At 43.2% G+C, this 228,803-nt stretch overlaps 2 protein-coding genes, 2 non-coding genes and 1 pseudogene across 6 annotated transcripts; 1 reads left to right on the forward strand and 4 right to left on the reverse strand.

Moving 5' to 3' along the window:
* Nucleotides 1-78,308: 78,308 nt before the first annotated feature.
* Nucleotides 78,309-84,258, reverse strand: LOC123622257 (fibrous sheath CABYR-binding protein-like). Its single transcript, XM_045528436.1, has 6 exons — nucleotides 84,157-84,258; nucleotides 83,078-83,323; nucleotides 82,917-82,992; nucleotides 82,721-82,779; nucleotides 78,841-80,440; nucleotides 78,309-78,754 (listed from the first exon to the last, which is right to left on the reverse strand). Exons 1-6 carry the CDS (start codon nucleotides 84,256-84,258, stop codon nucleotides 78,540-78,542), a joined length of 2,298 nt encoding a protein of 765 aa, XP_045384392.1. The 3' UTR covers nucleotides 78,309-78,539.
* A 29,263-nt stretch (nucleotides 84,259-113,521) lies between these two features.
* Nucleotides 113,522-114,451, forward strand: LOC123622749 (annotated as a pseudogene).
* On the reverse strand, nucleotides 113,753-113,887 carry LOC123622955. Its single transcript, XR_006729692.1, has one exon. It is a non-coding gene; the product is annotated as a small nucleolar RNA SNORA48 (small nucleolar RNA).
* GPCPD1 (glycerophosphocholine phosphodiesterase 1) lies at nucleotides 114,210-174,349 on the reverse strand. Of its 3 annotated transcripts, XM_045529318.1 has the most exons (22): nucleotides 174,156-174,349; nucleotides 168,837-168,905; nucleotides 165,043-165,139; nucleotides 160,559-160,643; nucleotides 154,439-154,514; nucleotides 152,587-152,628; nucleotides 149,667-149,790; nucleotides 146,297-146,528; nucleotides 144,193-144,355; nucleotides 143,747-143,879; nucleotides 142,021-142,075; nucleotides 139,479-139,571; nucleotides 137,510-137,587; nucleotides 136,830-136,869; nucleotides 135,431-135,492; nucleotides 133,211-133,276; nucleotides 131,659-131,795; nucleotides 131,034-131,169; nucleotides 130,352-130,512; nucleotides 124,015-124,434; nucleotides 115,758-115,913; nucleotides 114,210-114,581 (listed from the first exon to the last, which is right to left on the reverse strand). In XM_045529318.1, exons 2-20 carry the CDS (start codon nucleotides 168,883-168,885, stop codon nucleotides 124,245-124,247), a joined length of 2,019 nt encoding a protein of 672 aa, XP_045385274.1. In that variant the 5' UTR covers nucleotides 168,886-168,905; nucleotides 174,156-174,349; the 3' UTR covers nucleotides 114,210-114,581; nucleotides 115,758-115,913; nucleotides 124,015-124,244. The 3 variants fall into 3 exon arrangements, with proteins under 3 accessions (XP_045385274.1, XP_045385276.1, XP_045385275.1); XM_045529320.1 differs by lacking the exon at nucleotides 168,837-168,905 and having other exon boundaries at nucleotides 174,156-174,283; XM_045529319.1 differs by lacking the exons at nucleotides 114,210-114,581; nucleotides 115,758-115,913 and having other exon boundaries at nucleotides 121,002-124,434.
* Nucleotides 151,249-151,376, reverse strand: LOC123622956. The gene has a single exon (XR_006729693.1). It is a non-coding gene; the product is annotated as a small nucleolar RNA SNORA40 (small nucleolar RNA).
* Nucleotides 174,350-228,803: the final 54,454 nt, after the last annotated feature.

Genomic DNA, 228,803 nt, shown 5'->3' on the forward strand with positions numbered 1-228,803 from the left:
TGATGCTGTTGGAAAGGGTTGTTGTAGAACATGGATTAGTGAGTGGATCACGTACTGTATTCTTGCTCCTCTCAATTACTCAGACTGCAAAATGACTTCCATCTGCAGATACTCTTACAAACCGGCACATTTGGTCGCTCTGCTTCTTCACCTTGGATGTACATTAAAATCACCCAAGGAACAGTAAAAAAATACTGATACTTGGAGCCTCATCTGAGGGATTCTAACTTAATTGGTCTGGAGTGTGCCTGAGTATTGGGCTTTTTGAAAACTTCTCTGGATCATTCCAATACCTGGTGAAGTCTAAGTACTTCTGTATGGGATTTTCTTACTACTTTAAACCTTTTTTGACAAATATATTCTTTGAGGTTGGATTGATTGGTCATTGAGACCTGGTGTTTCTGCCAAACATGTTAATGTTGACAACCCAATTAAAGAAGATTTAGAATGTTCTGATGTATTCTTCAGCTGAACATGCCTATCTTGTACTAAAATAAGTTTGTGTATAGAAATCCACAAAATACTGAGTTTAAGTTCAATTGAATTTAGAATTTCCTGAAATAATTTAAAGTTTTTTTTGAGAGTCCTGATAACATTTTGTTTTGAAAAAATTTATAATCTGTAAAAAGGGATCTAATTTATTTTTAAACAGACAACAGTTTATATATTGAACCAAAATTTGGGAGTTAGAATGGTTCCTAGTGTATCAGTTAGCTTTTACTGCATAAAAAATTGTTCCAAAATGTAGTGTCTTAAAACAAAAACTATTCATTATTTCTCAGGAGTCTATGGGTCAGCCTGGCAATTCTGCCTGTCTGAGCCAGGCTTGGCTGGTCTTGGCTGGCTTTGCATGTGTGTCTGAGGTCAGCTGTGAGCTGGATGTGGGCTAGCTGATCTAGGATGGCTTCACTCATATGTCTACTGTCCTTCCAGCTGTAGACTGGGGTGACTGGGCCCAGAGTCAAACATAATATTGAAAGACACAATCCTGAATGCCATAATCCCGAATAGTGGAATCCTAAAAGATCAAAATCTCAAAAATATCTGGAAAAACAATTTATAAGTTCTTTAAAAGATATTTATTTACATTTTTTTTAATAAGCCCAGGGAGGGACCCAGGGATGCAAGTGCCTTTGAAGTGTCAATGATCAATGTATCCTGAGATTTACATTAATTCTCACAGTTAGCTGAGTCCTTAGTTCATCAACACACCAACCAAGTGATCTGCCACTGATATTCTTCTGTTTTGAAGTTTCACTGTGACATATTTATGCATAAATTTTTTTAAAAACTGGATTTATTTTACTGAGTGCTTGTCAGAATATTTTAATCTGTAGACTTCTGTCCTTATTCAATATTGAGAAATTCTCAGCTATTCTCTCTTCAAAGAGAATTGTTGCACCATTTCCCCTGTTGTATAATTATCGCCCTCCTACTTTCTTTGGGTTGGTGTTGCTGTTGTTTCTGCTTTCTGTAATCTGGGCTTTGCTTATACTGCTCCCCCGTCTGGAAATCCCTTCCCACCAAAAATCCCCCTGCCCCACATTCCTCCAAGGTTCAACTCAAATAACTTGCCTTCCAGGAAATCTCTTTGGATCCCCAATTGCATATACCCATTCCTCCTTTGTGCTCTGGTCATATACAATTGTAAGCTCTCTGAGGCCAGGATTGTGTCCTCCATTCCTAGTACATTACAGGACACAGGTTATTCATGGCCTATTGATTGTTTGATTTTGATCTATGAAAAAATGTTGGAAGCTCATCACAGAGAGGGAGAGTAAAACTCTGGTTCAGGGGCAAAGAATAGGAAACACGGGAACTTCTTCTTGGACAATTGGACACACTGCCCATATGGAGGCATAAATTATGTGAATACATGATAATTGCTACCTCAGAGATAATGATAACCATTACTAGTGTCTGAGTTAGTTCAGGATGTTGTAACAGTATAGCATAAACCACAGAAATGTATTTCTTACAGATTGGGAGTCTGGGAAGTCCAAGATCAAGGTGCCAGCAAATCTAGTTTCCGGTGAGGGCCCACTTCCTGGTTTGCAGGTGACCATCCTCTCGCTGTGTCCTCCCATGATGGATAGCAGAGACAGAGGAAGCAAGCTGTTTCTTATAAGGGTCTTTTCTTATAAGTATCTCTTCTGATATGGGCACTAATTCTGTTCATGATGGTTTCACCCTCATGATGTAATTACCTCCCAAAGGCCTCACTTCTTAATCACTGCATTGTGCATTAGAATTTCAACCTATGAATTTTGGAGGCAGGGGTACACAGTCCATAAAAATAGTTCATATTTATTCAGTGTCTATTGTATGGCAACCATTATGCTAAACATTTTAATTCATTGTTTCAGTTCATGCTCAAAGCAGCGCTAGAAGGGAGGCAGTATGATTCCCATTTTCTGGCTGAGGACATCCAGCCTCAGAGGCAGTGTGGGTGATGTGTCTGAGGACACAGAGCTGCTAAGCTGGGGCTGGTCTGGCCAACTCCAGGGTGTGTGCTGATGACCACACTGTTCCAAGGTCTCCTGAAGGCAAAGGCAGTGTATACAGGACCAGAGCATTTGGTAACCGTTAAACATTTAGAGTACGTTGTTCCACCAGAGCCACAACTTGCTTTTGCTCTGTAAATGCTGATTTCTGTGGCATCTGGGTACTCTTGCAGCCCAGCCAACTCTAGGCCAAAATCACTCTTAGGCTCTTGGAATCAGCCTTGGGCCACTGCTTACATAACTGATAACTATGATAAACATAGGGGGTAGTAATTGTATTTACACTTAAAGTGTTATTCACACAGTCCTCAGGGAATATTGGAACATTCTTACACTTTTCATATAGTTCACTAATGTCTTAAATGTCATTATGGCAAAGTGTCAGTGACATATGAAGAATCTGTCCACATTTATGTCTTTATATTAAATATTAGTGGGGGAGCACATAATTCCCACAAAATTATAAGACCTCATCATTTATGGAATAGCCCAGTAAATCTGCCAGATTTTTCTGATCATAAAAATTTTGCTTTGGCTCAATCTACTTTTTCTGGTATTTCAAAGAGTTGTGATTTTCTTACAAAGTATGGTGATGCTAATTACATGATAGCAAAATGCTGTCTCTTTGCAATTTTGTAAATTAGGTCTGGGCATAAATTAGGATGGTGGGGATGACCACCTTCTAAATGTGGATGCCAAGGTTATGAGTTTTGTTTTCTTGAGTGTTGAGGTTAGGGTGAGTGGAATGAGTGGCTTTCTCAAACTGAGAAAACTGAGACTACCAATTTCCAAGGTGGCTTCAGTTTTGGGTGTGTGGGAAGGGAAGTGGGAAGGACTCATGCGAGAAGGTCATGCAAGGTGATGGTTACCTATACTATCTCCTTCAGAACGCTCTTAGCATGCCTGCCTAAGCCATAACTCTCTTCGGAAAGGTTGCCACATGAAGATCAGTGGGTTGAATTGTGTCTTCCCAAAAGATATGCTCAAGTCCTAACCCCCATACGTGTGAATGTTCTTATTTGGAAATAGTCTTTGCAGATGCAATCAAGTTAAGATGAGATCATTAGAGTCCACCTTAATCCAATATGAGTGGTATTCTTATAAGAAGAGAGAGATTTGAACACAGATGCACACAGAGAGGGGAGACAGATTGGAGTTATGCTGCCACAAACCAAGGAGTGCCTGGGGTGACCAGAAAGGATGAGACAAGGAAGGATCCTCCTATAGAGGTTTTGGAGGGAATGTGGCACTGTCAACACCTTGACTTTGGACTTCCAGCCTCCAGAACCATGAGAGAATACATTTCTGTTCTTTTAAGCCATCCAGGTTGTGGTATTTTGTTACAGCATCCTTAGGAGTCTAATACAATCAGTGACTCTCAACACTGGATATTATTTAGAAATACCTGAGGGGCTAATGCTTGGGCCTCCACCCTAGATCAATAGAATTGGAAATTTCCATGGTTTGGGCTGGGTGCTTTTAAAATGCCCTCAGGTAATTCTAATGTGCAGCCAAGGGTGTGAATCACTGATACAGGTCATCGTTCTTGTACCCCAGGGCCCTCTTTATGGGACTACAACTAATGAGGCCAATGATTGTCACCTAACCTAAAGGTAGGTATGAGCTGGCCTTTCAAGCATAAGAACTCTGCCCAACATGAACATCTTATACAGCAAAGATTATGTTCTAACTCAATCAGATCTTCTCTATTGGAGATTTGAAGGTAAGATATCACACCACGTCAGCAGACAGTTGAGGGCACAGAGGTGGAGAGAAGGCACTGAGCAAAAGCCTGCCCGAAGCAGGAGAAGCCATGATTGAGTGGGAGGCACAGGGCAGAAAAGTCAGTGGTGGGGAGAAGGGCAGAGCTTCAGAGGAAAGTAGAAATGCAGGTGTTGAGTCAGCCTGGAAGACTTCTTGGGTTGCCATAGGATCCTCAAAGTTGCCAACAGAAACCCAGTGCTGCTGCAGGATCTGCCACAGGGAAGAAGGAGGCTCCATTCTCTACAACCTTGTTACTCTGTGTGGCCTGTGGACTGGCAGCATTACTCCACATTAGAAATGCAGAGTTTTAGGCCCCACCTTCCACCTCCTGATTCAAGATCTGCATTTTTACAGGATCCTCAGGTGATCCATTTACTCATTAAGTTTGACAAACAAAACTGTATCGACCTGGCTGAGTGGCTCCCAGTAACATTTCCTGGGCTTCCTTATTCCCTGTTTCTTCCTATAAAAGTCTAATCACCAGAGGGAACCTGGGAGGGGTCTCTGTTTCTCATAGCCTGAAAGATCTCCTTCTCCCCCTCGCCCATGAAAGGCAGAAATAATTTTCTGTGTAAGAGCTCTATAAAGTTGGAGAGACTTTGAAATGAGTCTGGGCATTAGGAATTGCTGGAGGCTTCCTGTGCTATTCATCATAGTTGTGTGATTTCCATAACGGTTGGTCCCATACAAAGCTTTGCAAATATCTCTAGCTCAGCGGTTCTCAAAGTGTGGTGCCTGGACAAGCAGCTTCTGCATCTTCTGGGCCACTTGTTAGAAATGCAAATGTGCAGACCTACTGCATCAGATCCTCTGGGGTGGGGGGAGCTTGAAATCCGCTTCAATAAGCCCTCCAAGGGATTCTGGTGCATGCTAACATTTGCAAACCGCTGCTCTAGTTTATTGGTTTTACACAATGGATGCTGTCGTTTTCAGAACTACTGGGCAAATGACCTGGGCACGACACATCTAACCCTTTGGTAAAAACACTGGTGGGGCAGCTCTGTTTGCAATAATCCCAAACTGAAAATGACCCGAGTGTCCCCCACAAGCAGAATGGATGAAAAGACTGGGGTATATTTACACACTGGAAGATAACAGTGGGGATGAAGGATTTCCAGCTACAGATAAAATGCTGGATGAAGAAAAGTCAGAAACAAAAGAGTTTATACTGTATGATTCTATTTGTGTAAAAATATAAAAACAAGCAAAAATAATCTATGTTATTAGAAGTCAGGCTTTGCACACAATGTTCCACCTCTCTGGGCCATTGTCCCCTCCCCACCTTGCCCCCTGCCCTTCCCTGTCTGAATCCTACTCACTCGGCCAATTCTTGGCAGAGTTGTTCTCTGTCGCCTTGTTCGGAAGTCATCAGGAGAGGGGAGTGCCTGGAAGGAGGCACAAGGAGGTGTGGGGGCAGTGGTAATGTTCTGTCGCTTGTGGTGGATGTTCATGGCAGTGGTGTGTTCTTTTTGCAAAAACTATCAAGCTGTGCACTTCCCATTTGTGTACTTTTCTGTATGTATATTATTATACTTCCATAAAAATTTTTTAAAGTATTGGTGGGTGTTGTAAAATGTTTGAGTCCTGATGTGATTTTCCTCTAGCAATTTTTTTTTTGATAGCCTGTAATTTGGGGTTTGGGTCCCATCTCTTGTTTTCAGTGCATCAGATGAGGAATGTTATTGACCCATGTGGTGATGTGAGTTAATCTCCAAAGCCTCGCTTGGAACAGAGTGTTAACTCTGTAAAATGACTAGAAGTTTATAAAGTGTTTTCAAATACATCTTGATTGTGCTTTAGGGTAAAGTCTTTGCCATATAATTTATTTTTTGATTAGTGATTGGCTTCCCCAGATTGGTTTTTTAATTTTAAGTAGCAGTTGTACCATCTTTTTTCCAGAAGGCCCCCCTTAAAGCACCTTTGGAATTCTGTGGAAGAGAAAATGTCTGTGTGGTTATTTGTTCTCTATGAGCCAGCCCACCCGGTAAACACATGGGCAGAGCTTTTTGAGGAAGCAATTTTTATTGAGTAAGATGAACATCTGTTTTAAACTTATAATGAAGACATTTACAAATCGTTACAGCTTCTTTCCAAAATGCACAAGTACTTATTACATATGCATGGCCTAACCTGCATCGTAGATAAATAATAAGAAAAGAGGGAAAGACAGAAGAATGTAGCAGCACAATCAGCACTTATTCAAACCCCAGATGGCATGGTGCAGCCCCTTTGCTGTTATAATTGACAAGGTAGTTCAAGGAAGGATAACGCTCCTTTCTGAGAGTTGCAGGGCTTGGTTTTATTTTCATGACACAGATCAGGGTTTCATGGAAAATCCTGCCACGATTCTATCCTAATGAGATTCCTGGGTTCTGAGGTGGAAGGAGCATTTGAGGTTCTCTCGTGCAATCTGCCTCTTCTACAGGTAAATGAAACGAAGTCCACAGAGGCTAAGTGGCCTCCCCAAGGCTGTGTGCCTGGTGAGTCAAAGAGCTTGACTGGGAACTCATGGCTCTGGGCTTTTCCCAGGGACAAGGGGAAAGCCTAACAGAGAGCTGGTCCCCAAGGACAGGAACGGGAAGTGACGGGAGCCCAAGAACCCGAAGCAGAGCTTGGTGGGCTCACAATAGAAAACTGGGGCACTCCAATCAGGCCTCCTTGACTGTTTTCCATGGAGCATATTCAGACCAGATCCCTCTGTCACGTGTGGATTTTATTCTTCCTTACATCTTTCTCTCCTAATGCAACTCAGTGCACTCAGTTTTGAGAGCCTGCCACGAGTGGGGCACAAAGCTAGATGTTGGGGATTCAGCAGTGACCAACCCTCTTCCTACCCTCCTGGTGTTGAGCAAGGACAGATACTGAATAAATCATCTCGAAGTGGAAATGCTGGGTGTTGAGTGGTGTATAGCAGGGTATTGAAGCTAATCTAAGATGACACAGAAAGGCTCCTAAGAAGTTCCATCTGAGCCAGGAATGGCAGGAGGAGTTGGCTTAAGCAGGGAACAGGCTGGGCTGGGGACAGTGTCCCAGGCAGATGGAGCATCACGTGCAAAGCCTGGATTCAAAGTCACTGCCAAGGAGGCCTCGGAATCTTTATCCCTCAGGGCCTGAACTGTTCAACTCCCAGAACTGTGAGCCAATAAAATTTTTTGGATCTAATCTTCTGTGAACCACATGAACCATATTTAATATTTTAAGATATAAGTAGAGTTGAAATACAATTATTACACAGTGATTTCTTTCCCAAGAAATATGAGAAAAATTTTAAAAATTGTTGCTGTCCTCAACGAGGCTTTGCCCCAACTGCTGCATGCCCTTGTAGGCATATAATAGAATCTCTAAGTATAGTGTTATTTAAATATCAAATTTTTAAAAGTAAAATATTATTGCCTGCATAATGCAAATGACCTATACTAGAATATGTTCTGAACAAATAATAGGAAAGTCAACAATATTTAAAATTCTCTGTTCATACTTTTCTCCCACCCTACCAAAGAGGGAAAGTATAGAGGCGGTTTTTGAGTTATGTCTGCATTACAATGACCAGAGGGCAAGATGGAGACTGATCTGGAAACCAACTGATTCGGGAAAGACTGAGGACATTGACATAATACAGTCTGCAGAAGAGATGACTCATGTAGAACATAACTTCCATTGTACCAGTCAGGGAATTTGATTTCAACCGGCAGAAACTACCACTGGCTCTCTTAAGCCAAAGTGATATTCACTGAAAGGGGATCTGGGCTGACACACATGGGGATTTGGGTTGGAGACTGGTATTGGAGATTGAGTAGAAACTAAGGGAAATGCAGGCATGGTCAGGACACAGGAACTATCTGGTGCAAATGCCTCCAATGTCTCCCAACATCCCCTCCATGTTTGTGGCACTTGACCAAGTCCTGGAGCAAGCAAGCATCTGACTGGCTGACTTTGGTTACATATGGGACCCAGTCTATATTGGGGGGCCCAGGAGGAGGCAGAGGGAGCCAGCACTGGGAAAGGCCCTTATACCAAGACTGTACAATATAGGAAACATGCAAATTGGGAATACAGCCAACCGTTGTTATTTCCTTGCTGATTTTTGTCTTTACTTTTTTATTTTCTATCTTTTGCCCCTGGGGTAGAGCCTCTTCAATAACTGGCACTTCATCTGTTGTCCACCTCGGGATTCCTTAAACTGTGAATAGTAGACAGTCGACAAATAGCTGTGGAATGGATTAAGGAATGAACCTTCAGGGGAGACAAACATTTTCCACATTGCTGTATGTGTAGACAACGATGAATGTATCACTTTCATAGGGATGTGGGTTACCTTACCTTGAGGTGAGGAAGACTTTTCAAACAATCAGAGTCATCTGGCAGCGTCACAGTCCATCTCAGGAATAATGGGTCCCTGAGTTTGAAGGAGGCAGACATGAGATTTCAACGTAGACATCCGCTGCCCCTTCCTGGGACAAGAGCTCTCACAAACTTTTGTTTGAGGCTTCCCTTCCCCATTCTCAGGCCATGTGTTTTCTGGAAAGTTCACTTCACCTTCAAATCCAGAGGTTAATCCGATTGGTAATTCCAATCACCTTGGCCACAGTGACTGGTTCCAGCAGAGGTGTGTGACCCAAATCAGGGCAAGCAGGGCCAACTGGATTGAACCCAGGACTTTTGTTTGGGCCACGGGGGAAGCAGACTCTCTCTTTTGCGGGATTTGGTGTCATGAGGATGAGGGCCCAGAGTAGCCAGGGGCCCCGTGTGAAACTTGAGCATGAGGCTGACGTGGCAGAAGGCAGAACCCAGGGACAGAGGGAAGGCCTGATCTTTGTGAGCTTGAGGCCAGATCTTCCTAGAATTCTTATAACATGAGCCAAAATTTTTCCTTGGATTGGGTTTTCTGTTAGTTGCAACAAAATGAGTCTTAAACAATACAAGTGTTCACTCTGATTAATTGCTAGTGACTGCCAAGAGCACTGTGTTGAGGAGGATTCTGAGGGCCAAGTCCAGACACAGTGGAAAGAGTAAGACTGATGAGTGTTGTCTGCCGCAGGGGCGGGAGGGCCAGAGGTGTCATACATGCCCTGTGTTTGTCACCCTTCAGCTAGATGCTCATTTTTCAGGACATTGCTCTCCAAATTCTTATCAGAAAGGTTGGGTCAGGTGGTCTGCAGCAGTGCTGTTCAATGGTCACGTAAGGTGGGTTGTATGTGTATTTCAAAAATTTTCAGTATCTATATCAAAAAAGACAAAACCCAGGAATGGAAAAATAAGCACCACATGTACTCACCATCAGATTGGTTTCACTGATCATCACCTAACAGCACATTTTAGGAATTAATCGGGTGTTGGGCAGATGTAGGGGGTGGGGAGGGGATGGGTGTATACATACATAATGAGTGTGATGCGCACTGTCTAGGGGACATGTTTGAAGCTCTGACTCGAGGCAGGGGGACAAGGGCAATATACGTAACCTAAACTTTTGTACCCCCATAATATGCTGAAATAAAAAAAATTATTAAAAAAAAAAGAAGCAACCAAAGTTAAGAGAAAAATAGCAGAGAGTGAGCTGATTTGAGGTCTTAAATACTGGAGCATCAAAGGGGGTCTTGGTGTTATGTCCATTTCATAAACTCCCTTAGCCATTCCCCAGGGAGAAATATTCCTGATCCTTTTTAACATTCTGCTTTATGTGGAGACTTACATTTGCATGTATTATTTTATAGGAACTTCGTTTTACAGTGTTAGTTGACAAGTATCATCTTTGTAAGGGATAATTTTTGTATCCCCTGTATTGGATTTTTAAAAGGTGAGCACCTCTCGCTGATCATAGAGCTAGACCTTTGTCCAGTCTTTTATCAGTGAGTGAAACTTGCAGGGGAAAAGTGGATAATGGATCCCTGGACACACTGATGATGACCTGAAACCCCTGCCACTGCTGGGCATAGGGATATGTGTGCATTGGGGTTGAGGGTGTCATTATGCCTTGGTTCAAATTCTGGGCTCAGTCTTTGGTGAGTATATGAAGTTTGGCAAATTGCTCCAGTTCCTGAGAGCCAGGGATCCTCCAGTATGGAAGTGTGGAAATGGAGTGGAAAATTATCTGCTCTGAGCTGCTGGATCAGAGGTTATTCACAGGTTTTCATTCATTCTTTGGACAAATGTTGTCAAGTACCCATGATGCTGACAGATTCACCACATGGTTAAGAGTCATCAAAGGTGCCTGGTAGGAAATATAACTCAGGGCTCAGGGATGGTGGGCAATGCAGGCAGGAGACTCCCGCCCTTGGAGCCTCTGCCCCGCCCTGCAGGACAGTGAACGCACTGAACCCTGTGCTTAGGGCTCACATGTGCCTAAAGGGAGATTTGGGGGCCAGAGTTGAGCCCTCAAGGGAGATCTTGGGAGAGCAGGCAGGCCCCTGTAGAGGTCCCCCCACCCCAGAATACTGGCCTCCCCTGCAGAGGAAGCCACGTCACATGAGGGTTCCCACCTGCAACCAGCCTCCACCTGGGTGGCTCCTGTCTCAGGGATGCCCTGGCATTGGGAGGAGATGGTTTTCACCAGCCAGCTCTGCCTGGGGAAAAACAAAGTCAGGCAAGGATTCTGAGAAGGCAGGAGGTTTTGGGTAGTATGGTTCTCCGAAAGTTTAAGGAGTAAACAGTCATTCAGTACTCATTATTTTGCCATTATTTTACTGTACTGGGTGGCAGTTTCTACAGATTTCAGACTCAAATGTGGGCTCCCCTGGATTTAACTCTCGTTATCGATGAAAGCCATAAAAGACATATACAATTAGCCCTTGATACATAAATTTTTCCCCATTTAAAAATTAAAGAATACTTTTTATATAGTAAAATGTATGGTTTTCATGTATAGTGATGTGAGTGTAACCTGCACAACAGTCAAGATATAAAATGATTTCAAAATCCCTTGAGATTCCCCGGTGCTGCTCATTTGTGGGCAGGGCCAGCTCCATAATTTGGGGGGTCCCCATGCAAAATGCAGGAAAAAAAGCCAAAAAAAAGGGCCATTAATGGTATGAAAGTACAAAGCTTTTCAAATATTTTCTACAGTCTGTTTTGACTTCTCCTAGTGTTTTTTATTTACTATATAATGTTCTAAGAAAAACTAAAATTTTACATTATTAGCATAAATTTTATCATTGTGTGATGCCAGTTTTAATTGCAAATATGTGTGTCCAACCGGTGGGTGGAATCACTGAATCCATTCGTATGTCATAGCTTGCACATGCACGGTGTTTTGTTCCCACTAGAATGGTGGAGAGCTGCACAAAACTAACTCAGTTGTTTTTATTTCACTCCTTGATGCACACACTTTCTACCACCAACCTGTGGAAGCAGAAGGCTCTATCACATGCTTTCCTTGTACTTGCTTTGAGTCTCTCTGTATTCCCAAACGTCCTGGATCCAACATCTCTCTTTTGCTACCCCCGGGGGCCACTCTTGACAAATCCTTCCCTGTTTTACCGTGATTTAGTGCCTCTTTGTCTTTGACACCACTTCCACCTTGCTCACCGGCTCCTTCCGACCTCAGCCCTGCCCCAGAGAACCATGCTTGGAGGGCCAGTGTGAAGCATGAGCAAGAGCCTGGAGTCCAGAATCAGACTGTCTGGGTTCCAATTCCAGTGGCTCATGTTCAGCTATGTGACCATCAACAAGTTCTGTGCCTCAGTCTTCCTGTCTGCAAAAGGGCTAGAAATAATGGCCTCAACTGGAATTTTTGTTTTAATTCTTTTGAAGAATGGCATACATAAGTGCATATATTATAAGTATACAGTGGACAAATTTTCACAAACTGAACACACCCAACGAACCAGCATCCAGATCAAGAAACAGAATATTCCTAAGACTTCGCATTCCCCACCCGCTGCAGAACAGGGTTGCTTTGAGGATAAATGAGTTATTATTTGTAAAACTCTTAGAACAGTGCCTGGTGTATAGTAATCACTTTATCACAACCTGTTTTAAAAAATAAATTAATTAGAAGGGAACTGTTGGACTCGTGAAGCTCAGCTGCTCACTTATTTTAGTGACAGCATGGCTGTCATGCAAGTTTAGGCTCCGTGCTTCATATGGTGCAGCCAGCAGGACGAGTTAAGAGTCTTTCAAAATAATCAATTATTTCCTTATCCCAAAGGACCAGGTGGTGCTTTATATAGCTAATGGCTCCCATGGAATGCCAACAATTTTGCTTAGATGAGAAAAGCAATATGCAATCAGGCTGCTGTCACCACTTACCAAGGGCCAGATGCTGTCGTACAAGGCAGCCAGGGTTGCCCATGAGGAAGCAGCACAGCCTGGGCCCTGGTTAACAGGGCTAGAAATCAGGGGTCTAGTGGGGACGGGGAAGGGAGGTCCTGAATGTGGCTTCATTCATCACCTACACATCCTATGAGATGCACAAGGAAAACTGGCCTGAGGAAAGTTTCTGTAGAAATGGCCAAAGTGAACTGAAGCAGAGTTGGACTAATTAGTACATTCATGACTACCTTCACACAATACTTTAAAACTTACGAACAGAGGAAATGGTTACGCCATTTATGGTAACTTACTGCACTTTTATTTAACCTCAGAATGCCTCTGTGCTCCTTCTCTTGTCTTTATAACACAAGGACCAAAGGTAGGGAGAATAAAGGAAAAGACAATAAAATCAGACAATAAAATTAAAGCAAAGAATTTAGAAGGGGGAAAATAATGGTTGCCAATATGTTTTCTGGAACGCATTAGATTACGGGAAAATAGTAAGTACTCTGTTCTACCATTGCTTGGAGCCACCTATAGGAATGGAAAACTAAAGACACAGGTGGGATGGTAGAAGAGGGTCAAGACAGTTCCTGATGGGCAGTTGTGGGTCAGGAAGCAGTGCCTGGAGTTCTTGGGGCATCACTTTGTCTTGGAAGGCATCCTCTCTCATATTTTGAAGGCAGAAGTCCCATACAGTAGTGACATTAAGGAAAACAACCAAACAACAGTTTCAGAAAATTTATAGCATTCTTTGCATTGCAAAGAAACTTCTAAAATTCTTAGATCCTACTTATTTCTCTAAGCAAGGACAGATATGATTTTTAAAAAATTACTAAATAATTATGCTTCTGGAGTTGTAGGTCTGCAGTCCCTCCCCTGGAAATCAAGGCAATTTTTATTAGGCTTAGAATCCTCTTTGGACATATCTCAGAGGCCAGAGCTGCTTCCAGGCTACAGAGTGTCATCACCACACCTGGGTAGGGCCTGTGTGTGTCTTCTGGAGGAATGCAGAGTAGAGAAAGGCCAGATGGGGAACCAGCTGGGAATGTAATAGCCACTCCAGCAATTTCTTCCGTGCAGCTACAAAGAAGGTGAATGCAGTCCTCTTTACCTCCCTTCATAGTTTTTTAGACCAAGAAGAAATGTGACTATGAGGGAGTGTGTGTATCTATGGGAGAGAAGGAACTAGAGACAGTGCTTCATTAAATCCCTGTGCATGCCTAAATTTTAATAACTTGGGCTTATAATCTCAATGAAAAGAATCCATACATAACATTAAAAAATCATTTTATGAAAATTAGGACAGTCACCTTACACTGTATGTACATGAGGCACTCTAGTTTCAGACCCTTTGCAAATGGACAGTGGCTACTGTGGGCAGGAGGGAAGTTTATGTCATAAAGCTAGTGGAAATGAAGTCTTATTGGTGGAATGAAGACAAATCCCAGACTGTTTCTCCTGTAGCTGCATTCTAAATTTCTAAGTTAGCAAAAATATTAAACCAGTAGGCTATTAAACATGTAAGATTCCACAATACTTTTATGAATTCCTTGTATGAGTCCACTAACTTTTCCAGGTTTCTGATGTGATGTATTCAGTTTGGGTTAGAGTATTTCTTTTACCTCTTAGGTATTAGGCTCCCAAAAGATAAACAGATGAAAGTGTTGTTTATAAGGATTTATAAGGATATGAGGACAGTGGATGGACTCAGTTCAAATGGTGAATTGGTGAACATAGGTTTCAAAGTCTGCCTACGTTCGTGTAATCAACCACTATTCTCTCCTAATAGAGTGAAAAATGACATCCTCCTGATGAGGCAAAATGAAAAACAGCTTAAACACTCCTGAGTCTTCCTCTAGGAAGAGCTATTCAGCCACATGCAGGTTCTCATCAGAGGTAGATTAAAGATGGCAGCAAATTCTTTTGATACCCCTCCCACTGAGAGGTGGCTGCTAACTCCCTTCTCCTTGATTTTGAGCTGGACTTGGTAATTTGATTGTTAAAAAGAATGCAGTGAATGAAGTCAGGTTTGGGACTCCTACAACCAGAAAATGGGAAAGCTTTCAGCTTCTGCCCAGGCTTGTTAAAACATTCACTCTTAAAACCAATGGTCCATGTTGTGAGGAAGTTCAAGAAGACCTGTAGAGAAGCCCGTGTGGAAGGGAACTAAAGCCCCAAGATGCTGACTTTGGCTGAGCTCCCAGCTGGCAGAAGCAGCCATGAGAGCAAGCCACCTGGACGATGGAGCCTCAGCCCCTGTCGAGTTGCTCCAGCTGGTACTACAGTAAGCAGAGATGAGCAGTGCCCTCCAAGCCCTGTACAAATTGCAGATTCGTGAGCAAAATGACTGTTGTTGTTTTAACTCCTAAGGGGTTTTGTTCTTGGTTTGTCTTTTCAAATATATACAGCTATAGACAACTGTAATGCCACCCAACAAGTTCTGATCCACAATGTTCTGGAATTTAATTGCCATGACTGGTCTTCTGGGGCAAGTGGGTAGCTGTGACTTAGCCTTCATCTCCATGGGACTCACCAGCTTCTTAGTGAAGCAGCAGGGTTGTGTTGGAGGAGGGGGATGGTTGGGTTAGGGTTAGGGTTACCCAGTCCCCCAGCCCACAGGTGGAGTGTGCAGGTGGGTGCCAGCTGTGAGTAGCAGCAGCTTGGGTGGGCTCATCCTCAGTGCTCAGGAGCCAATGGTGGTGGATGAGACAGGGTGACCCCCAGGCTCCCAGAAGTCATGCTCAGGCACTAGGAGGTTGGGTAGAGGTGAGTGGGTCAGGCCTGTCCTCAGGCTTTCCAGTGGCACGTACAGGAACTGATGCTCTTGAAACTTGTTTTGCTAAAACCACATTAAATGGCCAGGCTGCGATATTGTTCCCTTGCATTTCCTCTTTCTTCCCCTGAATTGAGAATGGCTCACAATCCTTGTTATGCAGGGCAAAGAGCAGCCACCACAGAGAGCTGAGTTCTAATGGCTATTCTTTGTGGCTATAACAGGGTTTGCAAATAATAAAATAAAGCTACATCTACACCTGAAAAACCCACAGTTGAGTGGAAAGAGTCTAACTGGCTTCCCACTATTAGATTTTTTTTACAACCTTGCTGCTTCTGTTATCTTATAGGTACTTATTAAAGATTGGCAGTGACAAATAAAAAATATTGGGGATTAGTGACATGGGGAGAAAATTACCCTAATTGCAAGTAACAGAGGAAGATTAACACTACATACAGGTACCAAATTGAAAAGTCCAACAAGCTGCTATTAGAAGGCTAGCAATGCTTTCCATAAGTAATGCCCTGTGGCTGCTCTAAAACAAGTTCAGTTATGAGAAGAAGCTTCTCCGGGAACCACTAAGGGGCTGGGTGGCCATGAGAAGGGAGTTGATAAAATGGTAGAGGCTCCCCAGGTGATGCACTCTTTTTTTAATGTATAGTATTTCTTTATTATTATTATTATTTCAATAGATTTACCGAGTACAGATGGTTTTTGCTACATGGATGAATTATATAGTGGTGAAGTCAAGGCTTTTCGTATACCCACCAAGATGCATTCTTAATGTCCTGACACCTGTTCAGAAGGTTGAACCCCCAAAGTCAAAGAAACTGCTCTGTACTAATCTCCTCACCTATTCAAGGCTCTGATTACCCACAATATGACTTACGTGGTTCGGTATTTGTTCCACATGTGCCTCACTCAGCAAGGCTGTACTTTCGGTTGCTTTTGTTTCCTCCCACCATGTAGGCACTATTCCAATGCCCTTTCTTATATGGTTTAACCTGAAAAGTACCACTTCTTTCAGGGCAGGAGAATTTAAGCAAAGAAAGGCCAACTTTCCAAGATGAAGCAAAACGGCTTTAGATTATTGGGATGCTTGGCTAAGAAATGCACATGATGGTAAAATACACATGGTACCAATCTCATGGTAACAAATTGGATCCCTCCTGAGTGACACTCCAACCTACCTCCATGACTCAGCTCATACCTTGTTTTGTGACTGTTTGTGTACATGAGAGTCTCCCCAACCAGCATGTCTCTCGTTAACTGCATTTAATTGAATTATAATTCATATATGGCAAAATGTACAATTCTTAAGTGTATGTGTGGGGCTAATGCCAGGTGCTTTATATCAGTGCTTCTCAAACTGTGATATGCACACACCAATCACCTGGGCATCTTGTTCAAATGCAGATTCTGATTTAGTGCATCTGGATGGGATGCGAGAGTCTACATTTCTAACCAGTAAGTTCTTGGTTAATGCCAATGCTGCGGGTCCACAGACCATACTTTGAGTGGCAAGTTTATATGCCCTGCCTCACAATAACAAACCCACACAACAGTGTTTCTCCAACCTCCGGTGCAGCCCACACTAATTAGGTGGTGCGACCTAGGTGGCTCTCATGTGAAGTTAAAAGCTGGGAACTGCTGTGTAAGCTAGATAGTAGTATCCCCATTTAATGGCTGAAAAACCAAAGCATAGAGAGAGTAATTACCTTGCCCAAACCCCTACACATAGTCAGTGTTGGACACAGAATGTGTTGGAAGCAGATTGTAAACCCAGGAGTGTCTGGCTTCAGAGCCATTCTCTTAGCCACTGCTATCTATGGTCTCCCACAGAGACAACACCAGCTTCCCATCTATTATTGTTGTTAACTGAGAAAAGCAGACGTGCATACATTAAGCCATTAAAAAACAGCCTGAGCCCACGGATGCCCCAACATTGAGACTCTCAGTCTGGTTTATGGCCCTTTAGCAATAGGAGGGTAGAAAGCTCTCCCTGGGGCTGAGGGGAACTCCATTCCCTCGGACCCAGCACATGTCCTGGAACTAACTATGCCTCATTGAGTCCCTGGCTTTCCAATAAACGCTGATCGGTCAGAGTGTTTTCTCTCCCATTGAACTTTTAAGTGGAAGAGAAAGCCAGGTGCATTAAATCAGTGTAATTAGCCCTGAAGTGTTGGTGATTGAGGAAGTGGATTCCCAGAGAGAGAAGGAGGCTTTATCAACTGGAATTGTGAAGCCTTGGGCTGGACAGCGGCCAAACGTCTGCCCCTTTCTGATGGGAAGCAAAGGCTTCCCCGAGGGATGGACTTGCTGGCAACGACTAGGCTTATTCTCCCATCTGGGGATTCATTAATTACGGCTTAGCTTTGAAAGCAGATAACAAGGTAATCAAAAGTGGGAAGCAAAGCCCTGCAATCAGCCTGCTTAATGAGTACCGCTGGGGTGAGCAGGTGAGAAGACACCCGTCAGACTAGGGGGCATGATGGGGGGTGTCTTCCAAGCTACGGTGCAGGCTGACCACCAGTTTTGAACCAAAGAGCCAATAGAGAAATCACAGGATAAGAGTATAATTTAAAATCAGTAATGGCACAACCTTCCTACTCCAGCATCCTCCCTCAATCTTCTTTGCTCCCAAGACCATCTCATCATTCCAGAAACTGAGACCACAAAGTCCCTGCCCACCAGGAATGCCACCTGGGCCCAAGGCCAAACCAGCTGGTGGAGCAACACAGAGAAGAGGCTCCCTGCTGGCCCACGTGCTGTTTCAAAGAGAACACAAATAAAATGCATTGTTTACATACCAGAATGAAACTTTTGCTTTATGCTTTAAAATAGGCATTTGGGGGTATTATTATAAAACCAAATTTGGCTGCACCTTTAGCATCTATTGGGAGGCTATGTGGATTGAGGAAGAAACACAATGAATACAATGAATATCTATTTGTCAGGTTTTCTTTCTCCCAATGTAAAATCCTTGCTACTTTCTGACATCTAAGTATTGGCTTAAAAGTTTTCCAATGCTCGATACATCTCTAGAGCTTTGCTTTTGTTCAAAGATAAAGAAAGCCTTGCCCCAAATGTCACCTTTGCAGATCTTCTCTGTTTATGACTCTCCTGTAAGAGTTTGGAATCAATTTGAATATTGACATGCCACCAAAGTGATCACCCATGTGGCCTCTTTCTTTGCAGGTGTCCAACAGCATGGACACCCTTTTGTATGCCAAGTCCTCTCTCTTTCACCCTTCTCTCATTCACATTTTTCTTTCCCTTCCACCATGAAGAACAATTAAGTTCCCTGGGTCTTACCAATCTTGCAGCTTCTAGGGACCTCTGATGTGGACTGGAGGCACCTGATCTCTGCCAGGTAAATGAAGTCGAAATCCCTATGTGGGAAGAGTAGGTTGGGGAGTATGTGGCACCTCCTCTCGGGTAGAAGTCTTTCCCCCTTTCCCAAGAACCTAAAGCTCGGCTATAGCACACATTGCTAGAAGTAGTTTCTTGTTGGGAACCCTTGGCAGATCTACATCGATTTATCTATGCACCTCCCCAGGGATGTTTCAAAGTCATCTCTCAGTAGCTTGATAAGGTAAAATCTTATACCAAACCACTTCTTCCTAATGTATAGATATTCTCCCCTGGCTGGGGAGAGGGGGTGGAGAATAAGATGGTCAAGAAGGTGGTCTCACCATATACAGAGTGCACTTTCATTTTGTACAGCCATTGCATTGCTCTCTTATCTCTAAACCAGGGGCTTCCTCCCTGGCCAGACAACTGAAACCACCTGGAAAGCTTGTAGGAGTCCTAGAGCTCAGGTTATACCCCAGACCTTCTGCAATTAAATGTCTGTGCTGGTACCCAGGCATCAGTAGTTTTTTGATGACAGTAGTTTTAATATCTGGCTGCACATTTAGAGGCTTGGGAGGCTTAAAAAAAATACTGATACCTGCTCCTACTCCCAGAGATTCAAATGAACGAATGGGTCTGAGCTGCATCTTCGGCACTGAGCGTTTTAAAACCTCCCCAAATGAATCAAATGCACAGCTGAAGCTGAAAACCAGTGCTCTCACCATTTTCTTCTTTCAAATATTCCAGCCTGGGGGCCAAACAAAAGAGAACTTTTTCCTCGTTAAGGGAAAACTTTCAGTGATTACTGGTTGATCTATTTACACAACTCATTTTCACAATGATTTACTGAACTAGGTCTACAGGCAGTATGAAGTGTTTAGGCAGAAAGCTCAGTTTGGGGACCAATCTATTTTGGTATCTACGTGGTGGGTCAAGCCAATTAGAGTGTAGAGCATGAGAATTCCCCTGAGGATAGAATTTATTCTACCAACTCTCCCTCTATTTGAGCTGCAGCCTGCTGCTGCTCTGGGCCATAAAAAACTACAAACAGCAAATAAGAACAAAGGGGGTACCTGACTGCTGGACTTTCATTTTTAAATTGAGTTCTAATAGCCAGGTTGCTAGAAGAACTCAGATAATGCAGTCTGCCTGGACTTCCCCAAAAAACCCTGCAAGTCTTGGAAATGCTTATGAAAAACATTTCCTTTGTATATGGGATCACACGGGTTGATGCTGGAATAGCAGCCCAAAGACCAGAAATTAGAGATACTGTAAACTCATTTTACTGTCTTCATATCCAGAGAAAGATACAAGTATGTTAAAAATCACAGAGGCTATTTAAAAAAGATTATTTAAAAAGATCTTTTAGAATGTCTGTTGGAAGTTGAGGGTGAAACTGGAGATCCCTTCTGGTTCTGGGATTCTATTTCTACATAAGAGTTTGTTATAATCTTATTCATAGTGAGAAAAAATATGTTTAAAGAAAACATTAGATCTAGGAAGTTCACAGATTCAATCTAGTGAGACACTTATGTATATAATACAAAATATTCAAGGATGTATGTGTATGTAGAAAAATATACTGAGAAAGAAGGTGTGTACTTATCTTCTGACTATACGTTACAAAGGCAGAGTCAATTAAAAAAGATCTTTTAAATTTAAAGTGGTGAATTAGATCTCAGATCACCAATTTCTAAATTCTGTAGTTTGCTCAGATAATTCTGTGTGTCCTCATGACTTTTTCATCATTATTAACATATTTAATTACTATTGAAACGAGATATTGTTTATAATGAGAAATATAAGCCATGATTTCTGCCTTAATACTTCCCCGACTATAGGAGTTGTTTTAAGCAGCACTGTGATTGGAAGGATTTGGTAATGGAGCTGCCAAAACTTATGCTGAAATGGATAAATGGCTTCCTTTCCTTTGCCATCCTTGACTACTCTGGAGTGAACGTGCTAATTAAGTGGCTAAAAAGCAGGCAGTGGAAAACAGGACTGAGTTACTAAGGCATAGAGAATCCTAAGGGATCAATTAGATTCACTGCATAATCGCCAGTTGACTGTAATCCTGAAAGGAGGGAATCCCACATGTCCAGCCTTCTTTGAACATGACATCAGTTCAGTTTGGGAACCAATCCAGTTAGATTGGTTAATCTTGATCCAACTTACATGGTGGGTCAAGCCAATTGGAGGATAGGGTATGAGACTTCCCCCGAGGAGGTCTCTCCAAATTGGCTTATTGCAAAGAGCAAATGAGGAAAGAGGAGGCCATCCACTTGTGTGACTGCCCCGACTTCCAGTGCATCCACCATGTGGGCAGTCTTTGCAAGGATCTACCACTGCATGGCTCAATAGTTAGGACAGAAGTGACTAAAGTCTAAACTTAACTCTGTGAAGCCAGGACTATGGTTCCTCATTCACAGCTGAATTCCAGCTTCTGGAACAGAAGGTGCTGGATAATTATATAATGTATTAACGTTCAGTAGACACCATTTCTCACTCTTTTGGTCATCCATCACTCCCTAGACAGGCTCAGGGTTGCTTGTGAGATTTGGGGCCAGTTGTACCCAGTAAGAAAAAAGAGACTCAGATGATGGTATCAACGTTGTCCCTAAATAACCAGATGGCTTTAGTCAAGCCATCTGAACTCTCTGTGCTCAGCTTTCCCCTCTGGGCACTTGCACACAATCTTCTCCCTCTGTCTACCTTACAAAGGTATTTTAACAATCAAATGGATTGAAGAAATATGAAAGCACCCAATGACATTTGTCTTTGTGTCCATGGAGTCTTGTTCATAGCAGGTCCTCATAATGTTTTTAACAATGAGTAAGGTGATCTAAAAACCCTTGTCTTCGGCCTGGGCTTTTTAAAAAATTTTTCTTGGTGTCAGATTTAAGGTGAGATGAGCCAAAGGCCATGGACATCCTCACATTTTGCTTCCTACAGTTTCTGAATCTCCTCTATGATCTCATTATAGATGCCTAAACACTGACAGGCCCCTCCTTGCCATGCCTCCAACACATGGGGCCTCCCTATTTCCCTGCCTTTGCCCAGGCCTTTCCCCTCACCGGGAGGGCCTTTCCCTCTCTTTCGAGCATAACTGAATTTTATGTATCCTACAAGCCTCCTCTTTCAAGCCTTCCCCAATAATGGTCTTTCCCTCCTCAGAATGCCAATGTTACTTTATATAATTAATTACCATTTTAGTGTGTGAATGTCTTGTCTATCCAATTAGACTGTAAACTTCATGAAGATGAACTTTGGAAACTGCCCAGTGAGAATTATACACTTAAAATATTTAGAAATTGTAACCCCCACCACCCAGTTTACAATGGAGCTTAGTTTGCATATACACCTGGATAATTATAGGACCTCAAAAATAATTTTGCAGATAAAAAGGGGTGGTGAGCTCTACGTATAATCCCCAAAGTAAACCCTATGGTGGGGGAACCAGTTAACTTGTGCCAGCAAAAAGAAGTCAAGGAGACAGTATGGTTGAACAATCATACTTCTTAACATATTTCCAAGGGTATGGATATGTCCTCCAAAGGGTTGTCCAGAACCTTGACTGTCACTGGGTTACTCGGTGAGAATCCTGATTGGAGCTGTCCTCAGCTGTGGTGCTGAAAGATTAACTTTCTGGGAACAGTAGATAGCCTAAAGAATGAACAATGAATAAGAACAGCTACTGGGAAGGTCAGCTGGTGGATGTCCTTCAGGCCTCTTTAACTTTACAGTCCCAAACAAAATTCATTTTCTTCCAGACACCCTATTCTCCCTCTTACATTCCCTAAGTGTTGACATCCCTGCATCCTAAATAGGTTTTAAAACCATCTTCTCTCCGTTTCCCATTGCCACTGCAATAATTTCCTAACTGGTTTCTTTCAGAGATCTTGATACTCAGTGGCTGCAATTAGCAACTCCCAGCCTGATACATAAAAAATTTAATTCAAGGTCATTAGAGTGGGCAGCAAGTGCAATTTAACTCTGGCAGTTAAATTACAAATATCAACCCATAATGGATTAGAGTCATATATATGAGAAGCTCCTTAGAGAGGATATAGTTCCAGGGCCAGAAACAGCGAACACAAACAAAGCCTGTCTGTGTGAGCCAGACTAAGCTCAGGCAGAGGAAAGGTGATGTCCATGTTTAGAGAAGTTCTAGGAAGAAAATGTGTTGTCCACAAAGGGGAGCACCATCAGTAGACAGAGGAAGATGAGTTTGCAACAAGGAAAAACTGGTAATATCCATTTGAGCACTGCTCAGGGAGCCTGTCTGCTCAGTGTTACAGAGGCAACTCTGTTGGAAAAACAGGGTGGGCTGGTTGTTCTTGGTTGATGCCACCACTCTGCTCTGGTCTTGGGAGGCTGAGCTGAATGAACTGCATCCATGGGTCCTCTTGCCATCTGGCATTGCACTGAGCTCAGTTAACAGAGAACACAGCGGGAGAATGAAGGGAGAGATGAGAATGAGTTGGATTATTGATTCCTCCAGCTCCATCCCACGCTCCCTGTCCTGACTTAAGGCTACAGCTTCTGCCCTGTGGCTTCTCCCGCAGCTCTCCTCCGATTTCCAGTCACCACCCCTTCTCTCACTCCTGACCTGGTGGTAGTAATGGTGTGCTGCACTGTCCCCAAAGCTATCCAGTTTGAGTGTGCCATCTGTTTCACACTGGGACCCTGACTGAGGCTCGATACGATTAAACATTCAAACCCCAACTCCCTTGTTCCAATCTCATCCTCATCCAGCATTATTCTGTTCGTAAATGGGCTCCACATGTAAATCCATCTGCAGGGATAGAATGTACTGGTCATGTTGACACAAGCATTCTGTTCTTCCTGATATTTTCATTTCTCATTGTTAATTAATAAACTGGCATTCAGATTTTATGCCTTTATAGTAAATTAATTTTGTTAGTGAAGCCTTCCTGTGATTAATGAATCTGAGGTGCTGCCAAAACTGAGGATCTGGGCTGAGTTTACTCAGAAGACATTACCTTTGGAGGCCCCTAGTGACAATCCACTCTCCCCACCCACCAGGCCCCACACCTTCCCAAGGTACTTCTGGCCAAGGACTTACAGTTCTTCAACCATGTCATGCATTCATGCCTCTGGGTTTTTATTCAAACTGTTCTCTCTGTCTCTCTGGAATCACTCTTTCAAAGCACTTTTCAGGCATCACTTCCTCTGTGGAGCCTTTATCTTTTCTTAGAAATAATTCTGTTTATGGGATATTTGTTGAGCACCTTTATACCAGAAACTCTGAGATGTCCTAGGGACAGTTCATGCTTTTCAGTTGCATAGGTAAGACAAAGTGATACCCAAAAAGTCTTGTCTAAATGACGCGGTAAGGCAGAAGCATCCACAGGATGCCATGGAGACAGGAGGGTGAGGGCAGTGAGTGGGCAGGTGTCAGGGGAGAAGGCTACTTGTAAGAGATGATATGTGACTTCATGAATGAAATCATTCATTCTTTGCTGTAAAGAAAATAAAGAGTGCAGGGCCTTCTGGGCTTTCAGGGCAAATGGTCTGTCTGGGGTCCATCAGTGAGCCCTAGTAACCACCGAGTGGCTGCTTACACATGGATGGTCATGTCCAGGACATTGACCCACTCATTGTGACCCTAGCTAGTTGGGGCAGGACTAGTTATCAGATTGGATGGCAGCCACTCTACAGACTAGCCAGCAACCTATGAGGAGCCTGGATTGAATGCAGCCCTGTTATATAAATAACCAAAGACGGCCTCTGTGTTTGGGCCTCTAGGTTGTTTATTTCTTGACAGCCGGCTGAGACATGTTAGCTCAAAAGCTCACAGGCTCAAAACTCAAAATTTTTGAAACCTTTCACCTTTTGGCCTTCCCTCATATCACTGTCTAGAGCTATTGCATAGCTATAAAATCATAGTCTTTGGATGCCAGGTTAACTTGTGGGGAAGGCTAACAAGATGTGGATATATCATTTAAAAAAAAGAAATCCAGGTTCTAGAGTTCATCTTTGTGATTTGGAAAGAGGAGTGTGGGCACTGCAGGGAGATGACATCACCAGTGGGTGGTTTCCACCATAGCCACAGAAGGGAAGCAGGAGAAATGTTGCAATCCATTCCTCACGTAATTCCCTCACCATTTATTGTCTGTCTGTAATATTATTTGGCTCAATCACTTAGAACTTAATTACACACTCTTTAATTTTTCACATCTGTCTGGAGCCTAGAATGTAGTCAAGCTCCCAGGTCTGTATCCAAAACAAGGGATTTCAGACAAAATTTACTTCCTGCAAGGCCTTGAGCAAGTCGTTTAACTGGTGAAAATGTAAGTAACAGTCCTGACCTCATTGAGTTGTAAGGATTAATGAGATAATAAATATAAAACATTTCATAAGTTTTAAAGTGTTTTAAGAACATAAGGCATTCTATCTCCCAGTTATAGCTGAGAATAGCAATTGTGTGTTCTTTGTGTGACTCATCAAGCTTGGTGCTCAAGTAATATTTGTTGAATGAATGTGTGATTTAATAAATGAATGAGTGAGTGAGCAAGTGAGTGAGTGAATGGATGAGTGAATAAATCAATAAATGCCTAAATGCAAGCTGAGCCTCAAGCGTATTGATCCTAGTCCCATAGGAAGAATTGGCTGTCTCCCCTTCCCAGAAGTTGGGGGTGGGGTTGAAAAATCCCAGCCCTCTAATCCTGCCTTGTTTTTTCTGGTGACCTGCCACCATCCTGAAGCTACCTGAGGGCTGGCAGCCATCAGTCAATCATTAGCATACAAAAAGACTTCAATTTGTGGACATTCTAAGGATTTTAGGAGTTGTATGCCAGGAAACAGGGGTTGAAGACCAAATATATATTTCACAGCGTCACAGTGTGTCAGTGTGGGACTGAGCATTAAAGAGACGAAGGAGCATGAGTTTTTAATGGAGCAGGACCAAATGAGGAAAGGTAGGTACATTTATTTTGAAGGAATTAATGAATCACTTTATTTTAGGGACAGTCTAGTGCAAGAAACCAAAGCCCAACCAAGCTGATGTAAATAAAGACATTGTAAGATGTCAGCAGCAAGAAGACACCACACCCCATGAGTACAGAGAGAAGGGATCTGAAATGGCCCTGCAATAGGAGCACAAGGGAGGTTCCATAAACACTCCAAAGCCATTTCTTTATATGTGCTTTGAGCTCAGTGCTTTTCACTAATACTTGTGAGAGATGACGAAGCAAAAGCAGAATTAATTCACTGATATTCCATGACTCTTTACTAAAGCTCAATTTTATACACATTTGTGAAAGAGTCATGAACTTTTTTTTTTTGCAGACCTCTGGAGAGCATATTAGGATATCAAAGTATAACAGAAAGCAGAAAAAAGTTTAACTAAAAGATGGAAAACTTTAGGTGCATTAGTGCTATGGCAACCAGCCAGATCACTCCAATTATGTCCCTAATTGGGTCCATAAATAATTTATAACCCACCACTTGTGTCTGGGGCAAAGGATTTCTAACAGTAAATGCTTAAGTAGCTGTTAGAGGGACCTAATGATTTCCAATTCTGAATTCATCAGAACTCTCGCAGGCTGTGATTCCACAGCCCTTCTTGAAGTGATTTGGTGGGGATTACTCAAGCGTGGAGAGAAACTGTCTTCAGTGTCTAGTTGAAACGGACTCTCAGGGAAGCAATGAGCTCACCTCTTTTTGCTGTGCACTTGGCCACTGGCTTTCATTTAAGGTCAAAAGCTAAAGCCATGAAAATCAGAAATAAAAGTGGGAGCAAAGCTTCTAGAAGTCCTATGATTAGCACTAGGGTTGCTCTCATTTCTTTTTCTTTGTTTTTTTTTTTTTTTTTTTTTTTTGAGACAGAGTCTTACTCTCTTGCCTGGGCTAGAGTGCTGTGGTGTCAGCCTAGCACACAGCAACCTCAAACTCAGGGCCCACGCAATCCTCCTGCCTCAGTCTCCTGGGTAGCTGAGACTACAGGCACGCGCCACCATGCCCAGCTAATTTTTTGTATTTTTAGTTGTTTGGCTAATTTCTTTCTATTTTTAGTAGAGACAGGGTCTCGCTCTTGGTCAGGCTGGTCTCGAACTCCTGATCTCGAAAGATCCTCCCTCCTCAGCCTCTCAGAGTGCTAGGATCACAGGCGTGAGCCACCTTGCCTGGCTGCTCTCATTTCTTCATCAGAAGCTGAAGGCAATTTTCCCATCTCTAATATACTGTAGCCATTGTTTCGGGTGTTTTTATGCTGGTTGTTGATATTCACAGCTTCTCTATGTTTTCTTATTTTTAATAAAAATATTTTTAGTTGAAGTGTATTAATAATAACCTATGTATAGTACAGAGGATGAAGTGCACATATTTTAAGTATAGAGCTCAATGAATGTTTTGCAAATAAGGTTACTCATGTAGCCACCACCCAGATCAAGCTATAGAATACTCCAGCTCCCCAAAAGGCTCCCTCCCCTATTCCTTCCCAGAGTGTTGTGTTTCTCAGCGGAGACACGTGGAGAATGAAGCAAAGCCCTTGAGGCGTGGTTACTATAGGATTCACACGCTGTCCACTGCAAGAAGATCCTGAACAAGTGAGAGCAACATCTCAGTAACTCTGAGCAGACCATTTCAAAACTCAAATGCACCAGAGGGTGCCTGACAGTGAGATCTGTGTGGGCCCAGCTATAGGGGAAAGATCTTGTTTGCTTCCTGCCAAAAGCCATGGGGGTTTACAAAGCCCCTTCTCCTGTGTCCACATCCAGAGAAACCATAGCAGCTCTACCCACCAGCTCATCCAAATGTTCTATAATCCCTGAAAGGCTTTTCCATGACTGCACAGGACAAGTGACAGCCTGGATGTCTGGTTGAGCCAAGGGGCACCTGGAGGTCATCTGCCACTAGTCACTTCCGGAGAAGGATGAGACTTAAGCTCCCCAGAGGTCCTTTTTTGTCAAGACTATCAAGACCTGAACCTCAAGATTTCAGTCCTAGCAATGAGCATCCATCCAGGATTATGCCCGGCAGGGGTGGTAACCCCAGTTTTCTTTTTATATGCAGCTTTTAACTCCCAGGGGAAGGATAGCTAATAGCTCATACTTACTGTACGTTTATTAAGTGCTGGCTACTATGATGAACACTTCACATCAATAATCTCATTAATCTGTAAACTGCATTGACCAATATCTTCAATTTATAAATAATGAAACAGAAAGGAAGACAGTTAATAAAAGATGCCTTTGGAATCCAGACTCCGGAAATCCTGTTCCAGGGCCTCAGAGCTTCCCCAAACTGCCCCACTACTTCCCAGAGAGCACTCCAGGGGAGCTCCACACACGCTCAGCGCCCCTACACCCACCGGGGGGCTGGCCCTCAGGCCAGAAGAGGAAGCACAGTTTACCCAACTTACGATTTAATTAAATTTCTGAACCATGACTGCAAATCAACACTTCAGAAACTAAGCCCTCATTTCCTAAAGGCATAAAGCTATAAATTAGGGTTCTGTTCCTAGAAATCTACTTTTTAATAAAAGTACACAAATTGATCATTGAAATAAAACAAAATACACCAAAAAACCTCTATATTTACATATATACACAAATATGTATTAAGTAGAAGTAAGCAAGTAATAGAAAAACTAAATGTTGTAAGTGTCAAATTGGGTGGACTTCTCGGCAAGGACTAGATGACCAGAGTATCTTAAAACATGAGTTAAATGTGATTTAGATTGGAAATGCCTTCCATATTTTTGAGTAAAATTTCTCTGGAGCAAACACAGGCATTCTTCCTTGTTCGAAGGACTTTTGTGCTGAGCTCCAAATTGGGGACCTCTTTCTCAAAAATTTTCACGGCACAAAAGCACCTGAATCCTTTAATAGTGTTGTTGCTGCTTTGATAGTTTCTTCTATTCTGTTAGAAGTTGCCACATGATACAAATATGAGTTTGGTCATTGCAGTGAGGGTCTTATGGTGCGAAAGGATGTATTGTGATGGAGGTGACAATTCTTGTGGTGGAGAATCAGGGACCAGCCTGAGTCAGCAGTTGTGTGGACACACTCACAAAGCTCTAAGGGTGGCCCCTCTGTCCCCAGGCCCTCTAAGGCCTCCACCTGGCCAGCTGGGGTGATGAAAGGAAGACAGGATCTCAGGCGATAAGGCTAGAGGTGGGACAGAGACATATGCAGGGCTGGGGCACAGTAACAAAGGGAAATTGAAGGAGTCATTTCCAGCCAATGGCTATTTCACTTTTTATGATCTGCCTGTGATAGTTAATTTTATATGTCCACTTGACTGGGCCATGGAGTACTCAGATATTTAAGCGAACATTATTCTGGGTGTTTCTGTGAGGGACTTTTTGGATAAGTTTAACATTGAAATTGATAAACTGAGTAAATTGTATCACCTTCCCTGATGTGGGTAGATCTCATTCTCGGCCTGAATGGAATAAACAGGCCGAGCCTTCCATGAATAAGAGTGAACGCCTCCTTTCTGACTGCCTGTGAGCTGGGCTATTGGTTTTTCCAACCTTCAAACTTGAACTAAAGCATTGGCTCTTCCCGGGTCTCGAGCCTGCCGCCGTCGGACTTGGACTGGAACGACACCATCAGATCTGAGTCTCTGGCTTGCTGACTGCAGATCTTGGAATCTGTCAGCCTCAGTAATTGCATAAGCCACTTCCTTATGATAAAGCCTTTTCTGTGTATGTATACATCCTGTTGGTTCTGTTCCTCTGAAGTACCTTGACTAAGATGCTGCTATAAGCAATCAGAACTGAAAAACAAACATCTTAAAGAATTGACAGCTGGCCTTCTCATAGCAATCGCTGGGGATCTTGTTAGAGCAGATCCTGATTCAGCTGGTCTGAAACGGGGGCCTGATAATCTACATTTCTAGCCAGCACTTAGCTAACGGTGCTGACCCATGGACCACACCTTGAGTGACAAGGACTTATAGATCAATAGTCACGGAGCAGTTTTCTCTGCTTTGTGCAACCTCTGCCCTAGATGATGGTCCTTTAGATTCTTATCCAGAAACGCTTAATCTTGGGTCATCAGCAGTTTTAGTCTTGGTAATTTCATATTTGGTCATATTATTTAGCCAATTCAATAGTCTCAGCCTTCCATTAATCAAAATAGAATAGGCTTTTTCAAAGGGGCTCTACAAAAATGTTCAGGCTTTTCCTGCAACATGTCCTTTCTCCAGACTTTTCCCTCCATCTCTTTGTCCCCAGAAATATCACTCTGATCATTTTCCTTCTTTGGTCTTTGACTATACCGTTTCTCATTACTGATAAAAATCTTTGCTACAATTTGTCTCTTTTCCCATTCTTAGTAATAATAAAAAAGTGGTCCATGCTGGCAGTTTTGTGTCATTTTGAATATACAGGAAATTAGAAACAAATGAATGAGGAACACAATGTAGTTCAGATGAAATTCTCGGGTTGGAAAAACATGCTTATGAAAAGTAAGCGAGTGAATACGATTTGGGCTGGGTAGGGCATTGGAAGATTAATCATGAGTTGGCAGCGGGCTGAAATGGGACCCCAGAGTTAACAAGCCGGATCTGAAATGCCCACTGCTGTGTGATTTCCTACTGCAGGAACCTCAGGGGACAGCTACAGGCAGGCATTGGCTGCCCCTTCCTGGCCCCAGGCCCATCCCTGACATACGAGGGCCTCAGGGGAAAGATACAAATGGAGCCTTCAAACCATTTGACTAAATATTTAAAATTATAAATCAAGGTAACAAATTGTAAACAAAATGTTCTCTCCTCTGTCATGACACATATATCTCTAAAAGCACCTGGAAGGCCAGATTTAGAAGGTCGGAGTTCTTGGATTCCTGGGCCTGAACTTGGTGGTGCCAAGATAGTCACCCATGGCCTGTGGCTCATGCCACTCCCTTTCTTTCTACTTCCACCCCCAGCTGTGTTCCACAGCAAGAGGGACCTTGCGCCCATGTGTCTGGCTACCGCTGCCTGCAGGCCAAGCTCCTTCCCAAGCCCTCCAAGCAGCAGCCCTTGGCTACTCCTCCAGCCTAGGGCAGTGCGCCCCTAGGACACGGTCTCTCCCCTGGGAGGACGGCCTCGAGAGAGAGGCTCCATGACCCACTCCAACCCCCAGCAAGATCAGGCTGGGTTGGAAGGGTGAAAGAGGAAGAAAATGTCTACATCTTCAGGATGAGTCACTTGAAGTGAGACACCTCCAAGGACTGGGCTGTGACATCGATTCTCCCAGGACACCCCACAGCCCTTGCTCTGTGTGGTAGGCTCTGTTCTGTGAGCCATGCCCACTGGGAAAAATCCATACATGGATTTTTGAGTTTACTCTGCTAATACTGGCCATGAGCTGTTCAGAGAATCACTACTGAGTTTCTGTGGCATGGATTACAGTGCAAAGGGAGGCGGGGGGGCAGGAGCCTTCCCTGTAATTTGATTCATCTTCTGTTGGAGAGAAGCGCGACTGAGTGCAGGCTTCTGCAGTGGCTGATGGCTTAATTGTCACGTGCACCTGTGGGGAGCACTTATTGGCGTCCCTGTGCTTGACTCCCTGGCACTGGGAAACAGCTGACACCTGGAGTGAGGGGAAGGAGCCAAAAGGGTTGGTGGCTGACACCCAGCAATGAAGGAGTTGGAATCATCATTCCTCCACTCCCATTTACATTACCTCTTCATTTTTAAGGACCATGCAATCTGGTGACATTTTATCCAACAGGAACTGTTCCTTAATTATTCGTCTATTACTCCCCAGTACACAGTGCAGTACCTGGCAGAGGCCAGGGTCTCAGCAATGTCTGGTAAGGACACCCTGGCCCTGGGCTGGCTCTTTGTGAATGGCTATGTGACATCCCTGGAGCACACACTCTACACCCTCCCCTCACTTTCCCCTCTTGGCAGACTGCCATTGGTCAGGAAATACTCCTCCCGCCCTTCCCATCTAGGGGGTGTGTACTGTCCCACTCCACTGACGTTAGGCTTGGTCTGTGACTTACTGTGGCCAAGGGCACATGAACAGATGGCAGGCAAGCGGAGGCTTTACTTGTGCCTGGTGGTCTCACTGGGTATCTTTGACTCTCTCCTCAGTCATGAGAGGAACATGTCTAGGTAGCTGCTGGCTCCGGAACAAGGAGACTTATGGAGCAGACTTGAATCCAGCCAATCTCAGCCAAATCCAGCAGTGTCAGGGTCAACCTTCTCATCTGTGAGAGAGAAGTAAATATGTATTATTGTACACCTCTGAGATTTCAGGGTTGTTTGTTACACAGCATCATTAAAGAAATAAACTGATTCATACACCCTCCCCTGCTGGACACTAACACCTGGTTCAGAGCAGCAGCAAAGGTGGCTTTGATAATCACAAAGACCAGAAAGAGAGAAATGAACAGATCCTATTATATGTCATGTGTTTCCAGCATTAGCATACTTTTGTTTTATGTCAACATCCGCTCAGTGAACACATCCCATTCTACCTCACCAGCTGCTATACTCCAACTCCTTTTATTAGGCCTCTTAAAATTGACATGTCCTCCAAATTCCAGCTCAACTCCCATTTTCTCTTATTCTTTTCCTGGTAACTCCACTCCTCCTTTTCTCCAAATTGCCATGGCATGGTTCAAACCACAAAATTTAGGCCAAGATGTAGTATACATAATGCTGTATATTCCTCATGCTAGAATTCGTCCTCCTTGTACCTCTCTCCTCCCTTAGCTTCTGTATTTCTTCTCTCTCTGGTTTTCTTCCCAAGACATTTCTCCCAATAAAACAAAAAGCATTTGTTTGTTAGGAGCTTCTGGGTAACTTTTTGCTCTTCAGTTGATCACCTCTCCTCCCTTCCTCCTGCCTGGAATGATAAAGTGAAGCTTGGAACTGTGACAGCCATCTGTGACCATGAGGCAACAAGCCTAAAGGACAAAAAGCCCAAGGCTCTGGCCAATCCTGGGCTTCCTACCTCCAGACATTTTGATATGAAAGTTACTGAAGCCACCATTAATTGAGGGTTCCATTTACAGCTAAATGCATTCCAAATACAACTCATAAAGTAAAAGAAAACCAGGTGCCCACAAAAAGCTTAACTATTCCTGATGTTGTACCTAATGCATCAGCTTATGAATGCAACCATAATCTATGACTCACAAATCAACCTCATCAAATAAAGGTCAGCTGCTTCTATAATACAGTAGTGTTCCCTCCCCCTCCACCTTGCTTACCTGCAGTTTCACTTTCCACGATTTAATTTATCTGTGGTCAATTGTGATCCAAAAATATTAAATGGAAAATTCCAGAACAATTCATGAGTTTTAAATTTTGCACCATTCTGAGTAATGTGATAAAATCTCATGCAATCTTGCTTCATCCTGCCCTGGTCATGAATCATCCCTTTGTCCACAGATCCACGCTATAGCTACCAGCCTATTAGTCACTTAGTAGCCATCTAGGTTAGCACATTAACTGTGGTGGTCTCACAATACTTGTGTTCAAGTCACTCTTATTTTACAGTAATGGCCTCTAAAGTGTAACAGTAGTGATGCTGGCAGTTTAGATATGCCAAAGAGAAGCTGTAAAATGCCTCCTTTAAGGGAAAGGTAAAAGTTCTCCACCTAATAAGGAATGAAAAACCCATATGCTAAGGTTACTAAGATCGATGGTAAGAATGAATCTGCTGTCTGTGAAACTGTGAAGAAGAGGCCAGCTGTGGTGCCTCACACCTGTAATCCCAGCACTTTGGGAGTGCAAAGTGGGAAAATCACTTGAGACCAGGAGTTTGAGACCAGACTGGTCAACACAGTGAGACCCCTATCTCTACAAAAAATAAGAAAAATTAGCTGGGCATGGTGGTGCATGACTGTAGTTCCAGCTACTCAGGAAGCTGAAGCAGGAGGATCCCTTGAGCCCAGGAATTTGAGGCTGTAGTGAGAGCTATGATTGCGCCACTGCACTCCAGCCTGGGTGACAGAGTGAGACCCTGTCTCTAAAAAAAAGAAAGAAAGAAAAGAGGCCAGGCACAGTGGCTCATGCCTGTAATCCTAGCACTCTGGGAGGCCAAGGCGGGCTGATCGTTTGAGCTCAGGAGTTCGAAACCAGCCTGAGCAAGAGCAAAACCCCGTCTCTACTAAAAAAAAAAAAAAAAACAAATTAGCTGGACAACTAAAAACATATAGAAAAAATTAGCCGGGCATGGTGGCGCATGCCTGTAGTCCCAGCTATTCAGGAGGCTGAGGCAGAAGGATTGCTTGAGTCCAGGAGTTTGAGGTTGCTGTGAGCTAGGCTGACGTCATGGCACTCTAGCCCGGGCAACAGAGCGAGACTGTCTCAAAAAATAAAAATAAAAATAAAGAAAAGAAAAGAAATTGTGAAGAAGGGAAAAGACATTCATGCATAGTATATGTAAGATTTGGTACTATTTGTGGTTTTAGGAACCCACTGGGGGCCTTGGGATGTGCCCCCATGGATAAAGGAGAACTACTGTGTACTTCTCATCGGTCCCTGTAGCTAGCCACATGCCTCTGTCTTAAAACTGCTATAACCATAACACAAGGCTTGGTGGCAATCACATGGAACAAGAGATTATAAGAATTATGATCGTCGGGCTGATTTCAAAATTGCACAAACAGAGAACACAGCTCACTGGAGCAATACGACTGTAGCAAAACTCAGGAGCTGACTTATCAGCTGGCATGAAATTGGAAAAATCAGGGTGTAACTCGTAACTCTAGACTTTCATATTTCCAAAGTGGCTCAGTGTATTCAAAGTGTCTCCACATGGACTATCTCAGTTCAGCTTCACAGCAATCCTGTAACTTAGTTACCACTTACAAAACAACCATTTTCTTAAACTTTTGATATTAAAGAAAATGGTGACATGAAGGGCCGGCATTAGGTATGCATATCTCTATGGGAAATAAATTGAGCCAAAAGCATTGGTTTGAATCATCCTGGGGTCTTTGCCGCCTGAGACTGAGCTAGGTACTCAAGCTTTTCCCCTTCCCCTTGCACCAGGACGAAGCAGCAGAGATAACTAAACCCCCAAGCAGCAGAGGAGGCAAGGGAGGAAGGCCTTGCTTGCTATGGGTTTTGTTTTAAAAGACAACACTTCCTCTATCAATAAGAACCTGCCAACTTAAATTTATCTTACTGAATACAGAGAGGTCAGAGGCTTGTAGGAGCAAGGTCAAGTTGTCCTCTTCCCACAGTGTCTCCTCCCTCATGTGCATCTTTTTACAGGGAGTGAAACACTCGGCAGGATTGAAAGGATCTTCTCTCCAGCTTGGAGGGCCAAGTGTACTCTTTGCTGTGGGTCTGGTTCAAGTTTTTGGCAAGGCCAGTCAGTTCCATCCCACCCATTGCTTTGGCCTCTCTGGGCACCCGTAGCCATGGGTGGGACACAATGACTCCTCCCTTCTAGGATTCTCGGTTTAGAAAATCAAAGCAGTAGAATCTCTAAAACTGACTCAACTAAAACTCTAAAACCCAGACAGTGGTCTCCTCTGTTTTTTTAAAGTCCTATCTCCCCAACCCTCCCAACTCCAAGACAGAAGTGCCTTAGATCAGCGATCCCAAACCTTTTTGGCACCAGGGACCAGTTTCATGGAAGATAATTTTTCCACCGACCGGCGGGGTGGTGGGTGGGGGAGCCGGTGGAGGCAGAGATCCGGCTGTGATTCCCGGATGGGGAGTGGCTGTAAACAGAGATGAAGCTTCCCTTGCTCACCTCCTGCTGTGCCCCACCTTCCTAAGTCTCATGGAAGGGACAATTTCTCCACAGATGGTGGGGGAGGGGGTGGGCTCTGCAGACTGGTCCCCCCTGATCTGCAGCCTAGGGGTTGGGGACCAAAACCTTAGATAACAGGCCATTCTCCCAATCAAACACTTAACTCTTTAATTTACCTCCTAAGTTCCACTTTTTGAATGTAGGGCAGGAGGCACCCTGCCTTTTTGAATGTAGGGCAGGAGGGAGGAAAGAGTGGGGACCCAGGCCATGTGGGACAGGCAGCCCCTCACACCATGGTGAGTGCTGGGCAGGTTTATAAAGTCTCTAAGCTCACTGGAACCTAGATTCCTTCCTTCCTTCCTTCCTTCCTTCCTTCCTTCCTTCCTTCCTTCCTTCCTTCCTTCCTTCCTTCTTTCCTTGCTTCCTTCCTTCCTCCCTCCCTTCCTTCCTTCCGTGTCCTGCTGTGTTTCTCCATCCATTCTCTGTCCTGACTCATTATCGGCACCTTTAAAACATGACTCTTGCAAAGCGTTGTCAAGAGACACGAGGGGCACCTCCATCAGTGAGGTGGGGAAGGAGATCAAGCTCAGTGAGTGTAAGGACTCCAGACAGACATTGGAGATAATTCCACATTCCCTAAACTGCAAAACACCCCCTCACGTCTTCCCAAGAAGAGGGGCTGTGAGCCCGCTTGTCCACTGCTCCTCATTTTGTCTCCCTGAGGGCACAGTCTCTGCCAGCTTGCACAGCAGCCCCACGGCCTAACTGGCCTCCCCTTGCCTTCTGTTTGTTCCTGGGACAAGTAGGCCCAGACCCCTTGTCCTTCTCCGTTTTGGATGCTCCTTCAGCCAGGCTGATCTGTGATAGTCCACAGGCATCCGGGATGGGGTGACAGATTGCTGGCAGCTTTCAGTAAAACATGCTCGAGGGAGACTGGTCTCCGTCTGCTACACCTGCAAGGGTTTGAGGACAGACACTCATGCTGAATGTGGGGTGATGGTGCCCACAGAGGGGGGATGGTGCAGAATCAGGATGGCTCCCCCCAGTGCAGTGGTGATAGGGCCTGGAACTGACTAAGCGGCCATTGCAAGCTCAGGGACAACAGCACTTCCAAATTTTAGAAATGAACTATTAAGAGTACAGAGAATGAGAAACTTAGAGCCGAAAAGACTTGAGAGATCCAGGTCCAGTCCTCTCCTTTGACCCTTGTGGACACTAAGGCTGAGGGCAGTTAAGAGAGTATCCAGTATCACCTAGAGCCCGTTGGAGGCAGATCTGAGATGTCCAATTTGAGCCCTGGTTTACCTCTAAGGCATCCAGACTTCTCATTTCTGCCACTGAAATGCTCCATTTGATAGTTGACTTCCTTTTTCTCTGCCTCACTGACCTCATCACTTTGCTAGTTCATTGCAGAGACTTTGCCAGCCCAAGAGCTGTTTCATCAGCTCTTTCTCCCAACTCGGAGAGGGTCCATGGTGGGTCAGGATTGTGTCAACTTGGCTTAGCTGGAACTAGGTTTCCCACAACTCCTGCCCTGCATAGGTCCATGTGAGCGTGGCTGCAGGAGACACCCTGAGTGAGCTGTGGAAGATGGAGGCAAAGGGACACTCCTGGTGCTCTTGGTAGGTCAGTGTGATGTTGCTGCTCATGCACGGTGTTACCCATCTGCTGCTCACCTATCTACAGGTGCAGCAGCCTGGCTGCCATGACCTGCTGGGTCATCCCGCAGCTTCTCTGGCTCCTGGGCCAGTTGCAGCTCTATGACAATGGGCTCCTTATTCTTAGGTTGGGCACCTCGTTATTGAAGGTGGCGGCTTGGGGCAGTGGGAGAGCAAGGTGTCAACAGGGCTATGTTCTTTCTGGACGCTCTAGAAGAGAATCTATTTTCTTGCCTTTTCCAGCCTCTAGATGCTTCCTGTTTTCCTTGGCTAGTGGCTCCATTTTCAAAGTGTATCACTCCAATCTCTAATTCTGTCATCACATCTCCTCTGACTCTTCTGCCTCCAACTTTTCCTTTTAAAGACCCTGTGATTACACTGGACCCACCCAGATAATTCAGGACAATCTCCCCATCTCCAGATCCCTAGCTTAACCACATCTGCAAGTCCCTTTTGCCAAGTAAGGTAACATAGTCTCAGGGTCCAGGGATGAGGACATGGACATCTTCAGAGGTCATTATTCTGTCCACCACAGTGATTTAAACTCTGGTTTTTGTGACTGCAAAAGCCATGCTCATCCAAGGATATATACGCTGCTCCTGTAGCCCATTGTTAGAGCACGGGCCACACATGCACAGAAAGTGTTTCTGTAGGTGTCAACTGAGAGACTAAGCCGTCTTTGAGCTACACATGCACACTGGTGATATTAGCGACAGTGGTAAGGTCAGTACTTGGTGTGGTGACCCTGAGCCCTCTACATGTCCTTAAGAGTTGAGGGTTTTTCTCTCTGGAAAAGTTGTTCACATCAGCTAGAGTCCTGACATCCCGCTCGAGAAGATGATTCCAGCCACTTTACTGAGTCTATCTAAGAAAGGACATGATTTCACAGTACACTAAGGACTTTGCCACAAACGGTATTTAAACAGTCATAATAATGTAAAAGGTGACTAACAATTTAAAAGAAAATATTAATATAACTACCCTGAGATGAAGGGATTGGGAGATTTATCATCTACCATAACTGGAAGCTAATAGTGTTTAACACTGATGAATCACAGGTATGGCCTTGGCATGTTATTTTTAAAAAATACAGGAAGTAACCAGAAGAAAAGATGGAAAAAGTTTAAAGTATATGTTTTGGGGGAGAAGAACTTGGAGACAGGAGACCATTTTTTTTATTATTATTATGTCTTTCAGAATATTTTCATTTAAAACCAGACCTTTAAAAAATCCAGATCTATTCTTAGTATGCAATTGTGGAAATATGATGACTGGAAATTGGAAAGATCACTTAAGAGCTTCCTGGTATAATTTCAACTTGTTTGCAAAAATAAGAGAAGGGGAAAAAAAACCCAACCTTTTATTGTATTATGTAGAGACTAAAACCATACATAGATGAAAATCCAAGTCTTTATTTCCCCTGCAATCCAAATGCAGCACAAATGAGCAATTAAGTCCAATTATAAAGGCAGAAGAAAATCATATCATTCTATTATGCTTCCACCAGCATTTGAACCACATAGACATAATCAGTTAGAAAAAAGATCAAGTTAATCTTTCTGTCTCTGTGTGTGTAAATATATATTTATATATATAGAGAGAGAGTCTGCAAATGCCGGGCAAATACACCTTCACCTCCTGATAGAAATAAACTATCACAAATCCTGTGAAATGTCCAGGTCTCATCTCCAAGCAGGGCTGAGATCGGCAACCTGCCTTGGGTGAGAACTCAGCCTAAAGGACGTGATGGAGCTATTGTCTGAAGCAAGGCAGCAGCCTCTCCATGAATATGTACAAGGGGAGGCTCTAGATGCCCTAAGTACCCTCCTATACCAAAAATGTCCCTACTGTCACCCCTGCCCAGGCTGCCAGTTCCCAACAGGGAATTTACAGCTCTACTCACTTCTCTGAGTTAAAGTCCAGGCTCCAGGAAAACCCAAGTAAAATACCCCTAAATTAATCTGGAAGGGACCAACTTGTGATAAATCACTAGCCCATTGTCACACATTCAGTCATCTCTTCCAGAGAGCTGGGTGCTAAGGAATGGGACACACAGGTTTTCCCAGAAAGGGTCTGGAGTGTGGGAACCGGTGAAGCAGGGGTAGGGGTCGTGAGGTCACCTTGAATGAGGATGGAAGGGCAGCACGGGGGGTCTGGGAGATGGTTAGGGAACAAAGATGAAGGAACGTGCACTGAGAACAGGGTTTCCCTTGGTCGGGAGTCCCACAGTGGCACTGCCCAACACAACACAGACCATGGTGCCCTGGAGCAGTGCAGTGTGGCACCCATGGGCTGCAAATGGGTGTCAGCCCTGCCTGTGTCACTGGGGAAATGGGAGAGTTGGATGAAACCACTTTGGTGGGAACAATGTAAATAAAAGGGAAGCTTCAACTGACCCATTGTGGTTTCCCAAAATGTTCACTTTTCATTCAAATACTTTGACATACAAGTCAGCCACAGAGTGGGGAGTGTTAACGGTGTGTCCAAAAGTAGCTATCTTAAGATGAGCCAAGTAGGACCGTGGGGCTGTGAATTAAGGCAAAGAGATGTTAATGAGAGCTCTCCCCCACCAGTTCCAGTGAGAGATGCCCATGGAGGGAAATGCTGGTATGTCTCTATATCACTATTCATTTAGAAGGTATAAAAAGCTCTCACAGGCAAAGCCCTCCTCACCCTTAAAGACATCCATCGAAAAGCTTTTTCAGATGTCCCTAAAATATCCTCCCCTAGCTCCTTCGTCATATTTCACAACAGCATTCATCACTTGGTCTTACAGTGATGAGGTTATACGCTTGTTTATACCAGCAAACTATGAACTCCTTGGACTGAGGGGCACTGGGAAGAACATGAAGAAATTTCCCACTGAGTGCTTTTTGAAATAAATGAATGACAGTGCCACAGAGAATTGAAGCCCTTAGGATCTCTTTATTTCCTCAAAAGCACGACTTAATAAATGTGCAAAATGCAAAACTTGCTTGCATAATCAATCCTTGGCCTCCCTCCTCAAGCGCCAAGGGGACAAGAAGGCAAGAGGCATCATATTCAAGAAAAATAATGCCATCTATCCATCCAAAGGAGGTTGGGTAACTTCTACGACCATTAAATACCAGAAGATTGACTTGGGCGTGCTCTTCTCCCCTTTCCCCTCTTCCTTTCAGAAGCTGGCGGCATCTAGGAGAGCACGTTCTCTGCCTTCCTCTGGGGTGAGCTCCCTCACAGCACTGCCTGGGACAGGAGATCGAGTCTGTCCAATTCTGGGGTCCTATTAAGCAGGTCTGTTTGGTTCTTGTACTAAACTACATCCTCTATCTTAGCGATGAGGGATATTGTGGTCTCCATCTTAGTCCTTTTCATATTGCTTGGTGCATTTAGATATCAAACAACAAGGAGATGTGATGGTTTTTAAATTAACTGGATGATATATTTGAACCTATAAAATGCTAATTCTTGATCTGCTGTTTGACCTGGGTGTATTACTGGGTTTTAATCAAGGGAAAAGAGAGACTAAAGAGATTTCTTGGGTCCGACAGAGAGAGGATCCAAGAATACCGGGGATTTATAAATATGGAATGAACTCTGGATCAATTCACCTGTGACCTTAGAAGGTTTTTTCACAGATAGGTATGGACCATGGTAACTATCCACAACCCCCTCCTGATGACCAGGGTGGTGATGACAATGATAATTTGACTGATAGCTGCCCTTGTTTTATGGAGAGCTTACTATGGGGCCAGGCTCCATGCTGAATGTTTTACATGCAGTGTCTCATTTAATCTTACAAGTCTGTGAGGCAGGAGCTTATGCCTACTTTACAAATGAGTTATCTGAGGCTTACAGAAATCAGGTCATTGACAAAGGTCACACAGCTGGTAATGGCTGAGAAGGAACATGAGCCAAGGCCTCCCAGCTTCAGATTTCTTAATCAGAGTCATAATTTTGGGAGGCTTTCAACAGAATCAGGGCATGCACTTGCAGTCCACAGTCTCTGTGCGGGGTGACCAACAGGGATGGCCCTACAATCATATCTGTCTCCATACTGCCTGTAGGAAGTGGCGAAGATGGATTTGTGAGTAAATAAATTAATGGGGCCTTTCTTTTGGCTTTCAGCTCTCACCATAGCCCCTAAAATCACAAAGCTCATGGATCCCCTAGTCTGCAAAATCAAACCAAAATCACTCACAAACAAAGGAAAAGTCTAAGCAGTGGTGTGCCAGTAAATATATAACAATTGTCCCTCTGGGGGAAAAAGTTCTAATATGTAGCATTTGCCAGTTTCCATGGTGTAAATACTTCCAGCATGGCCAGTTTCAAGCTATGAATTGACAACTCTGAACACAGAGATGTGAAGAGTTGCACCGAATTGGCTCTTTCCAGCTGATAGGAGTCTAAGCAATTCCATAAAGTCAAATTTTAGGGAAGGAGATGAGAACAAAGCCTCTTCCCATTAATCTGAACTGGAAAATTGGTCTTACCTTCAATAACTTTCTGTTTTTCTATATTGTGTACATTTATTTCATTCCATTTGTGCCATCAAAGAGCTAAAGTGCAGTTCCACAAAAGCTGTGATGGGAGAATGCAAAAGTCATAGAGAACATGGTCCCTACCTTGTACATACACAGTCGCCTTCTAGAGTCACATACCTGAACTCACTGGTCCTCGCGGTGAGGGGGAGGCGGAATAGTCGGCGTTTTAGAGATGAGGATACCAAAGTCTCACGTGGTCTGCCCAAGGTCATACAGGTTATGGGAGAACAGGGTCCCAAAGCCACCTCCCTCACCCAGTACAGGCACTTTTATTTGCAATTCATCACTCACGCAGGAGGAATCACAGGGCGGTGTCAATGCTGGTTCCTAAACTTGGGTGTTTAGGGTCCACTCAATACTTACTGTCCTCTTCTACATAGACTATTTAACCCTAGTGTCTATCACTAAATAGTGGTTCATAGTCTTTGAAATTGCTTTGGGCTCCATACTCTTGCAATATTCTGTCATAAAGAATGATTTTCCTTTTCTTATAGGTCCAGTTCTATCTCCTTTCAATAGCATATTTTCAGTGGAAAGAATGCAATGACTCCAAAGCTGCTACTCTGAGATGTAAATGCAATGGAGGCTGAACCAAAAGTGGGTTGAGAACCACCAAAGGTGATTATTTTCTCCCAAGTGATTTATTCAAAACTCAGGTGAACTACCCTCGTGTGACCAGCAGGGACTTATGGAAACAAATAGCTGAGGTTCCGTTAAGCAAATTTCATGAAGCCAGAGGAAAATTGTACACTTCATTAAAAATGAACTGCACATTAAAAATAGGAACTGCAAATATTAAAAGAGCAAAGGATCACATTTAATAATCACAATGTGAGGCTTAACAACAAATTACTATTTTTATATACTCACATCATGTACTTGTGAAAATAACAAACTATTAGAGCAAAATGTAAGGAAACGCGAATGCTGAAGTATAATTACTTAGTTTTATCTACAACATCCACCTGTTCTTAATTACCTCATTTTCCCCCCCAAACAAGTGAACTTGAATCTGACCTTAATTACCTCTTAACCTGGCTCTCTCTGAGTTGTCAGAGGAATAGGACGTTCCAATTTATCTTAAACTCTTTGATACAAAAACCATTTGAGGACATATACCCAATACAAATGCTATGGGGCTACATTGTAGTTGAATTCTACCTGGTGATCATCTCCTTAGTTTTGTTTTGCCTGTTTCTTACCTAATCAGAGAAAATGTATTATACTGCTTTCGAAGATTCCTAGTTTGTTCTCAAAAATGTTCCCTCTGACTTTCTTAATTTTTTTTTTTTTTTGCTTGGCAGAAAAAATAGGGTCATGTTGTAGCATGGTCCCTCTAAGTAGAAACCCTTACTGATGACAACGTGTGGTTTCCTTGGTAGGGAGCAGCTACCTTGTGCAGGAAACTCCCCCTGGCTGCTCTCTGGGAATTAGCCCACAATTAACCAGGCAGCCCCCCACTTATTTATGTATTTATGGCTTGACCTTTAACACAGACTTCTTTTAAAGGGACCTGGAATGAAATCATGCTAATCATTTAGAATGAAATCATTCTAAAGCAGATTAAAAATCTGCTTTAAATTTCTTTCATTTACCAAGAAGGAATGAAAGAATCCCAGCATGTCTGCAGGTTAAAAAAAAAAAAATTGAGCTATTAGAAGAAAGGTGCCGTGAAAATTAACAATGAAGTAAGAAATGGTTTAAAGGAGATAAACTGCACGGCAGCCGCTGCTCCAATGCAGTGTTTTGCTGATGAAAATCTTTCTGAAGGGCTTTACTGGAACAAAACCATATTAGGAAGTCCTAATTCTGTCTACAGTTAAAGCATCCATAAAGTCAGTAGCATCTTGGGTTTTTTATTTTTTTCCTTGAATGTTACTGTTTGCTATCTCTGTAACTGAATATATTATAAAATTAAACATTCTATATGTCAGCTTTCACAAAGAAATTTGGGTTATGCAAAAAAAAAAGCAACATCTAGTTTGTTTATGAGTCTGTTGGTTTTACAGAATCTGAGAAGGATAATTTTACTGATAAATAATTCACCTTCCCACCTCCCAAATAAAAACACTTTCAGTACATGTGAAAACTCCATTTCAGAAATCAAACCCAACGGTGGCTCTGCCTTAACTGGCAAACTGTGCCCTAGAGGCCCCTCCACCTCCAAAGAACTTCAGAGGCATCCTGCTGCCCCCACCACTGAAGGCGCAGGCCCAAGAGAAGCCCGTGGTGCAGTGGGGACCTGCTCTAGTCTGTGCCAGTGCCTGTCCCTGCCTGCCCACTGGCTCCTGATAACCCTAGTCCTTGGTTATGGGGAAGAAGGCAGACACTAATCTCTGCCCCCCACTCCCCACCCCTACACTCAGGCAGACCCTGAGCATCCAGAGCTTCCACAAAGGAACCATTATGCAAACATGTATTCCTGTAGAATTATCCCAGATTCCTCCCCTGTCCCAAGCCTCAGGACTCTCATCCAGTTACCCTCTCTCCCTTCCCAACGCAGAGCTGCCCCCTCATCACTTCCCACCTTTATTTCTTCTAGACAGACATGTACGCCCTTGGTTACTCAACAACTCATGATCAATATAGTGCTTTACTTCGTGCTGTTTTACCAATGCACGAACAGCCTTGCCTGAGGCCCGGTATCATCATTCTCATCTTACGCATGAAGAAGAAGCTGAGGCTTGCAGTCGCCAAGAGAGCCCAGATCAAACAAATTGCAAAGGCCGCCCTCAAATCCGAGGCTTCTGCTGCAGCGCAGGCTGCTCTCAGCTGCACGGTGCCCCGGTCTCACTCTTCTCGGGTGCCAACTTCTTTATAACCTGTAATATTTTTTATTTCGTGCCTTGGAAGAGCTCATTTTTGAGATTGCTGTTGGAGCTTTAACATCAGGAAATGACCATCCTGCTGGCAGGAGCTGGGTGCAGAGCTGTTGTATCCTAAGGCAGCCCACCCTGCAGCGAGAGAAGAGGGACCCGAGGTTTGCAAGCAGAGGATGCGCCCCCTGCTGACTGCTGGCCTTTCTCAGGGCTCCAGGCTACGAGGCCTTGAGGGGAGCCCTTTCCAGATGCATCACACCCGGCATCTGACACTGAGGGTGGCATCCTCTGAGGGTAGCAGCTGCAGCTGTTGGAAAGGGGGTAAGGTGAAGTCCCAAAGCACTGAGAGCTTAGGCTCCAAGCACCATGCTGGATAGACCCTTCCTTTCCTCAAGGCAGCGTCAAGAGATGGACATCGTGCCCATTTTGCAGATGAGGGTGAACGCTTCTGAAAGTGAAATAACTGGCCTAACTGAAGAGCCAGGATTTGGACCCCAGCCTGCTTTCCCAGGCCCACACTCCACTGAGCCACCTCCTGATCTCAGGACCTGCGGGGAACAGGAGCCCTGCGTTAGTCAGGGTTCTCCAGAGAAACAGAACCAACAGGCTACATAGAGATGAATAGTTATGTGGAGATTTACTGTAGGAATGGGCGCATGTGGCTATGCAGGCTGAGAAGCCCACAGTCTGCCAGCTGCAAGTTGGAGAACCAGGAAAGCCAGTGGTGTAACCTTCAGCTCAGGTCCGAAGGTCTGAGAATTGGGGGCCCAAGTGTGCAAGTCCCAGAGTCTGAAGGCCTAAGAACCAGGAGCGCCAATGTCCAAAGGCAGGAGAAATGGATGTTTCAGCTCAAGCTGAGACAGGGAATTGCTTTTCCTCCACCCTTTTGTTGTATTCGAGCCCCCAGTGGATTGGGTGATGCCACCTGTCCTGGTGAGGGCAGATCATCTTTACCCAGTCTACTGTTCAAATGCTAACCTCTTCTGGAAACACCCTCACTGACACCCGGAAATCACGTTTTCTCAGCTGTCTGGGCATCCCTTAGCCCAGTCAGGTTGACATATGAAATTAACCATCAGAATGCTCCTGTGCAAGGGCCCTGGCCCACTTCCCGGGCCGGCTTCCGATGCTGTCCGCAGGCCAAAGGACCAGTATCTTGGATCTTGGCTGGGGCGTCCCTGCCCTTAGCCATGCGGGACATTCCTTCCTTCCTGCCCAAAGCCCTTGACCCATCTTAGCACTCAGCTTGGGGGACCAAGGTTTCAAGGGAGCAGCAGAGAAGGCTGTGTATTCAAACCCCTGAAAGGTGTCTTAAGTTTGTCTCGGGGGGAACAACCCCAGGGATTTCTGCCATCTCACAGTTATCTTATATCCATGGCTCTGATTTAAGACACAAACAGAAGCAACTGTCTGCCACATTGGCCCTTGGCTGGTATATGCAGAGTTGAACCATCTGTTGGGCAGTTTGCCCGAGCTTCATCTTGCTTTTGGCAGCCCATATTTATCTACAATGGGCCTCTCTAAGACGAGGGCAGGTGTTGCCAGGGGCTGGGGTAACATAGAATAGGAATCAGGCTTGTGCCTCCTTCCTTGATTTTCCAAGATGCCTTTACAGAGCCCTCAACCTCCTGACACTTGCCGACTACCAAAGCACTTCCCTTTCCCACAATTGCATTTACAAACAGCAGATAAAGGGAGGAAAGGTGGAGGGACTTGGGAAGGTGTCCCTGGCAGCTTTGCGGGGAAGAGGACAGCACACCTTGTGTGGCTGTGATGGGGCAGTCTCATCACAGTCTTGTGAGCAAAGGAGGGCCAGACTCTTCCTCCCACTTGCTGAAACAAAGAGGTGACACATTTTGCTGGAGGTAAAAAGATCCAAGGGGCCGGGCGCAAAAGGTGGCTCACGCCTATAATCCTAGCACTCCGGGAGGCTGAGGTGGGAGGGTCACTTGAGATCAGGAGTTCGAGACCAGCCTGAGCAAGAGTAAGATCCCGTCTCCACAAAAAATAGAAAAATTAGCCGGGTGTGGTGGTGTACTCCTGTAGTCCCAGCTACTCGGAAGGCTGAGGCAGGAGGATTGCTTGAGCCCAGGAGTTTGAAGTTGCTGTGAGCTATGATGACACCACTGCATTCTAGCACAGGCAACAGAGGGAGACTCTGTCTAAAAAAACAAACAATAACAACAAAAAAAGCAGCTTTTCTAAAGCAAAAGTCATTATTCATAATAGCTGCCACCAATTTCTAGCTATTATGTTGCCAATAACAACATATAGCATGTCATTCAATTCAGTTACTGGGAATATTTTCAGCCATTAATGTTGGTATGTGGGGCACAGGCTTATGACTGTGGATATAGGGTTCATACTTCCCAAGTTCAAATCCTTGTTCACTACTTACTAACAGTTCAAACTTGGGCAATTCACTAAGTCACCATTTTTTCATCTTTAAAATGGGAGTATATGAACAGCATATTCCTCATATAGCTGTTGTGAAGATTAAATATGTTTATAGACCTAAGGCAATTATTTCAATTCTGAAAAAATGTTATCAATTACTCTTATTATTTTTCTCAAACTGAGTAGACCATGAATGAAGTTTTTAAGTCAGGCAACTAAAAATTTGTTCAGAAAATTAAATACTTTGCTACCAATAAGGCAATCAATGTTAATAATATTCTTCCTGTGTACATCATAGTCTTGAATTTGCATCTAGACTATAGCCCATATCACTTTGAATTTTTAACAACAGACTTTACATTTAATCCTTGTGTCTCCTTAGGCTTCTCTTGGCTGTGACAGTTTCTCAGGCCTTCCTTGTTTTTGATGACTTTGATGATTTTTAGGCATACTGGTCAGGTATTTTGTAGGATGCCCCTCTACTGGGATTTGTCTGATGTTTTTCTCATGATTAGACTGGGGTCATGGGTCTTGAGGAGGAGGATGGTGGAGATAAAGTGCCATTTTCATCACTTATCAAGGGAACATACTATTGTATCAACATGATCTTTCACTGTTGATGTTGACCTTGATCACCTAACTGAGGAAGTATTTGCAGATTTCTCCACTGCAAAGTGACACTTCACCCCACCCCTTTTCCATACTGCACTCTCTTAAAAGGAAGTCACTATGTGCAGCCCACACTTAAGGAGTGAGAATTTATGCTTGAGGGCAGAGTATCTGCATAAATTATTTGGAATTCTTCTACTTGGGAGATTTGCCTCATCTCTTCCATTTATTTATTTATTCAATAATTTATTTATAGAAGTATGGATACATGGATATTTATTTTATATTTTGGGTTATAGTCCACTACTACTTTATTTATTTTTTTGCTGTAAATTGTTCCAGATTTGGCATTTGGAGCTCTTTCAGTTGGCTCCTGTGTCCCTTTGACATACTCCCATCAATGCTTTTATTTATTTACTTACTTATTTTGCACTTACTTTCAGGCACTACAAGATGTTCCAAGCTTACCTTGTGTATTTTCTGCACCAGTCCTAGAATCAGCCATTTCTGCAAGAAGCCCTATTCCCTTTTACTGGAGAACTAAGATCTAAGAACTAGGTGTCGTAGCTCTACTGCTGCATGTTGTTTCTTTTAGGTTCTTACACCTCACAGAGCAAGGAAATGTGTGTATAAACACCTGTCTATAAATATTCCTATATGTAATCATCTATACCTATATTAAACTAAACATGAGTTCATACTGATGTCTCCATCTGTAATCCATTACCACATAGGTCATTTTATCTTTCTAACCCCCTTGCTCATCAGTAAAGTTTCACTCCAAAAGTAAGAAATCTGGCTCTCACCATTTGGTATCCATTTACTTGATTGTTCAATTCCAGCATACATGTATAGCAGTATCAGAATTACTGACCTGTAGTCCCATGAAAAACAACTTTATCAACTACAGTACAGTGCTTAGGTGCAGTTCTTTTCACCTGTAGTATTTATAGACTCCACCCATTTCCAAAGTTACTTAGGTCAGCATCTTTGCCCCCCATCCACTTCGATGAAGTTGGACATTGTAATGTTTTAATGAATGAACAAAAAATTGGATGCTAAATCAATGATAAAAGAATTTCATATACACATGTACATATGTACACACACACATTTAGAAAAATATAAAAGAATAACATTTTATATAAAGTCTAATATAAATTGCCATCAATATACTTTCCTTATCTTGCATATTTTTGACATATTTTTATTAAACTTGTCCAATATTGTTCATGCACTCAGTCAACTGTAATTCACCTTGGATCCTGCCACCTAGGAAAAATTTCTTTCTGACCACTGTTTTTGAATTTCTATGTTATTTTCTCCTGGGAAATAAACTTTAGGCAGTTGAACTACACTAAGCCTTGAGCCCAGCCTGGAATAAACCATACTAATTTGATGAACTCCAGGATGAATCCTCTCTCTGTTGGTGTATATGTGTCACTTTTTTTATTTACAATTTAAACTAAGTTTTCCCTATCTTGCCACCTATATCTATATATCTGTACCTGTATTACCTACACTTACACGTCTATATCTATATCTACATTTAAACACAAATCCTATTGAACCCAAATTGTAAGAGACTATTGTCAAGGCTAAAACAAAATTATATTGGGGATTTATGGCATATATCACAACAATGAGAAAGTCAAACTTCAGGAATTTCTTAACTCCTAATAGTTTAAACAAAGAAATACAGTAAATATATTGATTTTAAAAAGTCATCCCTCTGGTTTTCTGGACCAGTATTTTTCCTGAAAACACAGAAAATTCAAGGTTCAATAAAGGTATTCTTGAAAATATCTCTTGCATTTCTATTATAAAATGTGAACTAGGCAGCACAGACCCACATTGACAGCTATCTCCATCGCTTAAAAGGGAATTTCTGAGGCAGTTTTAATGAAGTGGCAATTTTGCAGACAATGTAAAATTCAAAAACACTAAGGATATGTTAGTCAAAAACATGCCAAGCACATAAAAAGCAGCATCTGGCAGTTTCCCTTTGGAGGCCTCCTGTGCCAGCATTTCACTTAAATAAGAAAAAAAGTCTCCTTTTTTTCCAGCAATCTTCTTAAATGCTTTAATTTGACACTATCCGAAAGTGATACTTAACTGGTGGTAAACCACATTTAATTGCAGTAGTCTGCTCCTTATTATTTGACTATTGCTTTTATTTCTCTTCAAGCTCTCAAAGACCCCACGGAAAATAAAGTATTCCATAATTGAAGTGCTTTCATTCTTACTGACTTTTTTGCCCATCTAGGTCAATTATTTTGACACATGCTAAAGCATTAGCAGTCATATTAAAAGGTCAAGGAAAGCTAGAAATTACAACTCAGCTCTAAGAACTCAGTATTTGATTGTCTGTGTTTCTATCTCACCTGCTTAAATGCAAATTGCTTGAGAGTCTAAATCTTGTTTGAACCACTCTGAATCCACAGCACCTGGCTCTTGACCTCAGTAATGTTGGAGTAATGAATTCATGAAGTGCCTACTACTCATGAGGATCTGGGATAGGGGACGTGGGTACAAATAAAGAAGACACAGACCCTGCCCTCCAGGAGGTTGCAGGAAGAAGGGCGGGTCAACCAGTGATCATAAGATACTCCATCTAGGGGTTCCCAGGCTTCAGAGACTTCTGTTTTCTGCAGGACTTTGTGCTGGATACGGAGCTGGTCCTCCATGTTCATTGCCGCTCTTCCTCCCAGCAACGCCATAATGCTGGGAGAGAAGAAGAGACTAAGGTTCAGAGGAGTTGGTGGACTTGCTCAGGTTTTCACGGCCAGTTGGAACTGAAAGCTGGGTCTCTCCAGACCATGGCAGAGGTTGCTGGAGAGGTACAGAGAAGACGGGAATGGAAACCATGGTGGTGGATGGAGGTGGGAGGGGGAATTGGTAAGGCAGAGTAGGCACCCCAGAAATGATGAGAAACCAATAAAAATTTTCATTTGTAATAATTAATGCATCCCTCTCCCTTTATAACCAAAGAGTTCTTAGGGCCGGAAGGAATCTTTGAAGTTATCTGAACCAATGTCCTTGCCTCCCAAGACTGGCAGAGAGTCACTAAGACCCTCCTTGGTCATCTTCAGGGACGAAGAACTCATCCACTAATGGAGCTGAGGGCCGTTGGCACATTCTGACCATTGGGGAATCACTTATCAAAATTATTTTACCAAGAAGCAGCAGGAAGCTCCTAGTTGCCGGGGTATATAATTCTTAACAAAGGCTCAGAGAAATGAGATATTCTAGATGGCACTACTGAGAATCATGTGTCATGATGAGTTGGCAGGATCAGAAGAAAGACCCTTTGTCGATGCCTGCCTGGAAAAAGGCAGTGGCTATTGAGATTTGGGTTGAGAATGAAAAGTACAGGGAGTGCCAGAAATGATGTCAAATTGAGGCTTTCTGTTTAGAGTGGGCCAATGTTAGCTTCTTGGGAGGAAGTGCCAGGTGGTCTGTGAAATTCAAGACACCGATACCCTGAGAATAAGGGAGAAATAGCATTTGACAACATCCCAGGGCAGAGCAATGTAGGAAAAGGCTACACACAGTCTGTGAGTCAGCAGGCTGGGACTCACTTTCTAACCTCCTGGATCTTAATTTCCTCATCTGTACAATGAGAGACTTATTGCAGAACTTGCTAATATTCTACAGTGAGTTGTGATTTCATTTTACATTACTGGGTGAAAAAAATTACCATTTTTTCCCCTAAATCTGATAATAGCTATGCCAAGTCTCCACCCTTCTGGCTAGAGGAGCATTGTCCTTCAGCCATGTTTTCTAGGAGTCTCTGGGTCTCATGCACTCTACAACATTCAGGTAAGGATGCCCTGGTCTTCTGAACACTTCGGTCCCTTTTATAGTTCCATGGTTCAGGGCACCTTGAAGAAGCAACCTGGCTGTACTCTAGCCAAGCTTGGACATGGGAATTTTGATGGAACTGAGAGTCTGGGCTCTAGGGGTCCTGGTTCTCTGGCTGTCTGACCTGAGGTCCAGCTACCCTCTGGAAAACAGCAAGGAGATGGATTTTCTCTCTGTGGTTCCTAGACCTGGGTCCTTGTCTTGGGAAGCAATGGAAGCCTCTTCTTCTTTGATTAGAACCATTTATGCCTCTCTCAACTTTTGGTTTCTCCCTTCCCACCATACACGAATGTCATTATATGCTTAATATTTTTTTTTATCATGTAAGCCCTCAGGGAAGGATATCTTCCAGGTGACTGAAATATTCTGCTTTTGACCGTATGTCAGTTTATCTGTGGTTATGTGTTAGACATGGTATCACAAAATATTTGTTGAAATAATTGGAGGCCAAGGATGATGTTCCGTCCTCTGAAGAGGATTTGATTTGCCTTTTCAAGGCACCTCAGGGAACTAGCAATCCAAGATCACATTAATCCAAGTACAGGGCTCTTTCCCAAGCAGCATAGAAATATTTAAATATTTTAACAATTATATATGTGTCTCCCAATGAATATCAGCTCTGGATGCTCCCAATACTTAGAAAAGTTAAGTCCTTGTTAACATAGCTATATAACATATCACCCCCAAATTTAGGATTTAAAACAACAATAATCAGTATTTCTCATGGTTTCAGTGGATCAGAAGTTCAGAAGCAGCTCAACTGGATGGTTTAAACTTGGGGTCTCCCATGATATTTCAGTCAGATGTCAGCAGGAACTGGAGATTCCACTTCCAAGGTGGCTTGCTTACAAGGCTGTCAAATGGATTATGGTCAGGAGGCCTCAGTTCTTCTCCATGTGGGTCTGTATGTGGAGCTGCTTGAGTGTTCCTGCAGACTGATAGCTGGCTTCCCCCGAGAGAGAGATCCAAGAGTTCAAGGTTAAAACTGCAATACCTTTTATGACCTAGCTTCAGAATTCATACACCACCACTTCCTCCATATTCTATTGGTTACCCAGGGCCAGCACTGATTCAATGTGAAGAGAACTCACAAGGGCATGAATACCAGGAGGCAGAGATCATTGTTGACTGTCTTGGAGACTGTCTACCACACATAGAAATTGGGACTCAAACCCAGGTCTGTCTGATGATAAAGTCCTTGTACCTCTCTTATGCCCCTCCCCAAGCAGCCTCTTTGAATTTTGGGGTCCTTCTAAAAGGAATATCACCTTAAGCCTGCAGCAACATAGAATGGATAAATTAAATAAGATTCAGCATGTTGCAAGAGAAGCAGAGAAGCCTGGGATCCCTGGACATGGCATAAGGGGAGAGAAATGGGGAGTGGGAGGCACTGAGCAGAGGGCAGGGCCAAGAAGAAGAGTTGAGAGAGGTAGGTTAACTACCACCCACTGCACATTTTGCTTTTTGCTACCCCTGATGTCAGCTATCAGAAAGTCTCTGTGGGTGAACCTCTGAGCACCCTTTTATATTCTTAACAATCCTCCTGCAAAGCTTATGTTTGATGGATTTGGATATCCTTAGGCAGAGCCAGGCTTTCAGAAAAGAAGTTGACTTGTTCCTGTCCCAGAAAGTCTGCAACCTACTGTGTTTAACCTGAGCTTCAAAGCAATGGTCCAATCCATGCCTATCCCCCAGGGTTTACAGAACAGAGTCTCAGTTGGAAACACTGCAATGAGCAGCTTGGTGTTTTTCTCTTTCTCTTTCAGTTTGTTCTGTATTGATATTTAATGAATGTTCCTTTTGTGGTATCTCTATGTTCATTATTTAAACTCAGAAAATTGAAGCCCTGTGGCTTCCATAGAAAATAACTGTTAACTCTCCACGGGGAGCCATATAAATATTGTTCTAAGTTCTAATGGCAATGACCACTGGTATTGTTTTTTGCAAAGTATAATTTCCATTATTTTGAAAGCCCTCAACTCAGTAGCTAAGAAGGGCAGCCATTTTCTTGGCTATCTTCCGTAGGTTTTGCGTCTTCATTTTTCCTTCCTTTCGTACTACTTTACACATTCTTCTTTTGTTTCTTCCTTTGTTGTTCTGTTGCTGTTGCTATTAAGGATGCTAATAAATGAGGCCTCAGGACTCAGAGCTTGACAAGTAAATAACCATTCTTTACCTACTTGCCTCATCATGTTATTTTCAAGCTGTTTTCACAAATATCATCTCATTTGATGCACATTAAAACTCAGATAGATGGGGAAAAAACCTCATCCCTATTTACAGACAAGGAAGACAAAACCCGAGGGATTTGAGGTTCTGTAGGGCTGGTTAGAGCCAGAGCATGGGCTAGTCCCTCCACTCAGAGGAGGCCTCCCTCTCCTAGGCTCATTCCACCCCACCTGGGCCTAGAATATCTAAAGATACTTTACACACACATGTCTATGTCTATGGAAAGCTCTGCCAGTTAAACAGATTACCCTAGACCAAGCTGTGCTCTAAGGGTCTGGTGAGCTCTGTTATTTTAAAAATTACTTTAAATAACTATTTTCTTCTTAACTAAAAGAATGTTTCAGAGAGGATTACAGAAAATAATTTAGAATCAACCAGATTTATCGGAGTTGGCATTTTGCTATATATGCTTGAAGTCCATCCATCTGTCTCTCTTTTATGGAGTGAAATGTTCCTCCTCACTCTTCCTTGTCTCCCTCCTGAGGCCACTCGGATCCTGAATGGTGTGACCTTCCATTACGTGTTGTTCTACTGTCATACACAAGAATGAGTCACAAATCCTATGCCATAATCTCTGTTTCGTAAGAATTTGCATGAATAGTATCCCAGTGCTCACATCTGAATGACGCCCTGGGGTTTTGTTTTGCTTTTCTGGACGTCTCGCTCCCCTGGCTCTGCACGGGTGGTCTGTGGGAGAACAGGAGGAATGTCCAGGACATTAGTGGTTCCTGCTGCAGCAAGGGCTGGTTTCCATGACTGTGGTTCCTAAGAGGGGCAGAAAACCAGCACCCGTCATGCGCTAAATTGCGTGGCCACAGCCCAGGTGGGAGGGAAGGGCTGATGACATCCCAGGACAGGCTGGAACTTGAACCATTCTATGAAGGGAAACGAGGCCCGAGGAGAGAATGATATTCTTAATGTCTCGCTTCCAGAAATCGGTAAAGCAGGGACCAGCTCAGGGCTCATGACACCTTTATATTAATCTTGTTGCCTTTACCCAGTCTTACTCGTCCTCCAGCAGACAGCAGACCACAGATTTGATTTTCTTGCCGCTGCTCCCCTAGGCGATATGCCAGCAAACTGTAAACATCCATGTCCTGAGGTCCTAGCCCAGACCTCATGTGCCCCCTGTTTCTAGGACATAGCAAAGATTCCAGAATTTCAGGGAAGTTCGGGTCAAAGGGCCGAGGAGCAGCCTGGGGATCTTTTTTGCTTGGCTCGCCCTCTGGTGGCGAACTGGGTGACAACCCCTCTATTTGTCATCTGAGAGGCAGCGTGGCTGCAGCCAGTGTTCTTTCCGCGACTCCTCTGGGGACTTGCTCCTCTTTCATTAGTGCACCCCTGAGCCCACCGTTCCAAGACACATTTACTTGGAACTGCGTCCCTGAGATCATCAACTCCCAACCAACATTGTTTCTGTGTGTCAGCTGCTGTAACCAGAGCCCTGGGGCTGCAAAAATAAGAATGCCTTGCTCCTGCCCTCAAGGAATTGAAAGTTAACTGGGTGAGACGAACATACAAGCAGCTGACTAGACTCAGACTCAGAGAGGCCAAGACTGGATAAAAATGAGCAATAAGCTGGGGGAACATGGAGGAGAGGGGATTGGGTGTCACCTACAGAAACCTCAGTGTCCTTGCTGGGGAAGCCAGAGCTGCCCCTCCTGCCCACAGCGCCCGCCTGCACTTTCAGACTCTGCTCCCCCAGGGCGAGTGAGGAAGCTGGCCACGAGCCTTACTCGAAGAGGGGGCATTTGAGGCCGGCTGGGTGCTTGAGGGGAGGACACCAGCAATGGAACACAGGTGGGGGTCCCAGGCCCCTTTGGGCTTTACCTGACTCTGCCACCTGCCAGCGATGAGTCTTTAAGCAAGCCCTGAACCCTCCCGGTCTTGAGACCCTCTGACAGCCATGCCACCCTCTCCCTGTCACCAAAGCAGCTCGGCCTTTCAGCTCGTCTCCAGACGCGAAGGCAGAGCTTGATGAGGACTTGACATTCCCTTAGACCTCCAGGGTGGGCTCTCAGTGCTCTGATTTTTGGGGCTGGTCTATTCCCGTAATTTTAAAACAATGATAATGATAATAATACCACCTGTGGAATGCTTACAACGTGCAAGGCACGCCACTAAGCCCTTTAAATACACTATTTTAATCATTATAATAAACCTATGATGTAGGTATTATTATCTGCCAATTTTGCAGGTGAGGAAGCTGAGACTGTATATTATATATAATGATAGTGTTATATATATTTTTTTCTTTTCTTCTTCTTCTTCTTTTTTTTTTTTTTGAGACAGAGTCTCACTCTGTTGCCCGGGCTAGAAGGCTGTGGCATCAGCCTAGCTCACAGCAACCTCAAACTCCTGGGCTCAAGCAATCCTACTGCCTCAGCCTCCTGAGTAGCTGGGACTACAGGCATGTGCCACCATGCCCAGCTAATTTTTTCTACATAGTTTTAGTTGTCCAGCTAATTTCTTTCTGTTTTTAGTAGAGACAGGGTCTCACTCTTGCTCAGGCTGGTCTCGAACTCCTGAGCGCAAACGATCCTCCCGCCTCGGCCTCCCAGAGTGCTAGGATTACAGGCGTGAGCCACCGCGCCCAGTCTGACAGTGTTATATATTAATAAGGGTATTATCCACACATGCACAGAGAAAAGTGCATGTCATAAGGGTACATCTTAACGAATTTTCACAAACTCAATTCGCTTGTATAACTAGCACCAGATCAAGAAACAAATATATGAAAATGCCATCACGTCAAACTCAACAACAAAAAAAACACAGATAACTTGATTCCAAAATGGGCAAAGGACTTTTATGGGCATTCCTCCAAAGAACATATACAAATGGCCAATAAACACTTGAAAAGATGGTTAGCATTACTAATCATTGGGAAATGCAAATGAAAACCACAATGAGCTGCCACTTCACACCCATTAGGATGGCTACTGTCAAAAAAAAAAAAAAAACCCAGAAAATAACAAATGTAGTGAAGATGTAGAAAAATCAGAATCCTTGTGCACTGTTAGTTGGGAACATAAAATGGTGCAGCTGCTGTGGAAAACTGTATGGTGGTTCCTCAAAACTTAAAAATAGAATTTCCGTGTGATCCAGCAGTTACTCTTCTGGGTATATACTCAAGAGAACCAAAAGCAGGGTCTCAACAATATATTTGTGCACCCGTGTTTATAGCAGTATTATTCACAGTTGCTAAAACATGGAAGTAATCCAATTGTGCATCAATAGATGAACAGATAAGCCAAATGTGTTAGATCCATACAGTGGAATATTACTTTGCCTTAAAAAGAAGGAAATTCTGTCATATGCTACGATATGGATGAACCTTGAGGATATTATGCAAATGAAATAAGCCGGTCACAAAAAGACAAATACTGTATGACACCACTTTTATGGAATTGACAAAATTAGAGTAGTCAAGATCACAGAGACAGAAAGTAGAATGGTGGCTGTCAGGGGCTGAGGGAAGAGGACCGTAGGGAGTTAACACGGTCGGCACAGGAGCCCTGGGCTCAGATCGTTTGAGACCTCTAGACCTTTCTGCTCTCTGGACCAATTTCCTTCAGGTGGATGCAGTCTGTTTCAGAGTATGCAGCTTCAAGTTGGGCTGTGGCCCCTCCAGGGGGATGCATGGGCTCAGGCAGTGACCGTCTGCCTCTCACTGTGCCCTTGGGCCACCAGAGACCCAGGCGCCAGTAATTTCCAACCAAAGTGACTTCTATGTCCACTTTCTTTACTGTTTCCTGGAGCCAACTGGGAGGATAAAGCAGCCAAACAGGAAAGCGGGACATCCTGAGGAAGTGGCCAGAATGTGCCATGTGGCCGTTGACATGCAGGCATGAAACACAGGAGATGAGTTGACACATTGTTCACGGTACAGAGCCATGTAATTCAAGTATGAAAACGTGCATGGCAGTGGTTTGGACCAACTTCCAGATCATGGATGAAGCTGGGACCAAATAAAAAGAGAAAGCAGGCTGGGTGCGGTGGCTCACGCATGTAATCCTAGCACTCTGGGAGGCTGAGGCAGGAGGATTGCTTGAGGTTAGAAGCTCGAGACCAGCCTGAGCAAGAGTGAAATGCCATCTCTACTAAAAACAAAAAAAATTAGCCAGGCGTGGTGGTATACACCTGTAGTCCCAGCTACTTGGGAGGCTGAGGCAGGGGGATCACTTGAGCCCAGGAGTTTGAGGTTGCAGTGAGCTATCATGATGCCACTGCACTCTACCCAGGGTGACAGAGTGAGACCCTGTCTCAAAACAAACAAACGAACAAAACAAACAAACAAACAAACAAAAAACAAAAATAAAAAGAGAGAGAAAGCAGTGCAGAAAGGCTTTTAGCTGAACATGTGATGCTCTTTCTTAAAAATCATGACTGCAATCGCAAGTTTGCAGAGAGCAGTGTGCAGCATGACTCCTCCCACCCGTGTGCTCAGGGTGTCAGGAGCAGAGGGTCCAGCCCTTCTGCTGACTCAGTCCAGGAATCGACCTTGGGGCCAGGCCGAGGCACACGTCCCACTGGTGCAGAAAAGCCCCTCCCTCCACAAGAGTAACTGCGGAACACAAGGTGAGCAAGGAGAGACGGGTAAATTCATTGCCCAGCAGGCTACCGGAGAACTATTCAGCACAGCTGCCCTGGGCTGCAGCCTAGCCTCCCCTTACGACTTAGCAAAAAAGAAGAACCTGGCCTCAAGGTCACAGGTGCCACATATTGAGGGAGAGGGGTTGGACACCACAATTTCTGGTCATATTCTCTGCCCTTACCATAGAAAGTTCAAGCAAGGAAAGGATTTGTGAGCTAGACCGAAAGCTCTGTCCACGGAAGGGGTTGAGAAGGCGAGGTTAGACTGTGGATCCCAATTTCCCGGGACTGAGCTGCTGTCCCCACTGGGAAGCCCACATCACAGGAGCCTCCCTCAACCCTGGGCAGTCGGGACAGCTGCTTCCCACAGTGGCTACAGGAACTTTGGGGAGTGGGTGGCAAATGGTGATGAGGTTGCTACTAGAAGGGGATGGTTGGGGCAGAGGGTCTTGACCATGGCTGCTCAGTAAATAACCTGCTGATGTTCACTCAGCACCACAAAGAGGTTGTTTCAGCAGCTGGAGACCTGAGGTCCGGGCAGCAGTAACTGGCAACGCTGCCAGGGGGTCTCCTGCAGGGCCAGGATGACAGCCACCTGGTTAGAACCAGGCCCTGACCTTAAATCCCAGCCCAGAGGCCCGAGGAAATGGCCCCCCCAGCGGCACCAGAGGCCAGTGTGGGAGGGGTCCTCCTGTGGGGCTCCCACCCAGCCACCTGTGAGATGCTCCAGGGGCCGAGTGGCTTCTGAGGACCCACCTGTTAGCAGAGCATCCAGTGCCTGCTCTGCCTGGCACATTGATGGTCACAGACAGCGTGGCACACGGAGCCCCCTGGAGCTTCAGGGAAAGGAGGGTGCTGGGCAGCCTGTGGCTCCACTTCGTGTGCAGACACGACATGTTCTCAGTGATCAGAGTCACCAGGGACAGGGACACACTGCGGAATAAACCGTGTCCTGTGTGTGAATGTCCAGAGACTCCACTTCCCCACATGCACTCAGGGACACAGCCTCTTCCTGCCCTGAGTGGCAGGTGCCAGGAATGTCAGGCCAGAATGAGGGGCCTTGGGCCTGAGCTGGGGCTGGAATGCTCCTTCATCCTGGGCATCCCAGTGGTAAAGGGACACTACCCCTCACACCCGTGCCCCTTGCTGAAGGGACTGCTCTGGAGGGATTGCTGCGACAAGGGAGCAGAGCCCCACCTGGAGCTCACAGGGCCACCCAGGGCCCCATCCCTCCTCCCTGACACCCTCACCCCCATCCAGGCCCTGGCCTCCCCCTACAGTGCTCCACACCTTGGGCTTCTGGGAGCAGAAGTGAATGGATTGAGTGAGGGTTATCCTGGCACCTTCCTCATCTTCCCGAGGCTCTCATTGGAGAAGCGACTCCTAAATCTTTGAGTTCTCAATCAGTCATCTTCAAGAGCTGGATAATTACTACGTGTCCTCTCATTCTGCGAAGATGAATATATTCTCAGGAACATAGTGGTCTCTATGGAGCTCATCTGTGGGCCTCATATCAGGAACCTTCCAGAGACAGCTCTGACCCTGAGGCCTGCAGGGCCTTGCAGGGGACAGCTGGATGGTCCCTGGGTCCAGAAAGTGGCAGAGCCTGGGGACAGAGGCAGCAGGCACCCACTGTCCAGACTCCCCTCTCTCCTCTCCTTCCTGCAGGCCCCACAGGTCTGTCCGGTGACAGGCAGCTGGTGACCACCCAGTCCATCATCTGGTTGGTCAGGTGGGTGGACCTGGTGATTTTGGGGATGCAATAAAGATAATTGACAGAACTCAGATGAATCCAACAAGTCTATAAAAGCTCTGCAGAGAAGTAAGAGTAATGAGGATTTTAAATCATCCAAACACAGTGACGTTATGCGAAGTCATTGAAACCGAAAAACCCTCTATCTAATCGTGGAACATGCAAGTAGAGGTGAAGTATTTGACTATTTTCCAGAACGTGGGAGAATGCAGGAAAAAGAAGCGAGAGCCGAGTTCAGACAGGTCGTATCTGCTAGTCCAATACTGCTATCAAAAACGGATCATGCACAGAGACCTCAAGGCTGAAAATCTATTGTTAGATGACAATACAAACATCAAAATGATAGGTTTTGGCTTCAGCAATGAGTTTACTATTGGCCGTGCACGCGACCCATCCGGTGGCGCTACTCCATCCTCAGCCCCCGCGCTCTTCCAGGGCAAGAGATGACACGACGCCCAGAGCCCATGTGTGGAGCCTCAGGATGGCCCTGCAGGTGCCCGTCACTGGCACACTTCCCTTGGATGGGCAAAGCCTTAAGGAACCAGGGCAGAGAGTACTAGCGGGGAAATAGCGAATCCCTTTATACGTGTCCACACACCGTGAAAACCTTCTCAAGTGTGTCCTGGTGCTCAAGCCAGTTCAACGAGGCACTCTGGGGAAGATTAGGAAACACAGATGGCTGAACTTAGGACATCAGGAAGATGAAGTTCAGTAGCATTTGTTGAACCAGACCTGGACATCTCGGACCAGAAAAGAAGAGACATTTTAGTGAGAGTGGGGTATTCACAAGAAGAAATTCAAGAACCTCTTAGAAAAAATGAAACATGATGAACTCAAAGCAACATATTTGTGCTAAGGAGCAAATCTTCAGAGCCGGGTGCTGGCGATTGCAGTTGTAGCAGCCATCTGTCACCTGCTAATGTCAGGCCGATCTCAGAACAGCACTGGCCAGTCTCCTCCTCACAAGGTGCAGGGAAGTGTTTCTTCAAGCCACAGGCAGAGATGTTACAGTGACTGTGCCGGCCCAGCTGTCCCTTCAGCTGTGGGGTATCCAAGAAGGAGTCAGACCTGTACCGCACATAGTGACCTCAAAGAAGATGGAATTCCCCAAGTGGCATTTCTGTCGGAGGAAGGGGAATTGCTCCAGCCAGTCCAATGCTTGGGAATGCAAGTAATCCCAGTAAGGAAGATATTCCTGAATGCAAAAGAAGCCGTCCTGTCCCTAGTAGTCACACAGCATCTACAGGAATGACAAAGCAAAATACATACGTTTGCAGTGACAGGACTACAGCTGATAGACATACAGCGATTCAATGTGCCAAGAGAAAGGCACCAGGCCCGGTCAGAGAACTTCAGTTGCTTCAACGCACATTCTTAGCCGTGCAACCACCCTGGATCGAATCCACTTTTGAGAGGTACTGCCAGTCGTCCGTCGTCACGCTGTCCACAGCCAGCCACGGGAGTGGCGAACTGCAACATATAATGGATCCCCACCTCTGCCAGCCTGTCCCGTGAATGCACGCCATTGCTCCGAAGTCAAAGTCAAGGCTTCAGTAGTCTTTTTCCTAAACTAAGGTCAAAACTCAGAAGGCATATCTGCTGAGCAAAAGGATGAGAACAAGGAAGCAAATCTCGCTCCCTGAGCTTCACCTGGAGCATGAAAACCATTACTTCCATGGGTCCTGGAGATGCAAAGTGCTGAATGCCAAGAACGGAGACTGGGAGCAGTGGGGGTGCTTCTTGCTCGTCTGCGGCCTGGGGTGATGGGCACTGGGGAGCCTCGTGCAGTAGGAGATGGCGGTGTCTCTCTGAACGGGGTCTGGTTTACGCAGATATCAGGGCCATCCAGAGCCTTGAAAAATATCACATCCAAAAATCGCCAATGAACTAAAGCTGTGACCCAAGAAATATGGTGTTGAGGTAAGTAACAATTGAAGTTTTCCTGAACACTGATGGAAATATATAGAAACATATTTAGGCAATAACGTCTGCATCTTCTAAATCATGGAATTAAAGTCTGAGGACAGGAGCATACCTGGGAGCGAGAGGCGACCTTCTTTCCCAGGAGAGCACTGCAGGAGAGGGGCACGGCCCGTGCACCCCGTCCCGAGGGTCAGCGTGTGGCCCCGTCTCTGGCAGCCTCTGCTGGGTGGCGTGAGAGTGGACGGCGTGTGTGAAGCCGTGTGCCTGGAAGCTTCTCCCTACACGGGCAGCCGGAGCCGTTACTGTGCCCTCTGGTAGATCATCTGGTGCTAAAACATGACAGTTGCCACGGAGGGAAATACTGAATTACTGCTAAGAATTAACCTGAAGATTGGTTGATAATTAACACAGGGTTATAGTTCATGCCTGTGCTTTTATGGTTCTTATTTTATGAAAGGTTTAAATTTATAGTTGTGAATATTGCTTGTGTGTGTTCTTCTAAGTAGATTCACAAGATAATTAAAAAATCACTTTTTCTCAGTTAAAAAAAAAAAAAAAAAAACAGAATCACCTGGCAGTTGGCTCTTCAAGACAGAGTCAGTTAAACTGACAAAGTCCCTGTTGCCCAACCCAGTGGCTCAGAGAGTCGGGACCATTCCATCAGCCCGGGTTGGTCAGGACTGGAGACTGATCTGTTGTCATCACTCAGGGGGGCAGTTGGTGGGATATTCGTGGTCAGGGAAGTGACCAGTGTCCAGCAGGGTCAGGCCACTGGGGACAAAGTGTGCACCTGACCCAGGATCTGGAGAGGGACAGAAACCTGGCTGCTCATGGGCCAGAAGAGGAGCTTCCACGAATGGGGACAGTCACGACGGGCCTGGTCAGAGGTGACTCACACAGCAGGGCAGGCCCAATCTCAGGGCTGGGCCCCCTCCCTGTAATCCCAGGACAGGCCTCCTTCAGGGCAGACTGGGGACAGGCTGGGCTGGGAAGAGGAAGGAGAAGGAGTTCTGAGCATGGGGATTGGGGCTGATCCTGGGATCTGGGCTGTGGGGTGGGGAGGGGCTCCTGTCCCCTGGGGAGTGAGAAGTCACCCACTTGTGGCTGATGCCGGAGATCATGGTCTGAACCTTGACTGTGGTTTTCCCAAATTCCTTCTGGTGTCACAGGTGCCGTGGGAGCCCTGGCTTGTCTGGGAGGACCCCCCAGTGCTGAGCTCAAGTTCAGCTATAAGTGCCCTCACCCTGCTGTGACCCAGATGGACCCCTGGGAGAGTGATTGCAGGGCCACTAACTCACCTGGGCACCCCCTAGTTCTGACTGCGGACTGCAAGGCCACTCTGTGCACGTGATGCCACCTCCCTGTGCCTCCCTTTGGAGAAAGACAAGAAATACGGAAAATGCTGTCACTGGTATCCTCTCTTTCAGATGGAAGAGAAACTGACACAATTGGGGTTCTGAACTCCCAACTCAAGGAACTCCAGCGATCAAGGGAAGCAGAGGCTGAGATTCGAGGTAAAGAATTAAGTCTGGGCTATACAAAAAAAAAAAGTGAAAAAGAAAGAAATAAACAAAAGGAGTTAAGTGTGGGAGGGGGTGAGGTTCTGTGGACGGGGAAGGAAATGAAGATGACTTGGGCCTCGATGCCAGTGGCTGGCAGAGGTTAACCTTCTAGATGCCTCGGTCTGACCCTCATTCTAGCCATCTGATTGAATCTTGGTAAAGATATGACCTGAAGGAGCTTGCCCTGCTCTTGAAATGGCTCCAACGAGCCACACGGATGGGATGGTACTTGGTGTTGGAAAGTCAGCTCTGGGGTCACATTGCTGGGTTCCTACAGCGGCTCCCTTGTTTATCAGCTTGGTGGCCTCGAACACTCGAGTCACTTCTTCTGTACAACAAACAGGGTGACAACAACATCAAACACATGGGAACAAGTCCAGGATTTAGAGTAATCGATGTAACAAGCTTAGCACTGCCTGGCCCCCAGGGAGCACCCCACACATGTCAGTGGGTGACACTAAGGAAGAAAGAAAGCAGGCAGGCACATGCCACTCAGGGGTGACCTGGGAGCCATCCCAGACATATGGATATTGTGCTCTCCCCTCTGATCAGGCAGATTCCTACTGAAAAAAATCTCTGGGCAGAGTGAGCGAGTGTAGGGTGCCCGGCACAAGCAGGCTAGCTGCTAGGGTCCCTTAGCCACAGGGCAGGGTGGACACAGTGCCAGGGCCCCTGAAAATGCTTTCATTTCTTTTAAGGTCAAGAAAAGGGGCTGGGCGCGGTGGCTCACGCCTGTAATCCTAGCACTCTGGGAGGCTGAGGCGGGAGGATCGCTCGAGGTCAGGAGTTTGAGACCAGCCTAAGCAAGAGTGAGACCCCGTCTCTACTAAAAATAGAAAGAAATTATATGGACAGCTAAAAATATATATACAAAAAAATTAGCTGGGCATGGTGGCACATGCCTGTAGTCCCAGCTACTTGGGAGGCTGAGGCAGAAGGATTGCTTGAGCCCAGGAGTTTGAGGTTGCTGTGAGCTAGGCTGATGCCACGGCACTCACTCTAGCCTGGGCAACAGAGTGAGACTCTGTCTCAAAAAAAAAAAAAAAAAAATCAAGAAAAAAATAAACTTTTAAGGGGGAAAATATTTTCATAAATGATGTTAATACATTGATCTTTATAGCAATAAGTCATGAAACCAAATTTTGAATTTTTTATGGAATAAGGGCACACACAGGCCATAGTGCCCGGTGTTCACAAAGGTCCCGAGGCAGCCTGGTCACCCGGCGTCCTAGAAGGGCTCGTGTGTCTGGTGATCGATCCTGATGGCGTGTAGTCAGCTCTGTCCTGCAGGCTCAGCAGCAGCTCAGCAGCCTGGTGGGGACAGGTGGGAGGACAGTCGTCTCATCCAGAGGTGACATTTTGCATCAAGACAGATGAACATAGAGGGAGTTCTCAAATATGTCAGTCCCCAAAAGCGACCTGGATTTATTATGGTCACCAAGATATTCCCTTCTAGAGAACAGGAGCTGACACACAAAGCAAAGAATAAACACCGAGACTTGACTGAAGCATTTGGCACACTGGGGACGGGAGGGATGTGAAATGGGAAAGTGTCACCTTGAAATCAAACTTGGTTTCAAATCTGCCCGGTTTGCCCAGGATCATTCGTGGGCTCAGGTCAAAGCCACCACAGGAATTGGGGACCACAGGGCAAAAAGATGTGTCCTTCACCTGCTTTTACTCCAGGAGTCTAGCTCATCAGAGGGATCCCCCAGGCACTCGGTGGGGGGCTTCTGCTGAGCACGTACTCGACACAGAGACACGAGCACACAGACAGACAGCACCCACTGAGACACCCGCACGTGGAGACCCAACTTGCCGTCCTTCCTGCAGCCAGCAGCAGCGTGTGGCAGGTCCTGGTGGGACATTCCAGGAGGAACACTCTGGGGACACCTGTGGAGGGAGCTCCCTGTCAGGGCAGCCCCCTCCTCAGCCATCATGAGCTCTTGGGAGCTGGGCAACAGCAGGGCAATGGCGGGGCAATGGCGGGGCAATGGTGGGGCAACGGCAGGGCAACGGCGGGGCAACGGCAGGGGAGTCTGTGGGTGGGAAACAGGCTGGAGTCACCTCAGAGAAAGACCAGGCCCCCGAGAGCACAGAGGGGCACAGGAGAGATCTGAGGGAGGGAAGAGAGGGGACCCCCATGTGAAAATGGGGCTCACTTACCTCCTCATCACAGGGCTGTGGGGAGGATTCAATCAGAAATGCTGCCAAGTTCTCAGAACGGGGCTCCCACGTGCTGAACACTAGCAAGTCCTGCTCCTGTCCGTGGGTCGGGAGAAGGGTGATGTCTTGTTCATCTTTTTCTCTAGCAATCAGCCATGACTGCCTCTGCATTGCCAACGCCCTCAGCCTACCTGAGCTACCGGAGCGGGGCCATTGGAATGGCTGATACGTCACCCTGGAGACAAGGACAAGGGCACGAGCAGCCTTCCTCAAGACCTCTCAACTCAGCACAGATGAGGGCCAAGGTCCAAATCCACAACTGCTGAACAAAGACCCGGCCCCACAGGAAAGTCAGACATACCCAGCTGCACGTGGGTGTTGGGGACTATAAGACACCTTGCTCCCCCTAGTCAGGTGGGCAGGCCACTTCTGCTCCAGGGGCCCATTTTCCCTCATGAAATTCCTGATTTCGGCCATTCCAGGCTGCCATAGGATGCACAGGTTCCCATCCGGCCCTCATGGGCTCAGCCATGCACTTGAGACACCAGGGGTACAGTCACTTCCGTCCTGTCCCGGAGGGGCCCAGAGTCATAGAAACAAAATGCTACTTCTGTTTTCCTGGTGGTTGTCTTATTACTCTTTGCAATCCTCATATGTTTGAAAAATGCAATCAAAAAGTTAAGTAATTGCAAACCTAACAGCAGTGAGACCTCAGAGCCAAGCTCGTTCTCATGGCTGACTTTGCTCCTCCTGGTGCTCAACTGCACTGCAGGCATCATGTGGTCGGACTCAGAGAGGGACTGTCAAGGAGGGGTGTCCTGGTGGCTGTGTTCACTCTCCCTGGAGAAAAGAGGAAGAACAGGCCTGGCCAGAAGACCTGCACTCCCTGATACCTGCCTGGTTCACCTTTAGCCTGTAATTTGGAACAGAAAATGAGGAAAACAGAGACTGAGAAAACCAAAGAGGGTCAATGTGGACCACACAAATGCTCTAGGAGTTTCGCTCTCTCTTTTTGCAAATTCCCAGATGTTGAAAAGCCCTTTGGATGACAAGGGAGCCTCAAGGCGGTGGCCTCATGCATAGTCCTCCCAAAATGGGGACCCTCACCCCTCATGTGGCTTCTTAGAGTTTGTGTTCTGTGCTGAGGGAGGCTGCAAGTGGCCCGAGGCCACCACCTACCTGGAGCAGGACAGGACTTGGCTGACACCTGGGGAGAGGCAGGGCACCTTCGGCTTCCCCAGGAAACTCCTGCCCAGCAGAGCTGCCCTCTGCTGCCACCCAAGTCTTAACTGCTCACATCTGCCAGGCAAGGCCTGGGCTCAGAGAGAAACCTGGAATCTGGACGCAGTCCTGCCAGTCCAGGACAACTAATTCTATTTCCTCAGGCCTCTCAGTTGGGAGCCTGAGGACAGAGCAGAGCTTGGGAGGGGAAGGGGACAAGGGAACCAGGATTCATCACAGAATGATGTGCCTGAGTTCAAAGGCAGCTGGGCCACAAGCTGGCTGTGTGATCTTGGAAGTTTCCTTAGCCTCTTTGTGCCTTTGTTCTCCTCTCAAAATGCTGATGATAAGAGATCCCACTCCACTGACATGTGGGGGTTTCTAGCGAGTTCTATGTGCAGAAACCCAGGTCAGGCATCCAAGCTCTCAGGGAGGGCTGTTCCTCATTACAGTTTGCTGCCAGTAGCTACTTTGAGCACGATCACTTCTCAGAGCCTTGGCACCCTCGTCCCTCTCACACCTCTGTCTTGAGGGGCACGTGCTTTCCTCAACAGCCCCCCAACTGGGCACATCTTAATTCTTTCTTAACTCCACAAATCAGAGTCCATTTGATATGGCCAGGCGGTCCAATGCCCAAGGGAGAATCACTTGGTGAAGTTATTGCTGTGGTTTTTTTGGTGTTGTTTTCTCATGACAGAAAACACCAGTCTTGAAACTATTACATTTACCCTAAAGGTGTAAGCAAGTTGTGGGCAAGTGGGAAATGAAGACCCATCTTCAAAACCCAAGTTCAATGCTAAGCCCATCTCACTAAAAGGGGAGAAAGTCATTGCAGGTGGGAGCATGACTGGGGCAGTCAGGGGACTCTGCCAGGTTCAGTCGTGGCCCAAAGAGGTGAATTTGAGTTTGGGGACGTCTCTCTGGAAGGGTTTCATGACCAGGTCATCTCTTAGCTAGAGATGGTGTCATAGGTTTTTGTTCTAGCACTATTTCTTTTGCTGGCCCATGAATTGTATTTCTTCTCTTTTCAATTCCAGTTGCTTTCTTGGGCTCGGTCACTGGTTGCTCACAGGGTCTTACAGAGTAACCGTCTCTCGGTGTCCCCATCAGAGCTGCTGCTCTCCTTCCCTGGTGCCTTCTTTTCTGGAGTCTGCTGCTGTGGGTGACCCGGGCTGGTGTTTTCAAAAGGTTCCTTCCCGGTTTTGTGCTTTTAGAAATAATCTGATGGTACCTTGACTCCTTCTTGAGTATGGGGTTGATATCCTAGAAGTTCTGCTAACTCCATTTCTGAGTCCCTTGACATTGTCCATGTATGGAGTGTGCCCACAGGGAAAAACGGTGTCATAATAGGCTCCCCGAGAAACTTTAATCAAATCTGTCCAGGTCTCAGAGCCTCAGGTGGTGTAACCTATGCCAGGGAAATTTTATCCAGTCTTTTGTCACTTTAGGCAGAGGAGGTTTTCTCAGTTTATGGTGAAGCTTTGGTTTTAGCTCTGATGGGGTCGACTTTGCTACACTGGGTTAGGTATTGGCTCAGAAGATATATATTTGTGTGGGGACTTGTTTTCTAATTTTCTGATATCTTCCTTTGGGGTAGTGAACCTCATTCATTCCAATTACTGGTGTTTCAATTCCTTTCTTCTGAGTATCTCACTGAAGCACAAACTAATTGTCATCCAAGGTCAAAGGAGTCGCCAGTGCACATTAAATGTCCCCTGAAGAGGGTTTGTACTTGAGTGTTTGGATGTTACCCCGACGCATTGTCCTGACACCCTCTTCATCCCCAGGGCCCCTCGGCTTCTTGACGCAGCCGTGCCCACCCTGGCGAGCCAGGCCTCACAGCACCGGGTCGCCCCAGGTGGGCTCAGTAGCAGAGTCCCATCTGTAGGGTGTTGGCAAGAAATGTATCAGGAGCAGCACAAGACCCGGAGAGCTGACTCTCTGTGCTCAGACTTCTCTCGACCCTGTCTCAGGGCAAGGCAGCCAAGACTCTTATCCCCTGTGGTGACTGCCTGGCCGACAGCAGCCCCTGCTCTCCCCGCTCCCCAGTGAGACCTCGGCACCACTGCGACTCATCCTCGGACGCCTTCCTTGATGGCCTTGAGAACCATCCAGCCGTATTCTTTGCCTTCTTCCAGCTGCGAGCTATCTCTCACTCCATCCCACCTGCCTTCTGCTCCCTAGAGAATAAAAAATGTCCCACGCTTTAGAGATAAGACAAATTGGAGCACAGAGAGGGTAGTCTTGTCAAGATCACACAGAGTTGGAAGTGTGGAAGCCCTTGAAACTGGGCCTCCACAACATGGCTGCCTCCAGGGGTTCCCAATGTCCAAGAGTTCCACTGAGGTCCTGCGACCCTAGGGCTGAGGAGGTCTGTCTGACCCTGCACCATCCGCAGCCCCACCCTGTGCACGTGGCCAAAGGCTTCCACGGTGATAGTAACTAAACCTCACGTGCTGCCTCTGCCCTGACTTCCACATCAGGGAAGTCATCCCGTTTGTGCTAAGTGTCCAGACGTGATAAATAGGGTCAAGGGGAGATGGGGCCTGAGGTGGGGCCCAGACTCTGGGAGTAGAGGCTCCTTGGAGTCAGAACTCTGCAGCTCTGAGATCAGAGGCTTCCCACCTTGGGAGCTGGGCAGCAGTGCCAAGGGAACAGGATTGGGGTCCAAGCTTCTGTTGGGAGCAACCTAGGAATGGTTTGGAGAATGCTGATGTTTATGTGTCCCCAGCACGCAGAGCTAGAGCCAGCTGGAGAGAAGACTGGGTGCTGGAAGTTTGTCTGAGGACAGGGCAGACACCTGGGGAAATGCGGGTCTCCCAGGCACTGGAGGAGCCGAACAAGCTCCCAAACTGCTGCAGGGACGGTGCCAAGGGACTCAAACGTGGGGTGTAAGTAGAAAAAGATATTTTTAAAAATATCGTTTCAATATCCACAGCACACACTCACACACTTATAAGAGGCCAATAACTCTGTGTGGCTCACAGAGAGGATCCTCCGCTTCCTCTCTCTACTGTCTGCTCTCAGACAAAAGCATTGTTAGTAATTTGATCTTTTCCTTTTTTTTAAAAAAAAAAAAAAAAAAACTCCTTCAGCTCTCTTTTTATCTCATGCTCTACCCCTGATATTTCTTCCTTAGTCTCTTGTATCTCCACATTTGCCTCTTGCTTTTAGACTAGGGGATTGCTTCAAAAAATATTTGGTCGTACTTTCCATTCACCCTGTGGGAGCATTTTTTTTTTTTTAATGAGTATTTTTTCTTTTTTGTCAACCATTTCTTTTTTCTTCTTCCTGTCTTTCTTTTTCTGGTAGCATCTTTGGTTAGAGCATTTGTGCATCCCCTTTCAATAATTCATATTTGCCTGAGTTGCATTTCACTGTAAAAGGTTCATGGTGGTCGTGTCCCAGGCTCTAATGTACTTTATTGCCATTCCAGATTTGGTGTGTGGTTATTTTTACTCATTTGAAAGAAAATGAAATACATAGTATATAAATCAGAGTTTTTATAATATGTATGTGAGCTATAGCAAGTACTAATAAAACAAAAAACAGTATACCCACCTCTCGGCTTAAGCAATAAAGTGCTACAGTTATTATTTTTCCTTTTCTAATTGCCTTGTCTTTGTCAGGCAACTACCCTTATTCTTAAGGGCCTCTGTGTGCCCCAAACATCTCCCTTGCTCACACTTGGGGTAACTATTAATTACCTTGATGTTTATGCTTATTAGTCACTTGCTTTTCTTTATAGATTTACTACATTTTTTTTATATATTCACAGAATTCATTAGCTCCTTTTGCATGTCCCTGAATATTATATACAAATGATTCTGTTTGTTTGTGTTGCTATTGCTCAGTAACACTACATAATAAACCATCCCAAGACTCAGGGAGGTGCCACAGTAAACATTTATTTCATGGCTGTGTGACTAGGGGATGGTGGGGCTCAGCTGGGCTTGGATCTAGATGTATGACACATCTGGACACAGCCTGGATGTCTTTACACCCACGGTTCACAGAAGCATGTTCTTTGAGGGACAAAAGCTCAGAAGCACAAGAAAACAAGACCAAGAATACAAGCGCATTTTAGCTTTTGTTTGTGTCGTGTCCACTAATCACATTGACCAAAGCAAGTCATATGACCTCACCAAAGCCAAATAGTGTCACAAAATTGCATTGTGGAATTGTTCATACTGAACTATGTAGCCGTAGTTTATTCATTTCCACTGTTGTATGATATTTTATTGTAAAGACTACACCACAATTTATTTTTCATCATTCTTTTAATAAACATTTGAGTGTTTTCTAGATTTCGCTGATGAAGATGATCCTGTTTTGAACCATCTTGCAAATGTGTCCTGAGGCAGGTGTGCAAAAATTGTTGTAGATTATGTAACTATTTAGCATAATTATCTAAAATTGTGAAGTAAATTAGATGATATTTATATATTCTAAAGAGTGTTTTTTATTCTTCTGACTCTCATGGAATGAAAAACTCTGTTGACTTGCCATGTGTAGTTGATTAAGGCCCTAATGTTTCATAATTCTCCAATGTTGAAGGTTAACTTGTAGAAAACTGGTTGAGTGTGTTGATTGTTTTTTATAAAAAACATTCAGTAAAGGAGCTAACACCAAGAGTTACAGTATTATTGCCCTATGGGGGAAGTAACCAGTTCTGAATCAAATTTAGAAATTTAGTTTAGTTGAGTTGAGTTTCCTGTTACCCAGGCTGGAGTGCAGTGGCATGATCATAGCTCACTGCAGCCTTGAACTCCTGGACTCAAGCGAGTAGGAGCCTGCCTCAGCCTCTCGAGTAGTTGACACTACAGAAGCACATTACCATGTCAACATAATTTTTTTTTTTTTTTGAGATGGGGTGTTGCCATGTTGCCCAGGCTGGTCTTAAACTCCTGGCCTCAGGTGATCCTCCTGCCTCAGCTTCCCAGAGTGCTGGGGTTACAGGTGTAAATGAAATTTTGTTTCAGCATTTCTTTTTTCACAGATTCTATAACTACCTGTACTCATGTCCTCATGGAATTGATTTTACATTATGCTACTTCCTTCATTAATGATTTAAATAAAGTCTTGTCGTATGCTTGCCACTTATTTATTTGAGAATTGTTTTTGGTCATTTGAGAACGCCGCTTTTATATATGTAAAAGTAGCATTGCTGGTTCACATGAGAGATCCACATTTAACTTTACTCAGAAAAATCGAAGTCCAAAGTGACTGGACCCATCTACACCCCCAGTTCCAGAGTAATAGACCTTGCTAGAGTAAGAGGCAGCTGCAGGCCTGCTCCCAAGAAGAAGCTGCCCCTTTCTCCATCAGGCAAACTGCTTCCTTGCAAATGTGGCTGCTGGAGTCTCACTGGGCCCTACTTGCTTCTTTCCCTGTTAGGATGAAACCGGTTCTAGGGAAGCTCCCGCCAGCCTGTGCACCCCACGCCCCATCTTGCACAGAAGGGGCTCGGTTTTGCAACTCATGATGCCTCCCTCTTCTTGGAGGGTGCATGTTTCAAACTCCCGTCATCTGCATCCTTCCACATCTTCTGTGCTCACCCCCTACAGTCTTGGTCTCTCTTCTACTTATTCTGTGGCTCAGCATTTCAGTTTTATTTCTAGATTATTTGAAAATGGGTGGGTAGGTGGGTCAGAGCCCTCAGCTGGTATCTTCAGTGACAAAGCACAGAAAGTTATACCGGCTATGATTGAGCGGCCTGGGTGCCAGGGCATAGAAGAGGCTTTCAGTTCACTCATGGCTTTTCTGCCTCTGGAATCCCCCCAAATTCTGTGCTCCTGTCCATCTCTGTACCCCACCACTTGCCCCAAGTCCTTTGAAAAGTGCTTCTTTCAAATTTTTAGTGCACATCTATCTCATCATGTTTAATTCTATTCTTTCCCATTCTGTTCTTTCCAAGATGCGTCAGCAAATATTTACAGGGCACCATCCAACTTCCGCAGGTGAGTGAGCCTGGGCCCTACCCTCAGTGATCCCCCACGTTCGTCCTGGGGGTGGTGCAGCCTCTTCTCCTCCAGGCTTCCAATCCCTCCGTACCCAGCCTCCCCTCAGGCTTGGCCTCATCTGTGCCCTTGCCAGCTCAAGCGCTGTCTGTGGCCCCTCTGCCTCTAGTTAGACTGTTAAACCAACTCTAAAGTGCTTGCTGTTGGCAAAGAAAGAGAGAAGGCTTGAAGCCAGGAATTGCACCAATAAGATCACGATTCCTGATCTCCAGGCATCACTAATAACCCTTCTGCTCTTAACGCCTCTCTGCCCACACAGCCATACTGGTTCTCTGAGCACTGAATATTATACCATCTTTTATCTGGGGACCTGTACTGAAAACGGAACAGTGTTATGATAGTAGGTAAAGAGAATTCTTTGGGATGAGTTCTCACTCTTTTTCTGGTTGAAAATATAGGAAATTCCAGCTTGGTTTTTTTTTTTTTTTTTGAGACAGAGTTTTGCTAGGTTGCCCAGGCTAGAGTGCAGTGGTGTCATCATAGCTCACTGCAACCTGAAACTTTTGGACTCAAAGGATCCTCCTCCCTCACTCAGCCTCCCAAGTAGCTGGGACTACAGGTGCATATCACCACGCCTAGCTAATTTTTCTGTTTTTAGTAGAGAAAGGCATCTCGCTCTTTTTCAGGCTGATCTCAAACTCCTGAGCTCAAGCAATCCTCCCATCTCAGCCTCCCCAGAGTGTTAGGATTACAGGTGTGCACCATCACGCCTGGCCCCAGCTTGATCACCCAGCTTATATCCAAATACCATATAGCTGGTATTGCATTTTGGTTTACACATTAATAGTAAGCTTACCCAAATATCTTTTTTTCAGAAGATACAGATACTTCCAAGAAAGACATTGAACATATAAAGTAGGGCTTTCTCTTTTATGTCACCCTTGAGCAGCAAAGATGGATATGATCCATAAACCCAGCGCTTCTAGCATGTTCCAGGTTGTGACCCACAGGCCACCTCCTCCACCTACTCCTGTGTGTGGCCTTAGGTGGACAGATGGGCTTTTGACTAAGCCCAGAGCTTCCCCTTGATTTTGGAGGTAAGTGACATATTTTATTAGCTCTAACACTAGTCCTTCATTTAGGATTTATATGTGCAATTATGTACTATGTTTACTGCTGTTTATTTGAAATATCACCTTCCATTCATTTATGATTTATTCAGCAAGTATGTGACTACTTCCCACCCACAAGGCAGCATGCCAGGAGTTATAATAATAATTAAGGTAGACTACGAACTTGCCCTTGATTCCTGGTGAACAACAGCGAGATTTCTCCCTTCTTATATAGAACTGGCTCCTTTCACTTAAACACATGCACACAAAGAGGCTTGTACAACACTCAGTGCTGTTAGTAGTGAGATAGCGTGATCTTATTCTGTTCTTGTCCTTAAGGACTCAAACCACCCTAAGAAGGCAAGGGAGACATAACCTGTCATCAGAAAAAGAGGAAAAATTCTCCGCAGTTACATGTAATTTTTAAAAAACCATTTTATTTGAGATTAGAAAAGATATTTCACAAAAGAATGAAATGTAACTGTTTTTCCAAAATATAACTATAACTCCAATTAATCTGTGTCTGAAATTAACTCTACAAATATGTACTGAGAATCTGGGATGTGCTCTACACTGTACTCAGAACTGTAATGAGAAGTGAACCTGAACTAGGTGCTGTACAGAGGAGAATTTAAAAGAGAAAAATCTTTATGCCACCTCTTGGTACTTTATCATCTTGTCCTTGAGACTAAAATTCCTGAATTGTTCACAAGTGAGAGGACCTCAGAACAAATTTATTTCATACTTTAAAAGTTCATAGTAGGCCAGGTGTGCTGGCTGACGCCTGTAATCCTAGCACTCTGGGAGGCCGAGGCGGGAGGATCACTTGAGGTCAGGAGTTTGAGACCAGCCTGAGCAAGAGCGAGACCCCGTCTCTACTAAAAATAGGAAGAAATGATTTGGACGGCTAAAAGTATATATAGAAAAAATTAGCCGGGCATGGTGGCGCATACCTGTAGTCCCAGCTACTCGGGAGGCTGAGGCAGGAGGATCGCTTGAGCCCAGGAGTTTGAGGCTGCTGTGAGCTAGGCTGACGCCACGGCACTCACTCTAGCCCAGGCAACAGAGTGAGACTCTGTTCCAAAAAAAAAAAAAAAAAGTTCATAGTGGCTTCAGTGTGAAGTAATCCCTTTTATTAAATTTCATGGTGTTCCCAAGTATAGTTAGAGCAAATTTCACTTCACTTACATGTGCTTCCATTAAATTGGATTTTTAAAATGTACCTTAACGCTGTATTTTCTCCATTTTAAACAAATGAAGTGTCATGAAATGAATTAAAACTTATTCAGAAATAATATGGGTCTTTCTCATATTGAGGAGTGAGTAACTGTTGCCTAGAAGCGCTGTGGCTGAGGGCAGTGCAGTGCTGCGGGGCGGCCTTACACACAGCGTGGATGCGTGTTCGCTCACACAGCGCGTGACAGCCGTGAAAACACAGAGTACACGGACGCAGTCACGGAACGCACAGCACATGGACACACACGTGACCAGAATCCCAGGAACACGCAGCACGTGAACCATGCACAGACACGCGTGGCGGGTACCGCGCCCGGGCGCACAGCCCCGCTGCCCGGCCCCAGCCCGCTCACCCTCGACCGCAGCAGGGGAAGCTGTGGGCACCAGGCACGCGCACGTCGCACCGCAGCCGGGTCACCCGGGGCCGGCAGCTGCACTGCCCGCTCCTGGAGTCACAGGCTGCGTGCAGGGCGCCGTCAGCGGAGCAGGGACAGGCTGCGGGAGGCGGCGGAGTGTGGGTGCACAGCGGGGTCTGCAGCCGCCCTCCCCGCGTCCTCCCGGGGCACTCACGGACACAGTCGGGGAAGCCGTGGTAGCCCGGGCGGCAGCGGTCACGGTGAAGGCCAGCACACTCGGGCCGGCTGGGGCAGGGTCCAGCCTCGTCGCAGCCTCCGGGCAGCGTCCCTGCAGGGCTGCAGCCGCACACTGCAGAGCGGAGGCGGTGTCCTGGCAGGCCAGGCCCAGGCTCCCCACACCCGGGCCCGCCTGGGGAGGCGTCACTCACACTGGCAGAGAGGGAAGCGAAGCAGCCAGGGCACAGCGATCGCACGCGGCTCCCTGGAAGCCCACCCGGCACGTGCACGGGCCCCTGTCGAGGTCACAGCGCCATCTGCCGCTCCATTGTAACCACTTGTAAGTGTAGTTCAGTGGCGTGAAGTACATTCACAATGTTGTGCAACCACCATCATGATGTATTTCCAATTTTCTCATCATACCGACCGGAAGCTCTGTAACCATTAGGCAATAACTCCCATTTCCCCTGCCCTCAGCCCCGGGTAACCTCCAACACACTTTCTGTCTCTATGAATCTGCCTATTCTATTTATTTCACATAAGTGGAATCATGTGATATTTGTCCCTTTGTGCCTGGCTTATTTCATTTATCATAATGTGTCCAAGATTCACTCATGTTGTAGCAGGTGTCAGAACTCCATTCCTTTTCATGGCTGAGTAATATTCCTGTGTGTGTACATGCCACATTTTCTTTATCCATTTATCTGTGGATGGACATTTGGGTTGTTTCTGCCTTTTGGTTATTGTGAATATGGATGCTGTGAACATTAGCATGCAAGTGTAAGTTTGAGTCTCTGTTTTGAATTCTTTCCGTTACATACCTGTAAGTGGACTTGCTGGGTCGTATGGTCATTCTATGCTTAACCTTTTGAGGAACCACCGAAGTGTTTCAACAATAGCTGCACCATTTTACACTCTCATCAGCAATGTATGAGGGTTCCAATTTCTCCACTTCCTCCCCAGCAGGTATAACATTGTTATTATTTTGAAACTGTAGTCCTCCTTGCAGATGTAAGAGGGTATCTCATTATGGTTTTCGGTTGCATTTCCCTGATGATTAAATGTTGAGCACCTTTTCATGTGCTTAGTGGCCATTCGTATATCTTTTTGGAGAAATGTCTATTAAAATCTTTTGTCCATTTTTAAATTTGGTTGTCTTTATGTTATTGAGCTGTAGGAGCTCCTTAAAAATTCTGAATATTAAAACCTCATCAGATATGCGATTTGCAAATATTTTCACCCATTCTGTGGGTTGTCTTTTCATTCTGTAGATAGTGCCCCTTGATGCACAAAAGTTTTAAGTTTTGATGAAGCCCATTTATTTATTTATTTATTTTTGATTGTTTGTGTTTCTGGTGTCATACTTAAGAAATGTTGCTAACTCCAAGGTCATGCAGATTTGCCCCTATGTTTTCTTCTAAGAGTTTAATAGTTTTAGCTGTTGAATGTAAGTCTTTTGGCTAGGTGCGGTGGCTCACGCCTGTAATCCTAGCACTCTGGGAGGCTGAGGCGGGTGGATCGTTTGAGCTCAGGAGTTCGAGACCAGCCTCAGCAAGAGCGAGACCCTGTCTCTACTAAAAATAGAAAGAAATTATCTGGACAACTAAAAATATATATAGAAAAAATTAGCCAGACATGGTGGCGCATGTAGTCCAAGCTACTCGGGAGGCTGAGGCAGGAGGATTGCTTGAGCCCAGGAGTTTGAGGTTGCTGTGAACTAGTCTGACGCCACAGCACTCTAGCCTGAGCAACAGAGTGAGACTGTCTCAAAAAAAAAAAAAACAAAAGAAAAAGCAAGATAAACAGGAGCCGTGTCACCAGGGTGCCACAACCACCTCCCTGCACCCTTCCTCTGTATTATGATATCAATAAATAAGTTTCCCAGCCCCAAATAATTATTTGAACCTCCTCCCTGTTTTTTTAAAAGATTATCTGGGATTCAGGCCTATTCCCCATTTGCCAGCTCCATACTCTGATATGATACAGGGGGTGGCCCTACTCCCGAATATACAAAATATTACACATCCAATATATAGAGGTGGGTGTCCCGGCCCGGCCAAGTTAGCCCCAGTTGACCACAGCTGAAGGGTGCTGTCCCCTGCCCTCTGAGAGACCGGGTGGGTGTCCCTGAGGAAGGGACTTCTTTGGGGCACGAAATAGGGGGTAGGGGAGGGTGAGGTTGTCCCTGGAGGCAGCCTCCTCAAAAAAAAATAAATGCATGAGCCTTTGGCCCCATCGAAAAAGGAAAATAATAATTTTTTTATCTACATAAGAAGGGAAATAATCTAGTTGTCTAAAACCCCACTAAGAAGGTATATCACACAAAGTTTTTTTTGTCCAGGTAAGAATGGAAAATTATATCAACCTAAGAAGGGAAATAATCCAATTTTTCATATCCAGCTATGGAGAAAAATAGTATAGTTTTATTCTTAAAGCCAGCTAAGAACCGAAATAATTTATTCTCTATGTTGGCTTTTCATTTCAATTTTTCTCTAATTTTGTTCTCCTCCAGTCTCCAAAGTTGTTTTAATGCCTCTAAGAAATGAAATAATCCAATTTTTGATATGTAACTGAAGAGAAATATTTTGTTTTTCAAACAAGCTAAGGAAATAATTTTTTTCTGTTTATGTTCTTTTTCCTATTTTTGTTTTTTCTAATATTTCTCTCTCCTCCAGCTCAAAATTTGTGTGTTTCCTTCTAAGAAGGGATATATCTAAATTATTTAATCCATCTATGAAGGGAAATAACTTTTTTATTTTTGCTTTTTACAACTTTTTCCCCTCCTTCCAGCCCCCAAATTTGGTTTTATTTTTCCAAGAAGGGAAATAATTTAAAATTATTGTAAATACTGCTAAGATGGTCATTTGAAAATAATCCAAAAATTAGGACGTACTCCTGGCCCAGGTGGGAGGGGTCTTGTCTTGGGACTCTAAGGAGAAAGGCTGACTGGGAGTGGCAGGGGTGGGATGGGGGCAGCACCACTTCTCCAAGCCTTGCTGGCACTGTAAGCGTTTTAGGCGATCCAGATCTTGAATTGGTTCTTTCCCTTATTCCGGTAGGATAAGGGCAGGCAGGGGTTGACGCCCAGGCCGGTCTTGTCGTAGTTGGGGCGCTGCATTTCCTGAAGCAGCTCCATGATCTGCTGACCAGTGTGGCTCTCAGGACCAGACCCCCTCCTGGCCACTTCCTGTGTGGACTCCTTTCTGGCCAGGCTCACCTTGTAAGGACCTTTGGGGAGAGAGGGGCAGGGCGCTGAGCCACCTGCAGCCCTTCTCTCCTGCTCCTGTCCCACCCTGCCCACGGGCCCTACTTACCCCCCTGCTTGTGAGCTCCAAGCTCCTGGAGGGCTGAGGGCCCTGCAGTGCGCTCCTCCGCAGCGCTGTGGGTGTCCGACAGGACTCTGCCGTGGTCCTTGATGTCCTTGTCCTCCTTGTCGGGAATGTTGTTGGCAGGTGTGTCCCCCTTGTCAGGAATCTTGTTGTCAGGTGTGTCCTCCTTGTCGGGAATCTTGTCAGGTGTGTCCTCCTTGTCGGGAATCTTGTCAGGTGTGTCCTCCTTGTCAGGAATCTTGTCAGGTGTCTCCTCCTTGTCAGTAATCTTGTTGTCAGGTGTGTCCCCCTTGTCAGGAATCTTGTCAGGTGTGTCCTCCTTGACAGGAATCTTATTGTTAGGTGTGTCCTCCTTGTCAGGAATCTTGCCAGGTGTGTCCTCTTTGTCAGGAATCTTGTCAGGTGTGTCCTCCTTGTCAGGAATCTTGTTGTCAAGTGTGTCCTCCTTGCCAGGAATCTTGTCAGGTGTGTCCTCCTTGTCAGGAATCTTGTCAGGTGTCTCCTCCTTGTCAGTAATCTTGTTGTCAGGTGTGTCCCCCTTGTCAGGAATCTTGTCAGGTGTGTCCTCTTTGTCAGGAATCTTGTCAGGTGTGTCCTCCTTGTCAGGAATCTTATTGTTAGGTGTGTCCTCTTTGTCAGGAATCTTGTCAGGTGTGTCCTCCTTGTCAGGAATCTTGCCAGGTGTGTCCTCCTTTTCAGGAATCTTGTTGTCAAGTGTGTCTTCCTTGTCAGGAATCTGGTCAGTTGTGTCCTCCTTGTCAGGAATCTTATTGTCAGATGTGTCCTCCTTGTCAGGAATCTTGTTATCAGGTGTGTCCTTCTTGTCGGGAATCTTGTTGTCAGGTGTGTCCTCCTTGTCAGGAATCTTATTGTCAGGTGTGTCCTCCTTGTCGGGAATCTTGTTGTCAGGTGTGTCCCCTTTGTCGGGAATCTTATTATTAGGTGTGTCCTCCTTGTCACGAATCTTGTCAGGCGTGTCCTCCTTGTCAGGAATCTTGTCAGGCGTGTCCTCCTTGTCAGGAATCTTGTCAGGTGTGTCCTCCTTGTCAGGAATCTTGTTGTCAGGTGTGTCCTCCTTGTCGGGAATCTTGTTGTCAGGTGTGTCCCCCTTGTCGGGAATCTTATTATTAGGTGTGTCCTCCTTGTCAGGAATCTTGTCAGGTGTGTCCTCCTTGTCAGGAATCTTATTGTCAGGGGTGTCCTCCTTGTCGGGAATCTTGTTGTCAGGTGTGTCCCCCTTGTCGGGAATCTTATTATTAGGTGTGTCCTCCTTGTCAGGAATCTTGTCAGGTGTGTCCTCCTTGTCAGGAATCTTGTTGTCAGGTGTGTCCTCCTTGTCAGGAATCTTGTTGTCATGTGTGTCCCCCTTGTCAGGAATCTTATTGTCAGGTGTGTCCTCCTTGTCAGGAATCTTGTCAGGTGTGTCCTCTTTGTCAGGAATCTTGTCAGGTGTGTTCTCCTTGTCAGTAATCTTGTTGTCAGGTGTGTCCTCCTTGTCAGGAATCTTGTCAGGTGTGTCCTCCTTGTCAGGAATCTTGTCAGGTGTGTCCTCCTTGTCAGAAATCTTATTGTCAGGTGTGTCCTCCTTGTCAGGAATCTTGTCAGGTGTGTCCTCCTTGTCAGGAATCTTGTTGTCAGGTGTGTCCTCCTTGTCAGGAATCTTATTGTCAGGTGTGTCCTCTTTGTCAGGAATCTTGTTGTCAGGTGTGTCCCCCTTGTCAGGAATCATGTCAGGTGTGTCCTCTTTGTCAGGAATCTTGTCAAGTGTGTCCTCCTTGTCAGGAATCTTATTGTCAGGTGTGTCCTCGTCAGGAATCTTGTCAGGTGTGTCCTCCTTGCCAGGAATCTTGTTGTCAGGTGTGTCCTCCTTGTCAGGAATCTTATTATCAGGTGTGTCCTCCTTGTCAGGAATCTTGTTGTCAGGTGTGTCCTCCTTGTCAGGAATCTTGTTGTCAGGCGTGTCCTCCTTGTCAGAAATCTTATTGTCAGGTGTGTCCTCCTTGTCAGGAATCTTGTCAGGTGTGTCCTCCTTGTCAGGAATCTTGTCAGGTGTGTCCTCCTTGTCAGAAATCTTGTCAGGTGTGTCCTCCTTGTCAGGAATCTTATTTTCAGGTGTGTCCTCCTTGTCAGGAATCTTGTCAGGTGTGTCCTCCTTGTCAGGAATCTTGTCAGGTGTGTCCTCGTTGTCAGGAATCTTGTTGTCAGGCATGTCCTCCTTGTCAGGAATCTTGTTGTCAGGTGTGTCCTCCTTGTCAGGAATCTTGTTGTCAGGCGTGTCCTCCTTGTCAGGAATCTTGTTGTCAGGTGTGTCCCCCTTGTCGGGAATCTTGTTGTCAGGTGTGTCCTCCTTGTCAGGAATCTTGTCAGGTGTGTCCTCCTTGTCAGGAATCTTGTTTTCAGGTGTGTCCTCCTTGTCAGGAATCTTGTCAGGCGTGTCCTCCTTGTCAGGAATCTTGTCAGGTGTGTCCTCCTTGTCAGGAATCTTGTTGTCAGGGGTGTCCCCCTTGTCAGGAATCTTGTTGTCAGGCGTGTCCTCCTTGTCAGGAATCTTGTTGTCAGGTGTGTCCCCCTTGTCGGGAATCTTATTGTCAGGTGTGTCCTCCTTGTCAGGAATCTTGTCAGGTGTGTCCTCGTTGTCAGGAATCTTGTTGTCAGGCATGTCCTCCTTGTCAGGAATCTTGTTGTCAGGTGTGTCCTCCTTGTCAGGAATCTTGTTGTCAGGCGTGTCCTCCTTGTCAGGAATCTTGTTGTCAGGTGTGTCCCCCTTGTCGGGAATCTTGTTGTCAGGTGTGTCCTCCTTGTCGGGAATCTTGTCAGGTGTGTCCTCCTTGTCAGGAATCTTGTTTTCAGGTGTGTCCTCCTTGTCAGGAATCTTGTTGTCAGGGGTGTCCCCCTTGTCAGGAATCTTGTTGTCAGGCGTGTCCTCCTTGTCAGGAATCTTATTGTCAGGTGTGTCCCCCTTGTCGGGAATCTTATTGTCAGGTGTGTCCCCCTTGTCGGGAATCTTGTTGTCAGGTGTGTCCCCCTTGTCGGGAATCTTGTTGTCAGGTGTGTCCCCCTTGTCGGGAATCTTGTTGTCAGGTGTGTCCCCCTTGTCAGGAATCTTGTTGTCAGGTGTGTCCTCCTTGTCAGGAATCTTGTTGTCAGGTGTGTCCCCCTTGTCAGGAATCTTGTTGTCAGGTGTGTCCCCCTTGTCAGGAATCTTGTTGTCAGGTGTGTCCCCCTTGTCAGGAATCTTGTTGTCAGGTGTGTCCCCCTTGTCAGGAATCTTGTTGTCAGGTGTGTCCTCCTTGTCAGGAATCTTGTTGTCAGGTGTGTCCCCCTTGTCAGGAATCTTGTTGTCAGGTGTGTCCTCCTTGTCAGGAATCTTGTTGTCAGGTGTGTCCTCCTTGTCAGGAATCTTGTCAGGCGTGTCCTCCTTGTCAGGAATCTTGTTGTCAGGTGTGTCCCCCTTGTCGGGAATCTTGTTGTCAGGTGTGTCCCCCTTGTCAGGAATCTTGTTGTCAGGTGTGTCCCCCTTGTCAGGAATCTTGTTGTCAGGTGTGTCCTCCTTGTCAGGAATCTTGTCAGGCGTGTCCTCCTTGTCAGGAATCTTGTTGTCAGGTGTGTCCTCCTTGTCAGGAATCTTGTCAGGCGTGTCCTCCTTGTCAGGAATCTTGTTGTCAGGTGTGTCCCCCTTGTCGGGAATCTTATTGTCAGGTGTGTCCTCCTTGTCAGGAATCTGGTTGTCAGGTGTGTCCTCCTTGTCAGGAATCTTGTTGTCAGGTGTGTCCCCCTTGTCAGGAATCTTGTTGTCAGGTGTGTCCTCCTCATCAGGTATCTTGTCCTCCTCAGGTTTCTTCTCCTTGCCAGGTGTGTCCTCCACTCTCTCCTCCTCATCAAGTCTCTCCTCCTCCTTTGCTCCCTCCTTGTCCAATCCATCTCCTGGGGGAAGCCAGAGGAGTCCTCAGACAACGCAACAAGGAGGCAGAATGAACCGCCTCCCTCACTGTGTGACCTGGGCCAGCCGCTCCCCCCACAATCACCAGCTGTTCTCCAGGTCCCGCATTCCCCTCACTTACCCTTCCCAGGGTCGGCCATTAGGCTCAGCTGGGCCTGGAGCTGCTGGTTCTGTCGGCTGGTGGCTTCCAGGCGCTCCTAAGGGGCCAGGAAAGAGGGTGAGAAGGCACGGAGGCTGCCAGGTCCTCCCAGTCAGGGGCCCAGCCCTCAGCAACTCCCTCACCTGGGCCTCCTGCAATTCCTGGCGGGCCCTCTCGGCCACCATTGCGCCCTGAACTTTCTCCTGCTGCAGCTGATCCACGGCCTGGGTCTGCTGCAGGAGCTCCCTGTGCAGAGTCTCCTTTTGTGAAATCAGCAGCTGGTAGGCGGCCGCGTGCAGCTGGTAGGCCGCCGCATAGTGCTGCACATAGAGCAGGTACCCGGCCCGCTCCTGCTGCAGCCTCTTCACCTCCTCACTCTTCAGCTCCACCTGCGGGAAGACCCTGGATGTGAGGCCAGGTGGTGGCCTGGGTCCAGACTCTGAGCCATCAACGGGGTAGTGGGGCGGGCAGGGTGGGACTCTGCCACCTGTGCAGGCCCCTGGCCCCTGGCTCTAGGCCTGTCTCCCTTGCACAGAGCCCCGACGACTCCTCACCCAGCCTCACATCCCATAATCTTCTTCCCACCATTTAAACTTTAGGCCACTGATGGGAGGAAAAGCAAAGGGAGCCAACCAGCAAACACCTGTTAAGTGCACACTAAATGCCTGACACTTTACGTGCATTATCTCATTTAATCCTCAACACCTCTCTGAGAAAAATGCTAACTTCTTTTTCTTTTGTTTACTTAGTTTTGTTTTTTTTTATTTTTGTTTTTGAGACAGAGCCTCACTCTGTCACCCTGGGTAGAGTGCAGTGGTATCATCATAGCTCACGGCAACCCCAAACTCCTGGGCTCAAACGATCCTCCTGCCTCGGCCTCCCAAAATGCTGGGATTACAGGGGGGAGCCACCATGCCCAGCTAGATGGAAAGTATTTGAATATCTGCCAGCAGAGCGGAGACTGGAATCCAGTCTGAATCCAAAGAGCCGCCCATCAGACCATCTCCCCCTAGGGTTAGGGGTGCCCAGTGCCTCTAGCTGAGACGATTATGTCCAGACCTGGGAGAAGCCCAGGGCTACCCGCCTCTCAAAGTCAGAGGGCAGGAAGCAGTAGTCACAGGACTGCTCTGTAGGCTTCTGGGGTCCCCTGTCCCCCAGAGGCTGGCACTGCCTTTGTCCTGGCCCGGCACCTCCCCTGCTTCTCAGATGGAGCGGCGGTTACCATTTCGTTCATCTCTTGCAGCTTCTCCTGTAGCTGGCCCAGCTTCTTAGCCAGCTCCGCATTCATGTGCTGCTCTGACAGGAGTTCACTCATGATGTTCATGTTGTCATTGCTCTGGACAGAGAGAAGTAATCTGCAGCTGGAGACCTCAGGACTTGATGTCCACCTCCCACGGCACAGGGACGGGTGGTGACAGGTTGAAAACCCATCCCCCCGCCACCATATATTGGACTGGGGCTCTGGTACCATTTCACTTAAGGTCTACCCTGCCCAATTTTACAGGTGGGGAAACAGAGTCCCAGAGGGCAAATGAGGAGGGCAGGCTAGCCAAGTGGGGCCACGCACGAGTTTGATAAAGCCGTCTTGCAGCTCGGCCAGCTGGTTCTTGAGTTCACAATTCTGGGAGATGGCACGACTGATGGTGGCACGGTTGTTCTGCATAGAACATTTTAGATGTATTATATGTAGTACACGCGCGCACACACACACACACACACACACACACACACGTGCGCATCCCCTCTCTCTATACAAACGATAAAAACTAAAGATATTCTCCTGTGTCTTCATAGCCCACATACCATATACCCTCTCCTAGCACAGCGGCCAAGGCCACTGCCAGTCAAGGGCAGGGTGGGCACTGGCTCTCTGGGCTCTGCATTCAGTGCTCACGCCCACAGCACTCCCCCAACTCAGGCATGGCAGCCAACTCATCCCCGAGCAACTGCTTTTTATTTCTTTTTTAATTTTTCCCCTTTATTTATTTATTTTTTTAAAGATGAGGACTTGCTATGTTGCCCAGGCTGCCCTCAAACTCCAGGCCTCAAGCGATGCCCCCACCTCGGCCTTCCAGGAGCTGGGACTACAGGTGGGCACTGCTGCACACCCCAGGCTGCTTCTGACAACCACACAACAAAAGCAGCAAGACATGGCCCGTGCTGCATTCTGGGCAGGGGGACACTCCACCCTGCAGAAGGGACCTTCAGGCTTACTCCCCCATCTGGGAAGCTGGCCTGCCAGCCAGTGGCCAAGCAGGTGCCTGGGCTCACCTTGTTCACCTGTTTCCATTTCATGAAGACGGCAGACAGAGTCCGCTCCAGATCTCCTATACACTCCTGGGAAGAGCGCAGGCAGCTGGCAACATCCTCCAAGTTGCCTGGAATGAGAGAGTCCAGATGGAGCCCACAGGCCTCCCCTGAAGGCCTGCCAAGGCGCCGGGCTGAGGGCTGAGGGCTGAGGGCTGAAGGCTGCACACATTCCCACCTTCTTTCTGCCTCATCGCCTCTTGTGTGTGGACCAGTGCCGAATAGAGATCAGCCTTCTCAGACTCTAGGGTCTTAATGTGAACCTTTGGGAGAAAAGCCAGACAAGTGCTGAAAGAGAGGGAAAGAAATGTTCTCTAGAGGACATGAGGGGATACCATCCCATCCACTCACTTGGAGTTGCTGCCGTAGGGCTTCCTGTTCCTTCGTCGCATTTCGATATTCTTCTCTTTCCTATAGAAAGAAGGAAGAAAGATCTCTCACTTGGGGGAGGCAGAGATGGAATAGCAAAGGATGTGCCCCCAGAATGCCACCAATGCCCCAGGGCAGACCCACCCATGAGACTAGATTCTCAGGAGCCCTGTGGGGAATGGGGGCGGGGCCCCAGAACTGAGCCTTCTCCAGGCCGGGAGTGGGCAAGGCAAGCCTGGGGCCTCTACATCTGGGTCCCTCCCCAAACCCATCAGCCATGTTATAAGCAAAGAGATCACATTACTTTTTCCAGCTGCTCGATGAGTTGTTGATTCTGCTGTTGCTGTAGAGAGAGTCAAAGGAAGGTGACTGAGGTGGTCCCCTCGACTCTATTCCCCAGACCAAGAAGGGGTGGGCAGGGGCCGGGAATGGATTTTAAAGGCAAAGTTCTCGACCCTGTGGGGACATGAACTGACAAAACTCCCCTCAAGCTCCCAAGGATAGAGAATCTGTGTCTTTGCTGGTTTTTGCTCACAACTATAAAACTGAAAGCCTGAATCTGGATTCTCTTTAAAGGACAATAACACAAAACTATGGAAATGGACTTTGAGAAAAAAAAAGACTTCCCTTCTGCCAGCTTGTGATTTAGGAGGGTGCACTCACTCAACAAATATTTACTGAGCGCACACCACAGGCCAGGTACTGCTCTTAAGAACAGGGATATAGGAATGCAAAGGACACACGAAATCCTTTTGCCCTGTCGTTTACATTCTAGTTGGCCTTGAAATCTGATGCTACAAGACAAGAGACCTTCCATACCCTCTAACTCTACCTCCTCAGGAAACTCAAGCACAGAGAGGAGAGGTCGCTTGTCCAAAATCAAAGACAGAGCAAATCAGGGACAGCCAGGGCGGGAACACAGGGCTGATGACAACCTGCCAAGCTCCCGCTTCCACAAGAGGCAACCAGCCCAGGGCAAGTGTGGTGAGGAAGAGCAGGGCTGTCTGGAGAAGAAGAGTAGGCAAAGAGGGCAGTGACAGAAAGAGCCATGCGGCATGCTTTATGCTTGGGGTCCCTCCAGCTGAAGCCTAGGCTGCCCCAGCACCCACTCTCCCTTGGCACCAGGGCCCCCTGGCCTCTTTCTTCAGAGCCCCAAGGGGAAACTAGAGCTCAGGATGGGCAGCGTAGCATCCGGGAACCCCACTGGACTCTTACCAATTGCTCTACTTTGCTCTTCAGTTGTTTGGTGGTTACACAGCTGGAGTCCAGGGCTACCCTTAGCTCGTGGTAGCGGTGCTGAGGCACATGCAGAGAGGAGGAGTTGGAGGAGGGTTGGGGGAGAGGCAGAGAGAGCAATCATTAGGGTTGGGGGTCTGTGGGTTGTCTCAGCTGGCAGAAGGGCACCCAGCCCCCACTGGCGAGGAGGTCAGTGGCTGGCCTGCAGGGTCACTGGGCCACAGGTCAGGCCCACTTACTTCCATTTCCTTCCTGTTAATAGACGACGAAGGGCCCGCTCCTTTGATGTAGCATGGAGACTAAAAGAGATGAGGGTTCACTCAGAGACGCTCTGTCCCCTCATGGCTAAGCCCTCTGACTTCCCTTCTTCCCCATCAACTGGCAAAATTTTCTGTTCTGCCTAACTCGGACCCCTCCTCCCGTCACCCCTCTGTGCCAACTTCTCAGCATTCTTATCTCCCCACCGTCCCGCCCTCCTGAGCAGCTCTCAGCCTGTGCTCCCACAGCAGGATAGACACGTGACTGGCCCTGTGGTCCAACTCCTTGTCCTGCACAGCTCCAAGGGGGAAGGCCCAGAGAAGAGGCGACTTGCTCAGCGTTCCCCAGCCAGTCTCACTGGTCCCACGATCATCTCTCTCTCACGAACCCCTGCCTCCATTCCCTCCTATCATATTTCCTTCCCCCTCGTCTCCCTTCTGGGCCCTAATTTCTGGGTACCTCAGACACAAGATGTTTAATACTCTGAGAATGTTGTTGCAGCCTCTCAGTTGATGAGAAAGTCCTAGGGAGGGAGACAGGGGTCAGGGATGCAGGTGGTTCAATGGGAAAGAGGCTCATGGGCAGGAGCCTGCCCTGACTCCCTCGCCTGGGGACTGCCGCCCCGACAGGAGACACTCACTCGGTTTTGTCCACAAGATGAGACGCATCGTCGGCATCATGGTCCTGTTGAGGAAGAAGCATTATGACGTGGTCATTCAATTTCCATAAGACTCAGCCAGGGGTGGGATAAGCCAAGCTCATTCCGACCATCTTCATCTCCCCAAACCTCCAGACAAAGCCTGGTCTTAGCTTGCCCCATCCCAGTCCCTAAGAAGGGCACTTGGCTCTAGAACCAAGTTCCCTGAGAAACAAGATGAGAAGCCAGGGCCGGTCTAGTCCTTGGGGAAGGAGAGTGGGACAAGCACACAGGAAGGCAGTGGGCAAAGGGAGAAGAGGCACAGACTTCAAGTAATTCCGTGCTAGCGAGACTAGCATCAGGGGAAGAGACACGGCCAGGTGACAGGGTGTCATCAGAGGAAGGGGCACTGTCAGTTGACAGGCTGTCATCAGTGGAATGACCACCAAGTGACACGGTGTCATCTCGGGAAGGGACACCGCCAGGTGACTCGGTGTCATCAGCAGATTGTGGTGCAGGGGAAGCGCAGTCTTTGGGTGCCTGTCACAGAACAGGGAAGGGGTCAGGGAGCCATGCAGGAGAGAAGGCCCCTTGGTGCCACGGGCACAAGGGTGCAGAGCAGGCAGGACAGGTGTTGCTGCAGTCAGAGTGACAGTGACACACGCTGGCAGCCCCTCGGGGGTGTGGACACAGCCTGCCCAGGCCTCGGACCACTTGGCAGTGTTTCCGGCAGCCAAAGCGCAAAGCAGGGGCTGCACGACCTCCTTCCTTGACACACGAGGACCTTGTTGTCCCTGGAGCTCAGCAAAAGACAGCACCAGGCTCTGACCCGCAGCAGCCACAGCAGGTGAGAGGAAGGTGTGCCAAAGTCAGGAGGAAGAAAGGCACCGTTCTTCCAGAAAGCCGCTTGCTGCCACAGCATGACCCTAACCTGGGCGCCTACTGTGCAGAGAAGTGTGGTGAGTGGTTGTTGTGGTCAATGGAGCTGTCTCTCTCTCTCTCTCTCTCTCTCTCTCTCTCTCTCTTTCTCTCCCTGGCCTCCCTTCCCCTTACCTTGCCCCAACCATGGGCTGTACTTCTGATTCAGGCCTTTTTAGGAAAAAAAGTTGCCCAACTAGAAGCCTGTCCCTGCCCCCTGGAGGTAAAAAGAGAATAAACCATAGTCTCATGGCCACTACCCCCACCGCGCCTCTTAGCTCCACAAACACCTACCCAACCAAGAGAGCACCTGAGAAACCAGTGCCCAGATGTTTGCCCCACGACTCGCGGCAACCTGGAGGTCATGAGGCCTCTTTCCTGGGAACAGCAGTTAGGGGATAATCCTCACACTTAGGACTTGAGCCATGGAAAAGCCCACCCCCGCCCCCAGCTGGCCCCACCTGCTTGACTGCAGCCTCATCCACCCTGTCTCCAGGCTCGGGCCTAACTCTCAGCCGCAGCCCCCTGGCTCTAGAGATCTCGTGTCCAACAGGCCAGACGGGCAGAGAATGGAAGAGCAGCCTGACAAGAGAAGACTGCGGGACAGCCAAGGCCTGGTCAGGGGAGCCAGGTCTGGGGAGGAAGTGGCTGCACCTCTCTCCAGGGAAAGGGCTGCCTGCTCTCCCAACCCTTCGGCCTTGGCTTCTGAAAACCCAAGGCTGCTTCCCTCCTTAGAGCAAGTGCTGCAGAGGCCGGGGGACCCAAGAATGAGCCAAGTTGTCTCTGCATCTCTGCAAGTAGACTAGACTGTGACCATGGCCCTGGAACCTGGCCTTGCCTTGACAATGTCCACAGCTGAATCTAACAGGTAAGAGCAGGGACTGAGCAGCGGGCCAGGCATGAGACTTCAGGGGACCCTGGCAGGCTCTGGGTCCCTCTTGGCATCTTGGGTTCCCACTGACCTCTAGGATTAGACACAGGAACACTCAGAGGTGGGAAAAAAGGATTTTTCTGAGGACTTTCCAATACATATACCAGGATTCTTTTGTGAGCAACCAAGTTATTTCACAATTTGAAGTCTTGCAACTAAGAATGGAGTTTTAAAAAAAATGTCTACTCTGCTCAAAATGTCCCATCCCATTAGAAATGTTTTGCTCTCTCCACTATTCCCTGTTTCTGGAAATGTTGTCAGCTCTACCGAGGAAACTGCAACCACAGGTCTGCACTCCTGCAATACAAAAGTTACTTGAGCAATAGTTATGGATATAATTTAAACACAGTAAGAAGGAAAGACAGGGATATGGGCCTTTATTTCCAGAGAAGAGGGACCTGGGCTGGGCACAGAATTTTAGAGCATCACAACACACTAATAATTTTCTCATGAGGAAACTAAGGCCCCAGATCCCTTAACCGCTGAGACCACTGGCAGAGCAAAAGCCACATACACGGTCCCAGGACTCCTCCAGGCCTGTGCTTCCCTCTCCATGCCACTCAGTGTCTCCTCTGAGCCAACAAGGTGAGTCACAGCACCTGGGCAGAGCTGACTGACTGTGGGAGACGGCTGTGATGGCTGAAGAACTCTCTACCGGTGGCCTGTCCCAGTGTCTCCCCGTGCCCACCTTCCACAGGGTCTGGCTCTCTTGCAAGCAAGCCCTGCTCCTCTGGCTTGGCAGAGGCCCCAAGGCAAGTCAGGTGTGGAGGAAGTGCCAACATCACACTCTGAGGTCATCTCCTAGCCCTGTGTGCCCCGATGCCCTGCCCCTACCCAGCTCCCTGCGTCCCTGAGAGATGTTCTATGAGCTCATAATGCTGGCCATGACCTCACTGCTCCCGCTGCCTCCCCCACTCTCCATACGGATGAATCTTACCTTTAACCTTCAAACTGGCCTCAGATGTCACCTCCTCCACCCTCAAGTCCATTTGGAACCAACCTTCCCGCAGCTGAGAATGTGGAACGTTCCTACGTTCCCCCTTACTCTTCCCGAGGGCTTGGCCTCCCTCAGCGTGCAATCCTACCTCCTCTTCTATTTTCTCCACTGCTTAGCAAAGTGCCTTTGCTACCAAGAGCCCAGTGCATATGGCTAAGTGTCCATTGGATTTTTAAAAGCAATTAGGGGCAGAATGTCCTGGTCACTCATCTGTTTGCTTAACCTCATATCCTTTACAGTTAGTTCCTCTGAAAAACTAACTTCAGTTCTCACAACTATGATGCAAACTCTTCCTTGACACTGTATGTTCCCTACTCTCAAACCAAAATGAATCAACTCAAAAAATCACAAACTTCTATGTGGTCTACCGGTTTGGGGGGAGATGCCCAGAGGGCCAGACCTAAAGGTTTGCTGGGTTTTTTAAAAATCTCTCCTAGTCTGATAGTACCATTTAAAAGCCCAAATCCCACACATCTGCTCCAAAAGTGATTCCCAAATTACCTTGAACCTTCAAGGTATGTCTCACCTTTACAAGATGATAAATGATACGGGGGAAGTGAAAAAAACCAATCAGTGAGGCAGGGGAAGAAGCAGACAGACAGGCCAAGGGACTAATGGCAGCAACATAGAGTAAGCCAGAAGCAAAGTGTCCCCCCAGTCAGGGAAGCCTCAGGGGCATGCACAGCCGGGAGAGAGCAAGCCGGAGAGGGGTCTTGGCGTTGCCTCACCTTCCACTTGTCCAATGGGGGGAGTGCTACCCCATTGGAACGATTAAGGTTGGACACCAGCACCTTCAGAATGTCCTGAATCCATAGGAGATGCCGAAAACGGGAAAACAAGGGCAGGGGAGAAGGAAGTGGCTTAGAGACAGGCAAGAAAGTCAGGCAGGGAAGAAGAGGTGGGCTCAGGGAAACGAAACGCTGAAGGAGGGAGGAGATCAATACCGTGGCCTGTACCATCCTTCCAAAGGGCTACCTGCTGCTCTGCCAGAGGCAGAAACAAATAGATGGAAAAGTCTCCGAGTGACACAGCACTTACTACACTCCTGGGGCCCTTTCTTCAGGCCCAGGATGTGGAGGAAATCTGGCAGGGCTCCAGACCCTCACCTCCATTTTAAAACCAGCCTTCCCTGTGAGGTTTCACTTGAACAAAGGGGGCTACAGCTAAAAAGCAAGTTTGAAAGACACTGATGGAATCTAACAACATCAACTGATAGAGGAGGAAACTGAGGCCCAGGGGAGGAAGTGATTTTTCTGAAGTTACCCAGCAAGGTGGTGGCAAAAATGGTCTCAAAATTCAGATCTTCTCCTAATCCTAGTGCCTGGGGCTCTCTGCACCACACCCTGCTGCAGAGACAGGGAGAGCGAGAGGGCAAGTGGCCTTCTCACTGGCCTCGCTTCCCCTTGAGGCTGGGGATGAGGAAAATCAAATAGCAACTACCATTTATTGAATGTCTACTCTACACCAGGCCCTAAACTAGGAATTAATATAAAAACAACAAAAAACCCTCATTTAAACTTCTGTAAGTGTAAATAAAACATTCCCCCTGTTTTACAGGTGTGAAAAGAGAAACCCAAAGAGCCTGAACAGTTTGCCCTAAATAATACCCCTAGCAGAGGGAGAGGGAGGATTCAAACACAGGATTCTCACCCAGTACCGGACACTTTTTCCACAATCTTAACCAGTACTCTTTACTTCCTTCCCTTAAGCCCCTGTCCCCGGGGGCCTCGCCAGCCAAAACTCACATCCTCGGGCGGGCAGCCACCATTATCAGTAGCAGTTGTTTCAGAGCTACTACCATGTGTAACTTTTTTCTTTTTGTTCTTTATATAAGATGATGGGAGGTTGTGCTTCAGTTGATACTCCGCCAACTGTGGGAAGGAAAAGCAGTGATACTTGTGAGGACTGTGAGCCATATAGTCACATTCTACTTTACAGCTATTTATTTATTTTTTACTTTACAGTTGTTACAAAAGACTCTCATTGTGTACACCATCTGATTTAATGCCACCCACAACTGTACAAGGTGTTGTAATGATCACTTGATGACTGAAATGGACTGATACCACGGCTTTTAAAAAAAGGAAATAATGGAATTTAAATTCAGTCTTCTGACTCCAACCTCCGGGGTTTTGCCAGGAGTCTGCAGCAGCCAGGGGGCAAAACCAAAGGCAGAGGTAGAAAGCAAGCATTCAGTAGGCAGGAACTGTACATTGTGTGGTTTGGAATCAGACAGCGAGGCCCTTTCTTACACAGGTGTTAGGCTGCACACCAGGACGTCCCCAACTTTGCAATGTATCCTAATACAGAGGATGGTGAAGGCACACCCCTTGTGAATCTAGGGACAAGCCAAGCAGCATTTCAGAGAGAAGACTATTTTAATTTTACAAATCTATGCAAACACCATCCCTAAGTACATTAGTGTTTTTTCTCTCTCAAGAAAATCAGGCAAAACTGATGCTTCAGAAAGCTACTCCATGTTAATCCCCTGGCACTCAGAGAACCCCAGGTTGAGAAGGGGATTTGGGGAAGATCAAAGCTGTGAAGTTCAGTTTCCCAGGATCTGTTCTACAGAAGGTAACTAGATCTCATGCCAGAGAGCACTGAGTGAACGTGAGGTAGAGAACTCAGGAAAAAATTGTAAAGTCTCTCTGGACAGTGGAAACCTGGGAGAAAACCAAACCAGACCGACTCTCCCATTGCCACCCATAGATACTGTCAACGTTTTCAGCTTGTTGGTGAAGTGTAGGCTTTTCGTACTGCCAACGTCTAAGTTAAGGGAGTAAGGGAGCCGGAAACCTCTGAGTCCTAAATTCTGTAGTCCTTAGTCCCCTTCCAGTTGGAAATTTGTGCTACAGAGAAACCAGAAAGCAAGTGAAAACACTTAGAGGGGTACTGGGTCCTAAGGTCAAAGGCCAGGCACTCCGCAGTAATGACAGTCCCCAGGGGGATTGTGACTTAACAACATTCCACTTCTCCCTAAGCCCCAGTCTCTGCTCCGCGGTGGGGGAGGGGAGCGCAGGGCCGGGACCCAGGTCCTTGGAGACTGGAGCCCACAGGGCCCAGGGAGGAGGGGTTGGGGGCAGCAGGAGGCAAGGGCTGAGTCCAGAGCTGGGAGCCCCAGGAGTCCCCAGCCCAAAGTCACCCTGGGGCAACCGGCGAGGGCGGGGGCTGGGCTGCTGAAGGGGCGGGGCTGTCTGAGAAGACTTTGAGGAGGGGAGTCAAGGGGCGCTGTGGGGTAGCCCTGCGTGTCTCAGGAGTGGCACAGACTGTGGCCCTAGTCCTGCCACGGCAGGGAGCCTCGGGCTGGGTCGGGAGCCGCGACAGGGGCGTTTTACCTTTTTCACGGCCCTGGCCAATTTTTGCTGTCGGCTCTCTGCCGGCATCCTGGCGGCGGGGGGGTGGGGGGTGGGGGGTGGGGGATGGGGGATGGGGGGTGAGGCGGGTGGGGTGGGGGGGTGGGGAGGTGGGGAGTGAGGCGGGGGGGAGGTTAAATACGGGATCTATAGGAACGCAACAAGAGATCAACAAGATCCCGAGAACCACTGTGAAATCGCTTCCACTAAGCACCGCAAGTCGCTTCCACTCGCTACCGCAGCAGAAGTGCCACTGAGCCAGAACAGGTGGCACCAGAGCAATACCAGGGAAACACACATGTGGGCGGGGCCCAAATGCTCCCAGCCCATTGGTCAATGAGAAAGATGAAAGGAAAGGGGCGTGGCCAGGCGCCCGGGGGCCCGGGAGACGCAGTGGCGTCACAATGTGGGCGGTGCAGGTGCGCAGTTGCTGGCCCCGCCCACTCCGGGGGGCGGGGCTGGCTCTTGCTGGGTGCGCGCGCAGCTTCCAGCACGGCCGTTCACGGCCTCATTCAGAGAGTTCCGGTTGACCTGATGGACGTGAGGGGCCGCTCTCAGGGCCGCCGCCCTGGACCCTCCCGCGCCACTGATCCCCCCGGACCCGGGGGCCGCGGAGCCCAGGGCTCAGGACGTGGGCGAGGAACGGACAGCAGGGGAAAAGTGCATCATTTCACAGTCCCTTTCCTGACTTCGCAGCCCCGCCCGGACTTTCCTGTCCCAGAATCACCTCCAGAGACCCCCCCCTCTGTCCTCCAAGACGCTCCCTCTCTCAGAACCCCCTTCCTCCAGCGTCCCGTCCCGGATCCCGGGCGTGGATCTGCCCCACCCCCGGGCTGGTCCAGCCCGGGGCACTCCGACTTCTCGGCTGGTCCTCCTCCGGCACCGCAGTGCCCGTTTCCCCTGAGAGCAGGCTCTCCTCCACCCAGCCCTCCCCCTCGGACTCCTCTCCAGGACTGAACCCGGACTTCACCGAAGTTCCCGCGGGACTTTCCGATCCCCTGTGAGTGCGGCTGTGCCCCCTGCCCCACCCTCCACCGTGTCAATCACTGCTGCTCCCAGCGCTCCTCTCCATCCCAGCAGCAGACCTGCTCTGCTGAGAACCTCCAGGGCATCTCCCAATCCCTCCCCTTCCTTTTCTCCTGCTCTCCAATCTTGAGAGAAGTGCTGTCCTGGCCTGGCCAGGGCCAACCCTCCTCCCCCCCTGCTCCTCCCGGTCCCCACGCCGCCCTCCTCCTGCCTCTTCAGGGGCCTTTCCCTGTCTCAGCGTACAGGACCCTTGTATGCTGAAAATTAGAAAACACTAATCAAAGAAATCAAAGATTTAAATAAATGGAGGGACATACTATATTCATGGATTGGGTCACCCAGTATAGTAAAGAAGTTGATTTTCCCCAGATTGTTATAGAGGTTTGACATGATTCCTGTCAAAATCCCAGCAAGATATTTTTTGTAGATTTAGGCAAGCTTATTATAAAATTCATATGGAAAGGCAAAGAGACTATAATAATTAAAAACAATTTGATAAAGAATAATGAAGAAGGAATCAGTCTGATTTCAAGATTTATTATATAGCTATACTCAAGACTGTGCAGTATTGGCTAAGGGATATATCCATAAATCAAAGGAACAGAATAGAAAACTCAGATATAGCCCCACACATAAGTACAGTGAACTGACTTTTGACGAAGGTGAAAAAGCAATTCAATAGAAAAAGGATAGCCTTTTCACCAAATGGTGCTGGAACAATTAGACACCCATAGGCAAAGAATAAAGCTCAACATAAGTCTCACATCTTACATAGTTAACTCAAAATGGCTCATAACCTTTAATGTAAAATACAAAACTAGAAAACTTTTAAGAAAAAATATCCAAGAGAAAATCTTTGAGATCTGAGATTAGTCAAGAGTTGTTAAATTTTATACCAAAATCTTGATTCATAAAAGAAAAAAATGATAAATTGAACTTCATCAAAACTAAAAACTTTTCCTTTGCAAAAGATTTTTTTTTGTTGTTTTAGATGAAGTCTCGCTCTGCCACTTGGGCTAGAGTGCTGTAGTGTCAACCTAGCTCACAGCAACTTAAACCAAACTCCTGGGCTCAAGCAATCCTCCTGCCTCAGCTTCCCAGATTTGTAGTTGGGACTACAGGCTCCAGCCACCATGCCCGCCTAATTTTTCTGTTTTTAGTAGAGATGGGGTCTTGCTCTTGCTCAGGCTGGTCTTGAACTCCTGACCTCAACCGATCCTCCTGCCTCAGCCTCCCAGAGTGCTAAGATTACAGGCATGAGCCACCGTGCCTGGCCTGCAAGAGATCTTTTTAAAAGGATGTCTCTCCAGAGTGGGAGAAAATATTTGGAAACTGCATATCTGACAAATGACTAATATCTAGAACATATAAAGAACATTTCAACTATTAAAGTCATAATAAAAACCCCACAAAACCAATTAAAAACAGGCAAAAACATGAAGAAACATTTCACCAAAGAGGATATACAGATGGGAAATTAACACCTGAGAAGATGTTCAACATCATGAGCCATTAGGGAAATGCAAATTAAGAGCACAGTGGAAATAGCTCCGTATACCTATCAGCGTAGCTAAAATAAACCATAGTGACAATACCAAGTGCTGGCAAGGACGAGGAGAAACTGGATCTCATACATTGCTGGTGGAAATGTCAAGTGGCACAGCCACTCTGGAAAACAGTTTAACAGTTTCTTTAAAATACTAAACATGCAACTGCCATATGACCTACTAATTACAGTCCTGGGAATTATCCAAGTGAAATGAGAACGTATGTTCACACAAAAGCCTCTACACACATGTTTACAGCAGCTTTTATTCATAATAGCCCCAAACTGGACACAGCCCAAATGTCCTTCGATGGGTGAATGTCCAGAGCAGTCTCAGGGCTGGCACTGTACAAATTCAGATTTGGAACGTGTGTAGCTTTCCAGAGAATGGGCACTTGGCTGAGGTAGAGGGAGGGTGTGTGTCACGGGGCTGGGACAGAGCAGTGCTGGCACACCAGCAGAACTGAATAGTCGCTGTACAGCTGGGTGGATCCTAAACTACATCTCTAAGGCCTTAGGTTTCCCCGATCTGCTTCAGCGCGCAGGAAATGCGGCCTCCACAGGGTGGCCTCCTTGGCCTCCGAAGGGGCACGTGTTTTCCTTCTTTGGCCGGGATGTCCCTTGTCATCTGTTCCCCTACACTTCCGACAACCTGTGAGCAACTTCATGAATAAAATGACCCGATGTGTGAAACATAAGTTCTCTGTGTGGAGTTATGGGTGCCTATGTAGTATGTATATGTACGTGACATGTAGTATGTGACCCTGTCAAAAAGGCTAGAATTCACCCAGTCAGCTGACGACTTCGGAATATCAGAGACGTTCCCCCACGTCACCACAAGATGGCAGCACATGCACACCACTTTTACAGCTCCTTCACCCTGAGACAGAGTTGTCATTAAACTGTCCTCCCGTAATGCCCCTGCTAGCCTGGAAAAAAACACACTAAAAGGCTTAGGATGTATGTTTGATCCATGTTTATCGTAATGTGCTTCAAACACACACATCATTTCTTGACTTGGATACAGAGGTTAACAGGATGACAAGAGAACATGTAGTTAAGAAATTTGCATCGTTAGGTAAAGAGTGTGTAGCCTGCACCTGAAGCCAGAAGCCAATGATACTTGATAAAAGGATTTGTTCAGTATGGATGATATGTTTGGGTTCATGGCTTGAACGTCTCAGAATTGCTACTGCTCATTTACTGAGAATTTAGACAATGTGGGGCATACAGTCAATGCCTTACGTGCATCATCACGTTAAAATTTACTGCAGCTGTCTGGTGTAGTGATTATTATCCTCATTTTACAGGTGGAGAAAGTAAGGCTTAAACCCTTTAGGAACCTTGGTAATGACTGAGAACCTGGCTTGCTTGACGCCCAACACTCCGCCCATACACAAGGCGCCCGCTAGGTGGCGCTCCTACTTAAGCTTTTACTGCTGAAGTCTCGGTCCAATGCTCCACTGAGGGGGCTGTCTCCCTGCACAGAGTATTTTGTAACCAGTATGATCATTTATATGTTCAATCTTACACCAACTGAGAAGAGTAATTAGCAATTTATTATCAAGAAAAACGTTCATAATATTCTGATTTTTTTTTTGTTTTTTTCTTTCACTTCACTGTAGGACTGAGATTACGCTGATATCCAAAACTCCATGAGGTGGCCAAAAATCCTTGTAGAAGTGGTGGGCGGCAGGTAAGCATGTACAACTGACTCCGAATGGTGACTTCCAGCAGCATGGTCAGTTTGGTGTTGGGCTGAGGACAGGTGAAATTGCTGGACATTAATGGTTCCTTTAAAAAAAAAAAAAACGGAAAGTTGGCTTTTCCCATTTCTTATTTATAGCTGGAGGAGGGGGCAGGAGAGGAATCGATGTGCATAGTACTTGAGCAACAGAACTGTGAATGGGTGAAACGGCCAGGGGACAGGTGGGTGGGAGACAGAGTCCCTGATGCACATGTACCTCTCCCACACACAGGACACCCACGGAGTCCCGAGTGCCACTGACACTCCAGCCTCAGCACTTCACACTCACCCTCATCCTCCTGCCTCAGCCTCCTGAGTGAGTAGCTGGGACTACAGGCACCCACCACCACGCCTGGCTAATTTTTTCTATTTTTAGTAGAGACGGGGTCTAGCTCTTTCTCAGGCTGATCTCGAACTCCTGACCTCAAGCGATCCTCCTGCCTCGGCCTCCCAGAGCGCTAGGATTACAGGCGTGAGCCAGCCTGAACAAGCAATTCTCTCACCCAAACCTTGAGCATAGAAGTCTCTGCACAGAAATTAACTAGCAGCAGATATTGCAAAAACAAAACAAAAACAAAAGAAGAAGGAAATTGCATAAGATGAATCCTTCTTCCCTTTTGTGGGTCCTTGGTTAGCTAAGAAAACACAAATTCTTGATCATGACTGTTCAACCGTGGGTTTGTTCTGCATTCCACTTCCCTCTGGAGCTCCATGCCTCCGAACACAACCCCTACAATGGGGGGGCCTCCTGTCCTGGACATGACTGGGGCGACATTTAAAAATGAGAGAGGATAAAGAATCATAGAAGTTAGGAGCTGGAAGGTCATTATTAACTTGCTGATTTTACTGATAGAGAAATTGAAAGCCCAGGGAGGTGAACTAATGTTTTAAAGCTCAAAACTTGTTAGTATTATAGCAGAATCTGAACCAGAGCCCAGGCCCCTTTTTCTGCCTTCTCTTTTAACCTTTTCTTATGGAAAATTTCAAACATACAAAAGCAGACAGAATATACACTTGTCACTCAACTACAACAATTATCACAATGACCAACAAGTTACCAGTATTGTTTTATTGTCTCCCCTATTTGTACTAGATTGTTTTAAAGCAAAGCCAAGATACTGTATCATTTCTCTTGTAAATACATGAGCATGCTTCTCTAACTGATAAGAATATTTTTCAAAGAAAAACACATGCTATTAAACATGCAATAAAACTAACAATAATGCCTTTAATATTGTCTAATACCTATCCATATTTATTTTCCCAAGTATCATAAAAGTATATTTTTACATTTAGGTTGTTTGAATCCTGATGAAAAAGGTCCACACATTGCCTTCAGTTGTTATGTCTCTTACATCTCTTTTAGACTATAGTAGTCTTTTTAAAAAAATAAAAATAAAAAGAGAGATGGGGTTCCACTCTGTCACCTAGGCTGGAATACGGTGGTGCAGTCATAGCTCACTATAGCCTCTAATTCCTGGGCTCATGGGATCCTCCTGCCTCAGCCTCCTGAGTAGTTGGGACCACAGGCATGCGCCACCACACCCGTTTAGTTTTTCTTATTTTTTTTGTAGAGATAGGGGTCTCACTGTGTTGCCCAAGTTGAGTCCAACTCCTATCCTCAAGCGATCCTCTTGCCTCTGCCTCCCAAATCTTGTGTCTGAGAACAAGAAGGGAGAGGAAGAGAAGAGATGCTCGTCTCTTTCCTGGTGCAAGGCCACTGCTAGGCAAAATGTTGTTTATTCATTTCTTTTCTCTGTGGTACCCCCTTCACACCCAGCTCCACACCTTTACCTGTTTCTCTGAGCTCTTGTCCTCCATGCTGTCTTACACACCTGTATGCTGGAGAGAGGATAAGACCCAGCTATCCTGCTTTCCAAAATTATCTGCCTGCCCTCCTTGTCAATGAAAACATCTACTCTCTCGGCACCTGCACGTGGAAATTAATCCACACTGAGAAGTGCAAGGTCAGAAGTGGCACGACCACTTCTTAGATTACCTCTCAAGAAGGCCAGGAGGAGGGAACCGGGGCAGGGGCAGGTGGGTGGACTCTGCCAGCAAGTCAGCAGGTACCATATGCCCAGGTGACCCTGGAGCAGGTAGGGGGAGAGACTTTGAACCTCTGACACGCGCGGTATTTCCCCAGCATCTAGCACAGCCCCTGGAGCACGGCAGGCACTCAAGGCCTATGGGATGAATGAATGAAGATAATTATTAACATGTCTACTAAATGGCTCTCCTAATGGGAGAGGTATAAACCAAAGGGACTCCCCAAGGATGCAGCCTTTGGGAAAATGCAGAAAAGGAGATTGGTTTTGGGGGGGTCTTTCTGAGGGCCCACGGTGGCCCAAATTCCGGATGAAGTGGCCTCCTCCCCCCAGCAGCTCTGGGCTGCTGCGCTTCAAAGACACTGCGGGAAGAACGCGTGGAAGGTGACAGCAGGCCCAGCCCCACGGCTGTGTCCCCCCTTCCCGAGGGAGTTGCCCTCTTCTTCCATGAATCCTGTTTGTGTGTGTGTTTGTTTGTTAGTTACCAGAATGAATCCTGACCCCCAGGGAGGCGTGGAGTTCATGGCTGCAGATAAAGGACAGACCAGTTGCAGACAATGTGGGGAGGCGGGGAATGCAGCCAAACGGCCTTCAGCTGAAATAACATACCGCCCCCCACCCCCCGCCCCGGCTTTGGCATCTGCTGAGAATTAAGGAAAAATGAACCAAAGTGCCCTGAGCACCTCTGCCAAGGCTGGCTGCCCCGCTGTTGTTGGAGTGGGCACCAAGAAGCACAGGGCACCCCTACGGCGCATGGCATCCGGAAGCACTTAGCCACAAGCAGGTCTAAAGGGGTGGCACGAGGATCCCGCTCCAGCCCATCCACAATCAAGGGTGGGTCACACGGCTGCCCAGCGTGACTCCGTCAGAGTTCGGGCAGAGAAAAATAACCCCCCCAGTGGTGTGCAGGGAAAGGGGTTTAAACCAGGAATTAGGGGTACACAAAAGCCTGTGAAAGGCTGGACGAATAGGCTCTAGGCCGAGCTTCCGAGAACATCTCCCAAAATGAGATAGAAAGATGGGCCCCCCCTGGGGCCTCTCCTGCAGGTGGGGAGCTGGGAGGTCAGGAAGACACAGCCTCAGGGGCTGGCCCCCGGACTGCACCCCCTGCCAGCAAAACGCATGCCCCGTACCTGCCTCTCCACCCCCAGGAAGCCGCCAGGGAAACCCCAATGCTTCCCCCACTGTGCCTCCAGCTCTCAGAGCGCCGGCTGGCCCGGCGGCCACGGCCACGGAAAAAGAAGTTGTCAGATAGGACAATGAATACTTCACGTTCACCTAGGTTTAACGGTTGCTAACATTTTACCACATTTGCTTTATCTCCCCACATATACTGTTAGAGCCAGATTTCCTCGGCCCCGGGAACAGAATGACAGAGTCACTGAGGCTGTAAAAGGCAAAGGAGTTTATTGACTAGTTCGAACTAGGGTCCAAGCCCCGAGCACCAACGCAGTGGTCTCTTTCTATGGGCAGGGACCCCGCGCAGCGGGAGTACAGGTCTTTTATGGTTTTTTTTTTTTTTTTTTTTTTTTTTTAGCTCTTTATCGCAACCAAGCGTTAGGCAAGCCATCCTTGTATACAAAAGCGGACTTTGGCTATTAGCTATTAGCTATAAATTAAGCAAGCAAGCCTTGTATACAAAAGCGGACTTTGGCTATTAGCTATAAATTAAGCAAGCAAGCCTTGTATACAAAAGCGGACTTTGGCTGTTAGCTATAAGTTAAGCAAGCCATCACAGAATTAACTAAAATGTTGTTTCAGTCCTGTTCTACATTTTCTCCCCTTTTCTTTGTTTATACGAGCACTCCTGCTCGTATTTGGTTTATGGGCCTCTTATGTCTTTCATTTCTAAGCTCTGGTACTGCTGTCGCAAAACCATTAATTGTACAGTGTTAACCCGTTCTTTTACAAAGGCAACCAGCCTATTTAGGATATATGGCCCGAGAGTGAGAATGAGCAGGATTACAATTAGGGGTCCTAGTATAGTGGAAAGCAAAGTAGTTAGCCAAGGGGAGCTATTGAACCATGACTCAAACCATCCTTCTCTTTGTTCGCGCTCACGCTTTCGCTTTGCTAGTCCCTCTCTGACTTTAGCCATAGTATCTCTAACTACTCCAGTGTGGTCAGCGTAAAAGCAGCACTCTTCTCCAAGGGCCGCACATAGCCCTCCTTGTTGGAGGAATACAAGGTCCAGTCCCCTCCGGTTTTGCAGCACCATCTCAGACAGTGAGCTTAGGGACTTTTCTAAAAGGGAGATGGATTTTTCAATTCTGGTTATGTCTTCATCTACGGCAGCCCTTAGATGGTCAAATCCTCTGTGTTGCATGGCTAAGGCTGAGATGCCTGTCCCTGCTCCTATTACACCCATGCCAAAAAGGGTAGCCACGGTTATTGCTGTAAGGGGCTCTCTCCTTTTTCTAGCTAACCTGGCTCTGCCTGTGCCCTTTGTCCATGCATCGTATACTATATCTTCTTGATGGTAAATAACCTTAGGGAATATTAACACCTGGACACAGAATTCCTTAGACTCATTAAACACAGACAGGCTAAGACATGGAGTCAGGCCTACTTCAGAACAGAGCCACCACCCATTGAGTGCTGGAACGATCCATTTTGTCTTTACAGTCCGGTTTATCAAAGGGTGGATTTTGGCATAGAACTGTGTATGAGTGGGGGTTACCTTTCCTATACAGATTCCACTCTTGGCAACTACCTGAAGTGTTAGCCCGGGGCCCTTGTGGTCCTATATGCAAGATCCAGGGGCTTCTTTCTCTGAGTAGTTGAAGGGAGCAGTTAATCCAACTGCTTCATAGAAAGGGGGTCTAATATCATAGCATAACCAGCAAGCTGCCGTAGCATTGGGGTCGGAGCGATTTAAAGCCCCATATGCCGCGATCAGCATTTTCTATAAAGGGTCTTGTGGCTCTTGCACTTTCCATAGAAGGTTCTTTGCTACCGGAGCCTGTGTTCTGGGGGCCACCTGAGTTGCCTCTGAAGGTATAAGTGGGGTGCTGGTGGGTTTCTGGGTTGTCGGGCACTGGGTATATTGTTTTTCTGTCAGCACCCTATTGGGCCCTACAGCGCCTTGGATGGGAGAAACCCGCAGCTTAATTTGTATTACAGTGCCTCGCCCCCCTTTGCTGTGATCATAGAGGGTGAATCCCCAATATAATCCCGTGACCCACCGTCTGTCCTTCTTTCCTTCCTCCGTAAACCTCACACGTACTAAGTTACAGTCAGAGGCATACCTGGTTCGTGAGCACGGCCGGACAAAAGACATTTCGATGAGAAGAGATTGGACCTGCCATTTCCACTCTCCATCATTGGTGGTCACACATCTCCAGGATGCACAGTAGAGGGACTCAATTTCCCCGCATGTGCGTCTCATTTCCCCTGTTCTAAATCCTGGACATACAAAAAACCCATTCCTACTTAACTCTATCCGGGCCTGGCGTTGAGTAAATTCGCCATCTTGGCGCCACACCATCCCCCCTCCACGCGGTTCCTCTTATCCACCTGTTGTGCTTTGCAGGGTTATAGTCCACATCAATGCCCGGTAATTGTTCTAAGTTGAAATATAGGTCCGGCCACCAAGTGTTTAGTGGGGTCGTCCCTGAAGTCTTATTATAAACTTCATGGGTTTCCAAGTTAGTGATTTCCCAGGTGAGGTTATAAGGCACGTGGGGATTTGGATCAGTCACTAGCGTTTTCACAAGAGTCACAATTATAACAGTCACCACAAGCATCTTTGTTCCAGGCACTTCTATCACTGGGCCACACGAGTCAGTCTGGTCTTCAGGGGATTCTTTGGATCTGCTGAGGCCCTCCACTGATCTTGCTGCTGCTCTTGTTCACCCTCGCTGGCAGGTCTCACGTGAGAGTGGTGTATCCAGGTTGCCATACCATCAACCTTTAGGGCAGTGGGGGTGACAAGAATAATCTGAAAAGGTCCCTTCCACCTGGGCTCTAGGGTTTTGTTATTATGCCTTTTCACCCATATCCAGTCTCCCGGCTGGTAAAGGTGCCCAGTATCCTCTCTCTTCCCCTCTTGGGTTGTCTGGTAAAAAGCTCGGAGTGCAGGCCAAATCTGGCCCTGGACTCGCTGTAGAGCCTGTACAGCCTGTAGCACCTCTTTTGGGGCTTCAGGCGCAGCCCCAAAAGTTATTTTTGGCACTACTGGTGGAGGAGCACCATACACAATCTCAAAGGGGGTTAGGCCTAAATGATAGGGGGTGTTCCGTGCTCAGAACAGGGCGAAGGGAAGGAGGGTCACCCAGTCTCCGCCAGTCTCTAGGACCAATTTAGTCAAAGTCTCCTTCAGGGTTCTGTTCATTCTTTCTACCTGCCCTGAGCTCTGGGGATTATATGCACAATGTAATTTCCAATCTGTCCCCAGTGCCCGGGCTAGTCCCTGACTAACTTGACTTGTGAAGGCTGGTCCATTGTCAGACCCTATGCTCTCTGGCAGCCCATACCTGGGAACTATTTCCTCTAATATTTTCTTTGCCACTATTAAAGCAGTTTCTCCTTTAGTAGGAAAGGCTTCTACCCACCCTGAGAAGGTATCTACCATGACCAGTAAGTATTTGTACCCATATTTCCCTGGTCTTACCTCTGTAAAATCTATTTCCCAAAACAACCCAGGTTGCCTCCCCCGTTCCCTGGTACCTGTATGGGTCCCTCTGACCTTCCCCGGCTGCATAACCTGGCAGACACGGCAGTTTTTGACAATGTCCTCTGCCGTCTTCTCTTGTGATTTGAATCTGAGTCGTGCCGTGGCCAGCAGCTGTAACATCTTCTTTTTGCCAAGATGTGTTGTCTGGTGCAAGTGCCCTAGTAGGTGATTCCCTAAGGCCTCAGGGACTATCAGGCGATGTTCTCCGTCTTGGAACCAGCCGTCCTTGTTCGGCGTCGCCTGCAGCTTTTCTGTGGCCCACCTTATGTCCGTGCTGGAATAGTCCGGTTGGGGGGGGCATCTTTCCCATCCCAGGGGGCGGCAAGCTTAGATGCAGAACATCGGTTAGTACCGGCCCTTCCGCAGCCCTTTTTGCCTCAATGTCCGCGGCCCGGTTGCCCCTGGCCTCAAGGGAGTCCCCCCTCTGGTGCCCCGGGGTATGGACTACAGCCACTGCCTTGGGTAGCAGGATGGCTTCCAGTAATTGGAGTATCTCCGATTTGTGCTTAATTTCCTTGCCTTCAGCTGTAATGAAGCCCCTTTCCCTATAGAGGGCTCCGTGTATATGCACTGTCCCGAAGGCATAGCGGCTGTCAGTATACACCGTCAGCCTCTTCCCCTGGGCCCGACGAAGGGCTTCTGTCAATGCAACCAGTTCGGCCTTCTGGGCCGAGGTCCCCTGTGGAAGGCGTGTGGCCCAGATAAGCCTGCCTTGCTCATCTACTATGGCCGCCCCTGCATACCTGTGTCCGTCCTGGACGAAGCTGCTCCCATCCGTGAACCAGATCAGGTCGCTGTTTGCGAGGGGGCGGTCTCGCAGATCACTCCGGGCCATCTGGGTCTCAGCCAGGATCTCAAGGCAGCTGTGTTCAGGCATTGTTGGCACCGGATCTGGCAGAAGCATGGCTGGGTTCAGGATGACAGGAGTCCGGAATCCGATGCGAGGGGCGTCTAACAGAAGCCCCTGGTAGTGAGTCAGCCTCGCGTTTGTGATCCATCGTCCCGGCGGCTGCTTCAAGATCCCCTCTATGGCGTGAGGGGTGGTGATGTGCAGACGCTGGCCCAGGGTGAGCTTGTCGGCATCTTTGACCAGCAAAGCAGTAGCTGCAATGATTCGCAGGCACGCAGGCCACCCTGCTGCCACCGGGTCTAGCTTTTTGGACAGGTACGCTACTGGCCGTTTCCAAGGTCCTAATGTCTGTGTAAGCACTCCCTTGGCTATTCCCTTTCTCTCATCTATAAACAGGTGGAACTCCTTTGTGAGGTCAGGGAGCGCCAAGGCCGGGGCCTCTAACATAGCTTTTTTTAGGGCCCGGAAGGCATCTTCCATTTGCATAGTCCATTCCCATTTCTGGCCCACTTTACAGCCTTCATATAAGGGCCGAGCTTTTTCTGCAAAACCTGGGATCCAGAGACGGCAGTACCCTACTGACCCCAGGAATTCTCGCACTTCTTGACATGAAGTTGGGGTGGGAATCCCTAACACAGTCTGTTTCATTGCCTCAGTCAGCCATCGCTGACCTCCTTTTATTTTATATCCTAGATAAGTGACTTCTTCTTTGCAGATCTGGGCCTTTTTAGCACTGGCCCGATATCCCCGTTCACTTAGCACCCTAAGCAGGTCCTTAGTGCTTTTCAAGCAGGTCTGTGGGGTTGGGGCAGCTAGTAGCAGATCATCTACATACTGCAGCAAAGTCACTTTTGGGTGGTTGGCACGGTATTCACCCAAATCATCATGAAGGGCCTCATTGAACAAGGTGGGTGAGTTCTTAAACCCTTGAGGCAGCCTTGTCCAGGTCAGTTGCCCCTGAATTCCCCTTTCCTCATCTTGCCATTCAAAGGCAAATATTTCCTGGCTGCGCGGGGCTACTGCCAAACTGAAGAAAGCATCCTTTAAATCCAGGACAGTGTACCAGGTTTGTGTCGGGGGAAGGGTGCTTAGCAGGGTATAAGGGTTGGGAACCGTAGGGTGGATGTCTAGGACCCGCGCGTTGACCTCCCTGAGGTCCTGCACAGGCCGATAATCTTTCCCACCCGGTTTCCTCACTGGCAACAACGGAGTGTTCCAAGCTGACTGGCACTTTCGGAGGATTCCAGCATCTAGAAGCCTTCGAATGTGGGGCATTATGCCCGTCTTGGCCTCCTGGGGCATAGGATATTGCCTGACCCGGGCTGGTTCAGCTCCTGGTTTCAGTTCAATATAGAGAGGCGGCCGATGCTTTGCCCATCCTGCTCCCCCTGTCTCAGCCCAGGCTTCAGGAAACTCATGAAGCCAGTAGCTCATTTCCCCTTCCTGATTGATCTTCATGGGCTGATACAGTCGGTACTCGTCTGCCTGAGCCAAGGTCAGGATTTGAGTAACCCGGGGGCTACTGATAAGATTGCCTTTATTATCAGTTATTATTATTCCTTCTTCTTCAAAGTAGATACGGGCCTTTAATTTTGTGAGTATGTCCCTTCCTAATAATGGGGTGGGGCATTCTGGAATGACCATAAAAGCATGACTCACTTGCCCCGAGTTCAAATCTAACTTTCGTTGAGTGGTCCATTGGTAGGGCTTAATTCCAGTCGCCCCCTGTACCCAGCTAGTCTTATTGGATAGTTTTCCAGTAGTTTTGGTAATCACCGAGTATTCTGCCCCTGTGTCCACCAGGAAGCTAACTGGGTTCCCCTCCACTTGCAAAGTTACCCTGGGCTCGGGGAGGGGCACCGAACCTCGTCTTCCCTATTCACTATCTTCTCCTTGCCCTGCTAGTAAGACTCTCTTAGGCGATGCTCTGCTCCCTGGGCCCCCCTTTTTCTTGGGACATTCTCTAGCCCAATGTCCATGCTCCTTGCAGTGGGCGCACTGATCCTTGCCTAGTCTTTCCCTCCAGGGTCGTTCTTTGCCATCTGCCCCTGACTGTCCCCTTCCCATGGCTGCAAGTAGGATCTTAGCCATCTCCTTATTTGCCTTACGTGCCTCACCGGCCTGGAACTTCCTATCTTCCTGTCTCATTCTTTCTAACTTTTCTTCCGGCGTCTCCCTATAGTTATAGACTTTTTCCGCCACTTCCAGCAGGTCTTTCAAAGTTTTCTCACTCAGCCTTTCTATTTTTTGCACTTTACGCCTAATGTCCGGGGCTGCCTGGTTAACAAAAGCCATCATTACTGCCGCCTTGCTCTCTTCTGCAGTGGGATCTATGGGAGTGTACTGTCTGAAAGCCTCCATAATCCTTTCTAGATAAGCCGCTGGACTCTCCTCGGGCCCCTGCCAAACATCCCCTACCTTAGCCAAATTGGTCGGCTTCCGTGCCGCCGCCCGGAGACCGGCCATCAGAGTCTGGCGGTAGACCCGGAGACGCTCCCTACCTTCAGCCTCATTGTAGTCCCAGGGCGGCCGTTCAAGGGGAAAGGTCTGGTCGATGACCCGAGGGTTGACAGTAGGCCTGCCGTCCTCTCCAGGAACTAACTTTCGAGCCTCCCCCTGGATTCGCTCCCTGTCCTCCGTGGTAAAGAGAACCTTAAGTAACTGTTGGCAGTCGTCCCATGTGGGCTGATGAGTGAAAAGGACAGAATCTAAAAGGTTAATTAGATCTCTCGGATTATCAGAGAAATTTGCATTTTGAGATTTCCAATTATAAAGATCACTGGTGGAGAAGGGCCAGTACTGATGTGCCTGCTCCCCATCCACTCCTGGGGGTCCCACGGCCCTCAAGGGAAGCGCCCTCACTGGTTCAAGATCTGGAGTTTGTCCAGTCCGTTGTCTAGTGCCGTACGCCGGCCCCCCCCCCGTCGGAGGCCCCGTCTTCCCCTGGGCCGCAGGAGCCGCAGGAGCCGCCTGGGCCCCCTGGGCCACCCTGGGATCATAAGGTGGGGGTGTATGCCACTCTAGGTCTATTAAATCTGGATATAGATTAGAGTCTGGCAGCACAGGTGACCCTGTGGGCTGAGGATCCTGCACCCCACTCTTCTTTATCTCTTTGGTAACCAGGGCTTGTGTCCTCTTCCTTGATGCTGGCAGGAGGGCCCTTAGCCAAGGTGGCGGATCCTGGACCAAGTCTTGCCAGACTATAATATAGGGGGCTTGGTCCAGATGACCGTGATGACCAAAGACTAACCCTTTTATTTTTTCAATAAGCTCAGCATCAAATGTTCCTTCCTGTGGCCATCCTACCCCGAAGGCTGGCCACTCTGCCTCACACAAAGTGATAAATTTATTTTTCTTTATATCCAAGGAAAGACTGTGTGCCCTTTCCTTAACATTTTTGAAATGATCAATGAGGATAGACAGAGGCGTTGTCTGAGTCTGACCCATGCTCACAAGGGTATCAGGGGAGGGAGTTCTTTCAGGTGTCCGCCTGGCTGCGTCCCTCGCGGGAACTTAGGCGCGTCTTGGCTAAGGTGTACCCGTATAGAGCCCGGGCCCGGTCACTCCTTTTTAGGGGAGTGAATCACCGTTATGCCGTACGACGTCGCCACAGAAACGCAGGTTAGGACCCACTCAGATTCCGTAGCCGTAGCCGTGGAACCTCATACAGTCACACTTCATTCACTCAGTCAGACAGACAGACTTTACCTCTTAGAAGGGAGGGTCGATCTGGAGCCACGCTAGGACTCCCACTACGACCCAGTAGAAGAATGTAAATGCACACTTCTGTGGAGTACTCCAAGACTGGGGTGTTACAGTGTATAGACCGACACCAAACACCAGGGCTAGTGAACAGAGGAGGAAGAGCTGCACCCAGAACACTGCACCTTCCAAGACCAGGCGCGTCATAGAAGCGAAAAACACAGACGAGACGACAAAGTAACGACAACGGGGGAACAAACAAAGACAGAATGACAAACAGCGGCCCCGGACTTATCCCCGCTCGGGGGTGCCTCCCGCAACACACAACTTAGCCGGCTACCGTTTGGATTCCTCGTCAAACGGATCCACCTGGTTTCGCCTTTCTAAACACCGTTTCCATCAAGTGGCCCCGGACTTACCTCCCCTCTCGGGAGTGCCTCCCACTGACTGCCGAGTGGCCCCGGACTTATCTCCCCTCTCGGGAGTGCCTCCCACTGACTGGAAACCAAAAAAAAGCAAAACCAACCGTGGGGGTGACGGACGTCTCCTGTCACTCCCGACCAGCGACCCACCAGCGCGTCCGCCTAAGTCTTCTGCCGGTCTCTTCCCAGGGCCCAATCACCTACACCGTACGGATTTCAAGAGTTCCAACTCCTCCTCGGATCCGGATTCTGTTCCGGGGGATTTGGGATCCCGGACGAGCCCCCAAAATGTTAGAGCCAGATTTCCTCGGCCCCGGGAACAGAATGACAGAGTCACTGAGGCTGTAAAAGGCAAAGGAGTTTATTGACTAGTTCGAACTAGGGTCCAAGCCCCGAGCACCAATGCAGTGGTCTCTTTCTATGGGCAGGGACCCCGCGCAGCGGGAGTACAGGTCTTTTATGTTTTTTTTTTTTTTTTTTTTTTTTTTTTAGCTCTTTATCGCAACCAAGCATTAGGCAAGCCATCCTTGTATACAAAAGCGGACTTTGGCTATTAGCTATTAGCTATAAATTAAGCAAGCAAGCCTTGTATACAAAAGCGGACTTTGGCTATTAGCTATAAATTAAGCAAGCAAGCCTTGTATACAAAAGCGGACTTTGGCTGTTAGCTATAAGTTAAGCAAGCCATCACAGAATTAACTAAAATGTTGTTTCAGTCCTGTTCTACAATACATGTTTTCAGTACATTTTTAAAACTTACTGTATATTCCCTAAAATGGCAATCTCCTCTCTTCTCTGCTAAATATCCATCCAGTCAATAAATACTTATTAATGCGTGCATTACTTCCAGGTCGGTGCTTGGCATTAATGTGACAAACACGTTAGATATTTCTGTGTACTGAAAGGGCCTCCTTCCCCCTATGATGGTCTGATTAGAGGGAAAACGTGAAAAGGAATTGAGACAAAATGTCACAGGTGCCGAGCTAGATGGATCTACGGGGACGGTAGGCGGCACAAAGGAGGAAGCAAGTGGCCACTTCTGCCTGAGAGAATTGGGAATTGAGTCCGTGGAGGGGAGAGATGGGACCTAATGCACCAAGCCGTTAAGCAGTCACCCAACCAGCTTGGGTTAATAAAGACCAGTCCGATGTGGCCCTACACCTCCTCCAATGATGAAAAAAAGTAAAAACCCATTTGCCGTGGCCGTGCACCTCCTGCAGTGAACCAGTGAGTCAGACACTACCCCGCCAGCCTCTGAGTCAGCTTCCTGCTCCTGCCATCGCGTCTCCTCCAGGTCCAGCTGGGAAGGTCAAGCTGCTCTCTGGAGTCCGGGGGCGTCCGAATCTGCTCTTTGCATTTCTGCTGACTCACTTGTGGGGCTTGCTTGTGTGTTCCCTCTCGTGTGCTAATATTTATCTGGCCTACCTTTATGCGGGGGACTTCTCAGGGGCCTGGGGGGAGGCGGCTTCTTCCGGGAAGAATCTGCATTTGCTTCTGCAGGGTGCCCCGGGAATGACCTACCAGGAAGCATCGGAAAATCATTTTGTTTCTGTATTTTTCCCATCCTGTGGCAGTGTAAATCCAATCCTGGAACCTGTGTGAGGATAGATCTATGACTTGAAACTTTAGGGGAGACTTTTCTCCCTCTTCCCTGAACAGAGACCTGAGATTGATGACTGACAGCCATTTGCCGGTGGGCTTTTTAAAAAAATTTTTTCCCAACATCATCCTTTCATTCAAACTGTTGCGTTTTGGCGGCCCTGGCCTTTTGTAGGGTCTTCAGTTCCATTCCTCCACCTCGCATGGGCCAGAGACATTCCCTCCTGTCCCGCCACATGGCCTTTGGAACCCAGTCTCCGGTTTTCTGGAATGACCAGTCTTTTAAGGGCAGCTGTGACTTTGATTTTGGTTTTGGTTTTTGTCTTCTGTGAATTTTTCTTGCTGACTCAAGAGTTTGTCTATTATTTTAAATAAACATTTGTTTTGTGGTGGGAAACTGGACACTAGTTAATGAGGACAGATTTTAATCAGTAATAACCATTGCAACAGAGAAAAGAGGCCAGTGAGAACTGAACTCCACTTCAATTTCTACAAGGATGACTGGTGTTTTAAAAGGAGTCTGAGGGGCTGGCGCGGTGGCTCATGCCTGTAATCCTAGCACTCTGGGAGGCCGAGGTGGGAGGATCCCTTGAGGTCAGGGGTTTGAGACCAGCCTGAGCAAGAGCAAGACCCTGTCTCTACTAAAAACAGAAAAATTAGCCAGGCGTGGTGGCGCATGCCTGTAGTCCCGGCTACTCGGGAGGCTGAGGCAGGAGGATTGCTTGAGCCCAGGAGTCTGAGGTTGCTGTGAGCTAGGCTGATGCCACTGCACTCTAGCCCAGATGATGGAGCAAGACTCCGTCTCAAAAAAAGAGGGAATCTGAGGAACAGGCAGGGGGTCAGCGGGCTCAGTAGAGCCAGGGAAGTGAAGAATGAAAAAGGGTCGGGCAGTGTAAATGCCACTGGGACAGCTGTGTTTGCAGGTGGGCAGTTGCTGAAGTTAGGGTTCTTTCCCCTCACAGACAGGGAGACAGAGGCCCAATCCTCAGGTATTGGCTGAAACAACCAATACATTCTTTCGGCAGCCTTGTGTTTTCTTAGGCAAGTATTTAAGGGGCATGGGAAGGTCATCCCAGGGACGAGACCTTGAGCTCTTAGAAACTATGTTAGCATTTTTATGACAGCTGTTTTATTTATTTATTTCAGCTTATTATGGGGTACCAATGTGGGTTACGTATATTGCCCTTGTGCCCCCCTCCCCCAGTCAGAGCTTCAAGCGTGTCCACCCCCAGACGGTGCACATCGCACTCATTATGTATGTATATGCTCATCCTCCCCTCCCCCTCCCATCTGCCCGACACCCAATAAATGTTATTCCTAAATGTGCACTTAGGTGATGCTCAGTGAAACCAATCTGATGGTGAGTACATGTGGTGCTTATTTTTCCATTCTTGGGATACTTCACTTAGTAGAATGGGTTCCAGCTCTATCCGTGGAAATATAAGAGGTGCTATATCACCATTGTTTCTTATAGCTGAGTAGTACTCCATGGTATACATATACCACATTTTATTAATCCACTCATGTATTGATGGGCACTTGGGTTGTTTCCACATCTTTGCAATTGTAAATTGTGCTGCTATAAACGTTCGAGTGCAGATGTCTTTTTTATAGAATGTCTTTTGTACTTTTGGGTAGATGCCCAGTAATGGGATTGCTGGATCAAATGGTAGACCTACTTGTATCTCTTTGAGGAATCTCCATATTGCTTTCCACAGAGGTTGCACTAGTTTGCAGTCCCACCAGCAGTGTGAGTGTTCCTATCTCTCTGCATCCACGCCATATGATGGCTGTTTTAAAATTCTTGTCAGCTGGATACCGGAAGTGGGTGGAGGTAATATGGAGGAGTTTCTGGCAGGCCCCAGCGACTGAAAGCCGGGGCAGAAGTGCTGGTCCAGGTCGAGATTCCTGTCCCGGTCCCGCCAAGACAGCGACTGCAGTAGGAGGAAGTAAGTTTGGGACGCAGTGGCCCACCACCGCTATACATTGCAGCCTTATTTCAGTTCAAAATGAACTATATGCCCAGCACTGCCAGCCTTACCGAGGACATCGACAAAAAACGCCTGGTCCTGCTTCGAGATGGAAGAACACTTAATAGGCTTTTAAAGAAGCATTGATCAATTTGCTTAGTGCTACATGCATATTCATGTGGCCAAAATATACGGTGATATTCCTCGAGGGATTTTTCTTTTTTTCATGTGACCAAGGCATGAACCAGGCATAGGCACAGACCAAAAGCCAAGCTGGGATAAACAAGGGGTTGCTTTGTCCCTGGCTGATATGAGATGGGCACCACCAACCAGATGCCACTCTACCCAGGGCTGGGACACCTCGAGGGATTTTTGTGGTCAGAGGAGAAAATGTGGTCCTACTAGGAGAAATAGACTTGGAAAAGCAGAGTGACACCCCTCCAACAAGTGTCTATTGAAGAAATCCTGGAAGAACAAAGGGTGGAACAGCAGACCAAGCTGGAAGCAGAGAAGCTGAAAAAAAAGTTCAGGTTCTTAAGGATCGAGGGCTCTCCGTTCCCCGAGCAGATACTCTTGATGAGTACTAAGTCCTTTGCTCAGAGGCTGCTGCTCTTGAAGAGCAGGGGCTATCACTGAAGGGAAGTCACATCCTGGTCACCTCACACATTGGACCAGAGACTGTAGAGTTTTGAAAAGTCACTTTTATTTTTAATTCTTTCACATTAACATGAAGAAATCATCTGAGGTTTCTGTTTGTTTTTTTAAACAACAAAATCATTGTTTAAAGAAACAGTGGCATGGACGCCTTTCACCCGTCATGTGGAGCCAGCAACTACTACTTCTTTATATTGTTCTTCTTACCCCAAATAGAGTTTACAGGGGACATTCTTTATTTACTTGTAAATAAAACATGAATCTCAAAACTGTCAAAAAAAAAAAATCCTTCTCTGATGATTCTAGTATCTGCACCGTCTCGGTGCTGCTGTCTGTTGAGGGTCTTTTCTCCTGCAGATTGAGATCTTCCTAGTTCTTGATGTGATGATCGATTTTCAGCTGAAATGTGAACATTTTTGGTGTTATAAGACTCTGGATCTTACTTAAGTCTTGTGTTTTAACAGGCTTCCTCTGCCGCTGCTCTGGGGTGTGAAGGGGGCACTGCCTCAAAGCTGCCAGGTAAGGGGAGGGGGAATCCAGGTTACCACTTGGCCCCTGTTGAAACCAGGGGACAGAAAGAATTCTCCTGGTTATTTCTCAGCGGGGTGGGGAGCTCAGGCTCCACAAGAGACCTCTGACAGCACTCGAGTGAGGAGGAGGAGAGGCCCCTGTTACCAAAGGGTGGGATGGAAGCCTGGGCTCCCTATGTGGTCTCCGCTGACACTCCCACAGGAGGAGCCTTGCACCGCTGTGTGCTGATGAAACCCTCGTTCTCGACCCGGCCTCTGACTCCAGCCCAGAAAGGAGGCAGAGAGGAGCCTCATGACCTCCCTGTGGGAGTGGAAGTCCAGGCTGTATTTGGCACAATCCTGGTGGGGGTTTGGGATGCCTAGTTACTGCTTGGCAAGGGTGAAACAGGTTCTCTGGGCTCTTTCTGAGCCAGAGGGGAGGAAAGCTGGTCTCCTGGGCGAAGGCCTAGGTTCTCTGTGGTTACCATCACTGACAAGTGCCACAGCCCAGACAAGTACCGGCAGTCCCCACCTGCCCTGCAAACATGATGGGTGCTCTTGAGAGTCAACGCCCACCTTGCCACCCTGGGGCTCCATGTAAGACCTGGCCCATCATCCGATTTATTCTATGTGGGACTGGGGTACAAAGAATAAACTTTTTTAAAATAAGATTCTCAATCAAGAAAATTTTTTACCCTTTGGAACACATCTTACTGGGAGGCTCTACTCTCCTTATTTTCCTTGTTTGACCTCTACCCCCAGTAGTTTTATTGAAATAGAATTGATGTACAATACAGTGTACACTTTGATGTGTTTTGACATGTATATGTCCCATGAAGTGATCACAATTAAAATCCCGAAAATAGCCACCACTCCCTAAAATTTCCTCACGCTTTTGGAATCCATTCCTCCCTCCCACTCCACCCCCATTCCTCCGCAATCACTGATCCACTGTTATGATAGATTTGTTTTCATTTTCTAGAAGTTTATCTAAATGGACTTATATAGTAGGAACTCTTTATCCTGCTGCTTATATTCAGTAAAATTATTTCTGAAATTCACCCACGTTGTATTGGTAGTTCCTTTTGTACGTATAGACCACAATTTTTAAATCCATTCACTGCTAGTGGGCATTTAGGTTGTTTCCAGTTGAGGGGTGGTGCATATCCGGTTGCTGTAAACATTCATGTACAAGTCTTCATGCAGACAGAGGCTTCCATTTCTGGTGGGTAAACAACTAAGATTAGAATGGCTGGTCATAAGGTAGGTGTATATTTAACTTTTAAAGGAAGTGAAAATGTCACACACATAGGGTCAGAACACAATCAAGTCTTTGTTCACTTTTGTGTTATGAGTTATATGAGATTTTAACCCATTTCAACCCAGAGCAGCACACTAATTAAAAGAAACTGCTACTTGTTCGTGTTTAATAACTTACAACAGGACAACCTTCCTTACTGCCAACATAAACCTTACCCCAAATCTTTTTATTAGACTTTAGTAGAAAGTAGCCACTTACAATTCTGATCTTCAGATATTAGTAACTCTTCTCTTGCCATAGACTTAACACATTCAGGTCTGTGCATTTCCTATGGATATTAACTAAATGACATTATGAAACTAGCTCACCTGTCATATAAATTAAATATTTAAATATCGACATATTGCTGGGTCCCTGGCCATTTGTGAAATCTATTTTCAAGAGACTACTATCACCCTGATTGATATGGGCTGATTTTGCCTTTTATAGTTCCCCAAAATGAAAGCATCTGAGTCTCCTTGCTACCAAAACAAATAAGATGAAAAAAGTTCTGTATGTCCACCGTCACCAAGGCCCTCCTGGGGTCTGGCCCCCCTGAGTGTGCCACCTCCAGTGCCGTTGTGCCGCCATCCTCGGGGCGAGATGCGTGCATCCTCATGGAGTGCTGCTGGATACGTGACCAGCACTTGAGGACATGCAGGATGCTGGTCTCTCCAATATGCAACTCCCAAGAAAGTTTGTGATAGTTCCTTAAGAACTAGAACCAGCAATAAAAAAATTGGCGACTGGACATCACCCACCATCTAACCCAAGGTAGATGATGCTGCCCCTCCAACCATCAGCCGCTGGAGATGCAACAATCCCTAGTGCCAGGAGAGGAGGCAAAAGAGAAAGTCTTGGCAGAAGCGGGAAGACAAGAAAGACTGGCATGGAGGTGAATAAGCACCCATGACTGTACTACCAGGTACAATCAATCATATACCTGGGTGTAGATTAAGGTTTTGGAGCCCCCAAGGGGGGAAACCACAAGACTACCAGAGGTTGGAAAAGGGAAGGAAATAAAAACATATTCCTGCACACCAAAATACCAAAACACATGAGGAAACTGAATGCTAAGAGAAAAAGCCAATAAAATCAATAATCAAAGCAGGAATTCATTTCAAAACAGCCTGAAAGGACTTTAAAATAAAATTTAAAGGAGAGGCTGTAAAAAAATATAAAAAATAAATAAAATTTAAAAGGTTCAGAGTGTTCAAAGAGGTAAATGAAAGTTATACTTCCATTTTAAAAAGAACTGAAAAATATTTGATAAAAATGGAAAGGAATAAAACAAAACCAGATGAACATGAAAAAGAGTAGAAATCTTGAAAAGTATGGTTTAATTAATACAGGTTAAGTATCCCTAATCTGAAAATCTAAAATCCAAAATGCTCCAAAATCTGAAATTTTTTGAGTGCCAACACAATGCTCAAAGAAAATGCTCATTGGGAGCCAGGCAGGGCAGCTCACGCCTGTAATCCTAACTCTTTCCAAAGCTGGGAGGATCACCTGAGGTCAGGAGTTCAAGACCAGCTTGGGCAACATAGTGAGACCCTGTCTCTACAAAAAAAAATTTTTTAAATAAAGAAAATGGTCACTAGAGCCTTTTGGGTTTTGGATTTTCAGGTTAGGGATGCTCAACCAGTAAGCATATAATGGAAATATTTCAAAATCTGAAACCTGAACGCTTCTGGACCCAAGCATTTCAGATAAGAAATACTCAATCTGTATTTAAAATGCAATAAACAGAGTAGGCAGGATATATTAATAGTAAAAGAGAAATAAATTGTAATACTAAGGAAATTACACAAAATGCAACACTCCTCTTCGACGTCTAACAGGCACCTCAAAGATTTCAAGCCACAGAACTCCATCTTGAAATCACATCTCTACTAGGAGAAACAGAACTGATCAAAACAAAGCCATTCCAGTTGAAGTAGAGGTGGTAGGACTGATCTCTGTCATAAAATGAGCATTGGGCTGTGGTTTGGTGATTTTCCTTCTATTGTTCTTTTGGACAACTGCTATCTCTTATTTTTTTCCTTATTTATTTATTTATTTATTTTTTGAGACAGAGTCTCACTCTGTTGCCCAGGCTAGAGTGCTGTGGCATCAGCCTCGCTCACAGCAACTTCAAACGCCTGGGCTCAAACAATCGTCCTGCCTCAGCCTCCCAATCTCCTATTTTTTTGAACATATATTGCCCTCAAGTAAATATGAGCACCTTGAAGATAGAAGCTGCTTTATTTTCCTACAGATTACCCAAGCTCTCAGCAAATATTTTAGTTATGCTTAAATGAATGACAATATAGGGAAATCTAGTTCAATCAGACTAGCAAAAAATGAAAAAGTTTATTATTTTATATAGTGCATAGTCCCATTATTACAGAAACACCAACTCTAAGGAGTATAGATTCTTTTTCTTAAAATAAAAGTTCTTAGTCCACTTTTATTTAAATAATATTTCTCCAAGGTCAAGGGCTACTAGTCCATTGTTACAGAACAAAAATTGTCTTTAATATTGAAGTAGATTCAGCTCAAGATGTAAGAAAAAGTACCAAATAAGTCCAAATTAAGTAAAATTTTAAAAACTTAAGAGCTGTAATTAATGAGATAGTAAAAACATTGCTCAAGAACACTAAAAGCTAGTTTAGGAAAAAAAAAAAGTATAGATCTTTGGCACTCTGATCAAGGATAATGGGATAATGCATCCTCCACCCCAAAGAAAGGAGGTAGAAGATTTTAAATTGTCTACTAGAAAATTTCAGCAGCCATCATACTTATATTCCCATGACAATCAAGAAAGAAACAAGGATGCTTAGAATTGCTACTAGTAATAAAAAGATATTTAAAATTAGAAAGAAAAATGCATTTGTAGACAATATGACCAATTATCTAGAAAATCCCAGAGACTCAACAAAATATTTTGTCTGATTGAAGTCAGCAAGAGAGCTAGAAATAAGATCAATAAACAAAAATTAACTGCTTGTTATTGGTGAAGAAAAGTATTTGCAGAAATGTAATAGAAAAAATGTTTAAAAAACTATAAATAAGAGTAGTTTTTAAAAATCTAACAATACACTTCAAAAAGCGTACAACCACCAGTCAGTCACAGTGGCATGAGCCTGTAGACCCAGCTCCTCCAGGGGCTGAGGAGGGAGGATCACTTGAGCCCAAGACCAGCCTGGACAACATAGTGAGATTTCATCTCAATTAAGAAAAAGGAAAAAGCCTATGACACCCACATGGAAACTCACTCTACTGGAAAACACAAAAATTCTGAATAAATGGAGACATACTGAGTTCTGGAGAGAAAGATGTAGTTTTAAAACATTAACTCATCCCTGCTATATTTTTAACATAGCAAATTAAACACTGTTCAGAATCTCAAGAAGACCTCTCTGGCACCTTATTAAAGTGATTCTCAAGTTATTATAATAGAAAATATTTGATAAGCTTCAAGTCAGTAACAAGAAACAGAAAAAAAATATTTGGAAGAATTTTTTAAAATTGAATAAAAAAATTGGGCAACTACCCTATCACATAATATAAATCTGTATTAATCTGTGTCACCTACTGAAACATAGAACACTGGAGAGGGTAAGATGGGAGCATGTTTGGAGGGCGGGAGGGAGAATGAGCTTGTGGAGGTACATTAAGTGTGAGATGCCCATCAGAGCCCAAAGCGGAGATGGGGACACAGCTGGATGTATATATCTGGAACTTTGTGGAACTCAGGACCAGCTGCAGAGTGATACATTTGAAACTGTGTGCGGGATGCCACCGAACTTATGCTGTTATTGCTTTCTTCCTACGAAGCTATGCAGTTTGGCTCTGCAGGTAAGTTTCAGAAGTTCACCCATCCCATCTACATTTCTGTTTTCCATCTGAGGAAACAGGTGTAGGTAGAGGTATATCTGGATAAATTTAGTAGGGGACTAGACAGATTAGTCAACAGTATTCCTTTTATTATACCTATACTAATACTAGTTTCCTCATTATTTTAAAACACTTGCCTTCCATGTCATTTCCCTTCTTTAAAATTATTAACAAACTTTTATCTCCTACACAGATGCCAAGCTTCTATCTGGCATTCATAATACCTTCCCCACTGTCAGGATGGCTCCTTCATTCCCCCTGAACAGGACCCTGGCCTCTGAGTTTACATGGGCTGTGACCCAAACTGGTTTCACAACTACTCTGACCTCTATTGCAGTCTGTAAGGAGCCTGAGAGCTCCATAAGGTCTTTGACTGTTCCAATCCATAATCTCTTCTTACTCCCCACGCACACTTGCATGGTATATTCCTAACCATATGCTCTCTTGCATTTTAAACATCTCAAATTTATTTTCCAAACCATATAAGCCCACTAAAAGATTACATGTGAATTTCCAATCATGAATAGCAAAATAACACAATTAGAAATAATGAATACTTTGCTTTTTACCCCAAAAGCACATGATCCAAACCTAAAATGCAAAGGAGTAAATCAACTATATCCAAATCTAAATTAACAGAATTCCACTATCAACCTAGAACACCAAACCAGTAATAATGTGAAAGACAAAATTCAGGTAGCTGTAGACAAAGAGCCCAGGCAGAAAGGGTAACGATTGTACACCAGGACTAGTGAGACAGCCTGTCCCCTGGGTCATGCAAAAGTCCTATCCAAAGCAGCACCTTCTTCACCACCAGTCCACCACCTGCAGGATTTAGTTACACTCCCCCAGGAAGGGGAAGCCAGGCCACGGGGAAAACTATACCTAACCTTCCACTTAAACCAATGGTATAATAACTACTATTCTCATAATTCTCATTCAGCAGTGAGCAAAAAATTGGTTTAGGGTAGTCCATCAAACATGTGACTCCAACCGGAAGAGTGAGAACTCCACGTGTAAACACAAACACACACACACGTGCACATGTGGACACACTCCAGACAATATGGCCAGACGCACCATACAAAATTGTATGTTTATCATGAAACAATCTGAGTTAGGAAACTAGGATTGTTGCCACCACCATTTATTTATCTAGTTCATAACTAAGGATAGAACACCATAGTAGTGCTGGAGATGCAAAGCAGTCCCTGCCCTTAAGGGGCTTACAATCTTATTAGGGAAATATAACAGGCACATGAGAAGTTGCACTACAAGCAAGCATACGCTAACAAATGCCACGGACTTGAGAAGGCAGCGTAGTTTGAGAGCACAGGATTCAGAGTCACAAAACCCAGATTCTAGGCCCAACCTGGTAAGTCAGTTACCCTCTCTGGGCGGACTGCCCCAGCTGTACAATGAAGGAGTAAGATTTAGAGGCTGTCTGCCTTTGTTTCCATCATGATTCAGATCAAAAGCTGAGGTGAGTTTTATGGAGGAGGTGGTACCTGAGCAGACACTGAAGGAAGGCAGAGAAGGCATTTCAGACAAGGAAAGCAGTACTGAGGTAGGCGTAAGCTTGGACTTTGGAGGGTAGAAGAGAGAGACAAGTGTCACAGGAGCAGTGGGAGTGAGGTAAGTGGGTGGCAGGAAGCCAGCTGCGGCAGCCCTCAGGCCTCCGCCCACACAGGACTGAGCGGTGAACACCTCACGCTTACATCCAGTCATTCACAGTGCATAATTCTAGAGTAGAAAATACCAAAGGACAATGGTGGCATTTTATCAAACATTTCACTTGATTTCCAGAAAGTATAAATAATTTAACATTATGCCTCTACATTTCAAAATTGATATCAACATACCTTCCTAATTGTCAAAATGTAAACCAATTCAAAGTTTACAATCTTAGTGAACATAACTAAATCTCTTAATGCAAAAGGGCATTTGATACAAAGTATATTATCCCAACAATTCCAACATTTTCTACTATGGTCCACATACTGTTGAAATAAAAATGAGTATGACGAGGTCCCTGCCCTTGAAGAGCCCACAGCTTGTTAGGTGAGAGAAACATCAAGGATACCTATCTGGAATGCCCCGTGATGCACAGCACGGTCAAGGCATGGGCGTAATGTTCCAGAGCACAAAACTAGATTCCCCTTCTGAAGGAGTTTCAGCAAGGGCTCGGGAGAGGGGTCAATGGCTTGAGCAGAAATGAGTTCAGCAGAGAGAAAGTGGCTGTGGGGTGGAGTGGCTCCCAGGCCAAGGACATACGGACACAGACAGGGAGTGGTGCAGAAGCATAGCATGTCCAGGGCTGACCACAGGTACAGTGTGGCGGAGCAGAGTGTAAAGGACAGCAGCTAGTAACGTGAGGATCTGGACTGAGTCTTATAAAAATGAGGAGCCATTGCTTAATCAGCTATTGACACTGGTTTATAAGGTCAGGAAGAGACAGGGAAGAAAGTGAGCAGGAAAGTTCTGTGAATCATAAAGCAGTGACAATGAGTTCTTCCCAGCACCACCTACTACCTCCTTTCCTCAACCTCTCTTCTGTCCCTTTTTTATTTTTCCCCAGATTTCACCACTGTACAGTATCTTCTGTCACTTTTTTCCCCTTTATGATCTGCTTCCCCTCTGCCCTGGAGTCTCTTAAAAGGAGCTAGAACTGGGAAGGCATAGGAAAGGAGCAAAGGAACAGGACTAGAAGTGTACACTTATGGCTAATCAAGTTACCACAAAGAAATGATAATTGTATTAGACAGAGGTCTACAGATGAAGAAAACATTTTTTCAGGAGTTTTCTAAAAGTGCCTAATTGACATGTAAATGTTGGAAAATCTCATTCAATGTGGGAAAAGTATATAGAACCCTTGCATAAGTATCAGCATTACAATAACCACAGGACTTCAGGGCCTATAATTCACACAATTAAGATCTAACCAAAATTGCATTGCTTAGCTTAAAAAATAAAAAGTACAATGAGTAATTTCAAGTCTTAGGTTCTCAGCTACTACCAAAATACGTAAATATATGAATAAACTGCCTCATGAAAAACATGCAGTAATAGATGCAAATAAGCCATCCTTTTAGGGTAGACACTGAAATTCTATTTCTCATAATATTATAAAACCATTCTACAAAAGTAACACCTTCTTGAAATTTCATTTTATAATGAAGAAAATAAACCCTTATCATTTTATTAAACATTCATCCTTAAGTTACAGTTTTGTCAACACAATCTGCTTCTAATGAAAGAAACCTTAGTTTAATCCTAAAAACATGCATATACATTTAGTAAGTTCTTCTACATTTCTAAATAAATTACATGCATGATGTATATTAACCAATAGAGATACCAATATGAGAATTCAGGACATTTATTTTTCTACATGGAGATTTAACTACTGTACAACACACACAAAACAAACCCACAAAGCAATGGTGCGTAATAGGTAGTGAGAGACACTTAAAATAAGCATATTTAAATGCCTACAAACAGGCTTTTTTTTTTTAGGCAACAAAATATTTCCAGTCCTTGACATCTTCTCACACTCACCTAGCACCACAGATGCAAGGACTTAACAGTAAACGTGTACAATCTCATGCTTAAAACCTAAAGCATGCACTGAATCGAATTTATACATTGTGGTCTACTCTAAGTATGCGATACATACTTCTTACTAATGTTTAACACATTAAATTACCCTGCAGCATTTTGAAATTTTAACATTTATGTAAAACAGCTTCTGAAAGATTTAGGAAATAAGTTTTAAGGTTCACCTTCAGGCTGGTTTGGTCAAGTGGAAAAATGGCAGCAGCCTCAAGGTTCATACTGGATGAAAATGGTGTATGTGCATGTCAGTCCATGTAAAAAATACCTATATACACAGATGGCACAAAGATTTGTGCAGTTGGAATCACCAGTGCAAATGCATGCATTTGAGGTACTTATTTTTTCCATGGTCAGGTATAATTATGCATAGTCATTTTCCTCTCGTGCTAAAGATTTGACCTGATCAAATGAAAAGCTTAAGAAGTGTAAATATGAGCTATTTATATAGTTAATTTCAAAGTGCTACGCTTGTAATGAACATTTGTTTAACATTACAGATTTACATATTTAGTTTAAAACATTTACTAACCAATAAATTTTCCCACTGTAAAGAGATCGACTGGTAATTATACCTGGCCAAGTGATTTAAATAGCATACTTGAAAATTCCTGCAAGAACTGTAGTGAAAGAGTAAAATACTTCATTATTGCTTCATTGAACTGAGAAGCCCAAAAGGCATAGATATACAATGCTCAATGATGAAAAATGAATCCCCAGAACAGCGGTGCATGCCCCCAAATGGCCTTTGTGCAATAAAAACTAAGCATTCTCCACGTCACCAATGCCGTTGGCATCCACGTGGATACCAGACTCCCCACACAAGGATGAGGGAACAAAACGGCTAACAGTGGGACACAAACAGCTCTTAAGCTCTGGCAATTCTTGCTTCAGACGTTCCAACTGCTCCACTTGGAATATATTTGGCTGTTCAGGCATCCAATCATATATCCTATGATGAAACAAACACAAAATATATAAAATAGTGTAATTTTATGGTTTACTTAAGACCTGCTGACTTCACCTTGCCACAAGAATTCATTTACAGAATGCCTGGAACATCCATATTACAGAGTTTTTGTTTTGTTTTAAATATGAAAGCATCAGTTTTATTTTTAAAAATTTCTCTTCTCCACAGTCCAATAATCCACAATAGCAGCGTTTTTGTTTTGTTTTTCTGATGCAGTTTAAGAGCTGATTATAAAGCAATTGAATCAGAAAATGAAAATGTGTAGCTTACTAGTGATTCTTAAAAGTATCTGTCCCCCCAAGTCAGTCAATCAGAAATGCCTTATTTTACACATGGAAAGCTATGAAGAGCTGGAATTCATACCCAGTTCCGCCTTCGAAGTCACCAAAGATCAAGGTAAGACTGCTCGCCAGTCTGGCAACTACCAGAAAGCTGCACAATAATGGCAGGTGTGTCCAGAGTCCGAGAGCTCAGAAAGAGCAGCACATGACGGTCAGCAGCACTGGTGCTGCCCACGAGCAGAGAAAGGATGGCCTCTCACGCCTCAACGTGACAGCCAGGCAACTATGTTAGGCACTACAAGAGAATCTTTACGATATCATAGTAAGAGAGAATGAAAAATTATCTCTGGGTCAAAGTATCAGGACAAAACAGAAGCATCTAACTTCACTTTCTCCCTAATGCCATTAAAAATAAAATAAAGGGAACTTAAAAAAAAATGAATATGAGAAAAACCCAACAGACAAAGCACAAAGTTTTGAAAGATGGAAAACTGATGGATAATAAAGTTTTTTCAATTAGCAGAACTAAAGAGGCCAAATCACAAACTGGTAGTAGGAAAAACAAATGGGCTGAGTTAAGAGCAACATCAAATTCCTCTTAAACTGGGAGTAAAAGGGAGAGAGGCTAAGACAGGGAGGCTGAAGGGAAGGCTGTAGGCAGCAGCAAGCATTTCCCTTCCTCTGCTCCCTGTTGTTGGTTTATTATGAGAACTAAAGGACCAGACGACGGTTGAGCATTTTACAAAACCACCACCGCTGCCACCATCAAGGGAATTTAGAGACAATAAGTATGTATCAAATATGAAATGCGATGACACCCCTCCCCCACTCAGCTCTCTTTCCTCACTTGACTCCAAGAACCCAGGCAGCCAGACTTGGATACCCTCCCCTCCAGGTAAAATATACAGATTCTTCTGTGAGGAATCTGATCAGCCAAAGAATAAAGTTCTAAATCGAATGGCATCAGAGGTATGATCCAACAGGCCACCCAGATCATCCCACAGTACAGTTCAAGTCAATAACCTCATTCATACCACTCAGAGCTTCCAACAAGCTCTGTAGAACCCAATTCCCTATCATAGCAGACAGGCAAGGATTTACAAACACCTGAGAAAAGCTTCTAATATGGAAGATGGCAAAGAGAAGAAAAGCCCCAAAACACCAAAAAATAAAAAATCCTTAATGACTTCTGGGAAATAGTAATTTCAAACAAGAACAAGATGTTTTATATATATAGGAAAAAAGCGCATTCATAGGAAAAAGACAGTCCTTGGAAATTAAAAACACAATAGCAGATATAAAAATCTCAACAGAATGGGTAGAAGGTTGAGGAAATCTTTCAAAGTAGAGCAAAAGACAGAGAAAAGAATTCAAAGTCTGGTCCAAGAGGTGTTTGATTCAAACAAAAGAACTTCTAAACAGAAAAAATATCCAGAAGAGTGAAAGAGACAAAAAAAATGAAGAAATAATTTTTTTAAATTTCCCCATGTTAAGGCTATGCATCAACAGACTAAAAATGGCTACGAAGTGTCCAGCGCAATGGGTGAAACCAGACCCACAAGACCCATCTCTGTAGAATTTTAGAACACTAGTGACAAAGAGAAGTCTCTCCAAGCTACCAGAAGAAACATGCAAGGGAATAAGAGTCAACATGGCTTCACCAACAGCAACAGTGGAGTGTAAGGATGATGGAGAAATGCTTTTAAAATTCTAAAGGAAAATTATTTCTAACATAGAATTCTATGCCCAGCAGGACACTTCCAGACATATAAGATCTCAAAAAACATTTTCTGTGTCCTCATTTCTTAAGAAGATGCTGAAGGATGCTTTCTAGAAAAATGATAGTGAACCAAGAGAGAAAAAGATATGGGCTACAGGAAACAGAAGATCTAACACAGGGAATGCCAGGGCACAGGGTGGCAGTTGTGCTGACAGAGGTCAACAAATTTGTACTGGAGAAGTCCCAGTGAAAGGGAAGGCATGTTAAAAGTCACTCCCCAAGAGGGCCACTGCCACTCTAGCAGTTCTTTTCTTTTTCTCTTTCTTTCTTTCTTTTCTCTTTTTTTTTTTTTTTTAAAGAAAAGCCTACAGTATCCAGTATTCCCAGTCACACTTGAGCAGCTTTGTAATCTCAGGACACAGTGCCCTAATGAGCCTGAACCACAGTGTTCCTTAAATATCATTTGTCTTTCAAACACCTGAGAAAAGGGAGGGGGAAGGAAAAAAAATATGGTTTGTCTTAGTCATGTGTTGAGTAAGTTTCCACAGTATCTGACAGAAGGTCAATGCTTTGTCCCACTCCTGAGACCTGGTAGCAAGCTGTACAGGAAATGCAGAATAGCCCACTTCAGGTGACCATACTCCTGCTGTACTTCCAGTGCCTGACCCACAGCAGAGACCTGATTGTGCTGAGCTAGTAGTAGGTCACACATCAATTTAGAAAGCTAAGGCTAGCATTTAAAAAGCACACACATGAATATGAAGTATTCAAGGGGCATTACTTTTTGAATACTGTTTCAGGTACACACTTATAGATATACCAAACTATGTACTGAGTTACCATATAAGATGGAATGAGGTCAAAAAGGTTTAAGAGTCATTGCCCTGGAGAAACTATACTTTCATTTAGGAGACCTGATCAACGATGTTCACAGAAATTCTGTGTATAATAGCAATAACTTGGTAACAATCTCAACATTCTTAAAAGAGGAGAATAAACTGTGGTGGAGATATACCATGGAGTATCATACAGCCATGAAAATGAATGATTTATAACTATATGCAATAATATGGATTAATGTTAAGAGCATAATGACAAGTTTAAAAAGTACAACTAAAGCTTAAACTATGCAAAACTAAATGATATACTGTTTAGAGATAGAAATAAGATTAAAACAGTTTTTAAGACTAATAATTTGGTAAGTGGCTATGTCTGAGGGAGGAGATAAAAATGGGATTAGGTAGTGGCACACAGGGATTTCAAAACCAGTAATAATGTTCTTTAAACACGGGTGTCTGTTGTATTGTTACTATATTGCTGTTTAAATCATGTAGGCAGATACAAAGAATTTTTTATAAAAAGAGAGAATATTGGCCGGGCGCGGTGGCTCACGCCTGTAATCCTAGCTCTGGGAGGCCGAGGCGAGTGGATCGCTCGAGGTCAGGAGTTCGAGACCAGCCTGAGCAAGAGTGAGACCTCGTCTCTACTAAAAATAGAAAGAAATTATCTGGACAACTAAAAATATATATACAAAAAAATTAGCCGGGCATGGTGGCTCATGCCTGTAGTCCCAGCTACTCGGGAGGCTGAGGCAGTAGGATCGCTTAAGCCCAGGAGTTTGAGGTTGCTGTGAGCTGGGCTGATGCCACGGCACTCACTCTAGCCTGGGTAACAAAGTGAGACTCTGTCTCAAAAAAAAAAAAAAAAAAAAGAGAGAATATTGACCAATTTACTCTATGAAGCCAGTATTATCTCCAAAAAGGTCATCTTACTCATTATCATAACGCAAAATCACCAAAAAAATATTAGAGAATCAAATGTAGTTTACATAAGAGATAATATATATCACAAAAGCATAACTAAATGGAAACTCTCCTGTATTTTAGTGACTTTGCAGGGGAAGAGAAAATAGTTTTTGATAATCTAAAACACCCATTTTTACCACATCTCTCCCCAATCCAAAATGTCTCAAAAGCTCCAAATCACTAGTCATTTGAAACCTTCTACATAATGTCCAAATCTGATAATGAAAAACGTAACAGCATAAGCAGATTATTTAGAAACACAGAGGTAAACAGGAGAAACAGCTATAAAGAAAAATCAGGGGACAGGGATTTGGCTAGGGACAATTGAAGAAATAGGTACAAGAGACTGCTATTTTTACTGTAAGCCTTATAGTAATTTGAATTTCTAAACTATATACATGTAATTTTTTGATTAAAAAAAATTTTTAAAAAGGCCCTTTTGAGGGTAACAACCAACGAACACAATCTACCTTGCCTCTCACCAGACCCTAATGGGAGTCAGTCCCAGGCTGTCCCCTCAAAGGCCTCCAACACCTTCAACACTGCCCTACCCTGATTCAGGCTCTTGCCTCTACCTAAAACCCAAATCCTGCCAAAGCAAATTTAACCACGCCCAAAATTCCATCTCAATTCTTCCTCTTTGATGCTCCAAGCCAGGAAAGACTTTATCTTCCTGTTTTCCATTACATGTCAGCATTTGGCTCAAACCACGTAAAACCCTTGAGATTAAGTATGTGTCTACATTTGTATACCCTACAAAGCCATACATGGTATAATCTCACAAAATACTTTTTTGTGTGAAAATATTTGCAATCTTTACTACCCACCTCAATATATATCTGTATTTATACACATACCTTCTTCAAAAATTTGCTAAAGCTGACATTTGATTTCAAGTTACTAACCTAAAGTTTTAAATTAATTGTAAGTGTTTACTAAAAAAGCTATGAGTCATGTTGTTTTGTGCAAAATTACCCAAATAGTTAACAAGGCAGGTAGAAATTATCTGGGCTGCAATTTTAAAACCAGACTAATTGAGACAAAATAGTGGTGGTGGGGAGAAGCTTTATTAAGAAAGTGATAAAACTCTATAGGACAAACAGTAACATGAACTAAATCCAAGGACAGTCTCTTTTAAAAGCAGGCCTGTGAGGATTTTATCACTTACCCCTGTATGATGCTGCCCAAGTGCAGGCATACCTCGTATTGTGCTTTGCCTTATTGGGCATCACAGGTATTTTGGTTTTTCATAAATTGAAGGTTTGTGGCAATCCCGCAACCAGCAAGGTCAGAGGGAAAGAGGGCTGGGAAGTATGTGTGAGGGAAGGATGGGAATCGGCTTATACAGGGCCTTGTAAGGACTTTGGCTTTTCCTTTAGGTGACACAGAAAACCATAGGCAAGTTTTAAGCAGCAACATGATCTGACGAAGGTTGAAAAGGCTCCCAGCTGCTGTACTAAGCATAGATAGGGTGGAGGCAGTCACCAGGGAGCAGGCTACGTCAGTAATACACACGAGACATGAGGTGACAATAGTAAATGTGGTGAGTAGACAGATAGAAGGTATATTTTGAACACAGAGTCAACAAGATTTTCTGCATGTCTGGATCTGGGATATGAGATAAAAGAAGAGAAGCCTCCAAGAATTTGGCCTTGAAAAACTAAACAAATTGTCATTTATACTAAAATCAGGAAGACTACAGAAGGAATAGGTATCAGTACCTGGATATAAAAGTTTGAGGTCAGGGGAAGGGTCTGACTTGCAGATACATAAATTTGGGGACATATAAAGTTATGAAAACCAACAGAATTGGACAAGATCACTGAGAAAATTGGTATAGACAAAAGAAGAGATCTGGAGGCAGGCAGCCACTCTTACCCACAAGATAACTTAGTACGTGTGGGTAGGGGCAGTCATCTGAATTTTTAACAATCTTTCCAAGTGATTCCAAAGTTCGAAAAAACCCACTAACAAATGGCAAGATAAACCTCAGGCTGAACTACAGAATTTTAACTTAACTAAGTTTAATTTTATTAGATGAAAACTATACTTTTTCTAACATTCCATGAAAATTTTTCATGAAAAACAAATACCTATCATAAATCAGACCATTAACTCCAAATTCCTTCAATTTCCTTCTGTTATCAGGATCATTGGTAGCATCACCCCAGCAGAATATTACTAGTCCCTTAGCTTTGGCCTCTTGAATATAGGATGGATTTCTGAGCAAGTCTTCAGTATGTGCATTTATCCCCTAAAAGAAGAAAAATTAGTTGTTCAGGAAAAAGTAACCTATTAACTATAAATACCACATGCTCATAGTCTAGATGAGTGCTCTATACAGCAGAATAGGCAGGAAAATTAGAATTTTCTGATTTATTTTACATTTTTAATGAATATTTCAGATACATATATTTATATTAGTAATATAATATGTAAACATACAGATATTGAATGCATGTTCCAAAAATTTTATTAATGGAATGCTCTATCAAAACAAGTTTACCACTTAACCATTTGAGATGATTCATAAAATCCATTCATGAAACTAAACTAGAAAACTTAACGTAGGCCTGTAAGAAAATTTTTACTTTTCTTCATTTAAGTGCTTTGCACTCTAAGACCTAAGATTGTCATTTTTAAGTAGAGCTACTTATTCATTATACCTTAGTCAAAACTTTAACCATTAGATATTTAAAGTAATATGAAACCTTGTTTACTATTGCTCTAAAAAATAAAGAAAATTTTAAAAGTTAAAATTCAAACCTAACTTACCAGTAGATTTTCAAACTGGGCAAAGCTCATTGCAATGGGGGTTGTCCGAGATCTAAGGTCCATAAGTTCAGGGTAGATATCAGATTTTCCTTGAGTCAGAAATAATATGGGATATTTGTTTTGCTTTTGCCGAACCCTGAAAAAGACAATTTGAAAAACACTTTCACTGGGGAGATAATTGTAATACTCAGTTTTGAAATTTTAGAAAATACTAACAGTATAAAGAAAACAAATAAAAGCATAATCCCATTACTCAGATACAACCACCATTAACACATGTTGCCTTTCAATCAAAAAATAAAAATTTAAAAATTTTCATTAGGAGATTTAAAATAGTCTCAAAAATGGTCAGTGGGAAAGCCCTCGAGGGCTCCCAATCTGGTGAGGAGGATGTGACGTGCCTGTAAAATAAAACAGAATGTGCGGCACTAGGACCCAGCAGGTGCAGCCGCACAGCAGCAGAGGGCACCCAGCAAGCACTGATGAATGGACATGAGAGTCCACAGGCCCTGAGAGGGAAAAGCAAGGGCAAAGCTGGACAATGCCCCACCGTAAACCACCACTTGTGCCTTAAGTCCTAGATACATTCCAACACTATAGGAGAACAACACTGAGTATTACTCACATTGTGCAAATATCTGCATCGAATGAAGAAAACACTATTCTCCTCTTCCCAGAGTTTTCTAACACAGTTTTCAAAATTATATCCAAAAACAGATTCATGTCAAAATATGTTGATAAGTTACCATCCCACATTCCATCCTAGGTGAAAGTGAAAGGAAAATGAAAGGCATCGCACATGCGAAAATCACACTGTTTAAAAAAAAATCTCTATTAATTATGAATTACCAGTTAAAAACCTCATTCTTTGGGTCTTAGGTATATCAAGTACTCTCAAAAATAATTGAAATAATTCAATAAATATAGCCAAGATACCAAGAGTCAGCCCTACCGACATTCAAATATTACATGTTTTATAGATTATGGTCACTGAAATTATTCTACAAGTTCAGAAAACTAAAAAGAGCACATGGTTGAGCATTTACTATGTTACTATCTTAACCAGGACCAGCTTGTCACAAACAGCATGATTTGAGAACAGTTACAGATTATTCTGAACAAGATAAATTCAAGAATATTATCCCAAATGCCCAATCATGAAACCTGACTTAACTACTTCCCACCCTCCGCCGCACAGCAACCCTCTCACCACGCATCCTATCCATTTACACATATCCCCCTCTCCTATATTCAATAGTTAGTTGTTGTTTTCCTGACTAGAATATAAGTACCAGAAAGGCAGGGCCTTATTCTGTCTTGTTCGCTACTTGTCTTCAGCACTCAGAAAATGCCTGGCTCCTAGCAGCTTTACAAAAAGTATTTGTTGAACAAATAAATGACTAAATTTGGGAGTGATTTATAATATAACTATAGCAAATTCCTTTCCTGGGTAACTATTACTAGCTACTGCTACCCAACAGAAAACTGCTTAGAAAATTGTTTAAAACCTATTTTTAGATGGGGATAAGAAAATAAAAACTAGACTAGCTGTGGTCGCCTACACCTGTAATCTTAGCACTTTGGGAGCCTGAGGTGGGAGGATGGCTTGAGCCCAGGAGCTTGAGACTAGCCTGAGCAAAATAGCAAAACCCCATCTCTTCGAGAACAAAAAAAAAAAAAAAAAAAAAAATTAGCTGGACATTGTGGCATGTGGCTGTAGTCCCAAGCTACTTGGGAGGCTGGGGCAGGAGGACTGCCTGAGCCTAGGAGTTTGAGGTTGCAGTGAGCTATGAGGACACCACTGCACTATATATAGCCTGGGCAACAAAGCAAGACCCTATCTCAAAAAGAAGAAAAAAAGAAAAACTAAATCAGAGCATAACGACTGTCCACTTTATAGTATGCCCAGAAACCAACATGTTAATGTGCACACAAGGTACATGTAAATTTAAATTTCTACTATATTCATCACTAATTTTTAAGTACTCACATATGAGTGTAAGTGTAAGACATGATTTAAAAGGTCCAACAGGCATTGTGCTTGATGGAGAAAACCACAATAAGATTTTAGTTTCACTTATTCCATTAACACAAAAAGTGATAAGAAAAAAAGAATTTTTTTAGAACAGAGAGCGGTAGAGAGGAAAGAAGAATGTGTTGCCTACAGAATTACTTACCCTTTGTTGGCAGATCCATTTTATTTCTATATTAAACCCTACATCCTCTGGCAAAGACTCTAAAACCTAGAGTTTTGTTTGTTGGTGGTGAATTTCATTTAAGATGAGATGGATGGCAGAAAAAGAAAACAAAGAAAACACAATTATTACAAAAAGCAATCAATAAGAATACATCACTATTAAGAATAAAATGTTTTCTGTGTTTGGCATAAATCACTATTTTTTCTAATCTTCAAACTAAGAACCTGATTGGTGGTTACTATGTTCAATAAGAAAGTCAAAAGAAATTAAACAGCAAAAGCAGTAGTCTCAGGCAGTATCTGTGATAACTAATCACCATCACTACCACCAAGATGGATCCTTAACTGAAATCCTTTTCACCACTACTGAACATCTAAAATGAGCTGTAATAAGACAGGCAACATCATGAATTCAAGATGACATTTGACACATTTTCCAAATTGCATTTGGATATGTCAATCTACTTTACTAAGATTTAATTATATAAGAAACCATGATTTTTAGTTTGTTATGATGATGATAATGCTTAACAAATATCATGTTGATTACCCCCTGAAAAGATGTATCCCAAATGAAAGATTGCATTGAGGCTCCTAAATCATTTAACATGTATAATATATATGGTATTTAATTTTATAATGCAAATAAATGCATACAAACAGAATAGTATGGTGGTAGGAACACAGCCTGCAAATTGGGTGACCTGGGTTTACACTAACCAGCTGCATGTAAAGTACAGTGCCCAAAACAGTTTTTACAGGGCCTTTTCACTTTCTTTTCCTGTATCTAAAGTCTTATTTAACATACCTGTCACCAGGCTTTTATTGGACTGATACAAAATTAGAGAAATAAGGATAATAGTATTGACACTGTTAAACATCAAATCTGTAGGAAGACTGTCTTTATACTGAGATATTTGGTGTTTCCCCAGTGTTAAAATTTCTTTATGATTAATGGATGGTGGCAGAAAAGTGACTGAGTTAGTGTGTGAGTGTGTGTGTGTGTGTGTGTGTGTGTGTGTTTAACTTATTTGGATAAATAAAAGTTATCAAACCTCTAATACTATTAAAAATTTTGTTTTGTTCTATGATTCAAAGTTTGGGAATCATGAAATTTCTAAGCAACAAATGATTTTTAGAGTTTTCAACTAGAAGGAATAATCCTACTTAGCTGGACTTCATAAATATCTGTAAAATTATACAAATCATATTTCAAATACATGAGGAAAATGTCCATTTTAAGGGCTCTCTGGTAGCGTCCTTGTTGCAGAGTGAATAATCAATACTTCATTTACCTTTAAACCACTGAGATTTTCTTTAAAGATTTAGATTGTTTTATAAAGTCTTCTTCAGGTAATACATACCTAAATATTTCAACAAAATACCTTCATTATAGATTATTTACTGTCACTTTTTTGTCTAAATCATACACACACACACACCCACTTTAGCAACCAGATAAATTACTAGCTAAACCCTACTAAGCTAATAACCTTCTCTCCCAAACATACATTTCCCTATCATGTTTAACTAAAATGACCTATTTCTGCTAAAGAAATTCACTGCACCTGACATTATCAGGAAAGGTGAAGAAGATCAGAATTTAAGAAAGACCAATGGAACAAAAGCAGACCCAGAATTTCTCTGGCATCTATGTGGGCCTTCCTGATACTGAAAAGGGATTCAGGTATGAATTGTGTCTAATTTTTAAGTCTCCAAGGCCAGTTTTTGCTTATACTTTTTCAGAGTAAATTCTTGAAATTTATGTCTTATTTTAAGTAACACAAGGATACTTATTTTCTTTGGTTGGAGAATATCTCGTTTCTTTCCAAAAGCTAAGAAACAGTTTTAAATATTGTAAAAATGCCTCTCCCACCATCACATCTTCCACCCACCCCTTTTTCTGTGTCCTCTGCTTCCTTTTTTTTACACAGAAATACATGAATTTGCTATTCTTATCAAATCAACCCATTGAGATGGGAATTTTTATTCCTTTGAGCAGATAAGTTATTTTTTTTAAAAAAAAAGAGTACCACAGACAGACCACACAAGAACATATCTTCTCTAAAATGCACAATGATGCTTTATATTAATATCTTTGACACAGCCTTTAGTATCCATTGAAGAGATCAAATTAAATTATTCAGATATAATAGAATTAAGGAGATGGCCTTCCCCTGGTTTTCCTCAAAGAACTTACCATCTTAAGAGAAGGAAATGGCTGATTTTCAGAAAAGGAATTTTCCTCCTCAACTACAGATTCTGAAATTTTAAAATACAAAAACTCAGTAAATGCCACTATATCACTAAAATCTTTTCCTAAATCCTTAAAGAGGGAGAGAGTGCACAAGCCCACAGCTGAGTGATTATGAGACTCTTTCAAATATAGCATTTTTTAAGGCTCTTGTGTTTACTTTTAACCATTAAAAACTTCATTTTCTAAATAAGAAACTTTCATGAAAACTAGTTTGCAACATTTAATATAAACACCAGAGTCTGTAGTTCCAAGAGTGATTGTTCTTATAAAAATTGTAATATAGTACATTCTTTAAAAACCAGTCATAAGCAATGATTTTGTTAATTTCTCAAGGAATTAAGAACTGTGTCATTTTGCTAAGACTTCTGTGTAAAATACCAAAATCAGCTTAGTAATTAGCAATTAAGAAGTTGAAGTAGTCCTAAAACTAAAGCTACTACTGTGCTTTTGCTACCATAATCATTTAACCAAGATTATCTTAAGACACACAGTTTTTCCAAAAGAGAAAAAAAAATTAAAATATCAAGTTTTTCTAAAAACAAAACCAGATATATATTACAAATTCAAAGATTAAAATCATATAAAAGTTTCCAGCTAAATAAATTAATGGTAAAATCCATTTTACTATTAATAATCATGAAATATCTGTAAGCATATACAATGACATTTAACCTCTGGATGAGTCTAATCTTAAGCACTTCACTATTTCTTCATAAAGGTATTCAAACTGTATTGTTATCACAATTATAGACACATATCTATGGAGTACCTAATATACGTGGGACGCCATAAAATTTTCTGGAAGATAAAAACACTTCCTACCCTTGTGAGGCTGTTCTATTGAAGAAACAGTACATATAAAAAATAAATTGCTTAAAAATGGATACGATAAGCCTCAAATGAATGGTACCACTTATTAAATTCTATGGGAGTAGAAAGCAAAGTGAAATGACAAAGGACATCGTAGACAGAGCAAGCTCTGGGGAAAGTGAGGCAGAGAGTAGTTATGTAACCCGCCTAAGGTCATAGCTGGTAAATGATAGAGCTGGGTGAAACCGGCCCTGAAGGTGGATTCTACAGTTGATATATACTCCACTTTGTAATGAACAAGAATTTTTGGAGAAGATTGATAGGTACAAAATTATAGTTTTTGATCAAGCTAAAAAAAGTAACAAAATGGCATATATTTAGTTGAAAATGTATGTAAGGCTTTCATGTCTCTAAAAAATACCTTCATGGGACCTAGTACTATATTCATTAAAATGACCAATGTGAAAATGGGTTTTAAAAATCCTATCAATGCTAATTATGAAATGAAAAATGTTTCCATATTGGTACATACCTTTCCGATCCTTAAATTTTAGCGCAGTCACATGAGCAAGCTAGGAAACACACACACAATACAATTAGGAAAAATTCCTCAGTTTATGAAGAGACGGTTAGCAGAACTATAACTTGGAAAAGTATCAAGTTAGAGAAGACTATAAAATGTAGAATTATCCGATGTTTAATAAGTACTAATCACTGTATATATTTTTATGTGCATTTGATCATGATTCAAATACCAAAGTAGGGAAGAATATTAAAATTCTTACAGCTACAAAACTGTTTAAACTTAACTGAACATTTTTTAGGTATCTAATGGGGATGGGAAGAGGAACCATGTAAAATTATATGATACAACAAAATATATAAAGATCCTAGAAATTAACATATCTATAAATAACTATCCCATAAAAGGCCTATATCTAATAGTGATATAAAGTCATAGTGAGAAAGTCATAGTGAGAAGGGCTAGCCCCTATGGCCTGTAAAGACTTATGACCTAGTTTGTTCCCTCATGAATGCAAAAACCAATGGGATTCATGGATACTGTCATAAAAGACAGATGGATCACCACAAACCCATTCTCCCAAATAGAACAGAAGACCAAACAAAGAATACACTCTACAGATGTTAAATATATAGTCATCCCCACTTGCAAAGAGAACATTACCATATACAGGGAAGTGCTATTATTACCTTTAACAACTGGAGTTGGTCAAATGTTAATTCCTTTACTGGAATTTCAAATAATTCAACTGGATCAGCATCAAATTTCTAAAAAAAAAAAAAAAAAAAAAAAAATTTGAAAAATGGGCCCTAAATTATTACAGAATATTTACACTAGACAAGCCTAATATCCCAATTGAATTAACGAATGAAAATAACTGTTAGGTAGCCATAGTTAGCCTTCCAGGAGGACCCTTTTTACCTAATACCACCTCTTATATTCTGGCTTTTGTTTCAGTGTAGGTGGGGAGTGTTGGAAGAAAAAAAACAGCGGAAGAAAGTTGTGGCATAGAAGACACAACTAAGGACAGAGCCAGAAGTCAGTCATTTCCCCTATTGCCTGTTATGTTATATACATTTTATTTAACACATATCCATGCTACATGACTAGGAAATTAACATGAAAGTACTATTAATATAATTAGTTTCTGTCAGTAACTTTCTAAACATTTCTAAGCCTTTTAAACTTAAGTTTGGTTAAAAATAGCTACCCAAGCAGTAACACTTAACAAGAACTCTTATCATGTTTCTCCCCCAAGTACATGTGTTCTATTAGGTTTTAGTGCCATATTGAATGATCAAATGTCATTGTTGAAAGTGCCTCTATCTTAAGGAAATGAATTAAGGTACTACCAATAAATAAATCATCAATCCAACAAACATACTAAAACCCATTACATATACATTCATTCATGTACACCAGTATGAACCTGTATATGCATAAAATTTTTCTGGAAGGATACACAAGAAACTATTAAACATAAGGAAGTGAAAACAAGGAAGGAAGATTTTTCATTTTATAATCTCCTAAACTACTTATATTTTTTCTAAAGAATGTGAATTGTTTTTAAAGAAAAATACCAGCTTATAAATTAAAAACCCAATCTAAAAATACATACAATTCACTACTTTTCATTCCCCCAAATAACTCATTCAGGTTCAACTTCAGTGCAAGACAGAGTTGGGTGAAAACAGAGGATCAATGATACTGTTTAACTCTCATAGATTTTTAGAAATAAATTGCAGCTAGATCCCCATTAATCTCAATCTTTGCTACTAAGATCCTTTACCACTTCATTCCTTCTCCTTTCACTTTGCACAGTTCTACTACAGCAAAAATTACCTGGACCATTAGGGATGGGGAACCTGCGATCTCAAGGCCACATGCGGCCCTCCAGATCCCCAAGTGCAGCCCCTCAGACGAATCCAAACTTTTTAATAAATCCCTTTATTAAAAGGATTTGTTCTGTAAAATTTGAATTCAGTCAAAAGGCCACACTCAAGGATCTAAAGCCACAGGTTCTCCACCCATTTGTCTGACAACAATTACAATTCTTTTCACAGGGCAGGATCCTCACTCGTTTGCACAACAATTAGAATTTTTTTAAATTACATGCATTTTCTACTCTCATTTTGGACTCTCCCCCAACACACCCTCCTCTCCGTTCTCTCCAGTTCAGGCTTACCTTACCTGTGGCCCACATTACTGCTCCCCTTTGCCACCAGCCTCTGTCCTCTGACACCCATATTACACCAGCTACCAAAACATTAGTCTTGAAGTTTAGTTCTCAACATTTCCCTTCCTACCTAAAAAGTCTTTCATATCTTCCTTAACTCCCTAGCTCGAGTCAAAACCCCTCACTGAGGCTCCCCCACTATCTGACTCCAAATCACTTTTCCAGTTTTTTATAGTGGCTCTTCCTACTTTAGCCAAATTGCACTAGTCTATTAATTTGAAGAAAAGGTTGAAACGGAAATAGATGGGAGCCTAGAAAACAAACGCTATGACATCCTCTCTCCTCTCCTGCTTCCATACAGTGACAGTGGCAGACTGATATAGGAACCATCTGGAATGTCCCTTTATTAGTAATATAACACATTGTCTAGTTTTTAAACCTTGTACTTAATTAGAATTTAAAATCAAGGAATTTCAACATACCTTTTTCATACTCAAACAACAGGTGAGATCATGATATACCACAGGCACAAAGTCCTTTGAAAGGTGTACATCAAATTCTACAAAGGCTGCACCCTGACAGAAGCAAGTATTTGAAAGACATTAGCTGGTACACAGTACATCTAAAACTATAAGGACATAAAAAATTTACCATTCTCTTTAAAATTACAGACCTGCACACAAAAACATAAAACTTCCTCATGAATTACCTAATACTACACCTACACTTCAAGCTTTTTCTAAAAGTGATTTCTTCTCATAAAGAATTATTTTTCTCTTTTGCAAAAGTGCAGCAACTTTTTCCTGACCACAAGAATGGGAATTGATCTACATGAAAACCCCGAGGGCACCTCAGTAGCAGTAAGACCGCCTTAACATGTGTCACCTCTGCTACTGTCATTAGCAGAAACGGAAGCTAACAAGAGCATGGAGCTCAGGGTTCCCTCGCTTTGCTGCCTGCTGCCCCTGTATACATCAGCTGGACAGTGGAACCTCAAAGATCGGGTAAGAAAAAGAATATGCTGCAGAGCCTCTAAGCTCTGATCCCCAGTGCACCTGAGCAGTACACTTTATAGCCTTTCTTAGCAGTATGTCATTGTCGAATTAATGAGGAAGCTATACTGCTGCTGGACATAGAAAACAGAAACTGGTAACAAGAATGACACACATGTCAAATTTCCTGATGAAAGTCTGAACAGATGAGGATGCCGAGAGTTATAGTTCCCGAAGTCAGATCCTTTCTGTCCTATGAATACAGTTAAAGTCCCGGAACACAAACTGATAATACAAATGTGTACATTCACTGAAAGAAAGCCAGCTAGAATCAAAGGAAACAAGGTCTGAGAATTCTGTAATGTTCTGACTGTGACCCACAGAAGTGTGGTACAAGAATGCATGGATGCGTTTCTACCCCTTATACTGACTCTAGCCATGAAGGGTGCTTAACTTGTAACTACATGTGGATCATAGACTAGAACCACAGAAGCTCATGAATCTGGCTATGATGCCTACTTCCTGAGTGACTTCTGAAGCAGGGAAACTTAGCTCCTTTTAAACAAGACAATAACACAAATCATTTCTACCAAAGAGAATAAGCCCTAGCACCCCATAAATAGTTCTAACTATTAAGTTGTAGCTTTCTAGTGTAAATGTTTAATTTTAAATAATCACAATCCTTTTGGAAAACAATTTTTAACTGATTTCATCAGAGTATGGAAGGAGGAGGCTCAATGAAAGCCTTTCTTGAAAAGCATGAACCAGAAAATTCTGTATCAGGGCCATCACATGTTTACAGCTAATAAAATGATGTTTAGATTAGTTAGCTACAATGAACTAACATTGGTCCCAAATTTTGAATTATAGCCCAATATACTCATAGATTATCATTCTTTAACACAAAGACAAAACTATTAAAATTCTTAAAAATTAAGTTACTATAATTCAAGATGCCATAAAGTATAAAATACATCATTATTTTATATACAGGTAAGAGAGGGGGAAAATGCTGCCAATTAAACCATGACTCAAAGCTAAGTTGTAAAACATCACTTTCAGAGATGTTAAAATATTTAAAAAGTACATCTCAGAATAGATGATAGTTCATATAACTGATAAAATTAAAGATGTACCTAATCAAATTTACTCACTGAACTATTTTTAAAAAGGCAACATTTAAGGCATGTGGGAGGCAATGTAGAAAAGGTGGAAATAAAAAAATGAGGCGTCCGTCTATTTTACCCCTAGTTTCACTTTGGAACACGAGGCTCTCTGGTCAGATATCAAAAAATTTGGGGGCATGGGGGGAAAACTCAGGTTCTTGATTAAAAATGTCAAGTTGCAGTTGCTTTACATACTAAAAACTAAAAAAAAAAAAAAGACTCTAATCCTTTATGATAGGTTAAAAAAAAAGGAGTTAAGAAATTTAACATAATCCAATTGGTGTGAAATGGTTGAAACTGATACTTTTTTTTAAGGTGTTACATGGAAGCATCATCAAATCCTTCTATAAGCATTATTTCCAAAGTATCTGAATAATCACACTATTCAAGTAGTGAAAACCAATGCTTAATGGGAATTTTCTTGTCCCAATTGCTCAAAAATTGTTATCTCAAAAAAAAAGATGCTTATGGGTCGGGCACGGTGGTTCACGCCTGTAATCCTAGCACTCTGGGAGGCAGAGGTGGGAGGATTACTTGAGCTAACTAGTTCAAGACCAGCCTGAGCAAGAGCTAGACCCCGTCTCTACTAAAAATAAAGAAATTAGCCAGGCTTGGTGGCACATGCCTGTAGCCCTAGCTACTGGGGAGGTTGAGGCAGGAGGATTGCTTGAGCTCAGGAATTTGAGGTAGCAGTGAGCTGTGATGCCGCCACTACACTCAGGCTGGGGTGACACAGCAAGACTCTGTCCCCTCCCCTGCAAAAAAATCTGCTTTCAAACTGCTAACGCAAACTGGAAGAAACTCCTCAAGCCACATTTCTCTACCTCAGCAATCCAAAATTGTTTAAAGAAAGAATGGTTACTTACATGACTAGCAGCATTTCTTAAAGAAGCAATAGTATTTTCTTGAACTTTAGCCAGCCTAAAATAGAGAAAAGTATAGTTATCACAGAATATAGGAAAGATAAATAAACAAATGTAATAGAAAGCCAATTATAATGTATTTTCAACAATGGGAACCGGTACTTATTCTCTATTTTGAGATTAATTCTGCTATCCCCAAAATATGACGGTGGCAATCAGCTGGCTGGTATGTGCGTTTATTCCATAAACGTAATCTCTAGCACTTACAAGCATTTACAAGCTGAATATAGACATATCCTATACCACAACATATACCTCCCCTGAACTATGGAGTTTTTCTCGGAGCCAAGTGGAGTGACCAATTAAGGAAAATAATGCTTTTCAATGGCATGAAACAGAAACTTGCTCTTTGCAGCGAAGCCTCCAGATGACTTAATATTGGCAGACCAATGGGGGAATGGGAAAAGACTGACACACCAACAGGGCAGAAGTATGGAAACTGTATTAAGAACAAGAACGAGATGGGCACAATGACTCATGTCTAAAATCCTAGCATTCTGAGAGGCCAAGGCAGGAGGATCACTTAAGGCCGAGACCAGCATAGGCAACATAGCAAGACTTCATCTCTACAAAAAATAAAAAAAACTTAGCCAGGTGTGGTGTCGTGTACCTATAGTCCTAGATACTTGGGAGGCTGAACCAGGAGGATAGCTTAACCCCAGGAGTAGGAGGTTGCAGTGAGCTATGATCGTGCCACTGGACTCTAGCCTGGTCAACAGAGGAAAATGCTGTCTTTAAAAAAAAAAAGAAAAAAGAACAGAAAGCAAGAAAACTTAAACTTATTGTTTTAAGATGGGTCCTGAGAGTGCTTCTTCCTTAAGTGGTGATTTGATTTGATTTTTAGACCTTAAAAGATTATAATGATCTCCACATATCCCAAAGGTATCACAGTATCACTTAAAATCAAATGGGGTAGGCCGGGTGCGGTGGTTAAGTGCCTGTAGTCCCAGCTACTCGAGAGGCTGAGGCAAGAGGATCACTTGAGCCCAGGAGTTTGAGGTTGCTGTGAGCTAGGCTGACGCCACAGCACTTTAGCCCGGGTGACAGAGACTCTGTCTCAAAAAGAAATAAATTAATTAATTAATAAAATGGGGTAAGCTTAATGTTTATAGAAAATCTGTGGCAATGAGCAGGTAATTAAATAAACTTGCAAAGCCAGAAAGGAAAGACAGCTGCACTAGGCTGGAATCTGTCTTCTGAGGAGAGACAGCATCTTTCTGTTGAGGTCTAGATGAACTAATATTTCTTGTGTTTACTTATACTTTCTTAGAACCATGGTGCTTGCAGCTAAAAGGAATACCAGGGATAATCTTGTCCAAACTCTTCCATTTTACTGATGAGGAAACTGAAAGACCCAGATGGCAACATGCCAAAAATACGGACCACAACAGAGACACACTGATGCCACAAAACTGTCTGCATCAAGCTTTCCCTCCCGACTTTCTACCTTTAACATCTTTCTCATTACCAATTCAGTAGAATATTATAAAGTCTGAGCAGAATCTTAGACTTGGTTTCTAATTATTTTGAAATGGTAACCCTAATTGCCAAATTACATTTCATTCCCCAGGGTAATAATAAAATCATTTGACTGTTAGTGGGTCAAACCAATGTAACCTTGCCTAACATAAGCTAGTGCATGCTAACCCTATTCAAATATTCAACCTACTTGGCAGTTGTTGTAGAGTTTCCTGCACCTCGATGGCCAACATCCAATGGTATTCTTGGCTTCCAATACTTGGAAAATGAAGACTTCATGTCACAATTGTATCCCGGTAATGGCTTAATGATTATATAGTCAACTTTCATGGAAAAAAAGAACGGAGGGACAAAGATAAAGATGAGTAAAGAGGCCATTATGAGTTCAAATACATTTAAATTACACTTAAACCAGCCTTATCAATCTCTATCAAATAGAAAAAAAAAATCAACTCAAAATTGATTCAAAGTAAAGCTCCTAGAAAATTTGATATGCTCCTTAAAATTGCTATCAGTTAATAATCTAAAGCAAATTTTTAATTTAATTTTTACCATTCTCAATTTGAGACTACTTAGAATTCTAACTTTACCTTAGCTTATTTGTAAAGGGTCTCCCCACTGTTTCTCCAAACTTACCTCTCACTTTGCCTATTGTTTTCCTGGAATTTCTGCTCATGATGGGAAGAGTAAGAATTCCAGCACTCTTCCCACTCTCAGCAATGGTGGATGATAAGAGGCATGCTGTACCCACATGTCCAGGAAGGGTATCACCTTGAACTATGTGTTCACTGAGATCTTCCTGAAAAAATGAGGTCTAAAATAATCCTAATTCTTAAACTTAAATTATTTTCAATTTAAAGATCAAAAAACTACCTTAATGTCAACTCATTCTATGGAAGAGGACTGATAAGAAACATAATCAAACTTATAGTCAGGTAATTTAGATGGCTTCTTTATAATAAAAGATATATTTTCTTTTAAAATATAAATATTTTAAGATTTTTATATTAATATATTACTTTATTAATCACAATTCTGATTTGCATTTATGATCTAATACACATTAGGTGAATTTAAAGCACTGCCAATATATTTCTAAACGCTTTTACATTGTAAGACTAAGATATATTTGTAGTGAATTTTTAATGTATATTAGATTCTCTAAAAATTTGTCTATATAAGTAGCACACAGGAACTCTCTAGGAAACCAAATACTTTTGAGAATACACTGGCTATTTTATCAGCCTAGTCTATGAATAAAACTATTACCAAACATGCTAACCATATGAAAGGAAAATTAGGATGTTGAAGAGACTATTAAAAGTTAGGTCCTAAAGGAACACAGAAATGTTAACCAAAACTTATTTTTATAATGAAGTCCCATAGATCTTATTGCTTAGGTAAAATCAAATTATAGTTTTTAAAAAATGTGATCTTTGAATTTACAAAAACATAAAATGTAAGAGAAAATATTTTAAATCTTACAATGCAAGGTAGCCAAAAAGCAATTCACAAAGGGTGTCTAAAGGCATCCAATTAAACAACTCAAAGATTATAAATAATTTTACTATATGTAACAAGGTTCACTCCACAGGTTTAAAACCATCCCGAATTACGCTGTTCTCAAGAAACTGTGGCTAGGTGCTCCTGCTGATCAAGACATGTTCCCTATCCTCAAAGATTTAAACTCTAATCTAGTGGAAATGGGAGTGAAGGTGGCAGAAGAGCTAGCTAGAGGCTAAGAAACAAAAGTACACGTAACTACTGAGCCAGGCACACTGCAGTTAGGACTTTAGGGGAGGCACCAAGTACTATGTAAGGGGAGCATCTGAACGGCCAGCGAACTGACACAAGTAGCTCCAGAAAGTTGGCAGTTCAGATTCTGAACAAACTGGCATATGTTTTATAACTACTTTTATTACAGATTGATAAAATAAAGCCAGACACAGTGGCTCATGCCTGTAATCCCAGTACTTTCAGTGGCCAAGGTGAAAGGATTGCTTGAGCCCAGGAGTTCAAGACCAGCCTGGGCAACACACCAAGACCCTTGTCTTACAAAAAAAAAATTAAAAAATTAGCTGGGTTTGGTGGCACACGCCTGTAGTCCCAGCTACTTGGGAGACTGAAGCAGGATTGCTTGAGCCCAGTACAGTGAACTATGATCACACTACTGCACTCGTCTGGGTGACAGACCCTGTCACTCACTCCATTTCTCCCCCTACCCACCCCCAACACACAGCCCCTGTCACTCACTCACACACACATGCACAAATCAAGTAAGGTTGCAAAATAAGTCCACTGTCACACTGAATCCTCATAACAAAGCACCTTGATAAACCACAGAAGACTTCTTTCCTCAAGACGACCCCTCAATCATGCTACTTACATCAGGTTGTCCAAGATAGACAGCCTGCCCAGCCCTCTATTTATTCTTACAGGCTCCTTTGGATACAATTCATTTATATTTAGATTATTTAAGAGACACAGACATCAAAACATCTGGTCTTAATTTGAAACATCAATTCTGCTAAAGTTCTCTTAATCACATTCTTAACTATACCTGAGTATGTCAACTCCAAATTTTTAAAGCCTGCTAAAGTGTACAGAGGAGTAAACATCTAAAACGTTTTATGAATCACGACTTTTACACAAATTGGGTTAAAATAAAAATCAAAACACATGTAAGAATAAGCTTACGCCTGTGTTCTTTGTCAACTCCCTCAATGAAGTATCTGCTCACCTCAAAAAAATCAAAGATGAGTTCTAGGTTATCTGGTTCCATTGTCTGTATGCTGTACTCTGTCCAACGATCCGGCTGTAGTCCGTAACCACACTCCGGCTGTGAATGCCTGCACTTGAACTCATTGTCACTTATTAAGGATATCTCCAGGCTATTGGACATCTTGTGAAGAACAGTGGGAGATACCCTATCATCGTCATCTTCTTCCAGACCCTCCAGTGTCAGCTTTACCCTGCATATTAAGAAAAAAACAACGAAATGCAAAAAGTAGCACAGAAGAAAAACTTATACAAATGTTACCTAAATGCTGAATTTAAAAGTGCTCCCCGAACATGCTAAATCTTCAAATAACAATATATTACATATAGACTACACATTCTACAGGTTAAGTCATTACATGTTTTATAAAATACTGTTATTATCTACATATATTTCTGCAAAGAATTAAAATAGGATAAATGACCATTATGCCTACTACAGTTAATTCTTTTGTTTTTTTAATGATTAAAGAGATATTTATGATCATTCTGTTTATAAATGGCTACCTTGGTTTCTTAACCTTCAAAAAATACAAAGTCCTTTTGATAGGTTTCACAAATATATATATAACAAGCACAAAATTGAAACATATGCTGTTAGTATGTATTAAAAGACTTAGAAGTAGAGATTTAAATTGAAGATTTCCCCCTTAGCTTATCACAATGAAAGCCCAGGTACTCTGTGAAAACTGTTATTACTAAAGAAAAATGTTGTTTTATACATATATATATATATATAATGAAATAAATAAACCAAGAGTGTAAAACTCTTATAGGCCTTACAGCAATGAAAACAAAGACAAGTTACCCAAGTTACAGAGCCACAAAGACTAGTCTATTCCTAATGAGAAGCAATTATTTGCACTGAGCACTTGTAAGGACAATAAGTAAACTCAGTTCTAGAATATTTCTTGCACCAATTGAAATATATATAGATTAAACATTTTAATACTATACTATTAATATGGGGAACAATGTTATTATAAAGAGTAACAATGGAAATACAAAAAATTTTCATTTTAGATTTAAATGGGATTTGATTTATAATACAAATAATAAAACTGTATTAGAGGGGCCTGCTCTCTCTGTATAACCTCTTGCCCCCAACCATGTCTTATAGCCACATTATTCTGAGGTCTCCCTGAGGGGTCAGCTGTACAGATTATTCCATTACTAATACTGTTTCATAATCACACTGTAAAGCCATGAGTGCATTTTGATAACCCAGAACAAAAATCAGCATCTCTTTTCCGAAACCAGACTCTTAGGAATGGTTCCGGACAACTAATTCTATTGATGAGCCTGAAAGAGCAAACATTCTGTAACAGAGAGACTGCAAATGGACAGAAATGAACAGGCAAGAGAGATATGCCAATGTTGGCAGAATAGCCAGTTTTACTAAAACAAACAAAAAGTTTAAAGGGAAGGGATCTATGAAAGAACTTAGTTTATGTTACACTGTTAAAGGTTTTCTTCAAATACTATATAAGTGTTATAGCCTATCATAAAGAGACTATATGCTTTCCACTTACCGGTGGAGTCAATGGAAAAAAGAAATGTATATTTAAAACTTAGTGGTAATGAGATGCACATCCAGTGTTTTGTTTAAAATGTACAAGCTAAGCCAGGTGCAGTGGTGTATGCCTACAGTCTCAGCTACTCGAGAGGCTGAGGTGGGAGGCTACTTGGGGCCAGAGGTTCCAGGCTGTAGCACACTATGATTGCATATGTGAATAGCCACTGCACTCCAGCCTGCCTGCCTGTGCAACAGAAAACCTGTCTCTTAAAACAAAGAATAAAATGTTGCCAGGGGTTTTTTTGGTTTGTTTTTAAGGACAGAGTCTCATTCTGTCCCCCAACCTGGAGTGCAGTGGCACAATCACAGCTCACTGCAACCTTACACTCCTGGATTCAAGCAATCCTCCCACCACAGCCTCCCTGAGTAGCTAAGACTACAGGTGCACACCACCCATGCTCAGCTACTACTAACCTTTTTAAAGTCCTGATGTCCTTGTGGACAAATTTATTTCCTACCCTTTGAAGGCTCAGTCTAGCACTAATATCAATTTGGGGGAAAAAAATGACCAGAATACCAATCTCTAGCTGGGCACAATTATTTCAATAGGAATCAAGTCATTTAATTTATAGAGCCTAACTAAATATGGTTATAATATCCAATTTAATTTAAGCCAAAGAAAACAGTAATATATGCAAATGCTCCAAGTGATTTCTATATAAATAATAATGTATTTAGAAGATAAGGGGATTTCCAAAAAAAAGAGAGAGAAAGAGAGAGAACAGCATAGGACTCAGTATTTATATGCATTCCAATCAGATCCCCAACTATTAATTATCTATTAATTTCTTAACTGCAGCCAAGGGAAAAAAATCCTAAGAGCCAACACACCAAACTTTTATCTTTCACTTCTATTTCAAGGTCTTATTCTAATAAGACAATTTACAGCTGTAACACAATTTTTTTTGCTTCTTTTAAATAACATGTAAATAAAACACTCAATTATGGAAAACTGACAACTTAGAGAAAATCTCTGAGGTCAAATGGACTTTGCAGATGAACCATGTGGTCCAATGACCTTGGTTCTTTAGAAGCAAAGCAGAGGCCTAGAAAAGCTAAGGCAAAGGGACAAGGTACACCCAAAACCCTCTACTCACTATCAGAACAGCTAACGCCAAGGGATTGTTAAGTGCTACCCACCCTTTCCCTTCCCTGTTTTATGACTATAATATAGAAATACTATATTTAAACAATTATGGTAAAATATTTATGGATTTACAAACTACAATGTTATTATGAATTTTATTATGAAGATAATAAGTATTGTATTTATTATCAATTACTCTCCAAAATTGATATGGGCTTAAAAAGAAACTAATCTGGAACTGCTATAACTTCTACCCTCATGGAAAATTTTTATTTTTAAGCCACAGTAAAATTTAGAACACTGAAGATTATTTCCAATAATCATTTTCTCTGTTTATGCCATTCTCCCCTAATTTAACACAAAATCATTTCCATTATATCCATTTTAAAACTATTTATTACTAAATGATAAAGACTATAGAGACATATGAGCTTAGGAAAAACCAATTTTTTTGGTTCTGATTTCAGAGATTAAGACTAATTTAAATATGTGTAACAGTAGCAATCTGGGGGGGGGGAGTAGTTCACTACTACAGACCTTACAGTTATCAAAACTTGTAACATTGTAAATGTGTTTTGTTCTTAGTTTATACACGTAAACCAAATGGGTCTTAAATCTACATCAGTAGTAAAAATAAAAGGCCTAAGTAACAAATATACTCAGTCATACCTAAATCTAGATTTTTTAAATTTTTTCTTGGTTATTGACACGGGAGGTTTCTCAGAATAATGCAAGCGTAATCTTATTTCAGTCTGACATGTCAGCCATCCAGAATCCAGAGTTTCAACACCATCTGGCAGAGTAAATATGAAGAACAGTAATTATTATACATATTTTTTAGAACAACTCAATAAGTACCAATGCATATTGACAATTCTGGTTCACATTCACATTTTAATACACAAAAGTTATATAACACCAGTACTTTTCTCCCCAAAACAAATATACAGGCAATCTTAAATTTGTCATTGAAAAAGAACTTTTATGTGAAGTAGGGGGAAAAAGTTAAAGGAGTATTAACAATTAGCTATGCTTTAGCAACTTAAGTTAAAATATTCATATTGAATCCATGATTAAAATAATATAAATCTGTTTCAGAAAGGGCACACGTTCCAAGATAGCCTCTAACCTAGCAATTGTTTTCATGGGGATTATTATTATACTCCCAAAGCTTCACATGAGATATTTAACTAAAACTAGTTATGCCACTAGTGCTCGTGGTTTGAGACATGAGAACGAAACTGCAAGTCAATTCTGTATTCTCACGTTTATATATTCTGTTATAAATAAATTGTATGATTGTGATGACACTGTGTTAGCATTAACTTGAAGTTACTGGCTAAGAGCGGTGGCTCATGCCTATAATCCTAGCACTCAGGGAGGCCAAGGCGGGAGGACAACTTGAGCTGTTAGAGACTAGCCTGAGCAAGAATGAGACTCTGTCTCTACCAAAAAGAAAGGAAAAAAAAAAAACCCAGCCGGGCATTGTGGCATGCCTGTAGTCCCAGCTACCTGAGAGGCTGAGGCAGGATTGCTTAGAGCCTAGGAGTTGGAAGTTGCAGTGAGCTACAATGATGCCACTGCACTCTACGTAGGGTGGCAGAGTTGAGACTCTTGTCTCAACAAAAACAACCAAACACCCCTCCCTCACAACCTCCCACCCCTTTAACTAAAAAAAAAAAGAAAGAAAGAAAAGAAAAGGTACTTACTAACACAGGTAATAAAATTTTCGTAAATAGTGGAGAAGCTGTTGATGTTTTGGACCTATACTATTTCATTAACAGGACTATGTATATCAAGAAATTTCTCTCCTTAGTGTAACTTAAGAATGTTTAAAAATTGTCAAATTTTTAACATTGTTTTCAGAAAAAGACAAAGTTGGAGAAATAGCTTTCCATCCTGAAAGTGAACTAAAGCTGAAATTAAGACAAAGCCAACTAAAAATTGAGGCATGAAATGCTATGCTTTACAACCATGAACAGTAATTAACATGTAATAGAGGGACATGCCATGCATTGCCACTGAAAGGAGAAAACTACTCCTCCACAAAGGAAGTTCTTCAAAACATGTAGCATCAATATTATTATTTGTAAATATTAATAAAAAGAAGACTCTAAAATAATTACCACTAAAGCTATTCAAACATTTTAGACAATCTTCTGATGTAATATAAACAACCCCAAACAAAATCAAAGGAAAGAAGTTAAATTCCTTTTTTTTTTTGGTTTGTTTTTTTCTTTTTTTCCCTCATAATACTCCTTCTTATATGTATCAAAACTCATACTGAACAATGAGTTCTGTGTTGCAAAAGAGGATTTATTTTTTGCACCTATCTGTAAGTCTTTGTCCACAAGTTAGACAAAAACAAATACAAATGCTATAAGAAGCTAAATTCCTAACCGAAGACTGCCAGAGCATGCACATTTTTAATGCACATAAACATACATACATAATAAAACCACAACCAAAACATTCACGCCCTGTCATTTCCAGTGCTTAACAGCATGGGAACAGCACCGGTTATCAGCAATTTATCTCCGATTCAGAGTCAGTAGGCACACATCTGCCAACCCCCTTTCTATTTTTTGACTCCTATATAGAATCTAAAATGAGAATGCAGTTTACCATGATAACCCTGATATACCATAAAAATGCTAATCACTAAAGAAAATTTGAGTTCTCAGGCTATATGTAGTATTTACTAAAGCAGAAAAGTATACAAATACATAACATTTTCAACATATTCAGAAGTTAAAGCATTTTCTACTTTATTGTAAATGAATTCTTAGAATTACTGGAACATTCAGGTTAGTCTGCGGGATTTTACTGCAAATGCATATCCAAGCACAAAAATGCGCGCTTTGCCTAAGAGTAATGTTTCACACTTTAGATGTTTAGAATCGTTAATATAATTTCAAACAGAATAGGGTTTTAAAAAGAGATGATATATTAATAGTTAAATGTACAATATACTTTAAAATTAATTACATAAAATCACATGCCTGAAATCACCAAATTAAAATCAAAAGGATAAAAATAATTAAGCATAAAAATTATATTGGAAACTAATCATTATTAAACAGAATGTATTTGTTTCTTGGATCTAGTCTCTATTTTCAAATCATACTACAGTTATGCATCGCTTAACAACAGAGATACATTGAGAAATGCATCACTAGGTGATTTCTTCGTCGTGGGAACATCAGACAGTGTACTAACACAAACCTACATGGTATAGCCTATTGCTCCTACACTACAACCCTGTATGTCATGTTATTGTACTGAATATTATAGGCAATTATAACACAATGGTAAGTTTTTGTGTACATAAACATAGAAAAGGTAATGCATTGCACTATGATATTACAACAGCTACAACATCACTAGGCTAGAGGAATTTTTGGCTCCATTATAATCTTATGGAATCACTGTCATACGTGCAGTCAGTCTTTGACAAAAACATTGTTATGCAGCACATGGCTGTATGTACTGTTTCCCTGTGCCCTATATTTTCCTATATTTCCAATGAAATGTAAAGTAACATCTTAATCATATCAGTCAACATTTTAAAAAACTTAGTCTCACTTACTATGGATTCCAAATTGTCCATCGTCAATAAGAATTTCATTTTCTAGAATTTAAGGAAAATAGAAAACCTAGTTAAAACTCATGATGTATACAGAATGAAAAATTGAGAAACTACCCACCTTAAGGTTTAAAATATTAATCTACAACTTGAAAGCAGCCCAAAGTGAATAAGCATATTTATTGTAGCCCTCAATAAAGAATTCCCTTTTAAGGAGACTAAGCAAACAGTAATAGTTCTTACATACTTTGGTGACTATTCATATCATAAGGAAGAGAAAGAAAACTCCTCAGAGAGGTGCTCTAGAGGCACTGGGATGAACTTCTACACTCACCCATGTACAAGACTAACAGGCTGCTGGACAATCATAACTCCTTGTTGATTTTTCAAACCAAAGGTCTTGGCACAATTAAAATGCTTATTCTTACGTAGCACATTCTGAACTTGTCTAAATTATAATTCTCCTCAAACCCCCACTATTCCCTACACCCAGCTAAAAGCTTTACAAACAGCATAAACTTACCTTTGTATACAGAGCTGTGAGGAGCTACCAAAAAAGAGTAAGTGCTAGCACATCCCCTGCTCCTAACAAATTTAAACTGAGAATAGCTGTAAAGCTCCACCCCTCTGAGTAAAATACAAATTATCTTCCCTGCCTAATTCCCTTTCCAGTTTACTTTAACATAAGTATGAAATATTTGTCAAAATAAATGTGATAGTCCCTAATAAAGATTCTCTGGTAGATTTCACACAGCTTTTAAGTTCAAAAGTTCTATTTCTCAAAAGTATAAAATATATTTCTTTCTAAACAAACAAAATCATCCAACTTCTCACAATAAAAAAATACAGATGCTTTAAAATACAAATTGTTTTTTAAATGTTTAATACCTAATACGTTCCAACCTCAGTATAGGACTATTACAATTTTAAGTATACGATCATAAAAAGTCTAAATACACTATCAAAAACATATTAAAACATACAAAAAGAAAATCCAATAAAGAGGATGGAATGAGATATCTGTTTAAACAAGATGTGCCCTTGCTACAGGGTAAAGAAGAAACTTTCATTGCTTTCTAATCTAAGCTAGTAAACCAGCAAGCCATTTAATTATCTTTAAATTTTAACTTTACCTAAAAACTAAGCACTGAGTCAATTTACAGATGATAAAGTAGGTAATTTAATGTATGTGAAATAAACTTCAAATTCTATTTTCAATATGGACAAGGAAATTAAAAAAATACTTGTATGAAGAGAAATGCCACAGGCATATAAGATGACTAAATAATTTTTTTAAACAAAATAAAAACCCTTGGAATATCAATTTTAGCATAGCCAGCAGGGAATTTAAGTAAATTAAATATATTGTCTACTACAACAAAGAAATTTGAGATCATTCATACAAGTTTATTCACATATTTACTAGTTTAAAGGGTATAATAACTTATTCTATTACTCTACTGTTCAAAGTTAAAAATTTAAGAGTCTTTGTTTTGGATCAATTTTTTCCTCAAATGTTCTCTAAGCAAGTAATCAAATAGAGCCATGGATGTTACATCAAGAAGAATGGTATCTTAGAAACTTTCTAACCACTCCATATGAAATAAATTAAATTACTCTAACCCAAGAAAATAAAAATAACTAGGCAAGCATTTCTAATTAAATTGATACAGGCAATTAAAAACTGTTTAGTTTTGAAAGTAAGATCCATGAAATGCTCAGTGAAATTTGTAGTACTGACAATTCATCGACTTTAAACTTTAGAATAAAAATTTAGTAAATTCCACTAAGCCATTGTGCAGCATATTAGTAACTTTATGCATATGCCTCAAACAGATGCAGTTAATGCCCATACCTAAAGGGGTTATTGATCGTGGTTGTAGATGAGTCTCCCACTTGTGAACTATGACTTGACATGGACCACCGATAGTCTGCAATTTAAAAGTTAAACGTCTGCAATAATTTCTTATATCTTATTTTCTACCCATGACTCCGTTAGATGTTTGTGTCCTAAGTCTTATGCTAAATATGAGACCAAGAGATTTATCTTGGTAATTATCAATATTATATGCCAAAAATCAGAATGTACCAGGTCACAAAACATGATGAAATGCTGGAAGAAAATTAATAAGAGTGAGGCAGTAAACAAAGAAAAATGAGATGAACTGGCACACAAAACCGTTTTAAACCCATTCTTAAATCTGCCCACAATTAATGTTTTTCAAAGAAATTTTAATTTTAACTGATATTAATTCTGTCCTAAGTTAAACACCAAATATACAGTCAATGAGGTATTCCTAGATAAAGCATCCACCTCCTACTCTGTTTAATAAGTAAGTCTCCAAGTGCTTAAAAAAAAACCAAATCTAAAATAGTAGAAATAGTAGGTATAAGTACTTCCAGATCAATTATCACAGGTTACTCAGGGAGCTAACAGGAATAAAGTTCTTATTTTAAGAATAATTTAAGTGGAAAATAAGAAGAATATCAGAATTCTCATATCATAGTAACCACTACTCCTAAAGGGCATAGAAACCCTAAAAGAAAGGACACATGGATGGGTAAATTTGAAGAACAAGTGTGACAAAAGAGAAACTAACATCTCGTTTCATTCTTATGCTTTATGAGTTTATAAACTCATACAGTGTAGCAATTACTCATAATGTCTGTTATCAAGTCCCCTTACTAAAAAAGAAAACAAAGCTCTATATGCTGTTGACAACATAGAGCAATTTTTAAACAATGAACCACCAAAGATTACCTGAGTATATCTAAAAGACTGAAGTTTAAAAGTGTCTTAATTCTCCTTTAATTATTAAAAAAAATCACTAATTCAAATTATGTGCCCAAAATAAAACCCTTAATACACATTTTAGAAGCAAATTTTCAGAGATCAGGCACATTCAGGGTGGTATGGCCATAGACTAGAACCAAATTTTCAAGCTGTAACCTTACAGGGTACTTTAATTTTTTTCTTTTTTACATAATCGCTAAAGAAATCTAAATACAGAGAATCAAAAAGAAAATACAAAAATCACCTATTACCACACCATTTAGGGATAATCACTATCAACATTTTCATATATAATCTTTGAGCCTCTTTCTAGACATATATTACATATATTCTTTAAAAGCCTGGAAAATAAAACTTCTCTCTATATAGTATATATCTTTAGATAGCACTAAATACTCTTCTATACATTTTACAGGATTTTAACACTGATTATAATAAACGTGGATTTTAACACTGATTATAATAAATGTGCCAAATAATACGTAACAAACTAACTGATAATGCACAAGAGATAGTGTTGTTACTTCAATAACCAGGTTAAATTTTTTTTTTTAATTTGCAAATTTTTGAAGTTTAAAAATTAAAACAGCATTAGATATTCATTCAAATCATTAATCCTGGGATATTAAATGAATGCTTTTTCTCAAGCTGAATACCTCCCTGCTATAAGGGTTCATTATGTAGTCTGAGTAAAATTTTTATTCAAAAATGTAATTTGAAACTGTTCATCTTAATATATGAATTTCATATCCAATATACTAAAAAGATACATTTATTTGATCCTACACGTGCTGCATGTTTTTTACAACTTTTTTCCTGACACATTTTTAAAATGTGTTTAAGCATCAAACTTTCTAACCCTCAAAAGATATAAATGTATACATTAAAAATAGGAATAATGCTTCTTGCCTATGATAAGCAGTCAAGAAGAACTAACCATGCCTTTCCTCCATCCCTCCCAAGTCCTCTGACTGTCCTCCCTGCTCCACCACCACTAAAAGAAACTTCTGGAAAGGTGGTATGGACCTATATCCTTATAAAAGTTACTAATCAAAGGTTTGAAAAGGGTGGCACGAATATAAGATTAAATGTCAACAGGGATAAAAAGTGGGTAAAGAAAGGGAGAGGGTTTATTCTGTTTTAATTCAGATGTCAGGGGAACTTTACAAAGTATTAACTGTAGTACTTAATCATATAGGAATTGTCCTGTGGATTAAATGTGATAGGGAACATATTTTAGTAGCAATTTTGTTTTGTTTTGCTTTTTTGTGACAGGGTCTCACTGTCTCACCCACGCTAGAGTGCTGTGATGTCATCATGGCTCACAGCAACCTCAAACTCCTGACCTTAAGCATTCCTCCTGCCTCAGCCTCCCAGAGGGCTGGGATTACAGGCCATGAGCCATCGCACCTGGCCCTTTTAGTAGCAATTTTAACATCTCCACTCTCATCTACTTTAGTAACAAATCCACTATCCACAGCATAAAACAATATGGACTTGAATAGAGTATTTGAGGAGCAGTCCAAAGGGACAGTTCTAAAGATAATTTACATCTATTAGCATTCACATTACAAATCCATGTTGATTGGTACATAAAGTGTTATAATATAGAGAAAAAGAACCTAGTTTTAAAATACAATTTCCAAAAATTGTTATGACTACTTTATTAAACTTTAGAAGGTAATCTTAAAGTTTAGCTTTATATAAGTTCTTTAAAAAATTTAAGAACAGAGCATTAGAAAGTTCAAAATCTCAGCGATGACTCCAAAACATGCAATTCTTTCTAATACACCAACCGTAATAACTAATTTTTCAAGATCTTAAAAAAAGAACAGTTCCACTATGCAAAAGGCTGCCACAATTTTAAGCCTTTTTGAGTAAAGTAGAAGGTGGATCTTTGGAGAAAACAGTAACAGTATCAGTCTAAGACAATATTCCATTAATAGTATTGGAATGAGTTATTGAACAATTTAGCACATATAAAATCAGATGATTGCAGAAATGTTTTCAAACATGCACATTAATAAAAATATTTTTAAAAAATCAATGTTTCCACATGAAAAAGTCTTAACGACTGCTTTCTTAAGCAACTATTGACATCACTCAGCTACATCAGGAACTGAGGGAAATAAACAAAAGGCTACCCAACATGTAGTGTGCGGTTTTGTTTTTAACAAACCACCAAGCAAAATTATCAGTTCTGCAATATTACTGCTTGCATATATCATGAACTTTTAAATTTTTTTACTGATTGTTTTCTTTCCACAATTTTGAAAACAACCTGCATGTAAAGGGGGATCTGAGGAATTTTTATCCATGAGGCCACACAGAGGTCAGACCCATAGTTATTTAAAAATGACTTATTTTTAGTAAGACCAGTAAGAAAAATGGTCACCTAGGCATGAGTAAAAAGCAAAGGAAGCTAGGCAAACAGACATCTCTGTGAAAGTTCATAGCTCAACAGCTGGGAGTATTTACCATCCAGAGGATAATTCTACTATATTAAGACACCATTGAAGAAAATGACAACCTATTCTGAAAATGAACAATTATATGCCTATCACAGATGGTTGATTCTTTTGTTAAAGGATTTAAACAAAAATCAAGGCAGTTAAGATCTAAATAAGAAAGTTTGTAATGAATCTAATTATGACTAAGTTTAGCACCTATAAAAGTTAGAAACACCAGTATGTTACTGAAAAATAAAGATCTATTTTCACAAAAATGAAGGAAATATTTCATAGGATATAATTAAAAACTGGCTAACATTTCACTATGAGGAAAGATACCTAATTCTAGCCACCAGCAAAGAGGGGTGAACATGCAAAAACATGGGTAAATTACATGTTAATTCAAAAAGGATCTTGGTGAAGATATGAAATCAACGTACTATCTGCAGACTCATACCAATGTTTTCATTTCATTTCAGTAATACACTACCTTTGTGTGCTATGTTTAAATAATATTTTGTTTTGACATCTGTAAAACTACTTTAAAATTTTGACACATTAATATCTTATTCTAATTTATAGTGTTAAGAGAACTAACAGCTGTGAAAAATTGAGAAAAAGGATTTCAGAACTCTTCGCAACATTTAAACTAAAAGGAATATGCCAGAAAAAGCAAAGAATGGAAGAGAAAAATATGAATGGTAAAATTTTATTTACTCAATAAAATTTTAGCAATGAAAGGGATCTAAGAAGTCTACAGTTCAAACCTTTCATTTTATAGACGAGGAAGCTGAAGCCTAAAGGTCAAGTGGCTTGTACAAGTATCAAGAGACTTTTAGCTTAGGTATGAGTAGACTACCTCTTAAAACTTTTGACTCAGTAAAATTAATCTTATCTCCCATTTCAGCTTTTAAATGCTTTCACAATTACTTTGCTTTCCTATCATTCTTTATATTCATAACATACGTATTCCAATAATTTACATCATTTCATAATTTAAGGTCCCTTGTACATTACTTCTATCATTTGACAATGCACAACTGAAACAAAGTTTCATAATATTTGCATAATTTTACAAATGTTTCATTTAAAAAGCGCCACCAACTTTTAAAAGAAGTGTCACTTTAAGCTGGCATGTGGGAAAAAAAAACTGTAGCCATATGCATGGGATTTTATGTAGCTATTTATTCTAGTCCATGAAAAACATACTTACCATGGCAGCCCCTGCATCACACGGTACATGTGTACGCGATACAGAGCACCTACTTAAAGAAACACACTCACCAACATATACTGTAAACTTTTGCAAGTATTACAAGCGGAAAAACTTTGTTTTTTACTGCTAAGCAGACTTCTTGCCAATTTTTTTTCAAAAGGCATTTTGGGCTGATTTTGTGCTTATGGTTACATTTTCATTGAAGAGGAAAAATACTATAGGTTGGCTTAATTTGACCTGTGTTGACAATAGTCTTACTTTAGAAAACTATACCCAAAGGACTCAATATGATCTTTCTTGTCCAAATCCCCCTTGCTTAGTAAAAATTTAGTTGATTTCACAGGTTACAAAGCTAAATTTCATATACCAGGATCCTCAGATAAACTTCTAATGGCATGAGCTATGACCTATGTATCTACACATAACAGTTTAATTTATATTGAAGAACTCTGTCACGATGTATATATAACCCCTATGCCAAATAAATGATAGATGCCCCTTTCTTAAGTTGTTAAAGTGAGACTATTGTCAAGAAAAGCCAACACAATGATCAACCATAATGTAATTTAAGTTCAATCACTGAATATTTACAAAATATTCTCAGAATAAGAAACGTAATAGGTGCAAAAGACAGCTAAAGTGGGTTTGTCAGTTTTCTTTCCTTTTTTTTTTTCTTTAAATAATGGTGGCTAAGAAAATGAGGTAACAGTGGCTGCTTGCATTTTTCACATGTCACAAAAGTATTCAATGACCCCCCAAAGGAAATACATTCTTTAAAAAGATGTAATCCATGTTTTTTCCCAGACTCCTGCCCTAAACCCTTATTCACATGCAACCCCAGGGTGCCAAAGGTAAAAATCTGAAGGAAAAGAATCCTTTCAGCAAATAAGTATCTTTAGAATGAAAGAAAAAGAATTGACTTGTCTTTTCTAAATATGAAAACAATCCCAAAATAATGAATTATTGTGAACACGCAGATTTAGACTTAACAGATATTCCAAAGGCCTTCAGAAAAGATCCTGGCCTATCAATACAATCTTTAGAAAAATCTAAGAGGAATCACCACTCAGTTTTGGATTTCATGCAGCCACTAAGAGATGGCTGCTGCAAAATAATTTTTAAAAAGGAAATTACTCAAAGCTGGCTATGTATTCCTCTAAATGTATTCACCTCACATTAGGATTAAAAAACAAAAAGAAAAACCTCTGCAATGGGTTACTAATTAGTTTACAAATTATAGAAAATGCATATGTACAGAGAACATTTATTGTTAAAATTAATTTCACGATAAGAATATTGCAGAACATACTTACTATGTCTTTTTAAAATTCCATGGCAGACATCATCTGCCTCTGAAGTGGCTATTTTCCTTGTTTTTGGTACTAAAATTTTATTAATCAAGAGTTCTATTCTTTATTTGACCAAACTCATTGTACTACTACTGTTTTCAAACTTAACTGAATTGCTTTTGAAAGAAGTGCTAAAGAAATTGGAAACTAGATAAAGAAAACATACCTTTGGTTCTAAAAAGTACCCTTTGAAGTAGCGATACTGAACTGATACTCCTCTACTGAGTACAATGGTTGCTTTCCATAGCACGCTGTGAAGAAAAAAAATAACAGCAATAGCATCAATATCAAACTACAATGCATAAAGACCTCTTAATTCACAAAACCCCTTAAATAAAATCTGTGATCAACACCACTCATTTATATTCCTACACAAAATTTTACTCCAGGCTCACTCTGCAGAAATAAATAGTGCAGAAAAAGACCCATCTTCAAGGAGCTTCTTTTGCTGTGTGTGTGGATAGACAAACAACCAAACAAGACACAACAGAAATTCTGGAGTAGCCTTTTGGAAGGAAGACTTGGATGAGGAACAATATCTGAGCTGAGACCTAAATGATGAGAAGGAACCAGCCATACAAAGAGCCAAAGTATTCCAAACAGAAAACCCAAGTAGTGCAAAGGTGGAAGCCAGAGTCAGGATCTTCTGACATTCCACTTAGCTAGGGATGTTACACGGCTGCTTAAAGGCTTTGGGCCCAAGGCCTTTGTGTCACAAGTGAGTGATGCACACTGGTAAATTAATTCACGTCCCTTACTGTCCCTTGTTCTAACAGTCCCACCCAGGCTCTGGTTATTCCCCTAGCCAAACAATCAGTACCTGTATCTTGTTTCAGCTCCATGTCTTCCTCTGAACTATACCATTCTAACAGAAACTAAAGCTTTGACTCAACGGCTGCCTCAAAGTGAATTCACTACAATTCTTAATTGTAACTGATTTTTAACTTCAGATCATAAACCAATTATATCCAAAGTGTAGTCCCAGGACCATCAGTATCAGCTGGGAGCTTCTTAGAAATGCAAATTATCAGGCCCTGCCCAAACCTACTGAATTAGAAACTCTGGGGGTGAGGGCCCAGAAATTTGTATTTTAACAAGCCTCCAGGTGACTCTCATGAACACTTAAGTTTGAGACCCACCGTCATAGACCATCACCCAAACATCAATTCAGCATGGGCAGTTCAGTGAATAAACGGCAACTCCAAATGTTCTTCCACGATGCCAGATGGCTAACACTGCTCTCCACCTGGCTCCACCATGACAAGTTTTAGGGCATTATCCTCACTCTGAGGTAATCCTGGCTCCTAACAAAATGCAGGCATACCTCGTTTTATTGCACTTCACTTTATTATACTTTGCAGATATTGTGTTTTTTACAAATTGAAGGTTTGTGGCAACCCTGTGTTGAGCAAGTCCCTTGGTGCCATTTTTCCAACAGCATGTGCTCACTTCTTATCTGTGTCACATTTTGGTGATTCTCACAATCTTTCACACTTTTTCATCGGTGATTGAAGGCTACAGAGAATCTTTCATGAAAGGAAGAGTCAATGTGGCAAACTTCATTGTCATCTTACTTTTAAAAATTGCCACAGCCACTCCAACCTTCAGCAACCACCGCCTTGATCAGTCAGCAGCCATCAACATCGAAGCAAGACCCTCCATCAACAAAAAAGATTACAACTCACTGAAGCCTCACATGACTGTCTTTTTTAGCAATAAAATATTTTTAATTAAGGTATATATATTTTTTAGACACACTGCTACTACACTAAACAGACCACATAACTTTAATATGCATCAGGAAACAAAAAAAACCCTCATATGACTCACTTTATTGCAATATTTGCTTTATTGCAGTAGTCTGCAACTAAACCCACACACCTCCAATGTGTGCCTGTATCCACAACCAACTGTCACCCACGGTCCCAGCTTGAACAATCAGGTGAATCTGGTAGTAATAAAATACATATGCCCTGGTTCCACCCTGCGAGATCCTGATTACACAGGTTTGGGGTGGTGCCTGGTCCTATGTAAATTGATAAAACTTTACAGGGCGTTCAGATATATATGACTGGTTACAAATCACTACTGTAAAGCAAGGATAGCAAATACTTGGCACATGTGTCCCTACTTTTAACACAGGTCTCCAGGCAAACTGTACTAACTCAGAGTAGAAATTTGCCATCTCTGCTACAAAAAAAAAAAAAGACAAATTTCCAGTACTATTTCATCCACAAAACAGCCAGAGTATGTGAAATTAGCCCCAGATATGTATAGTAGAATTAGTGGTAAGAGTTGAAAACTGGCTGGGCACGGTGTATCACGCTTGTTCCGGGAGGCTGAGGTGGGAGGGCAGCCTGAGCTCAGGAGTTTGAGACCGGCCTGAGCAAGAGCAGGACCCCATCTTTACTAAAAACAGAAAAAATCAGCTGTGCGTTGAGGCAGGAGGATGGCTTGAGCCCAGGAGTTTGAGGTTGCAGTGAGCTATGATGATGCCACAGCACTCACCAGGGAAACAGAGTGAGACCCTGTCTCAAAAAAAAAAAAAAAAAAGAGTTGAGAAATGTGCTTGGGCCCCATCTCATCCACTATTTCTCAATCTCCAGGAGTAGGATCTAGGCTCTTTTTTTTTTCAAGTCCTTCCACGTGATTCTAATGTGTACTCCTGATTAAAAACCACTAAAATGGCCAGACGTGGTGGCTCATGCCTGTAATCCCAGCACTTTGGGAGGCTGAGCCTGATCACTTGAGGCTAGGTATTCAAGACCAACCTGGGCAAAAGAGCAAGACACTGTCTCTACAAAAAGTTTTTGAAAATTAGCTGAGGTGGCATGCGCCTATAGTCGTCGCTATTCAGGAGGCTGAGGTGGGAGGACTGCTTGAGCCCAGGAGTTGGAGGTTACAGTGAACTATGGTTGAGCCACTATACTCTAGCCTGGGAGACAGAGCAAGACTTCATCTCCTGGGAAAAAGAAAAACACCACACACACACTAAAAACAAAGCAATAAGTCTTTTTACCTCACTTCTCTAAGCAAATGCGCAAAATTAAGAATGAAGCACAATGGCTCAGTGAAGACTGAACATAATCTGATCAAATCCAAGAAAAGCCAGGAAAGAAGGGCAGTGAGGTGATTTACTGTGGCTGCCTGATTTTGAATTGCCCTCATATCCTCTCCCAAAATACCACAAAATCTTAACAAGGAGACCAAATAAAACCACAAGTGACCCACCTCTTTGGCATTATTGGGAAACAATACTATGGTGTTCAAATTTTCTGTAACCAGAAAAAAAATTCCAACAGAGTTCTAGCTGCCATGAGCCTACAGGTATGGAGAGCTGGGGAGGGAAGGTTTAAGAGACTATGAAAGAGGAGCACAGAGGACCTAGATGTATAGTACACTGAAATCCCAAAGAAACAATTCTAACACAAGAATGTTGTCTAAGGCCGGGCGCAGTGGCTCACGCCTATAATCCTAGCACTCTGGGAGGCCGAGGCGGGTGGATCACTTGAGGTCAGGAGTTCGAGAACAGCAAGAGCGAGATCCTGTCTCTACTAAAAATAGAAAGAAATTATCTGGCCAACTAAAATATATATAGAAAAAAAAAATAAGCTGGGCATGGTGGTACATGCCTGTAGTCCCAGCTACTCGGGAGGCTGAGGCAGTAGGATCGCTTGAGCCCAGGAGTTTGAGGTTGCTGTGAGCTAGGCTGACGCCATGGCACTCACTCTAGCCCAGGCAACAAAGCGAGACTCTGTCTCCAAAAAAAAAAAAAAAGAATGTTGTCTAAAGGCAAACACATTCTCTCGTATCATCTGCTTCCTTTCTCCCTATGAAACACTCTTTACCTGTTATATATGAATCAATTCTACTTCGGTGCACATCAATTTATAACCCACTGGTCCTTTAAAGTTAAGTAGTTAAATGTTGTCTCACTCTGTCACATTACTTTGACCAAGCTGGCTATAATCAACTTAAGACAGGCAAAGGTGTGTTTTAGGGACAAGTTCAGAAAGATATGAGGTTTCACTTCAGACAGGAGTGGCTGATCTGCAAATCAAGGAAAAAATAGCCACTTGAAGGGAATAACTAGCATATGAGAGACAGTTCACTGCAGAAGGGCCACCAGCACCCGCATCTTCCTTTCCCCAGTCCACTGCACCCAGACTAAGTGTAGCTGGACTCAAAGCTGCTAGGGATACATTTCTTCACATTAGCTAAGATATTTAAGTATGCGTTCCACTCTCTCCCCTTTTAATACCATATACTTCTCAGGAAAATAATTTTATAGGCAAAAACAGAATTAGACTTATTATCAAGCAAATATGCATAGAAGCCAAAAGATAATGCCTAAAAGTTTTTTTAAAAAAATAAGAAAGCAATATAAGCCCGTTATTTAGAAATATTGTGGTAAGTACCTAAATAGCCAGTCAAGAATCGTGTGGCTGAGAGGCACAGATTAAGTAACAGAGGAACCTATTTTTTCACACAAACTTTGCAAAACTATTTTCACTCTTTCAACTATACAAACGTGGTAAATTTGACAAAAATTAAAACTAAAAGAGGAAAACCACCAAGGTATCTTAGAAGCCCCTACATTTATAATCTAAATGTTGCAGTTATTCTGTAACCTGACATTTCCATGCCTACCTTTCACCTGTCTCGTTCTCTGGAAGAAGAGACACAGCATTTTGAGGACTCCAGTTTCCCAAAGCATCACAGCTTCCACATATTGCAAAAACTTCTCCTAAAGAAACAAAACAATCAGTTACAGAAGGACAAATAAGAAAGCTTCAGAAAAAGGAGAGAGGGGGGAAAAAAAAGAAAGCTTCAGATTTTAGTTTTAGGAAGCAAGAAAAGAGCAGTCAGTTGTACCAGTTAGCTCAACCAGATGTGGAATCTCCTTTAGCAGATGAAAGAGCTTCACCGGAGGCATGGGTTTGAGCCCAGGTACCACACTAGCACCTGCACATTAACCTGACTCACCTCTTCAGAAACGGGGAAGGCACAGGAATGCACTTTTCTTCATCTGTTCAACTACTTATTAAGCCAGTAATAACCACCCAAGAATACAAAGTGATCAAACCACAGTCCCCACCCTCATGGCAGCTTCCAACTTAAAGGGGCAAACACTAAGTGCATATTAAGTATTCTAGAGAAATATTAATCAGTATCTTTGAGGAACTGTTAACAAGCTAAAGCTCAAGAACACTATTAATGGGACAGAAATAATGTAATTAAAAACCCCACAAAACAAAGACTTATATAGTGAAAAACCTATTACTAGCACTTACTACAGAAATAATGACTATCATTTCTTCTGAACACTTTTCATCAAAAGACTTAAAAGTTGGCCAGGCGTGCTAGCTCACACCTATAATCCCAGCACTTTGGGAGACTGAGGTGAGAGGATCACCTGAGCTCACGAATTCAAGACCTTATCTCTACAAAAAATGAGCCAGAGGTGGTAGTGCATGCCTGTAGTCCTAGCTACTTGGGAGGCTGAGGCAGGAAGATGGCTTGAGTCCAGGAGTGCCAAGCTGCAGTGAGCTCTATGATTGTGCCACTGCACTCCAGTTTGGGTGATAGAGACCCTGTCTCAAAAATAAAAGACTTTTTAAAAGCCAACATAAAACTTTCATCTCTACTTGCTAAATCTTACATATTTAGCAGAAGTCTACAAATTCTTGGATACAAGTATGCATAAAAGTCTTTGACATATCAACACATTGTGAATATAATTAAAATTCATAAAGAAAAATATAATGAATTGAGTCCAAATGCTAATTTGGTTCAAGACAAACTCTTCTACATTCTCAAAACAACTGGGCTTCCAACCTCTAGTCTAGGAAGACTAGAACTGTAGTAAGCTTTGGCCACCTGCATGAGCATTTTGTAAGCCTGGACTGTAAAATTCCACGTGTGACAGTCATTCAGTTTTCAGGACTAGAATTACATGTGTGTAAAACACAGCATGGTTAAGGATTTCATGTCAAAATATCCACCAATCCATGAAAGTAACCAGATCTGTTATGGCTCCTGGCTCCTAATGTACAGATTACCACAAAATCACTGATTTGGGCCCATCACAGTTCTTTCACAAAGGACAGTCTAATTAAAACTTTTTCATGTAGCCTGAGCAAGAGTGAGACCCCGTCTCTACTAAAAAATAAAAAAGAAAGAAATTAGCTGGACAACTAAAAATATATAGAAAAAATTTAGCCAGGCATAGTGGCGCATGCCTGTCTGTAGTCCCAGCTACTCGGGAGGCTGAGGCAGAAGGATCGCTTGAGCCCAGGAGTTTGAGGTTGCTGTGAGCTAGGCTGACGACATGGCACTCTAGCCTGGGGCAACAGAGTGAGACTCTGTCTCAAAAAAAACCAAAACAAAAAACAAAACAAAAAAAAAACACTTTTTCGTGGAGTCAGTTATTTCTTATCCCCACCCCAAACAGCAGGCTACTTTATGCTCTGAAAAGAACATAGAGCCCAAATGGAAAAAATGAAACTTGGACAAATCAGTGAGTGGTTCACTTTTGTCCTATAGGTGCTCCTGCATTTTACCACTTCCCTCCTGCAGTGTTATATCTCCTTCTGCTGATTTCCTGGGATTATGGCTTCTGAAAAAAAGGAAACTTTTCACTAGAACAAACAGGCCTCTTTCTTTAATTGGCCCTCATTTATAAAAGATTATAAAGGTTTGAATGCTAACTAAAGGAATCTGCAAACAGTAACTCCACATATTCTTTTTACTTGTTCCCTCCAATTTTACTCCTCTCTGAACTCCCAGTCTCTCCACATTCAGCAGTGAACCCTTCCTCCTATCCAGTGAGGAAATCAAGGTGATGGAGGAGTTGAGGTGGGGAGTCTCCCCAATATCCTCTTGCTGCCCCTCTACCACCTCATCCCCATCTACAGAGTCCTCTACATCCAAGTCCACCATTCTCTTCTTCCCTCTACTCCCTGAGAATAAGTGTCCCCCTCACCATGCTGACCCTTCTATAGCTAATTCTGTGGTCAGTCCATTTGCCTGACATGGCCAGCTCCTTTCTAGCTTTAACTGCCTGCCTGCAACTCCCTAAAAGGTAACAATATAGTCCTACAGTCTTCTCTCCACAGAGAAGGACACACACTAGACCAGAGGTGAGCACTTGATGGAGCCAGTCCATCAGCTGACTAGCAATTTTCAATCTGCAGAACTCTGCCCAGAGGTGCAGCTGTACCAGACGACCTTGGTTAAGGATCTGAACTTAGACACACACACACACACACTCTGCAAACTGCTGAAATGAGTGCTAGAACAAAGATGTTAGATGTAAAGTGAGTCATTCATTCATTCTTTGAATATATATATATATACTATACTCCTGCTCTGAGCCAGGCACTGTGCTAAGTGCAAGAATTCAGCAAAAACAAGACAAGGCCATGTTTTCATAGAGTTTACAATCTGTCCATAAACAAAATTAATCAAATAATTCTATAAAATCTCTTAAAGGTGCTACAAAATAGTGCTGGAACCCTGAGAGAATTTCACAGGGACCTTAACCAAGTGGAATGTGGGATTGTAGGGGGAGGGGTGTCACAGATCTAGGCAGAGGAAACATAATTTGAGAAAATCCCAAAAGAGGAAGAAGAAAGGAATGTAGCAGATTTGAAGAACTGAAAGAAAGGCCAGTATAGCCAGAGTATATAACAGGAAGGTACAAAACCCAGGTGCGATACTGTTTTGACATGCTATCTTACACTAAAATTGTTTCACAGTGCTTTTTTAGATAACAAAAAATAGACATTCACAAGAACAAAGTTATCTCAGCCAAATATTTCATCAACTTCTTGCCCTAGCAAAATTTCCCTCATTTTCATGCTACTTAAAAATCATAGCCCAACCATCTTTGTGCTGTGCAAAACTAAATTCACAGCTTCTTGGAAAACATGAAAATAAGATACTTACTATTTGAGGAGGTTTTTTGTTGTTGAGTTTACCATGCTCCAAGCACATTTCTAGTATCAGTCAAGACCTAAAAATGTTTTCATCTAAAACCAGGCCCACTCTAATAACAGCACTATATTTAAGATAATCCAGATAAGAAAAACGTTTACTTAATTTAAGACATTGTTTTTTTTTTGTTTGTTTTTTTTGAGACAGAGTCTCACTTTGTTGCCCGGACTAGAGTGAGTGCCATGGCGTCAGCCCAGCTCACAGCAACCTCAAACTCCTGGGCTTAAGTGATCCTACTGCCTCAGCCTCCCAAGTAGGTGGGACTACAGGCATGCGCCACCATGCCCGGCTAATTTTTTTCTATATATACTTTTAGTTGTCCAGATAATTTACTTCTATTTTTTAGTAGAGACGGGGTCTCACTCAGGCTGGTCTCGAACTCCTGACCTCGAGTGATCCACCCACCTCAGCCTCCCACATTGTTTTAAAGTCAAACTTTACAATACCTGGTAAAAGAGTTCCTCTTATTTCAAAGGTAACCTGAGAAGGCGTCATTCTGATGGATTTATTTTGCGCTAGGAAGAAAAAAAAAGCTGTCATTTATAGTACATGAAAATACCATCAAGAAACAAGTTAAAACAGAGCTATGTTTATATTTTCAAAAGCAATATTTAATATCTTTGCAGCTTTATGCTGGGGTTGTTTTTACAAAAATAACTAATTTTGATGAGTGGGTAAAAAGGAAAAATAGAAACAAGTAAAAAATGAAAATGAATCTCAACCATGAGCAAAAAATTCATTTCAGAGTCCTTATGTATAAACTAAATGAATTACCTGGGAAGTATCTAGCAAGTTTTCAGGCTTGATGTTACAAACCTACTTTGAAAGAATTTATAGATCTGAAATATGTGCTGCAAAACAAAAAGTGTCCAAACCTTTTTATTTTTAAGGGGTCAAGATTCTCTTGCCACATATTAATGCTTTCTCTTCTAATAAGCAGCTGTTCCAAATTCAACCTATCTTTTCCTGACCAGGCGTACATTATGGTGGACAAAGAAAAAAAAACAAGTAGAGAGAGGAAAAAGCTCAACTCAAGAGGACTTTTACTTTAATAACAAAGTACGAACTTTAATAAGAAGGAAACCACCAAAGAACTTAAGTACTACCCACTGAAACTAGTTATGTTCTGCAACAAGTTTGAGAATCTGCTTCTAAGACACATGTAACTAATCACTAAAATAAAACCTTTTCCCCCACAAAGAACTTTCCAGATTTTCTCTTTATTAACCACGGGACCACCATTACTCAAGTTCTACAGGCTCAAATTTAGTGTCTCAGCTCTACAATTTATTACCAAATCTTGCTTATTCTATCCAATTGATCTTACATCCATGTCTTTATTTCTAAAGTTATCAACTTCATTCAAAACCCTAAGTCTCCTACCCTTATTTAGGCTTTTAAATCTCTTCCCAATAATACATTTTATGTCAATTAAAATATCCTTCCTCACATCCCTGGCTTGGAATTACTTTGAGGTCTCTTATGGCTTATTTGCATTTTCCCTCTAGCTTTCTGAGGCTAATCTGTTTACCATTCTCTAACGTAAGTACCCAAGAGAAGACAGAAAATAGGTTTAGAAAAAAATATATACACAAATACAGACATAATATACCTCAAGATAGTTAAATAATTTAAATTGGGAAAGAACACATACTCCATACAAGGACACATCATATTCTATATAACTTCTCCAACACCCCTGCTTTTGTGCCCCAATCCATCACTGTTCCTAAAAGAATTCCAATCATGTCTTTATTCTGCATCATTTCCGTTAATTTACCAGCTTAAATTTTATTTGCACTTACATATTACTACTTTATAAAACAAAATATCTTTCATAATTATTCATTCTTCTATTTCTCCTTTGCTCCCTTTTCCCCTCCTCCTGAACACATTCATAACTCTGCAATGGTCATTTAATGAACATGGCTACCCACAGTTAAACACACTTCCAAGTCAAGGTGAGTAGATCTATCCCAGCAGTTCTCATGGAAGGCAATTTTGCCCTCCAGGGGATATTGGGTCATGTCTAAAGACATTTTTGGTTATCACTTGGGAGTGATGCTCCTGGCATCTAGTGGGCAAAGGGGCAAGGAGTGCTGCTAAACACCATACAATGAAAAGAACAGCCCTCCAGGAATAATTGGCCAGCTCCAAACATCAATAGGGCTGAGGTTGAGAAACCTGATCTATAATATCTACAGAGTGCTGTTATGAGAACCAGGAGTCTGAGCTCAATGTTAGCTATAAACTATGTATCATCACATTCACATCAATTATAAAATGTAAACGCTGTGTTTTTTTTTTTTTTTTCCATGCAGAGAGCCCAAGACCACTGGTCTCCACGGGGTCATGTCACACTTGGATGAATTCCATACCTAGCAACTCTATTTTGGTTAGAAAACCCAAGACTCTGCAACAGAGAAAACCTGCCCTTGACCAAAATAATTTCTAAGATACCTTATTCTAACTTTCTGCATCTAAGAGTAAACACGATCTATTTAAGCACATACATCCAGTTCTAGCACTTCCAAAGAATGCTGCAAACCTAAAAATAGCTCTAGATTGTGACTCCCTCATTAGCCTATTGTTATCTATCTCAATAGTTCCCTTTTTACATGACATCTGATAACAGCATAAAGTATTTTCTTTTCTAATAAATAAAATGGTTCATTGAAGCACTGCAACCTTACATTTAAGATATATATTATATCAAGAAGAAACCTTAAAGCTAACAAAAAAGCTTGGCATTTAAGCTACCAAATTAATTTTAAGAGAGAGCAAAAACCCCATCATCCAGCAAAAGGGCTAAGTGATCAACCTCAATATTAACTTGTAATGTATACTTTCACCCAGTGTTTACTGCCATAGTTCTCAACTAAGGACAATTTCATCTACATGATTACATAGTTGGTACTCAGCTATTTGTTGATCAATTTTAAATAACTATTGTAACCAATTTAAGGGAAATTAGATGTTAATTATTCCTATGCATTAAAATCAACAGCTGGTACAAAATTCTCTCTAGAGGGAAATCAACTTATTATTAAAATTGAGACTTTCACTCTTAAAGTTGTTTATAAGAATGACTATAGTACCTTGGCAGTAAATAGCTGCAGTAAATGTACTATACAAAGCTATATACACAAAAACTATATAAACAAAACACCTTCCAGAAAACATCCCCAGTCAATAAAGCATCATCTTCCACTTGAATTGCCAGAAGTCAAGCAATCTGGTTCAATTTCCACTCCCCCAAAATGTACTACCATACCAAATAAAAGCCTGAGGAGCTGCTCCAATGGCAATTTACTTGATCATGGACAGAGGCCAAAATTTTGGTGCAGGATTGAAGTGCAAAATTTTGGCATTACCGTAACAGCAGTGACAAAGTAAAAAACTGTTCGGTTGTGGAACAAAAAATTACACACCCACCCATACGTCTTCCTCTTCCAAACATGCAAAAAACACCCCAACTTGGAGGGGGGAGGTCTTCTAGATAGTCATAAAAGAAAAGTAAGATGGAAAAACGCTAGTCATTGTATGCACACGGGCTGATCAAATAGATAATTTAACCAACTCACCTATTACCTCACTCAGAGACTATAGTTCCTGAGACAAGTTTTTTTTTTTGGTTTTTTAAAAATATAACCTCGATTTTGTTCTTTTTGAGGATAAATAAGAAACAGTATTCCCATCTGAGATTTCAAGTACTATTTAACACTATTTTAACCCTTTTAAAAAAGACTCAAACAATTAGCAAAATATGATATTGTAAATAATTTATATACAGAAACTATACCTCTTGAGACAGGCTTTTGGGTTTTTTAATGTACTTTTTGAAGATAAATAAATAGCATTCCCAGATCAGATTTCAAGCAGTACTTAACACTATTTTAATCCTTTTAAAAAACTCAAACAATTAGCAAAGTATGGTATTTTAATTAATTTATATTTTAAAAATTTCAAAGTTCACACTACCCAGCAAAACAAATTTTACTTTTTGTCAAATAAACTTTCCCAACACATGACCTTACTGATTTACCAGCTTGGGGAATAAAAGGGGAATTTAAGTAAACCAAGGTACAGCAACATCTAGTTTAGAGATAAATTGATGTCAGATATTTTTAAAGTTTGTTTTTCTTGCCTAAAAGAACATCTATATTTTCCTTCAGAAAAAAATCTGTTTCCAAATCTCCTTGCTCTTTCTAGACCCCAGAACCTTTAATCCTCATAAGTATAATAAAGAAATACATGAAATGCCTACATTTCCCTGAGTTAGATTTTCCTCATCTTGGTGGAAGATCATTATGACCCTCTATTCTGATTCCAGCATACTTTAAGCCAATATTTTAATCAACTGTATGCAGACATTAATAGATTTTTTATTAACAAAGCATTTCTAAAATAGATTTCTGGAAGCCAAGTTATTTCCTTTATCAACTTTCTAAACAATGCAGTAACATTTCCCCAAATGTTTTCCATTTCATTTTATCTTGATATTATTTTCACATACATATTTCATACATTTTTCCTGCTTAAATTATACACAAAGATCTGATTCATCAACTTAGTTTTTGTATATATCAAATTTTGCCCACTCTGCCACTTTTTTACTTTGTGGTCACTATTTCTGAATCCAACTTTCCTACACCTTATTTTTGCAGATTGAAATTTTATCTAGAATACTGGTTCTCTTTAGTTCTTGGTTCTCCCTAGTTCTTAAATCAGAAGTGGGTTGGACCATGTGCAGCTTTACCTCTGTTAGCTTTATGTTGTGTTATTTGTATCCACTGCATTAAGGGTTCTGGAAAGACTGATAGCTTGTATTTATTTCTTCCTTAAGTCACAACTGTCAGAAATGAAGCAAGAAGGAGAAGCATGAAGAGGTAGAGTAGTTTGAAGGAGCTGCGCAGAAACCGGGAGGAGGGCGACAGAAGAGTATGAAGAAAACATCAGGTCCAAACATCCTGCCTGGTTTGCTCAGTTCCTGTGTTGGTGCTACAGACTCAACAGCTGCCTCAAGGTGAAAGAATTCTCTACAACTCAGGCGTGATTTCCTCCGCAACTAGGCAGTGGACGCAGGGGAGGGGGCTGATACAACACTTAATGGACTGAGGCTTTCTCAAACTGTCAGCAAGGCAGTTTGAAGAGCTTTGGGAAAAGTATAGCTTTGGAGACAAGGGGGCAGCAGTCTTAAAATTGTATCGAGGGCACTGTTGACTATTCCTGGAACCTTTTCCTAGGAAAGTAAGGCACTTTGGTTTCTCGGAATAAGTTATACAAACATGCCCTAGACTACGTCTCTGGACAATTTCAGAAAATAAGCAGTTGTCAAAACACTATGAATTACTTAGGCACAGAGCGCGGTGATGGGCGAGGGGTATGCCCTGTGGACGGGGTGCCCAGAGGACTTCACCTGCATTTTTTTGTTTCTTTGTTCCTTAACTTACTACTTTGTATCTTTGTGGTGGTCCCACGCTCTACTCCCTCTGGCCATACCTAAAGCACCCCAGATATTTTCCAGAAGGGAACTAAGCCCCAGGCAGCCCAGCGGAATCGCCGCAGCAAACAGAAGTAAAATAGTGCGTCCTACCCGCCGACTTACCGCAGCGAACGTCACGGCCGCTACTTCCCCTGCGGGCAGTGCCCGCCCGGCCGCCGCGACCCCAGGCCGGGGCCGCCCTGACAGCTCGGCCCGCCACCCGAGCGGCCGCCGCGGCCTCCGCACCCAGCGCCCGCCCGGCCCGGCCCGGCCGCCTCACCTGCCGGGTCCGCGGGTCTGCGGGTCCGCGTTGTCTTCGCCGCCGCGCCCGAGAGCGAGGGCCGCGGGCCGAGATGCCGGGTGCCAGGTGCCCGCCGTCCGCGCCTCGCCAGCGCTCCCCCAGGCGGCCCGCGGCGGCGCCGAGCAGCAGTAAGAGGCTCCGCTCAAACCGGTTTCAGCTGCTCCAGACCAAACCGCCAGGCCACCCCGCGGGGCGGGGCCGGAGGGCGGCGGGGCGGGGCCTGACGTCACGCCCGGCGCCGTCTCAGCCAATCGGCGGCCACGCGCGGGAGGGCGGGCCCACGAGTTCCCGGGCGGGGCTCCGGGCTGCGGCTGGGTATCCCCGGGGGTCCCCTCCACCCAACGCCTCCGCCTACGTGGGCCGTGGTGCCAGCGCGCAGGACACTTCCCGCACAACGTAGTCCTCCCAACTGCCTTAGGGCCAACGGAGGGTGGAGGCTGGACCAGCAAGTCTAAATTGCACTTTTTCCGTATTTGAAAACGAGAGAAATTAGCAGGATTGATGTTTTCTGGAAATTTTCTTTAGTTGCAAAAAAAAAATCACCATTGGATCAAATCTAAATTAAAGTTGAAAATGAGGATTAGGTCACCTAGGATGGTTGGGAGTTTATGCCTGTGCTACTCAAAGTATGGTCTATGAGCCAGCAGCACCTGGGAGCTGTGAGAATTGCAGACTCACAGGCCTATTCCAAACCTGCCTAGTCAAATCTCTGTTTAGCAACTTCCCCACGTTATTGGTATGCAAATTAAAGTTTGAAGGAACATTTCTGAAAGTAGACCCTCTCTGCAAAACTTGTAGTCCTTTATTTTTCTGAAATGGCTCCTATCAAAAATTTTTTTTAAAAGCACAATTTTTTTTTTCTCTTTTGGTTTCCCCAAAATTAATCAGTATTTGCCACTTACCTAAGTTAAATTGTTACTCGTGCACTTGTCCACGGGGCCGCATCAGAACAAGGGCAAGTGGTTGAGAAGGAAAGAATTTATTACCTTGCCGGCAAAGGAGGAAAAATGGCAGACTCTCCTCTCAAAATCCAAATTTACAGAACATAAGCAGAAATACAGAGATTTTAAAAGGAGGACCCTCAGTTCTAGGCTATTGTCATTAACGTTCTAATCATAGCATCTCTGCCTAAGAGGAAGCCTGGGGTGGACAATTCAGCTGAGCTTTCTTTTCTGATGTAAAGAACAAAAGACATTTCCCCGCCCCCTCCTTCCCCCACAGGCAGGGATGCAGGCCTTAGTTTTCCAAAAAGAGTGGCGGAAGTTTTAAGAGACAGAAAACATCTTTTGGCCATTTTTTTTTTCAGGCCAATCCATCTGTTACACCAGCATCAAAGTTAACTTCTGATTAAGCTCTAAGGAAAAACCATGTTATCAGATTTCATTTAAATCAAATGAGGTATTGAAAACTAAAAAGAACCACCTGTTCAGGAGATGTTTAAGTTCTCTTTCAGTAAGAGTTTCAAACTGGTTCCAGTGGGCCTACTGAAAAGGTGTTTGGAATAGATGAGCTCTAACTATAGACAGAGCTTCTGGTCTTATAAATCGTAATGTTCCTGACCACATTTGATATTTGAGCTTGGATTAGATACCAGGGTATTTCTGACAATGTCATCCAGTCAGTTAAATAATTATGAAGTACCTACTATAAACAGAAAAGAACCAAACTCTGTGAAATAATTTAAAGAGATTTATTCTGAGCCAAATGTGTGCCACCATGGCCCAGAGAGCCACACCCAAGAAGCCTTGAGCAAATGGTCTCCCCATGGTTGGGTTACAGTTTGGTTGTATACATTTCAGGGAGACAGGAATTATACATAAAGTCATAAATCAATACATGGAACGTATACATTGGTTTGGCTGGAAAAGGCAAGACATTTCAAAGTGGGGAATTACAGGTTATCGGTTTGTAACTATTTAAAGGAATGAAGCTTTCAAGGCTCAGAATGTTTTAAGTTAAGGAAGTCTGTTAATCAGAGACAAGCCACCGGACATATAATTAAACTCAAGTGATCCGTTAAATAAATTAAGGACCTACAAGTGTGGTTTAAGCTTTATCTTGCATAGCCTTAGGCCTGTTAATGAGTTACAAAGGATATCTCCAAGAAGAGAAAGGGGGCATGTTGGAGCATGTCTGACCTCCCTTCTCATGGCCATCAACTCAGCTTTACAGTATTTCTAGGGTCCCCTTGGCCATGGTGGGAGGGTCCATTCAGTTGGCTGGAGGACTTAAGATTTTGAGTTCACAGTAGTTTGTGCTTAATCCCAAATTTCTTAAAGAAATAAAATTTCCTTCTAGTTTTGTACCATTATCTGTTACATTCTGCTGTCCTACATTTCCAAAATAGCTTGGAGTTGATTTCATTCCTTTGCTGTTGGTCATACTTAAGTGATAAATTTTTTCATAAGTGTTTGCTTCCTTTAAATGTTTATAGTATCAGATCTAAACAGCTCTGGAAAAAAAAATATTTGTAGTAGATCTTTATTTTCCTGTACTCACCATTTAGTTAAGCTGTTATTTGCCTAATGTTTATAGTTCAAGTTGATAGACCTAATCCACGCTCTTTCCCTAAATGCTCTTGAAATTGGCAGAAGAATTATACATATTCAAAGGGATGCCATCATTGGGCCAAAAATTGAGAAACAGGCCAGTAGTATTAGATGACTGACAGAGAAACCAAAACCCACCCAGGAGAAGAAGGGATTCCTGGAAATGCGATTTTACACAGCCTTGGTTAGAAACTCTTTGATAATGCAATGTATTTCAGATTACTCCATTTCCACCCTGATCTGATTGGGATATTAAAGTAGAGCATAGATAACATATTCCTTTCTCTTGCCACTTCTGTGGAATGTTACAACTTTCCAAACACATGGTTAATGAGGTTAACTTAGGGCTTACCTCATTATTTCCAGAAGAGCTCCATATGTTGTGGATTTTACAAAATATTTAACATTCATTATCTTATTTGATTAAATAATGAAATATGTTGTCCCATTTGTCTGAAATCAGCACCACAAGATCTCACTTTTATGAATTCATTTTTGAAAAACCAGTAGTAGTATTACTGAAAGCTCAGTAGTTATCCCTGAGGCCAAATGAAGAATGAGGACAAGTGGTTTGAGGAAAAGGAAAAACAAATTTATTAATTTACCAGCAAATGAGAAGAATGGTAGGCTCTCATCTTAAAGAACCATCATCCCCTCTGTAAGTAGAAATACAAGGCTTTTAAAGAGGGTTCTATAGCATCTGCAGTGAAGACAATCTCATGACCTCAGTCGGGAAAATTCTGTTGAGCCATCTCTTGCAGTTTAAGATACTAGAAAACAAGGAACACTCCTCTGCCCCTCTGATTACTGGCCTCGGACAGGAATGCAGGTTTTAATTCCTCACAAAGGGTAAGGGGTTTTAAAGGGACAACTTGTAAAACATGTTACCCTTTTTCAGGTCTTTACCTCTGTTACAGTAGTGTTGATTTTAAAAGCTCTAGGCTGGGTGCAGTGGCTCACACCTGCAATCCTAGCACTCTGGGAGGCCAAGGCAGGAGGATTGCTCACGCTCAGGAGTTTGAGACCAACCTGAGCAAGAGTGAGATATCCCACCCCTGTCTCTTTTTTAAAAATAAATAAATAAAAAGCTCTAGACTTAAAAGCCAGAGCTAGACTTGAATCCTGTCCCTCACAATCTGTGACATTTTAAATATAAATCTTTGGTAAAAAAATTTTACTACTATTCATGAATTTTGAGACTTTATTTCTGGAGAAAACTGTTGAAACCATTTAATGTCTTGATTTTTCTAGAAGGTACAGTTAAGTTGCTGCTAATTTGTCCCATTTTTATTTTACTAAAATTATTTTTATTAGACTCAACTTTTTCATATGCATTTTACCACCAAAAAATTGCTTTATGTTGATACAATGATATTTTAAACCAACTACCAACTATAGCTTCTACCATTGTGAGTTCCCTTTTGTGGCCATTATTTTTACCCAAGTCTATGTTTCATTACAAAGTATTGATTCTTCCAACAATGTTTCGATAATAGCACTGTTTACCTTGGCAGTTTTAGCTATAATCAGCTTTGTTTTGTGCTGATTTTTCTCCCAGAAATATGCATTATGACTTGGATAAAAGACTGATCACTTATACTTATCTCTTGACCAATCTATGAAAATATTGTGACTATTTTCAGATAATTCCACATTTACCGTCAGAATCTTTTATCAGACTTGAACACTATCAATTTCGTGTGTTTTATGCACCTCATTGGTGGTCTTGCTGCTCAAAAGGACAGTCCATGCCTTTCATTCCCTCTGTTTGAGTCCACAGACAATTTCCCAAATTACAGTATGCGTTACTTATGCTTCATGTAGGTGACCAAATTGTTAGTGTTTGCTATTGATTATTCTTTTAAAGAGAAATCCTATATGGAGAAAGCCAAGGAAATTGCTGATTTCCAAAGCAATTTAGGTTCCTCAAATGTGAGCCTTTAACCAGTTTCAAATTAGCTGTAGCTCTTTTGGTGTATTCCTTTCCAAACTCTAAGATGCATCATAAGATCAAAAGGTCTGGAGCAAGAATGGTTCAAATGGTAAGATCAAAATGTCTCCTTTGACCTGTTTCTCTATCTTGAAATGGGAATTTAAACACCCCAGGACATCTCCGGTGAAGTCTGAGAAGGCTCCCAGCACCTAGCATAGTGCCTGCTGATCCCTAAGGCTGACGGCCCTCCCAGGCCTTCTCTGAACCTCACTTCTATGAAGAAACTACCAATTTCATCATGTTTAAGCAACTGATTGCAAGATAATACTAAGAATCAAGAAATGCTGTCTTTTTCTCTAAGCTACCAATACTGTTGTGCCAGTTTTGGTAACAATACTATTTTTAATCCTAAGAGAAAGTTCAACAATTGACTTCTAAAAATAGTCAGGATCCTTGCTTTATCCTCCAGTGGTCCTCAAATGGTTTGGTCATTGAAACACCCCAGGGTTGCAGCTATTGTTTGTGGCACTGAGAAAAACAACCATATTCAAGCATGCCCAGGAGATGACAACTACGTCAGGACTGCTGCTTAGCCATCAGTGACTTCAGAGAGGTTAAAATTTTAAAGAAAGCCCTTAAAATAGATGAAATAGTGGAATATCCACTCTAACTCTCATAATTACAGCAATTAAGCTACTTGCTGTGAGAGAGAGAGGATCTCCAGTGTTATTTACCCATTAGATTTTCTTACCCATGTTTTAAAATCTATATAATAAAAAATGGAGAGCATTAGAGAACCAGGTGCAGTGGCACACATCTATAGCTCCAGCTACTCAGGAGGCTGAGGTGGGAGGCTCCCTTGAGCCCCCAGGAATTTGAGGCTGCAGTGAGCTAGGACCGAGCTTGCAAATTGCCACTGCATTCTAGCCTGGACAAAATAGTGAGACCCTGTTTCTTAAGGGGAAAAAAAAGGTAGAAGGGAAAATCTTTATAGAATATTATTTGTTTAATGGAAGAATTGTCTTGAAAGATTTGTCAATTACTATACAAAGTCTCCTTGCCCACCAAAAGAAACAATGGCATAACTATTTTTCACAACTTATTAGGAAAAGCTTCCATTCAATTTTGACTAAAGTAACTTTTCATCATTTGGTAATACCTGCTCCATATAAGTATTAGTTCAAGTTTTCATGTTCTGTTAGTGTAGCATTCTAGAAACATCCTGAGTAATGAGATACCATTTCTAAATGACTAGTATGTAGGTGAAACTAGACATCATGACGCTTTAAAGAAAAATCACCATGTGTAACATAATTTGACATAATTGCAATTCTGGAAAGCATATGTCCTATAAACTCTTTAGAAATCAAGACCTTATAAAACTAAGAAGCAAAAGTTACATTTTGTTTCCAGCCTGCTCCATTAATTATTATTGTCCTTATCTTTCCAAATGCCTCTCAGTTTTGTACATTCTGCATTAAAATAGATTCCCCAAGAAAATTCTTTTTACTGCTTCAATGTAGCAACCATTGACTGGCTATCATTTTATCATTTTAGTGAAAATATTGATGACTATCTGTTGAATGAGGTGCTGTTTTCAGGGCATATCCTTACTGTGAACAAAAGAACTCTAAGAGCGCAGTTACCACGCACCAGGCTCTAAACCCAGCTGCCAACTCCAGACTGGCAGCCAGCCAAAGAGAGCTGGCACTGGAGTCAGGAAGGCAGGGGTTCTTGCCAATGGCACACAATTCATTATGTGCATGATTTAGATGGGGATATTATAGTCCAGGATTCTACTCTCTGTTATATTCCTGACATGCTGGCTCAATTTACCTAGAAAATGAAAATGAGAGTGAGAACTACTGCTTCCTTGACTTTATCTGCTATATCTCTATTTTGTTCTCCTATAATCACGCGGTCAAGGGCAAGAACTACGTCTGATGGATTTTCACACCTCAGCACAGTTTCTGGCACACAGTGGTATAAATATAGAGAACACTGAAAATTTCAGGAGAAAGTATTAAGTTTGTCAGTTCTGGACATCAATATTTTATTTATTAATAAAATAGGCTAGGCATGGTAGCTCACACCTGTAATCCCAGCACTTTGGGAGGTTGAGGAGAGAGGATTGCTTGAGGCCAGGAATTCAGACCAGCCTGGGCAACATAGCAAGATAAAACAATTTCTAAAAATTAGCTGGGCATAGTGGCACTCGTAGTCCTAGCTCCTTGGAAGGCTGATGTGGGAGGAATTTGAGGTTATAGTGAGCTATGATTACATGCCTGTACTCTAGACTGGGTGACAGAGCAAGACCTTGTTTCTAAAATAATAACCATAAAACAATGCTGGCCGGTCATGGTGGCTCACATCTGTAATCCTAGCACTCTGGGAGGCCAAGGCGGGAGGATCGCTCGAGGTCAGGAGTTCGAGACCAGCCTGAGCAACAGCAAGACCCCATCTCTACTAAAAATAGAAAGAAGTTAGCTGGACAGCTAAAAATATGTAGAAAAAATTAGCCAGACATGGTGGCGCATGCCTGTAGTCCCAGCTACTCAGGAGACTGAGGCAGAAGGATTGCTTGAGCCCAGGAGTTTGAGGTTGCTGTGAGCGAGGCTGACACCACAGCACTCTACTCTAGCCCGGGCAACAGAGTGAGACTCTGTCTCAAAAAAAAAAAAAGAAAAGAAAAGAAAAAAAAGAAATTGGCCATAATGGGAATCAGAAACCATTAGTAAGCACTATAAATCAGAGCCTTTCTCCTTGGAGAGAGAGTTGTTCGATATTTACCAGCACACACAGTTACTGGATTGAAAGATTGAAGGACTTACTGGTCTGGCTCAAATTCAGGCTTTATTTATTTATTTAGGTAGAATGATTCATAACTTGGCTCTGCATGTCATGAGGCCTATTTTCTCAGCTGTAATGTAGAGGAATTCTAAGAATGGCCAAAAAAAAAAAAAAAGCCTGCAAAAAAGATTTTTTCCATTTCAGCTGTTTCAATCTGATTAGAGAAACACAATACACTACATACATCCTTTGATTGTTGATGTGGGCTTTTTTTTTCTTTTAAATCTCTATGCTGCCTGTTGTTGCCATAAAGGGCTAGATTAATAATTTTTGTGAATAGCCCATCTTGTTTGGCATATTTGCACTTTGGAGTAGGTATTTTACTAACCAGGCACTATTTCTTCTCCTAAGGGACCATATCTTGTGAGAATGCTTTGGCATAGGGAAATTAAGATATTTTATCAAAATGAGGAGGTATTTATTGGTCAACATTATTTCATGGTTGGTTTTCACCTCAAGTGATCCTCCTGCCTCAGCCTCTCAGAGTGCTAGGATTACAGGCGTGAGCCACCGCACCCAGCATCTCAGATTGAAATTTGATCCCCCATGTTGAATGTGGGGCTTGGTGCCCTTCCCACAATAATGAGTGAGTTCTCTCAGAAGATAGCTGGTTGTTTTTGTTTAGGTTTGTTTTGAGACACGGTCTTGCTCTGTCATCTGGGCTAAAAGAGCAAATTAAGTCCAAACCCACAGTGGTGTCATCATATCTCACGGCAACCTCAAACTCCTGGGGTCAAGGGATCCTCCTGCCTCCTCCTCCGGAGTAGTTGGGACTACAGGCACATGCCACCACACCCAGCTAATTTTCCTATTTTTTGTAGACACAGGATCTGCCTATATTGCTCAGGCTGGTCTCAAACTTCTGGCCTCAAGTGATCCTCCTGCTGAAGCACTCCAAAGTACTGGGATTATAAGCTTATAAACTATAGTTGGCCTGGGTGCAGGTTGTTTAAAAGGGCCTGGCACCTCCCCCTCTCTTTCTTGCTTCTTCTGTCACTATACGAGGCACCCGCCCCCTTCATTTTCCGTCTTGGTTGGAAGCTTCCTGAAACTCTCACCAGAAGCAGATGCTGGCACGATGCTTCTTGTACAGCCTTCGAACTGTGAGCCAAATAAACCTCTTCTCTTTATAAATGGCCCAGCCTCAGGTACTCCTTTATAGCAGCACAAAACGTACTAACACACCCTTCTTTATTTTTGTTCACCTGAATGACTTTCTCTTTCTATGCTGTAAAACCGTTAGAACCTTGAACACAAGGGTGATTTTCCCAAAGTCATTGTGGAGTGATGATTCCTGGAGACATGCTAGAAGAAAAATGATACATACAAAGGAAATGTAATAAAATTCTCCATGAAGCAAAATTTATCCCATAAAAAGCTATCCTTTGATAAATATCCTTTGTTTTTTACCTTTTTTTTGGAAGGGGAGTTGTGAGAAGGGGTGTTCAATTGCCTTGGTTTTTTTTGTTGAGACAGAGTCTCACTCCATTGCCTGGCCCCAAGGGGATTTTTAAAGGAAAAGAAGAGACAGTTTCTGAGTTGTTTACCAACAATTTACATTAAAATAGTAAGCCAGGGACCTGGTGGCTCATACCTGAAGTTCCAGCACTTTGGAAGCCTGAGGCAGGAGGATGGATTGAGGCCAGGAGTTTGTGCCCTATCTGGGCAACAAAGCAAGACCTCTGTCTGTACAAAAAATAAAAAAAAATGGCCGCTGTGGTGCCCAGCTGCTTGGGAGGCTGAGGCAAGAGGATCGCTTGAGCCCAGGACCCAGAGGCTGCAGTGAGCTATGAATGGGCAGCCTGGGTGACAGAGGGAGACCCCATCTCTAAATAAATAAATAAACGGACAAAAGAATATAAGCTGTTGATCAGCTATACATTGTTTTTTGTATCACAAATTCTAGGAACTTGAAGATAATGGGTGAGGCAGCCAGTTGAGAACAAAATGACCTTAAACAATTGCCCCCAGGGATGGGTGCAGGTGTGGGGAACGGAATGACTGAAGTCCTATACTCTTGTCTCTCTGGGCCTGATAAATTTTGCATAACTCACATAGCTCAGACTGCTCTGAGCTATTTTTCTTTTCTTTCTTTCTTTCTTTTTTTTTTTTCTTTTTTTGAGACAGAGTCTCACTCTGTTGCCCAGGGTAGAGTGTTGTGGCATCAGCCTAGCTCACAGCAACCTCAAACTCCTGGGCTCAAGCAATCCTCCTGGCTCAGCCTCCCAAGTAGCTGGGACCACAGGCATGTGCCACCATGCCTGGCTAATTTTTTCTCTATGTATTTTTTAGTTTTCTAGCTAATTTCTTTCTATGTTGTTTTTTTTAGTAGAGACGGGGTCTCGCTTTTGCTCAGGCTGGTCTTGAACTCCCGAGCTCAAACTATCTGCCTGCCTTGGCCTCCCAGAGTGCTAGGATTACAGGCATGAGCCACTGCGCCCGGCCTATTTTTCTTTTCTTGAGAGACATATTTATCCCTCTTTTTGTTTTTTTGTTTTTTTTGAAACAGGGTCTCTCTGTTGCCTGAGCTAGAGTGCAGTGGTGTCATCATAGCTCACTGCAACCTCAAACTCCTGGGCTCAAACAATCCTCCTGCCTCAGCCTCCTGAGTAGGTAAGGACTACAGGCGCACACCACACCAGCTAATTTTTTCATAGAGAATGGGATCTCACTCTTGCTCAAGCTAGTGTCGAACTGCTGGACTCAAGGGATCCTCCCACCTTGGCTTCCCAAAGTGCTAGGATTGCAAACATGAGCCACCTCGCTTGGCCATATTTGTCCCTCTTTAAATAGTTCTTTAAATGACCAAAAAAAGTTTTCCCAGTTGAATGGTAGAGTAACAGAGGGAATCTCCTGGAAAAAAATGGCAAAAATATTTTGTCTCTAAAGCCTGCATCCCTGCCTCAGGCCAGTGGTCGGGAGGGGCAGGGTAAGTCTTTTGTTTATCTGTGCAACAAGAGATGGCCCAGCCCAACTTGGTAAAGGGAGATCCTTGGCGGAGGTCATGAGATTGTCTTCAGTGGAGATAGGATGGTCAGAATTATCAACTGTAATTGCCTGGAGCTGAGAACCCGCCCTTTAAAAGCTCTATATTTCTGTGAATGTTCAGGAAATTTGGGATTTTGAGATGAGAAGGTCTACCATATTTCCTCCTTTGCCAGCAAAGTAAACTCTCTTTCCTTCCTCCTCAAACCGCTTGTCCTTGTTCTTCATCCTCACGGACAAGTGCCGAGTTTTCGTAACAGTAGATTCACAAAATATCCTACACATTTGTTTCCTCTGATGCAATGAGATTGTAGAATTATGGCTGAAAAAAGAATTATAAAATATGGCTGCTGCTTTGGTTTTCAGGGTATTAAGTCATCTAAATTTATTTTATTTTTTTATATGAAAGTAAAAAGAGTGAGGAGGGGAGTTCAATTTCCTTTTTTTTTTTTTTATTTTTTATTTGTGACAGAGTCTCACTCCATCACCCGGGGTAGAGTGCAGTGGTCATCATAGCTCACTGCACCCCCAAACTCCTGAACTCAAGTGACCCTCCTGCCTCAGCCTCCTGAGGAGCTGGGACTACAGGTGCATGCCACCGTGCCCAGCTAATTTTTTTTATTTTTTGTAGAGACGGGGTCTTGCTCTTGCTCAGGCTGATCTCCAACTCCTGAGCTCAAGTGATTCTCCCAACTCGGCCTCCCAGAGTGCTAGGATTACAGGCGTGATAAAATAAATTTATTTGTTTAAAGTATGTGGAGCATAACCTTTGATCTTTACCTTTTTAGAGAAATGAAAGCCAATGTTTCCTGCCCGGTGCTCAGGCTTTGGTATGGTAGGGTATTTACCTTTGATTATCTCTGTTTTAAATCTGTTGAAGAGTTTCCAGATACTTAGTGAGATGAAAAACTCCACTCTGTAGACATCTGCCTGTTTCTTGCTCAGTCAACCAAGTTATTAAAAGGAAATGTTGGGCTCTTTTAGCATTTACTTTTCTAACTTTGTTTTGTGAAATTGCAGCTATTTATCAGACAGGATGGGTTTAGGCCTGTTTCAATGGTTTGGGAGTGGTTGCTGTGGAGTTAGTGACTTTTAGCAAACATTGAGACTGCACCTATGGAAACACCAGACAATAAGTCCTACTCTTTGTTCTCCAATTAGAACAGCCTCAGAATAGTGGGTGGTACAAGCCAAGAGAATAAACTTGGACCCACTGACCTCCTTAATAGCATGTCCCTGTTTTCTGAAAGAAAATCTCCAATTCTTGGCTATCCGGTAGAAACCAACCACCCAGGGGGACCAACTCTCAAATGCCATCTCCTTGCCAGCCAGAGGACCTTGCCAAAGCCTCATTTTGGGGGGAAAAAAAAATCATCCTGTTTTTTTCCTACTTTTATAAAGAATAAGCTTTTTCATTATTAAATGATGTACTTAACATCCCAGTCTGAAGTAGTTGCCATTGGAAGTCTTCACCGAAGTCAAGAGCTACACCAAGAATGAGGAGTTTGCCCTGACCAAGAGGACGGCTCAAGGAACCAAAAACAGTGACGGGAAGCCTGTTCCCAGTGGTTTTGAAAGCTTCCAGCACTCTCTTTCGTGACCAAGAAAAATACTAGCAATAAAAAGATATGGATACTTCTTATTAAAATTTAAATATCTAGCAGCACTATAAACTTTTACTAAAGGCCTGATTGAAGCATTGGGCAGTGGGCTACAGGAATGCCAAAAGAGTAAGATAGCCCCTGCCCTATTGGATGTCACCGTCTTATAGCTGGGAACAACTCAAGTGCCTAAGTAATTACAACAGAAGACACAAAATTGTGAAACACGGTGCCCAAGAGTTCAGAAGAGGAAATGCTAATGTTCACCATTAGCTTTTGTTTGTTTATTTGTTTTGTTGTTGTTTTTTAACAGCTTAATTATTTGGGCAACATTGGCCCTAGATAACAAGTTTTTGGGCAGCACACCTTCATTTTCTGGACTCTTTTTCTCCTTTTCAATCAAACCCAATTTTATTGAATGCCCATTTATCACCACTAAGGTATTTGATGTCTCTTCATGTCCTGTGGTAAAATGAAAATCTTGCATAAGTCCTGTGGTTCATTCGCTCATCTCCTGAACCTGAGAAGCTGAGCTGGAGAAAGTCACACAGCCAGACAAATTGTAACAGAGAGAATGGCCTGAAAAAGGGTAAAAATATTTTCTGTCTCTTCAAATCCCCTCGCCCCTCTTGAGAACTAAAATCTACATCCCTGACTCAGGCCAGTGGTCGGGAGGGGCAGGAGAGTGTCCTCTGTTCTTTGTGCCACAGGAGATGGCTCAAGGGAATTGTCTGGACAGAGGTCATGAGATTGTCTTAGCCAAAAATGGGATTATGAGATTAATCAGAACCTGTAAAAGCTCTGTACTTCTGCTCTGTACACCACCTCTGTACACCAACAGGATGTTGGTGTTTTGAGACAGGAGTCTGCCAACCTCCTCATTTGCTGGCAAATTAATAAACTTCTCTTTCCTTCTCCTTGAACCACCTGTCCTCATTCTTCTGATGCAGCCTCAGGGACAAGTGCTAAACTTTCGGTAACAAAATGGCTCCATTACAAACTGATGATCACCAGCCTCAACAAGGATTCCTAGTACATCTCTGATCAATTCCTTATTTCATTGTCCTAATTATTTTTGCTGCAGAACAAACTACTCAAACTTAGTGGTTTACAACAACCATTTTAGGCCAGGCATGGTGAGTCATGCCTATAATCCCAGCACTTTGGCAGGCCAAGATCTGAGGATCGCTTGAGACCAGGAGTTCAAGACCAGCCTGGGCAACATAGTGAGACCCCATCTCTTTAGGAAAAAAAAAAAAAAAACCAAACCAACCATTTTATTATCTTTCTCAGTTTGGTTGGCTGACTGGGCTCAGCTGGGAGGTTCTTGTTCAGGGTTTTGTAACCAGCTCCGTGAACAAATTTCAAGGACCCCTATCTGATTTTTATAATCTTCACCCTTAACTAACTACTTGACCTTTTGAGTTGTTTCCCAGAAATGAAGATTTTCTGCAAGACAAAAAAGTTGAGATTCTGAAGGCTCCAGGGCAGACTTCCTGATGCCAGGGCTTACCATCCTTCTCCACGTACCCCAAGGCATGTGGCCCCTCCTTACAAAGCCCAGGATCTCCATTAGTCTGACAGGGGGATTTGGGGGAACTTCTCCCATTCTCCTGACAAGACACCTGTTGTATTAAAAATTCTTCCTTAGCATCCTCATTATATCAGCAACTGGATCTTTGTGCAAGGAGCAACTAGGCCTAGACTGAAACCCCCTTGTGGTTTTGACAGCAGTTTCTTATGCAGTTGCAGTCAGATGGCAGCTGGGGCTTGAGTTAGCTCCAAGCTGACTGAACCAGATGTCCAAGATGGCTTCTTTACTGTTAGGTCCAGCACCTCAGTTAGAACGGCTGAAACAGCTGCAGCTGGTCAGGCATTTCTCTCTTTTCAAGCACCTCTCCACAGGGTTAACTTGGGCTTCCTCACAGCATGGTGGGTTAAGGAGAGTTAGGTTTCTCACATGGTGACTGGCTTCCCCTAGAGTGGCTATTTTTAATTTACCCCAGTAACATAGTTCAATAAAAGAGTTTTTTAAGTGTAGTGAGGAAGAAAGCTTTGACAAATATAGGCTAGGAGCTGTCTGATCTGAGGGCAGGCTCTCAGTACCTACTTAACTATGTGTTAGTTTCTTCTGCTCTTTCCTGCATCTCAAAAGATACATATACTCAGGGGAAAAAAAAATGATCTCCTCTCTTTATCCTCTGCCTTGGATCTTTCATATCACTTTTTTTATTTCCTGAAATTTATCAATTACATATCTGAGTTTAAAACAATCCTCTTTAAAATATGCAAGCTCTTCTTGGAGGTTGTAGAGCTGCTCCTAGTAATTGAATCTCAGTGATGTATAAGTTATCTAATGCCACATAAAATTTACCCCAGAACGTGGTGGCTTAAAATAACAAACATTTTATATTACGGTTTCTGCAGATTATGAGTTTAGAAGCAGTTTAGCTGAGTGGTTCTGGCTTTGGGGCTCTTGGGAGGCTGCAGTCAGGATGTTGGCAGGGGCTGTAGTTATCTGAAGGCTTGTCTGGGGCTAGAGGATCCATTTCCAAGATGGTGCACACATATAGTGCTGGTTATTGGCAGGAAGTGTCAGATCCTCCCTAAGGAATTGCTTTACTGTTATCATGATATAGTGGTGGCTTTCCCTAGAGTAAGCAATCCAAGAGAGAACAAGGAAGAGGTCACAATGGTTTTTGTGACCTAGCTTCTCAAGTCACCCTCTGTCATTTCTGTAATATCCTATGGGTTGCATAGATCAGGCCTATTCAGTGAGAATGGGGACTACCCCAGGGCATGAATACCAGGAAGTGGGGATCACTGGGAGACTGAGCCAGGAATAGCTAATGTTGAGGGGCAAAAAGAAGAGACAAAGGAGGTATGTAATATTGGAGTCAGGAGCATTTTAAGGAAAAATCCAGCATTAATTGGAGCCCAGGAGCTAGGAATGGAGTGGAGGGTCTTGAGACCTGGTGATCTCTGACACATCTTGTAGAAGATAAGAGGAGGTGAAACAGAAGTGAGAATGACAGAGCAGTTTCTCCACTTTCAAAGTTATTCCTGCACTAGCAACAGCAGAAAATCTGTCCCTGCCCTTAAAAGGTTGTTTTCAATTTCCTGCCCAAACTGTAAGGAGAATATTTCTCCTGAATAATTAATTGGTTTTATGAAGATGGAAAGATATTTTTAACTTCCAAGAAGATATCAGGGTCGCCTGAATGATATCTTTATTCAACAAGGACACAGTCTTTCAGGAAGTTTACTTGTGCCAACATAATTGGTAGTTACTTTACAGGACAATAATACGCAGGTTTCATGCTGGGATGAAAGGAGGTGATTTTCCAGTTAGTGCTAATTGAAAATTGAAGCAAAGTGAACTTTGCAATCAAAACAGGAAGGGAAAACCAGCCTGCAATATGACAATAACCTTAGAGCTTTGTTCTTTCACAACACATAGGGAAGCAAAGGGTTTTTTAAACTACTTTCATCTGGGCTGAATTTCTTGGCGGAATGCCCTCTGCATGCTGTCTCTACTTCCCTCTGGCCTGGCTTTTGCCCTACCACCTCACCCAACTGCTTTCATCATGGTCAACATGGATCTCTGTGTTGCCCAATCCAATGGACATTTTTCTGTCTTGTTTTTTCTGATCTCCAAGCAACATTGACTCAGTTGACCACCCACTATTTCTGGAAATACTCTCTGGAAATACTCCTGGTTTCTGGGATACCGTTTGTTCCTTGGCCATCTGTGTAAGTTCTTCCTCTACTATCCAGCCTCTAATTGCTGGGGATCCTGGACATTTTTGTCTCTTCTCTTTCTGCATGATCTTACCAAATCCCATGGCTCCAGTCCCATCTAGATGCCAACATCATCAACATTTATGTCTCCAGAACTGATCTCTTCCTGGTACGTGAAACTCTTATTATTCAACCACCTTCTTGATGTTCCCACTAGACAATTTCTCAGATATCACAGTGTATCTCTTAGTGCTCTTGGTTCTCACCTCCCAAACCTATTCCCACACCCTAGCCTTACCTGTCTTGTAAGTGGCACCACCTCTCATTTAGCCTAGTGAGAAATATCTGGAGTCATTCTTTCCCTCACCCTCTACATCCAGTTCATCAGAAGCACTGTTGATTCTGTCTCCAAAGCCCATTTCAGACTCGTCCACCTCCATTACCACCTGATCTCCTTCCCCTATTGAAGCCATTCTCTACTTAGAAAATAGGTCTGCCTTAAACAGTAAAAATCAGATCGTCCACAGTCTACGTAACATCTTTCAATGCATTCTTACTACACTTTGAATTAAAAATAGACTCATACTGTCTCCTTAGCTGCTACAGACCTGGCTCCTACCCACCTCCCCAAGCTCATTTCATGCCACTGTCTCTTTGGCTCACAGCACTAGTTCTGTCTGGTCTCAGGGTCTTAATTACGCTATTCCTTCATCATAGAGGCTCTTCCCCTACTTCTCTCATGCTGGCTTTCTTTTCCTCTGGGTCTTAGCTTAATTATTGTCCATCAGAGTGACCTCCCGGACCATCCTCTTTTTTTCCTCCCTTATTCCTTTTTAGCTACATTTTTCTTTCCATCATCACAGTTATTCCCATAGTCAAAATGCCAGCCCAATTTTTCCATAAAGGAGAGAATTAGAAGACTTTTAAGGAACTTGTTAGATTTGAGACAAATCAAAAACAACATACACATCGAACTGCTTCTCTCTGAACTGGGAACCCTGCTGGATGTGACCAGTCATCCCAATAGCACCCATAGCTAAAATTTGATATGGCAAATCGGCATCTGAAACTGAAAATAAGGACAATCTTGAGACTCCCGTCAGTGGAAAGTCTTTAGCGACCCGGTTTCTGTTTTGCTGCAACCCTGGCCCTCAGTGACACAGCTGCACTTAACCGAGCACGTAAAGACTGGGAGAATTTTCTCACAAGTCTCATTTCCTGTGTTTTTCATTAGAGTTTATTGTTGTTCCTTTTTTTTCCCCTCCTCTAAGACCAAAGTCCCATGAGATGGATATTAGTAGAATTCAGAGAAGGTTTGAACTCAAATTCTTCTATATGAGTGTATCAATGAAACTCCAGATTTAGATTCTAGCACTTAAAAATTGTTACATTCATAAACAATATCAACATCCAGAAAATATACCCTTTACAGTTCAACTTCTTACTTTTGTTTCTGTGGTGAGAACCTGTGTCATATACACTGACTTGATGACAGATCTCCTAATAATTATGCACTCCCAGTTGTCATTTGGGTGGCTAAAACCTAACTCAGGAATTTGCATTCTATTCTAATACTGTAAAACAGCATGTCTTCTGTTTTGTTAATAAATCACTGAATGTTGTGATCACAAATATCAGCAGCAAGTTTGCAGTAGAATTTAACCCACTGGAACTCCTGTTTTCCAACATTTATAAAAGCCATAAATCACTTTTGTTGTGTTATAGACCCTAAAATTCTAGCTCACAAAGGAACCTATATTCTGCTCAGTGAATTCAAATCATCCCCCAAGGAACCAAAACTGTTTCGAGTGCTTTAAAATAAGTCATGAAACAATGGATAGATAAAATTCTCTGGGAAGAAATCTATTTTGCAGAGGACAGGCCTATACTGGCAAATCTTCTTTAGGCAACTAAAATTATTTTTGCATATGGAAAGTGAGTCACCAGATACCACAAGGGTAAAAGATCCCAGGCTCGTGTATCCCTGAGGAAACACCGAGGAGGAAATGTGCCCAGTTGTTTATATTTGTTTCTGTGAGGAAGAAAGCTTCATTCAGGGCTGAACTACTTTATGTATTTTGTCTCCTGGCACTTTTATAAGTCTGTTTAAGACCCAACTAAAAATTTAAAACAATTTCAAGAGAAACATTTTTGTTGTGTGTTTTTTTTTTTTTAAACCATAAGGATAAGATGACTGGGCTGAGAGATTTCCCTAAACTGCCCAAGCACGCTGTATCTGTTAAGACCATTTTCTTGGCTGCTTCTAAAGGGACTTGTTTGTTCTGAGCCCTGCAGTGAGTTGCTCAGTTTAACTTCTATGTAGAAAATTACATCAGCTCCATCTATAAGTCACAGTGTCTGGCGAATTTCTGAAGGAAGTTTATGAAATGCCATGAGAAACAAGACACAAGACACAGCTCTCCCTCTATTGCTCAACAAATGCTAACAGGGTGTGTTTCTGCCTCAGTGAGTCAGTCAGATTGGCCAACCCAGAGCTCTGTGCCTTCTTCTTTACTTGGGTCCTGTGGACATGAGTCTCCTTCAGATACCCCCACTTTCAGAAAGTGAGGCAAGACACACATCTGAAATATTGCAGAGCTGGAAGGGACCTATGAAGTCACCTTCTCCACTGCTTTTTTTTTTTTTTTTTTTTTAATCATTGGCCAAGTTATTTTTTTATTTTTTATTTTTTTTATTTTAGAGACAGGCTCTTGCTATGTCACCGAGGCTGGAGTGCAGTGGGCTGATCACAGCTCACTGTAGCCTTGAACTTCTGGGCTCAAGCGATCCTCCCACCTCAGCTCCCCAAGTAGCTAGGGCTACAGCCATGTGCCACCACATCCCACTAATTTTTTAATTTTTTGTAGAGATGGGGTCTCTGTGTTTCCGAGGCTGGTCTTGAACTCCTGCCCTCAAGAGATCCTCCAGCCTTAGCCTCTCAAAGTGGTAGGGTCACAGACATTGAAGTTGATAAAACAGAATAGAACCTTCCTACGTTGTCAATAAATGACTCCATTGGAAAATGACGACCAATCACAATTTTTAGGGAGAAAAATCTGAAAAAAGGGAATTAATTATCCCACTTCGAAGTATACTTGGCTCACACCACAACCCAGGAAGAAACTCAAGGGTGATTTTATGTTTGGGTTTTTAACAAGCACGGCTAGCAATTGTTTTTCAATAGAACAAATATTTATTAAATCTCAACTCTTACTGCTGTGATTTGACATATATATAGATTCTATTTCCTTGTTCTCTTGACAAGGTAATACTGTCAAACTCTTTATTTTTACTTCTCTTAGCTAATCAAAAACTGACGTTGGTTGGCACGACCTTCCCTTTCTGTGCTCATCCTCTGTCTCAGGGGTCCTGCACCCAGACCCCTTCCAATTCCTCTTCTCCTCCATCAAAGCCCAGTCTTGCATAAATTCAGTTTACCATAAATACCTAATGATGGGGCTTTTGGTTTTGCTTTTGTTATTAGTTTTAATTGACAGATTATTGTACATATTTATGGAGTAGAATGTGATATTTTGATGTGTATATACAAAGCGTAATGCTCACATCAGGGTAATTAGCATATCCATTACCTAAATATGTATCATTTCTTTGTGTCGGGAACATTCAAAATCTGCTCTTCTAGCTATTTGAAAATATACACTAACTTTACGTTAGTTATAGTTACCGTTCAGTGCTATAGAACACTAGCATGTATTCCTCTTATCTAGCTATAATTTTGTACTTGCTTACCAATCTCTGGCATACTCCTAGGGGCATGTGTATTTCAGCGGGAGGAAAGCCTTTAGGCTGAAAGAGTGAGTTTCTAATGGTGGGATCTGCAGTGCTCTCAATGTTAAAGAATAGAAATCTGAGGCACCAAGAGGCCAAGGAGATGTGCGAGGTGACATTGCTGGCTGGTGGCAGCTTGAGCTGGAGCCCTTCCTTTCCTATCCCACACCATGCTCCTTTCTTGCCACCTGGATGTCCTGCCACTTAGCAACATCTACCAAAAAATGCACCCGGATGTCACGGACCTGGGCAACTTGCATAATGAACCTTCCACAGAGAGTGATGTCACCTCCACTCTCAGTGGACGTCTCTTTTTAAGACACAACAGTTCCCACGACTTCTACAGTCAACGACTAGCAACACAATTTTGCATTTCTACCACAGGAAGTATCAAATAAATATTTTCAATTCTGTAGAGAAATATTTGGAATGGCCTTTTGATTCCTCTCTGCGAGGGAAAAAAGCTTATTTGACCCCATTCATGCTTTGTTCCTTTTCTTTTTTTTTTTTTCCTTTATCTCCTCTAGTCATGGAGATAGACCCATTTATGCTTATAACTCGACTCATTTTTCTGGATCTCTGAAGGGCAGCCCCCTCTGTTACATGCAGGGCACTCAAGTGTTGCCCGACAGCCACCTCCTGGGTCCCCCCAGCTCCCTAGGTCCCAGGGGACCGTCCCTCATTTTTCTGCCTTGGACTACCACACCTTTTTGCGGCCTGTCCCCCATGTCCCATCCTCCCCAAATTGCCATGATTCACAAGGTATAAAGGAGTATCAAATTTCATTTAATGGTGGAGGAAAACTCAAACTACATATGAAACATCTGAGGGAAGCAATTTAAAATGAATCATTGCAAGAATTTTCTTCTAGTTTAAGGGAAAATCTTCTGAAAAGTTCAATTCTTCACTGGGGTTGCTTGTCGGCACACCTCAGTTACTAAATCTGCCTCCGCCAACCAACTCATCTCCACCTCTCTGTCAAAGATCCTCTTTCCCCGCCTTGCCTTCCTAGCTCTGCTGCCCACTGGAAACCCCAGCCCCCTGCCCATAGGACTTGGTCTTGGGTCCTTGTCCCTGTATCATCCTGTGCAGTATATGGCCCTGAGGCTGATTTATTTGGTCTTGAGCAACACATTGGGGGTGTCAGGACAGTTCTCAAAGGCTGCGGCCTTCTAAGACTCCCTGAAGAGTCTGGTGTGAACATGATCCTCTAACTCCTAACCCTGAACTCCAAATCTCCCTACCAGTGTAGCTGCAGACACAGCTCTTAATTTCCTAGTTGTTCATTTGATGCCTTTAGTATCCAAAAGTAAGTAACTAAATAAAACACTTCCTAGTTGCCCATGAGGGAATTGAAGGAACACACACACACACAAATACACATGCAATCTCCCAACCGCAGACATCAATTCTCAGTGCAATCTAAGCCCAAAAGGAGGAAATGAAATGTTTTCCAAATATACCCTATAATTTGCACAGTTGCCTCTCCCCAGTGGATATAAAATTTCACATTTCTATATAAGGCAATGTTCATTCCTTTCCTTGATCTGGACTTTCCCCTTTTCAACTGTGTCCCTCAGGCCTGTTTGGAATGTGAAAGTGGTCTGTGACTGAGCTGCTATCTCTCCACAACTCTCTCAGCCACACAGAGACCCAGCTCAAGCTCTGAAATGAATGTATTCTGTGTGTGTGTGTAATTACTTTCTGCTGTTTGTGCTACATGTATTCTATTTCCTGCTTTTGAAAAAAAATCTTGTGACCCAAAGCTGGATTCAAAGTATCCGTTATTCTGAATAAATGGAGAGTCATAGTCATCAAATGCCACATGGGATCCTCTGTACTCCGGTGAATACATTGCAGAGGTTCCCCAAGATCTACAATGGAGATAGTAACAGTGCTCAGCTACGGGCTTGTAAGGAGGGTTCAGTGAACTCCTATATTACATCATATGTACATTTGCATATAACCTATACATAAAGTGCTAAGCAGGCTACCTGGCATATCGTAAGTGCTTTACAAGTTTTTTCGAATATTATTGTGTCTATATATGTCTACGGTTTCCACATGAGATTTCAGTTTTTAAAAATGCCACTGCTTAAAAATTGTTTGAAAATCTCAGCTCCAGATCAAACTTCAAACCATAAGTTGAAAGAAAGCCCAAATTGTCCAAGAAAAAACCCCTGCACCTGCAAGGAACCCCTGCTTAAAGGAAACTCCTTGTCTACCATCATGTAAATCGGCCATGGGTTTTGAAAACCATATGAATCACTCACATTTGTGGAGCACCTTCTATATACTGGATGCGTTGATAATTCATGCTTCAAAACATGCCCATGAGGTAGGCTGTAGTGACATCAGTGCCATTTTACAGGTGGGGAACTTTGAAGTGTACTAAACAATAATCTGGAGAAAGGCCGTCTTCAGATGAGTCAGGCAGGTGTAATTTGAGCTGGTAGGTCAAATCCTGTGATTATTTCTTGCCTCCACTTCCTCAGGGTGGCTGTGATCTCAACAAGCTTCTCTCCTCATCATCACAAGATGTCTGTCAGTAATTCAAGGGCCCCATGCACGTTCCTCATTCACACCCAGTGGCGGAGGACATCTCTTCTGGTAGACCTTCTGGAAAATTAAGAAAGCTGCTTTTGCCGAAAACTTCAGTAGACTTCTTATATTTTACCCTAATTCAGAAATCAGTGTGGCCTGGGGATGGAGAGAACATGGGCTTTTCCTAATGCCTTAAGCCTGAGGCTGATCATGGGGTTGGGCACAGTGGCTCACGCCTGTAATCCTAGCACTCTGGGAGGCTGAGGCGGGAGGATCGCTTGAGGTCAGGAGCTCGAGACCAGCCTGAGTGAGAGCGAGACCCCATCTCTACTAAAAATAGAAAGAAATTAGCTGAACAACTAAAAATATATAGAAGAAATTAGCAGGCCATGGTGGTGCATGCCTGTAGTTCCAGCTACTCGGGAGGCTGAGGCAGGAAGATCGCTTGAGCCCAGGAGTTTGAGGTTGCTGTGAGCGAGGCTGATGCCACGGCACTCTAGCCAGGGCAACAGAGTGCGACTCTCTCTCAAAAAAAAAAAAAAAAAAGCCTGAGGCTGAGTATGGAATAAATCACCTCCAAACCCTACCACAGATAGGGGAGGGAACATCCTAAAGGAAATTCAGAGTTGCTGCAGATTTGTGACCCGGGAAGCTGATTCTGAGATGGGCCTTCACGTGCAGTGTTATTTGGCAGTGTCCTTGTGAGCAGCACCTCTGGACAGAAAGGCAAGTTAGTAGGGTTGAGCAGGGGGAGGAGCTGGACGGTAAAGCAGTCCCAGCAAGGGCTTCAGCTGGCCAGGGTGACCCTCAGAGGTGGCCTGAGTGGGAGCAGGGTGGGCGGGAGTGGGGGGCTGGGCCTTTATGCCCCCTGCCCCTGTGAACCAGGTATCGTCTGTGGGATGCCCAGGAAGGACGTGTGGCCCTGCAGAGGCAGCTCTTTTTAGGGGAAGGCAGTTCCTGGACAGGCACTCAGTTGTCAGCTGACAACACTTCCAGCAGTTAGGAGAATAAGTCCTTTGGGCCGAGGAGGAGTGTGGGCAGAGCATCCCAGGAATCAGGAAACAGTCGTGGAAAAAGAAACAAGTCACCCAGCTCCTCAGAGGCCAAGCCCGGGTCTGAACTTGGGCCTTTCAAAGGCTGCTGTTCCAGCTCCCACCTCGTTGCTTACTGTCCTGTGTGTGCTGATTTCTACACAGTGACTGCTGTAAGGCGTTTCTGGAAAGAATCCCAGGTACACAGTATGTAAGTGTCAGCTGCCCATCCACGTGCCTCGTTCGAGTAACTCAGAGGGCGGCATGCAAGGAGGAAATGGGTGCTGCTACACCTCATTGGGTGGTTAAGGAGACGAGCTTCCCAGCCAGACTCTCCCCAGAGAACTGTCCGTCCTGAACAAATGAGGAACGTAGAGAACCTGGAAAGGTTACAGAGAAGTCGCTGCGATGATGAATGTTTTTCTGAACCAGCACAGTCAGGCAAGAGCAAAAGCTGCAAATCAGGGCTGGCCTTGGTGATCTCTCAAAGTCTCTCTTTCACGCTGGGATGTGAAATTCAGCATGTACGATTTACAGTCACAGTCTCCTTCTGGTAAAGGTGCTGAATTATTTTGTTCCTGACCAAATAAATCCTGCAAATATTAGGTTCATGCAGGTAGCCATTTCTGGCTAAATTTAGCTGTTTTGGGTGGTCGTGGAGAGGGAAATTAAAAACACATGTATCAGAAGAAAATACCCTGGCAGCTTCAAAACACCTGACGTGGGGGTGAAACCCTGGCTCAGCTTCAGAGCTTCAGTCCAGGGAAACTGCATCCAATAAACTACTTAATCACGTCTGGTTACCATGGCAACAGCCTCTGAAGCAGCCTCGCTGAACAAGACTGGATGTGATCAACTGCCAACATGGAAATATCCATCCTCCCCTATTCTCTGTTTCCAGCATTTCTCTTGGCGACATGTTCTGTGTTACAAAGCAGGACTTGGGACACTGCTTATGTGTCCCTCCTATGCTCACCACAGTGCAATGGCGGAGCCCCCTCTCCACTGTTTTCAGGGTAGAACTTGAGGGGGGGGACATTGCATCTATCCTAAAAGACAAGGAAAGTAATTTCAGACAGTCCCGTACCCACCCATGTCCCTCACTAAAAGCCCTGGTTTTTCTGTCAGGCAGTCATGCCTCTTTCTGTTGGACTCAAATCAGCATATTTGTGTTCAGGAGCAAGATAGATCCCCTAAGTAACAGAGAAGCTATTTTTAGAGCATCTCGGGAGGGGGAAGATCTCAGAAATTGCCTAAACTTAGATCCAGCTTTTGGTACAATGTGTCTCACAGGGACATAGCCTGCATGGGCACAAACATTTCGCGTGGCCTGTTATAAACTTCCTGAGATGTCATCAAAGCCTGTGCTGGGGTGGTTGGGAGCTGTCCCTGGAGCTGCCATAGACCCTTGCTCTTCTGTCCTTTTAAGAATAACACACTGTCAGTTCTCTAGCTCTTGAAGAGTCTGCAATGAGGTCAGATTGTGCTGAAAATTGCCATATTGGTGGTATATCTGGGCTGTCAATAAATTCTGGTGAGTTTGCTCCGACAGAAACAATGTCAGCAGTGGTGAGTATGAGGTTAGGGTTTAGCTTGTAGATATGAATATGGACTGTGAATTTGCATCCCAGGTTTGTGGTCCCAGGGATGTGAAGAGGTCAGACTTTGTGGTTTGACCATTGGGGTAAGGGATGAGCCATGGATAAATATTACATATGATGATTCAGTGGAAAAATTGAAGTGTTATTTTGCAATTTGTGGACTTTGACTTAAACAAATAAACTATTAAAAATTATTTATTACACAGTTCATGGAATTTGATGGTATATTTGAAGATTGCCATCATCAAATGCAGCCAGGTGATGGGTACGTGGGGGTTCATGATAACTATTCTCTCTCCCATGCTGGAGAGTGAGCATAAAAAGTACATATAAGCAGCACTGGTGGGAGTAACCTGAGGTTTTCTGGAGGAAGGATTCTCTCAGCTGGGTCCTCAAGAATGAGAGGAACCAGCAGACACAAACTGAGGGTGAAGGGATAAGATGGGAAGTATTGATTGGATTAGTGTTCCAGGGATAGGCACTACACAGCACAGGCCTGAAGGTGCAGGAGAGTTCCTTGGGACTGGAAGAAGCTCACTGGGATGGCATCAGGTCATGGCAAGAGAAAGGGTCAGCAGGCAATGATAAACACCCTGGCATTCTCTTAAGGTCAATATGAAGCCACTGAGCAAGGAAGTTAGGGAGTGAGAGAGTTGAATGGATTTGTGGTTTCAAAAAATTACACTCAAGCTTCATGGTCCCAAGAGAGTCCTAACTAGTTTCCTTTGAGTACTCCAGCCCTCCTCCATCTGAACTGCAGATTCCACCTTCCTTACCAGTTACTATTGCTTTGTGCATGATGGGTTCTATGGTTGGCAAGCTGAAAGGAGAGGCGGCTTACTCTTTGCTGTGAATTGAATTGTGTTCTCCTCACATTCATATGTTGAAGCCCTAACCCCAGTGACTGACTGTATTTGGAGACAGGGCTTTTAGGAAGCAATTAATGGCTGGGCGCAGTGGCTCATGCTTGCAATCCTAGCACTCTGGGAGGCTGAGGTGGGAGGATTGCTGGAGGTCAGGAGTTCGAAACCGGCCTGAGCAAGAGTGAGACCCTGTCTCTACTAAAAATAGAAAGAAATTAGCTGGACAACTAAAAATATATAGAAAAAATTAGCTGGGCATAGTGGTGCATGCCTGTAGTCCCAGCTACTCGGGAGGCTGAGGCAGAAGGATCACTTGAGCCCAGGAGTTTGAGGTTGCTGTGAGTTAGGCTGATGCCATGGCACTCTAGCCTGGGCAACAGAGTGAGACTCTGTCTCCAAAAAAAAAAAAAAAGCAATTAAGGTTAACTGAATTCACAAAGGTAGGGTCATAATCTGATAGGATCTCTAAAGTGGCTTTATAAGGAGAGGAAGAGAGAGATTCCGCTGAGGAAAGACCATGTGAACACCATCTGCAAGCCAGGAAGGTGGCCCTCACCAAAATCTGCCCATGCTAGGTACTGTAAGAAAATAAATTTGTTGGTTAAGCCACCAGTCTATGATATTTTGTTATGACAGTTTAAGACATTCTTCTAAGTCACTCTCCATCCAGATAATCTTGGGCTGAGATAAACCTTAGGTATTTCAAAAGCTCTTAAATCCACTGACCTTGACTTATCATTGAAGATCATTAGCATTATACCCCCATTATAGTTACAGTTTCATATTTATATATGCAAGTGCTTTTCCCCACTATCATGAAGCCAAGCTACAGTGTAAGGAAATGGTCCTACTGCAGCAATGAATATGTATCATAATCTGATATTAATGTCATTATTCATCTCTCCAGTTTACCCTGAAAAGACATACCTTAAGTTTGTCAGGTTTTTTTCCTACTTAAAAACTTCCAATCACATTCCTTGAACTGTGAGCTGGTGAAAATAAATAAATAAACTTCTAATCATTCCATCAGTACGCAATTGCTGACTCCCGAGGTTGAGTGAGCTGCACATGGTATTTAGGGCACATGTTTATAAGAAGATAGCCTTTGTTTATATTGATGCAATGCAATGTTATCTTCTGCTGGCTGCCTTTCATAGGCATGGCAACTATTCAAAACAAATTGCTTTGCACGTAAATGTCTTTCATCTCTGCAAATTTGGACATGATGCTTAAGTTGATCTTCAATTTTCTTTTCTTAGTTTTTTTTTTTTTTTTAGAGTCAGGGTCTTGCTATGTTGCTCAGGCTGGCCTCAAACTCTTGGGCTCAAGCGATCCTCCCACCTCAGCCTCCTGAGTAGCTGGGATTACAGATGCACGCCCCTGTATCTGGCCTTGACTTTCAATTTTCTATATGACAGACTACTGAAGTATGTTTCTTTGCAAAGTCTCTAAGACCAAGTAAGTGAGCCTTTTCAGAAAGCAAGGTGAGAGGCACCAGCCTCTCTGATAAGATTTGAGGGAATATGAGAATGCTGTTGTTGCCAATGACTTCTCTCACCAATTCTTTCAGTACCAAAACCACCTTTTAGTAGTCCTTTCCTTTGGGTGTTACATCTTCCACAACATCCCTCTGTTAATATAATTTTATGCCATATATATGAATGTGTATGAATTTGTTCCATGAGAATCAAACTCAAGAACTCACTTATCTGTATATTTCTAAATGAAATTAAATCTGGCTTAGTTGCCATTGGCTTTAGTGGTGGGGAAACCCAGTCCCGGCCATTTGATGAAGAGGCCCCTCCCTTGAGATTATACCAGCACCCAGTGCTTACTCAGTCTAGATATGTTGCCATGAGATCTGTTGGAAGAGATAGAATTCCACTACCTCTTTCCAGTGTCACCTCCCCTCAAGTTTGGGTGGGGGCTCTTTGCCAAGGCTCCTCAGTAGCACCTAGGGTCCCAAACCACTTGCATTCATGCAGCCATCCCATTTAGAGGCTCTGTCTCTGCAGAGCTGTAAGCCCTTTTTTTTTTTTTTTTGAAACAGAGTCTCATTCTGTTGCCCAGGATAGAATGCCGTGGCGTCAGCCTAGCTCACAGCAACCTCAAACTCCTGGGCTTAAGCAATCCTTCTGCCTCAGCCTCCCGAGTAGCTGGGACTACAGGCATGCGCCACCACACCCGGCTAATTTTTCTATGTATATTTTTAGCTGTCCAAATCATTTCTTTCTATTTTTAGTAGAAACAGGGTCTCATTCTTGCTCAGGCTGGTCTCAAACTCCTGAGCTCAAACAATCCACCCGCCTTGGCCTCCCAGAGTGCTAGGACTACAGGCATGAGCCACACTGCACCCGGCCAAGCCCTTTTTACCAGTTCACAGGAGAACTAACACCCTCCATCCTCACTCTACCCCTCGTCCTTGTGCAATGTGCCTCTACTGTTCAACAGAGTTTGCCTGTCACCACCTCTTCTCATAATCCCAAGGAAGATATGCCAGGGCCAGGGTACCTATGGATATGGTGTGGGTGCCATTTTATTGGAGAAACTTCCTTTCTTCCTATGGTCTTTCTTCTTACAAAGCAAGAATGATAAAGTGGCCTTGTCAGGAGAAGATTACACGGACTGATGTCAAGCGGTTTGAATTTGGAATGTCAGCTGTAGAATGGAATTGTCTGGGAATACCAGGTGCCTTGGAGCTGGGACAGTTGGGGACCTTGTAGTCTGTGGGCTGTTGTATTCCCCCACTGGGAAAGTATCCCAGTCCAATAGACACCTGATCTTGGGTGCTGTCCTTTCACTGCAATGACCCCACACTGTGTCCAGCAGCTCTTTGGGTTCTGGCAGATTGGTCCTTAATTTGATGAGAAACTGAAGACCATGTGTAACTTTACCTTGCTGTCCCCACCTTATGGAACTTGCCTTGTCACAGTAAAGGCTTTTTCTCACCCGATGCTATATAATGTGAAATGTATCCAACACCTTGCCGGACAAATTGCATCCCTGAAGGGACCCATCTGGTACCACAGCCAATTTTCAACATGCAGCTAGGTGTGAGATAACCAGAAAAGCATGGAGCTGAGGTAGATACTGAATAATCATTTGGGGCCAGCCTCCACATTTTACTGATAATGTATTTTGAGGATGCATTGGCCTCTCAGGGTTTATCACTTATTTCCCATTTTGAGGTGCAGTTTAGCTGCAAGAAGATTGGTCAGGGCTCTGAGCCCCAAGAACTTTGTTTGTGGATTTTCTTTCTTTTTTTTTTTTTTATAGATAGGATCTTGCTCAGTCACCCAGGCTGGGGTGCAGTAGCACAATCGTAGATCATTGCAGCCTTAAACTCTTGGGTTCAAGGGATCCTTCCTCCTCAGCCTCCCAAAGTGCTGAGATTACTGGTATGAGCCACCGTGCTTGGCCCTCCCAAGAGCTTTATCCCTAAGAGTTTTCAAGGCTAGAGGGACCCCTTTGGAATCCAGGAGTACCAGAAGCATTTTGAGTACATATTCCAAAGGTATTTTCCATTGGCTGTTTGTGGTAAGAAAATATTATGTTCATAATGTATCAGTGCATTATTGCTGCATTAGAAAACAGCTCATTTTATTTATTTGCTGATGATTCTACCAGTCAATATTTGGGTTGGGCTGAGCAGGACAGTTCTTCTGATGCTCTCACCTGGGGTCACTGTGGGGTAGAACAATGGTCCCCCCAAAGATGTCGCTACCCTAATCACTGGTGTTAGGCCTGTGAGTGTTACATTACATGGTAAAAGGGACTTTGCAGATGGAATTAAGTTTATGAAGCTTTGGATAAGGAGATTACCCTGGGTTATCTGGATGGATCTAATGTAGCCCATGGGACCTTAAAAGTGGGAGAGGAGGGCCGGGAGAAGTGGTTCACACCTATAATCCCAGTACTTTGGGAGGTTGAGTCAGGAGGATCCCTTGAGGCCAGGAGTTTGAGACCAGCCTGAGCAACACAGTGAAACCCTATCTCTCCAAAAAGATAGAAAAATTAGCCAGACATGGTGGCATGCACCTATAGTCCCAGCTACTTGGGAGGCTCAGACAGGAGGATCACTTGAACCTGGGAGTTTGAGGCTCCAGTGAGCTGTGATTGCACCACTACATCCAGCATGGGTAACAGAGGGAGACCTTGTCTCAAAAAAAAAAAAAAAAAACTGAAAACAGGTGGTAATGGAACATTGAGTGATTATTTTTCGTTCCGTTTACATTGTGATAATGATGTTTGTGCAGTAACTAAACTTGAAAGTGAAGCAATGCTCCTAAAATTCACTACTTTTTTTACTCTAAAAAATGCACCCCATCTTTCACTTTAGTGGCACAAGTTATATATTTTTCTAACAACCCCAGGAGCTCAGTTAGCGAGATCCCCTTTGAAAACAATGGAAACTTTGTGCTCAGCTTCTTTAGTGCCTGGAGCAAGACAGCAAATGAGGCCCATGGGAGCCCTGGTCTCAGGCAAAGTTCCAGATGACATTTGGGGCGTAAGTGCTCAGGTGGAGGCTGTGAAGGAGGGAGGGAGGGTTGGAGCCAGGGCACCTTCGTACTGTGTTTACAACACAAGAGTGTCCAGAGCTGTCTGGGGGTGGAGGGTCCTGGTGGGAGCAGAGGCATCTTGCTGACAAACAGGGCTGCTCCTGTTCCCCTGCTCCTCCCCTCACCTTGAAATGGAAAAGGGACATTCTAGCAACCACCTGGAAATGTCCCTTTTACATTTCTCCAGCCAAGATTGGTAAGGACCCAGTGCTTTCCTTGGTATGTGATAGTTACCTTGCAGTCTTTTTTTTTTTTTGAGACAGACTTACTCTATCGCCCGGGATAGAGTGCCACGGCATCAGCCGTCAGCCTGGCTCACAGCAATCTCAGTCTCCTGGGGTCAAGGGATCCTCCTGCCTCAGCCTCCTGAGTAGCTGGGACTATAGGCATGCACCACCACACCCAGATAATTTTTTCTATGTTTAGTAGAGACGAGATCTTGCTCTCTTGCTCAGGCTGGTCTCGAACTCCTGACCTCAAGAGATCCACTGGCCTCGGCCTCACAGAGTGTTAGAATTACAGGCGTGAGCCACTGCGCCCAGCCTACCTTGCAGTCTTGAGTGTCTTAAAACAGTTCAGCAGACATTAAAAGATAGTCACCTCAGAACCTTTTCTTAAAAAAGTGATGCTGTTTTTTTAAAGTTTAGTTTTATTTTTTCCCTCCTCCATTTTCCCTTTTTCTTAAAAATGTAATATTGCATTATATCTATTCTTATGCTAAAAATATTGATAGGACACACCCAAAACATTAGCCATCTTTGTTTGTATATGAGGAGTAGGATTATACGTGATTTTTTTTTTTTTTTTTCCACACAGGGTCTTACTCTGTTGCCTAGGCTGGAGTGCAGTGGCATCATCATAGCTCACTGCAGCCTCTAACTCCTGGGCTCAAGCAATCCTTCTGCCTCAGCCTCCCGCGTAGCTGGGACTACAGACATGCGCCACCATGCCTGGCTAATTTCTTCTATATATATTTTAGTTGTCCATATAATTTCTTTCTATTTTAGTAGAGATGGGATCTCGTTCTTGCTCAGGCTGGTCTCGAACTCCTGAACTGAAACGATCCACCTACCTCGGCCTCCCAGAATGCTAGGATTACAGGCGTGAGCCACTGCACCCGGCCATATGTAGCATTTTGAATTGTACATGTCTCATAGTAATTTTAAAATTGATTTTTAAGTTTTTTATTTTTTTAGAGTCAAGGTCTTGCTCTATGACCCAGGCTAGAGTGCAGTGGTGTGATCATAGCCCACTGCAACCTTGAACTCTTGGGTCTGAGTGATCTTCCCTGCCTCAGCCTCCAAAGTAGTTAGGACTACAGGTGCACACCACCATGCCAGGATAATTTTTCAAAAATATTTTTTTATAGATATGAAGTTTCAATACTTTGCCCAAGCTGATCTCAAACTCCTGGCCTCAAGCAATCCTCCCTCCTTGGCCTCCCAGAGTGCTGGGATTACAGGCCTGAACCACCGTGCCTGGCCTCTCAAAGTAATTTATCAATAAATACCAGTACTTACATATTGTTAGATGAGAAAAGCAAGTTGTAGAACACCAAGCATGTGTTTTACTATTAAAGACATATATATCTCTATGCACGTGCCTTTGCATGCATAGAAAGTGGTCCAGTAGAAAACATACCTCATTAATTGCAGTGTTTATTTCTGGGGAGGGAAGGGGCTTAGCTGGGTTTGGGGCAGCAAAGGGGACTTGTCGCGTTAACTCTACACCTTGGTACTGTTTCCTTTTTTACAGCAATATAACTTGTGTAAATACAATAGAAAGCAATGAAAATATTTTAAAATCTTAAAACCTCAACGTTGCAAGCACACACACAAACACACACACACACAGAGCTGTACCTAGGGCAAAGCAATACAGGCTTGACTCTAGGCTCCAAGATTTAGAGAGTACCAAATGTTTCACTCCAGGAATTTGAACAATTGTACAGTTTTCAACAGCGTTTGGTGTCTATTTTGGCTACACAGGCAACTTCCTCAGTAACATGGAAACAAATGAGTTTGGGTCTTGCTTGACAAGAAGAATTTGTAGAAATAGAAAGATGCAAATAATCTGTTCTGTCAATAACGTTCATCTGTCACCCAGGCGATGCCTTTTGCAGTTGACTGGGAGCCAGTTTTATCGTGTGATCATAGGGTGTCCTGTTTCTAACTGCACTTGTGCTTTCCCACGATCTCCAGGCAAACAGGGTGAAACTGGCTGATCCGATGTGCAGAATTTATCTTGTGTCTTTGAAGAAGACGCTCATGAGGAGAGGATCCAGGATGTCCAGGGCGAGGGAGAACTTTCCATCACATGCAGCTTGCCTTGGGCCCCGTGTGACACTCTGTTTCTGAATGAGGAAGCTCTTCATTTTCTTTCTTTTTTTTCTTCTTTTTCTTTTATTTTTCTTTCAGTAACTCAACAGCTTTGATTTGAACTGGAAAAGCTCTTCATTTTCTAAATATTAAAGGAAAATATTTTTAGAAATATTTCAACCAAAACCAAAACAACAATAATGATTATAGGATACTCATGTATTAACAACTCAGATTTAACTGATTTAAGCATTTTTACATCATAGCTTCTGACACAATTTTTAAAAATCTATTTAAAAAAATTGGCCAGGCACTGTGGCTCATGCCTGTAATCCCAGCACCTGGGGAGGTCGAAGTAGGAGGACTGATTGATGCCAGGAGTTCAAGGCTGCAGTGAGCTATGATCGTGCCACTGCACTCCAGCCTGGGCAACACAGTGAGACCCTGTCTCTAAAAAAAATAAAAATAAAAGTAAAAGAGTAAAATTTTGCAAATACAGCTAACACTACCCCACCCCCTCACCAAATTTTCTCTTCTGCCAAATCTTTTCTTCCACTTCCTTTTGCAGACATAACTAGCCTCCATATATCATAAGCAAGCTTAGTTTTAAATCTCCCCACATAAATATGTGCATCATTCAAGACCTTAGCAGGCACGTGCAAATGGGGTCATGGGGGACTATTTTTGGCTGTATTTTTAGGGACAGAGTTTTGCTCTGTCTCCCAGGCTGGAGTGCAGTAGCACAATCATAGCTCACTGCAGTCTCCAACTTCTGGGCTTAAGTGATCCTCCTGCCTCAGTCCCCGAGTATCTGGGACTACAGGTGCATGACACCACATCTGGCTAATTTTTAAAAAATTTTTTTTGTAGAGGTGGGGTCTCACTATGTTGTCCAGGCTGGTTGGAGGATCTTTTGCAAATGTGGAGGCTGCCATAAGGGAACTTGGTAAGGGATGACAAAGCATCTTGGGGTAGCAACTGAAGGACCTGCTGCAGAACCTGGAGAGACCTGTTCCTGCAACAGAGGGCTACTTGACAACAGCCGCGGTCTTCAGTGCACAAATGCAGCCTCTGGACACCCCAGCCTGGCAAAGAGGGAATCAGTGGGGAAGGGGAGCATAGTTAAATCCTAGTCTCCCTCTCGTCCCCTCACATTCCTACTGGTGTCTCCGTTGGAGGAACCCAAGCAAAGCTAGAGGGAAGGGGGATGGAGAGAAGGCTGGAGGGTGGATCTAACAATTGAAGAATATGTGTCTACAAACCACATAAAGCATCCTTGGCGTGTTTTACAAATTTACTTAATTGGTATCATATTTTTGCATGTGCTTTTGCAGCTTGCTTTTTCCATTCACCATTTTATTATTAGTATTTATCCATGCTGAAAAAATGTAGCTCTAATTCACACCATTCATTTCAACTGCTTTGTGGCATTCCATTGTCCCACTATCCCAGGCAATGTTGCAATGAACAGGCTTATGTATGCCTGAGCCACACGTGCATGAACCTTGCTTGGGTTCATATCAATAGAGGTATGTTTGTTGAGTTGAGATTATGTACACATCAACTTTACCAAATATTGCAAAATTGTTGCTTATTGTCATGATTCCAGATTTTCACTCCTATAAGCCGAGTACAAAGGCCCCTGTTTCTGATTTTTCACTCTCACCACAGTTGGTGTTATCAGGCTTGAAAACTTTGCCAATCTAGTGGCTCTGAAATGGTATCTCATTGTTATTTTAAATTGCATTTCTCTGCTAAAGAGTGGTCTTTACTTTCCTATGCCTTGTAATCTCCAACAGTAACATTGAAATCATGGCAAAGTGATTATGATCACGAAGCACATATTAATGTTACTAATGTTCATAGAGTCAAAGGTTGTTACAAGATACGCTTTCAGTGATTCCTCACACCTCGAAATCCTTGAGTTTTCCATATATGCAGCTCATGAATGCCAGAGCACACGCTGGGTGGGAATTTCATGAAGAAACACTTACCAATCCATTTCATAAGAAAATGACTCAAAACAGTGTTGGTTTCCCATGTTTTCTTGTCACTTTTGAGGAATCCTGTTGGCACATATGGAATGAACTCCAAGATTTTTTTTTCCACATGAAAAAAGACAAGATATGAAACAGCAGGTGTTAGAAAGTTTGCATTTGTTTAAAATTTTAAAAAAAACATATAAAATGCTTATATATACACCGAATATTTTAGGGACAATGTTCTAGAATCAAGAGTTTGCCTCTTGGGAAGAAACTGATATTGATGATTGCAGGCTTGGGATGGGAAATAGAACTCTTGGTATTTTTTGCTTTTGTTTGTGTCACTATCTTCTGTTTTTAATTAATATTTTTATTTATATATTTTTGCTCCCTGCTTCTCCCTGTGTTATCACCTTCAAGCAAACCAGAGAATATGATCTGATTAAAACACAATTCGTGACCTTTTTTTATTTGGGGGGGGGACAGGGTCTCACTCTGGTGCCCAGGCTAGAGTAATAGTGGCCCATTCAAAAGCTCACTGCAGCCTAAACTCCTGGGCTCAAGCGATCCTCCTGCCTCAGCCTCCCAAGTAGCTGGGACTACAGGTGCACGCCACCACATCCGGCTAATTTTTCTTATATTTTCATAGAGACAGGGTCTCACTATGTTTCCCAGGCTGGTCATGAATTCTTTTCTTTTTTTTTTTTTGAGATAGAGTCTTACTCCATTGCCTTGAGTGGAGTGCTGTGGTGTTAGCCTAGCTCCCAGCAACCTCAAACTCATAGGCTCAAGTGATGCTCCTGCCTCAGCCTCCCAAGTAGCTGGGACTACAGGCGCAAGCCACCATGCCTGGCTACAAATTCTTGGCCTGCAGTGATCTGCCTGCCTTGGCCTCCCAAAGTACTATGAAGGCCAAGATCAAGACACCAGTAGATTCGGTATCTGGTGGGTGTCCACATCCTGGTTCACAAATGGCTTCTGTTTGGCTATAACCTCATACAGAGGAAGAGGACAAGGGAACTCTCTGGACCTGTTTTATAAGGGTACTAATTCTGTTTATTAGGTTCCACCCTCATGACTTAATCACCTCCCAAAGTCTGTGATTCCTAACACCATTGCACTGGCAATTAGGTTTCAACATATGAATTCTGAGAGGACACAAACATTCAGTCTATAGCAAATACAAAGCTATATGAAAGTGTAATTACCCTTCTAAAATCGTGAAAGAGAAATTGTCACCAGGTGCAGCAGTGCACCCTTATATAAATCCCAGCTACATGGGAGGCTGAGGCAGAAGGATTGCTTGAGCCCAGGAGTTCAAAGATCAGCCTGGGAAACATAGCAAAACACTTTCTCTGAAAAAAGAAAGAAAGAAAGAAGGAAAATAGAAATATCAACATTTTGATTTATTTCTTTTTCACCATCAAAGATTTCCTTTTACTGCAAATAATCCATACTATTCTTTTAGTTTAACATCCTAGAAAAGAAGGACGAACAGCTGTCAAACCATTGCAAAATTGTTTAGAAAACTTTAGGCCAGTCTCATGTCTTCATTTCAGGGAGGTTATGAAATTTACTTTTCCATCAACAAAACAGATAACAGTGTGACTATGCTATGTTGAAATCTACTTTTTTATTTAAGAAAAGATTCCATTTCACATTCCTCCCATATCTCTGACATGTTTTCCTAGGTAGACAGCAGATGGTTTTGTCATCCTGGGTATCCACTTGCAAGATTACTTTATCCTCTGCTGCTGTCTTGAGATCACTCCCTCTGTGGTGCTATTAGTGCTTTGCTCTGGTGGAGTCCTTGTCCCTGGAGAGGGGACACATGCTTTTTGGATGAGTGAAAGAATTTCTTCAGAGCAAAGCAACTACCAAGATCAATTAAATCCCTTTCCCTATGAGCTCAAATACACAATTCCTACTACTGAGTATTTTCTAAAATATTTTTGATCCATCAATATCTGAAAAAAATTGTTTTGTTTTGGGGGGTAAGTTGTAAGTTGGCTGGCTGGTTTTTTTCTGGGAGGTGACATTAAAGATATTTAACTGGGATAATTGTAGATGTCCCAGTTATGACTGTTATTTTATTCACTATTTCAATATGCTTATAGACATAATGATGTAATAATTTATAAAGTATTTATAATTTTGAAAACAATTTCACAAAGTTTCCCCTCCCTCCTGCCTGCATAACATGTTCTTTTGGACCTTCAAGGACCATTTTAAAATCCACATGGCAAATTCTATTCATTCACTCATTCTTCCTTCCAGTTATTTACTTAACAAGTACATAGTGAGGTTATACTGTGTGCCAGACATGGGTTAGGGTTGAGGATAGAAAGATGAAAAACACACTCCCTCCCCAGTGGGAATTTCACAGTATAGTAAGAGATACGACCTATGGATAAGTAAGTATAATGAAGCATTACAAGAGCTTTGAGAGTTAGCTGTATCCAACATAGAGTGTGTGTGTCAGCTAGTTATTACTGTGCTACAAATGGCACCAAAATTCTTCGTAGCATACAACACTATTTATTTTGCTCACAAGTCTGGCAGCTGTCTGGGTGTCTGCTGATCTAGCCTGGCTCAGCTGGGGCGACTCGACTCAGCTCCATGTATCTCTAATAATCCTCCTGGCAACAGAGGGCTGGCCTGCACGTGTTCTCTTGATTCCGATGGCAGAGGGGCAGAAACACATGTGGCTTCTTAAGGCCTAGATGCAGAACTGGCGTGTTGTCACTTCCCACATTCCATTGGCCAAAGTATGTCACATGGCCAAACCCACAGCCAAAGAGTCAAGAAATAGACCCCATCCATTTTGACAGAAGAACCACAAATTGACCTGGAAAACAGTATGAATAAGGGAGGAGTGTAGTTTCGAGGTCAACAATATAATGTATCGGAGAGGGACACAGAGTGAGAGATAAGTGGCCATGGTCCGAGCAAAAGACGCTGAGGAAAGTAGTGAGCGTCTCTATTTTTCACAGTCATGTGTGATTCACTGTTATTTCATCCATTTTACTGTGGTTTCTTCACATAGATTGTAAGATCCTGTGAACAGGGCTATGTTCCACATGTCTTCTCTGTGTTTCCCACCATACCTTGGCTCATATTGACTTATTAATGTATCAACTGATTGCTAATAATGTACTCAAGAAATAGAAACTACAAATAATGTATGATACCATTCCTTTCAGGAATGTCAGTTGCCTTTCGTTATCATAGTGGTCAAAACCACTAGTTGAATTCAATGAGCCTACCTGAAATAAACCTTTCTGAATGCCTGGATTTATACCATATTAGAATTTTTTCCCCTGATATCACTACTTCTCATGTAATAGTGTCTCTTGGATCCTGAGATGATGTGATTTGTCTTATTATCTCTCCAGAAGAAATAACTGAATATCTACCTTTTTGAATTATTAGACTCTACATTAAACTAAAAAAAAGTATCAAAAGATAATAAATAGTTAAAGCATGAAATCCAATTTTCCTGATAAGTGAAGAGCTATAGTAAATATTCTCAAGTGTCTGAGCATCCTACCAACAGGGCTTTATCTGTCATGGTGTTGACAAGGACATTTGTCATTTTGTGTGCCCCATATCCTTCTTCTGGGAATAACTAAGCCGCCGCTAACATAAAGGTGTTTTAATGCAAACAGTTTTTAAAGGTACCCCTTTTGGGTAGACAAATTGCAAAATTTGTGCCCACTCTGTGTGGATGGATTACAAAAATTTGCACTCTCCCTTCCTGCTTATGCAAGGAAGCAACACTCCACCCTGCCCCTTTTGTGTCTACACTGATTGCAGCTGGGTTTTGTCTTTTGCAACCAAAGAATTCTGACTGACATAGATGTTTCCAGGTGCCATGAATTAATGTGTTGCTGCTCAAAATTAATTTCCTGGAGGTAATCCATCAACCTAAGTGACATTTCCAAAGGTGGTAAATTGGGGCCCTGTGACACCAGTGCAGCTTTATGGCTTTGGTAGTTAGGGACCTCGAGGCCCCTCAAGGTTAACGGGTTAGGCCATTCCCTAGTGCACCTGCAGCAGGCACCCTTGTTGCTCACCACTTCCCCTCCCTCAGACCCTTTCATCAGGCAGGGCCCCACTTCCAGCTGCTCTGGGGCATCTCCTGGCTGCCAGAACCCACTCTGCCCACCCACATGGCAGGCCAAAGTGCCCAGGAATGGTCACCACCCTGGGAGTAGCTGTTGATGCCTGATTGATGGGAGGTGGTGCACTCAATACCCCAGTTTCCTGTCCCCTGGGGAGCACCCAGAAGTGTGCTCTGCAGTGGCTCCCAGAGGTCTCCTGAGGACACAGCTCAGCTCCCATTCTCTGTTCTCTCCATGGCAACGCACTTGATAACATGCCTTAATTGGCTACTCTCTCTCTCCTGTTTCAGCCTCCCTCCTCCACCTCCCCACTGGTGTTTCCTGGGATCACATCCTACATAAACTACTTGCAGGAGAGTCCTTGTCTCAGAGTCAGTTTCTAGAGATTTCTACTTCAAGACAAGACCCATGCCTAGGGTCATCCCAGGAGGGCCCTAGTCAGCCACTAAATGGCCAGATGGCCGCAGGCTAATCACTTTGGACCTTGGTTTCTGTCTGCAAAAGTAGGTGACTGTAAGTCTCGAGGAGGACTTTTTTTTTTTAATTTTGGATAGAGTGTTATAGAGGCTGATCAGATCATTGATTTTTTTTTTAAGAAAAGCTTTTAATCATTTTTTTCAATATAAAAGCAAAACATGACCATTATAAAATTTTGGAAAGTACAGAAAAGTAAATTAAAAGAAAATTACAATTGCCCCTAATCCCCCCACTCAAGGATATTTTCTTTGAAAGTGGAGGGTACACGATAGCTTCTCAAATCCTAACATTCGGTGTTTAGACTCTGGCTATGCAGAGGGACTATGATCCTGAGATTTCTGCAATTGCTCTGTTGCTGTGTAGATGTTGCTTGAAATAAACTTCTTGCACAGCACGAGGAGGAAGTGTGACTGCAGGGCCCTTATGTAACAGAATAGGAAACCCTGAGTGTAAACAGGGCTTTCTTTGTCAAGGAACGGAAATTGGATACCAACCAGTGCTTTCAAGTACAGACCAGGAGTTTGGGGAAACAAATAGAAAGTCATAGAATGTAGGAGAGAAAATTAGGAAATGAAAATCTATAGCCTCAGCATGCAGTTTCTTTCAGATGATTGGACTTTCTCTGCAACTGCAAGGAAACAAAGGGCTAGTGCAGGACAAATCCAGTTAGAAAGATTGGTTTCTGATCATGAGAAGACCTGCTGTGTGGACCACCAAGTCAGGCACAAGTGGGGCCTGGATATATTGTTAATGCTAACTAAACACATTTGCAAAAGCTGTGTTTATATAGGGAAATTGAAGGCAGGTAAAAACACCGTAAGAAGGCAACCCCAGAAGTAACAGGAATAATAGCAGAATAAATTTGTGATGGTAGCCTAGGACTCAAAAGGCCTCTCAGCTTCCACCTTATCTCTCTTTTAATACTCCTGCCAAAGGATGAGAGATCACAGGGAGAGACAGCTCGTCCAGCCCACAGCCAACATCAAGGTCCCAGACCTGAGAGTGAGGCTATCTCAGACTCTTAGTCAAGCTGCGGGATGAGCAGGCAGCAGAAGAAATGCAGAGCTAAGCACAGCCCCCATTGTGGAATCATAAGGACACAAACTGGTGGTTAGTTTAAGCCATTCAATTTTAGATAGTTTCTTTACTTTCTTAACTTCTTTATTTATTTTTCAAGATGGGGTCTTGCTATGTTGCCCAGGCTAGTCTCGAACACCTGGGCTCTAGGGACCCTTCTGCCTCAGCCTCCTGAGTAGATGGGGTTGTGGCTGTGTACTACTGCACCTGGCTACTGCACCTGGTTTCTTTATGGAGAAATAGGTAACCGATACAGTGGGAAGACCAACGTGTTAAACAGAATGATAGCCAAAGATATCCATGCCCTAATCCCCTGGAACCTGTAAATATGTTACATTACATGACAAAAGGGACTTCGCAGATGAAATTAAAGTTGAGGACTTAAAATAGAGAGATTGTCCTATGTTACCTGGGTGGTTCCAGTTTAATCATATGGTCCCTTGTAAGCAGAGAATTTTTCTCCAGCTGGAGTCAGAAGGAAAAGTCAGAGAGGTTCCAAGTGCAAGAAAGCTTCACCTGCTTTTGCTAGAGGAGACCACACGGAAAGCATGACAAAGAAGGCAGGAAGCCTCTAGGAGCAAAGACCGGCCCTCAGCTCTGAACCAGCACGGAAACTGGGACCCTAGTCCTACAAGCAACCACAAGGAACTCAATCTGGCCAACAACCTGAATGAGCTTGGGAGGGGATCCATCCCCAGAGCTTCCAGAAGGGAATGCAGCCCTGCCAACACCTTGCTTACGGCTTTGGGAGACCCTCAGCAGATTACCCAGTTGAGCCAGAGACTGGGCAGAGCCAGAGTCTGACCTACAGAACCGCGAGATAAGAAATGGATGTTGCTTTAAGCCCTTAAATTTGTGGTCATTTGTTATAGTGGTGGTGGGGGTGTTGTGCCTGCTGTAGGTTAATGTTGATTAGTTGGCTGTGCCCACACATGAAGTGCATGAGGACAAGGAGTCCAGTGGGGTGTCAGGCTAGAAAGGTGGGTAGCAGGTTATGAGTTATCTTTGCCATCTGTATTTTAAAATGGGGGCATATTTTTAGGAAATTTGTAACCATAATCCGGGACTTTTTTTTTTTTTTGCATCCACCCCCACCCTCTAATCCAGGACTTCTGAACCTGGGGATCCATAGATCCCAAAGAATCTGGATAAAATTTAGGAGGTCTATATATTTGAATAGGAAAAGAATAATTTCTATTTTCACTAACATCTGACTGAAATTCACATTTTCCTTCAGTGATGAATGGCTTGCAACAAACCACAGTGATGTTAGTAGGAATTGTGACTTCATCACTAGTAAAAACATAAACAAACAAAAAAACCCCAGATATTTCCAGATTGCAGACAACTCCAAATATCATTTACACTCATCACTACTATAAATTAATGGTTTTTAGACCTGCTTATAGATTGTAATATTTAGTGAGCTAATAGAGAAACATATTTATGTCTATATCAGATGTTTGTTTTTAAAAATATTTTGATAAGTACATTTCAGCATAATTGGTTTCCTTTGTATTCCTATGTACAGCACTTTATTTAAGAATTTAAAAACATTACTCTTAGAAGGGGGTCCACAAACTTCACCAGCCCACCAAAGAGATCCATCCAAGAAAAAGGGTAACAGGTAACAGGTGACACGTTGTTGGCTTTGTTGACTATGGTGTCTTCTAGGCATCATGATCTGACTTGCAGCATGTACCCATTTATATAATAACGAATTCCTCCAACTAAGGGCTCTGAGCAGAGGAGGCACGTGACCAAACTTGCATGCTGGGAGGGATAAATGTACTTGGGTGGTTCTAACTCCCTCTTCCATCCCACACATCCCAGGCAACAGCTGTGGCTCACACTAACCCAGAGTCCCAGTGAGCATGAGCCAGGCTTCCTTGGGGCCAGATGTTGCTGTCTTCCCAGTAGTATGTGTGTGGGTGGAAAAAGTCCCTCCGGTTTTCAGACAGTACTCTCTTTACCTCCAGCGGCTGTACTTCTTAATAAACACTGCAAAAACAAAAATACTGGTACACAATGCTCTAGGCCTAGGAGTGCAAAAGAAGGTAGTCATGATGTGCACCATTTGGAAAAACAGAATTTGAGCAGACCATATTTAAAGATGTGATTATGAGGTGGGGACAGAAAATGGGGAGATGTAGGTCAAAGGATACAAAGTAGCAGATATATTCTGACACTTGCTCCTGTAGGGGGGAAAAAAAGACAAAGTAGCAGATACATAGGATGAGCAAGTCTAGGGATAATGTACAGCATGCGGAATATAGTTAAGAAAACTGTATTAGGAATTTTTGTTAAATCAGGAGATTTTAGCTGCTCTTGCCACAAAAGGTAGTAACCATGTAAGATGATAGATATGTTAATTTGGTCACTATAGTAACCGGTTTACTTTTTTCTTTTTTTGAGACAGAGTCTCACTGTGTTGCCCCAGCTAGAGTGCAATGGTGTCATCATAGCTCACTGCAACCTCAAATTCCTGGGCTCAAAGCAATTCTCCTGCCTCAGCCTCCCTAGTAGCTGGGACTGCACAGCGGTGCACCATCATGCCCAGGTATTTTTTTCTATTTTTAGTAAAGATGGGTCTTGCTCTTGCTCAAGCTGATCTCAAACTCCTGACCTCAAGTGATCCTCCTGCCTCAGTTCCCCAGAGGACTAGCATTAGAGGCATGAGCCACCGTGTACCCTTTTTATTATCTATTTGTGTCCTATAACACTATGTTGTAAACCTCAAAAGTACACAATAAAATTTATTTTAAAAATAAAAATAATACAACTATTATGTACCCATAATAATTAAAAATATTACTTTTCTTTTTTTTTTTGAAACAGAGTCTCACTCTGTTGCCCAGGCTAGAGTGCCATGGCCTCAGCCTAGCTTATAGCAACCTCAAACTCCTGGGCTCAAGCAATCCTTCTGCCTCAGCCTCCCGAGTAGCTGGGGCTACAGGCATGTGCCACCATGCCCAGCTAATTTTTTCTATATATTTTTAGTTGTCCAGATAATTTCTTTCTATTTTTAGTAGAGACGGGGTCTCGCTCTTGCTCAGGCTGGTCTCGAACTCCTGAGCTCAAACGATCCGCCCACCTCGGCCTCCCGGAGTGCTAGGATTACAGGGGTGAGCCACGACGCCCGGCCCTAAAAATAAAGTTAAAATGAAAAAAGAAAAATAAATAAGAGATTATGTTCTTGGCATAAATATTGGCATGAGTACAAATTCCAGTTAGATTAAAAAGGAAGGAAGTCCTTGTGCCTGTAATCCTAGAACTGCCATCTTGGTGGGCCCAGTGTAATTACAAAGGTCCCTACAGGTGGAAGGACCATAGAGGCTGTATCCTAGTTAAAGGGACTGTCTCTTTTCCACTAGGACTAGAAAAGGCCTGGCCCTGCCTAGGTTATGTACTTGTCCTTGAATGAATCACTACAGACAGGTGAAGGATGACTGGGTCATGTTCGCACCCCTCACAATTTGGCCCCGTCAGCATCATCAAATAGTGTGGAATGTGTTAGGTTTATTCTGCTGCTGCAACAATTTACCACCAATTCAGTGGCTTGATACAACACACATTTATTCTCTTCCAGTTCTAGAGGTCAGAAACCTAAAACGGGAACCCCTGGGCTAAAATCAAGCTATTGGCTGGGATGCCTTCTCTTCTGGAATCTCTGTGAGACAATTTCCTTCCTTGCCTTTTATGGGGACTGCCTGTGTCTCTTGGCTTGTGCCCTATTTCTCTCACCTTCAAAACCAGTAACCTCATCTTGCTGCTATTTTTCTGGTTCTCGTTCTTCTGTCTCCCTCTTCTGCTGATAAGGCCCTTTGTGATTACATTGGGTGCACCGGATAATCCAGGATAATCTCCCCATCTCGGAGTCAGCTGATTAACAATCTTAATTCCTCCTGAAACCTTAATTCACCTTTGTCATGCAATCTAACATATTCACAAGTTCCAGGGATGGCGGTGTGGATATTGTTGAGGGGCTATTATTCTGCACACTGCACAGAACAAACACAATTACATGAAAATGGAGACAATGTCCCATCCCAAAGGAAGGGATGTTGGGCAGACAAAAAGCATATGTCCTCCACGACAACCTAAGATTTAGGGGCTGTGTGTACCCATCTTGGTGTACTTCATTTATATTTTTATTAAGTATTTGTAGCAGATGTTGGTGATGTCCCATGTGTGTCACATCCCTGCAACCCACCTGATTTCAGGGCACCTTTGGTAGACAGATCTGGGCATTTTGCCAGCATTTTCTATCAAGCATACATGGAAACATCACTCTGCTTTCCCTAAGACAGTAAAAGGCTGCTGAGCCAAATTCAGGGATAACCTGAAGGTGCAGGGGAGTTAACACCCCCGGGGAGCAAAGCCCATCCAGTGGGGAGTAGGATCAGGGATTTGAGGCCGCTGCCTCCTTTCCCTTCCAATGTGCTATCTCCATGGTCACTCAGAAGGTCCCGGCAAGACTGAGCCTCGGTTGCCCACAGTGATAACCAGCTCATGAACACACCTTGTGTTGGCTTTTCTCCCTTTTCTATCTCATTCTCCCCATTCCCTGCTTCTGTTCCCTGGGATCACCTCCCAAATAAACTACTTGCACCCACGTCCTTCTCTCAGGTTTTTCTTTTGGGGGAAACCCAACTACAGATCACGTATCACGGATGTTTTATGGAGAGTTAGTGATTTGGCCGTGCGCACGGTGGAACCCAGGCAGTACACACCAGTACCGCTGGTTTACAAGCATCCAGTGTGATGGGCTAGTGTCTACTCAGTTGGTTGGTGCCCATGCCAACAAGTCATCTCCCACTAATGAGGTCTCTCACCACAATAACATAAATGACCATCCCTGCCACGTCCTTCTTGGCTGGTTATGAGGTTCTAGCTTAAGACATGTGGATAAGGAATATAAATATCATCGGGTCATGTGCTAAAAGGTCTGTGTACCTAAAACAAGGAGGAAAGGTTGTCTGAGGTCACCCTTTTTTTTTTTCTTTCAGTTCAGGCTGAGGTCGGGGTTGTTTATTTGAGTTCTGGCAATAACCCTGGGAATTTATTTAGGTGCCGAGGGAAATATGAGGACAATGTACTCTAGAAACACTGTGCTCTAAGCCACAGAGGACAGCAGGCACGAGCCCTGAGAAAGACATAAGGGCCCTGACATGGACTCAACAAATGCCTGATGGCTTTTGAAGGGTGTCACAATTTTTCGTTGGCGATGGGGACATCGTTTAACTTACGAACTAGAGGGAGAGCAGGTAGAAGGCAAAGGTGCAGATCTCAAGAGGACTATTGTCATCTCTCTGAGTGGTACAGCACTGGCCCTCCCCTCCCCTCGGGCAGCATGTGGCATTCCCTTATGAAATCTTGCCCCTGCCCCGGGTGCTGCCCTTCTGGTTGGTAAGTAATCGTCCTTTCTTTCTTAAATGAAGCCATAGCCTAGCTACCTTTCCCCCCTTATATTAATATCTAGGGCTATTTAGAAATAAATGGGAAATAAAGGAAGAAAGAGAGAAAGCCTAATCTAATAGCATACTGACCGGCAAGTTAACGGAGATTCTTTCTCCAAATTCCAAGGATTTTCCCAGAATACAAAAACTTTCATTGTTATAGTCATGGTGATTTTACATTCACGTCAACATAGTCACTGGCTTAGAGCATCTGCTGGTTTTTCCGGCTGATGCAGCTGTAGGGAGTGAGGAACTTGACGCCCCAACAATCCGAAGCCCGAGTCTAGCTTTCCTTGCACAGCTAAGTGAATGGATTCCAGGAATGTCACACCACTGACATTTCCATTACTTCAGTCTGGACACTTCATCATTGGGGTTGATGGAAATAAGATTTTAGTCTTAGATGTGACTCTTAAGTGAAAATACCAAGGAGCCTTCCCATGAATAATTAAATGGCTGTACTAAGCCAGAGCCACAGCAAAAGATAAAAAGCACCCATTTGTAATCAGCTGGAATTAAAGGTTCCAAGACCAATTTTTATTCAACCTACTTTAAGTGAAACTGCATCAGCCTTCACTTTTACCGGCAGGGAGAGGAAACTTTTGATATCAGATGAGAATTGAATGTCTACATAGGAAAACTGTAATGATAAAATTAATTTAAAGCTTTTTATCATTAAGATATAGAACAGAAGAATTATAAATGGACATGGCAAAATGAATTAAAGGCCACATAGCAAATGTAACTACAGTTTGTGTAAGGATTAAAGGAGTTAATCAAGGTACTTAAAGCACTTAGTTCTGGCTCATAGGAAATATTACTACGTGTTAGCAATTCTTATTCCTGAGTGCCTTACTTATTAGTTTCCTGTGATTGCTGTGACAAATTACCACAAGCTAAGTGGCTCAAAACAACACGAATTTATTATCTTCTAGTTCTGGAGGTCAAAAGTTTAAAATGGGTTGGCAGGGCTCCATTCCTTGTGGAGGCTCTAGAGGAAAATCTATTATTTATTTGTTTGTTTGAGACAGAGTCTCCCTCTGTTGCCCGGGCTAGAGTGCAGTAGTGTCGGCCTAGCTCACAGCAACATCAAACTCCTGGGTTCAAGGGATCCTCCTGCCTCAGCCCCCCGAGTAGCTGGGACTATAGGCACATGCCACCACGCACAGCTAATTTTTCTACTTTTCAGTAGAGGGTCTTGCTCTTGCTCAGGCTGGTCTTGAACTCCTGAGCTCAAGTGATCCTCCCGCCTTGGCTTCCCAGAGTGCTAGGATTACAGGTGTGAGCCACCGTGCCCAGCCTGGAAAACATCTATTTTCTTGCCTTTTCCAGCTTCTAGAGGCCACGTGTGTTCCTTGGCTCATGGCCCCACCTCACTCTGACCTCTGCTTCCATCATCATGTCTCCTTTTCTGACTCTGACCCTCTTGCTTCTCTCTTTCAAGGATCCTGGTGATATGATGACATTGTATTCACCTGGATAATTCGGGAGACTATTCCCATCTTAATTTTTTAACCACACCTGCAAAGTTCCTTTTGTCCATGTGAAGTAACATGCACAAATTCTACACATTAGGCTGTGAACATCTTTGGGAAGGGAGGAGTTATTCAGTTTATCTCACCTTCTCTCAACTTCGCTGCTCTATTTTGGCTGTAATGATAGCAGCTTCCATTAATTTGAGGGGCTCCTATGTGTGGGTCCTGTGAGGGGGGTTTAGAAAATGCAGCTGGGTATCGCAGATGCTGTCTGCACTATTATTCTTACAGCCACTATTTCTGGGCCCCATGGTGCCAGATTTTGAACTGCTCAATGTACAATTATTTGCCTGAGAGCTTTCTCTGGCTGTCAGAACTTGTCCTGCCCATGGTGGTGGGGGTGGGGGGGGGGAAGCCAGAAGTGCCAAGGAATTAATGTTCCTCTCTGTCCCCAAGCAGCCCCTAATCAAGGACTGATAAAGACCCAATTCCCTAGCCCTGGGCTGGAAAAACTCTCAGGTGCACGTTCTACAGTCTTCCAGAGTTCCCCAGTGAAATTGAGCTCCCATAATCTGCAGTGGTGACTTGCTTGGGAACACACCCTCTCCTCTTGTAGTCTGCCTTCCCTTTCTGATCTCATTTCCTCCACTCACCTAGTAGTGTTTTCTGGGTCATCTGCCAAATAAACTACTTGCACTTGAATCCTTGTCTCAGGATCTGCTCCCAGGAGAATTCAAACTGGGATATTTGAGCAATCAGGTAACTTGCCCAATGCCCATGGCCAGTAAGTGATAGAAGCATGGTTTGAACCCAAGTCTGCTGCAGAGTGCATGCTTGTAATCATTCCCAGTTGCTTCTTTGTGCTGGCTTATTGCTCATTGTACCTAAAGGAGACTGTTAACCCAGGATGTAATCAAGCTAAAAGGTGCCTCTTTTGAAAGAAGTGAGAATTCTCAAACGGTTCATGGGGGCTGCGATTCAGCCATCTGAGATCTTGATCTGATGGGGGCGGGATGCTGTGAATCCCAGGCTACAGTCACCTGTTGGAGCTCACTGAGCATCCTTGGGTACCACACACAGACTCATGGGTCAGATGGGAGTGCTTGGATTTGTAACAGAGGTAAAGGTGGGAAAAAGGGCAAGGAAATGTTTGATGAGTTGTCTCTCTAAAACCCCCACACTTTTTGAGAGCTAAAATCTGCATCCCTGCCTGAGGCCAGTAATCAAAGGGGCAGGAAAATGTTCTTAGCTGTTTGTTTTCTAGTATCTTAAACCACAGGAGATGGCTCTACAGAATTGTCCAGAGATCATCTTCACTGGAGGTAAGGTCTACTGACACTACCAACTATAGTTAAACAACAGTAGCCTGAAGACATGACATGTGACACTGGTCACATAGACCCAGCCCAACCACCCAACCTCCCCTTTAAAAAGCCCTGTATTTCTGCTTAAAGACAGGATGGTGGTCTTTTGAGATGCTCATCTGCTGCCCTCCCCATTTGCCAGCAAATTAATAAACTTCTCTTTCCTTCTCATCAAACCACTTGTCCTTATTCTCACTGAATCGGCCTCAGGGACAGAACTGCACTTTTGGTAACAGGTTTACATCATTATTTTATTGACGTCAAATTCAACCACAGACATAGTAACAAGAAATTGGCTAAAAAAGTATGTACACACACACACACACACACACACACATCCTTTATCAATACATACATGTGCTTAGGGTAGTATGTATCAGGACACAAACTGGTGATCCGGGCTGTAGGAGGCAATTTTCTAGAATGTGACTCTCCTAGATGTAGCTTTGCTGGCATGTGGCTTTTAGCCCACAGACTACCTGCACTATTGAAGAAGAAGAAGAAGAATTAGTTGGGCTGTCTCTGTCCCTCCACCCCCATTGTTTGTTTGTTTGCTTGTTTTACTCTTTTTTACCCTTTAGGGCTGATATTGACATAATTTCAAATCTGATTTCACCATGACAAAAATTCATGTGGGCAATGAGACTGATCTTACTGATGTCTTTCCACCCCTAAGAGCTGTGCCTTCAGCAAAATCCTTTACCTTGTGAGGTTTATGTGTTTATTCTGTGTTCAAACACTTTAGTCTCTGGAGAAAAAAAAAAAACCCTGAAAAACAAAGCCTCTTGGTTTGAATCCTTTAGGTATGGTGTAAAACCTTAGGTGATCTGTTTAACCTCTATCAGTTACCTTATCAGAGAAACAAAGATGATGTTACAGTTGTTGGCTGCATCCCTAGTGGAAAGCCTGCAGAATGGCCCAGGCTGGTACATTCTTGGTGGGTTAATCCATCTCTATGATTGAACCGTCTCAAGATGCCTAAAAAAATGTGGAGGTTTGAGAAATTGACACATTAATGACTTTTTCACTCCTTGGTATCTTGTCATCCCTCAATTCTGACTTTCTTTTCTATGATTGGTTTATAATCCCAAGCTCTGAACCTACCATGATAACTTTATGTTATACATTGTATGTGGCATTATGTATAATGACAAATATTATATTATTAATACCAATACCATGTGTATTGGTTGCATAACATTTATTACAAAATTGCGATTTGGGCACATTTTATTCAGAGTATGTTTGAATCAACTTATTTATGTTGTTATTAACAATTTGGTAATATCAGTACAATTCAGTGATGACAAAGAAACGTAAAATCAATGCCACCTTAGCTAATCAAACTCTTCTTCATTTGTTTTAATCCTGAAGATTTTTGCACATGGCAATTAAATCAATGCATTAGAAAGGGTGAAGAAATCCAGCTTTATCATGAACTAAGTAAAAACTCTTGAACTATTTTTCTAAAATTTCTGACTTGATCTTGACCAAAGGGTTTGGCACTAAATATTTTTCCACTAGAGAAATTTTAAAGGACTTACTGGGAAAAAGGAACAACATAGACAATGTTGTTGAATGAATCACCTTAACATCTCTTGTCAGGCTGCAGTTTCACAGGGATTCCCTAAACCTAAGTGTTAGAACTTGTGCCTAGAAAAACAGAGGTGAAGCTGGGCTTGGTGGCTTACACCTGTAGTCCCAACTATGCAGGAGGTTGAGGTGGGAGGACTGCTTGAGCCCAGGAGTTCTAGACTACAGTGAGCTATGATTGTGCAAACTGCACTCCAGCCTGGGTAACAGAGCTGGACCCTGTCTCAAAATGCAAAAAAAAAAAACCAAATCAAACAAAAAGAAAAGAAAAACAGGGGTGGCAGTGGGTATTAGAAGGTTGTAGGCAAGTAGATTGCATGAAAGCTGCAAAGTGCTTAGAGCAGGGGTCCTCAACCTACGGTGAGATGCATAAATATTTCATTATATATTACAATGCAATAATAATGGAAATAAAGTGCACAATAAATGTAATGTGCTTGAATCATCCTGAAACCATGCCCCCTGCCCCAGTCCACGGAAAAATCGTCTTCCATGAAAAGGGTCCCTTGTGTCAAAAAGGTTGGGGACTACTGGCTTAGAAGACAGTGGAGAAAAGCGAAGGGAGGAAAAGTGTGTGAAGCCAGGTATCCTAAAGCTGTCAAAGGAGGCTCAAGAGGGCTTGAGAATTGGAGAGTCCCATCCCTTACATGGCTGATCTGCAAGAGTAGCTCACTCCTTTCTCCGCGGTCGTTATTCCCACTCGGATGACATTTGCTTGGCCTCAACTCAATAAATAGAAAAAGAAAATGTGCAGTCACTTAAAACTATACCATACGCAGATTTAGGGGACACAGGGATCTGTTGTGCACAGGCTGGGACCTAGCTGTCTATCCTGAAAACAGAGGGGTCTTTTGCATTTTCCCATCATAATTTGTAGACGTCCTTTTGACGGTTCACCCCATTGATGGGAAAGATACATACATCAGAAAGCCTGCTGGAAGGAAACCAATTATTCAATTCTTTATTTGCAAAAGAACCCAAGCCATTCAAATTTAGCCTAAAATAGAACACCCCAGTAATGCGATCAGCATGGAACAAAAACTCTACATCAGAGAGAGAAGGACAGAGAGAAAATGATACCTCTGGCCAGCAACCTTGCAGAGACTTCCAGGAATAAGCAGGTAGCAGGCTCACATTAACTAGTTTCCTCAGGTGCTTTGTTATGTTTGATTGTGTGTTAAACACTGAAATAATCTGTGGAAATTATTTGAGGGCTAGGATGATGATGGTTCATTTCTCCATAGAAGATTTTTGTTGGCTGGGCGTGGTGGCTCATGCCTGTAATCCTAGCCCTCTGGGAGGCCGAGGCAGGTGGATTGCTCGAGGTCAGGAGTTTGAGACCAGCCTGAGCGAGATCCCGTCTCTACTAAAAATAGAAGTAGATTGTCTGGACAACTAAAAATATATATAGAAAAAATTAGCCGGGCATGGTGGTGCATGTCTGTAGTCCCAGCTACTCAGGAGGCTGAGGCAGTAGGATCGCTGAAGCCCAGGAGTTTGAGGTTGCTGTGAGCTAGGCTGATGCCACGGCACTCACTCTAGCCTGGACAACAAAGTGAGACTGTCTCAAAAAAAAAAAGAAAAAAGAAAAAATTAGCCGGGCATGGTGGCACATGCCTGTAGTCCCAGCTACTCAGGAGGCTGAGGCAGGAGGATTGCTTGAGCCCAGGAGTTTGAGGTTGCTGTGAGCTAGGCTGATGCCACGGCACTCTAGTCTGGGCAATAGAGTGAAACTCTGTCTCAAAAAAAAAAAAAAAAAGAAGATTTTTGTTTCCTTCTATCATTCATATGGAGGCAACACCAGTCCAGGATTACCTTAATTTAAGTTAAAGTTTCAAGTTTTCTTAGACTACCCAGGTGACATGAACCCAGCTTCAGGTCCTCAGAAGTTCTGGTTTAATTCTGTTTCACCCTTACCCTAAGCAGTCCCAACCCAAAGTGGAGGGTGGTCTATCAAAATCCTCAATTTGGGCAACTTCTTATCTTTAACACTTATTCCTCTTGGCCTTTGAGACTGTCAAAATCACAGCCCAGTTCTATAGTTGTTACTTCCAGATTGACAAATGGCAAAAACAGTTTGACAAAGGGCAAAAACAGTTCTGAGCACTATGTCTACCTCTTAAATACTTGTCTAATCTTAGATTTTGGCTCAGTAGTTCTTTATTCTGTTAACTCATCAATGATTTAAAGATTTATTTATATTTCATCCAACTTTTAAAATTGTCCTCAATAGGAAAGTTAGTTGGAATTATCTGGCCACCATTACTAGAAGCAGAAGTCAAACAAGTTTTTTAACACAAATTTTTAATCAATGTGAGAGTTCTAGAAATTAAAAATTTTACAGAGGAACTCTCACTATGCAGTTCTATCCATATATAACTCCCTGTCTACACATCCCCAGACCTGTGTCTCTCAAATTTTCCTATTGCTGAATTACCTGCAACCTTCCTTATGACTTGTTTCAAGCACTCTGCAGTCATCCCATTTCTAATTTGTCTATAGAAATAGTGGAGGTGACAGTAAATAATGTTTTTCCACTGCTTGCATGTTATGGTCTTTCTCTCTTGTAGAGAAATATAATGTCTGTGATGAAGCCTAGCAAAATGGATATGAACATGATGCAGAGATAATACAGAAATACTATAACAGCACCCATGGCTTTTCTATGTCTCTGATCCCATCTCTTCTGGAGTGAGCAGGAGTAACTTAGGTGAGCTCACAAACATAGCTACCACGCAGTATGTACTATTACACTACCCCCACCCCCACTGTAGTTTGCTGTTCCAAGGGCTTTAATCTCTTCCAGGGCCTTTGATGCATGTGAAGCAACTTCTGCTGACTCTGTTGACATTGCCATTGTTACCGTGGCTACCACTGAGATCAAGTGATACCTGGACCGGATTATACTTAAGGGGATTTTCTTCCTGCCCCAACCAGGCCAAAGACACCACAACCTTTGAGGTTGCTGGTGTATCCTTGCCAGCAGTGAAGAATGGACATATGAGCTGACATTGCCAACGAAGCAGGAAAATATCCTTTCCCCCACCTTTGCCTCACACGCTATTACACTGAATCAAAGATGTTTATACATGAAAATCACAACGAGACACTGTGTTCTACCTATGAGGCTGGCAAGATCAAAATGTCTGATAAAACTGTCAGAAGGACTATGGAAAAACAGGCATTGCTGGTGGAACGTAAATTGATGTAATCCTTTAGGAGAATAATCTGGTCATATCTATCAAAATTTAAAAGGTCCATACGATTTGAAGGAGACACTTTATTCCAAATTTATACTGCAACATGTGCCAAATGGGCATATGGACAAGGATAGTCAATGCAGGAGCATTTGTAAGTTGAAGATTGGAAACAGTAGTGTAGCAGACTCAGTGTGGTCTTCCCATATGCCACTGGCTCACCTCCAAGTTCACCTGCAGCCAGGGAGGAAAATTCTGTATGTCCCCACAAAACCTGCCACCTTAAGCCACCTGCAGTGCCCTCAAGGGAAATCCTCCACCAGTGATAATGGAAGATGATGCACGTCTTAGTCTACTCAGGCTGCCGTAATAAAATACCACAGACTGTGTGGCTTAAACAACAGAATTTTACTTTCTCACAGTTCTGGAGTCCAGAAGTCTAAGATCAAGGCTGATTTGGTTTCTGATGAGGGCCCTCTTCCTGGCTTGCAGATGACTGCCTTCTCACTAGGCCCTCATGCGGCCTTTTCCTGGTGCACGCACATGGAAAGAGAGAGAGCAAGTTCTCCGGTGTCTCTTTCTACAAGGACACTAATCCTATCAGATCAGGGCCCCACCTTTATGACCTCATTTAACCTTATAGTTGACCCTTGAACAATGCAGGGGTTATGGGCACTGACATCCTTCTCACAGTAGAAAATTCGCATACAACTTTTGACTCTTCAAAAACTCAACTACTTATAGCCTATTGTTTTTGACTAGAAGGCTCACTGATAACATAGATAGTTGATTAACACATATTCGGTATGTTATATATATCATATACTGTATTCTTACAGTACAGTAAGCCAGAGAAAAGAAAATGTTATTAAGAAAACCATAAAAAACAACCCAAGTGCCCATCAATACATGAGTGGATTAATAAAATGTGGTATATGTACACCATGGAGTATTACTCAGCCATAAAACATCAACTCCTGTCTTTGCCACTTTCTCTGTGGGCAAATTCCTTACCCACTCTTTGCCTCTGCTTCCTTATTTGTAAAATGTGAGAACCACCACTTACCTCCCAGGGTTGCTGAGATTGAAAGAGACAATGACTTTGTAAAGTTCTCTGGGGAGATTGCATTTTCCAAAGATGGCTGAAGAACGGCTTCTGTCCCACCTATTTCTCTACAACATGAATTCACCACTCCCCCCTCAAGAGGTGGAGTCTAATTCCCTTCCCCGTGAATCTGGATGGCTCCAGATTCTCGTGGCACACGGCAGAAATGATGCTGTTTGGTCTCCGAGGCTGGCTCATACAGGGCCTGCAGTTACTGCCTTGCTCACTGGAACACTCATCTTGGAGTGGGCTTCGACATAAGAAGTCTGACAGCAGTGCAGCTGCTGTGCTGTAGCAGACAGCGAGGCCCTGTGTAGGCTCTCAGTGGGCCATCCCAGTCTTTGAGTCACCCCAGCCCAGGAGTCAGACAGGCAAGTGAATGAAACTCCAGATGGTTTCAGCCCCAGCTA

Source organism: Lemur catta, chromosome 17 (assembly GCF_020740605.2).
Source record: "Lemur catta isolate mLemCat1 chromosome 17, mLemCat1.pri, whole genome shotgun sequence".
Taxonomy (NCBI): Eukaryota; Metazoa; Chordata; class Mammalia; order Primates; family Lemuridae; genus Lemur; species Lemur catta.

Bases quoted from the DNA above. Each gene is read 5' to 3' on its own strand.
- LOC123622257 (XM_045528436.1), bottom strand. From the start codon at position 84,258: ATGAACATCATGAGTGAACTCCTGTCAGAGCAGCACATGAATGCGGAG. The intron at 82,993-83,077 runs GTGAGGGAGTTG...CTGGCCCCTTAG, and splicing joins AGGAATTGCAGGAGGCCCAG to GAGCGCCTGGAAGCCACCAG. The intron at 78,755-78,840 runs GTAAGTAGGGCC...CTCTCCCCAAAG, and splicing joins TGGAGCTCACAAGCAGGGGG to GTCCTTACAAGGTGAGCCTG.
- GPCPD1 (XM_045529318.1), bottom strand. From the start codon at position 168,885: ATGACGCCTTCTCAGGTTACCTTTGAAATAAGAGGAACTCTTTTACCA. The intron at 149,791-152,586 runs GTAAGTGAGACT...TTACTCTGCCAG, and splicing joins TGGACAATTTGGAATCCATA to ATGGTGTTGAAACTCTGGAT. The intron at 139,572-142,020 runs GTAAGTAACCAT...TGCTTCTGTCAG, and splicing joins TAAGAAATGCTGCTAGTCAT to GGTGCAGCCTTTGTAGAATT.